This window comes from Primulina eburnea, chromosome 14, assembly GCF_022965805.1.
Source record: "Primulina eburnea isolate SZY01 chromosome 14, ASM2296580v1, whole genome shotgun sequence".
In the NCBI taxonomy this organism is placed as follows: domain Eukaryota; kingdom Viridiplantae; phylum Streptophyta; class Magnoliopsida; order Lamiales; family Gesneriaceae; genus Primulina; species Primulina eburnea.
This window is the reverse complement of record NC_133114.1, coordinates 27,817,158-28,098,520: the sequence shown is the minus strand read 5'-3', so window position 1 is coordinate 28,098,520 and position 281,363 is coordinate 27,817,158. Positions and strand designations below refer to the sequence as shown.

The window sequence follows — 281,363 nt, the reverse complement described above, 5'->3', positions numbered from 1 at the left end:
ATAAATTGTCAAAAATTGTCTTTGATTATTCTTAAAAATTTATATATTAACATTTTATAAAGTTACACCAATTGCAAATATTTTAAAGTACTTATTCTCTATTTTCATGTACAAATAATCATCTTGTTTAATTTGTTGTCGATGTATTGTCAAAAAAAAAATCGATATCTTTTTCCATACAAATAAATGAAATTATTTTAAGTTTAATTATTTATTAATATTAAAAATTATTGTTGCATATTTTTTAAAATATTAATTAAAAAAGTAAACATATTGAATTGACCTGAATAATTGATGTTTAATTGTAATAAATTTAATATTAACTTATTTATTATCTTTTAGAATTACATAAATAGGTAACAAATATTATATTGATAGATAAAAATATTATAAATAAATAAAAGTTATTCACATCCAAGCTTCGAAGAAATTTAAAAAAAATCACAATAATTAGTTAAACAATCCATAAAATTCTATGAAAAGGTTATAAACATCCTAAAAAATAAATTTACAAGATTTTGAGAAAATATTTAGAGATTTGTGAGACTCTACAAAAATTAATAGAAATCTATCAACTTTTCATAAAGTCTATTATTTAAGAAAAGTCAGTAAATATCTTCAATAACTACACCCTTTGGAAAGCTTTTAGCTTCACGAATTGAATTAAAAGACAATTTTGGTGTAACCTTGTTTGAATTCAGTATCAAATTTTCAAAATCAAATCATAATCACATGCAAATGATTACAAATTCTCTCAATTTTCATTCTTGATTTCCCATTATAAAAGGCAAGACATGAACTTGCAATACTCTCATGCAGAAAGAAAAAAAAATCAAAAATGACTCGTTTCCGAACCAAGCACGATCTTGCGGCGACGTTCTTTGTCATCTGTTTAGTCATCCCTTCAAGTTTCTCGATTGTCTTGCTCGACTGGATGATCTTTCTCAAGAACGGTTCACCAAATATTAATCTAGTGAGCCATTGCTACGCGAACGGGGACGATATCGGGGTAAGCACGATTCTTCCCTCCGAAAAACAAACATTCACATGCTCGGTGATCCTCAAACAAAGGAGTGTTGCGACATGTGAGCTGACCTTGGGGAACTTGCATGGATCGTTCGACCTTTTCGATTGGGACCGAGACCGAGATAGGTACAAGGAGGCTGCCAATCTGAGCGTCTGGCTGGCCGATGTGAATGGATTGTCCTTAAGCCTTCATGGAAAATATGTTTTGCAATACTCTTGGCAGTGAGGTTTTGAACAAGGTTGTTTTTAAAACATTTGGGATTGTTTGGATAAAATAAAAATTTGATCCTTTGTTTGTTGATCCACTTTTTTCTTGTTTTGCTTAGTTTTCATAATTACCTCAATCAAGAAATGGAAAACTTAAAGGCACCGTTTGGTTCGTGTGATAGGATAAGTAAATGATATATAATAATAGTGATTATAAAATAAAAAGTAAGGATACACAATACATCATGATAAATTATATGATGTTTGACATGAGTTTAACTTGCTTGATTATTTTTGTTAATTATTTACTAAAATGCCCTAATCATATATTAGTTAGTAATATATTCTTAAAATGATTGAATAAATAAATAAAATATCTAGAATTAATTTATTTAAAAAATTATAAATAAAATTTAAATATTATATTAATTATTAAATTTTCATCAATTCCAATTTTCGAAAAAAAAAAACTAAAAAACCGATTAATATTATAAGAAATAATTAAATTTTGATAATAATATAAATATGCATTTATTGTGATAATTAAAATATTAATACAAATTCGAATAATAAAAATGATTAATAAAAATTATAATATTATAATTAAAAATAATATAATAATTAAAAAGATGATCAATAATAATTAAATTATTTATACTATTAGTCAAATTAAAAATTATATTTAAATATTATTAAATTTTTTGAATCTATAATTATTTTAAACTTTAGAATATTAAAGAAAAATTTAAATTAATCAAACATAATCCCTTCTCCCCCAAAGGATTATATAATCACCCACATGAGGATAATAATGCATATAGTGCGGGCCGGGTGCGGGCTGAACGGGCCTATCACAATCTTAATCATGCACACCAAACACATGATAAGTGAAGGATTAACAATCAATCCCTCCTTATCATGCACACCAAACAATGCCAAAGTAAAAATAAGATAAGAAGCAATTTTAATTAACGTGGTTCGGTCTAACTTACCTACATCCACGGTGTCAGGCCCAACTGTCAAGTAAATCAATTAAATTTCAATATGTTACAATTTGGCAAGAACTTATTCAAATAAAAAGTTCTTCTTTTTTTTCTAATGATGTCACTATTACGAAGACATTCAATGGATTTCATTTAACGAGAATCACTCATCTTCAATTCTGTCTTGATCGAACTCGATCTCTTCGAAATTTCATTTTTCAAAATCTAACGATAAATTCAATACAAAATATTATGAAATAGTAACAAAATATCACGATATAATTGTTATAAATATCGTTGTACGATATTTTGATTGTACATACCTTTAGCATTATTCATTTTTCAATTAGAGAATATCAGTTACTAATTACCATCCAAATTTCTAAATTCGCTTGAGACAAATAATTTGGATTAAGGAATTTAAAACCACGGATTTCAAGTACATATTTATAGTTTATTTTTTTTGAATAATTTTATAGAGGAATTTAAAAATAATCTTCTTACATTTTAATGTTAAAAAAGATTTCTTACAAATTAGTACTAATTACAATAGATTCCAAATGACTAGAATCCAGATTTCAAATCATTACATGAGCCAAATATTTTCATTCAATCGCAAATCTTAAAAATAAGTATGAATCATCACAATATCGGAGAATAATATTTTGGTCTCGAACTTGCATATTTTTTATTTTTGTTTTTGTTAATTATCAGTTAATTCATAGTCTTAATACAATAACTCGTATTCTTTTAAATTTTCCATTGTCCATCAGAATGTTAACATGACGCGAGAAAATGCTGACGTTACATCGTATATTACCGATATGTCCAATGTCACATCATCATTCCCGTGAAATGACTAAATCGAAGAAAAAAATGCAAATTAGTGGATTAAAATCATGAATTAATTGATATGATAAAACTCGGGAATCGCCCAATCCGTCAAATAAAGGCCAATAAACTCCAACAGTATTGGGTTTTTACTTTTAATTCTTATTATCCACACAATTTTATTAAGCAAATCCACAAATTTAACTCTGGTTGCATTAGCAACGCTAAGCTGGAGTTCTCGTCAATTGGGTGTTTAATAAACCAGAAATAGAATACTGCACAGAATTATGTTTATTGAAACTATGTGAACAGAAAAGATGTCTAGGAAAAAAATAAGTTAGGCTGTAAACTGATACGACAAAATGTAAAATGCGCATAATTGATTCTGTATGTTTTGATATTTGAATAACTCCTACGCCATTATTTTTTCCACTCGTAAAAAAATTTCACTAAAAGACTTTGATAATTACAAGCAATTTATAACAACCCACATCAGCAGAACTTATCTCTTGTCTACTGAAACTCCTAAACATTTTTTAAACTTCAACAAATTATCGGTAAGAGTCTTACTATTAATTAAAAGTATTTCTTAATAGAATATACTAGCGCGAAATTCATCTCAATATATTAAATATAAAATCTTTTAAGTATGTGCTAAAAATGTTTCAAATAGTTTGACTATAAAGAACTCGAAATTTAAAATAATGCTTCACAAATCAGGATTTTTAGCCCCTTGAAACCTCATTCGACTTATCTATTTATAGGTTTCGATATGAACGATCATGAATTTCAATACAATAATCGTTTCCAAATAGAGCAGTCGTTGTGCGATGTCATCGTCTTTTATGACATAACATACATCTTGGATAGTGCGCGTAAACTATGATATTTCACGGACTGAAAAGCTGTTAAAATATTTTATCAGATAAGTCAGCAGAGCTCTGGAAATTAATGGAGAACATCCGAACAAAATTTCCGCTAAAAGCTTGACTGATTCAGTTAGGTAGGGTAAGCAATTGTCCTTGAACAAGTGGTTATGATCTTCAGTTTAGGTTCAAAATTAGTTTTGCTCTTGATCGGTTGGCTTGACAATCAGTTTGCTCGAGAAAGACCAGTTACTCAAGCGTTCAGTTTCCTCTATTTAATTCAATTATGTTAGTGTTTGGGCTAAAAATAATTAATTATGGAAGCCCAATTTAATGTTGAAGTCCAATTAAATTATATAAGCCCATAACAGATTAATTCTTATCGATTCAAACCGATCACAACGTGAGAGGAAAGAAATGGAGATCATGCAAAGGTAATGGGAAAGATCATGGGCTCATGGGGGAGTGGAGAGAAACGGCACAGCACGCTGGGAAGAAAAAGAGATCGGCACACAAACACAAGAAAAAACACACAACTCTACACAGACAAAAATCTGCAAAAAAGCTCTCTGCTAAATTTACAATCTCCAAGTAATAGTTTTTCAAGCTTTTCAGTATATTTCTAGCGTCTTCTCATTTTAGATTTCAGCACAAGTTATTATATTTTCAAGTTTTGATGAATTCCTACAGTTTTTTAAATTCAAAATCATGTCGGGGGTTTATTTGCATCGATTCACAATAGTTTTCTTTATTTTGGGATTGCATTTGTTTTAGGAGACTATAACTGACGGTCGAATTTAGAATTCACGTCGCTTGAATTTTTAGAAGTTATATTTTTATCATTTTACACAAATCGGTGCATTTTCGCACCTGGCACGCCCGCAACACTAAATATTGTGCAAACATATTTTTGGCACGCCCGGTGGGACCGCACTATGCCGTCAAGAAGAAAGGAAAACGTCAGTCAGGAGAGCGGGGAGTCTCTGGCTAATCAAGAGGGAACTCAGGTGCCCCAGCCAGAGCAACACGCTGTTGAACCACAGGTTGAAGAAGTGGATCTACAGATTCCTACTACGTACGATCAAGTCTCGAATAGGGTGATGGAAGAATTGACTGCTATAAAGATTGAGGAGATCTCACTGGCCTTGTCTAAGGCAATGGCTGACTGTTTGAAGACCATTTTGATTAAACCGAGTCAGTCTCTTCGAGGAGAGCAAAATACCACTGTGAAAGAGGCCGATCAGGGAATCAACCAAGTTCATGAATCTGATCAGGGAGTAGGAAACTTAAGGGCTGGCAATCCTCGCCGCCTGGAGTTTACTCTCCCAAATCAGTCAGAAAGAAGGTATACACCACCTCACAAGAGAGAAGAAATCCTAGGAAGGAGGGCTCTGCCATATCCACGTGCTGATGGAGTGGGGAGCTCGAAACAACCACTTACTCAAGTGTACAGCGTGACCAATCCTCTATACCAACCGGGAGCGTATGAAGATATGTCACACATGGATTATCAAGGAGTAGATGGGGGCCTCCCAGGAGGTAATTTTGGTTTAAATGTAGGGTTTCAAGCTCGGGGGGAAAATTACTACCATCACCAACTCCCCGCTCGGAACATGCACAGGATTGATCCAGAAATGGTGAGAGAGGCTGTTCAAGAGCTGTATGGGCCGTCCTTGAAACAGATTGGCCGCCCAGAGTTCCACAAACCATATCCAGACTACGTAGACGTGAATAACCCGTACCCAAGGGGTTATAGAGTTCATGATTTCAGTTTGTTCTTCGGGGAGGATGTCCAGTCCAGCATGGAACACATAGCCAGATTCACCATCCAGTGCAGGGAATTAGCCAACTTGGAGAACTTCTTGCGGCTATTCCCGAATTCCCTCACTGGAACTGCATTCGCTTGGTATGCCTCACTCCCCAGAAATTCAGTGATGAGTTGGCAAGAAATGGAAAGACAATTTCACATTCAATTCTATAGAACAGAGCCAGAAGTGTGCATCGCAGACTTATCCAGAGTCACTCAAAAGAAAGGAGAGTCTGTGGAATATTTTATCGACATGTTCAAAAAGATGAAGAACAGATGCAAGGTATTCTTACCTGAGACAGAGTTCGTGAAAATGGCACAAAAAGGGCTGGATTTTGAATTAAGAAAGAAATTCCAGGGAATGGAGTTCAGGGATTTCTTCGAGCTAGCCGCCAAAGTGGCTGAATACGAAGAACTCTTGCGGGAAGAGTCATACAAGAAGAAAACTGCTATGGGATCTTATTATCAGGAGGTGGAAGATGTGGTATTGGCAGAGATTCGGTCCGCTGGTTCTTGCACAGTTCCTCTATTAAAAAGAAGCCAGCAAAACCTGAAAAGAAGACAACCCCCAACTCCTCAAAGACATGCAGTATACATTTGATGTGTCAAAGACGGAGGAAGTTTTCGATTTCTTGGTAAAGGAAAAATTCATCACATTCCCGCCTGATCACAAGATGCCACCTACAGAAGAGCTGAAGGGACGAGAGTATTGTAAATACCACAAATCCTATAATCATGCCATCAAATCTTGTTGGGCGTTCAAGAACATTTTACAAGATAGAATTAATAAGGGAGTTGGGAAATTCCCCAACAAACAAGAGTCTATGGCGGTAGATGATGATCCTTTTCCCCCGGTGGCTTTGGTTAATGTGAATGTGACAGATTTGAGGGATCTTCTCAATGAGAAAAGAAGCCGATCCTTTGCAGTGAAAGACCGAGTAATCATGAAATACTAGATTCCAAACGGTCAATTGTTTGAAGCTCGTGGAAGACATAGTGCCGATCAAAGACGAACAGTTCAACAGTGTTTCCCCAGAAATGTTGGTGAATCCGCGGCTTTTAGGCCGAGGAATCAACATTTCCTTGAACGACCAGTGGGGGAAAAACAATGGTTTAGAGGGGATTCATCTTGCAATCATCGCCAAAGGTATTCGGACAGGAGAAATGCATATGAATTTGAGTCACGAAGGGTGGAAACTAGAAAATTATCAGCCGATCAAGGCAGAGAACGGCGTTCATATGAAATCATAAAAGGAAAAATGATTGAGAACAGTGGAGTAAAGCCGAGATACGTTCTTCCAGCCAGAGGGGAGTTCAGTGAGTCTTGGAGGGTGGCCCAACACAAAAAGTTCCCTAGGCCACCGACTAGGACAAAAAAGAGACGACTGTTGAGAGAAAGAGCTATTGCAAGAAGAGAGGAGTCCGCTAAGTTGAAAAATGAATCCACAATTGATGTTCTAGTTTCCAGGGAGGTAGTGGAGAGTAAATCTAAGTTTGTAAGATCGGCTACTGAGGATAAGTTTGTGGAAGATGATGATGATTTGTTAAGCGAAGAGGATGATCAAGCAATAAAAACAATTAATTTTTGCATTGGAGAATTTCACATCGCCGTGGATTGTGCCACAGGAGTGTTGATACTACCTGAGAGATTTAGAATGATGGAAGAAGAGGATGGGGAGTTGATGTCCCAGGATTCAGTGCAAAAGAAAGAGCGTTCAAATAAACTCCCCGAAGGGAGTTCAAGAGTGATTATCCAGGAGGGCTACCCAAATAAACCTAAACAGGTGATACTTGAGAAACCTACACCGGCCATGACCAAGTACATAAGGCCATTGTACATCAAGGCCCATATCAATGGGAAACCAGTATCTAGAATCTTGATTGACAATGGCTCAGCTGTGAATGTTCTTCCAGTAAGGATGTTAAGAAATCTGGGCAAAACCGAAGAAGATTTGATCCCTACTGAGGTTTCTGTTGCTGCCTTTACGGGGGAAACCACCAAGACTATTGGAGTGTTCCCCGCTGATGTTACTGTGGGGAGTATGTCATCTTTATGTGCATTTTTTGTGGTAAACTCTTCCGCCAACTTCCAAGCGTTGTTAGGCAGAGATTGGATCCATGCAAACCAGTGCATCCCATCCTCAATGCACCAACTGTTGTTATTTTGGAAAGGGGATGATGTGGAGGTTATAGAAGCAGATGGACAACTGTTCCAAACAAGTGCAAGTGTAGTGGAGGCCAGATATTACAATGGGAATTTTGGGCCTATAAAAATCCGTAGTAATAGCAAGAAAGAAAGTCCATTGTACATGCAAACACCAACTCCAAGCTCGGTGTTGGAAAGAATCCTCAAGCCTACTGTTATCGTGCCGCCTAGGCCGATAATTCAACCGCTGATTGAGGTTGATGATTGAAATGAACCACAAGGGAAAAGAGGTAACTGCAACCTCTATATGGAAGGCGCATGTGCAGCAAGGACTGAACAAATTAGAAGAGGAGGAACCATGGGACACCTATGGAACTGAGGTTGTCCAAGAAGAAAAATACGAAGAACTGGATGAGCTGAGAATCCAAGCGTACAATGCTCTGTTATTACAGAAACAGAAAGTTGCGAGAATTTACAACAAAAGAGTTAACAAGAAAAGCTTCCATGAAGGGGAAGTAGTGTGGAAGGCTATACTGCCTTTAGGAACGAAGGATAGGGAGCTGGGCAAATGGTCTCCCAATTGGGAGGGACCATTCAAAGTACATAAGGTGTTAGATGGAAATGCATATTGGCTATCAAGTTTAGATGGACATCCACACAAAAGATGCATAAATGGCAAGTATCTCGAGCTTTATTTTCCAAGAATGAGGGAGGAAATGAGAAAAGCTAGCGAGTAAAACAAACGCAAAGGTTGTTCTTCAGTGGGGAGTTAGCCTTCTTCAGCGGGGAGTTGGCCTTCAGGGCCACTCTTGTATATGTTTAGTTTTTTATTTCAAGTTGTCATGTGATGTAGGCCTTAGGGCCACTGAGGTAAATATCTGTTGTTTACGATTCAACAATAAGATTGATCAGAAAAAGTGGGACAGCAAGCCACTTTCATTATTTTGAAGATACTTTGTTTCAGCTGGGAGTCGGCCTTATGGCCACTTATTATATATACATTCCGTTGATATTTCTTGTTCCTATGGTACGAGAAATCATGGGGAAGTAGACCATAACGCCATTATAAATTGGTTGTTTGCATGTGCAGTGACAAACCATGAAGTAGGCCTTCAGGCCACTTAGAATATGGCAGGAAAGAAATATACTGAGCGGGGAGTTGAGCTCACCGGTCGGAAAAGCGAATAATAAAGAAAGAATAGAAGAGAACAAGGGCGTTATGCAAACCCAAGAGGACCCAGAAGTGGACTTTGGAACAAAAATAGGCTGACCAGCCATTTTTGTATGTTCTAGCTTCATGTTCATGTTGTACGATTCTATTTAACGTAGGCCTTAGGGCCACTAATGTAAATATTTGTTGGTTATGATTCAAAAATGACAACCATCGATTAAAGTTGGCCAGTGAGCCACTTTTATCATACTGGATCCGTTGTGTTTTGATAGCCAATGAAGGGAGAGAATAATCTCGAGTGGGGAGTTTTAAGCTAACATATGGTTTTGATTGAAGCTATTGAAAATGAGTTGGGTTAAGTGAATTAAGAACGAATAGAAACTCCTTCCCAACATCCAATACACAACACCCCATACAAATCCACATTCGTACCACAACCATCACCCAACAACCACAACACCAAACCAACAATCAACAGATAAGAAGCGGAGCCACCGCATGCAAAAACAGTAAGTAAACGTGTATGCGGGAAAGGGGTCCTACTGAAGTGCAAATACGTGTATGCGGGAAAGGGGTCCGACTGAAGTGCAAATTCATATACGTGTATGCGGGAAAGGGGCCCGACTGAAGTGCAATGCATAATGATAGAGATAAGGGAGTCGTCTTGAGTGGATGCAGCATGTAAGAGCACATAAGATCACATAAGAGTTTGAAAGGTACCTGTGTTTCAAAAAGCCCCAAATAATACCAAAGCTTAAGTGTCGAATTCACTGGAGAACCGAGGCTAACCCATGGCCAAGTCTCAATCTGGTATTACCTGTGAAGAACGAACCACATATACAACAAGAGGCTACATACCTATTCTTTTCACCGCCCGTGGAAATGGCACCAGAGGTAAATGTAAAGCCAGTAGATGGGTCTGGATTAAAAATCGCTGCACACATATATTATGCAAGACGTCGGTCTCCGCTGATGCACACAATATAGCCAAACAATGGTAATCCCAGCACACCCACAAGACAAAGGCTAGTGTATGGCCAAGCAGCCCCCAAATTCGTAACTCCCCCAAAAGTACCACATAAAGGAGTAAAGAAGTACAACTCAAACGGGCCGTACAAATAAGCACAATCATTTATCATACAATTCTCGGAGAAGAGTCAAGGCAAGACAAGACCTTTTGTACAAGAATTCATGTCCAATCCTCGCATACCTCAAGACTTCGCACATCTCAAGATGGGAATAATGAAATGCAACTCCAACCAAGGCAATAAGTAATTATCAGGTAATTTTTGCTGCTGAAATTTGCGCATAAATACGAATAGCATGGCAACCAAATTTGCAGATAAACATGGAGCTAAGAATTGCGGAGTAAAATTCAAGAAAAGGAAAAAGATTACCCATGGCAGTAGAAGGCGAGTAAAACTCGATTGGACGCCGGTGGACAACCCAGAAGCGGCGGAAAAGGGGTTGAAATCAGTAGCAGAGACTGAGATGGCGGCTTGGGAAGAAACGACGACCGCAGCGCTTGATTCAGATGGATGCGCCGAGGCAGACTCTTGAGCCGTACAAGGACTTCAGGCGACAACGATGTGGAGGAAATGACGGTAAAAGAAGGACGAGCGAGTTCCGAGGAAAGAGGCAAATGAACTTAAGAGCCGCCGCGGTAGAAGTGTAGAGCTAGCGAAGCTGCGGGCTTCCACAGTGGCAGCGGGGAATAATCAGACGAAGGGCGCGAGAGAAAGAAGAAGGAACTTGAATCACAGCGGCAGCCTGGGAGGGAGTTTCAGAGCAGCAGGGAGCGAAGAGGCGGAGAAGAAGAGAAGAGGATGAGCTGCAGAATTTGAACGCGAAGGAGGAGAAGAAAGAGGGCCAAAGATTGCGATTTGAATCTGGGGAGGGAATTCTACTAGATAGTGAAAAATTCATGAAAGAATTGGGCTTGGCCCAAAAGTCACAAACTCACTCCACAAAAAATGCTCACGGGCCATTCCAAATAAAAGAATTAAAACTGGTTTACATACAAGCATTTTGGCCCAATGGGCCAATGCTTGCGGGGGGCAGTTGTTTGGGCTAAAAATAATTAATTATGGAAGCTCAATTTAATGTTGAAGTCCAATTAAATTATATAAGCCCATAACTGATTAATTCTTATCGATTCAAACCGATCACAACGTGAGAGGAAAGAAATGGAGATCATGCAAAGGTAATGGGAAAGATCATGGGCTCATGGGGGAGTGGAGAGAAACGGCACAGCACGCTGGGAAGAAAAAGAGATCGGCACACAAACACAAGAAAAAACACACAACTCTACACAGACAAAAATCTGCAAAAAAGCTCTCTGCTAAATTTACAATCTCCAAGTAATAGTTTTTCAAGCTTTTCAGTATATTTCTAGCGTCTTCTCATTTTAGATTTCAGCACAAGTTATTATATTTTCAAGTTTTGATGAATTCCTACAGTTTTGTAAATTCAAAATCATGTCGGGGGTTTATTTGCATCGATTCACAATAGTTTTCTTTATTTTGGCATTGCATTTGTTTTAGGAGACTATAACTGACGGTCGAATTTAGAATTCACGTCGCTTGAATTTTTAGAAGTTATATTTTTATCATTTTACACAAATCGGTGCATTTTCGCACCTGGCACGCCCGCAACACTAAATATTGTGCAAACAGTTAGGCTATATTAATTATTTTTTAATTTCATACACTTTGTCAATCATCCAAAACTTAATTGATCCAAAGTCCTGAAACTTAAAATTTTATGTAATTAAATATATAATCAAAGTACGTTTACCTAAAACAAATTAATTCAATAATCAAAGTACGTTTACCTAAAACAAATTAATTCACTAACTCACTGGAATTACTTTTTAAACGAAAATATAAAATGAATTAGTTATTTTTTTTAAAAATATATCATCAAACGCTTATCATTTTACCAAAAGTTATAACAAATGATATTAAAGAATAGTGATGCGACTTCAATTTTTTAAACCGTACAGCAGCTCAAATATCATTTTTGGATTGTTATATCTAGAAGAGATCACTATTGAACCTAGCAAAAATATTTAATCATGATAAACTCTCTTTTCGTTGTTGTGGTGAAATCGCGTGTGTGTTGGTGTTGTTTTTTTTAAAAAAAAAATTATAAATATACCTCTAATCATTTTTTAAAAAAACAAAATATATTATAAGTTAAATTAAATAGGAAAAAGATCTTGACTAGTGACTGTTTTCTTACATATTCAAACTTTCAAGCTAGTAAACCTTCAAAGCTATTCCTCCAATTTCACTAGAAATTAGAGTAATTGTTTTATTCAATCACCCAATTCTACGATTTTTACTGAAAATATTGCCTACTAAATTGTAGCCATGTTAGCTGACGCGATTTGATCGGTTTTGGATTATAAATTTATAGAATCAAACTGATTCAATAGCATACCGGATTAAATTGATTCCGGATTTAGAATATGTCAATTGTGAAACGATCTCACAAATCTTTATCTGTGAGACAGATCAACCCTACCGATATTCACAATAAAAAGTAATACTCTTAGCATAAAAAGTAATATTTTTTCATTGATGACCCAAATAAGAGACCCGTCTCACAAAATACGACCCGTGAGACCGTCTCATAACAAATTTTTGCGGTGGATTTACCGAATTGGGTATATGTTCAAATCCAAAGCCTGTTCAAAACAAAATGAGTTGCACTGGATTTGACCGTATGTTGATCGAATTATAAATGAGTAGGACATGGTTGAGACTTGAGACCGATTGAAATATTTTTTATTTTATTTTTATCTTCAATCAGTCCATACTTAAATATGTCGTTTATTAAATAACGTATTTAAAAATTGAATATAATTTTTTTTTTGTAAAATTATAAGTGACAATAATTAAACAACAAAGTATTCAAAATTATTTTTTAAAAAATAACCAACCATATTGGAGCCGATTCCGGATCACAGTGGACCGGATCCTGTTATCATACCGGATTTATTTCGGTTCCAGATCAAGGTTTTTAAAAACCAATCCAATTCAATTACAATATCGGATTTGTTCCGACCCTAAACCACATTAATCGGTTTTAGACTAAATTATATTGTTTCGGATCAGTTCCGAACTAGTTCTAGATCAGCCAAATCTATTATCCAAGACTACTAAATTGGAGTCAATTTATTTTTTTACTTAACAAAGATTTAGAGGATATTAGAGCTGTCCAAATGGACTTGGTCCATCGGACCAGTCCGTCCCACCACATAAAATAAGTATGTTAGTTGATAATTTCTTAAGGCAAAAACTTGTGTGAGACGGTCTCACGGGTCGTATTTGTGAGACAGATCCCTTATTTGGGTCACCCATGAAAAAGTATTACTTTTCATGCTAAGAGTATTACTGTAAGGACCGTGTATCGTATTATCGTAAATCCTGTGTGATTATCGATAATTAATGGAATTGTCATGTGATTATGTATTTGATATATATCATGACAATGGAATTGAGAAACAAATATTGTATATGAATTGATGTGGTATGAATTTGATTTGAAAGGTCGGACGCCAATAAGTACAAAATCAAACAGTCTGTACAGAACATGTGGCGCCCGAGCGGTAGAAAATTACCGCCCGAGCGCCAGGGTATCTGAAATGAGTATTCGGGCAGAACACCCCGCGCCCGAGCGGTAATATTTGACCGCCCGAGCGCGGTATAAAGATTTCTCGGGGACAGAACATGCCGCGCCCGAGCGGCAATATGTGACCGCCCGAGCGCGGTGTATTTGAAGTCCGGGGGCAGAATGTCTCGCGCTCGGGCGCGAGAATTCTACCGCCCGAGCGCGAGAGGCGGTGGGATGAGGATAAATTCTTCTTTCCTTTTTCCTCCGTCAGATAATTTCAGAGAATTCGAGAGACGCGAAGGAATTTTGATTTCTTTCTTCCAAATCGACTTTGAAACGCCGTCTAAACGCAAAACAAATTATATATTTGTAATATGCGCGTTGAGGGCTTCAGACTGAGGTAATTTTCTTCTGATTTCAGCAGCTTGAAATATTAAAGTGCTGGAATAGCTTGTATTTGAAGTTGAATTTCTTATATGTAGTAGAATAACCGACAAGAAACTTGTATTCGAAGTCGGAATTAAATTATGATATGATTTTGATTTGATATGAATTTTTGAAGTTTCAAATGATATTTGAAACTCATATTAATGATTTTGGAGTATGTTATTGATTGAAATGAGTATGTAATTGATGTAGATAAAGCGTTATATCAATATCTTCAGGCTACATCAATTGGAAACAAAGAATTGAGGTATGTTGCGACCGGGTAACATACGACAGGTATCTGTATTATATGACATATGTCGGTTTGATTGGATTGATTGGATTGGAATTCGTGTCTATGTGTCTATTTGATGATTTGATGTGGCATACATGACATTGAGATTTGAGTATCGATGTACTAAATAAATGTTTTGTTAACACACATCATTTTATGCATACATCGATACATGACATGCACGTTGAGCTATGATCCTTGGATACCTTGATATGATTGGATTGGATTCCGGGGTTTGTGAACACAATCGCTATGCCGGTATTATATGACCCGTAAAGCATAGACAATTGTGGCCCCATATGATTGGATATGAGATGTGAGATTGATGGCGCTTCGTCGACGCTATCATATGTATATTCCCATATCGGCCGGTGTGCCAGCTCGATCATTGATTTGATTTGATAGCGATTCGATTGATTCTGACATGTGCTCAGTGGATGGGCATTTGACCTGATACCTCCACGACATACATGCATTGCATACCATATATCATTGTTTAGATATCTGTAGTATATATGATTGGTTGTTCCATACGGAGCTTTGCTCACCCCCAAGGGGGGCTGTTGTTGTCTTTGTGTGTGGACAATGGCAGGTACTCCAGGATATCAGGAGACCGGAGAGGGTACTTCTGGTGGGAGCCACAGCTTGGGCTGAGGTTTTATGTTTATGTCTGATTCCCAGTATATATGTATATGAATCTATATACCGGGGCATGTCACGAGGATATGAGATGTTTGTATGTGATTGATTACGTGTGGGCGTGTTTATGATTTGAATTTAGATACTATTTTTAGTATTTAAATATCAGAATAGATATTTTGGGCTCATTGTAAAGAAATTTTAAACCCGTTTTCCGCTGTGATTAATTAAACCCTAATCAGATTGCATTGTAATAACGATTAGGAGTTAAGGGCCCCACACTAGATGGTATCAGAGCCTAGCTGGGAATGCTCTACTGAGTCTTGTGTACACTTGAATAGGCACAAATGAATTGTGCGTATGTATTTGACTTATCTGTATTACTTGTTCTTATGTGATTTGATTGGAGTAAGTATTTGATGAGATTGATGATATGAGATGATGAGATTATGACATTGATATGAAATTGTGATATTCATCTTTTTATTTGTATATGGATCACACAAATGAGACTGCGAGTAGCAGTACTGAGAGGATTGTTGGGCAATTTGAAGGATTGTCAAAGGATGTTGTGATGGCTCGATTCCAGGATCTGAAACCACCGAGGTTCTTTGGCACTGATAGTGCTGAAGAGCTGAGGCCTGGCTGAAGGATATCGAGCACTTGTTTAATATTGTTGAGTATTCCAAGGCTCGGAGACTGAAACTTGCTTTGTATCAGCTGAAAGACCGAGCTAAATCTTGGTGGGAAGCCGCTGAGATTGGATTGAAAGAGGCTGGGACTGAAGTCACATGGGATGTGTTCAAGGCCCAGTTCTTGGTGCAGTATTCCCCTCCTTCTTATTATACTGCTCAGGAGAATGAATTCAATAATCAGCAGTAGGGAACGATGTCTGTTGCAGAGTATGCTTCTAAATTTTCTACTTTGCTGAAGTATGCACCTCACGTAGCTGAGAATGCGAGGGCAAAATATAACAGGTTTGTAAATGGTTTACATCCTGCTTTATACACATATGTTGTTTCTGGATTGCCTACCAGCTACGCAGAGGCAGTTGAACGAGCTAAGGCAGCCGATGCTGGACTTAGGCGGGGAGGTCCACAGTATACTCCTCCACCACCGGTGTCAGCTCAGCAGCCTACTTTGCGACCGAGGGGTAAGAAGTTCAAGAAGACTGGCTCTGCTTCTTCGTCTTCATCTAGTTCGAGTGGATCACATCGAGGGAGTCCTGTGATTGCTCCCTACTGTAGCCATTGTGGAGGCAAACATACTATCGAGCAGTGTCGAGGTATGTTTGGTACTTGTTATCAGTGTGGGCAGGAAGGTCATTTCTCTCGAGTATGTCCGAACAGGGGTACGACTTCTGCTCAACCCCAGCCAGGATTTAGAGGTGGCCCTAGTATAATGAGACCTGCTGTTCCTGTTCCATCTTTTCAGCAGTCGAGTGCCCCACGATATCGAGGACCGGGTGGTCCGAGTGCCCAAGTTCCTCCTCAAGTGAGAGTGTATGCCATGACTGAGGATCAGGCAAGAGAAGCTCCTGGTGGTGTGATTGCAGGTATTTGCACGCTTTGCGATTATCCTGCACGTGTTTTATTTGATACATGAGCATCTCATTCATTCATATCTCATGCATTTGTTGCATCTCACGATATTGAGTGTACCCCGTTGTATGATACTTTGTCGATAGCCACGCCAGCAGGGAAGATTATTTTGTCTGAGAAAGTTGTGCATAATTGTGTATTAATATATGAGGATAATGTGATATATCTGAGTTTGATTGTCCTCCCTATGCACGACTTTGATTGTATTGTTGGCATGGATATCTTGATGACAAATCGAGCTATTGTTGATTGTTGTCATGGAGTGGTTCGATTTCGACCGATTGATGGACCCAAGTGGAATTTTTATGGCAAGGGTTCCCAAGCCAAAATTCCATTGGTATCTTCCTTGGAAATGTCTCGATTGTTGACTAGCGGAGATGAGGGTTATCTTATCTACGCTATTGATATTTCGAAGAAGGATTCTTCTTTATCTGAGATTTCTGTTGCAAAAGAGTTTCCGGATGTATTTCCCGATGAGATTCCTGATTTTCCTCCTCATCGAGAAGTTGAGTTTAGTATTGATCTTGTGCCGGGGACTGCACCTATTTCGAAAGCTCCCTATCGCATGGCACCCCTGGAATTGAAAGAATTGAAAGAACAATTACAGGATCTTCTCGATAAGGGATATATTCGACCGAGTGTATCACCTTGGGGAGCTCCAGTTTTATTTGTTCGGAAGAAAGATGGTACGATGCGAATGTGTATCGACTATAGGCAACTGAATCGGGCTACTGTGAAAAACAAGTACCCACTTCCGCGTATTGATGATTTGTTTGATCAGCTTCAAGGTACTTCTGTATACTCGAAGATTGATCTTCGTTCTGGGTATCATCAAGTACGAGTTCGAGACGAAGATGTGCCCAAAACTGCTTTTCGTACGAGGTATGGCCACTATGAATTCCTGGTTATGCCTTTTGGTCTTACGAATGCTCCTGCTATTTTTATGGACTTAATGAATCGGGTCTTTCGAGATTATCTAGACCGATTCGTTATTGTTTTCATTGATGATATTCTTGTCTATTCGAAATCGAAAAAAGAGCATGCTGAACATCTGAGACTGGTACTTCAAACTCTTCGTACTAGTCATTTATATGCCAAGTTGTCCAAATGTGAATTCTGGATGGACAAAGTGGTATTTCTGGGCCACGTCATTTCGAGACATGGCATATCTGTTGGTCCTGCGAAGGTCGAAGCTGTATTGAATTGGCCAAGACCTACAAATGTTCCTGAGGTCCGTAGCTTCATGGGTTTGGCTGGATATTATCGTCGTTTTATTGAAGGATTTTCGAAGATAGCTAAACCTATTACTCAACTGACACAGAAGAATCAGCGATTCATTTGGTCAGATGAATGTGAAGCTAGTTTTCTTGAATTGAAGACGAGATTGACCACAGCACCTGTGCTTACTATTCCTTCAGGTACCGGAAGATTTGTGGTGTGTACAGATGCGTCTGGTAAAGGTTTGGGCTGTGTTCTGATGCAACATGACAAAGTGGTTGCTTATGCATCTCGTCAATTGAAATCTCATGAAACTCATTATCCTGTTCATAATCTCGAATTGGCTGACATTGTGTTTGCTTTGAAGATTTGGCGTCATTATTTGTACGGAGAAAAGTTTGTTATATATTCAGATCATAAAAGTCTGAAATATCTCTTTTCTCAATCTGATTTGAATATGAGGCAACGCAGGTGGATGGATCTCCTGAAGGATTTTGATTGTGAGATTCAATATCACCCTGGATCGGTGAATGTTACTGCGGATGCCCTGAGCCGTAAAGTTCATGATTCTATTCTAGCTTATGTTTGTGTCGCCAAGGTACATGAGGATATTTGTACTTCTGGTTGGACTTTTCACTCGAATTGGAATTCTGTCACTGTTTCAGCATTGCAAATTGAGCCGAATTTGATATCGAAAATACGAAAGGCCCAACGAAGCGATGCTCAGATCCAAAAGTCGAAAGAACTGGTATCTGCTGGACATCAGTCTGGATTTCAGATTTCTTCTGATGGTTCTTTACGACTTAATGGTCGGCTGGTAGTTCCTGATGACTCTGATTTGAGATCTGCCCTTCTTCGAGAAGCGCATTGTAGCAAATACAGTATTCACCCTGGAGGTCGGAAGATATATTTGACATTGAGACCTCAATTCTGGTGGAGACGTATGAAGAAGGACATTGCTGAATTTATTTCGAAATGTCTTGTCTGCCAGCAAGTGAAAGCCGAGAGAATGAAACCGGGGGGATTGCTCCATAGTCTTGAAATCCCGAAATGGAATTGGGCACATATTGCTATGGATTTTGTGACTCATTTGCCTCGTTCGCCCAGGGGCTGTGATGCTATTTGGGTGATTATTGATCGGTTTTCGAAATCTGCACATTTTATTCTGTATGAGCGGACTTATCCTTATAAGAGAATGGCCCGTTTATACATTGAGAATGTTGTAAGACTGCATGGTGTGCCAGTCTCAATTGTATCTGACCGTGATCCCAGATTTGCCTCTAAATTCTGGGGTAGTTTCCAGGAAGCGATGGGTACGCGTTTGGCTATGAGTACTGCTTATCATCCTCAAACTGATGGCCAGACTGAGCGTACGATTCAGACTCTAGAGGATATATTCCGGGATTTTCATCGAACAGTTCGTCGGTTCTTCGTTGTCGAATCTTTTACGGTGTTCGAGAGGAAGAGATTTGTAAACGTGACGGTGAAGAAACTTTGGCAGAAACAAAGCGATGCTGATGCGATGGGGCGGTACTTTCACTAGGAAAGGTTTTATATTTATATATTTATTATTATTATTTAAGTATGTCTCTTGTGATACAGTCTCAACTATAAGACTGGTCAACCATATCGATATTCACAATAAAAAATAATATTCTTAGCATAAAATTAATACTTTTTCATGGATGATTCAAATAAAATATCTGTATCACAAAATACGACCATGTGAGACAGTCTCACACAAATTTTAGTATTATTAGTATTATGAAACTAAATATTGTATCAAAAAAATTAGGATTTATATAATTAATATTTTAATAAAAACATATAGTTGGAAGTTATTTTTTAGAAAAAAATTAAAAAAATCAAATATTCTCCTGAAAAAGCAAAAAAAAAAATATGAGAGCCACATGTCCAAGAATGCCCCCATGGAATTAAAAAAAAAAACCTCGAAAAAAATTATTAAAACAAATGGCACAAAAATAATCGAACTAATTTAATAGAACATTAAAAAATTATTTAAATATATTTTTTTAATATAAATATTTACTAAACATGAAATTTGTTATACACTCGCAATTAAAGGCCCTTTTATCTTGAATCTCCTTTTTTAATTTATTTTTAAGTGAATATTTTCTCATCAATTCAATTTGAACTTCAAAAGTGGATGTTATAAAGCTTCACTTTTAATTCTATTTACATATGCAAAATCTCATTTCAAAAAATAATTTATTACTTTTTTCAAAAAAAAAAAAACAAAATATTTTACTTGCAAAAATCCAAACATTAATAATGCTTGCCTAATCTCCTTTCTAGATTATGGATATTTTGAATAGAAAATATGCGTTACCAAAATAAATTTCTAAAGTCTCCAAAAATATCAATAGACTTTTATTAAGTATAAGAATTAAAGTATAAGTTACAAGTATAAATTGTCAAAAATTGTCTTTGATTATTCTTAAAAATTTATATATTAACATTTTATAAAGTTACACCAATTGCAAATATTTTAAAGTACTTATTCTCTATTTTCATGTACAAATAATCATCTTGTTTAATTTGTTGTCGATGTATTGTCAAAAAAAAAATCGATATCTTTTCATACAAATAAATGAAATTATTTTAAGTTTAATTATTTATTAATATTAAAATTTATTGTTGCATATTTTTAAAAATATTAATTAAAAAAAATAAACATATTGAATTAACCTGAATAATTGATGTTTAATTGTAATAAATTTAATATTAACTTATTTATTATCTTTTAGAATTACATAAATAGGTAACAAATATTATATTGATAGATAAAAATATTATAAATAAATAAAAGTTATTCACATCCAAGCTTCAAAGAAATTTAAAAAAAATCACAATAATTAGTTAAACAATCCATAAAATTCTATGAAAAGGTTATAAACATCCTAAAAAATAAATTTACAAGATTTTGAGAAAATATTTAGAGATTTGTGAGACTCTACAAAAATTAATAGAAATCTATCAACTTTTCATAAAGTCTATTATTTAAGAAAAGTCAGTAAATATCTTCAATAACTACACCCTTTGGAAAGCTTTTAGCTTCACGAATTTGATTAAAAGACAATTTTGGTGTAACCTTGTTTGAATTCAGTATCAAATTTTCAACATCAAATCATAATCACATGCAAATGATTACAAATTGTCTCAATTTTCATTCTTGATTTCCCATTATAAAAGGCAAGACATGAACTTGCAATACTCTCATGCAATAAAAAAAATAAAAAATGACTCGTTTCCGAACCAAGCACGATCTTGCGGCGACGTTCTTTGTCATCTGTTTAGTCATCCCTTCAAGTTTCTCGATTGTCTTGCTCGATTGGACGATCTTTCTCAAGAACGGTTCACCAAATATTAATCTAGTGAGCCATTGCTACGCGAACGGGGACGATATCGGGGTAAGCACGATTCTTCCCTCTGAAAAACAAACATTCACATGCTCGGTGATCCTCAAACAAAGGAGTGTTGCGACATGTGAGCTGACCTTGGGGAACTTGCATGGGTCGTTCGACCTTTTCGATTGGGACCGAGACCGAGATAGGTACAAGGAGGCTGACAATCTGAGCGTCTGGCTGGCCGATGTGAATGGATTGTCCTTAAGCCTTCATGGAAAATATGTTTTGCAATACTCTTGGCAGTGAGGTTTTGAACAAGGTTGTTTTTAAAACATTTGGGATGGTTTGGATAAAATAAAAATTTGATCCTTTGTTTGTTGATCCACTTTTTTCTTGTTTTGCTTAGTTTTCATAATTACCTCAATCAAGAAATGGAAAACTTAAAGTAAAAATAAGATAAGAAGCAATTTTAATTAACGTGGTTCGGTCTAACTTACAATTAGACAAGAACTTATTCAAATAAAAAGCTCTTTTTTTCTTCTAATGATGTCTCTATTATGAAGACATTCAATGGATTTTATTTAACGAGAATCACTCATCTTCAATTCTGTCTTGATCGAACTCGATCTCTTCGAAATTTCATTTTTCAAAATCTAACGATAAATTCAATACAAAATATTATGAAATAGTAACAAAATATCACGATATAATTGTTATAAATATCGTTGTACGATATTTTGATTGTACATACCTTTAGCATTATTCATTTTTCAATTAGAGAATAGCTGTTACTAATTACCATCCAAATTTCTAAATTCGCTTGAGACAAATAATTTGGATTAAGGAATTTAAAACCACGGATTTCAAGTACATATTTATAGTTTAATTTTTTTGAATAATTTTATACAGGAATTTAAAAATAATCTTCTTACATTTTAATGTTAAAAAAGATTTCTTACGAATTAGTACTAATTACAATAGATTCCAAATGACTAGAATCCAGATTTCAAATCATTACATGAGCCAAATATTTTCATTCAATCGCAAATCTTAAAAATAAGTATGAATCATCACAATATCGGAGAATAATATTTTGGTCTCGAACTTGCATATTTTTTATTTTTGTTTTTGTTAATTATCAGTTAATTCATAGTCTTAATACAATAACTCGTATTCTTTTAAATTTTCCATTGTCCATCAGAATGTTAACATGACGCGAGAAAATGCTGACGTTACATCGTATATTACCGATATGTCCAATGTCACATCATCATTCCCGTGAAATGACTAAATCGAAGAAAAAAATGCAAATTAGTGGATTAAAATCATGAATTAATTGATATGATAAAACTCGGGAATCGCCCAATCCGTCAAATAAAGGCCAATAAACTCCAACAGTATTGGGTTTTTACTTTTAATTCTTATTATCCACACAATTTTATTAAGCAAATCCACAAATTTAACTCTGGTTGCATTAGCAACGCTAAGCTGGAGTTCTCGTCAATTGGGTGTTTAATAAACCAGAAATAGAATACTGCACAGAATTATGTTTATTGAAACTATGTGAACAGAAAAGATGTCTAGGAAAAAATAAGTTAGGCTGTAAACTGATACGACAAAATGTAAAATGCGCATAATTGATTATGTGTGTTTTGATATTTGAATAACTCCTACGCGATTATTTTTTCCACTCGTAAAAAAATTTCACTAGAAGACTTTGATAATTACAAGCAATTTATAACAACCCACATCAGCAGGACTTATCTCTTGTCTACTGAAACTCCTAAACATTTTTTAAACTTCAACAAATTATCGGTAAGAGTCTTACTATTAATTAAAAGTATTTCTTAATAGAATATACTAGCGCGAATTCATCTCAATATATTAAATATAAAATCTTTTAAGTATGTGCTAAAAATGTTTCAAATAGTTTGACTATAAAGAACTCGAAATTTAAAATAATGCTTCACAAATCAGGATTTTTAGCCCCTTGAAACCTCATTCGACTTATCTATTTATAGGTTTCGATATGAACGATCATGAATTTCAATACAATAATCGTTTCCAAATAGAGCCGTCGTTGTGCGATGTCATCGTCTTTTATGACATAACATACATCTTGGATAGTGAGCGTAAACTATGATATTTTACGGACTGAAAAACTGTTAAAATATTTTATCAGATAAGTTAAGCAGAGCTCTGGAAATTAACGGAGAACATCCGAACAAAATTTCCGCTAAAAGCTTGACTGATTCAGTTAGGTAGGGTAATCAATTGTCTTGAATAAGTGGTTATGATCTTCAGGTTAGCTTCAAAATCAGTTTTGCTCTTTGATCGGTTGGCTTGACAATCAGTTTGCTCGAGAAAGACCAGTTACTCGAGCGTTCGTTTCCTCTATTTAATTCAATTATGTTAGGCTATATTAATTCTTCTTTAATTTCGTACACTTTGTTAATCATCCAAAACTTAATTGATCCAAAGTTCTGAAACTTTAAATTGTATTTAATTAAATATATAATCAAAGTACGTTTACCTAAAACAAATTAACTCACTAACTCCCCGGATAGTTTTTAAACGAAAATTATAAAATGAATTAGTTATTTTTTTAATGTATCATCAAACGCTTGTCGTTTTACCAAAAGTTATAACAAATGATAGTCAATAATTGCGATACGACTTCAATTTTTTAAATTGTACAGCAGCTCAAATATCATGTTTCGATTGTTATATCTAGGCTCTAGCAGAGATCACTATTGCACCCAGCAAAAATATTTAATCATGATAAACTCTCTTTTTGTTGTTGTGGTGAAATCGTGTGTGTCTATATGTATAGTATTAATTAAAGTCAAACTCAATAGGGTCATTAAATCTTGGTATGTAGGTGTTGTCTTTTTAAAAAAAAATATAAATATACCTCTTATCATTTTTTTAAAAAAAATCAAAATATATTATAAATTAAATTAAACATTCCATTATTTTCCTATATTTTATTCAATTTCCGTCCAACCTTAAACTGCCACACATATTTTCAATTTTTCTCCCAAAATAAAAGTAACAAACGCTTCAAAATCTCTATGACTTGGAATGATCATTAATTTTTGTACATACAAATTGTGTTTTGTCCGCTAATTATGTTTAAATTGTACAATCTTATGGCATAAATCTTGATTAAGAATAATCTCACTATAAAAAAAAAGGGTACGAGCATTTGAAAAGGAAGGAAAAGATCTTGACTAGTGACTGTTTTCTGGATAATTCGATCCTACCATGTAGGCACTGTCTGCAGGGGTATATCCAAGGGTCATAATTTTTTATGGGCCAATTTTTTTTTTTAAATTTTTTTTTTCCCCATGAAGTGGAATCTCAACCAGGTGTGGGCACTGCCCCACACCCAGGATCGAACCTACCCTGTTTTCTTACATATTCAAACGTTCAAGCTAGTAAACCTTCAAAGCTATTCCTCGAATTTCACTAGAAATTGGAGTAATTGTTTTATTCACTCAAACCAATACTGGATTAAATTGGTTTTGGATTTATCGAATTGGATATATGATCACATCCAAAGTCGGTTCAAACTAAAATGGGTTGCACCGGATTTGACAGTACTGTTAACCGAATTAGAAATGAGTGGGACGAGGTTTAGATTGGGTGGATATAAACTTTTTTTTATATTCAATCAGTGGGTACTTATACATGTTGTTTATTAAGTAATGTATTTAAAAATTAAATAAAATAATTATTTTATGTAAAATGATAAGTGACAATAACTTAACAACAAAACACTCAAAAATCTTTTTAAAAAACCAGTTCCAAAATAGACTGGAGCTGATTCCGGATCGGAGTGGACCGGATCCAGTTATCGAACCGGATTGATTCTGGTCAGGATCAAGGTTTTTAAAACCCAATCCAATTCAATTACAATATCGGATTTGTTCCGACCCTTGACCACATTAATCGATTTCAGATTATTTCGGATCAGTTCTGAACTGGTTCTGGATCAACCAAATCCATTAACCAGGACTACTAAATTGGAGTCAATTTAGTTTTTTACTTAACAAATATTCAACAAAGATTAAGAGGATATTAGAGCTGTCAAAATGGATTAGGTCCATCAGACCAGTCCGTCCCACCACATAAAAAAAAGCATGTTAGTTGACAATTTCTTAATCCCCATTAGATCACATATATATAATTTTGTGTGAGATCTATATAACCAGTGGATAATCAACCGAACACAAGAACAGTCTCCACAAATTGTATATCCTCTATTTTCACTCCGACTTGAACTTGGAATGTGGAGGGAATTCAAGAGTCAAAAGGTAAGTCAAATAAGTAAATTTCCAACTTTGAGGTTGGACATGGAGGGTAACCAAATCACTTCAAATAATTAAGTGAATAAAGTAAAGACAACGTACCCTACAACATGCATGCTTTTTATTGCTTGTAGGTGAAGATTTACAAGTGTTACTAGGTTTATATATTTGTCACTCTACCCAACTTTTTGTAAGTGTTTCAAGGTTGGATTTGTAACCGATGAAGCTATTTTATATTTAAACTTATTGATCGAGTAATTTTATATAAAAATATGGAAATACCTCGAGCTGATACCAAATACTCTGATTAAATTGATAACAAAGCACGTAGATTGATTATATGTGTCAAAATTGACTGTGTACAAGCCGGTAAATGATTACACAAATTTGTTTCTGGAAGTTGAAAAATCAAATCTCTCTACATCTCTAATTCTTTTATTTACGAAATGATTTCATAAGAAAAATTTGATTTATACAATTCATTTTGTGAACTACTAATTAATCTGAAAGGTAAATTATAAAGTTGGTTATGTGTTGAAGGTACTGGTGATATATATGGAATTAATAAAGATCAAACAATACTCATATTTATATAATTCTGATTTTTCATTTAATCAAGTATATAATATATTCCAGAGTGATGGGATTTTGAAGAGAGAAAAAAGAATTATCACAAGCATGGATTCAAACTCATTTTGAATTAGATAATTCAAATACTGATGAAACATATATGATTTGAGCCACTTTCAAATTAAAGCTTGTCATGCATGCGTGTCAAATAGTTTGCACATCGTGGGGAGCAACTGTTAAAATAAACTAAATATTAAAATAATATATTATGGGAAAAATGCATTTTTTAATTATGTTTTTCTGCTTGTTTGAGATATTTGCATTGTCAAATTTTAGTCTTAAACGTTCTTTATCTTTGTTTTGTATTTTTTTTAAAATTTGTTGTTTTTTGGACATGACAACAATGTTATGTTAATGTGACGTCGACTTGTGTAATGTTACATCAACACTCTCAATGAAAAAAATTAAATTTATCAAAAATTGAAATATACATGATTAATGCTAAAATTTGACAACATGAATAATCAAAATTGCGAAAAATTAATATACACGACTAAAAATGAAAAAAAAAATCATATAATTTGCATTCCAATTATGTTTTATAATATAATTTTCTCACATCAATACATCTTCCCATATATTTTGGTCAAAATTCGAAACGAGACCAAATTAAACAAGCACTATAACTTTGATTAAACTCACTCACAAACAATCACTCTCTTGTATGACGTGAATTGAACTAACTTTGGGCTACTTATTGACTATAAATCTTATTGACATAAATGCATTTCTTTACATTATTGTAATTATATTGTGCCCACCCAATATATTTGACTCCGACATTACGTATCGTTTAAGATAAAAGAAAATTCCTTAAATCTGATTTTGGTCCTGAATTCCATATTGCAGATGAAATGTGAAATTTAGTCCATACTATAATTCTGAAAAATCTACAACAATTTGGAAGATTTGTTCTTACATCATATGCCATGTTACGCGGGGCGTAAATCTAAACTTTTGAGTGTAATCCGCATACGATATTTTTTGTTGGTTGTAATAATTATCTCTGCTTGGTAAAGCGATCGAACCGTGGTGCTTGAGCTGCTGTGCAGTTTAAAAGATTCGAGTTGCACCATTACTACTAGCTATAGCTTTTGGTAAAGCGACAAACGCTCGGTCCTAATAGGCATACACTTGGTAAGATCTTAGATTTAACAAGGTAACCTACAAATCAGAATTGCATTAGGAAAGAGTGAGTCTCACGTGAGACCGTTTCACGGATCTTAATCTGTGAGACGGGTCAACCATACTCATATTCATAGTAAAAAGTAATATTCTTAGCATAAAAAGTAATATTTTTCATAGATGACCCAAATAAGAGATCTTTCTAACAAATATAATCCGTGAGACTGTCTCACACAAATTTTTGTCATTAAGAAAACCTAATACAATAAACTCATATGAGAAAGTATCGGTAGGAAGAACATAAATCATTATAATTAGTCGAACTAGGCGGATTTTACTCCATTGGATCCTCTATGGAATAATATATACGACCTTATCATTGCTAATGCTGCCACAATAGTTATTGCAACATTCTCCAAGAATCATAAGATTATACTCAAACTGTAACAACTGTTTATTATCCCAACAAACTCTAAAGTCAAAAAACTTAATTACTGCAACAATTAAAGCTAATCCCATTCCCAAATTCACCCCTTTTCTCTATCAAAAATCAAGCCTGGACCCAACCAAATATTTCCCCACGTTCTTTCCAATAACCTACGCCGAAACTCTCGGCCAATACAATTTCCGTTAATTCCCGCGGAATCAATTCTTCCCCGTGAATTGAGTTCCCGGTTTTTGGAATGTACGTACAGTTCGGGTATGGACGTACATTACTTAAACATTTTTTTTAAAAAAAAACAACTATTTATAATGAAAATCTTGGAAAACATAAAATACGGAGAATATCGATATTTGAATTCGAGTTTGATTTCGATTCAAATACTTGCTAAAACCTATGTTTAACGCCTTTAAAGTTCACACAAGCTCGAATTTGCTCAAGATCGGCTCATATATATATAAACACACACACACACCACATATAATAAATTCATATAATCAATATTTAATAAATTAATTTCACATTGTCAAAGATAAAATTAATTGATCTTGGTTGCGACTCCTGCTAAATAAATGGTACGGAAGAGGATACGCCATCTATTTTCGCTGAGCTGTGAATTTATTTTATTACAGCCAACCCCAAGTTTTATATTCAATACTCGACTTGATTATTACATACCAAATAGAATATGAGCTCCTATCAATAGATCGCGAGTTTAATCTTGTTTTGCTTTTGTGATCTCAGTTTTGATCATATTTATTAGTATAGTTTATCTGATCAACGTGGTTTATATGTTATCATATCCATCTTTGGATTTATCCAGCGTACATTAACAATAGCGGTTATTTTTCTACTAAAACGACAAAATTATATTTGGTTTAATTTTTATTTGATTGCGATTTTGTTTAAAATATTGTAATAAGCTAGTGAATCTGCCTACCCTCCTTTTCGTCGCGGGTTTTTTTTATTTTCATCCCCACCTATGTTTTGGGTCCCTAGGTTTTTTTACATTTATTTACCCATTCATTGAAGTGTAAGTATTCCGTGGTATTTTCTTAATTTTCAATTTTTTTTTTATATCATAGTTGATCCCCTTTTTATTATTTATTATTAGTATTAGTTGATTAAAAATTTTTCATGTGATATTTTAGTATATTGAAAAAATGGATAATGACGCTAGAAATTTTCTACTTATTATATTGTTTTTGAAAATAGGAGATCAAATATTATTTTTTGTGTTAGATTATTTCACGAAACAAATGAGATTCTTTTTAAGATACCATCCTCTATAACACACATGCACACACGCGCGCGCATACACACACACACACACATATATATATATATATATATATATATATATATATATATATATATATATATATATATATATATATTGGATAATTCTTCAGTTTAATACACTAATTAGTAAAATACGTCAATTGAAAAAATTATATAAGACGAGTTATGTGTACCAAAAGATATATAATTTTATATTAACCGATGTTGGGAGTTAGTTGACGGCCGTTAATATTAACCTTTTACAAGTGTCGGAGTCTATAAAAGAGCTGAAGCCGTTAGGTGTGGGTTAGTGGTCTTCTTCATTCTCCCTCGCCTGAATTCATCTCTCTCAAAGTTCTCCCTCCTCTTTTCAGCTTTCTTTTCTCACACTAAAGCAGTGAGAGCAAGAGGAAGAGAGTTTAGAAAAAGTCGACGTAATGGCTATGGGAGCTTCGGAAAAATGGCTGCGGCCTCTGTTTTCTTTGCTGCTGCTCGTGCTTTTCGTCGGAGCAATGGCAAGAGTTCACAAAAACGAAACCCGAAGTTTCAGGTTTTTCTTTAGTCCTCTATGACTCCTTTTCCCTGAAGAATCTGCTAGAAACGAGTTTGTTTCGTTTCCTTTGCATTTTGAGTGATTTCTTCTATATTGTTGAATCCTGAATAGTTCCATTTTTTTAACGATTCTTTTCTTCGTCTATTTAATTGATTTGCTTTTTTACGGAGAAATTCATGCCCGTATATCTCATTTCTATTGTTATTCTGCAGGGTTGTGGAAAAAGAGCAGTTGCAGAGCTCTCCAAACTCGACAATGGCGGCGAGGTGAGAAACCATTCCACTTAACGTAACCAAACATTGCATTCTAACTAAACCTCAGCCGTTCATATTTCCTTCTTCCGCATTCTTCCGCATTCATCAAACTCCATATCCTTCAGATCTCCTTCCCATTCACGAGCCGGTAACCACCGTCGTACTCGCTCTCTAGTCTCTACACATCCAAAATATAAACAATCCCAGCCGTTGAGACCCCTTGCTCAACATCAGATCTCATCCGTTTATTCCGTTAATTAATACACAACTGCCATTGGATCTCCATGCTTAACAAAATCCCCATCTTTCCCAAATCACCCACGCACAATTAATGAATCCCATGCCATTCCATCGCATGGCCTATAGTGTTCAAGGGTATAGCGGTAATTGCATCACTTCATTCCCAAAGAAGTAGTTAACAGTTGGTTGTCTCTCTCTCCCTGCGTGGACTAAAAAGCACTTTTTTGACTGTTTTATGTGTCATCCAATGTTTGTGCACGCTCTATCCCACTGCATTGAACACCGTCTTCCGTTCCTTTTGTCAGTATTTTTTTTGATCTCTAAATCATGTTAGACTCTCGCTAATATCTCAAATTTAGAACGATTCGATTAGATATTTAATCGTAACATATAAATAATGTCTAACTTTATCAAATAATAATATAACAAATATATGTGGATAACTAATATATAAAATTGCTCTATAGGATATAATTTGTGGAACGTTGTGATTTATATAACAAAAGGTGGATGTGCAATAAATCTTGATGGGTTAATTTTGTAATGCTCAGGTGGGAAGGAATTGACGATGGTGCTTTGAATGAGCATGCGGTGGATGACACCTGAGGAGGTCGCAAAAATGGTTGAAATGTGGGTGATTTTCCATTAATTAACTCTCTTTATTTCTACTTCCTGAAAATGGCTCTTTTCGAGCATTTACTTCCAGTAGATATGGCATTTTCCAAACATACTTCTCTCTCATAACCTTTTATGTCAAGCCCAAGTCTCATATCCCAAAATTTGACATAGATAAATGTCACAGTGCAGTGACGGAGTCAGGAATCCGATTATATCCAGATTAGAATTTTAAATTTTAAAATCATTTAATATTTTAAATTGATCTACTCGAACTAATGTCAAATTCATCCAAAATTATAAAAAGTTTACATATACATTTTTTAAAAAAATTTGGACCAGTCCGGGTGAAAAATGATGTGGCTCCGCCCCTGGTCACATGCCACCATCTACTCACATGGTGGCTCTATTTTTTTGTTTTAATTTTCTTGACTATACGCCAATTTTGAACGGTGGTTATTTTCCTGTTGGCTGCACAATCTTGCGCAACCGATGGGTAGTTAGATCCGTGTGTTTTGCGCCATATAATACTCTAGTATGGGCTTCTGCAATTTCGAATAAAAAACAAACCTTTATTTAGGTTTCTTCACCGACTTTTCTTTCTTTACTGGACTTGATAAAGTCAAAATTGTTATTTGATTTTGTTCACTTTAATTTGGATTTTTTTGAACTTTGATTTGGCAGCCGCGCTTATTCTGTACAATTAGATATTTTTAGTTCACAAGTAATCCAACTGGATAAGACAGTTCAGATTAAATTAAATTTTTTAATTTTAAAAAATAGGGCCACTCGGAACAGCACAGAGAGGCGAAATCTTGGATATTTCTCCTGTGGAACTGGTAACCCTATTGATGACTGTTGGCGTTGTGATCCTAACTGGCAGAGAAACCGCAAGAGACTTGCTGAATGTGGTATTGGTTTTGGGCGCAATGCCGCCGGCGGACGTGATGGCCGATTCTATGTTGTCACCGATTCTGGTGATGATGACCCTGTCAACCCCAGGCCCGGCACTTTACGTTATGCTGTTATCCAGGAGGAGCCTCTTTGGATAGTGTTCAAGCGCGACATGATTATTACTTTGAAGCAAGAGCTCATAATGAACAGCTTTAAGACCATAGATGGTCGCGGAGTCAATGTGCACATTGCCAATGGAGGCTGCATCACAGTCCAATTCATTACCAATGTGATTATTCATGGGCTGCACATTCACGACTGTAAGCCGACAGGAAACGCAATGGTGCGGAGCTCACCATCACATTATGGTTGGAGGACGACGGCTGATGGTGATGCCATTTCTATCTTTGGCTCGAGCCATATTTGGGTCGATCATAACTCGCTCTCTAACTGTGCTGACGGCCTTGTAGATGCTGTCATGGGCTCTACTGCCATCACCATTTCAAACAATTATTTTACCCATCATAATGAGGTTTGCATACTTGATATGGCTCTTCTTCATTGCTTTCATACAAGATTGTTCTTGCATTATACCAATGAAGCGACCTATCTTTTGAAACAGGTTATGCTGTTGGGTCATAGCGATTCTTATGTCAGAGACAAGCAAATGCAAGTGACCATTGCCTATAATCATTTCGGGGAAGGCCTCATTCAAAGAATGCCAAGGTAAATTCATTCTCGAAATGCTTTATCTAAAAATGAGCAAGATCTATGCGTAGTATTTGCTTGATCAAATCATCTTTTGAAAACTACAGGTGCAGACTTGGATACTTCCACGTTGTGAACAATGACTACACTCATTGGGAGATGTATGCCATCGGTGGAAGTGCAAACCCCACCATCAACAGCCAAGGCAACAGATATCTTGCACCAGCCAATCCTTTTGCAAAAGAGGTAGCACGATGTTGTGTTGTTCTCTGCTCGGAGAAATATTTGATTAAAAACAAGCGCAAGACGTTATATTCTGTATTTATGAATTGTTTTTATCAGGTGACAAAGAGGGTAGATACAGCTGAGAGTAAATGGAAGGGTTGGAACTGGAGATCTGCAGGTGACCTGATGTTGAATGGAGCTTATTTCACTCCATCTGGAGCCGGAGCTTCGGCCAGCTATGCTAGAGCTTCAAGCTTAGGTGCCAAGTCTTCCTCCATGGTTGGATCTATCACTTCTGGTGCTGGAGTTCTTGGTTGCCGGCCCGGCCGCCAGTGCTAAAAGTCACTACTTATCACATCAAAAAGAAAAGTGTGTCCGTATTTCTTCGTTTTTTTAATTTTCTTATCATTGGCAAGTGTACATTTTTTTACACATGTCAAATATTTCTCCCCCATTCATCTGCATCCCATTATTGTGCAACCTAGGCGTGCTTTTTGAAGTAGATACGCAAGTGCTGTTGCGCTGTATTAGTACACAGAATTGTGTTGGCTTTTGGTCTTTCACAGGAACTAAATGGTATACATTAGTTTCTTGTTTCCCTTGTGTTAGTTTACTTGAGTCATACAAGATGTAACGAGACTTATCAAAATTTGAGTTATGGAAAATATAATGAGTGCCCTTCCCTTTAACTTGCTGCTTTGTTATCACACATACGTTTTGACTTCATCAACCACTTGTTTGGTTCCATCTTTCGATGTTTCTGCCGCCTCTATTACCTTTCCACACGTTTCTTTATCAATCTTGGCCTATTTGGTCCATTTCTTTATATATAACGATGTCATCATTACATCGATGTTACATAAACAGAGTGAGACTGAAATTTGACGATACATAAGACCAAAATCACAAAAGAAATAACAATTTTTCCTTAATTTTATTTTCAGTAAATTATGTAATTAGAGTCGTTTCATTGTCAATCGACTTGTCTTAAATATATTTAAGTCATTGCCGAAATTTTTTGACAAGTTACTCATCATATTTTAACTAGATCTTCTCAAGTGTTACTGTATTATTTTAAAATTGTGAAATTTATATGTATGCATATCACATTACCTAGACACACATTATATGCACGAATGTACATTCTTCGATTTATCTTTGTTGGATAAGTTATTAAATAAATAATATGTAAATTAATTTTAAAAAAGGGTAGTAATTGTAATTTTGTAATAGTCATATATACCAAACTATTTATTTTAAGACCCTCCTTTATAATATAGTGTGTATGTATATATAAAGGTTTCGATAATAAAATGAGAATATAATTGTAATTTCGAACAAGATTTCACCAAACCAATTAGAAGTCAAAAGTTATGTGTGTATATATATATATATATATATATAATATATATACACACGCATATATATAAGGGATATCACATTTGGTAGACATTTTATTGCCGACTAAAATTTATTACCATAATCCAAACCAAATATATTTGATATATTACATCCCGTCCATGATTCCACCTCTTTCCTTGAGATTTCCAAGCTATAAAAAGTAAAAACATAAACAAGAAAACATAAACTCGGAAAAAGAAAAAAAAACAAGAAAAAAGTTCAACATGCCATCCAAAATCTTGATGTTTCCTCTGGTTTTAGCCGTAACCATTCACTGCCTCTCCATGCAAACCTCCTCTCTGGCCATTGACGCGGGCGGAAAGCCTGTACTGATTCACATTACCAACGCCATGCCTGCAAAGAATCTGCCCCATGTCGATATGAAGATTCGAGTCGTCGGCGGAGATTTTTTACCATCTGTTTCACTGAGCCGCGGCCAAGAATATCAGCTGAAAGCTATAGAAAGTAATTCTTACATCGCCATGGCTTATTTTGGCTTGGAGTTTGCTGCGTTCGATCCGTACGTACCGAAGCGGGATAAAAACCAAGCAGCCGTGTATTGGAAAGTTGACGATGTAGGGTTTTACATAAGCTATGACAGGTCCAACTGGAAACTTGATACTCCTTGGGAGACTGAGTGATTTATTGCACCTGAAGACAATGAAGTTTCAAATAATTGGAATTGAGAGAAGCGTTTGACTAATTAAAAAAAAAAACTAAATCCAGCTTTTTACATGCAATATTGGTTCATTTAAACGGTTGATAATCCTTAAGCTGTGTTTGGTTTGAAGGATAAAATAAACTAATGATTAGTAAGTAAATGATTGTTGTAGGAATGTAATATATGATGTTATGTTTGGTATAATTTTTAAGTGTAGGACACTTTTGAATTTTTTGATGAAAGGACAAAATTGCCTTTCTTCTTTTTTTTTCTTCTTCCACTCCGGCGACGACGGCTACAGCGGAGGTCCGACGGCGGCGGCGGAGGTCCGGCGACGGCGGCGGTCTGTCGGCGGCCGGTGGCGGCGGCAGTCAGTGGCAGCTGTGGTCCGACAACAGTGGCGGCGGCGGCAGGTCCGGTGGTCGGTGGCGGCGCCAGCGGCGGTCGGTGGTCGGTGGCGGCAGGAAGTGGTGGTGAGTTTGGATATAGGAGAAGGGTAAAATTGGAAAATATGAATGATTAAGAGTTGGATAAATAATCCTAGGGGGTGAGGAGGTATTATTTTAACCTACCTAATATAACCTAATCATTCATAGGAGGGATAGACTTGGTTAAATAATCATCCATACCAAACATGTGATTAGGTGGGTTAAAAAAAATAAATCCACCTAATCACCCCTACCAAACGCCCCCTTAACGTTTGCTGGTTCATTTACATGTAATATCGACCTAATTCACAAGTCTGTTATAATTTGCTACAGTCGTCGTAAAAAACATCCCGCCATATAAGTGTGATGAGCAGGGGCGGAGGCACTAAGGGGGCTGGGTTGGGCTCCAGCCCCCCCTAAATTTTTTTTAAAAAAATAAATAAGCTTTATTTTAAAAAATTTGTTGATTAGCCCCAATCTGTATTTTTTCTTCTTTAACTTCTCTATTCTTCTCTCTCAAATCATCACAATTTTGATTACTTCAAATTGTCGTAACTTCATAATCGGTCGCCAATTTTAAAATCGATTGTAGATTCGGAAATCCCACGGAATAAGCTTTTTTTAATATCAAATTTTCGAAGTTTCTTTGTCGTCTTGAAATCAGCCGTTGCCCATTGGTCGCCGTTTTCACCGAAAATATGTGAAAATCTTAATGTTAGACTTTCTACCGCTCGTTCTTGTTGTTCTTCGTTAGATTTCGAATTTTAAAGGTAATTTCAGATTTTAGTATTTCAAAATTTGGGTATTTTTGGTTTATTTTTTAATTCCGATAATTGATATATATTAAAATTTTTATTGTAGTTACTATTTTGAGCGATTTTGATATTGGTAATTTTTTAGAATTTATTGATTGCATTATTTCGAATTCCAGATTAATTGATCGATGTTTGATTAAATTTTTAGTGTTGATTATTTATTTTTGAGGATTGATGAATGAGTTTTTAGAATTTATGAGCATATTCGAATTTCGATTTTATGAGTTGTTGATTTTAGTGTTGATTATTTATTATGTTTAGATGCTATAGAAAATATAAATGCGAATTATGGAATTTTGTAGGAATTTTGGAAAAATTCAGAATTATGTAAATGGGATTTTCGAATTTATATTCAGTAGTGTTTTAGCTCCATGTTTTTGAAGGTATTAAATATTAAATACTCTTGTTCTATGTTTTCATGAAGTCAGTGTTTACATATTTTTTATTTTAATTTTTTTAGTTAATTATTTATTTTATTAAATATAGCATGAGACGGAGTCAGCCCCAGATAATTTTAAATCCTGGCTCCGTCCCTGGTGATGAGTACTATCAGAACCACCATAGTCGAGTAGAAAATCCAATAATGTGTTAGTTTCGATGATAACAATGATTGTTGGTTGTTAGATTTATTTTCTGGTTATTTAGTTGTTATTTGGATATCCTGTTGGATGAATAAATGGTTGCTGAAAAGTCGTGTTGGAAAGAAGAGAGTCTTTCCCGATACTGGCCTGCTGCATGGCATAGATCACTACTGTTGATTGATTTGGTTAATTAAAGTGATCTCAATATACACAAGGGAAAACTTGAAAAATAAATAAAGTATTTGATGTGCTCCCCAGAAAGCTGTACCCGCAGGCCGCAATAAAAACAAGCATAACAATGCACAAATATCAGTTGAGATGATCACATTTTTAGTTCCTGATTTTAACCCAAAACAAATTTATGTCCCCCGTGAGTAGCTCACAGGATATAGTCTCGGCATTTCATTTTGAACAGACATTGTCTTCTCTTAGATGTCCAACATCGGCTTGATTAAGCTCTCGAATATTGTATATATAGATTTGATGTGCAATTAGGCTCGAAACCATAATCTTCACCAACTTATGTCAAAAACCAAACAACACACCTCATACACTCTAATCTCATTATATTTCGTATAAAAAATTATTGTACATAAATATAAATATTGTAAGTTGTGGATATATTCTGTTTAACATAAACTATAAAAAGTTTTGTGTGTATCAGAATGTTGTAACACCTAGTGAGATAACATGCAGCGAAATAATATAACACAAAAATAAATAATTTAAATCAAAATATCTCAGAATTAATTGTGCGCAAGTATAAATACATGCGCGGTGACTCGTGACAAAATAATCATTAGAAAATAACTTGATTTTACAAAACAAACACTAGTTATTTTAACAAAAAACTAATTTCCTCAACACGTTGAGAAAACAAATTGAATTCTAAAATAAATAAACATAATAAAACGTGTTGGAGAAAGCAAAACATGGTGCCAAAAACTGGAGCAATAAAAATGTAATCTTCAGCCAACACTTCTACGCGTATTCTCTGCAGATGTCTCAAATATTCACGGAAACATGTGAAACAACACTTTTAAAAAATTTTCTTGTGAATTATTTTTCTTTGAAGTTCACGACATTCAAAAGTGCAAACGATACACGACCACGAAAAGTAAATGAAAGTGAGAAGCCAAGCGTCCAAAGTCCAAGAAGCAAAAGTCTTTTTCCTTAGCTTGCTTATCTTATTTATAGCTTCTTTCAGATATGAAAACCAATAGTTTTATTAAAAATAAATTCTTTTTAAACAATAATAATATATCACAAAATCCTTATCATTACTATCACGTATCTAGAAAGACAAAACTATTAATTAAATATTTTACACAATCTTATCAATAAGGAAATATATTTAAGGAATAGATAATTTCAATATATCTTGAAAACCAAGGTTATTTTTCCTTTCAAATATAAAATATATTTAAAGGTTAATAGTTATATATGTATGTATAATTATTTCCTATAAGAACTTGACTATTATAGTAAATACATTTGATAAGTTAGTATAGTCATTTCCTAATTACAAAAATAACTTATTTTAACTATTTTACAGTGTATATCTCACTATCTTATTAAGAACGTAACTATTAATAACTACCTTCGGCATATTGGTGTGTTCACTTCAAAATCACAAAACAAATTATTATTTTTAATTAACTTATAATTTAACTCATACTATCTTCATCCACATAAAAGAAAAAATTGTTGCGAATGAGAATATGATCTACCCAATCTTTAATGAGTAGAAAATATATTTTTGGTTAATTCGCCACTAGTGTGTCCAATGGCAGAGCCACATGCATGTATGCCTGAGCTATAGCTCGGGTGGTTTAATTTTTTTAAAAAAAAATTTATATGTAAATTTTGTATAATTTTTAAAATAATATGATATAAGTTCAGATAGATTAATTTAAAATATTAAAGATTTTTGAATTTAAAATTATAACTCAGACAATGCCATATTTTTTGCTTCGTCATTGAATGTGTCTATCTATATTTGTGGAGGGAGATTTCACAAAATTTGTTTTCCAACATTAAAAAAAAAGTGGAAAAAAGTTTCCTTTCTTTAATAGGAAATAACAGAAAAACTCTATCATAGATAAAAATTTATTTATTTTAAAAACAAAATTTACATAATACATATTAAAATTATTTGTCTCACTCACTTCAATATTATTTATATAGAAACCAGGCTTGTAGCCAAGGGCGGATCCAGAATTTTAAGTTTGGGGGGGCCGGCTCACTATCAATGATGAAAGTTTTAAGTTGGGCATTTGACCCTTTGTAAAGGCTCGTTATTTAGTTTTTCGAAAAAAATTGCAGAGAATGAAATGTGGATCACATATATAAACCTTGAAAGTCAATAACCATTAAACTAATTATAAATATTTTATTTTTTTATGATCAAATAATATATATACTAAATAATAAAATATATCTTATAGCGTAATAATTTTTTAAAAAAATTTCGAGGGGTCAGTTAATAGATATTTTATTTTTTTTATGATCAAATAATATATATACTAAATAATAAAATATACATTATATAATAAATTTTTTTTAAAATTTCCGCCCCCCGGGTCCTACACTAAATCCGTCGCTTGTAGCCCAATGATCTGACCCTTGCCAGATTAGTCAGTTCTCCAGATTCGATTCTCCTTCCTAACATGAGATGTAATAAAAAAAAATTATTATTTATATTTATAAATAAAATTTATACCATATATTATTTTAATTTGACAATATAATTAATGCCAGCTGGTAGGTAGCTAGTATGATTGACACCGTCGTCCCCTACGTCCTAATTCTGGACCCATACGTTTACACGACAAGCGCAAGACTCCAAACAAATAAGCCCCCACTGAAACTCATCGATTGACCTTTCACCTTTCTGAATCACTGCCATTGCCAGGCGGAGCCCAATCACACTTCACATGAAATTCATCAATTTTTCCATCAAAGTAAATATATGTCCCTAGCTAGATTTTTTAGTGTTGATTTTGAGTAGTTTCAATGTTAATTTTAAGGAAATTTAATACATAAAAACTAGTGAAACAGGCTGGTTGCCTCGTTCATGTATGCACATATATTTACATGTAGAATCACAAGTAGAGACAAATATCTGGGTAACTTTTTTTTTCTTTTTTTTTTGATTCGAGCATACATATATATCAAAGGCCCCGATAAATACTGACGACAAACACCACCTTCGACTTGTAGTAAGTTGTCTTGGGGCATGCAAAAAGAAAACTCAAGAAATCGGACTCGATAGAGCTGGTATGATCCCACTTGGACTCCCCCAAGAATTACAGAGCTCCTAACATGTCTCTGGCTAGTGATCTTGCTGGGAATCAGCGCAGCCAAAAGACACGTTATCGATAGAGATCTCTTTGTTGCCCTTTTCCAAGTCCAAGAATAATTCAAAACTACAACAAGAGACTAGTGCCCTTGACAGCTGCCTATGCATCCAGTTTCGAACATCTAAACAACGGTATAGAAAAGCTATATTATTATATACTCACAATTTCAATAATCTTGCCGATTATCGAGATCAATTCGACTCGGGATTGGGACCGCTCGGGACTTCGTGTGCAGCAGCATGAAACTCTCGATCTCCATTCGGGTCTTTCTTGGAAAGAGGCGGCGCACCTTTCCTACGACCAACACCAGTTTTCATTCGATGCAGCCTCATCACGGAGGAGGATTCATGACTGCCTGCTGTAGAATGTTGCCGGAGAATTCTTCCTTCAGAAATCGAAGTAGATTCCGATAGAGCTGGAAAAACAATCAAAAGTAGCATCAAAATTACAAGTGAAAGATTTTTTGTTCTGGTTTGTGACATGATATGGTGACCAAGCTGATAATCCACCCCCAGATTGTAAACCAGAAATCAATATCCATGAACCAAGTGGACCACCAATTCGAACAATATATATGTAAGAAGATAACAAGATAGTAAAAATTTATTTTTGGAATAATTTGTGGGAAGGAATTTTGGAGTATGGGAGAGTACTCTCAAAACCACATGGCTTGATGGAACTAGGCTTGCATAATATCCTTAGAAACGATATGTGAGCGTCATGTGACTGATTCTTTTTATTCGCATTGTGGTCCTTCTATATTTAATATTTACAAATTTAGACCTCGAAATTGAAATAAATACCCACCCTCTCTCACTTCTTCTTCTTTCTTTCTTTCTTTCTTACTACCACGTGAAGTTATACCGTATAACCTTTGTCACGTTATTTGCAGGGATCTTTTCAAACTATAGGTAATCCCGTATTTTATTTTATATAATTGAACTCGCATTTATTATTTTCGGAAGTTGTATTTTTATATTTTTTAAGAATTTTATTTGTTATTATAAATTCAAAAATCATGTTGAAAGTTTATTTATTAGATTTCAGTGTCGTTTTATTGTATTCTTTGGTTTTTAGTGCATGTTAGTTTAGGAGATCATCAGTGTCAATGATTTATTACATATTGTCGTTATAAAATATATTTGTAACTTTTGACGTTATTATCTTATTAGCTCCACGTATTTAAACGATTTAAAATGATGGAGATTTATAAGTTAATTATGATCAAATCATGTTTCACATTTCACATTTACATATTGTGCTTATGACTATATTACCTATATTATAATCTAAATACTGCATCTTAAGAAATGTTTTTTTTTTTTACTTTAGTTATATAAAGAAATTAAATAAGTATGTGATAGTCACAAGTTTTTTTTTTTTTTAAAATATCTAACATATGTGTTGGTTGGTTTTTTTGATTGAAATTTAAGGATCTAAGAAGAAAATTAAGTTTTCATTTTTAAAACAAAAATTAAATAGTACTGGTGAGGAGCGTTTTCCAACTAATGATGATATTTCAAACCATGATGACCTATATCTCTCACCGAGTGTCAGAGTAGATATTGATGTTAATTAGTGGTTATGTTCATATAGATCCGAGTGTACTTCAGTATGGCAGTGCACTATCAATGAACCAGATGCAATCGGACGAGCTTATATCTTAAATATGTAATACAATGTTGAATGCAATAATTATGAATGTTGGAAGAGCGATCAAACCGTGATACTTGAGCAGTTGTGCGATTTAAAAGATTTGAGGTGCACCATCACTACCAGCTATAACTTTTGATAAACCGACAAATACTGATTCCTACATATAAACACGTTATGGAGTATCCACGAATCAAATTAAGATAACAATATGGACAATTTAAAAAATGTTGATTTGAGCAATTTCTTTGGTTCGTCGATGAGTCAACTCAAGGTGAAAAATGTTTTTGACTACGCTAAATCGAGCTTCACTATACCTTACACGTGATAATTGGCGACTTTTTACACCATATCCCCTTATTGCTTTTAAACTTAGCCTACTCAATCATGTAAAAAAAAAAACAAATGGATGGAGGAACATAGATGAAACCCATTAAATTAAGTTTATCATTCATTTAATAAATTTAAATTCTACACAATTATTGACGAGTTATTCCATTTTCAATTAAGAGACGTATTTACGCCATGCAACTAAAATATATGAATTTATGTGCATCAATTTTGGCGAACCATCCGAATAGCGACGGAGACATTAAATTTCAGTACTGCCTTTTCAACAGTTTGCTATTGACCAAACCCTGATAAAGCATATCTGTGGCTCTTGATTCAACGTTCCTCAGTCAATTCACTTTACTATCGGTAATAGAAAGAAAATAGGCAAAAATGTATGACTTGTTTTGATTCATCATATTCATTTTCAGCTTTTATAAACAACGGAAAATTGTTTCAGGCTTTCACACTTTTATCCATGCGATTTCTCCCGGATGGAGTTAATGCATCATGAGCTCCATCTTGATAAGTTGATTTTCAGCGGCACTCTTAGTTGCTCTTTCATTTTAGTCACAGTATCTGACTTGAGCGTCGAAGGAGGTACGCCGGGACCCCCTCTCAGCCCTTTTCTTCTTGTTTCCTTTGTGATTCAGGCATACAGTAAATTAGATTTCTGTATTCGGGTTAGTCTCAACTATTAGAAACGAACCCTATATTTTTAACGGGTATCACAACCTTTATTATATATTTTAATTTTTTAATTTAATGTTAAAATTTTATGCTGACGTCACATTTCCATCTGCCAACAGTAAATAATATACTGTGTGAAGCCGGGGAAAAAATGTGGGGGGCAGCGGTGCCTTACAGAATTGCAATGAATACTCGTACCCACAGCCTACCTACAACCAATAAATGTAGTCCATCCCAGTCCACTCTTGAAAGTTCATCACGCTTTCTTCCATTCTTGCCATTTCTCATTTACCGCTGTATTTTCAGATCTCATCTCAGGTGCTTTCTCTATCTCCATCTCTCGTTTATATGCGTTTGTTTGTAATTTTCCTAGTCTGATATATTTTCGATCTGTGTTTGTTTATTTGGTTCCGAGAGAAGAAATAGTGTAGTTCCCGATTTTGTAATTTTTTGGGTTTTGTTCTGGGGAGTTCACGATTGAAGTTTTGGCAGCGTGGATATTTGAATTTAGTTCATGGGATTTTTGTGTGATGAAGATGAATGTTGTGCTGAGGTGTTTGTCTGCTCTTTGTGGTTTTGCTTAAATATGATGTTTAGGTCCCTGTGGGTTTTTGACAGTGAGTAAATACTTTGATTTCCTTTATTCTGTCGGTTATTTACTCAGTACTTTGGACATTTGTGTGTATAAAGTGAACTTTTTAATTGCAACAAAGCTCGGTTCTTTGGCCCTTTGTTAGCACATTTTATAGCTGGATTGTGCTTGACAAGGTCGAAAGGCTGAGTTTGTGAAAGAGAAATAATGTTTCTTTGGGTTTAATTGCTTGACTAGGTAAGATATGCTTTTCAGCCGGTAAACTTACTGAGATGAATGAGAGTGAACAACTCTACATATAATTTTTTTTCTCGAAGTCAGTAGGCGTTTTATGACAATTGTTTGTTATAAGAGTTTTGAGGCTCAAAAAAAGCCCAAAAGGAAACAAGATTTCCCAATGATTCAAATGAAAATTTGTCCCTGCACAGAAATGTTAGTTATGGATCGAAGATGATGCCGGAAATAATCAGATATGATTTTGGACCAAATCAGTTGCGTCCAATATGCACAAAGATAAAATAAAAAAAAAAAACCGAGTCTTGATTATCTTTGAGTGTTAACATTTTCTCAAATTTGTTTTTTAGGGTTGCTTGAATGGCGAGGATGGGTTTCAGGCCTACAATTCGTTCACACCTTCCTTCCCTACTTGCTTCTTGTCTCCTACTTGTTATATTCAGGGCATCAACCTCATCGGTGAGCTTACTGTGTAATAAAATCTTATATTTAGGTTTATGGTGGAGAACTATATTTGGATGTTGTTCGTACTAATTCATGTTTCATTTTTCTTTATTTTATTTCTTCTTAGGCCTTTAATGAGTCGCTTAATGTATCTTTATCGCCACCTTTTCCGAACCAAACTCTCACCAAAGGTTAGTGGATACTGAATATCCTGATTATGAACTTGGTCTCTTATCAAATAAACACCTATTTGTTTGAGGTTTCCTTCTCTACATGTTGGTTGGTCTATGACAAACTATTAGTTTATTTGGCAGTGTCATGCCCTTCTGGTTGGATTGGCAACCCAATTAACACTAAGTGTTATAAACATGTTGCAAATGGTGCATCGTGGGATGAATCTGAGAACCACTGCAGGTCTTATAATGGACACCTTGCGTCAGTTACTTCATCTAAAGAACTTGTCATGCTTCAAAAGTTGTGTGTTGAAAATTCCATGGGATGCTGGGTTGGTGGAAGAAAAGGCAATAACACACTTGGTGGAGTTTGGAAATGGTCAGATGAAATATCTTACTGGAATGACTCTCTTAGTCCTAGCATGCCAATCCAGTTTGGTTGTACCAATATATCTTGTATCAGCAATAATTTTTCAGCTATGTGCACATTGATTACCAATGGGACATCGTCTCTTCTGGCTCAGAGATGCAATACATCACATGCCTTCTTGTGCATGCGCAATATAGGTGCGTTATATTTCTATAAGTATCAGGAATTAAATTTTACTTGGTCTAACAGGATGTTCAGGTGCTGTCTTATTTTTTTACCCAAATGTTCTTACCATTCCAAGCTGATTTAATTAATGCTCGTATACTTTTTACATTTCAGAGAACAACTGTCATCACATGCACTGCCACCAAGAATATCTTATCATTCTTGCTGTTGTTAGTGGTTTGATTTTCTTCACAACCCTGGCTGTTGTGATATGGCTTCTTTTATATAGGCGTAATAAGAAGCGTAAAAGATCTCGCAAGCTGTCCAATCCAGCAGAATTGGCATTAGTTCCTCCATCATGGAGAGTGTTTACCCGTGAGGAACTGAAGGCTATTACCAAGAATTTTAGTGAAGGAAACCGCCTTATGGGTGATGCCAAAACGGGGGGCACATATAGTGGAGTTCTTCCGGATGGGTCAAGAGTAGCAGTTAAAAGGTTGAAGAGATCTAGCTTTCAGAGGAAAAAGGAGTTCTATTCTGAGATTGGACGTGTTGCAAGATTACATCATTCAAGCTTGGTGGCTGTCAAAGGATGTTGCTATGACCACGGTGAGCGTTATATTGTGTATGAGTTTATTGTGAATGGACCATTAGACAGATGGCTACACCATATTCCCAGAGGGGCTCGGACTTTGGATTGGGCAATGAGAATGAAAGTTGCCACAAGCCTTGCTCAAGGGATTGCGTAAGTAACCTTCTTGAAATCAGTTTGGTTCATGCCATCTTAGCATTCTTATAGAGGCTCCTTTTCAGCCACACAAAAGCTTCTTAAGATCTGATGTGTCCCTTCACTTTTGTTTTCCAAATATGCGAGTCACTATTGTGATTATAGATGTCTATGTATTGTGTCTGATTCTTTTTAGAAGCCAAATCATACAGAGTGTTTCGTGCCCTTAAATTATGTTTGTCTTGCCTCTAGGTGTCCGTGAAAGAATGCAATATTTGTCATTTCTCTTGATAATCTGTCTCAATTTTACCATCAACTAAGCCTGCACTCGCCATCCATTATGCACCCACACAGACTTACCACCAGTCGCAACACCTTATTGATGAAAATTGTTTATCTATAGCAATTTTCAGGGAACGAACTGATAGTTTTCTAGTATGATAATCATGTGAAGTTATTTATTCAGTTTCCGAGCATATGTCCATTTTGAGCACTGCATGTTCTTGGGCTGGCTTTTTTTAAGTATGTAGGGGGAAACAAAATCGAGAATATCAATTCCGGGCAAAAAACGTGTACACGTTCAATCAAGCCCGTTTTACGATATTTGTGCTTTGTCACATAATCTTAATCTTGCAATAATACTTGCTGGAATTTGGGCGAGGAATGTGTCACCCTGCTTTCTCATTTTGTTCAACCATTAACAGGTTCCTCCATGACAAAGTGAAACCACAGGTTGTGCATCGTGATATCCGTGCAAGTAATGTACTTCTTGATGAGGACTTTGGCGCACATCTTATGGGAGTTGGTCTCTCAAAGTTCGTTCCATGGGAGGTAATGCATGAAAGGCGAGTAATGGCTGGTGGAACTCATGGATATCTTGCTCCAGAGTTTGTCTACAGAAACGAGCAGACAACAAAAAGTGATGTTTACAGCTTTGGGGTGCTTTTGCTTGAAATTGTTAGTGGGCGTAGACCTGCCCAAGCGGTTGATTCTGTTGGTTGGCAAAGTATATTTGAGTGGGCTACACCATTGGTGCAATCTCATCGATATCTCGAGCTGTTGGATCCTCTTATATCATCGTCTTCATCATCATCTTCTGTGATTCCTGAAGCTGGAACTGTGCAGAAAGTAGTGGACCTTGTATACTCTTGCACTCAGCATGTACCGTCTATGCGTCCTAGAATGTCGCACGTGGTCCACCAGCTACAGCAGTTGGTGCAGCTTCCTCCAGTCAAATAACTCTGTCTCAGCACTTTCAAGGAGATCGACGTTGCTTTCCTCGACTCCCTTTCAAAGTGACATAGTGATGACTCCCTTTAGGACTTGTGTATACATGTACGGTAGCGCGTATATTTATACTCCATATACTAAGTCAAAATTTCTTATATTTTCTTTCTATTTTTTTAGGGGTCTATCGAACAATTCAAAAAATCAAAAAAAATATTATTCTTAAAAAATCGTTCGTAATTTTATATAAAACATGACTTGTTGTACTCTATGATTGCTGCTAACGCTTCATTTCCACTTTTCTTATTCTAATGGACTTCATACTAGGTTGTATATATATTTGAGAAGATGAGTTTTAAATTCATAAATTTTGATTATGATTTTATTGTTAAAAAAAAATAAATAAATCAAGTTTTAAATTAATGTCTTATTTATATTAGTTATATAAAATAGAATTAAATTCAAAAGTTTTTATTATATGCTAACTTGAAATTCATCGTAATTATCATGAAATATTATATAGACATTTATGAGATGAATTTGAAGTTCATGATATTACTTCTCTTAAACAATAAAAATATATTTGAAATCCAAAAATTTGAAATATTTCATCCAAGTACAAATTTAATTCACGTTTCTTCATATTTTGAAATTTTTAATTCACTTGGTCTTCCATAATATTTATCAACTTCAATCATAATTTGTTCATAAAATAATAATAAAAAAATTAGAGGGAAACAATAACCTCTAATTAAGATAAACAAGAGTACAAAAAAATTGAAACCCTCAAAGAAAATTATAGAATATTAATTTTAAAACACAAAAGCTCATATGACTATCACGAGTCAATTTTATGATACGAAAATTTTATTTGGATTATCCATGAAAAAAAGTATTAACTTTTTATAACAAAAATATTACTTTTATTGTAAATATAAATATGATTGGCTCGTCTTACGACTAATGATTCGTAAGACCGTCTAACAAAATATCTACTCATTTTAAAACTATAAGGTAATATAGGAGAACTGGATAGTTGTGTGGTATGTTTTAGTGTCTAGAACTAATTAGCTATATGTATATATTGTTATTTATTGTAAATTATCATGATGGTATTATAGGTTAAAAAATATTTTTAAAGGTTACAACTATTCTAACAATTTGGAAAATTGTACGAAGAACTTGGTTTTTTTTTTTTAAAAACGAAATTTGCCATATTTATTATTCTAAACCAAAATCACCCTTGATTGAATTGATTTAATAAAATATCATTATAAACAATATGTTTTTGAATAGTTGCATGAATTGCAAGATCTTCACAACAAATTTTGTTTTATATTTAAGTATATTAAGATATATAATTATCGAATTTATATATATAGACCACATGATATCATAATTTAAATAGAATAAAATCGATGAAAATGGTGTTATATTTTGAATTTTTTTTTTTGTTACCATCTCATGAATTTTTTTAATATAATTATGCACCATATTGTTTATTTTAAATCATAATAAATAATTTCCTTTTTATGACTAAACTAGTAATCAAATATGTATTACAAATAAAAGAAAATTGAAATTACACTAGCACGTTGATTTTTAAAAATGTATCAAAAAAATATGCTAAAGGAATCGTGAATAAAAATGATCAAACTTTGAATCAACACGTCGAAACAATTTTAAACCACATTCGACGTACGACGAACGTCGTTGTAGATTAACTGGTGTATTTTGTTATTTTCTCACCCAACTTTCTTTATTTGGAAACTCGGATATTTTCCTTATTGCTTTGTAAGTAACCAATGATATTTCATTATTTTTTAATCTCAATAATATTACAAGTTTTGCGATTAAAAAAATATCAAACTTAACTGATCGAATAAATCAATGTATAAAAATTAGATAATTAGGAATTTAAAATTGTAATTATTTTAATATTTATGCAGATTAATTAACATGAATATAATATTTATACCAAACTTTTGTCTCCCGTTTTACAATCTTTGTAAATAGGGTAATATATAAAAAATATTGTGTGTACAATATAAATATATTTTTTATAAGATTTATTTATATGTTGTTTCAATTTTTCTTGCTGATAATAATATTAACTGTTAGCTACGTCATAATTCAAAAACATTACACTATTGAATCTTATGTCTCAATTATTAATTAATACTTTTATAATTTTATAAAAATATCATAATTAAATCAAATATTTGAAATAAAAATATCATAATTAAATCAAATATTTGAAATAAATAATATTTTTATTGGATTATTTGCCTTTTCAGCGATTTTCGTTTTATTTTTTAATTTTGAAGCAAACTATTCGTCAATCAAATTTCTCGCCACACACTATAAATAGTGTAATGTCGTTTCGCCGTTTTTGAGCAAAGGTAATATCCCTAATGTACGGTCGGCCTTCAAGCTTCCGCCCAGACGGCAGCGGCCGCGGGGCGGAGCAAACGCCGCAACAGCGGCAACCAATTCATGGGAATCCTAGCTTCTACCAAAATCCTAACTTTTTCGTCGACCCTCGCTTCTCGCCTCATCTCAACACATTTATAACCCCTATCCCTTTCCCCCCAATCCATCAACAAATCCCCGGCCTTAATTTCCCAGTTCCGCCAAACTCTATCACCAATAATTTTCAAACCCCGCCTCAGCAACTAAATCCTGTTGATAAAAGTAATATCAGTAAGAAGAGTGATGTGCAAAAGGATTTGATTGGGAAACTGGATAAGGCGGTGACAAGGGCTCGCCATGCTCTATGGTCGTCGAACAAGAATGTTTCGTCTTGGGAAGTTTCCCAGGCGGCTCTGTTGACGGTGAAAGCTGAGTCATGGGAGTCTTTGGGATTTCAAATGCAACAAGTGCCCTCTCTTAACCGGCTCTTGGAGGCGGAGGGGAAGGTACGAGAATCCAACTGATTTCATGCCTTTTCAGTTTTCGCAGGGTTTTTTTTGAGCAGTTTTCGCCTGGCTTTTTAAAAATTATTTTTCATGTTTTTGAGAATTTTGGAGAACGTGTGTGCACACTATGATGGTCCCTTAAAAAAGATCTTTATGTGGAATACATCGTCGTCGTATGTTCTATGATGCCTTGATAACTCGCTCGGGTTTTAAGAAGTTTGTTATTTTTTAAGCCAAGGGAGTGTATCCAATCTATGAGATTCAACGACTTTTGTTGAGTTTCAGGGAATTTTAATGATTTTAAAGTACATTGTTATTCAAAATGAATTTCATAGAGTTTTTAAAAGTCCTGGAATTCAACTTTTACTTTTTGAAACTCAATAGAAGTTTATTGTTATCCAAAATGTCGATAAATTTTTATTGACTTTTATGGAATTGTTAAGTACAACTCTTGAAAGATTTACTTTTATTGTGTTGAATTATATGTGGAATTAATATTGTTTTCATGTGAGAATATATCTGAAAATTAATAATGGTTATAACTTGCAACTTCTTTAGTTGGTGAAATTAAATAAATTTTAAAAAAATTGTGATTTTTTTTTAAATAAGATTAGGTTTCTTCTTAATAAAAATTCTTTTGTTTTTTGCCAACAAGTTAATGATTTTCAACTCATGATACATTTATCGGTGGATTCATAACAAATGCTTTTCTGCTGATTTTTATTTTAAATTTAATATTTTGTGTATTAAAATTTAAAATAAACTTATTAGGGTGGTAGATATGATATCATTTTCTTCGATGTGCTCTTATATTCAATTTGTTTTTGCACATATTTGATTATCGTCATCTTCAAAACCTTTCAATAGATTTCTGGGAATTAGGGTAACTTGATTTAAGATTTGTATTGTATTTTCTTAATTTATTATTTGTTATTATTTTCATTAATATTACATAAATAATTTTTTTTATTGGAGAATTAGAAAGTGGGGTCGAGATTGAGAGGTGTGGGGTGTTAAATGATTGAATTTTTGGGGGTCGGGAAGAATTGAGGGTGTGTGCGTGGAATGAGGCATAGTTGTCAAAGGCGAGCGCCTCTTGCCTTCGAGGCGAGGACCAAACTCTTGGGGACCCCAAGCGCAGTGATTTACTAAGGCGAGCTTAGGCACTCGCCTGGACTAGTTTTGGAAGTTCATTCAGGCGCGCTTAAAACACGTCTTCGTGATTTTTTTTAATTACCTGTTTAAAACAACAAGCCAAAACCCAAACCCTAGCAACCCAACACACCAACCATGGAATCAGAAGAAGAAAAGCGCTGAATAGAAGAACGAGGTAATGACATCTATATCTAAAACTACAAGAAAAAGACCGATTTCACATTTTTTTCACATCTTTTGATGAATAGGAAGAAAAAATGATGTTGATCAAGAAAATTTTGACGACCAAGAAAAATACAAGTCCGAAAGTTATGGGGTATATGATGATTCAATGGAAGAAGATGAACTTGATTTGGATAATCATGTTACTAATTACTGTGATCTTATTAATTTTTTTTTGTTTTTCTGTTTTAAGTGATATGATGACTTAATTATTTTATATTTTATTATAATATATTATGTTAAATATATTTTTAAAAAAAATAAAAAAATTGCGCCTTGCTTCGGTAAGGCGCGCGCTTCGCCTTGCGCCTCAGGTCCATGGCCCTTGTGTGCCTCAGTGCGCCTTGCGCCCTCGGCAACTATGGAATGGGGGCAGAAATTGAGCGCTTGACCGATTTTGACTTTTTTGTGTTAACCACTCTTTTGTTTCATATTTAAGGTGCATTAATATAAGTTTTTTTTTTACGTTTGATTGTTTGAATGTTGGGTTTTCTGATTCACGTCCTTACCAGGTATGAAATATCTTTATCAGCACCCTTTTCAATTTGTTAGAATTATAAATTGATTTATTTGCCTATTTGTCAATTCATATAGATCAATACCTTCATACACTGCTTTGTTGCGGTTAGAAAAATTACTTCTTTGTATGATTTGGAAGTGGCAATCTGTGAGAGTGAGGGTGTTGAACGGTTTGAAGAGCTGGAATTGGGTCCTTTAATAAGACACCCACTAGCCATGCATTATTTTTCTGTGACTTCTGAGGTGACAGAAGTTTACAGAATAGGGACTCAAGAATTAATTTCTCACCTTTGTGATTTTGTGGATGCTCGCAAACGGAAGCAAGTTCAAGTGGGTAGTTTTTTGGACTTTATTACCCAGAAACAATCTGTCGATGGGAGGGAAAAGCTTTGCGTGCGCGTCCAGGACATTGGGTATGCCATCTTTTTTTTCCAGAATAAAAATACAATTATGAGCTGCTAGTTTTTTGGATTGTGGCTATTTTATCTCTACAATACCTTGAAGTCCTTTTCTCTACATTTTTACTTTGAAAAATAGAGCAGGCTCTCCTTCTCCCAGTTTACTGTTTTGTTTTTGGAAACTCAAGTTTTAATTGTTATAATGTTAGAGGTACCTTTTCGTTTTTCATTCTGATTTTTTTTATAAGAAACGATATTTTATTAATAAGCCTACTGAACATCTAGCCGCCCAGTAGCTGTCTGTTTCCACCAACTTTCAAAAGCCTATCTTCTTTCACAAGTTGTTAAAGGACTCTTAGGCTTGTTAAGTGGGGAGTGCCCAGCATCCAATATGGGTTTCTACATCCCAAGTCCATATCATGGAAGGGTTTCTGGGTGTCTGGAAGTAAGGCGTTCACAGTTCATATTGATTAGTGTGATCTAGCTGAATTCAGGTTCTTGTGTATTATTGATAAGGTTAGGGTCTTTTCTAGCATTTTGTCGTGAGTGGATTACGCTATTAAGTATTTAATAAAATATCGTTTTTCATAAAAAAGCGTTATCTTGCTGAATACATTGTAATTCTACAAATAGTCCAATTTTTGTATTGAGTATAATTCGAGCGTATTGTTTTATTTTTCTGAATCAATTGTAATTTTGTTTAGATTGTATGTTAATCACATAAAAAAAGCCAGACAAGCAGAAGACACTGTTGTACAGGTATGTTTGGAGAGAACTAGAATAAGAGCATTACAAAAAAGCAAGAAGCGACCGCTTTTTTCGGCACAAAAGAAGCAGCTGGATGACAATTTTAGCACAATCTCCCAACGCATCAAGTCTTTCTCCTCAGAAAGTGCGGAATTTGGCGGCAAACACATAAGATTCATGTCATCTGGTTCAGAGGACAATGATAGTGAAGATACAGATGAAGATGATCAGGATGAGAAGCACATCGATAGTAACTGCAATCTGTCACTGCCTAAAGTTAGACCAGACCATCTCAGTAGCTGTCCTTACCCATCAGTAACTGAAGAAATGACAAGGCTGGGGTTGAAAAACGAAGTTTATAGCCCATCCCCTGCTGCTGGTGGTTCTAGGCGCAATATTTACAATGAAAAACCTCCAAGAAAGAGAAAGTCTGAGACTTTGAGTTCCACCACCTCGCTTCACAAACTTTTTAAGAGGGGAAAATTTGATGCAGAACTCGAATCTAAGGGCTCAGGTGATCAGGGTGTAAATGGTCATTCACTTTCCATTGAATCACTGAAGTTGTTTGTTACAACTTGGAAGGAAGCATGCCGAGGAAATAACCCAGAAGAGGTAGTATCTCTGTAGCAGAACTTCTAATTTAAGTTGAATTGTTTGTGCTTATGATTAACCTCTTGTTTGCATTTGTTCATGATCTCTATGGAATGTTTATACTTCCTCCTACAAATCAAGCTTGCATGGCTGTTAGATGAATAGTGAAGGCCCTAAGTTTGGCCGTCCATCACTATTCACAAATTAATTTTGAGCTTTCGAGTCATTGGAAAAATGTATCCAAATCTTTCATCAGAAAATATAGCCCCGGTTGATTCTTTGTGACTTTTGGGTCAAAAGAACTCCCCACTGGTTTCACTTTTGCTGAAGCAAGAATAATATCGAAAATGGGAAATGAGGCATGGGGCCTAATATTTGCACTGGGACTGTGGAAGGATGTAAATGTTTGTGCCAAATGTTTATGTAGTTTCTCCTGAGGTTTACCGCTTATATATTATTAAATGTTACAGTTGTCATTAACACGCGATTAGGAAAGTAAAGTTTATGGTTTTATGATTGTTCCATTTTTTTCTGATATGAAAGTGATTTTCAATTGATAGGATAGTATTTCTGCTAGACATTGGATAAATTTAGCTCTTGGTCTGGTTTTATTTGCAGAGAAAAATAAAACTATTTTGGTCATTGTTTTTTTTTTTAAAAATTAAAATTCAGTATCATATACCAAAGTAAGAAAGGCATGTTATTCTTGTCCTCACCAGCTATGGAAATGTTTCTTGCTTGTTTTCTCCTTTTCATTTGTTTCTCTTTCTTCTTTGGGACTCACCCCTTGTATGTTTCCTATATGCAAAGTAAAGTTTGAATTTAAATTTTGACTATGATTGGCCTTATAGGTCCTAGAGAGGATGCTTCAGTCTTACAATATCAGGAAAAAGAAGAAGGTCAAAGCCTTGTTCACGGGATTCCCATTTGTTGGATTGCTGAATGCTGCTGTAAGTATACTGGTGGTTCTCTTTTCTTCTCCTATAGTCTAATAACCAATCAATTTTCCGTTATTTAAATTTTGGATGAAATTCCACTTATATTAGTACAAGAAAAATGTATTATTCTTCCTGTAACTGGGTCAATAGTGACACATTATTTTTGAGAGTACAATATGCCGAAGATATACTTTCCAGTAGGCGAGCCCTGGTCAGTCAGACTGGGGTTTGTTATGGTTGGATTTTACTGGTCGGACAAGGTTCCCAGGACTGTATTTGCGCCCTTTTTCAGCCATGCAATTATATGTTTCTAGTCATTTTACACCAGTCCACTGTTTATAACTGGTTCGCCATTCTAAAACTGCCTCTGCCTTGCTACAATCTTGCTATCACAGGTGACAAGTATGAAATTTGGTATGTGGGATAATATGTATGACACTTTCCAAGATCTTGGCGAGCAGTTCACCAATGGGAAAAGTTTCGAGAGTTCATCAGATTACATAAGCGTTGATGTTGAAGTAGCTGAGAAGGATGCACCCATTTCAGCACATGAAAATTTGATGCATAAACATGGTAAATGATTTTAGTTCTGAAAGTTCTCCCAAGTTTTCTGTACTATAATGATTGCAGCTCATGAGTTTTCTTTCTTTGCTTACATATATTTTTTTCGTCAATCTATTTGGCTGTTGTTAACTGAACTTAATGTTAATTTCTGTAGATGTTACAGCTGAAGATATTGCTAAGAAAATTTCTGGATATTTTGAGGATGACATCTCGAGCTTTAAAAGTACCTCTCGAGAAAACAAATTTTATTTTTTGAGGAAGCTTTGTAAGTGTGAGTATTGGCTACTTGAGCAATATGCGATCAATGAGTTCGTCTCCCTTGGTTGTGGAGAATATTTTCTGTTTTTGGATAAATACTTGCACCTGTTGCCTCATTCACTGCAGAAATACTTGATCGGAGACATTCTTGTAAAAGATTCTGTCGAGGCTTACCTGTTGCCACTTCAATTTGATGCGCTGCTGCTACAAGCTTTAAATGGCTCGTGGGAATATGGAAATGTAACCACGCAGAATATTTCTGATTTGCTATTGTGGCAGTTTCCTTCAGCATGTTTTAAACCAGTGATAAGTCATGCCGTGGAAAATGTTGCTGACATTATACGAGAAAAACAAATAACTTCAAATTGTCTTTTATTTTCTGCACCGCTGTTGAGATTTAATTGTAAGGATAACTCATTGGCTCAAAATGAGAAAAGCACGGAAACTGGTTGGGTTGATGTTAATGCAGGACTCAGAGAAGGAATAATTGGTGGAGTTACAACCAAGGATGCTATTGACGTCTTGCTTAAAGCTCCTATGCTGACGGATTTGAGCTTGTGGTCACACTGGGCACACATGTTTGCTCCTTCTCTCGGTTCAATTGTGGAATGGTTGTTAAATGATGTCAACAACAAAGAGTTGTTGTGTTTGGTAACTAGAGACGCTAAAGTGATTCGTATTGACCATTTAGCAACTACAGACTCATTATTAAAAGTATTTGCTGAAGGATCTGCTTTTGAAACAGCTGTGCAATTGTTATCTTTGTTTGTATTGTATGGTGGTGAAAGAAATGTCCCCCTAGCACTTCTAAAGTGCCATGCACGCCATGCCTTTGAACTTGTTATTAACAATGCGCTGAAGATAGATTTACATGGGAGGCTGTCTTGTGATCACCTTACATCAGTCAAAAGCTCTAACAGTTATCTTTGCAGCAGTGTACCCAATAACAAGTGCATTGTTAGTAAAGCGGTTCCGGTTATGTCTACGTTTATTCTAGAATGTTTGAGTTATCTTCCAATTGAATTTTGCAGTTTTGCTGCTGACGTATTGATTGCGGGGACACAAAATTTTTCCAAAGATGTTACCTCAGGCATGTTAACTGGATGCAAGGAAATAGAGCAGCGCCTAATGCTTCATGAAGTGGGGATGACTCTTGGACTAATGGAATGGGTAGATGATCACCATTCTTTTCGTTCTTCTGCATCTTCTGGATTTCCCCCTAGAAAATCATGCTTATATATTGGTGATTATGAACTCAGCTCTAGATCAAAGATAGTAAAAGCTGTAGTTAACGAGCACCCCTCTTCTTCTGGTGAAAGGTTGGCCTCTACTGAGGCTGATCATCACGTCGTTGATTGCAAAACAGTCGGTGTAGAAGATCACTTTGATTCACCCAAGGTTTATGCTAATGGTCAGGCTGCCATTTCAGCATTATCGTTGTTCAATGATAATCTGAACAGTGATCCGGTGAAAGTTATTGAATCTATTCGAAAAGAGGAATTCGGACTTGATCAAAGTCTCTCTGCTACTGGAAGCACAATGTTGGAGAAACAACATGCTCGCTTAGGCAGGGCACTCCACTGTCTCTCGCAAGAGTTATATTCTCAAGATTCACATTTTCTTCTGGAGCTGGTAATTGATTACTCGTATTCACTAACTTTGTCATTGACATGATTAATAAGTCTTTCACCTGCTGAATAAGTGACACATATCCCAATTTTTTTTACTTTGCTTGTGGATGTCCTAAAGAGTATGTTCTTTCGTTTCATTTTTTCACTGCTCGACTATTTTCTGATGTTACAATTTTGTTGTATGCTGAGAACTTCAGTGCCGATGAACCCAGCTGTTAAGGAACCTGATGTATTACTGGGCATAGTAGTTCAAATATTATTTTTACCTTTTTGCATACTTTAGATACTTGTAACATGTTGTTGACATGGGCACTTGTATGCCTTTTATGTAATGTACATTGAAGAAATCCTCACAAGTTGCAATCGTACTATATCAAGTGTGATATAATCTCTTGAAGCAAGGATAACATATAATTCGAGATGTAAATGTTTCTTTTGATAGGTAACAAGGGGATTTATTGCATTTACACCAAAAATGCTATCTTAATGCACACTCACATACTTTTTGTTAGAATGCTAAGAAAGATATCTATATCTCCCCATAAAGGTCCTATGCTATAAGATGGAATGGATGATTTATTATGACAGAGTTTGGAGCAGAAATCAGACTCCCATCACGTTCTGGCCATCTCTAGTGACCCTTTATTATTATCTCTGCCAAACCATGATGGCTGAGGATTTCGATTGCGACTTGAAAAACAGTAAAAAAGCTCATAGAATAGTGCAAATATTTCATTTGGCCATAAGGTTTTTTATTTTGTAGCTAAAAGCTTTTAAGTTATGCTCACGAAATGATTTTGTTGCTTCACTTTAATATACGAATCCTACTCTTGTTCTAATTATAATATTTTGTTTTACATTTAATCTATTATTATTATGACTGATTTACTTCTTTGGCATGTGACTGCAGGTTCAAAATGCCGACGATAATATCTACCCAAAAAATGTGGAGCCCACCCTAACATTTATACTTCAGGAAAAAGGCATTATGGTGCTGAATAATGAACAAGGTTTTTCAGCCAAAAATATAAGAGCACTTTGCGATGTTGGAAATTCCACAAAAAAGGGTAATAATGCTGGATACATTGGAAAGAAAGGCATCGGCTTCAAATCAGTATTCAGGGTACAATTAAATTCTTTTACTGTTTCATGCATACCTTTGTGCATCACATGGTAGCTCAACATGATCTATAAAAACACTAAAATTTTAAAGTTAGATTCATTTGAGGAATACCAATGCCCCTTGTGTGGTTTCCTTTGTGATGTTTCCAGAACAAGAATGTATACATCTATGTGTGTTGCAATTCCATATAGTTAGATTTATTTATCCAGACCATTTTTTTTTATAAAAAAACAATATTTTATTAATAATTTAAAAGATAATCACAATAAGTGGATTAGCGATTTACTATCAACAAAAGCTACGTAAGATCGTTACTCTAGCAATGATACACATAAGCTCAATCTCTCAATATATATGAGATTAACACATTCTTAAATTCTTCATGCTTACCAATCCACGTAGCAATTTTGATCTTGATTTTATCCCAGCACTCGCCACTGTTATCTTTCGCATTTTAAAAAATTCTCCGATTTCTCTCTAGCTACACTGACCAACATATGCCGTGAACCACCAATTACCAAAAAATTCTTCCCCTATTGCCAATTAGCCGGCCATAGTAAATAAATCTTTCGTTGACTTCAGTACCATCCAAACAAAATCCAATTCTTTCAAAGCTCTATAGACCACAGGCCGTTCGTAAATGCACATTGAATAAGTTTATGATCCTGTATTTCCATATCATTCCTACACAATAACACAACACACCAATTTGGGCACGTGGCATTTGAGAGCTACTTCTTTTGCATCATCTCCGAGGCCGGCAACTTACACCCGGGACAACTCTGGCCAAAGTTTTTTAAATACTGTTTTCGAGAATTTTGCTAATGGGAAAAACTAAGTGGACATGGTAGTATGCTGGGTACTATTTTGATATTGATTTCGTAAATCTACTTTATTGACGTCGGTTTCATAAAACCACTTTAACTTATTTTGAATAGCTGCATTTGCCTTTTCTTTTCCTTGGTTTTTTGTTTTTGTATTTTTTCATTTTTGACAAGAGACGGTATTCATCAATGAAAATGAATTTCAATGCACCAAAGGCATTCACATTGAAAACCCTCAAGATGTTTCGATGTTTTGAATTGATTCTTCTTAGTAGACCATTAATGGACTACCAAGTGATGTCCTGGTCGAGTGGTTTCATTTAGCTATTTTGAATGGACATTGTTAATTTACTTAGCTTCTATGAATTCGCCTATGATGTAGTTTCTCATTCCCTTCATCCCCAGGTTACTGATGCTCCTGAAATTCATTCAAATGGGTTTCATATAAAATTCGACATAACAGAAGGCCAGATTGGTTTTGTTCTACCAACTGTGATTCCTCCATGTGATATTGACTTGTTCACAAGATCAGCATCTGCAAATGCTTCTTGTGTGGGTCAGGATTCTTGGAACACCTGTATTGTTCTCCCTTTTAAGTCAACCTTATCAGAAAGCTTTGCCATGAGCAACATAGTATCCATGTTCTCAGATCTTCATCCATCTTTGCTATTGTTTCTTCATCGTCTTCGATGCATTAAGTTTAGAAACATGCTCGATGATTCACTTGTTGTCATGAGGAAAGACGTTATTGGTGATGGCATAATAGAGGTTTCCCTTGGTAATGAAAAGATGACCTGGTTCGTAGTATCTCAAAAACTGCATACTGATGTCTTCCATTCGGATGTACAAACAACTGAAATTTCTATGGCATTCACACTTCAGGAGACCTCGGACAAAGTTTATTCCCCAATTCTGAACCAACAGCCTGTTTTTGCATTTCTTCCTTTGAGAACTTATGGCCTTAAGTTTATTCTCCAAGGTGATTTTGTTTTGCCTTCTTCTAGGGAAGAAGTTGATGGTGATAGTCCATGGAACCAGTGGTTACTGTCAGAATTCCCGGATTTGTTTGTTAGTGCTGAAAAATCATTTTGCAATCTTCCTTGTTATAGGGGGCGTCCAGGAAAAGCTGTTACCGCATTTATGAGTTTTATTCCTCTCGTAGGTGAAGTTCATGGATTTTTTTCTAGTCTCCCAAGAGTAATCATTTCTAAATTACGCATGTCAAACTGTTTGCTTTCGGATTTTGATGAAAATGAATGGGTTCCTCCTTGCAAGGTCCTGAGAAATTGGACTGACCAAACTCGTTCTCTGTTACCCGATACTTTGATTAACAAGCATCTTGGCCTTGGATTCTTGAATAAAGATATTGTTCTTTCGGATTCATTAGCAAGGGCCTTGGGTGTAGAGGACTATGGACCAAAAATATTGGCCAATATTATTTCTTCTCTGTGCCGTTCAGCTGATGGTTTGCAGTCAATGGGCTTGAGTTGGTTATCTTCTTGGCTCAGTGCCATTTATGTTATGTCATCTCGTTCTGTAATGCAAGCGTCCTCAGATTTTGGGACTGATTTTGATCTCATCTTTAAACTTCAGAAAATTCCATTTATTCCTCTCTCAGATGGCACATATGGCTCTGTGCACGAAGACACAATTTGGTTGTATTCTGATGAGGTAAGTCAGGGAATTAATGGTGAATGTATTCAAAAAGCTTTCCCGAAATTGTATGCAAAACTTCGAATTGTGAGTCCAAATCTTTTGGCTGCTGCTGCCTCTGTCGAGAGCTCACTCTCTGACTCAACTATACTTGAGAATGTTACGAGGATGCTTTATAAAATTGGTGTCCAGCGGTTATCTGCTCATGAAATTGTGAAGGTGCATATCTTGCCTGCCATAGCCAATGACAAAAAGGCAAAGGGGCAGGAAGATTTTATGATAGAGTACCTTTCCTATCTGATGTTTCATTTACACTCAAGTTGTAATGCCTGTGGCCGAGAGAGGGAAGACATTATTACAGAATTGCGTGAGAATGCTTTGATTTCAACAAATTTTGGCTACAGACGGTTTAATGAGGTACCATTGCATTTCAGTCAAGAGTATGGAAATCCTGTTGATGTAAAAAATCTGATTAGTGGCATGGGTGAGAAATGGCATGAAATTGATAATGCCTATTTGAAAAATTCCATCACTAAATCGATATCTGACGGAGAGTTGAAGTGGAGGAGGTTTTTTCAGGAACTTGGAGCAACTGATTTTGTGAAAATAGTTCAAGTCGAGAAGAGTGTTACCGAAATGTCTCTGGTTAATACTAAGGATGCAGTTTCCTCCAAGGATACAATGTCCATGAATGCAGTTGCCAACAATTGGGAATCTGAAGAGTTGCATCACTTGCTGTCATGGCTTTCTACGACAAAGAACTGGGAGAAATCCAAATACCTCTTGGAGATTCTTGATATATTGTGGGACAACTATTTCAGTGACAAGGTTAAAGGTTATTACATTGATTCAAATGGGGAATGCAAATATTTCAAGTCATCCCTTATAAGTATCATCCAAGATGTTCAATGGATGGTGTCAAGTATTGACAAAGAACTGCATTATCCCAAGGATTTATTCCATGATTGTGTCGCAGTAAGTTCAGTTCTGGGAGTGGCTGCCCCTTATACTGTTCCAAAGGTTAGTTTGATTATTATGTCTCCAGATTTTTTCTTTCACAATTTTAGTATAATTTCTAGATCTTTTTAAGTTTTTCAATCATTTATATGTTAAGATAAACATTTTTGGAAGTTTTGATGTGAGTTCCCCCTTGATTTTTTAATTGTTTTATTTGATTTCTTCATCAGCGAGCATCATAGTTGGTGCTTTAATAAAGGTTATAGAAAAGCTTTCATGAGAAAACAACTTTAGAATTTTCCCAATGTTCCGTACAAATTGGTGCAATTTTTATTGAAGTCATTTTACTCTAGTTCAATCAATATTACTATCTTTTATTTGCGAAATTGTAAATGTCTATACATTTGAAAATATTATGTGGCACAAGACATGGTTTTGAAGTTTTAGTAAAGCATGTTTTTTTTTGAAGAATAGTAAAGTATGTTTTGGCTTTGAAGCACGTAGGGAATTTTAGCTTTTCAGCTGGTAAAGTTAGATGTGCATTTCTTTTTGGTTTTCATCTGTTATTCTCATGCTTTTCACAACTAATATGAAAGCCTCTTCAAATCCAAATATGTTTGCATGTCAACCCCAATAACAGCTCTTGTTTTATCTGATATCTCCTCTTTTACAGGGTTGAGTGCTCTTGAGCCTTTTAGGGCATCCGTATTTTTATGTATCTCTAAAATACTTGATTAATTGCGACTCAGAATACATGACAGTAGTGACAAACTATTATGCCTTTCATTATATGTACAAGGAGATCACTTCAACTAATTGCTTTTTTTGAAAAGATCCTTATCCTTAATTTTTTTAATTGAATCGCTGCGCGATTATGTATTTTCGTTATATCTTATGCCTGAACTGTTAAACGAGAGTTTCACTTATTTCAGCTGTACTTCATTTAATCATATAAAAATTTTAATATGTCATATTTTAGGTGTTTCGAACAGATTTAATAAACCTGTGGTGGTGCATGATTGTTTTTTTCTTAAATCTTTGGCTGTAGTGATTTGATTTAGAATGACCTTACATAGAGTAAGGCTACGTTACACATGTATGCGTACATATTTGTGTGTGCTTATTGTGGAACTAATGAAGTATTTCTTACTCAAAGCAGGTGAGAAGCGAGAAATTGGTGGCTGATGTTGGTTTAAGAACTCAAGTTACTCTTGACGGTGCTCTATCTGTTCTTAGACATTGGAGAATATCTGAATCTCCTTTCAAAGCTAGGTAATTTAAAATTCACTTTGCAGTCTGTGACTGGAGGATATTATCAGTTTGACTTTATGTTGATGTTTGGTTGGGCTTTTGATTATTTCAATGAAATATTTTTGGGACAATGTTTGGTTATCATTTTTAAAAGTTAATATGATATTCTATGAAGTGTTGTCGTGCAATGATGGTATGAAAAGGTGAACCTTTACAATGATACTTGAAAAAATTGATTGAAAAGTTGTTTTGTGATAATTTTATCTTAAACAGTTGATTTGGAATAAGTAAGGTTGTATTGGACTCATGAGTTGGGAATATGACACATTAATTTCCAACCAACCACAGTACGTTATTTAGTTGATTTTTTAATTAATTTTGCTTGAAATGTAATTATCTGTATTTTCATAGTCCTCTACTTCTTAATTGCACCCTCAGCTTATTTGTGTTCCGCATTGTGGCATGCATGCTTATCTGATGTTATCTCATTTGTCTTGCAGCATCTCACAAATGTCTAACTTCTATACATTTGTCTGGAAATCAATGCCTCTTTCAAAGGAGCAAGTTGTAGAGGAATTGCTTTCTGGACCTTTTATATTTGTTCCTTATACATCTTGCTGTTCCCAAGATGATGCCGTAGTCGGTTCACTTTTGTCTCCTCAAGACGTGTATTGGCATGATACTATAGGTAACATGGATCAAGTAAAGTCTATGCATTTGGACGGTGTTACAGGGAAAATCTGTGATTCCCCTAGAAAAATGTTGTGTAATTTTTACCCAAAACTTCATGACTTTTTTGTGAATGGGTGTGGAGTGGATGAAAGTCTTCCTTTCCGTAGTTACCTGCAGATTTTGCTGCAGTTATGTGCCGTTTCTTTACCTCATCAAGCTGCAGAGACGGTAAGCGGTCTTTGAATGGAACACCATTCTCTTTTGGTGAATTATTTCTCAGTTAACAACGTGTTTAAATTTTCCTTTTTAACACATCATAGGTTTTTGAGGTGTTCTTAAGATGGAGTGACGCACTAAAATCTGGATCCCTGAGCTTGGAAGACATTGAGTACTTGAAAATAGGCCTCCTGAAAGAGGAATACCATGTGCTTCCCACCAGACAAGATAAATGGGTTTCTCTACATGCATCTTATGGCCTAATCTGTTGGTCTGATGATGATGATTTAGGAGCGGAATTCAAGCACTTTGAAGATGTTGACTTCCTATATTTTGGGAAATTTACTGGTGAAGAAAATCAGATGCATCTGGCAAAGATTTCAGCCATAATCCAAAGGCTGGGAATTCCAGCTCTTTCACAGGTTTTCTTCTCTCTCCTCAAATCTATCAATCACTTTCTCTCCTACCCCTTCCGAGTACAATGAAAGTTATTTTAAAAACTTTTTAAAAGTAAAGGCTTTTATTAAATTAAATAAACATTAGAAAAATTTGAAATCGATAAATAAAAAATCGAAGAATTGAATTTTAATTTATTAATGACATTGATACCGAAATTGCAAATCAATTCTTTGACATATTTAATAAGAATCATCATTTTAATTGTTAGTGGAATGCACAGTTTCATGCTTCATGCTCGCACAGCTGTGACTTTGCAGATGGATTCTGCTAGCAGCTATCTCACATATGTCTTCATTGTATGAAAATAATTGATTCAAATTTTTAAATGATGAAAATAATTGATTCAAATTGTTAAATGAACCTATCGTGTAGTCTTATAAGCTCATTCATATCTCTTTCACAAAACAATGTGGGATGTGTTATTAGAGTCGTCCCTGTTCACATTGTGACGTACTCATCCTGACTAAATATAGGTCCTTTCAATTGAATTTAGATCTTGCACATTGTTGCATACAAATCAAGGAATTCAACCTTTTGTTCGTTCATATTTATTGAAATTTTTTCTAATTCGCAGTGACAGAATTAATTTTATTGGTCGTTATGATATACTACTTTGATGTTCAAGTAACAGCTCTCTCTCACTCTGATCTGGATTGTTACTCGGATCATTTTTCTACTTTCTCCATTTTTCAATTTCTTCAATAAGATGTTTATCATTTATATATATTTTGTGGTTTAATTACTAGTGATTTAATGTTTTATATATTATTCTATACCAAATCAAGTGCTGCATTATGCATCTCTCATAAAGGTATTTACATGGATAAATTTTTTAGTCATTATTTATGTTATTTCCAATCTTTTCTGATCGTATTACTGATTTTGTACATACTATCCTGTTTCAAAAAATAACTTCAATAGTTTTATTTGTTTTGGCAAAATTATTTATGATAATGAGTCGCAAGCAATTATAAAGTTGAGTGTTATTTTGTTTAGAATATTGGTATATTTGATTGAGCCTATTTACAAATTCTCATCATACCATATGTAAATCTTATTGTTGTATGTTTTACTTGAGTTGTCATTTGTTTTATTTTGAACTCTCGTTCAACACTTCCTTTTGAGATGTGGGCTTGTTTAGCTTATTTTATGATGGCGTCATATGTCTTTTAGTTTGAACTCTCGTTCAATTTGACTTCCCTAGAGGCGTGGCTTGTTAGCTCATTGTGTGTTCCTTTCCGTTTATATATTTTGATATTGGTCTTGTTTATTTCTCACCTAAATAACACGTTGACAGTGGATTTATTGCTCTATTTTGGTTTCCAATTGGACAAGAACTCCACCGGTGCTCTTTACTTTAGAATACCAATTATTTTTATTTTGTATTCCTAATCCTGAACATGATTAAGTCACATGTCTCATCACATATATATGTTTAGAGATATACTTCACATGTATTTAAGAATTTTAGGTCATCAAGAAAGGTAATATGTATATTTCTTCTGGCAAAATATACCAATTGGTGATGTTTCAATTTTCATTTATAACTATGCGCAAGGCCTTGTTTTAAGCTAATTTTATGCGTATGTTTCTCCTTTGTTTTACTTTATTGAATCCCTTCACTTATTCTAAGGTTTTTGATTTTTTTGTTTTATTGATTCTATTTTAAAATTTGCTTCCAAACATATTTTCCCTCAACTAGTTTGTTCGAGATGCCTGATTGTTTTATAAACATTTCAATATCGTCGCTTCTTATACCTTTTGTTGTGATTCTTTTTAAAAAATTTACGCATTCTATATATGAAAATATTTCCTTATTGGTTTGATGTGTGCAACCAATTTAACGTATCTGCATTTATCTTCTAAATTCCCTACTGATTAATCTGCTTTATTTTATGAATTAATTAACTATTTAACCATTAATAATTTGTCTCACATTCCTCTTATTTAAAATTTTAATACATGATTTCTGAGGTTAGTATGTTCATTGTACGAGTTTTGGAATGGTCTTAATTTACTCCCTTTTGATTTCTTTGTGTAAATGATTCATTCTTATCTGTTAATGATTAGAATTTTTCATTTTTAATAGTCATAATGCCCTAAATTTATTAGTCACAACTACGAGGCTATTATTAATGTTCAGGGTCTTCTTAAACATAATGTACTTGATCTTTGAATCCATACATTCTTGTTCATATCTTCTTTTTATTGAAACGAACTTCGATATCGTATGCTTTTTTTATTGCTCCATTTACGACTTTTATACCACAGTTGATCTATGCTTATGTTTATGCATCTGTTGCATGACTAAACGCGAGTTTGCAATTATGTATACTCAGTTGGCTTTATTTATGTTTTTTTTATAGGAAACAATAATTTTATATAATAATAAGGTCATTTTACATTAGAAGCGGGTGAGGAATCCGCGAAATAGACGAAAGCAATGCGCTTAAAACTGACTTTATATAATAGAGACATGTAATAGGGAAGGCATTGCGCTTAAAACTGACTTTATTAGAGTCAGACGACCCACTTTTGACAAAAAAGCCTTCTTCCAACTTGATAATTTTTTTGACATCTTTGATAGCACCGGTTCCCAAAATTCGTAAGTCATAGGCTTACCTCCCAGTGGTAACCCGAGATACTTAATCAGCCAATCATCTTTTTTGCATCCAATTTCTTGCGCCAAGCAGACCACCTCATGATTCTCGAAATTAATCCCCAAAATAACCGTTTTGTCAAAATTAATCTTCAAACCCGACTTAAGACCGAATAATTTGATTATTTTCACTAGAGCCATGACGTGCCTCTTTGTTTGTACCAAAAACAACGTGTCATCCGCAAATTGAATATGTGAAATTTCAGCTTTTCCTTTTCCCACCACTAATCCTCTCACCTCATAAAACTCCTTAGCCTTGTCAACCAATCTTCCTAAAACATCAACAACTAGATTAAAAAGAAAGGGTGATAGAGGATATCTTTGTCGAATACCTCTTTCACCCCTAAATTTTCCCCTCGGCCTTCCGTCGATAAAAATCGAAAATGAGACGTTAGATACGCACCCTCTTATCCACTTCCTCCATCTATACCCAAACCTTTTTTTTTGTAACACGAAATCTAGAAATCTCCAGTCGACGTTGTCATACGCCTTTTCCAAATCTACCTTAAGCACCCAACCTCTCTTTTTCTTCTTTCGATACTCCTCAACCACTTCATTGGCAACGAGGCAACAATCCATAATTTGTCACCCTTTGATAAAAGCACACTGGTTATCGGCGATTGTATTGCTCAAAACTTTCTTAAATCTGTTGGTCAACACTTTGGCTACAATCTTATACAAACTCGTTGTCAAACTTATTGGCCGAAAATCATTGACTTTAATCGCATCTTGTTTCTTAGGAATGAGGCAAATATATGTTTCATTTGTAATGCTATTAACCACTCCTCCTTCAAAAAATTCAGCGAAGACTTTCATGAGATCCTCCTTAACCGTTTCCCAATTCTGTTGGTAGAATGCTAATGTGAAACCGTCCGGCCCTGGAGCTTTGGTTCCATCACTCTCAAACACTGCTTTTTTGACTTCGAACTCTGAAAAAGGAATCTCCAGCTCCTCCGCTTCAACTGTATCCAAAGGGCACCATTCCAGACTGTTAATAACAATTATTGTGATTAACTAATCACTTCGGGAGTTTTGATGCTTCTAAATTATTTTATTTTTTGCCTCTTTTTATTTCTTAAGTTTATTCGCTCATCTTTCTTCAATTTTGTAGTTTAACCTTTTATTATGACTTTTTTTAAATGACTTCAATCACTCTCAATTTCTTGTAACTCTATTTTTTGTTATAAGTTTGAAATTGATTTTAAAGACTATAATTCTGTTTTCTTTTTTAATGTGATCTCAGAATACTTGACAGAGGGATAGGGTCCGTCATTTCAACTAGTAGTTGAATTAGTTAACATGTATACAAGCCTCTGTCAGATGTCCAACCATAAACCATATAACAAGAGTGTTGTCTAATTTGCTGAGGGAGGCAATGAACTGTTATTACAAGTGACATAGTGACTGTTCCTGCTCATATGAAACCAATTAGTTCACTTTAAGAATAAATAAATGCGTCTAATGTTCTAGCCAACAGGCAACGACCTCTCCGCTGCTCACTTTTTACTGCCGAGTGATGGATTTGTTTAAAATTAATCAAATGTATCTAGTCTCGCACAATCTATTTGTGGGAGGACTAAAACACACAAATGCGAATTGTTTTGATGTAACTTCAACTATTTAAGTCTCATTTCGTTTCTTTGACAGATTGTTACTCGTGAAGCAATTTCTTATGGTCCAGCGGACAGTAGCTTCATTTTTTCTCTGGTGAATTGGATTCTTCCTTATGCGCAGCGCTACATCTTAAATGGGCACACTGACAGATATTATCAGCTCAAAGAGTCTGGTTTTGAGAATATTACACAACTGAAGATTGTTGTGGTGGAAGAATTGTTCTATCAGAATGCTATAAAAAGATGTAAGATTACATCTAAGAAACGATATACGTGTAACTGCCTTTTGCAGGTATTTACTGCTAATCCGATCCTGACTATGATGGCTACTTTATAATGGATTTTAGCCACTATTGCCATTATTAACGTGGGCCTAAAAAACTGATCTAACAAGGCCCTCATCAATGTCAGTTCATGATAATGTCTCTTATCTGAAATGTTCGCAGGATAACATCTTATACTGCCGGCAGGGATCTGATTTACACGCAATATTCATGGAGTTTTCTCGCTTACTGAACAGTGGAACTACTGACTTGCACTTGGCTAATTTTCTTCTCATGGTCACTGCCATGGCTGAATCTGGCGCAGATGAGGAGCAAACAGAATATTTTGTTTTGAACAGCCAGAAGGTACCTAATCTACCTGTAGATGAAGCTTGCTGGTCCCTTAAAACTGACATTTCTTCATCGGAGAGCAATTCTAAGCTGTTAGGGAATTGTCTACCACAGAAAGTTGAACAAAACTGTTCAATATTTAAGGGTAAACCTCTCATAAATTCAAGGTGGCCACCTGTTGATTGGAAAACTGCACCTGGGTTTAAATCTTGTGGTGCATTTGGAAATAAGAAACCAGTGCTTGAGAGCCCGCAGATAACAGCGATAAATGTTGCAGAAGAAAATCAAGAACAATTTGTTACGACTCGAACTGAGATCAGCCATGAACTTAATACTGAGCATGATCCTATGGTAATGATTCCGGGAGCAATTTTACTCGGTGCAGATGGTTTAGAATCCCAGTCTAACCCTTCAAGCAACTTGGTTACTTCTGGAATTAATGCAACCCTTGATTCTATGGATTTTGGTGCTCCTGATAGCATATATTTTAGCCAACCTAATAGTTATGGGGGAGATAAGCTATTTGGGCAGCAGGAAGCATTGCTCACAGGGAGACTGGGGGAGCTCACAGCTTTCAAATATTTAGTGAGAAACCTCGGCAATGCATCGGTGAATTGGGTAAATGAAACTAATGAAACCGGTCTACCTTATGACATCATCATCAATTATGAAACTAAAAAAGAATATGTCGAAGTCAAAGCAACAAAAGCGACGAGAAAGAACTGGTTTTTCATATCAATGAGAGAGTGGCAATTTGCCATCGAAAAAGGTGAAGCTTTCAGCATTGCCCTTGTGATTTTGTCCGATACGGATATGGCAAAGGTAACAATATACAAAAATCCAGCGAAATTGTGTCAACTTGGCAATATAAAGTTAGCAGTTGTGGTGCCAAAAAAGTAGTCTATCGATCACCCTCTTCGAGGAATCTCTATGATCATCTTTCTATCTCCTGATGTTACGTAGCGTCCGCCAACCAGAAATGTCCGCCTTAGCACCGCACCGCACTGAAACTACCATCTTGCAACAACCCTAAAGCACTTGTTCCTGCTCATGCCGATGACAGATGGTGGTGGAAAAAGTAAATCATCAGTTCTCTAAGGTTAGAAAAATTACCAAGATCATGGATAATATCCATGATTTGATTATCATGGTTATTGACATGCAAATAGCTTCATATAGATTAGGAATTCGAATCTAAGTAGAAATCTTTCTTTTAGTGACTAAATCTCTCGTCAAAGCAAGCAATTTGACTCATCATTTTTACTCTGTTCCCTTCATATGTAGCTTTTGTGTCACAGTGCTGTGCAATTGGTGGGGAGACAACTATCAACTCGCAGCCTGGAGAATTTGCAGCAGCTTAATGAAGCATGCCAATTTAGTGGGAAGAACTACTTTGTGTAGTTGTAGAAAGACGAGAATTACTTCCTTTATTAGCCAAAAGTAGGAATTGATTTGGTTCACTCAATTAGTCTGTTCACATTCCTACAAACTTTCGAGGGTGAATAAAATCATGCAAATGGCTTATTTATTACCCATTCATCAAGGTCCAAAGTCCAATGGACGATGTCGCCATTTCGAGACTCTATTATAAGTTGTGATAACCAACTCTTCTCAAATAAAAAGAACTTGTTAAAATTTAAGTACCTCTAATATTAATACTTTTAAAAAAATTATTGCTCTTAAAATTATATCACAAAATTAGTGTGAACATTTTCTTATAGTTTGCAAAAGTTAATCGATCTAAAGTTAAGTTGGACATCTTCGATGATAATTTTATCAGCTGGTTTTACTAAATAATGCACATGAAGTCCAAAACTTATACGATAAGTACACCAACAAGAATTATGAATTCAAGTTTTTTAATATTACTTTTGGCAAAAAATCTTTTCAGTCTCATAATCACGTATTATTATTACTAGTGCACCGACGTACGCGTTGCGTGTTTGTATAATATTTTTTATTATTCATTTGATTTAAATTAAAATGAAGATCAAAATATAATTATAAGAAATAGTGAGAGATTTTGATATATAATTAAAATATAAATTGAAAAATAAAAGAATAAAAAAATGATATCAGTGAGAATTGAACTTATAAACCTAAATACCAAAAACTAATGATAACTACATATGAATTGCATTAAAATTTTATCATTTTATTAATATATATAATTATTTAAACAGACTATGATACCAAAGTTAATTATTTCAAGTGCCTCACACTTAATAAAATATTATAGAAAAAGTATAGATTATCACTACTACTATTATGGTTGTTCTTTTTCTTCTAGTTGTCTATTCAAGTCCTTTTATATAACATATTAATTTTTATATAGTTTTATAAACTTATGATATTTAATTTAACAAATTAAATTATCAGAAAAACTCATATGAATGGGTCACATATTTACACGGATTTTTATTCGTCGAATTTATGAAAATATATTATTTTGTATGTTAAAAATTGATTTTTAATTATAAAGTATGAATTGGTTTGAAATGTGATGAAGTTAAAATTTTGACTACAAATTAAAATAATTATTATTTTATTAAAAGCAAGTTTGTATCAGATTGGAGGGAATCGCAGATGTAGAGGAAGTTAACAAGATTGACTGGCTTGTGTTGGCCGTGCTACGATCATTGCTCCCGCGTCCAAAACCCAGCTGACTATTCAGTTGAAATCAAGAAATAGCAGAGAAAAATGGGGAAGAAAGAGAAGAAGAAGACCTCAAAATCGCACACTGGTAGCACCGAGCAAGAAGAGCTGCTGAAAACACTTGATGACTTCACTAGCAAAGACAAGTGGGACAAATTCTTCACCGTGCGAGGCGGCGAAGACTCTTTCGAGTGGTATGTGGAGTGGCCTCAAATTCAAAACTTACTCACAAAACATCTTTTGTCATCTACATCACCACCGGAATCCGAAGGAGCGTCGCCTCGGATGGAGGCGGAACATATGAGCATTCTGGTTCCCGGGTGCGGAAGCTCGAGTCTCTCTGAGCATTTATAGGACGAGGGTTTTAGAAATACAACCAATGTTGATTTCTCGAAGGTGGTTATATCGATTATGCTGCGAAGGAATGTGAGAGAGCGGCCGGAGATGAAGTGGCGCGTCATGGACATGACAGATATGCAGGTGATTTGAATCTTGAGTTTTCTTTATGAAAATTTGTGTGAGATTGGATGTTTGATTACGCATGTAGGTACCATGATGGTACAGGAGTAGGATTTGTAATTAATCATTCACCAGAGCTACTTGTTGTGTGTGCTTTTTGTGTTGAAAGAAAGGTATATTGCATCAAGACCACATTTTATAAATATTGTACTAAAACCAATTTTAAGGAAAGAGAATCGACTAACACGCCTTAATTCATATTTAAAAGTTGAAATGAAATTCACACCCCTCCCCCCTTTCCACCAATTTCTGTATATCGTTTATCTATACATGTATTTCTTTAATACCCTTCCGTTGCATTTAGAACATTTCTACCATTTCATCCTGCTGATGGATAGTGAATTCCGGGCATCCGTCGATTGCCATCAATACCCACCTGCTACTGTCGATATTTGCACAAAAAACCCACTGAATCTGGTTCCCATAATTCGCAGTTGTTAAGAAGACAGCATTTTACGGCACGTGCAGATTTGTCTCCTCGACTTCTAATGGGCTCAAATGTGGTTGGATCCAGGCCCATTTAATCATTTCGTTGAGTCTCAAATGGAAAAACGTAAACATCATGATTTTAAACGAATTCGATTAAAATTTATTTTTAATTATCTCAAGCAAATTAATAAATAAAATGATAAAGATTTTTTTTTTTAAAAAAGAAAAATAATCTCTGAATTTTTAAAAAGTGATCTAAATATTTCTTAAATGTTATTGTGTGTGACATTATATATAATGGTTTGTAATTTGAAACTTTAATTGGTTAGTGTAATATGAATAACCACTCAATGTCCCTAGTTTGAAATGAGGTACCGATTAGATATCGAATATCGAATATGTTTTGAAGGCAGTCTATACAATCCTTTTCAAGTATACAAAGTATTTAGGACAACTTGTTTCCCCTTTTCCATTTGCACTAGTTAATCAACAAATTCAACTCTTCCTTGCGGCAATAGACTTTAGATCTAACCAGATACCGTGTATAGGCCATTAAAGTGTATTATTAACTTATTCTGTGCAGCTAGGCACCTTGTTCTCTGTTTGAGGGATGAAATCCTGGGGATGATGGGTTTGGAGAACCTCCCATGTCTTTTGTTTTGTGAAGAAGCAAAGTTCCACAGAGGATCGTCACGAAACCACAGAGTTCAGTCATAATCTGTGATGCATTTTGTGAATCCCATTCCTGAATCAGAGGAAATAAAGATATGTTCAAGAGTTGACATAAGTAAATTGTCATGGATCCATTAGAAGTCCTTGTTTGTGTGCAGTGTTCTAAATAGCGGTTGAAGTGACTGCCTAGGCGGTATACAGCTCTCGCCCGTCCCTGCCCTGCCTTTGTCTAAGGCGGTCTAAGGCTATCCCGCGGGCAAAAAGCGGTCAATGATTTAAAAATTATTGTCAAATGTCTAAGTCAAATAATTTTATTCCGATGGAATCTTTTGTGTAATGTTTGCTTGAGCCCCTACACCTCTCCCACCAAAACCGCAAACACTGAAAAGTGAATAAGAAAGCAAAGTAGAAATTGGTCTCACCTTAAACATTATGATACTGGCTACAATAGTTAGTGTGGTGAACATGACATAATACACAGGGGAAACAACAGCAGTATTAAAGGTGTCCAGTGCCTGCAAATTTAGAACCAAGTATCTCATGTATGAAAGTTTAGGAGAACAAAAAAATTGCATACAACCTCATGACGAATGAAAAATAACCACATTTTCTTTTTCTTCTAATTCGAGTTAAGAAAAAAAGTAGAGAAACAATATATCCAGACTAACATGATCATCATTCCCATAAGAGGATGACACACTTCGGACAAGCTCTTGCTTTAAATATAGTTCTTATAGAGAAGTTTGCAATTTATTACAAGGTAGAATCAAAAATTGAAACTTCTGTAATTCTTTGAGTGGCTCATTTATAAAATTATCCATCTAAATGATTCACTTGAAAATTTTGAAAAAACTAGATAGATGCAAAGATAAGTTATTGAAAGTATAAAGCCAAAGATGAGCCACGAAAAAAAAACACAAGTGTGCTGAACCTCTAATTTTCATAACACATACTGATCTTCGCACAAGTACCAAACATCTATGTCAAAGTGCGCATTTTAAATAACTGTTACAAAGCTGTAATACCACAAAAAATCATATTGATTTCGACATTATTAAATGAACGAAACACATTGCTAAATGATTAACAAACATACCTTGTTAAGATATATCAGCTGCATAACACAGAAAACAATAACAAGAATCGTAAAAAACCAAGTGACGAAGTATATAAACTGATTTGATCCAGAAAATGACAGCTTTAGAGCAAGTCCAACTGCTTTGACACCCATAACCTGCAGATGAAAAAGGTGAATGGAACGAATATAGAATAATATATTTTTTTCCCAGATGATATCGAGATATCACTTGGGCTGATAAGGAGCATACAGGAAACAGAAACTGACCGTAAGTGAACCCATGAGCGAACAAATTCCAATGTATACAACCATATGTGTTTGTCCATAGCGAGGCACGCACCAGAAAATTAAAACGACAACAAGAACCAACACTATGAAAGTGTAGATAATAAAGCCTGTTGATCAGATATTTGATTCAGTGGTGATTCCAGAAGATTTAGCAGGTTCCATCAAATGTACGTACAAAATAACGTACACAAGAAAAACATTTTCATCAAAGAAAGTTTATTCATATAAGACAGATGAAACATAAAGAATTTATTGTGAAAGAGCCCACGGAGGATTAAATCATGTTTTCAGAGACTAAACTAGTTATTATCAATATTTTAGGGCAATCATCGACTTTCTTCGACCTTCAATGAGAGAATATTCCTAGCTTATTTCACAGCACAAATTTGAAAGTTGAAATATCCGTGTGCAAATTAGATCATCATGCATAAAAATTCTGAGACCGTGAATTTGGGATTTTAGAAACTAGTCAAGTCAAATCAAGAAACACCACTGGTTACCTGGTTCAGTTGCTAGATACCATACTTGCATCACGGATTCAAAATCCTTCTCTAATGGGGCATGTAAGACAATGGTGACAGAACCCACCAAGCAAAGAACACAACCAACAACCCCAAACATATGTAAGCTTTCATCCAATATAAAATGAGCTAATACTGCACTGCATTGGGAATTATTTAAGTAGTTAAATCATCATATAATATAAATAGGCTGTATAAGAGCTTTTGATTATCTATGGCCACACCTGAAAATGATACTTAAAGCTCCCAAGGGAGTGACTAGAGTGGCTGGTGCATATGCATAGGCAGCAAAATTTGCACCCTCGCCAACAAGCACTGTAGATACATGTAGAATTGAATTAGAAAGACGAATATAAAAAAAAATGTTATCTATGGTGTGATGAACTCAGAAATCATAAATGAATGTTTATTCATACAGAAACCCACTTAACTCAAAACTTTTGTAGGATTTGAAACAACTTCAAACCTAAGAATTAATTTAGACTAGACAGCATATATGTATGAGAATGAAAAACTATGATAAAGCTGTATAGAAAGTAGAAACCTAACGAGTCTCGTTAAAATTTACATATTTGTATGTTTGTTCAGCTTCAGAAAAAACACCAACTAAAAGCAACAACCGCATTCAATTACATGACATTGGCAAAAAATTAATAAATATCCAAGCGTAAGCAAACAGTCAGCCATGAATTTCCAAAATTCCTTAATGGATGAGCAGGAAAAAGTTCAGTGAAGTTTATTTCTTACTTGTAAGCATACCAGCCCACCACCATGGTTCCAGCAGATACGAGTATCCTCCCTTGCCTGATTAAAAAGTGTATTTAGTCAACATCGAGCTAAATCATTAAATAATAATAATAATAATAATGGAAGAAAGGACAGTCCAAAGGAGAGCACGGACTTTAACTAATATCCCCAGGTAAAGCATAAGTTTTGAAAAAAGTCATTTTGGTACAGCAATCACAAAATTTACATGTTTTAGATCAAAATCTTAGCACCACATTAACCATGCATTTCCATAACCGAGATAGACTTCAATTTCCCCGTGATGGATCTACCCTCTCCGACTTTTATGTACTAAAAAATGCATCCAGATATTCTTATGTTTGCATAGTAGTGTTTGGTTTAAGACTCCTTTGCAACAATAAGTCATTAAACTCAATCATCCATATGTGGCAATTTGGTTTGCCAAAGCACGGGATTGTTCAATCAAATCAATATCGAGCCAGCAGATGCTCCTCCTTCGATCTTCCGAATTATATTCCCCAAATTGAACTCATTAAACCACTTAGTTTTCTTTCCTCTGATTCTCATTTCAGGCGAACACAAAAGTTATTAGATGATCAACACTTTTAATAATAAATATAAAAAATATAAAAAAAAGAAAGAAAGATAGAACTGCATAAATGTATGAACAAACTAACTTGCTCGAGTTCCAGAAGCCCCTGCCCTTTTTAGGCCCTTTTTCTTTATGATGAAACTAGACCCAATGAAGATACTTGAAGAAATTGCCAAAGCAAGTCCCCTAACATTATCAGATATACCTCCCATTGATTCAGATGGAATCCCTGCATTCAAAAACCCAATATATCTATCACCCGGAAAACCAAATGCCCACTTACACTTACAAAAAAAACCAAAATAAAGGAAAGATTAAAATAATATAATAACAAACTCAAATAACCTCTTAGGAAACGTGGGTGCCCCAACAGGCTAAACTTGTAAAACAAGAGTCTCAAAATCAAAATAAATATTTTTCATCTTTCCAGATAAAGAAATAAAACATTTTGAAAACATCATTTTTTTCCTTTTTTGGAAAATTGTTCAGCCTCCCTCCGTCCTCTCTGTGTATCTCAACCTTTCTTCAATAAAGATATCCTCTTATGGCAGAAATCTGAAGACGGGTTCGCCCTCTCTATGTTCTGATTTTTCTTGAAAATGGAAAACAAGAAAAATCAGATATGCATGTATATCTTATGACAGAATACGTTGGAATCTGATAATGGCAACATGATTCTATCTTCTTTCGATTTTCTTCAAACCAGAAAGCACGTGACAGATTATGATTCAGAGTTTCAAAATCCGACCCCGTCGTTCTCTCTCTTCTTCGAGAATGGGGGAAAAGAGAGAGGGGACGAGGAGGGGGAGAGATAAGGTTCGGGGGGCAGTGAGCAAATGACAGCAAACGGTATGTCCGTTTCCTCCGAATCCCGCGTTCAAATTTAACTCCACAGATCCCATGATTTTCTTGAAATCTTGCTGAACCCACGTGTCACGCATACAACCCACCAAGAACCTTCATAAATGCAAACAGAATCATTCCTTTGGAATATATTGAACTTGAAGTTGACAAGAAAAAATACGTAGTAAACCAATATAAAAAACTATTTTAAAAGGTAATAAATAATATATTATTAATGAAAATTTTAAAGTTAATAAATAAATCACTTCAATTTTATTACATATTACAACACATTATAAATTTTAAGCAAAAACTTGTGTGAGACGGTCTCACGAGTCGTATTTGTAAGACGGATATCTTATTTGGGTAATCCATGAAAAAAATATTACTTTTTATGCTCAAAGTATTAGTTTTTATTGTGAATATCTGAAGGGTTGACTCGTCTCACAGATTAAAATCCGTGAGACGGTCTACATGAGACACACTCTAAATTTTAAAGATCCTATATACATTTTATATAAAGATTAAAGAAGGCATAAAATTCATTTTAATTTTATTCATCTAAATAAATTAAGAAATTTGAAATTAAATTATTCGAAATCTACATTTGATCATTTTGTGTGCGCATCTTAGAAGTGCTTGTCTGATCAATGTTTTTTTCAAAATGGCTGTTGAGATGGCGATCGAGATTTTGAAGATTTAGGTGATCTGATCAAGAGTCAACAAAGGAACCTAACTATCTGATTGTAACTAACTAGTGTTTGGTGTTTTAGTTAGGCCAATTTGTATATACAAATTATTGTTTTTTTTAGATATATCGATACATAAGAGAAATTATTGACGGACTTCGTTCCTACTATTATCAGGCACGAAAAACATATCTAAAAAAAAAAAACAATAAGAGGAAAATCAACTCTCAAATGGGTGTTTGAGTTGATCTAGTAAGTGATTGTTTGACCAATGATCAGGAGTTTGATTATCCCTAACAACACATTTTCGGGTGAGCTGGCAATACAGAGCTTGTCCAGTATGATTTACCTGACTAACGTGGTTTGCATACTGTTACATTAGTCTGAAAATTTACCGAGTTCACACCAAAAAATAGCGATTGTGTGTTCTCACGTCATAAAAAAAATACACAAGAAACCAATAACTAAAAATCAGTATACTCATGTTATAATTTGTAATGGAATAAAATTGTAATTTCATTAAATTTCGTGTGGGTTTTTGGATATTTTTTAACTCAAACCTAGATTGGTCAAGTGATGTATTCAAGTGCAAAAATCCCCAAAGCCTATTATTACTCTGTCCCTTGCTACATTGGCTATCCAAACTTCAAATTTACCCAAAATCAATTTTTTTTTTTTTTGAAGAAAAGTGAGCCCAAATCTTAAAAACCCACGATATAGTAATTACAATAGATCAAATTTCAACCCTTATTCCGATATTTTATCCACCTTATTTCACAGCGTCAGAGATTTTAACCTCAAATCCAGGGCTAACCCAAGATTTTAGGTTGGTGCTGCCTATTAACCCTATGTTTGGACGAAAGAATTTGGAGGGTTTTGTGAGGATTTGGATTTGTAAATCCTAGTTTTAACTGATTGATTAATTGGATTTTAAGGGATTCGATTGGATTTAATTTAGTATAAACAAATCTTCACAAAACTGATCAGATTTGATGGGATTTGAATTTGAATAAACCTAAAAAAATATCCATAACAAAAATGTGAATTATTATATTTCTATCATCTTTGCATGTCATGGTTGGATTAAATGACAAATGTATTTATTTTTTATTTTGCATATTTGATTTTTAAGATCTATTTTATAGGTGTCATGAATATTTAATAATTATTTATTCAATAATAATTTATTTTTTATTTATAAAATTAGGATGTTGTTGAATGTTTAGTTTTAAAATAATTTATTTTGTAGAATTTAAATTTAAATATTTAAATTTAAATTTAATGCCGGACTGTAGGCGTCGGCGGCCACTTTAGTGGAGGGGGGTTCGGTACATTGCTCAGAAAGCATGGCCTGGCTGCAGATAATGTAAAATCCGAGATCTCGATTTTATCGTGATAGTAGTTGTAATTTTTAGATTGGATAATTCTACCGTGTACAATATTTTTCTCAAAAATTTAAATAATATCGTGTGTATTTTTTAGTTATGCAGAATTTTACCGGATATAGATTTAAGGTAGAAGATAACCCGATCAAATCTTGAGGATTTCCACCAGGAGATTTTCGAAATATTGGAGGGAATATTAGGGATTTTCGAAAATCATAGATAAAAAAAAAAGTCTACGCGATAAATACAGACTGGGAAAAAAAGTTCAACTACCAGGATTTTAGGAAAAATAATCAAAATCTTATTTGTGGAAAAATACCAATAATTTCGGATTTAAGTAAGCAAATTTATGGGATTTAAGAAATATAATTTTTATTATTTTAGGAAGTCAAAAATCTACCGAATATTGGGAATTAGACACAAAAGTCGAAATTTTACAGACTGGGCAAGGTATAATTTCGGAAATTACCTTGGGATATATATATATATTTCGAAATTTAGGATAGAGAATAAATGTAGATTTGATCACGATTTAAGATAAAGATTTGATTCAGAATCAAACGCGATTTGGTACACGATCAGGATAACAGCCAACTCCTATAAATAGGAGAGCATAGGTCTCGAAAACTCACACCATTCTCTACTCAAATTTTCGAGCCCCTCCCCTAGTCCTTAGGATTTTCGAGCACAGCGAAGCGCTGCCGCAGTCCAGCCACCGGAGTTTTCACGTTTTTCTTCAAGAAGTTTAAGGTAAGTGGGTTTGTTTTAAATTGTTGAATTTCGGTGCATTTATTTTCGTATTTTCGAAATTTCGGTCGAGTACAATTCTTCTTCTACACCCTTCTGGTTACGATATTTTTCATTAATAAATGTTTTGACACTGTGAGAATTCAACTTGATATGGGTGGGAATCCCAACCATACGTACCCTGACGCGGTGGGGGAGATAACCGCTATACGGCCTCGTCCCCTTAGAGGAGTAAAAATTAGGGACTGATATCAGTAAACCATTGAAAGTAGAGGAATCTCAGTGTCAGGTCAATGATATGAATGTGGTACGAGTCAAAGTATGCATGGTGTCCGTGTGTATGTATTTCGAAAATGTTATGCATGTTGTTGTGTACTCGAACGGCCCCCACTTGCTGAGTATTTCCCCAAATACTCACCCCTTACAACCTTCTCAGATAAATCTGAAGATAAATCAGAGGAACAGGTCGAGGAAGAAGAGTCGGACCAGTTTTGGGACTGGTGAAATCAATTATATTTCGAATTATGCTGCAAAGATTTTAAGAATTTTAGTAGGTTTATTTTAACTGTAAACGCTTCCGCAATTTATTCAGTTGTAAAGAAAATGATTATTTTTGGCGAATTTATGAAATAAACTGGTTTCGGTTTATACTGTGCTACGAGGCTGGTCGTTTTTTTCGATTTTGTGATTGATAAACGACGCCGGTGTCAATCCCGAGTTTCGGGGCTTGACATTTTAGTGGTATCAGAGCCGTCAGTTTCAAAATCCGAGTGGAAGAATCGAGTTTCAAAAAAAAAAAAAAAATTCGGAAATTTTCGTATTTCGGCCAAACAGGGCCTTACGAGCTGCCGAGCTTCTTCGCCGATCCCGGCCGTTTCAGGTACCCGTTCTTCGTTCGGAGACCATTTCCAGAATCTTCTCGACGAAACGAACCAAAGCCCTCAACTAATTTAAGATTTAGAGTTCGGGTGAAGCCGTAATTTCAGATCTAGGAATTTGGGTATAAACCCTAAAACACCGAAAACATTTGCGTCCAATTACCCTACCATTCCTACTCCGATTTTCAATTAATTTTATCTATATGATACGCAATGCATGGGCAACGTTTAGCACCAATCAATTTTAGGATCGGATCGAACGATCGGAAACGCTCAAATTCGAGTTTAGTGAGCGAGTTGCGCGATTCTCCGGTGAAATTAGGTAGCTTTCCGACCGAGTCTGGACGTTCCATCACCGGTTCCGTGACCCTTACACTGTCTCCGACATGCGCCTTTACTCTGACCATACTCTGGCGAGTCAACCCGGCGAGTCAACTCTGTCGAGACAACGAGTCAACCCGCCAGCATGTGTTCTTCGATTTTTTTCGTAGGAAACTCCGAATTCGGTTCTGTCAACTGTTCTGGAACCCTCTCGACGTAATCTTTCAATCCATATGTTAATCTCTAGACTTTCCATTTTTGAAAAATATCTCGAAAAATCTCGTTCAACGCGTTTCTCGTAGTGCTTATCGGATTTTTATGGAATTTTACTAAGGAAACAATTAGTATTGACCGATATTGTTGAGATTGTATTTATCTGAGATAAGTTGATTTAAGTTTCTGATGTAAGGTGAAATATTTGATTTGGGACAATAAATTATTTTTGGGAAAAAAAAAACTAATATGTGAAAATTTGAGATGAGAGTTATAATAAGTTTTGGATATTCCAATATGGAAGTTGATTTTGGGCAATATTTAAATGTGTAAACATTAATTTGGGTTCTTAAGAATGCTTAGCGTTAACTTTAAATATGTATAATTTTGGGTTACCTGGTCTAAGATGAAGTTGGGAAACAGTATCTTAAGATTTAAGTAATTTATATTATTTTGGGATAACTAGTAGATTACGATCTTATATGAATAAAATAAGTTATGAGATTATTGATGGATATTGAGGAAGGTACAACATAATAAGTTTTGAATTTTTTCGGTACTAAGAAAGATTCAAGGAGAAAGACATTCAATAAAAATAGTTTGTGTTAGAGCTCTCTAAGCTAATGGTCTCGAGGAAGGTAAGGTTTAGTGCAAGTAAGATTTAACAAAAGAATTAATTGAGGATTTATTTCATTTGTTCGAGGTTGAATAAGATTTTATTTTATGACGATTGAGTTATAATTTTTGGGATTTAAATCAATAGAGTATATATTTATATTGAGTTAAGTTCCAAGATTTTATATGGGTTTTAAGTTTTGAGATAATAATTGTGATAATTTCAAGATAAAATAAAATCATCATCTATTCGCATATATTTCGTGCCGACTTGATTCCAAGTACTTTGGTAGATTTCAATGTCATCATATGGATGGTTTGGTAATCTAAGAGCAGTGCAATAGCAGATTGCCGGAGTAAGAATTTCAAAATCCAAACCGTGAACCAAGAAGAAATCAGGTATCATGGCAATGCCAAGAGACAGAAATACATTTTTTTTCTGCTTCCCAGACTTGGAAGGCCATTAAATCAGGCAAAGAAGTTTACCTAGCAATGGTGAACGAAGTGCAAGAAGAAATTGAGCTCAAGCTGGAAGATACACTAATAATGCGAGAATTTCCGAACGTTTTTCTGGAAGAATTCTCGGGATAGTCTCGGACCACGAGGTTGAGTTCAAAATCAATGTGGTTCTCAGTGCTGCACCAATTACGAAAGCACCTTACCGAATGACGCCAACTGAACTCTAAGAGCCAAAAGAACAACTCCAAGAATTGCTAGACAAGAAGCAATTTCAACTGGGTACGTCTCCATAAGGAACTCTAGTCCTGATGGTGAATAAGGAAGACAGAAGTATGAGATTGTGTATAGATTATAGAGAACTCAATAAGATCACAATCGAGAATAAACATCTTATTCCAATGATAGACGATTCTTTTTTATCAAATTAAAGAAGTTACAACATTTTCCAAGCTTGACCTGAGAAGATGCTACTACCAATGGAAGGTCAAGGCTGAAGATATCCCCAAAACAGCTTTCCGGACAAGATATGGGCATTATGAGTTCACAGTGATGCCTTTTGGGTTGACCAATGTGCCTGCAGCCTTCATGGACCTAATGAACAGAGTGTTCAAACCATTTCTGGACCAATTCGTAGTGGTATTTATTGATGACCTCCTCATTTATTCTCCAACGAGGAAGAACATGAAGAACACCTCCGCCTCGCACTACAGACACTGAGGGAGAAAGAGCTATACGCTAAGTTTAAGAAATGTGAGTTCTGGCTTAAGAGTGTATCCTTTCTAGGACATGTGATCTCGGAAGCAGGAGTATCAGTGGATCCCAAGAAAGTTGAGGCAATTACAGAGTGGCCAAAACCTAAGAAAGCCACAGATATCAGGAGCTTTCTTGGACTGGCAGGTTATTACAGGAAGTTCGTCGAAGGTTTTTCTTCCATAGCTATACCGCTGACTAAGCTCACTCAGAAGAATTCCAAGTTCATCTGGGACGAAGGTTGCGAGAAAAGTTTTCAGACATTGAAGGAAAAACTTGCATCCACGCCAGTGCTAATCTTACCTACTGAAGATAAGGAATTCACCATCTACAGTGACACATCTAAAGAAGGTCTGGGATGCATACTCATGCAAGAGGGAAGAGTGATCGCCTATGCGTCAAGGCAGTTAAAGCCGTACGAAAAGAACTACCCTATGCATGATCTTGAGTTAGCAGCAATTGTCTTCGCCTTAAAAATTTGGAGACACTACCTCTATGGCGCCAAGTGTGAAATTTTCACGGATCACCAAAGCCTCAAGTACTTGTTCACGCAAAAGAGAACTAAACATGAGGCAAAGGCGATGGATCGAACTACTGAAGGATTACTACTTGACTATAAGTTACCATCCAGGTAAAGCGAACAAAGTGGCCGATGCTCTGAGTCGGAAAAATGGAGGCAAGATCACTCTAGCTTCACTCTCCGCTCGGCCATGCCTGCAAGAGACCGTCAAGTTAAATCAGGACCGAGACCCCGAGCTAAAGAAACTTAAGGGACAAGTCGAAAGCGGGAAGTCTCAAGATTTACAAATCGATGACAAGGGAGTCCTATGGATGAATGGACGACTGTGCGTACCGAACAACGATAACCTTCGCCAAGAAATATTATCAGAAGCACACAAGTCCAAATTTTCAGTCCATCCAGGAAGTACAAAAATGTACAGAGACCTTAAGGGTAATTTTTGGTGGAATGGAATGAAAAGAGATGTGGCAGAATTTGTCTCAAAATGCCAAGTGTGTCAACAGGTCAAAGCAGAGCACCAGCGACCTGGAAGATTATTGCAACCTTTGAAGATACCCGAGTGGAAATGGGAGCACATCTCCATGGACTTTGTGGTAGGATTATCAAAGTCGAGGCAAGGTCAAGACGGAATATGGGTAATTGTAGATAGACTTACAAAATCTGCACACTTCCTACCCGTCCGTATGAACTACAATCTGGACAAGTTAGCTACACTGTACATGGACAATTTGTACGACTGCACGGAGTACCAGTGAGTATCCTATCTGATAGGGACCCAAGGTTTGTCTCACGTTTTTGGAAGAGCTTCCAAGGGGCCATGGGAACGAAAGTCACTCTTAGCACGGCCTATCACCCTCAAACCGATGGCCAAACCGAGAGAACAATTCAAACCCTAGAAGACATGCTGCGAGCATGCGCCCTAGAATTCAGTAGCAATTGGAGCAATCATCTACCATTGATCGAGTTTACTTATAATAACAACTATCACAGCAGTATTGGGATGGCTCCATATGAAGCTCTGTATGGAAGGAAATGTCGGTCACTCTTATATTGGGATGAAGTGGGAGTTAGAAGAAAGGATGAGGAACCAATACCCGTACCTCTTCATAGACCAAGCCAACCCAAGTTTCGAGGACGAAACTTCCCATAAGGAGGGAGGGATGTAAAATCCGAGATCTCGATTTTATCGTGATAGTAGTTGTAATTTTTAGATTGGATAATTCTACCGTGTACAATATTTTTCTAAAAAATTTAAATAATATCGTGTGTATTTTTTAGTTATGCAGAATTTTACCGGATATAGATTTAAGGTAGAAGATAACCCGATCAAATCTTGAGGATTTCCACCAGGAGATTTTCGAAATATTGGAGGGAATATTAGGGATTTTCGAAAATCATAGATAAAAGGAAAAGTCTACGCGATAAATACAGACTGGGAAAAAAAGTTCAACTACCAGGATTTTAGGAAAAATAATCAAAATCTTATTTGTGGAAAAATACCAATAATTTCGGATTTAAGTAAGCAAATTTATGGGATTTAAGAAATATAATTTTTATTATTTTAGGAAGTCAAAAATCTACCGAATATTGAGAATTAGACACAAAAGTCGAAATTTTACAGACTGGGCAAGGTATAATTTCGAAAATTACCTTGGAATATATATATATATTTCGAAATTTAGGATAGAGAATAAATGTAGATTTGATCACGATTTAAGATAAAGATTTGATTCAGAATCAAACGCGATTTGGTACACGATCAGGATAGCAGCCAACTCCTATAAATAGGAGAGCATAGGTCTCGAAAACTCACACCATTCTCTACTCAAATTTTCGAGCCCCTCCCCTAGTCCTTAGGATTTTCGAGCACAGCGAAGCGCTGCCGCAGTCCAGCCACCGGAGTTTTCACGTTTTTCTTCAAGAAGTTTAAGGTAAGTGGGTTTGTTTTAAATTGTTGAATTTCGGTGCATTTATTTTCGTATTTTCGAAATTTCGATCGAGTACAATTCTTCTTCTACACCCTTCTGGTTACGATATTTTGCATGAATAAATGTTTTGACACTGTGAGAATTCAACTTGATATGGGTGGGAATCCCAACCATACGTACCCTGACGCGGTGGGGGAGATACCGCTATACGGCCTCGTCCCCTTAGAGGAGTAAAAATTAGGGACTGATATCAGTAAACCATTGAAAGTAGAGGAATCTCAGTGTCAGGTCAATGATATGAATGTGGTATGAGTCAAAGTATGCATGGTGTCCGTGTGTATGTATTTCGAAAATGTTATGCATGTTGTTGTGTACTCGAACGGCCCCCACTTGCTGAGTATTTCCCCAAATACTCACCCCTTACCACCTTCCCAGATAAATCTGAAGATAAATCAGAGGAACAGGTCGAGGAAGAAGAGTCGGACTAGTTTTGGGACTGGTGAAATCAATTATATTTCGAATTATGCTGCAAAGATTTTAAGAATTTTAGTAGGTTTATTTTAACTGTAAACGCTTCCGCAATTTATTCAGTTGTAAAGACAATGATTATTTTTGGCGAATTTATGAAATAAACTGGTTTCGGTTTATACTGTGCTACGAGGCTGGTCGTTTTTTTCGATTTTGTGATTGATAAGCGACGCCGGTGTCAATCCCGAGTTTCGGGATGTGACAGATAACATCATAGATGCTTACTTGATAGATGTAAATTCAAGAGTTCTTGATCGAGAAACGATGGGCGAAGATGTGTTCTGGTCTATCAGAGGGGGTGGGGGAGCCAGCTTCGGAATCATAATTGCCTGGAAAATCAAGCTGGTTCGAGTTCCACCAATTGCCACTGTTTTCACAGTCCACAAGAATCTGGATCAACAAGGCATACAACTTGTCAACATATGGCAAAACGTCGCAAGTAAGCTTCCCCGAGATTTGTTCATCAGGCTCATCTTTCAGAATTCAAATAGAGGTGAAGTAGAAGTCATGTTCGATTCACTCTATTTGGGCCCGGCAGAGGAGCTAATACCGTTAATGGAGAAGAGATTTCCGGAACTTGGGTTGGATCCGGTCGACTGCAGTGAGATGAGCTGGATTGAGTCTACACTATATTTTGATAGGTTCAAGCCAGGAGATCCATTGGAAGTGTTATTGGAGAGAAATGTCCAGGCCGGGATAAAAGCTACCTCAAGGGAAAATCAGATTTTGCGAGAGAACCAATGGGAAACGACGTGTGGGAAGCAGTAAAAAGCCGGATTTCAAAAGTGGAGACCGGCATCATAATCATGGATCCTTATGGAGGAAAAATGGATGAAATCTCAGAATCTGAACTCCCATTTCCTCACAGAAAAGGAACTTTATACAACATACTTTACATTGTGCAATGAATTGCAGATAGTGAAGCTGAATCCAGAAGACACATAAACTGGATCAGGGAGCTTTACGATTATATGGAACCTTATGTGTCGAGCTCCCCAAGATCTACTTACTTGAATTACAGGGATCTTGATATAGGGATCAACGAGCTTGAAAACATCACTTACTCACAAGCAACGATTTGGGGAACAAAGTACTTCAAAGGGAACTTCAAGAAACTGGCAGAAGTGAAATCAAGAGTTGATCCGAGAAATATCTTTAGAAGCGAACAGAGTATTCCCCCTCTCTACAATCAAGGAATACAGAATCGTCTGCCTTTCGAAATGTAACTTTAATTAGTTTTCTTTCTCAAGCCTGGAATTTATAGCTGTGACACTTCAAATTCTGCATCTTTTTCACCTGTCTGAAGGAGCTCATTGATCAGGTTGTGGCCTAAAATCTAACATTTGTCTACGATCTACATTAATAGTTAAAATGATAGCATTGAAAATAACAAATATCAAATAAATAAACATTTGCCATAAACTTTTCTAAAAGACTTGTCAAGAAAGCATAAAAAAAATACCAACCGTTAAAAAAAATGATAGATTAAAACTAAAAGGGATAACACAGAAGCTGATAGTTAGATGCACTCGTTCAATCTTTCGTTGTGCATGACTGTCTTAAAATATCTCTTATTACATGGCTGTGATTCAATTAATTAGGCTCCACTCTTAATTATTACGGGGAAAGGAAGTCCTGCAATTGGTCCCACAAATGCCTTTCTCAGCCAGCCAGCCAGCCAGAGTAAGTCTCGCCAAACTCTGGGCAGATACTATGCTCACCGGGTGTAGCGAATTAAATGATTTATCTTCCATAAACTCTGTCACGTCAACTTCCTTACAAAAAAGAAAAGTTTGATTTCATTATTTTTTATGTAGCATCAAGAAAAATCTCGTGCTCAACGTATCGACTGCATATATTGTTGATGAATGAATCAAATAAATAACTTTCTTTCAAGTCCACAAATTCATTACATTAATATCCCATGTTCAAGGGAATGTTGCTAAAGGGAGAAAAAGGAAGTATTTGCCCCGTATTGCTCTTCGATTTATTGGATATCTTGGCCTACGGATTGTGTATTTCTCCCAAGAGGCAGAGAGTATGGTCTTCTTATACCTAGGAAACAACTAAAAAATCTAAAGTTCAAAAAAATTTGGAGGGAGACATATCTTAATGATCATGTAATAAAGAAAAAATACATAAATTTATGTAAAAAAAATGAAAAAATAAAGGGGGCGACTGCCCTTGCCGGCCACCCTCTTGCTTTTTTCTGCTGTAGTTTGCTATGGTTTCCAAGTAGAGTTAGATTCCAGCACATCCTCCTCCTTGTGATCATGGGGTTTCACGGAACGGTTCAGCGAATGGAGGTTGCGGTCATCGTGGTGTGATCCGATGATCCATACTAGAATCAACACAACCATCACAACTGATAGAAACAACAATGAGACCCACACCATTCTCACGTTTCTTTTCAATGGATGACAGTGTTGGCGAAGGATTTTCGCAAAAGCGTCCTTGACTGTCTGGCACTCTACCAGGCTTTCTAAGCCAGGATAAACATCTAGCAACTTTTGTATCGAAGTGGAATAAGCTTCCACGGTATAGAAGTAATTAGCTGGTACCAAGATCCCTCCGTTGCATGTTTCGCCATTGGAATCTGGACAAGCCAGAGTTCTCAGCACCTTCAATCCCCGAAAAATACAGGGTCGTTACGATGCATGAGACGTAACAGTAGTCATGATAGTTTACTAACATCCCACCCTACGTGGTGTCGTATACGAAGAAGCACATACTTAGGCTGGAAATTACATTGGGAGGGAGTGAATTGCATATGCAGATAATTTGTTGTATCGAATATGTGGAATCCTTTTCGGAAAATCGTTGAGCTAATAACCAGAAAACTTTGTTTAAATCCAGCTGAAGTGAGGATTTTTTTCATGCCACATGTATGTATTTCTCAGAGGCCTATACATTTTTTATTCATGTATAGGCACAAAGCAAATCTAACACAAAAAATAGTCCAGTGAAGATTCTAGCTATCAATTTAAAAGTTCAGAAGCTCAAGGTATTTTGGCCTCTTCAGCACAAAACATGAAACAGGGGATCCGTATCATGTAATTTATTTAATGGGAAAATAAGTGTGATGATATGTGTGTACCTGCGAGATGTCTCCGATTCTGATCGAATTAGCAGGACAACTCCATGGCTGATATTCATAATTCGGTGGCGGCGAGAAAGGATTGCAAATCTGAACAATATTCCCATAACTAGTGGATAAGTTCTTGTTCACCTGCATCATGTATCACGCACGTAAAATAAATCAGGAGACTACAGGTTTAATTTTCTGCATTTTCCTTTCCAAATTGTGATTTTTATAGTGTTTTACACCTTTTTCACTATGTTGTATACGCCTGCAGCAACTTCACTTAGCACTGGTTTGGCAGAAAGCAATTCATCACATGGTAGAATGGAGCTCAAGCTGCTGCTGTATGGATCTTTCTGGAAGCTTTCAAGTGCGGTACACGTATCGCCGGAGAAGCTACATGAATAGAGTAAATGCTTAGTGCTTACCTACTTTTTCGATGGTTCATTTGATTATATAATTACTTGGATTTGTACTTTTTCAAGAAGAGATAAATCCCGAAGAACAACCAGCACAGGATAGTGAAAATCCAGCAAAGTATAATTAGCCTGCATGCAATACGTATGAAAATATATGAGCTAGCATCTCTGTGAGAAATAGGTAGTTTTGCATAAGAAATGTGTCAAGATATTAGGTAGTGAAACGACGGCGGCTACTTACGCGTGAAAAGTTCTTCGAAATTTTAAGACTCCTGAGACTGCATGTGATAAACAGAATTCGAGAAGTTAGAAGTATAACTACGTTAGAAAAGAAACAAGTATATGATTCTTGAATTTATGTGAAAAATGTGAATATGTTTCCAAATTTTGGTAGATTTGTCGTGAATTTGACTGCTATAAGGAAGGGGTGTCATTTTCTTGACATGCGAACCGAATAAAATGCAATGTGGAGTAAATTCATATGCTGAGTCTCGTGCTTACCTAGTAGAGCAATTACAGTAAGTAAAGAGAGTGAAATGGCCACCGTTGTTACTATGTACCTGCAATTATCAGAAAGAAAAAAATAATATTCATCTGCACTGAAATGCTTGCACCAGGCATATGAATAGAGATCGAGGCCTTACGCGATCTTTATGCCCTCATCGATGTCGCGTCTATGCTTGGAAGCTTGTCTTTCTATATCGGCAGCCTGAGCATCGAGCCTTCTGGATGTCGAAGTTAAGAAGTTTGTGGCCTGGCGACTTCCATTAACTTTTCCTAAATTAAGGGCCATTTCTTTCATAGCTCCAGTCGTAGTGTATATCGTGTGCGAAGCATCATCTGCTGTATCGATGATGATGTCTATTATTGTCTTTGCTCTCGAATGGAACTTTGCATTTCCTCCGAGAACTAGGCCGCTTCCAGTTCTGAAAATGAGTGATATTGTACAGACATTTGAATGGGCAGTTTTTCATATATCAAACTCGAATGTGAAAAATGCTGACTTCTATGTTTAGCTATTCCCTGTTTTGTAATGTAATCTTTGGGAAATTTTATTTCTGAATTTAATTGATATAATCTTTTAACTTAAATAATTTCTCTAATGTTATCTTTTCTTTGTTGATTTGATTGTGTATAATATTTAATGAGACTTTGTCTTTCTAAATAATGAGATAAATATGCAAATATTATCATGATATAGTATCAATGTTTAAAAGAAGAGTTTATTTTCTATTAAATTTTTACATTCCTTTTCTTATAGATTTCCTTGTGAGATGAGGAATGTGATAAATAAGAGAAGCGAGGATATTGATGTGTTGGACGCACTCTCGATCAATCATACACTCACCTCGTGCTTTGTGGAATTTCAGAGAAAAACATTCTTCAAGAGACGTGCAGTTTTGAAGAGTGCAGATACCGTGTGTTACCTTGAATGTTGGAGTCATCTACAGACAACATCCGTGATGAAGTTGGCTGGAGATCGTTTTTGTTTCTCTAGTTTTGGCATCACATTTTTGTTTGCTTTCTTGACTAAAGTTTATTCTAGTTGTTTGTTTTAGAAAGCATTTGTTTTCTCAGAGTGTTGAGGAAATTGATTTTAGTCATAATCATTAGTTATTGGTGTTTGTAAATATTTTGGTTTTCTAGTGATTAATTTTTGCCCTGAGACACCACACAAGTATTTTTGTCCAATTATATTTCAACTAATTTCTTGTTCTTTTTCCTACCAAGTGTTTCAGGTATTTTAACTTGAGTGTAGAATAAAGATAGTGGAGAACGGCTTACATTGCAAGAATTGTGAAGAGAACTGCCCAGAGTAGAGGCTCCAGATAACACATGTTTTGACAGGTTGATCTCTTCTTGAGCTTTCTGTAGCTCTTACAGCAAGTAGATCTTGCAAGAAGAAAGCCTCCATATCCGACACCGCATATGATCCACAACGCCGCAATTGCATATCCATACATACCCGTAAAAGCTGCAGACTGTAGCAGATAGTAAACACATTAGTATTTTTCAAGTGATGCATAATTTTTTTTAAAAACAAGTCTGAAACCACTTTGTTGCTTCTAAAACAAACACATACACTCCAATAATGCTTGTTTGATACATCGTACCCGCCTCTATATTTCTCCAAATGGTCCAATGGATCTGCTCTCACAGTATTATGATCATATATCTGTTCACTAGACTCCGAGACGCCTGTTTCTGATAAATATCGTCCTGCATATTTTGAAAAAAGCCATCAAATTAATGATATGCTGACTGCTGTTTGAACTTGGCATTTGAATTCATGTCAAGTTTTTGCTCGTTTCATGCAATACCTGACATAAAACTAGTTGATAAGATCGGTAGTCCTTCGATCTGTAACATGTTTGAAGTCACTAACATGACACAAAGAAACAGTTGCTTCACCAGTTTTTGGTCATGAATGAAGCTCATTGCTTCAACCTGTCAACCCAGTAATGTACTAATTAATTGCAGATTGTCTTCTGGTAAAGATTTGGACTTTGTGTAAAACTAAAACCCAAAAATTTGGTCCAATATTCTATCCTCATAATATGATATATAATTAGCGAAGAGATTAAAACCTCAAGCTCGAGGACGTAGTTATGCGATAAACACCAATCACAAGTTTTTCTACATTCCTCGCCCGGGTTTTTCCCATCAACTCAAAAACAAGGCTATCCGGAGTCGAGGCTAAAATGAATGTATAAACCAATGCTTCCATAGATTCGATCCTGGTTTTATGAATCTTGTAAATTCATGAGTACACGCTTAGAAGTTTTTTTAAAAAGCATATGCACAGTGGGCTATCATATGCATGAACATTCTTGTCTGAGAATATATTTATTAGCAAAAACCAAAATAATACTAGAATTATATTTCATTCCACGAAGAAATATCATACATGCAAAAACTGATATATACATATCCCATGACAGAAAAAAAACTTACCAGAAAAGTTAATCCCAAGGCCCGAGCTTATGTTTTCGATACGGCCTCGGATTAAAACTTGGATGATGATTTTTTTTAAAAAAAGGATTGAGTTCTTCAATTCTATCGATGGCTATTTAGTGCAAGAAAAATGGAAGAGATAGAGTATATTTGAATGAATTGTTTCGTGGTTAAGATGCATGTAGGTATGCAGAAAGTCATATAATTTAAAGGTATTCTAGAATGTAATAACTTTCAAATTGGTGCAGTCTTCCATTTGATCGGTCTATACGTCTCTGTGGGGAAAACTTGAAGTCAAACACTTTCCGTGGAATTAAACTATATCATTTGGCAACAAAAAAAAAAGAGTTAAAATTCGTAATTTAATTAATTTTCAAAGAAAAACGTGACCAAATTGGGGATTTTGTTCCGTAAACATTACAATTATGTTATTCAAATTTTATTCCATTATTATATCTTACGAACTATATATTGTATTATTATTACAATATGACGCTTTATATTAGTATCTTATCCTTACCTACTCACTAGCCATTCCACTTTTTTGTATTTATTTCATTCAACTTTTTTAATAACTTTTTTCAACTTTTCTTCATATATATTTAGTTGTATTATTGATTGGGTTTAATTACATACAATATATATATATATATATATATATATATATATACATACATACATACATATATATATATATATATCAAGTAATCTTCACGTCTACTTGGTCAATTCGGAAAAAGGTGCCAGTTCCATCTCAGTCAAGTTTTGGTTACAAAATATAAAATTATGTTTTTTTTACAAAAGTAAAATTATTAATTTATTTGCGTGTGGGAAATGTGATAGCTTTCTTTATTAAAAAAGCAATGCATTTTTTTGTGTGTAGAGTTTACAAATTTGGTTTTATTAAATCTTGAAATATATATATATATATATATATATATATATATATATATATATATATATATATATATATTTCAAACATACAATATATAAAAATATAAGCAATATTTATTAATATCTATTTTAAAAAAATTTAAATTTTCGGGTCAATTCAAGTTGATCCAAACCCGATTATTTTTTCGGATTAAATTGGGTCCAACCCAACGTGACGCAAACTCGAAAACCCTACACAGGAACATGATTTTTCGGGTCGATCGGTTTGTTGGTCCAAGGAAGCTAAGAGGATTGTAATACGTGGGTCATTGTAATTTTATAATAGACAAAACCTCTTATGAGACGTTAGACAAGTCAATTTTGTAATATAGATCTTCAACTCGTGTCAAAAATATTAATTTTCATTGTAAGTATGAACTGAGTTGACTCGTTTCACGGATAAAGATATGTGAGATCGTCTTATAAAAAATATACTCTTTATATATATATATATATATATACACACACACACACAGACACACATAGATAATAATATTTCTACCAGGTAAAAGTGCGAGAAAAAAGTTTTTGCGGAGCTTATAGTTTCTTAATCCAGCTCATGGTCTTACGGATATATATATGTGAGACGTGTCGACCTATTCCGTAAAAGTAATACTTTTGACATAAAAAAATAATATTTTCATGAGTCGATTGAGTGAGAGATTTGTATCACAAAATTGACCTATGAGATTGTTTCATAAAATTTTTTGTGTTTTTGAAATACATATTCATTGAAGCAGTCATAAATTTGAATCATATAATATAATGTATACTTCATATAAAAATACTACTTCTTTATAAACTTTAGTAGTATATATATGCATCGCGTATCAAAATAGATAATTAAACTTAAAATGTCATGACCATTAATCTCGGGTTTTTAAGTAAAAAAGGCCGGCATCTCAAACTCATGACGCTGTCTATTTCCCTTTTAAGTCATGCTTGAACAAAAATATATTTAGTTTTTTCGAATAACTCAATGAAAAATTGTATTTTTCGTCATCTATTTATTTCTTTACAATTTAGTATGCTATGTTGTATAATTTGAGCTTTAATGCCGTAAACTAATTATTGAAATAGTTGACGGTCGGAGTGATAAGATTGAATGGGGAAATTTTATGTATTGTTTTTCATATTGAAACGGTCGTTTCCGTTTTGCTGGACATTTTTCTCGAGCCTAACTGATTTTGAGTTCTGTTGTCAATTGGGCTCATCGGCTAAACCGACGATTCAGTTGGACTCGTAAACTAGACTGGACCAAACTGATGAGGTCTGCTGATTTCTACCTCTGTAGAATCAGTATCTGCATCATCATTTATCAGTATCGTATCACTCCGATTAAGACTTTGACTTGTGAAGAAGATTTGTAGATTATTGTCTTAGCTTCGTAACTCATCAAATGTTCTATTTGGATAATCGAGCTAATCATGCTGACCAAAATACCGCAACTGCTCCTACCTAACTGGTCTTTGCTGATCAGCCAAATTGTTGAGCCTTAATGTCACCAGTTTGTCTAGATAACATCCGATTTAGCCCAACTGACGTAAAATACGATTTGTCCTGAATTGTGTTTTTTGTTCAGTAGTTTTGGCGGCTAGTCATTTGCATCACCGAGTTATGAGATATCATCAAAACACTGCATCTCGCCAGACTTTCAATTTGGCTAAATTCGAGTTTCAGTTTCCATATTGAGTAAGCAACTTCACAATTGAATAAATATATTAGATACACAATAAAAAATGTTTTATTAGAATCAACATTAAGCTTGTTAGAGTTTTTAAATCGACGAAAGAGTGTGATATGCTTGACCTAAGATAGGTTGGGATTTCTTCAAAAAGTGACCTGAAGTCTAATCATTGCTGCTAATGAAAGCATGCATCCACATGGAAATATTTACGATGGGGAGGATTATATTATTTCCAAAGAAAATTAAAATATGTTTTCTGCTATATCACATTTGAAAATTCTTTGGTGGGGTTTTAATCCTGGATTTATTTATTCTATATTCCTCCCTTGATTGGCATGATCAATTTAAATGAGAGCCGTTTTCATATATAGTAACTAATGTCATTTTAATTTTTATCAAATTCTTATAATTTTGCATGACTTTTAGTTACATCATTGACAATTCGACATGATAAAACAAACTTGTTCACTAATCAATATACGAAATATTATTTAGATATAATAACATTTCCAGGTTGGCATTATATATAGATACACACAAATCTATAGATATATGATGAAATTCATTTCATTGGAAGCGATAGAATAGTTAAGTCGTTGATCATTCATGGAGAGGAAAGGATACAATTTTGTGACAGTAATTTGTATGGTGGGCGTAGGAGAGCTTGTACATCAGCCGTGTGCATGCCACGACAACGCTCCCACTGGAGGACAAGCCATTGAAATACCATTATTACAACACTGGGAGGATTTTTTCGCTTTTACGTGGGTTCGAACATATATCTCTCCGAGTGATACGAATAGAATGGTTTCAAAAATGTGATAAAAGTGGACAAATTACCTATAAATAAAAAGTCTATTCATAGGAAACTCGATATTCTTCTTAACAACAACAAATATCCCCCTGGGAAAACTTCCCCCTATGTTTCAATGAACACTTAGCCATCTTCTATTTATGTTCCACCTTCAGTGGCACATACACTGGGGAAAACGCATTGCAAAGACATTCATGATCGCATATATGACTTTAACAAAACCCACAAAGCAGATCCCACGATGAGCAGGTTATTGTTAGGAAAACTCAGACAACTATGCCTAACATCATCTTTTTGACAGATTAAAATGGGGATGCATATCCTTTCACCAATACCTACTACTCAAACGTATTATCGTATGATTCGGTTCTTGGAGTTGATAAGCAGCTATTGTTTAATTACAAAACACATCACAACTAGACCTCGAGTATGCAGAGAAGTTTTAAAGTTTTCGGCGGGAATTTACTTTGTCAATAAGTAGGATGGGTGGTCTAGGAGTATTGACAGAAGAGCAATTCACAAGAACTGACGTTTCACAAACAAGAATAATCCCAAAATTAAGTAGGACAGATTCACATCTAGCTCAAGGGGGGGAAGAACTTACAACACAGTACAAAAGGAAAAATGATTTATTCAGAATATTAGACAAGTTTCTTAAATATAAGGACTTTTTACGGCAAAAACTTGGGGCGTATAAAGTTTCCATTATTTTTTAATATATTCGGATATGATTAAATTTGTCCATGTCGATACATAAATGACTCTTCAATGTCACAAACCATGCTAGTGTCTCCTATCCTAACCTGCGTGCTGCATTCCGAACCGAAAGTAAAGCAAAGTTTCCACTTCAAAGTCCTGAGGTGAAAATATAAACCATCACATAAACCATACGTTAAGAAGTAAATGTCGGAAGAAAAGCAGATGATAACGCTGCATTATGCAGAAAACTAATATATTATACATCTGTCATGATAATAAACAAAGAGATGAAAAAACATTCACAAAGCTGCTAAGTAATACTTAAATATAAAATAGAGCAATAAAACAGTGAGAACAGATATGACTTCTTTTTCCCACAGTAAGCCATTAATTCCCTCCACCAAACGACAAGAGACCACTAGCTTATTGCTTATCAATTTTTCATTTTAATGGCCATGTCAGTAGAAGAGGATTTCCGAACTTTCAAAGAGATTACCATCGAAAAAAACGAGGAAATATGTTTCACAAGAAATTTGCACCAATTTGGATACGTGATAGACTAATAGTAAATATTATGGAGCCAACGTATATTCAGCTCGCAAACTTTGTAAAAATTCAATTAAATATGTCAAGGATTATATAGCACCAAGCCATAAAAAATTTCAACTTAATATCCAAATATCTAAATTTATTAATACTATCCCCACTATGTTCTTCGCTGACCACATAAGAGACGACTCCATGTCTAAATTATCAAAAGAGAAATTTGCAAATAGATGAAAAGTATCATCCATAGATTTAAAAACAATATATAGATCAGTTTTTTTTCCAAATTTCTGCTTTTTTTCTTTAAACATAGCCTACTTTTACTACAAATTCAAAAATAACTTTCGATGCATCCAACATGGTAAAAAAGTCCTTTTGTCAATGGTGTCAGAGACAATATTCAATGTTCCTCTTTAATTTAATTGTCAAGTACTTCAATATTACAAGATGATGTTTTAACTAAATTAACAAATTTGAAATAGCTATCTTATTGTCAATGGTTTTCTTAATTACACGAATGCTAGATTTACCCATATCTCATATGCACTTCTTTCAAACACAATATTATGGCTAACTGGCAAAGAAGATTTTGAGGTTTTAGCGATGACAACAAGAGTTTAATACCTTTAAAAAGAGTCATCCCATATGCCTTTGAGGCACAGACGGAAGAATGACTTTTTTTATGCCACCGAAAGATAAATTTATGTTCACAAAATAGTTTCCACCAAGATACAGAACCTCAAGTAATTGACAGCATCTCTGAGTGGCATGGAAATTGATTCTCATCTTGTTATACAGCAATGACCCAGATTTAGTTGCTATTCTGAGGCACTGGACCATTCTTGATTAACTGTAAAAGCCAAGAGAATACAACTTTTTAGTACAAACGCAAAAGAAAGAGCAAAAAACTAAATTGTACCATCTCAATTACTTGCCAAGTATTTTGGATTAAAGTTTTGGTTCCTTCAATTTTCTAAAAACTCTTATTTTATTTTTTAATTAATGAAGTATGTGTAACATGATGTATGAGTGAGAACATATATTAATTAGGAGTCCAAAAGGTTTAAATAAAATTCTAAAATAGGCATTTGAGGATGAACAAAGCAAGAGGCCCAGGCAACCACGCCTGGCTGAACTGGTTAGTGAGCTGCATTTGTGCTACATTCGCGAAGGAACATCAGTCAGGAGCTGGCCAAACACATGGCTAACAAAGAGTTAGGAGCTGGCTAAACACACGGCTAACAAAGCAGATATTAGAGAAAAAATCATGTCCAAGACAAAGAAGCAGGATCTCAGTAGAACATTCCTGGCTGAATAGGTTAGTGGACGTTTATGAGTCGGATTCATGAGGGAACCTGATTCAGAAAATTCTAGTTTCTTATTCTTAGATAAATTCTTCAAAGATTGGGTTTTAAAATACATAATGGGTTCGTAGCATGACTTAAACTGTGGGTACTATTATATAGAATCGGGAAACGATTTTTTTAAGCTTAAATTAAGTTGTATATCCATTATGGGATTCCATTTAAGATGTAGCTTATTACAATATTTAATATCTTAAAATGAAAAAAAAATTAGACACATGCCTCAAACTTATTTAGGTTTTCATTATCTTATTTGTTAACAGCAGATATATAATGATAATCAACCACTGCATTGAATTACTAATTTAGGTACGAGAGGCAAACAAAAAAGGTTTAAATAGCACTTAAAACTGTATTACAATGGTGATTTATAATAAAAATTGCCATGAGCTCTATGGATATCACTGGTAGGTGTTCCAAAGCAAAGATAAATGAATCGTGACATAAACACTTCCAGATGCAAACAAAAATGCAAGATAGGAAAAGTATTCAGTTAAATTTGAAAATTAACCTTGTAAAGGTACTTCTTTCGCAGTTTGATGGCGGTACGTATGCATCTCTTGACTCTGATCTTTAAAATATTATCATTGAATATCTGCAGAATGTATCAGAATAAGATATGTTTTTTTTAGAGAGGAAGATGGAGATGACAGAGTGATCGCATGGACTAGGTATGTTTCACATGCACAAGCCAAAAATGGAATCCAAAAATCAGTTCAGATTCCAGATCAGCAAAACCGAAAACTACAGTGTGATACTTATGATACGAATGCACGATCATTCTAAAATCATTTTGAGCAAATTATGGCGATTAATCCGGAAAAGAAAAAAGAAATTTTGGTTCTAACCTCGAAATTCTGGTTCTAACCTCTCTAATAAATGTAAAAGAAATAAGTAAAAAGAATGCAGCATGGGACTGAAGATTTTGTATATGAACTAGTGAATATGTTTGTGAAATATAGCTTATGAAAAAAGCTTATGAACATCAGAGCCTAAATTGAAATGTGACTAAGAAGTACTATATAGGCCAACAACCTCAAAACCCACAATCGCATCATTAATCGCCACTCAGGTTTTCTATTGTGCGAATTCACTCCTTCTAACAAGGTCTTTGAAAAGCCTCGATCTTAATATCAGGAAAACTGTCAATTTTTTTACTATCGTGAATCGTGAATAAGTTTAGCCGAGCAAGTAAGAGGAAATACCAAAATATCAGTTTCGATATATAATCAAGAATCGATGCTCAAAAAATTGCAGTGTTGGTTCAGACAACTATAATCCACCTGCCTTTATTAGGTCATCAATTGAATGTGTTTCTCTGATAATTTTCTGACGATTCGTAATGAGAATGGCTGCTACACAAAAAACAGGCAATTCATCACCATTTCTTGCCGATGATAAAACGGTATGAATCTGCAAACGGTCATTCTTTGACCAGAAAGATTTTGTCAATCCGCAAAATGGTCTAGCAGATGTAGATCTCATTCCAGAACTGTCCGAGATGGAGCATTCCACACCTTGTTTTGTAGGAGAACTCTTTGGAACACCACCATTACTATCTATGCTTTCTTCTCCCAGTTCGGCTTCTGCTTCCTTGGGTAACTGAATAGCCAATAGTTCCGGGCAGTTCTCGTCCAGATGACAGGTAAAGGATGGATCGAAATCAGCCGCCCATATCATCTACAGTTTTAAGCCCAACAAGAAAAAATCATCTTAGGAAATACATATATTTCGGATTATACAATCCAATGTCCATTTTTAATCCAAGACAGCAAATAGCCACTAAAAATCAGATTTTATCCACCAGAATGCCCAGGACTCAAGGCAACCGTCTTTAAAAAAATAATAATAATAATAATTCTTTTTGAACAAAAATTAATGGAAACCATGTCTTATTTTCATTGAATAGGCAAAAAACAGGAAAGTTTCTTTTTTTGGGTCCAAATTTCAGATTTTAGGTTTTTATAAATACTAAATATTTTATCAACTTCCAATTCAATAAAGCAGCAAAAACTGAACTTTCAGAAAATTGCACCCAATCAATTGTCCATGTTAATCCCTGTCACTTGATGATGGTAAAATAAACAACAACAAAAATTAGCCAGTCAACAGTCAACAAGAATTCACAAGGTAAAAGCCTAGACAACTTCATATCTGCAGTTGAAGCCATGTGATTAATCTTCTAATACACATTCGATTCAGATAAATTAGATAATTTCACACCTTTTTAAACGTTTTGTTTTCAATAGTTAAAGATACTAAATACCTTACCTGTAGCTATATTGACTGCCTGCCTCTTAAGCTATGCTACAATGAATTTACTAAAATAATAGAGCCTGTATTATAGAACTAACTCAGTAGAAAATATCCGAGTCATAGATTGGTCCATTGGCTAAAAACAGAGATCAATTTACAGCACAAACCTCCCACATACAAAGAGCTTCGGTGAAAGATAACTCCCTACGAAAAAGAACCAGCAGCATACGGAAGGCAAAATGAAGGCTTTCAGCACCTATTTCTGCTAGGTGAGAGAACATCTCCTTATCCGTAAGTTCTAATACATGCCACAGCACTTGCAACTGCTTCATGACACCAGTTGGCCCTTCCATCTTAAAGTTATCATGCTGAAGAGTTACAGATATTGACTTTTAGCAATTTAAATTACAAAGGTCAGGTAAACCCATAAATATATATATATATATATATATATATATATATATATATATATATATATATATATATATATATATATATGCACACATACCATTCTCCTCAAAAGCATCTCAAAACACCAAAAAGCATCGGCATTATCCTCAAAAAGAACAACAAAGGGAGACAATAAATCACTCATGCCTGCAAGTTCAATAAAATCCAACATCAATGTCCGTGCCAATGCCATCAGAAAAAAACACGATAATCAGGAAAACGTTTCATAACAAAGGAAAAGGCAGAACCTTGGCAATATCCAGTTTCAGGATCAACCCACGCACAGACAGCAAGAATATCTGACATGCGAGCCAAATTTTTTGTTTCCTCGTAGAACTCGAGATGATTATCCGTTCTGACCACATCAACAACTGCAAAAAAAGTATACTTTTACCATAGCAATAAGATTCAAAACATTTCAACCATGGAACCAAGTTCACATAATAGTGGTGTAAAACAAATCATTAGTTCACCTATTCGGTGCAGTGTCCAAAGCCATTCAGATACTCTGTCTTCACTGGCTGCCAGTGCTTGAGGTGTGGTTACATTTGTGATTGGTGTTTCTGGTGCATCTGATATTCTAAGGCTGTCAACCATCTCTCTATCATATTCTGAATTATTTGACCGAGAAAAAGACTTGTGCAAATCAATATGACTGCTTTCCCTTTTATCACCAGAAAATAGTGAGACATCGCTAGCTGGGAAAACATCTGTTTCCACAACAAGATCTGCATTATTGCTAATCTGAAAACTATGCATATATTCATCTTCATATGTCAATTTACGTCTTGAGGAACAACTTTCCTCACACAATCCGGGTCCTTTTCTATCATTCTTATTCTTTTCAAATAAATTTGTTAAAGGTAAAGCAGGGAAATCCAAGTAACTTTCATCGCCATATTTTGACCCAGGTGTCTTATATACACATTGTGGACTGCAGTTGCACGGATCAGGAGAAGGTAGAAGACCAGAGGAATCATATGCACATCCCATGGTGCTTCCTCGCATACTTGCAAGGTCACCGGAATCACTTGAGCTTTCTTTGCAACACGAATACGATTTATCTCTAGATCTGCTATCCAGAAAACCGTTACTGTCTTTTTTGTTCGCACTAGCTTCAGAGATTCGTCCAATTTGAACTTCAGCATCCCTTCTCCCTTCATCTTTGGAACTTGCCCTCATGTCCATAACTTTAGATCCTATAACATAGGCTAAAGAACCAGTTCCTATGCTAGAGTGCATCAGTTGGCATTGCCTAACAAGATCTCGGTAGCGTTCCCTGCAGCAGTTAATCAATTTGCAGTGACTCGTTAAATTCATAATCAAACAAATGTATTTTCTAAAGAAAATGCACAAGGAGAATCCACTTCACGGACAAAATTGAAATTTAAAAGAAAAGACAACAAACAAAAGTCTAATAAGAATAGAGAAAAATCATTCTGATCACAGAAATCAAAATATACTCATTCTAACCCTTCAAATTCCATCTCCCTCAAGCACGACATATAAACTGATCATGGATATTGGCAACTCTCAGTACTATTCAAGACATCATATGTGATGCAGAGTCGGAGTATTTGGCTGATTTTATAAACCTATGGACTACACCCAAAATTTTGGTGGCCTAAAATGAAGCTTGACTTGGACATGTCACCGTCCCCATGAAAGGCTCAGCCCCAGCCCACACTTTGCAATAACAAAGATTATTTTATTTGTTCAACTAGCTAGAATAAGATTTTTATAACACTACGTGTTATATCAACAACAAACAGGTGATGTTTAGGTCATATCAAGATTAATTTCAGGCAGATGAGCTGCAACAAAATGATAGAATTTTTCCAATAGATATGAATAGAATGGCTGATGTCCATTACCTCCTGGCTGTCCTTAATTGCCTTCGATATTCAGTAGTGCTACTCAAAGTGTAACCTCCCAAAAGAAATTCCCAGACTTCTGCCCTTATGGATGGATCAACGCCCTGATATACAAAAGAAGTTCTAACTGTCATCAATTTTAAGCCTTTTTGTCTGTTCTGTAGATAGGAGAAAGAGATTTTTTACTCGCTATCAAGAAAATATATCGTGGTCAAATTTTTAGCTCACAACAAAAGATCCTATAAATGTACCTAAGTGCAATCAACATCATAAGAATTAGTCAAGTACAACAAGAACAAAAACATATCCGCCTTAACTGGTTTTATGAGTGCATCAATTAGATAAAACCATACAAAAATACATATATAAGTTTATGAAAAAATGATAAGTTCCAAAAATTCCAGAAAAAAAATTACATGAGGGTTATTACCATATTGTTGACTTTACATTTTAACCATTAATGATACAAAGGGTATGCATGCTCACCAACTGGATGCCGAGATGGATAAAGACAAATATGCTGAGAAAATAGCATTTCCTACTCTACCTTGTTGGTATTCTCCAGCTTCCTTAATACTAGTCATCAAAGCACATACGTTTTATTTACGTAGTCTATTATGTGCATAATTAATTACCAACAGTGCTTTTAAAATTAGGTATGTAGGTTAAATGTGTGTGCAACTGTAAGGAACTAGGGGCCCGCCCAAAACAAGGAAGCCAACAACCAGTACGAGAAATAGTATCACAAAATAGCCTTGATAATGTAGCTTGATAAGAATGCCAGCTCCATTTGCTAACCACTTTATGTTAAAAACAAACATTGTCAGGCATGCAGAAAAATATATTGGAGACAAGATACAATAAAATTGTAACACTATAGGAGGACCACAAAAGAGTAGAGCAATCAAGCAATGACTGCATCTAGTTAAACAAATAAGAAATGAGTATAAAGAGTGGAAGAGCAGTGATTATGAAATGATAAAAGAGTTTTCACAGTAACTACGCAAAATAGAGCTTCCATGTTTGTCATAAGAGAACCAAAAAAATTAAAATATAAAAATACAAGCTTGCAATTAAAGTATGTACCCCCAAAATAATTGATTTAAGCACTTTCTGGAAACCCAAAATCTTTCCATCACCATCAAAAGCCGCATGCCACTTATCTGGCTTAAGCATTTTGCTTATCTGTAGATCAAAACAAGGAGAAAAGGTTTGATAAATTTAAACATTCTAAATATCTATTTTAAGAAATTTCCTTTCTGTAAAACAATAAAATTTTATCAAATTAGAACTTCCAGTCGCACCCCACTCCAATATATATTTTTATTATTTAGCATTTGATCGTGGTAACAATTCCAGAATTAGCCAGCCATTTTAGCTGGAGATCAATATTCAGCAGAAGCAGCTCTCACATAATGAAGACCCAAGCACCAAGATAAGCATCCAAGGACTGGATTACTAAAAAGGTTACAAACAAAAATCTGTACAAGACAGAAGCAACAGCAAGATGTATATTCATAATGATTACCATCCTTTTCATAATTCAGGACGGATTGTTCAACTCAATATGATAATATTTACTCAAAAATTAACACACGCAGAGAAATCTGACATCAAAGCATAAACCAGAAGTAACAAGAAAAAGGGAAGGAAAATTAACCTTTTCTGTGATATAAGAGGCGTCTTGCCTTCCCCATTCAAGAAAAAGGGAAGGAAAGTTAACCTTCTGTCTGATAAAAAGATACCTACTACATATTCCACAAGTTTTTGGAAAATCAATAGTTGAGATGTAGGTAACGTCCCATTCAAAGAGAAGATAGATAACGAATGCATGAGTTTTAACACAGAAAAAATTTGGTAGATGGGAAAAGTATTAAAAAAGGGAGAAGCTGAGGTTCTTACGGCTATCACAACCTTTATTTGTGTTTGATGAAGACAAGGTTCCCCAATATCGCGAACAATTGAGCTCACTCTCTGTAAATTCACAGCTCCTCCCTTTACACATTTCCATTGCTTCTCGTCACCGAAAAAAGACATCACCATTCACCAAAACCCCTACGCCACCTTTATAATATACACGGCTATCACAATCCCTCGGCCGCTCACTCTCTGTATACAATCTCAAAAATCAGTTTACTCATTCACAAATCCCAAGAGCACATCAGTACGATAAAACCGTGCAAACAACGAATCTGCGGAGGAACAGATATCAAACATCTAATATCCATAGCAAAAACAAATCAAAAAACAAAATTGGCATCGAATATCATACATCCAATATCGAACAAGTGAATTCCGATTATGCTCAGCTGCTTCTAAGACCAAAAAAAATAAAAAAATCTGTAGGAAATTCACGAGATACGCATTCAACGGAGAGGGAGCAGGGGAAGGAAACACAATGTACCTGAAGGGCCAAAACGATCTCCGGCGAACAGAGATCAGACGGTGTATGAACTGAGAAGCCATTAACCCACGAAGACCGTTTCTTTGATATTGATTGTTGTCGATTCTTCTTGAGTTTCTCGTTTTCCTCGAGTATACTATATTTTTCTTTCCTTTTTAAAGTGAGTAATTAATAATTAATTGTCGCCTTTTCTTCCTGAAATTTGGTGTGTATCAGGTAAGACATCTTATGTTTACGTAATATTATATCAGATTTATTTGGTATGATACATTATTATTTTATTCAGGATTTAATAACAAATTATTATTTTAATTGATATGTTTTCATTTTATAATTAGAATGTTTTCGCCTTCATAAAATGTTACCAAATTTAAATCTAAATTCCCTATTTTTATTTTTCAATTTGAGTTATTTTTCGACTCACAAAAATTTTTATGAAACGATATCATAGTAAATTTTGTGACACAAACTTTCTATTTGGATCATATTCGAACTTATTGTTGTAAATATGTACAAAATTGGTTCATTTAATAGATAATAACTTGTCAAATCGTCGATCAAACTTGACACTGAAGCAATGTGACGTTCACATGAAAATGTCATCAATTTTGTTGAAAAATATTAAAATAACAAAAAATTTAAATATTCGTGACTCAGGATTAATTTATGCAAAACACATAGCAAATGAATTACATCGACTATTTTTCATCTCAAAATTACTCATGTTCTTTCCAATATTATTTGAAAACCTATATTAAGGCATTATAAAATTTAAATATGATTTACATGTGGAACTTACTATAACTGGAAATAAAATGTTTCTAGACGAGTATCAACCAAGTTTTACTATGTGTCTATACGAATCCTTAAAATTACGCAAAGAACATTTAAAAAAATAAAACCAATAAAAATGAACATTAAAAAAGAACCCAAAAAAATAGAAAGATATTTGCTATACATGATGGATGCCCAAAATATAAACATAAGCAGCAACAGCTCCTGCGGTAATTCTAAACCACCCCTACTGAACTCTCAACTAAGTGATCCCTTTAAAGCAATAATGTACCGAAAACAAAAATGGAAAAAATGGGTACAAGGAGATTCACCCCACCGCCAGGCCAACCTGCATCAAGAACAATTAGGCCATCGGTTTCAAAATTTAAAGAATAACTAATTGATAGGTTACAGTTTACTTCATCGAGTATGAAATTGCCATTCAATGAGCAAGTGGCGCTCAAGCTCGAAATTACTGAGCCTCTGTGTGCTTGAAAAAATTTAATTTTCGATTCAAGCTTAACTTGTTTACATAACATATAAACTAAATATATCATGCTCAACATAATCACGCACCGGGATTATTCTCTGATGTAGGTAGAGCTGGCAAAGACATTTCTGAATTCAGGCAGAACTTATTAGAACCGAGTCTTTTTAACAAATTACCACAGCAATAAAGAAATTAGCAACCCTTTCTTTGCTTCAGTTGGTGACATACACCGAGAGCATTGATACAGTTGGATAGTTCAGAACTTACACTATCCAAAAATAATCAATGCAATCAGAATATATATATATATATATATATATATATATGTGTGTGTGTGTGTCTGTGTGTGTGTGTGTGTGTGCAGCAGAGAAAAGGCCCAAAAAATTGAGAGCTTCTACAACAAATTACCGGGGGCACAAAGAGACATTGTTGTGACTGACAATGATGACAACGGCCATGGAGCTGCAATATTGTCAGTTAAATCACAGGTAAAGCTGAAACCTGTTGAATTATCATATACCATATTTGCCGGTAGGCTCCCAAGTAAGCATCCTGCATCTTACAAGAGAAAATTCTGTCAAAATTGGTCGGAGCTGTCCCATTAATATGCTAAAGACGAAAAGTTTACAAAGTTTTGTGACATTGCTGTGAAGCAGAATTCCAGAAGTAACATGATTGTGTTTCTATACTCCGTGATTGTGTTTCTTGATAGAATTTGATCTTGTGTGACAGAATTTTACCACAATATATATCTACATCGGAACTTAAAAATTAGATTTCTGAAATATTACTGGCAACAGACAGGCCCTCATTTTCACTTAATTAATCCACCCAAACATTTCATCTTCTCAGGTATACCATATACTAATCCTGAAAAATCATGGATTACATACGCCATACTTTTCACTTTTTTCTAGATAATCATACTTTCAGCTCAACTTTCATCACAACAAAAAAGAATATGTGATTATATTATAAACCCAAAATATAATATGTAAAAATTTCATGCTAATTTTATCGAATAATTTTTTATATGATTTGACATTTGCAGTAGCAATTCTATTTTCCAAGACAAAACAAAACCACAGAGTTTATTTCCCTGAAACTCCCAAAATCAAACCAAACAAGCCCTTTGTGTTCTCCCTCCTTTTCCAAATCCCCATCTTCTGATCGCTCCCAATAATAGTCTAAAGAAAATAAAGAAGTGGGAGTAACTTAAATAATAAAATAGAAAAGCATCCAACATCCCTACATAATAATACATAAATATATGAATAGAACACAAATACACAACAATGTAAAATAAAAAAAATAAGCGGGAAGAAAAGAGTACCTTGTTCACCATATACTGCTCCAACAAAAAAACAAAAAAAAGCGAAACTGATCAGCGAAAAAATGATTTCTCTTATGAGATTGAATGATAAAAACAGAACAAATTCTGACCTTGGAGGCTAAAATCTTTCAGGTCCACATCACAAAGCTCATAAATGTTTGTCAGTACACCACCTTTCTGCAGCATAGACCCAAACGAAGTCGCACACATTATTGCTTGCCGATTTGTTATCAACATTTGCCGTTGTAACCCCGCTATGTAAGAACTTAATGAGCTACAACATGAAGGGCTTGGGGCAGCAAGATTTTTGCATGCGGCAATCACATCGGATGGCTGTTTTAACTCCAAGGGACAAGCTACATCCCAAAAGGAAAATGGTTACAAAGCACGCTTATTCATCAGTTACACCAGATTACACAAACACGCTTATTCATCAGTCACACAAGATTACAAAACAATCTTGCAACAAATGAATCTCAAGACTCCACATCATAGTTGTCAAAAGCGCTCGCCTCGGTCGCTTAAGCGCAAAGCGACTCGAGGCACAAGGCCTGCGCTTCATGGAACTCCGAAGCGCAGGCGCTCGCTTGTGCGTTTCATAGAAGCTGCACAGGCCTTTTTTAAGCTCTTGCAAAGTGCGATTTTAAGTCTGCTTAAAAAATTTAAAAAAAATTGTTAAGCCCCTAAACCCTGCGGCCTGATGTCTCGCTTCTCAATTCTCACCACGAGCCTTCGCCTCTCACTGCCTCACCTCTGGCAGTCTGGCTCGTTGTCCCCCGCCCCGTTCTCGCTTCTCATCCTCTCCTCTTTGCTGCCAAAAATTGGTAAAACCCTAATCTTATTAATTTCAGTAAAAAAATTTAATTTTTCGTTTTTTTATTTTATTTTAATAGGTAATTGTTGTTGATTTTTTTATTGTTTACCATGTCAAATACAACATATTCATCAAGTCGAAATGATATTGCTTGGAATTATGCAACACTTTTAGATCCTAAAAATCCAAATATTGTATGTTATTTCATCAAGTCGAAATGATATTGCTTGGAATTATTGTTTTTTTGTGTCTCGTACTTTTGACAACTATGCTCCACATGCAATTCTTAATATATTTAAATCTAGGATATGCAGGGGAACTTTAGAAGATACAGTTAAATATCAAATAATATATTCTGAAATTAATTGAGCCTCCCATACATTTACTGTGTTCCTAGTTAATCTATATTTAAGCATCCTCTTTGTGGACATAGTTATGAGGATAGTTATGGTTGCTTAATGCAATGCTTGCTCACTATATCTTGGGTTTAATATACAAGAGTGAAATAATTTCTTCAAAATATTTCTGTGTTGACATTGTCCATTTGATGAATTACATAATTTTGTTCAAAAATTACTTTGGCACGAAAGAGAGCAGCCAATTCTACAGATCACCATATGAAATAGACCCTGAAATATAGAATGTTCTATTTCGAGTTGAGTACATGCATATCATAACAAACTCATCAACTGCATGTTGTTAGGGCGCATTAAGTATATGCTGCAATCAATCATGTCAAACTTGACAGTACAAAAAAACACAAAAAGAAAACAGAATAATTAATAAGCAGCGCTTAGTAGTCATACAAATAGCTTGTGATGATTAGCCATGTGGAATTATGTAAGGATACACACCAAGGTCGCTGGTGAGAGTGCATGTAAAATGATGTCTTTTTGGAGGTGGTCTGAAGCAAACTTATATATAAAAGTGAAATAGATAATGACAAACCTCTGTTAACCTTGCAGGAGGACAATATTCGGAATGCTTTGTTTGCAGAATCATGAGAAAGTTTCATTGCAACCCATGAATAAACCACCCCTTTGCAATCGTTAATCATATCTCCATGATCTGGAAGTCCTACTATGTTCTTTTTGTCATTCATGAATGACTGCATTCCAGATATCTTAAGAGCGGCCTCCGCTATAACGGGTTGACAAATTGGTCTACAGCATTCTTTGAGAGAATCAACTATGCTGCAAGCCTCCAATATTTTGCTTGTGTTCACCATTTTCTCAAAATCTGTGATGTCCTTCACAGGACAAGAGCCTCCAGTGAGATTTGAAGATTTTGTTGAGCATATTGTAGGTATCGAACTATTGGCTCCTCTACTCGCCAGTATACTGACAATATCTTTAAAACAATCATCAGCAACTGCATTTTGTAAGACTAAATTATCAGAACTGATGCTGTAAAATCCTTGAAATATGTGGAGCAAGCTAATAAACTGTGGGCAGCATATCACATTTCCTACAACTGCTGCTAAAGGCTGAATACAGTCAGATGCTGTTATTTCCATGATAGTGGAAATGGCAGAAAAATTTACAGGGCATCTTCCAGTCAAGACTGGATCATACGTATTCGGATAGGTTGGATACATCGGTGGTAAAGATCCAACAGGAAATGAATGGTGTGGGATAACAGCTGGTGATATTTCAATGGGTTCAAAACTTTCGGTTTTCGGTGGGCTAGCTAGCACAGAAACTGAAGAAAAGTGAGTACTCTCAGCTTCTGCCAGCAGAACCCGAACATTCTCAAAGCTAGACAACCAGAAAACCAATGGTAACAACCAATGGAGCCAAGAGCCTGCAAACCCATTAAACACGAATCGGAAATCAGAGGATTAGCATGGATAAACAGCTGTTTTGGTAATGTCACAGACAGCAATAACGGTGGAGAAAGTGGTAATGATTAACTCAAATCATTTTACCTTGTTCAAAAATTCAAGTGGCACATTCTGATCGTTGCTTTCCCAACAGAGATAACTATTATTTACCAACAACTTTACCACCTTGAAATGCATAACAGTTCACCTTTAATACTAATCATAGGATTAAACATTTGTTGCTTTACATATACTACAACTAGTAATTGCCCAAGCACAACATTTCAATCGCACTCCTAGCCGGGTAATTATTGCTCCCAATGATATCATAAATGCATCAATGAAACCTAGTTTGTATTATAATTTCTTTGACCTGAATCCAATAAATTACAGAATTCAGTAATCAGTAGTGTCTATTGCATTCAGAGGGCATAAAACATTGGATGTCGGAGAATAAGATACATAAACATTTCCATGACTCCTTTTCCACAATATCTGGCACATTTCTCATCCAAAAATACTAAAAATCGAGTCTAAAGTAGCTTACCCTTGACATAAATTGCCGTTTTCGAACAATCCATAACACCCCCAAACCATCAGGCAACATGAAAACTAGTGATATTACTCCACATGGTAATACAAACTTAAACTCGATAGGCCGTCAATATACCTATTAAACAAGTTAAACAAGACAATATATCAAACTTAGATATATATAAAAGTCATATTTCCAAAGAATAGCCACAAACAAAATAAGTACACAATGTCATTCATTAATTCATGCAACAATCTGCATATTCTCGCAGGTTCTTCTTAATTACATTGCCTTATTTACTAATTTTGGAACTTTCATCTACAAATCGAATCCACTGATAACTCAACTGATAATCTACTTATGGTGAAAAACTGTAGGAAAAAACAAAAAGGCACTGACTATCCCTTGTATCAGTTCGCTAAAAAACGAAGAAGCAAGTCTGAAGTCTATAATCCATCATCCTTACCTTCTGTTTGGCAACCCGGGGTTTCATACGATTTGTTGAGATACGAAATTAGTTGAAAAGCAAAATCAAGCCTGCGACAGCAGATCAAGCCAAAACAAATGAGTAAGAAAATATAAAGTAAATCTGCTATTACAATACGAAATAAAAACCCGTACAAAAATATAATTTTAAAGTACCCAGCAGGAGATGAAGTGTCAATATGCGCGAGTGAAAGTTGGGAAAATTAATATGTGACTAGGATACAATCGGCTGAGGCGGAGAAACGGCAGGTGGAGCCTTGAGGCGCCGATGGCGAAGGAACAGTTGACGGCGTCTCCGATCTCTGGAATCGAAGAATGAAATGCGAAAGTAGAAAGAAAAAAAATAGGAAAGGCACGAGTGGTGGTTGTCGTATCTTTGGCGGAGGGCGGAGCCGTTCGAGCCGATGTTGATGGAGCTTTTAACTGGGCGAGAGAAAGGGATAGACTGAATTTTGAGAGCGTCTGGTCACACCGTGGATATTTACAATAAAAAAATACTCTTAATATAAAAAATTAATATTTTTTTTTTTTTTTTATATATGATTCAAATAAAATATTCGTCTCACAAAATAAACTTCTTAGCATAAAAAAATAATACTTTTTCATAGATGACCCAAATAAAATATTCGTCTCATAAAATACGATCCGTCGCGAGATGGGTAATCACCAGAGCTACTGCCTACTGTCTTAGGCTCTACTAAATTTGCTTACTGTCTTGACATCTTCAAGAGCAGAATCACAGGCCAACTAATTTGATAATGAACAAAAATGAGCATCGGCATGGTATTTGGCATTCTTGGATATCATGTTACTGTAATAATAACAATCATTTTTGCTCAAAGGAGAGAGTTTCTTGAGGATGGGTTGCTGGATTTTGTTTCGCACGCTTTCGGACTAGGATTTGATTTGCTCAGAAGCAATGTCTGATGCTAAGCAATTGAATGTAACAAAAGAAGCAAAGTAAAACAACACCTGTTAATATATAAATGAATAGGGTCTATCATATCTTTGTTCGTCTGTTCATATTTATAATAAAAGTTATATTTTTGACCTAAAAAATAATGATTTTCTATGAGTGACCCAAACAAAATTGATCTGATGATCTCACAAAGATATCTATAAACATTTAAGGCCAACTGTGATAAAATATTAGCTTGGTTGCACTAATACTGCGTGTGAAAGTTAACTTTCAGTTATATTTTTCATCATCGAATTAAATAACTATCTTTATGTGTATGACTAATGTAAGATTATTGTTTACTAGGTCCGTAGTTTAGTTATACAGTCGATTTTTTTTAAAAAAAAATTGGACCTTAGTTAATTTTTTTAATTAGTCTGATTTATACTAAAATAGTAATAATATCATAATTGTAAAAAATAACGACACACACACACACACACACACATATATATATATATATATATATATATATATATATATATATATATATTAGTATATTATTTTTCACACATATTAGTAAAATGGCTGGAAAGTCAAATTTTATTGCAGCCATATATTTGGGAAGGAGGGAGTAAATATCTAAATCTGTAAGAATTTTTTGAAAACTAAACAGTTCCATTTCCACATACCAGAAACACACACAACATACAACACAATAATTATCCGAATCCTCGCGCAAATACTTAGCTTACATGTGAAAGAGAGCAGATAAATTCCCTCCAAACGAAATTACATTCGACATAGATTTTCATCATGATCACATTGACTCAGTGTCGAGCATCCATGCAAGATCAATTTGGGTGAACCAGTGGCATGCCTCGCCTTGTCCAGGTTTGAGTTTCAGTATCTTAAAGACTACGTGATTCTCTGGAAATGGAGAAGTATCCATGTGACATATAGCAAGAAGGGTATTCACCGGAGCTCCGGTCTTAGGCTCGACTAAATCCACGGAATACAAATTAGTGGAGGACAAAGAATGGCAGAAATAAGCTGCAAAGGGAAGAAAAACCTCGTGGCAGGCTACGATTTTATCGGTATTTAACTTTTTAAAGTTCTTGATCATAAGTTCGGTATTCGATCCTTGGGTGCTCTTGGACGATAAGGATATTAACTTTTTCCCGCCTAGAGCTGACTTTGAGAAGTTTATCATTTCCTCTAGAGATTTTGGGCAGCTTCTCACTTCACCCTTTATCGCTGCTGCGTTGCAGTAAAAAAGAGTCTTTTCAATGGTTTCTTTGGTTACTCCAGGGAATAATTTGGCCATCTCTTTGATGTTCAAGGTTATTTTAGATGCAATCTGAGAGGGGAGAAATGCACGGTCTGGGAGCGATTCCTCCAAGTTTGGGAGGTGAACCATGTTCCCATTCTTGAGCATTGAAAGCCTGAAGAATGAAAATACATCAGCTTCACTAATCTTTCGATCAAGACCTTTATTTTCTTGATATTCATCTACGTATATATTTCTTCTTTTTTCTAGCAAGCCATATTCAAGCCCAGAGCTACATGCTAGTTTTGCGATCGAACAGAAATCAGAATCTGCAGAGAATTTAACGTTGTTGGATATCATGTTGGTGTAATATTTGCAGTCATCTTGAGTCAAAGGTGAAAGTTTCTTGAGAATGGTTTTTGGCATTTCGTTTTGCACATTTTCAGACCAAAATTTGATTTGGTCTGAAGCAGAAGGGGGAGTAAATGTTTTTGAAATTGCTGAAGTGGTGTAGAGCAGGAAGGGGAACAGAGCAAGGAAAGTAGCAAAGGAATGACCCATTAGTTATTCAAGGGAGTTCAGCCTTCTTCCTTTTTTTTAGCTACAAATATTACATATGTAAGGGGTATTTATTGATGAATAAATGGAAAATTAATGATATTTTGTTGATAATGTATTATGTATTCGAGGAAAAGATCCAAAAACGCCGAAATATTTGAATCGTGTGTGGTGCCGACATATAAGGTCGATATAATTAACCAATACGACAAATTGCATAACAAAGTGCACATGCCCAAGATGTTCCACTTGCCAATTGGACCCGAATGCATGGTGCTTCTATAATCTATAATTCTATTTAGCTTATTTGTCCGCCAAGACCATGGATTTCAATTTTTTATATGTATAAAAATATAATGCACTCGAGATTATGTCGAATCGGGCATTTGTATCGCATCGGCGCACAATTATATTACGATTTACGATACAATGTAGCATGTGAGAGCTAGGGATTCTTCGGGAACTTGTGGAGTTTGCCAACCTGAGTGTGAACACAGGAGTAAAATGAAACAACTATCGATATTTCAAAATAGACTTGGACCAAAAATAAAAAAGAAATTGGGCCCATGTGTTTTGAATTAACTTTGGTTGATCACTATGTTTTTGCGCTGTCCATCTCGCTTGAGTCCATATTGCAATTTGTGGTTTACTCGGGGCTTTTAGGCCATGGAAAAATAATAATAAAAAGATAAAAACTTGTTTGAGACGATCTCACAGATCGTATTTTGTGAGACGGATCTCTTATTTAGTTAATAAATTAAAAAGTATTACTTTTTATACTAAGAGTATTACTTTTTATTGTGAATATCGGTACGGTTGACCCATCTCACAGATAAAGATTCGTGAGAACGTATCATAAGAAACCTACTCTAGTAAAAATTACATCGTTCTCATTTACAGTTAATCAAGTTGGTAATGAAACACGAATAGTTTGATTTTTTATAAAAGACTCGTGTCAAATTTAAATTATCACACACACACACACATATATATTTATTTATTTATTTATATTTAAGCACCCCAATAATGTCTTCTTAGTTCATGGCATTATACATGATTAGAGCTGATTAATGGAGGGAACACCTGCGCTGGACCAAATTTTTTCAAGAATTTGCCTAAATATCCGTGTACGGGGAAAATTATCCAATAAGTAAACTTGTTATCAAATTTTTGCATCCTATCTTCTTTATATACCTCCCTAGCCAAATGCAAAATATAACATGCAAAAAACTCTCATTTTTACCAAGTGAAAATGTTATCTAAATTTTGTTAGGAGAAAAAAAATTCAAAAAAGCAATTACATGGTATGATCCAACTATTTTAAGGTGAATCTGGTTATGAATGGAAAAGGAACTTCAATTGAGTGTAGAAATTAATGCAAACACAATATTTGGTTACAAACAATTTGGGGTGACAATTTGAGGGCCCACAAAAGTAAGACCTTATCAATAAACATCCAATGGAATTTCACAACCATTAATTTCCATCCAAAGATGCAAACACTATCCACAAAGTGTTCATTTTCAGCATCACATAGACCCTCGATAACGTCATTCCATTCATAAACAGAATAATAAGAGTCGAAGGAAAAAAATGTCCCACTTATCAGTCCCTCTAACTCCAGCCACAACAAAACCAATCTCGAGAATAACTAAGGCAACCCATTTGCCCTCTCAAAAGCTCCATAATGTCCGGGCTTCCGGTCAAGGCTCCGATCAGGTTGCTCAAGGAAGCCATTTTCAACGAAGGTTCGAATCAGGTTTTTAGCAAACGTAGAACCAAACATGAGCATTTTATTGTTTATCTATGTGATTTTATGCAGTTCTAATTGTGTAAGATTTGCTAAATATAAATTATATGATAAAATAGGCATGCATAGCTAAGAAAGAAATCGCATTATGATTCTGAAATGAAATTCACCCACACATCTGGTATACAAAGACTAGATTATCTAAACAAAACAACAAGAAAAAAAGAAACGAATACAAAGACTACATAGCTCGAAAAGAGTTTTATGACGCTGAATACCCAAAGTGTGATGCAGGAGCATTGCACTGGGATTGAGTGGTGTAATGGTGGCGCTGAGCATTAGTGGGGAGCATGCAAAGGCAGCAAGGAGAGCGCCACCACCCCCAGTGCAAGAGAAAAAAGACCCAAGCGTTAGCGGCCTGATGGCAAAAATTCTGGCAAGTAAAAAGAGGAAGGAGGCCATGAAAGAGTCAATGGGCAAGCTAAGAGAAAAGGGAAATGCCATTCAAGAACAATCTCAACAGCCTGATTCGTCTGCTGACTGAGCCTTTTGCGGCATTTTTAACACCGGTGAATTTAGAGGGCAATGTGATTGTATGAACCATAAACAACATTGTTTCTTATTGGGGGCATTCATCCCCAAGAATTGTCAGCATCTTCTTTTATTACTATCTGCTTCCACCACTGGAGAGGGGTCGGTCAGTGACACTGCCAGTTTATAGAGGGACGAAGTGGCCGATACGGTCATCACATGCAAATTTTTTTTTTTTTTTGGGGAAAATCTATGTGAAATTTTTCTAAGTATCTAAGTTCTGCCCACCTGAGAAGACTTGGCTCCCTGCTTCAATTTTTTAAGACGCCTATGGGGTAGCTAATATGCAACTAAGAATTGTTAGGCACGTGGAGGGAACTTCGATGAAGTTAGGATTATCAAACATCCCTGAGCTTGAATAACTATATCAATGTTTTGAATCCCAATCAGCAAAAAAAAAAATACTTTTATGATAAAACACCATACATACATTTGGGTGGAGTACATACTATTCAAACCTCGGTGACACTGGTAAAAGCAAAAAACAAACTGAGCTTTGAAGCATGAATAATTTCTATTTGAATTATTGCAACATTTTTTTCAACAACAGAAACGAAAATTTGATGGCAAATGCTGTTTATAGTGCCTACAAATTTTGAACACAAGCCTCAATTTTAAGCAATCGTTCAAGTTACTATCATTGGATGCTTACCTTCTCACATCAAATGCAAGAGCTAAACAGATCATCCGCAGATTCTTGTTAGCAGCTACAACCTTCATCTCTATCCAAACTGAAGGGAAATGAAGATACTCAAATTTAATACACTTTTAATTAACAATTTGACACATTTCCACAGCTGCATGCAAATATTACCTCGATGAAATTGCCAAATCACTCAACTTTTAATTTAAGATTCGATGATGCAAATGAAAAGAAAAGAAAAAATCTCCATGGGTATTATACAAAACTCATTCAAAAATGCAACAAACTACATGCAGCAAGTCAATACTGCAGACAGATTACATATATTAAAGAAGAGAGGATCCATAAAAATTTGGAAACAGTATACATGAAGCAAACAAGATAAACAAAACCTCAAATCAGGAATCATAAAGAGAAGATCTACCTGGTACACTCAATAACCAGAGATAATGCACATTTTGAACAAAATATCAGCTTTTGTAGTTCCCAAAAAATCTAGAAAGTGGTAAAGGGCCATCAGCGTCTTCATTCTCGCTGCTTGAGTGCTTGGATTTTGATGACACGTGCTTTTTTTCTTTCTTCCTTCTCTTCCACCTTGATTTTGACCTTTTTGACTCCCTCTCATCATCACCACTGCTTGAAGTTTCCGAATCCGAGCCAGAGCTAAAATCAGATCGCCTTGAATGCTAAGTCAATCGCAAAAAAGTCGTACAGTTAACTTAGGCATACAAATTTCGATGTGAAGCACATAAATCACGGGATTAAAGACATATTTTAGGAGCAGATATAGGAGTCAGTTAAAGCAAATTACATAATAGATTTTGGCACAATTTCAGGACGATTTTTTATTTATTTTATTTTATTTAGTTTCTTATTTATTATAATAAGCACGTAAATTAGCATATTATTTCATTGCAAAGGGATACTTTGACTAATATTAACGTGTTTTCCTCCCCAATTCGCTTCACCCTTTACTCCTGAGCAACTGTGATACTATATTGGAAACTACTCTATCAAATTCATTAGTTCACAGGCAAACCTTTCATTTCCATAAAATATAAACTGACATTCGAGAATAAACCATGTATTATGAGCGGAATTCATGTGATCCCCATAATCACAGCTTCGTTTGCTGGTTTTAAGAGCATAGCTTGAAATAATCACTTGTGACTATGTCAGGTATTACATTTTGGCGATCCTTTTTTTGGTCATGAAATTCTCCATTATCAGCTTCACCACAATTTTTTCTCACTGAAATGGAAGACATAAATAAATGGAGTTGTTGTATAATGCACCTTTCGCTTCTTGCTGCTGCATTTCTTTAAATCTCTGTCCTTATCTGCTGGCAAATTTATGATTTAACAATGTCATAAAAAGCTAAAAATTGCTGAAATACGATATCCCAATTACACTGTGCGTTACCTTTTTTGCGTCTGGATCTGCTGCTAGAGTGGTTTTTTCCATGAGCAAGTTTGCCAGCCCTTTCAGCATCTAGCTGAGCCCTGTACTCTCTCATCATCCGGTCTTTATCAGCTTCCAACTCCCCCTTTCTCACTTCTTCTTCCTAACATTGAAGCCATTAGAGCCACAGAAAGACACAAAAATATTACCACATAAAAAAAACTCACAAGATAAAGACAGCAATTACAGTAGCTAAACGAAAAGACCGAAAGGACATTACTGGTCTTGAATTGAAGCTAATGGAACAGATGAATCGGAAGGTTGAGTAACACATATAAATAGATCTAGTGGCCATCTTATCCTGTTTGGGCATAGTGTAGATTAAGCCATATTTGCATGAAAACCTGGAGTGCCAAAAATAAGCCTTGTAAATTGGACGAGTAATTAAGAGTCATGGGATAAGCTAATGAAGTCAAGTTGAAGCCCTACAGATAAGAAGATACGTGGAAAGACAACATTTGAGCTTGTAAACTCCACTACCATTATTGAAAGAGGATGCACGTTGACCTGGTGAATATTTAAGTGACTAGTTTTCCATAGAAATTTTAGGTTATGCTGAGCTGTTGAGATCAGTATCCAGCTCTACATATCTAGGGAATCAGCCAGAAAAAAATGTATGACACTCAAAAAGAATAGTATGTACTTATTCTTGAAACATATGCTTCCTGTCTTTTATCAAACGTGATTAAACATGGGAGTCAATTCTAAGTGTCATGTATCATGCGCTGTATAATCCAACAACGTAAGTGGTAGATTCAGGAAACATGTTGGTTGGTTCGCTCCAATACACTCTTCCCTCCTCAACATGCTAGTTAAATTTTCGAAAAAGACAAATGGCAACCTTCCTTAAAGTCGCAGTTTGACAACAACTCATTGCCCAAATGACATAGCCACATTTGCTTTTAATCCTAATTTCCATCAACATCAATAAGACTGTACTTGGTCAACGGCTCAAAATATCAAAATACTGATTTGGTATGTTACAGAAGTTAAAAGATATTTAAAGATAAATTTTCTCGAAATAAAAATTATAGCTGTGGCAGACAACTTATTGAATGAAAGAAGATAGGAATACAAAAAAAAGTTCCTGGATCTAGCTCGAGAAGGCTTATACGGAAAGACAACATGTATACAAAGATAGCACATAAACTCAAGTGACAAATATGCAGCCACATAAATCACCTTTTGCTTCTTCTTGTACTCCTCCCACGTAATTGTATGAGAAGTCTTTAGACTTGCCAAACGAGCAGCATGCCATTCTGGTGAATGAAAAGAACCATCCACCTGTGATTGTCCTCATTAGAAGATGCACAGATCCAAAACAAATAGGGGAAAACACTATTTTAAACTTTTCCAACAGGAAAAGTCATTCAACAATCAATTGTACAGAAAAAATTAGCACATCTCCAGTCTCCATTAATGTGAAATAAACTTTGGAATGATGAAAAACTAGCCAGCTCATACAACTGTACATTACCAAAAGTAACATTATTATTGATCGAAAGAGTTTATACCTCTGTAAAGATTTATCGTTATAAAAGTACAAAGTTGGCACTTTCGTTCCTAGGAGATGCTAAATCAACTCTGTTCGGATCAGCCATTACGAAGCATCAATTCCTTTTAAAATTATAATAAGATGTCTTGTGCCCATCGCAAGAATAATTCTGATGTGTACCCTTCTCAGCATACTTTATGTTTTTGTGTAAATCAAAAATATTATTTTACAGCCCTGGAGGATTAATAAGCATTATAATAATGGTGGGCAAGTGTTGCACTTGTTCTTTTCTCTCTTCATACAGTGCCAGGCATATACCCAAGAGCAACCACAGTCGGACAACATTATGTGACAAAACCAGACACGAATTGATTCTTAAATATCAACAAAAGCCTTTGACCCTTGGGACATGAAGAACTGACAGATTTAAAGCTCCGCTTTCCAACGACAATAATCAAAGAGAACTAAAAATACAGATATTGGAAATATGTGAGTTATTTCTATTATTAGAAGTCTGAGATTTATCTTATTAGAGACACAAATTAACTAAACAATCAATACCAAAAAAAGTTGGCAGAAAATATTACTCTTACCAAACTGACTTAAAGAAATCATTTCACTTATCATGGAAGACCAGGAAAATCACACGCACATAGCTGAAACTCAGGGCACAAGTCTTCCAAGGTATACAATCTTCCAGATTGCAATACTTCCTTCTCCAAAAGTGAAATCCAATATTAACATCTCATTTTCATTCGTAAAAGCTTATTTCCACTTCATTTTCATATACATTATTCGAATTCAACCATACAAAGAAACTCTATTAATATATAATATTACAATACAATATATTATATTTTAGAATGCTCCACACACCATTAATCAAATACATATGATGTGATATTGTTAATTCAACAAATTATTAGATGACGTTATAATTACAGTAAAATGGTCATAATTCAGAAATAATATCACACACATCATGTTCCTCACTATGATTTCCAGAAACATATTTGCTTAAAAATTTCTCCTGACATACAGAACCAACCTCAAGTTTTCAGTTACACCCAACAAATAATAACTATGCAGCCCTCACAATCACTCCAGCATTACCTAAACTTACAATCCATGAGCTCAGTTGGTTCGAAACTTCAAATCAGTTATATTGGCTCCTTTTCTTTTAAATCAGAGATCAATAGCTCTCGTTTTCCAACATTTCCAACAGTTAACACCAAAAAAATCACAAATTTTTTAACTACACGTGAAGATTCAGATCTTTTTAGTAGTAACCTAATAAGATTGTTTAAATTTAAAAAACCAGAAAATTAATTTGTCAAAGAAAAATAAAAGAAAGAAACTTCCGTACCTAAAGTTATCTTTAAAAATAAGATAGTTTAAATATTAAATAAATCAAGACATTAATTTTCCAAAAAAAAAAAGAAGAAGAGAGAAAAATAAACTTCCGTAGCTAAAGTTATCTTTAAAAAGCCCTAAACTCATGTTCCATAACAGCTGATAAAAAAATTATCAGGAAACTTTCTACCCAACGCTATGGTATCTCAACATCTTGATAAAAAAAAAAAAAACAACAAACTCGATTTCACCTAAACTGTTCTTATAAAATCCACCAAACATGAAATTTCAACTCAAAACACTCGTAAACTAAACATCCAAAATTCCGCCAGTAAAAAAACAAATAAATGGTATGAAACGGTACAAACCATGCCATCTTCAACCTCATCCGGGGCGGCTGAGCTTGAGCCGAGCCGAGATCTCTGCATCGCTTTGTATGCTTGATTTTTCCCCATTATTCCTCGTAATTTTTAAATTGCAAAGAGGAAAGGAATCAATTCGAGGGAGAATTGAAGAAAAATCGAATACAAGCGCTGATTAATGCCGGAAGGCGAGGATTTGAAGCTGGAGGAGCATATGCGATGCCAGGAGGATTGGACTTTGGGGACGAGATTTATAGCAAGCGCGATAAATTAATTAATTAATCACCGTTTTTTTATTTTATATAATTTCTAATTATATTACAATATTTTTGTTTTCATAAAAAATAATGTGAGATGGTATTGACACGGATCTTCTATTTATATCATTTATTGAAAAATATTATATTTTATATTAAATATAAATATGATTTATTTGTATCTTCTCTAACGAGACTTACTCTTTTAGACTTAATCTTCGCTACACAAATTTCAATGCAAACAAAATTTAAAAAAAGAATTAAAATAAAGTTTACAAATAATTCACCCAATTTTTTTAGAAATATCATGTTGGAGAAATATTATAATTTAGATTCTTTCAATTATATTGAATTTAAACAAATAAAACTGATATTACATTTTCATGTTTTACAAGATTAGAATTAAATACTCTTTATTATGTAATATTGATAGGTTATTAAGCAAACAAGACAAAATATATAATTCAGAATTACTAATATTATTCCAAATTATATAAATGTTTGTTATTATATGATATTTTTCATATTCTCATTCCTCCAAATTTTATGATATTTCATCATAAGTAAAAAAATGGAAGGACGCGGCTTTATTAATATAGAATTTAAAAAAAAAAATAGTCATAATTAATGTAACATTATGAAGAGACGAACAAAATTCACTCTTTTTCATTTCTATCTATATTCTTCCATGCTATGTCACAATTCACAAACTATGTTTATATATATATATAAAGGCAGGTTTAGTTTCTTTCATCCTCCCGGTCCCGGATGAAGCTGCGTCGGTCTGCTCCGCTAGCGGACGGACGTCTATTATTTTGTACCCCCGCCTCGCGATAAGTTACCCCGTGTGCATCTTATATCCTATGGAAGAAGTCATTTTAGGCATCGGCAGCGAAACAAATAATATTGCAGAGAGTTGAAAGATCATTTTCCTGGGAATAACATTAGGACTGCGCGAATGACGAAAGAAGCTGATGATTCATTGCCCCCAGCAGCAGAGAGTCATCGATAGTAAACACCGGACAAGGAGTATGAAAGGAAGGAGAATACATACCAAGGGAGTTTGAAAGTGTCTTTCCACCATCCATGCTTAGAACAGTTTGCAATAATCATATTCATCCGTGCGATGATCTGGGAAAAGCTGGGCCGTGCAGCGCAATCTGGATGCCAGCAGTCTTCGATCAACCTATCTTGAAACGTAGCATAGTGAACGACCAAGACAAACACTTTAGCTTTTCACCTCAAATAGATATGATGTTCTAAGGTTGTCTAGTATGGATAAAGAAGGGAGCATCAGCAAGGAAAGTGTAAGAGATTACATGGACAATTTTTTATGTGGATTAAAATCTCATTATCTTCTGGGGAGAAAAGCATCCCACATAAAGTTTAGTTAAACTTAAGTCACATAAAATCCGGCAAAAGAACTCATCCTCATTTTGTGCTGGGAAAGTTTGTGTGATGTTTAAAGAGGGGGAAGTGGCAAACTAATTCTAAGTACCAAAATATATAGTGGCCTTCCAATCCTTCTAACATCAGTATCTTATTGAAAGTTTGAGATAAATAGTCTCGCCTTCCCCAGAATTTCATAGAGGGAAATTAAACAACAGATAAAAACAAACAAAAATAAGGATGAAGTAAAGAAGAGAAAAAAGGACTGACTCTCTTAAATCTGGAGGATATTTAGATTTGGACTTGAATGTGGGTCTCTTTTCTTCCAAGCAGATTAACTTAGCTGCCTCCTCAGAGGACTTGGAAGAGAATGGTCGCACTCCCTCCATCATCTAAAAACGAACACTTCGATAAGTGTGCCAAAAATAATGGGGAACATGAATGTATGTAAACAAAATATACCTCATACATCATAACACCGAAAGAGTGTACATCCACGCTTTTGTCAAAAATTTCATCATTGTAAACTTCAGGTGCCACGTACAAGTCTGTGTTCAGATCCACGTAAATATGTTAAAAATAATTGTGTCGCTGACAAAATACTTTTTCAATCAAATTCTTTTTACACATTTTCAAACTTTGTTAAATGTCTTTCTGGAAATTATACCAAGAAAAATGACTCCAATTACATTGTCAATAACTAAAAATCAGGAAGAAAAGTATTTTACACAAGGAACCTCACTTGAACGATCTATGGCCTCGGGTTGCACTAATTTTGCTTTGTCTGGCGATATTATTGATAACTTAATGACACCAAACCCTCCAACCTTGAGCTGCCCTCCACAATCCAGCAATATATTTCTGGCACCTTACCAATAATCACACATTAAAAACACTATACGATGGCAACAGTAAAAACATGTATATGTCAAGACGTCAACTTAAGAATATAGTTGCCTTACTTTGGTGTTAAATCACAATGGATGATTGGCTCAGGCTTGCTCTCATGAAGATAATTCATTCCCCTGTCGAGTAACCAAGATCCAAAATGTCAGTGTCCAACACAGAATGGATTCAAAAAATCTGGTTTAAAAAGAAAAGGGGACAAGGATGAATGCAGAAAAGCAGCATAAGGAGAAAAAAAGAACCAAATGCAAAGAATTAGGAATCAAGAAGAACAAAATGAAGATAAGCACCAAAACGTTATACGAAATGCCAATCTGCAATAATAACAAATGTGGTACCCACTCGACTAAAGCAGATTATGGCCAAAGGCATAACAACGATTCAAACAACAAAGTATACATTTCAATGTGCTTTATTTTGGAAATTTGTTGTCACCTAGCAATTTCAAGTGCGAATCCCAGTGCTTTAGATGGAGACATACGTCCTTTCTTCTGAAGATAACTACCTAGGTCTCCCTGAGAATTCGAATTATAAGTAAGCCATGAGCATCAAATCTGACAAGTTACTCATGTATGAAAACACATGAATGTTTGTATGGGTTGGAGGGGAGTGTGGCATGTATGAGGATATGCATAGAAAGAGGGATGATTACTCTTGAGTGATGCTCCAAAACTATCATCATTGGTAGATTTTGGGTGACAGCACCAACAAATTGAACCACATTGGGATGTCTGACCTTCTCCAACAGTGTTAACTCATGCTTGAAAGCATTTCTACAATTTAATGCATTAAAACCATTATGCTCCACTGAAGTAAGAACAAATTTCAAAAAGAAAGAACAGACAAGAACAAAAATAAATAACTTTGAGCCAACCGTACGAAACAAAGAAAAAATGTTAAAGATTGGCTAACTTTTGTTTGTTTACATCGGTTGTCATGCGTTATGCAAATGTGAATTGATGAAAACATTGACATGGAATACACTGCCGTTGAATAAGCATTTATTCCACAGCCAAGATAAAATAGTCCCCTTTTCAACATTGGAAATTGCTTGATCATCGACTATGACCATTATTTTCAAGAACTAGATTGAATAATGATCAGAACTTTCAGATTTCTGTACTTTTATTAGTAGTAGTCACTAGAAAAAACATTACATTTTGAGGATTCAAGAATGAAAACAAAATTTGACAACCACGTTGGTGCTGCTCACCAGTAGCATAATCGCAAAAATATTGATAACTTTGTGGTCATCAAAACTCTTACTTTCAACGAGTATGACTCCAGGCATCAATCATATAGATTTATAACTAATTTCAATAGCATTCCTAACATATGAGGTAACCGTTATTCTTAGATTTACTCATGATGATCGCTAGAGCATATAGAGGCGTCATCTTCGGAAAAGGTTGATTTGAATGATATCTTAAATATTTCGTAAGCTAGAGTCTAGATTGGTCGGACAACAATTTATAACAGCTCAGTAGGTGTATGCATGTCTTCTTATACAGAACAAAAAGCTCCATCCCCACCCTCCAAAATAAATTTTGGTTATACGGCCGAAACGTTAGACAAACATAACAATATCACCCTGAGCAAGTGAACTACTAATGACGAAGCTGTGAAACTTAAAACAAGATTGTGCTGCATCTGGAGAAAAATTCTTTGTATTATTTTGAACATGTGCCAAACTAGCTAGATACTCCTTTAAAAATTGGATTCAGAAAGCATTTCACTTGTTGAAAGCAAAGATAGATTATGCAAAAGAAAAAACTAAACCAACATTCAACCAAAATGAAACATATGCATAAAAACTGAAAAGACGTTGGTATATACATGCATTCAGGGGCTATATAGCTATCCTTGTCGAGGATCTTTACTGAAACTTTTGTGCCATTCCATTTAGCAACTTGATATGAACCCTGTCCACGGATAGAAAGTAAAAATCGGACAGTAAAATAAATATGTTACAAATTCAGGCCATGAAGCAACCATGCAGACACGGGAAAATTTTGTCTTATTACAAATGAAACTTGTCGTTGTTTGCAAACGCAGACTTGGAAAAATGTACTAGAGTCGGCAGATGAATGACAACATATTATACATGCAACGAGAAGCAGTAAATTGGATTATCAATTGGAAAAATATCTCTAGCTCCCAAAAAAATCATAACAACCTTGGAGATGCCGTCGCTTTTTCGTATCTGAATGTCCATTGGATTGAGCTCGTACTCTGGAACCTCACGAGGATTTGTCACTGTCATCGGCGTTTTCCTGGTTTTCTAGGAAATGGCATGCACTTATATGAGTGTCACCAACGAACAAAAAACATTTTTTAACCTAAAGCAGGACAATTTTACACTTACAGGAACTTTGGCCCCACGGGCCTTCAATATGTTATATACTTCAATGTTCCCATAATATTTGGCATCAGCAGCAGCCTACATTGATGAAAAAATCTTGTAAAATGCATCTTGTTAAATTCAAAAAGAAACTTTGACTACTCTTCCAACAAGAATCAATCATATTCATTTCTAACGTGGTCACAAAATTGAAAACATCACGAACGTGATAAAGTTAAATCATTTCTCCATCCAAGTTTTCGTCTTCCATGGAGTAAAATATGTTGTAACTGTATTATGTTTATTAGCCGTGAATCTATCGAGCCTGCTACTGTTTCCCGGGATTCCAGAAACACAGGCCATCACATTAAAATATAAATAAATCCTTTGTAAAACAGGGTCCCATTCTTCTGTTGTAGTATAAATTAAGCAACAAAATGGACATCTTTAACAAGAAAAATGAAACCTTTGAACTAAAATTGGAATCTCAACCTAGTCAAGACAATTCTTGCACAATCGACCCCTTCCCACGATATTGAGTTCATTGCGCATCTTTGTTTCATTCAAAAGTTGGCTCACTTCAAAAACTGAATAAAGAAATGTACCGTGCTACCCCACCGATCATGGGCATCGATATTGGCTCTTCTACTCAACAAAAGCTTCACAACTTCTACATGGCCTTCACATGCAGCAATATGCAGAGCAGTCCTGCCATCCAAATCAATGTTGTTTACGTCAACCCCTTCATCAAGCAAATCCTGGACCCCTTTCACATCCCCTCTGCTGGCCAGGAAAAGCAGCTGCATTGTCGAATCTAGATTCTCCGGCACGGAGAACCCATCTCCGTCGCCGCAGTCATCCTCCAACGCACTTCTCCGAATGGGGTCCAACGAAGATTGCCGCCCGAAGCTGAACCGGAAATTCTTCCGATTCGGGTCGAGTGAATTCTGCCGCTGGAAAGTGAATTTCCCGCTCTTCCTCAAGGAACCCGTCGAGAACTGACGGGAGATCCCGCTCTTCAACTGCGTAGCCTTGTCCATTTAACCATAAAAACACTATTTCCTCGTACAAATACACCATGCCACAATCCCAACAAAGCAGATAAACTACGATGGCCAAAGCTATGACTTGGTGGAGATCAAACAAAAGCGGGAAATGGATTCGACTGATTTCCGATGGCTGAGGAAAGAGCTTGTCGATGTTTCAAGAATGGAGGAGAGCAAAGGGCATGCAAGAGAAGGAGAATACGTTGGTTATTGACATCCCTCCACTGGATGTAGCGGAAAAGGCGTTACGTTAACCATATGAAATGCTCCACTAGGCAAAACGAGGGATTTTGTAGGCCCCACCTTCGATAACCTCCTCAATGTATCAAATATTACTTTGTATTCGAGGTAATATCAGCATTTTTTTTTAATTTATCTATTATTAATATTGTATTATTTTGTATTATCAATTATTAAAATTTAATGATAATATGATATTTATCAACAACTATTATAATAATATTATTTTTACTATATATTCTTACATTTTATTTAGTTAAATTCATTAACTAAATTTTGATTAAACACCTCAAAATTTTTTGTGCGTCACAGTTATCTAATAGACAAAAACTTATGTGAGACGGTCTCACGGATCATATTTTGTGAGATTAATATCTATTTTGGTCATTAATGAAAAAGTATTACATTTTATATTAAAAGTGTTACTTTTTATTGTGAATATCAGTAAGATTGACCCGTCTCACAGATAAAAATCCGTGAGACGGGCTCACAAGAGACTTACTCAATCTAATATGATTCATTCATGATTCATGAATCTATTTTTGAATTTAATTATTTCACATATACATTGTACCTAGTTATTTTATATATACATTTTACCTATATATAAATTATACCTAATTATTTAATATACATTATACCTAATTATTTAAAATATACATTGGTAAATAATGAGTCTTAAATTTTTGGGTTGTTATAATATGACTCTGAGATATCATAATAAAATAAAATATATAAAATTAAAAACATTGTGACATTATCGTAGATCATACCCTAACATGTAGTGGATTCATATTGCACCTGGGGGCCAACCCAAGCCCACCATCGGCCCAATTTAAGCCAGTCCAAGGAAAGCCCATAATTGGTGACCTGGTCGATAAATTGGGCTCAATAATCTGCTGATTGCTGGACCGAAAATGGCCCAACACTATGACATACAAACCTAACTGGTCCGTCGAAACATCTAAGAAGCGTGAGCAACAAACAAATAACGTGTTGGAGCATTATTTTTTATTCAGTAAGAGTTTTATTTCAAAAATTTATTTAAAATATATTAAACTAATTATTTTCACCTTCTTTTAATTTTTAAGTTATGATTTTATTGAGTTAGAGAAATGAATTGAATCTCAAACTCAACAGCTGATAGTAAACTTTAGATAAATATAATATAGTTATACGAAGTATGTATATTGTGAAACGATCTTATTGATCTATATTTATGATACAGATTGTTAGGTTATAAACGTGATATGATTGTTATCCCAAAAAACTTGTCTATTAGATTTAACCTTCTTTAGTTTATGTCACTATTTCGATGTGTGATATTTTTACATTCCGAGCTTTTGAAAAACCGACGAATACGATGGTCCACTCTAAACGACTTTCACTCAAGAAAGATACCATCGTAAAAAGCTTGTCGATTTGGTAACAATGTTAAATTTATAAATCACTTTTTATTAATTTAACATTCGTCGTGAGATATTTATAACATGAATAATGAAAATTAAAATTTTTGACATAAAAAAAATAATTTTGTTTTAATTGAGCAAATTCCATATAATTTTTGTGAATTATAAGTAATATGGTACAAGTTAAGGATGTAAACGATCCAAATCAAACCAAACAATATTAGACTTGAGCTTGGTTTGTTTAAAATTATTCGAGCTTCTATTATCAGGCTCGAACTGGGTTTGTATTGAAATTACCAAACTTGTTAAAAGCTCGAGCTCGGCTCGTTAAAAGCTCGTTTATCATGTTAATCCAGCCAAGCTCGAGCTCAGCTCGTTTAGCATGTTAATCAAGTCAGGCTCGAGCTTAATTCATTAATAGCTCGTTTAAAATGTTTAACAAGCTTGACTGGAGCTCGTCTCGTTTTCGAGCTCGATAAGCATAACATGGAGCTCGAGTTTGATTTTGAATCGAGCTTTTTAAAAATTAAATATATTTATATAAATTCATTCATAAATAACCAAAACGACACAAGTAAGAGCAAAAAAAAAATAAGTATATTATTGGACATTCCAAAATCATGTTTGTGAGCCACCTAAACGAGCCGAGCTCGAGCTGGAGTACGAGCCACCTAAACGAGCTCAGCTCGAGCTCGAGCTCGCGAGCCTATTATCAACTATGTTCGCGAGCTCACGAGTCAAATATCTTTAGGCTTGAACTCGGTTTGATTAAATTTTCGAGTTCAAAATCGAGCTTTGATTTAATATGAGTAACAAACAAACTCAAACGAATTTTTTATCTAGCCGAACTTCGAATATGTCAAAAACCATTTGGTTCATTCATTTACGTCCCTAATACGGGCCCATTTTAGGTTCATATTCTCGATTACAAACTACAAAGGACAAATATAGATTGATATATAACATCCATTTCTCCATTTGCGAATCCAGACGCAGGATCCGTCCACAAACAGTCCAAGCTTCGGAGAAGGGAAATCAATGGCTTCTCTGTTGAACCAGCCGTTGACTTCTCTCTCCGCCGTCACCAGGTCTGGGCGCTGCTACCCGAAATTCGTCGTCTCCGAACAGAGCCGATTGGCTGCCACGGGAATATGTGGTTGTAACAGTATTTGTGTAAGCAATACGAGTAAATGCAGTAAAGGAAAGATTGTGTCTAAAGCGGTGTCCGTGGAGCCTCAGGCCGAAATTGAAGGCCTCAATATCGCCGAAGATGTATCCCAGGTGAGCTTGTTATTGTTATTATCGTTGTCATTATTTGGTGTTTTGAGGTGATTTTATTTATAGGTGTGAGTTTATAGCGAAGCATTCTTGCTGTGGATCTGACATTGTGTTAGTGCTAGACTTTTTTTTTAAAAAAAAATTATATAGCGAAAATTAAGATGGCTCTCTTTAGTTCCTGTTTGGTGTTACTTTGGTTCACTTTCTTGCAATTGATGCTTCTTAACAGCTTATTGGGAAGACACCGATGGTGTACTTGAATAATGTTGTAAAAGGTTGTGTAGCAAATATAGCTGCGAAGCTTGAGATAATGGAACCATGCTGCAGTGTCAAGGACAGGTTTAGTGTACTCTGGTTTCCATTTGCAAAATTGTTGTTTGCGTTTTGTCTGGATTTTCCTACGTTTCTTAGAATAAGAAACTTTATAGTTTTACTGTTTGGGTTTTTGTTATGTTCCTTTTGTTTATATTTGAATGTTGCTTTCAGGATAGGATATAGTATGATAACTGACGCGGAGGAGAAGGGGTTTATAACCCCTGGGAAGGTAAGATCATTTGTCATAATTTCTGATTCTGGTCAGATAACTTGAAAAAATTGTGTTAATGAGTCTTTGACTTTACTTTGCTTTATGAGATTTGAGCCTATAGACTTGGTAGTTGGTACTAGTATTATTTGCATCCTGGTGTTTGTAAGACTTGGTTTTGTTGTTTTCTTTGCATAAACATTTATGATACTGATGGATATGTGGTGAAATTTTGGATTTATACTAGAGTATTTTGGTCGAACCTACTAGTGGAAACACCGGAATTGGTCTTGCATTTATAGCTGCCTCAAGAGGATACAAGCTCATATTGACTATGCCTGCATCCATGAGTCTTGAGAGAAGGGTTCTTTTGAAAGCATTCGGAGCTGAACTTGTTCTAACTGATGCGACCAAAGGCATGAAAGGTTCTGTTCAGAAAGCTGAAGAAATATTGAAAAGCACCCCAAATTCCTATATGCTTCAACAATTTGACAACCCTGCCAATCCTAAGGTTCTTCCCTTGCGTATGTTGATGCAATATTATTTTAAATCTGAGTTTAGAAACAGTTTTTTTCTGCTTCACAATCACATGTGTTTATGGGTTGAGATGAAATTGGGGTAGTTGTTGAAATCACGTCTCTCCTCTTCTTTTTATATTAGATACACTATGAAACAACCGGCCCAGAGATCTGGGAAGATACAAAAGGCAAGGTGGACATAGTCGTTGCAGGGATTGGCACTGGTGGGACAATTTCAGGGGTTGGCCGTTATCTTAAATTACATAATCCTAATGTCGAGGTATTATGTGGTTTTTCAGATGAAGTATTTATAAACCATTTATTTTGTCTCTCATTTATTATAACAATAATTGCTCATGTTCTATTAGATTATTGGTGTGGAGCCCACAGAAAGCAACATATTATCCGGTGGTAAACCTGGTGAGCGGACAGTGTTTTATTGTTGATAGCTGTGTAAAATTTTGTATATTTCTAGTAGCTGTAATTTGCAAATGCAGGCCCTCACAAAATTCAAGGAATTGGAGCAGGTTTTATTCCGAAGAACTTAGATCAAGATGTGATGGATGAAGTCATAGAGGTTTGTTTCTGACCTCCTTAGCATTCTATAATGCTCCTTGTAAACCTTTCTCCAATTATGCATACCATTGGTGAATTTTTTTACTGATTTGAATACCAAGATGTGTGTGTATTAGAATATCAATCATTGATGTAAACTTAAGCTGGCACTTTATAAATTAAAATGCCTTCTCATTTAAACCTTTCAATCCTAACAGGTCAATTGAAGGGAACCAGTTTAATTTATCTCTTTACAAGGACATCACTTTTGACTGGTGTTACACCTGTATTACTTGGTTGTTCAACGTGTCTCTTTTCTCGAAAACTTGACTTGCACTGCAGTCATTTTGTTCTGACTGGCTTTTTCTTGCTTCATTTTCAGATATCAAGTGATGAAGCAGTTGAAACTGCGAAGCAATTAGCTCTTCAAGAGGGGTTACTGGTAAGTGCCTCGTGTTATCTGGGAAGATAGGATTGTTGGACAATAACTATTACAGTGACTGAGTTAAGTTTTCGAACATTAACCTGTATTTTCATGTGTCACGCATGGGCCTTTTCGAACATTGATATATGTAAGATATATGTGCTGCGGAATGAGGGCCTTCTATATCATTAGGGGGTGTCTGGAAATAATACAACTTATCTCCTTCTCTGGCATGCTTAGTGTCAAACTAGGACAGACTACAGAGTATGGGTAAATAGTTATTTTAACTTATGACAGTTATGATGTGACGATGTGTCATCCGTATATATATAAGCTTGTACTTGGTTGCTCCAAAGATGTTTTGACGTAAATATGAGATGGGGAAATATTGATTAATGAAGGCAGTAGTAATATATTATCCACAACATGGTAATAAATATAATAAGTGCCTTTCGTGAAATTCTGTGAAGAATCATAACTTAAAAGTGTTCGAGTAACCTACATGGCCTGGAATCTTTGACGCCTTATGTATTTGATAATGCTTTAAAGAACCACCCATGTGCTCACGGTCTTTTTAATGATTTAATTGGTTTTATATTGACAAAACTTGAAGTTACTGCGCTGATTAGATCATGTGAATATGTGCTTAGGGTGTTGTAAATACACCTGCGAAGTTGATCAACCAAATAATTCAGTTTGGAAGACATGATACTACACATAATTGTGTTGTATGTGGAATTTGCTGAAGGGCATTATTTTTCAAGTTTTTGATTAAGTCAACAGGAATGCTGTGTATTATGAATCTCTGTTAAATATTAATTTTTACCAGGTGGGAATATCTTCTGGAGCAGCTGCAGCAGCTGCTATCAAGGTTGGAAAGAGGCCTGAAAATGCTGGCAAGCTTATAGCGGTATGTTGATTCATGGCAAGGCTGTTCTTCTGCTGTTACTGATGCAATCCATTTGATTCTAAATTGGTGTATAAAAATTCCACATTGCTCATTCGGCCTGCAAGAATATGTTTAATAGCTGAAGGTAAAGGTCGGAACACCATCTAATATCTAAGCATGATGGGTGCCTATAATGGTATTTCTTGGTTTTTATGCTCTAATTGTTTATGATGTACTTGTTTTCCTTGCGCTGTAGTTAGTATGCTACAACCCTGAAACAAACAGCATTTTGATTTCACGATACCTGTTTTTTTCACATGAAACTTTGAAGGAGTTCGTCACTTTATGCATTTTTAAATAAATACTGCATGCAATCAACTTTTATCCGACCAAAGATTTAGAACTATATTTTTGTTGCAGGTTGTGTTTCCTAGCTTTGGGGAAAGATATCTGTCGACGGTTCTATTTCAGTCCATACGGGAAGAGTGCGAGAAGATGCAACCTGAAGCTTGATATTATCTGCAGATCACAAATAAACATAGGTTTGATATTGTTCCGTATCATAACGATTTGTTGTCAGGTTCCAAAGATCATGTATGAGCAGGGCCAGGTTCTATCACCGCAATCTTTGAGTTCTCCAGATCACAAACCATACATCAGAAAAAAGAAACATACGGAGGTGTTATTAGGTTTGTTGAGTTGTGAAAATTACATGTTGAATTACCCATCATTTCATTAGCCATCATCTTGTTATCTGTTGTATTTTATGGTATATCCGAATACTGTTGATTTTATAACGAGAAATGCAATTTATGTTCCGAAAATTGTGAATAAAATTATTGTTGGTAATATTACTTTTTTACCATTTCATGCATTTCAAAAATTTCCACATATTCACGTTTCAAAAAAATCCCACAAAAATATTTAGTTGTTTTGTTGCCAAACTAAATAGCAAGCACGTTTAAAATTTAAACATCAGTTTGAATTTTGAAACAAGTAAATGTCATTTGTTAATCATGTTAGACTAAAAAAAAGGGAAAATCCTTCAAATTATCTATAAGATATTAAATTTCATGACAATCGTTTATATGAGATGACTATGACCATGTTTTTTTAGTAGGTTTTTCGTGAATCTGTTTTACGGGTCTATATATATAAAAGACGAATCGATCCGATTTGATTCATATTTACTATGAAAAATAATATTTTTGATACTAAAAATGAATTCGATTGATACAGATGCAACGTTAAAGTTTCAATATTATTTTAAATAATCTGATCAAAATAATAATAATAACATGAGCTTAAAGTCATATTTTAAAAGATTAATTAATTTTTTAAATTTATATATGACATAATTCGCTAATTAATTATTTTTTTATGTTATTGATTAACAAATTATTTATTTATTTTTAGAATTTACTAAAATAGTTTTTAGATTAATTTTTTTTATTACCTATTGGGAATTATTGCCCAAAAAACTGTTTGAGCAAACCCAAACCAGAGATCCATGACGAGCTAAAAATCATACGGCGGTGAATCATATAAGGAAGCCGAAGCTAGGGTTTCAGATCAGGTTCGTTCTCCGAAGTCCGAAATCTCTTTACAGCTTAACTGTTGTATTTTTTTTGTAAATCGAATGTTTCTTTTGTTTTTTAGAATGTTTGAGCGAATTGCAGCGGCACATTTTGTCCTGAGTCAGTCTTCATGTTTAAATAAAAGTACTCTACGACGAGTATTTTGCAATACTTCAATTTTAGGTGAGTCGTTTTAGTAACATATTGAGCTTTGGAGCGGCACATTTCTTTATTATTTACCTGAAATTTTAATCAACATCATATATTAACCTTAAATAAAAGTTTCCAAATACTTTTTTCTAAAAAATAATTTAAATATTCGAGCTGAAGAAACTTGTAAATTACTCGAGTTAAGTTTGAACTTAAAATACACAACTCGATCGAGTTCTAGTACCCTTTTTTTTTCCCCAATGCTTAACAACTACATCCCTAATCTCGAGACATGCATACAGAGAAAGAAGGCACCAGACTTTTTGAACAGGCTCGCGAGCTTATGAGTCGAGTATCTTTAAATTCGAGTTCGGCACGGTAAAAAACTCGTTCGAAATCGTTCATTAAGTTTACCGAGCCGAATATCGTGTCAAGCTCGAGCTTAAAGATATTCGACTCGTAAGCTCGCGAGCATGTTCGTGAGCTCGAGCTCGGCTCTTTTATATGGCTCGAATTCGACAAGTTTGTTGGGTCATGAGTGTAACATTGGAATGCAACATGCACTCTTTTGTCTCACATCAAAATTTCAGTGAAATACAATATATTGAAATGTTATAAAATGATAAGCATACCCTAGTTATCATATCTTAGTTGGCTTTTTAACTATAAATGTTTGACGAGCTCAAAAATGGATCCGTTTAACGAGCCGAACTTGAGTCAGACTCGTTAAACATGATAAATGAGCTATTAACGAACTGAACTCGAGCTATTCGCGAGCTTAGTAATTTTCAAACAAGCTGAACTCGAGCCTAATGATAAAAAAATCAAATCGAGCTCGAGCCTATATGTATAAAATGAGCCGAGCTTGAACCTGATATTGCTCGGCTCGACTCATCGTAATATCACCAACATTAATCAATTCACATAGGAATTTTTTTGAGTAATTCCAAACTACATATCTCTCAAAATATACTACACGCAGATTCATGTAGTAAATCTTCAATTTCCTTTGACAAAGCTCGATTGATTGAATTTCAATTTATTTATGCTTGTAATATTATCGGGTAATTTGCATTCACCTCCCCACACTGCATGTGTTTGACATTCACCTCTTTTGGCGTGTAATAATTTCTACACTTGATTTGGGAGGTAAATATCAAATACATAAAATATAGGGAATGTGAATGCAAATAATCATGATATTACCTAGATTTAACATTTCATATGTTTTAATGCAAATAATCATGATATTACCTAGGTTTAACATTTCATATGTTTTCACTATTGTCCATAAAAAAGTATCCATCCTGAAACACCATCAAAAGCCTTGAGGCATCGGTAAGCAAACTTAAGAAGAATTAGCACAACAAAATGGATAAAACACTTATGACAGAACTCAGTCATGATGTATATATAAATAGCAAGAAGTGTTATCGTCCATCTCGTCATAAAGTTGTAGTAATCACAGAATAATTTTTGCCTCAACTAATTTCAGATTTCAGGATTGTCTCTCCAACAAAAAATTCGACTAATGAAATGATGCAAAATGACTGCTCTATAGCATCACACTGCAACATAATATTTAGTCTTTGATTGAGAGATGTGCCTTCAATTTGCCAGCAAGGTGAGGCATCATGTTGATGCCGTCTTCAACAGACATGTCAACACATGACTCCAAATTTTTCATCGCATTATTGCCGCCACCCTGAACCTTAGCTGTCTCAAATTTGTCTTGGCAAACCCTTAGAGACCTGCTTAACCGTTCCTGCGAATACAGTTGAGAAAGATGATTGAGTAAATAACAAATCAACCTTGCTACTGTTAGAAAAATAAAAGTGCTATTATTCTCAGTATAATCATCAAATGTTTTGCACAGTTCGCTACATAACATATATTAATGCATATCAGTTACTACCGAGAAATAAAGATAGCAGTAACACTTCAATACAAGGTAAACAAAAGTTAATGCCCATTACCATTCATAAGCTCGTGGCATGTTTACTATTCCTTGATTCAGAAAACAATTCGACCCAATACTAATCCAGACATGAAAAAAATATATGCCTTAGAAAAATCAATTTTCGTCCTATCAAACAACATAGTGACTCCATTGAACCTTATTACAATCACCACATGAAAAGGAAATCATTCTCGGAACTGCATAAGCAATGAAATATTATTCCAGGTCACCTAAATCAAGTTCCAGTTTTGTAAAAATATAATTCACACAAAGATAAAGAAATAAGAATGACTGTCAGAGTACATCTTAAAAATTCATCATGTTGGCCCAATATCTGATCTGCAAGCAGCATAAAGTAACACCCGAAGAAACATAGACAAACTGTTCAGGTAAATTCATAACATGCAAGCACCATTCATGTCCACGTTCATAAATCATGAAGATTCTGATACACATGAAAGCCAATCGACAGATCCAGTGCCCTGAAATTCATAACCAAAAATTGCAACAACAAAATAAGAAACCTATGCTTCATGTCCAGCAAAGAGAAATACAAACTGGACCCGATTAAAGATGAACAAAGAGAAATCTCTCCCTCAGAAAATGGAGGCCCTATTTCCATATTTAAGTATAAAACCCGAAATCAAAAAACAAACATCTGTGATTCTAATTCATTTACCATGGAACAAATCAAAAGAGAATGAAAGACTTACTTGAAAGTTGGCCATCTCATTTTCAACAAGATTCTGTGCGTTGATAACAGGAGCACTGCAATGCTCTACACAGTTACCGATTTCTTCTTTATTCTTCCTCCTGTCGAAACACTCGTGTGCACACTTAAAGTAGGCTTGCTGCAAACCCAAAACAATCAAGCACATATAGTATGTTTGAAAATTCAAAATTTTCGAAGATATTCAAAATCCATACTATAACATCACATAACCCTTTACATCCAATTTCAGCTATTTTCCCAAAACCGTCCGCACTAGATTAAAAATCATGCCTTTTGAAACCAATTTTCAGATAAAATCCTTAGAACCACATCTTGACACCAAAAGGGAAAAATAAAAATAAAGTCACGTCCTCTAGAAAAACCTGGAGGGTGAATTCGATGTGATCCTGTACACCGGAGAGATGTGATTGCGCAGCGGTGTTAACTTCATTGAGCTTCTGCCTCAATCTTTCGTTGACCAATCTCTCTTCAGCTGCGGCTATGTAATCCATTCCTGGGAGAGGTAGGATTGGGGTTTTAGGGATTTAGCTCCTTCTCTTTTCTCGGGGGTTTAAGGCGGAGAATTGCTTGCTGAGGGGTATTTGCAAAAGATTTTGTGTATTATTAAAATATTCATGCGATTAAGGGTGGATAATGGCCGGTTTGGTCCGATTTTATTCTACAACGGTTCGATTTTCGGTTTTGAGTAATAACAGATATTATTTTAGATACAAATAAATTAAAATTGAAAATATTATATAAATGGTGTCATGAAAAAATTAAATTAAAAATATTATATAAAATTCAAAATACAACCCGATGGCAAACAAGCACACTAGGTCAAATTATAATAAATCAAATTTAAATTTGGAGTTATTCTCACATATCGATGATTAATTATTAGTAAATTTATTATTAAAAAAAGTTAATATAGACAAATTAATTTAAGTGGGAGATTGAAATTATTAACTAAATTCAAATTGAACTAAAATACTGATAAAATTAAACAACTCAAATTGGATCAGAGGGATAAGTAGATGAATAAATCAAATTTAAGAGGGTATCATACTCAACTATGTATTGATTGGTATTGAAATTTCTGAAATTTCAGTTTTAACATAAAATCGCACACTGAAATCGAATATTATTTTTAGACGATTTAACAATGTGTTGATTGATATTGTGAAGTAAAACTTTATTCTCTAACCTTCTGTTCGAGACCAAACAACAACTATGCAAATAATTGGTTATATTATTCACATGCAATGATAAACAAATACTAATCAATTATTAGAAGCAATAAATATATTCACTGAATTAAAATCAATTAGCAAACATGGTATCGCCTCAATCCTACCATGACCTTAGTTAAAAGAAAATTACTCCATAAAAGCTAAAAAAGAAATAAATCGATGTTTAAATCCATGAAAATAATAATCAAGAATAAAAACATAAAAAAATCTCAACGTGAACCTTGTGAATTTCGCTTGAAGTTTTGTCGTCTCTCTTCCAAAACTTAGCTATTTTCTTTCAGCTCTTCTATAACTCACGCTCATAGGCATTTTTTTCATTTTGAAACACAAAATTACATCTATTACTAATTAGTTTTATATTATAACCTATATCACCAAATACCAAATATCATCAGCCTAAAATACCAAGTGTGATTTTTTTATTATGTATTTTCTTTCTCGGGGCTTTAAATAAATTAAATTATAAGGGATTGGGTTTTCAAATATTGTCTTGGGCCTGGCCCATTTGTTTTTTGAAGGCTAGGGTTTTAGTCTCCGGTCCTCCCCTCGCTATAAATGTCACCACCAGCAAGTTCTTGTTCATTCCAGGACTTGTCGTTTTACATTTTATGGAGTTTTCTCTGGTTTTTTTTTTTTTTTTTTTATAGCAAATCTCTGTTCGGTTATTTTATATTGGAAATTAGAAGTGTTTGGATTCGCTAAATTTACGAGCCAATTTGCAGAGCAAGGGCGTCGATTCTATGAATCAATGATGAATCACTTGCATTGAAGGTTGGCGAGATTCCGCGATTCTCCGTGCCTTTCAGATCTCTTTTGATTATGGCCTCGAACAAATCGCTACATGTTTTTTCATCAAAATTTTATCTTCTTCTTTTTTTCCAGATTCCTGATGTTTACTTCACAAGATAGGGTTTTTTAAAGTTAAGGTTGTGATTGGATGGAGATTAAAGACTTGAATACATCGTAAATTGAAATCAGAGAACTTCGAATCTGTTTTCAAACCCAATTACCTTCTTCCAAACGCACCTCTACCGAGGAAACAAATTTCAGACCATCAATTAAGAGTAACAGGAGGGAGAAGGAAGGAAATCTGCTATCGGTAGAATTAAAATAAAAAATTCACAAATCATTCGCTCTTTAAAAAATTAAGAAATTTCATTAAAAAAATAATTTCACATATTTTAATTATTTGTTAGGTATTAATATAGAGTTTTATAAATAAACTTTACATAAATTTAGCAGTATTAAAAACAAATTTTTAAAGAGTTTCATGAGTATTAATATTTAATGACTCTATAAAATTGATTAAAGTACAAATATTAAAAAACATAAATTATAATTGTAAAATATCAAAAATTGTTTTAACTTCAACTTAAAAGATTATTATTTATTTGGATGGACTTCTAAAATAATCTATCCATGTCCCCTTCATTCAAAGCACATTTCTATCTTTCACATTCAAATTGCATTTTGTTTCGATAATTATAATCATTTTTAAATATTCTAATTTTACTAAATCTATAAAATTTTAAAATTATAGATTTCGATTATTATTTTATTTTATTTTGGTGTTTTGAAATTTAGAATTTTGTGATTTTTAGTCGATAATATATAGAGTAGGACATATCTTTAGTAATTAATGTATCATCTTTAACGTTGAGGCATATTAATTAATGCAATTATAACTTAAAAATATCGATAATTGTGAATTCAAGTTAATCATTAATAAAGTTCTGCACTTTTATTTTAAATATAAAACATGAGTCTATTTATAAATAAAATTTTAAAATAAGAATTACAGGACAGTCTCATATATCTTAGTTCGTACAGAAAAACAATTCAAGTTATATATCTAATTTGAAAGTCGAATCGAACTGAAAATTTTTCTAACAGTCTCATAAGATTTATTTTCTTAAAATTAAATAAATGTTTTCATCATTTTATTACCTAATTAAAATAATTTTAAGAAGTTGCTTAAAAAAATCTCATCTGAAAGAACCGAGTTCAAAAACGTAATTCAGCAATCACTAGTCCTTGTATAGCCATAAGAAAAAAGTGTAAGCGGCTATCAAATATTGCCCCATTTGAACAATATATATATATATATATATATATATATATATATATATATATATATATATATATATATATATATATATATATATATATATTCAAAAAATAAAAATCGTAAAAGAAAAATAAAAATCGTAAAAGAAAATGGACATGCAGTCCTGAATAATTATGATTTGATACTGGCCCGGGAGCGATACATACATGCAAATCTTGCTTATATTGCAAAAAGAGGAAAATATTCGAGTTTGGCTGTTTATCAATCGCTGAGAAAACAAGATATGAACCGAATCGAATCGTTACCACAACTGCTCCTATAGAGGTAATAGAATTCAACAAACTGGTATCTACAATCACTCCCAAAACATAAGCCTTCACACAAAGGTGTTGCATCGGAACTCGAGACGAACCAAAACTGAAAATTCATTTTTCCTAATAATAGTCACAAACCAGATGCGGTAGTCGAGCTCAGAGCAGTACCTCTCGATCATATATCCAGCTAAATGGGATTTTCGATGCTTGCTTCGCCCTTCCTTGAGCTCGTTCCTCTAGCCTTCGGATTCTTGGAGGCAACCCACATACATAATCCTGTGCTTTCTGCCCTTCTGCGGAAAGTCCGGTTATACTTGCCACTTTCCATCTGTTGACCAAGTGTTCCAGGATGTCTGCGTAGTCTTTAGCTGTGTAGACACCGAGTCTCTGAGCAACGGCAGAAAAGTGTTCGAAAAGGTTATCATCACGGCCATCATACATCAAGTGGGCCGGCATAGATATCTTCTTCCTCATCATGTCGGCAAAGGCCATCACCGTTCCATCTGGATCGATCTCAAATAGCTTCTCGGTTATCTTGGTGTATGCAGTCTCATGGCGCTTCTCATCTGCAGCAATGGTACCGCATATTTGAGCCAGTTTCATGTCCCCATGCTCCCTCGCAAGTCGGGCAGTGTTTCCATGGGAGATAAAAGTAGCCCTTTCTTGAAAGGACGTATAGATAAATCCAAGGTATGGATTGTTCTCTGTCCTTGGGTCCTGAGAAAGTTGGGAAACACGTGAAAGCATACATTATGTTAATAGCTACAAGAAAAGCGCAGTAAAAGATAAAATTCGCAGTATCCATGGCCAATATGAACCCAAATAATTGGGGGACTATTGGGGAAGACTCACCATTCCTGACCCGATCAGATACTGTATAGTCTTCTCAATCTGTCTCATGTCTACACGTCCACATAGGTAGAGATATTTATTTAGAAGGTCTCCATGCCTATTTTCCTCAGCAGTCCACGCCCTCGTCCAAATTGCCCAGGGAGTTGGGCTCGCACCTGTTTCATCCCGTACACCATCTAAGGTATTAAGCATTGTTTGGTACGTTGGAAGTGCTTCTTCCGTGATCATGTCTCCAATCAGAACAACAAAATAATCATCTGGAAGTTCTTTTGCTCTTTCCCTTAATTCCTTGACCTGATCATGAAATCCATCAGAAACAGGATCGGGCAAGAAATCCTGAGGTTGCCAACACTTCTCTACTGGCTTAAGGTGAACCAGTATATTATTCTCAGCCCAATCTTCCATGGATTTGAAAAGCTCAATCTTTTGAGGTGGCATCGAGTGTGTAACTTGAACATGAACCTCACGTGGCGGATTGAAAGGCTTTTTGACCGTAATCTCCCTGCGAAAAAATCAAACATGCATAAAGAAAACTCTTTTAAAAATGTTCCCACACAGAATTTTCTCTTGTGTCTCAGAAGGACAATCCGATCAAAAATAGAATCTGCGTATCGATCTATTCATGATTTCAAAAGTTTTGCCAAATCAGATTAAGTAAATTCGAATTTACCAATTCTTGGTTGATGATTTACGAAAACATATTCACCTTTTGATGATGACCCACCAGACAATGCAATATACTTTACCTACTTTGTTCTAAAGTCTTGGTTGATGATTTCTCTGGCTTACCATGTTTTGAGGTGCATTGCATGTCATATAAGGAAAACAAATGCTTACAAGGAAAAACATTCAAAGTGAATTAACATTTTGTTTGCTAAAATAGAGCTGCTGATAAACTGTCCAAGCCATAGTTATTAAAAATAAAAAAGGGCACTGATGCTCCAGGCGCGCAGGCTTATTACACTTCGCTTAAAATATACCGTCCTACTCGATGAGCGATTAAAATGCACCTTGAGCCATTTAAGTTCATCAAAAAGCGTACTTTATGCAAAACGTGCACACATTGACATATATCTAGGAAGAGACAATGCCTCACTGTGCCTTGTGCCTTAACACAATTCTTGTGCGCTGTTAACGACTATGGTCCACATCAAACACGCAGTCAAAGTTCGAATATCGGACAGCATAAGTATCAAAACTACAAATGACAAAAAATAAGACACCGATAAATGTTGATTGATCATGTAAATAATAAACATAACCTACAGGTGCACGACTCTCACGCAGGTCGGACACACCAAATATATCTAAAAATCTTCTAGGTTGTGATTGTGTTTGGATTAAAGAATTAATATTTGAGCAACATATTTTTAACATTTTGGTTTTTAAGAAACATATATATATAGTTTAAATTTAAAATCATTTCAATTTTGGTGAAATCAAACTATTTTCATAATCATTGACACGAAGGTTAAAATTATAATAGAAGGGTTAGAAATAAATGCAACTCAACAACATCCAGACAAGTAGCACTGTTGATGTTTGGTTTCGCCCCAATTTTCTGACTCTGCTATTCAAATAATGTCTGAATCCAATCGATGGTAGGGAAATTGGAATACGAGACAGAAGAAACTTTTATTTGAAAGAAAAGGAGAGGCTACAATCGGATAAGAGATTTAGATTATCAAGCAACATTCTCAAGTTAAGTAATATTAAACCAACATTTGCCTTCATGACCATGAAATGTTTGCATGCATAAAAGAAATTCAAAATATTTAAAATTTAAATGGGGAAGGAAGGAAAACTGAGACCCAAAAATGGGGAAGGTTCAAACTCCACATTTCTCAAAACTAAAACAAAAAACCACACACACATAAATGAATTAAAAAACACACAACAAAACTATAAAGAAGATACCGACTTGAGGAAATCTTTTAAATGCATATGGAATCAAATCTTTTGCAGGGGAAGCTAAAATCCAAAAAAAAAAAAGGTTTTCGGAGAAAGTTTACCACGTTCCAATAACCCATGCACAAACTATTACAAATTTATGAGCCATTAATGACTTGTTATAAAGCAGAAACAAGAATCATAAACAAGCTTTCAGAGAATCCAAGAATGGCCCACCTGAGTAGCACGATTTTGATTGAATCCCATGCATCATTTCATCAAAACCCATTAGTAAAAAATTTGTAAAATCAGACGATAAACCCAAACCCAAAAATACCCAGATCAAAAACCGGAAGAAAATCATTGAACTTCAGCTAAAAATCCAATCTTTGCAGGAAAAAGAAACCCCAAAAAACGCGCCAGGAGTAAAACGCATTCACAGAAAGAAAAGAAGAAATACTAAAAAACCAGAAAAAGGGACAAGCTTAATACTTTGAACCAGAGCTAAGAGTGGAAGCCATGAAAAACTTGGGAGATCTGAAGCTGGCAATCGGCGGAAGGGCGGAATAAGGGTACTTTTGAGGGTGGCACTTGATGGCATTCAGCTTCAAAGCCATTTTCGAGGATTTTTGGGTAGCTTTCTTTTTCCTCCACAGAAAAGTGAGAATCGGAGAATGCGAGACAGAGTGAGAGAGAAGGGAAGAGGTGGGACAGGACACGAAAGCTCAACCGAGGAAAGAGAGACATACGGGGGATGCCTTTAGCAATTCATTAGCGGAATTCTCACGTGATCTTCGAATGTGACAAAATCCAACCCACCTAGTTTTAGGACATCTTTACCCTTTCCGTCCATTATCTTTCACAATTTGTTTTAAATTAAAACTTAATTCTGACAAGAAAATTATATATAATATACAAATACATTAAAAATTATTAGCAGATATGATGAAGAATTAATGTATTTTATGTTAGATTGTGTCATATATTATGTTATATATGACAAACTGGAGACGTCTTAAACTTTCTTTGATTAGTTAATCAAGAAAAAGAATAAAAAAATCTTATACTTTTAATCCCTCAATTGTCCAAAGAGTTCCGAAAAATATAAATTTGTATCAAATTCGAACTGTCCAAAGAGTTTCTTGGGTTCCGTCGTTCAAATTTAGAACAAGTATTTTGCCTGCTAGAATATTCTTTAAAAATAACTATTATTATATTAAAAAATTAGGGGGCTGGGCAATATTGTAAATTCCTAAACGTGTATATTTATATTTATTTATTTATTTTGTGAGAGTATTTTATTTGTAGGTAGTTTGAGTTACACGTTAACCCAAAAGAGGGGAGTAATTGCCAACACACAACGTCTAGTTTTAATAAATGGCCACCAAATTCATGAATAACCATTCCACTTGGCACTTGCATGAATGATCAATCCATGGGTATTTATGTAAATTCCGCAGCCTTCTTGGAGGTTAAAACTTTATTCTGACAACAGCCACGTCAGATTCTCAGTTCAAAATCTTAAATTTCTCGAATATTTCTGATAAATCTTTGATAAGTCATTTAATGTGGATGCTCTAAAAAGTTAATAATGTTTTTTTCTAAATTTTCTCATAAAAATATTTAAATTTCAATATGTATATTATATCTTTGATAGTGAAATCATTGAATTCGGACTTTTCTCAGAAAATATTTTTTTTTTCTAATACTTCTCATAAATCTATGATAGCTCATTTTAAAAATAATAGAGGATAAACTGTCAAAATAAATTATTTGAAAGCTGATTTTTTAAAAAAATTGGATGCCTCAATAATAATTATTAAAAAATTATTATTTAATATAATTTCTATTATATTTAATATAATTATTATTACTATTAATATTATTTTTGTAACAACAATAAATATTAATTACAAAAAGACATGATTATTAATCTTACTACTGTATTATAAATATTTTCGTTATTATATTAACAAAAAATATAAAACTACATGTAATAAAATTACAAATGTAAAGGCATTTTTACTATGAACTATTAAAATAATTCTTAGAATATGATATTTTTAGACACATACAAAGCATGCATGTGAGATGGGACATTCTTAACGGGAAAATAAGGAAAAAGGGAGTCACGCTTGAGTTTATTAAGAAAAAGGGAGTGAATATAATTTACTTTTTTATCCTTTGTTTAACATTTTTTTAAAAACTAATTTTTTCATTAGTGTATTTTAATTTTATATATAATAAAATTTATAATTTAATTAAATAAAAAAACTCACTCGATTCAATTTTTCTATCTTTTCCGACTCAATTTTAAATTTTATTTCATTTTTTATCTTCATAAAAAATATTTTTCTTCTTAATTTTTCATCCTCTCATTTTTTGGCTAACAATTAACCACGAACAACAAATTCAAAAAAAAAAAAACCATATATTAAAAAAAAATATTTTGAGATATAAAATTTATTGGATCTCATCAGTGTTCATGACTAAAGAGTGAAAAGATTCACCCTGAATCGTGAAAGCAAAAGATGTATCACGACCCACGGCTTCATGACCCTGAGTCGCGAAGCACAAGGCTTCACGACCCATGGGTCGTGAAGCACTTGTGCTTCACAGTGAAGCACAAGTGCTGCTTCACGACCCAACACTTTGTTGGGTCGTGAAGCAGTGCTTCACAGTGAAGCACAAGTGTGTGCTTCACGTGAAGCACAAGTCTTCATGGGTCGTGAAGCACTTGTGCTTCACAGTGAAGCACAAGTGCTTCACGACCCAACTTTGGGTCGTGAAGCACAAGACCCAGTGTTGTGGGCTTCACGACCCAGGGTCGTGAGTTCACGACCCCGAGAGTCGTGACGTGAAGATTTCACGATACATGGCTCGTGACACGATCCATTAATTTTAAATTTTTATAATTAATAATCTTTGTTTTGTTTTAAATTTATATAACTAATAATCTTTTTGTTTCTTATATGTTTACTTTCCTGCTAAATTTGGAAGAAATCAATTTTTTGAATGTAAGTTAATTTAGGATCAAGATACGTTGAGATCTGTAAGAAGCTTGTGTCATTTTTAAATGAGAAAGAGATAGAATATTTGGTGTAGTACACTCAATTTGGTAATTTAATTTTATGTGCTAAGATTATAACAATTTCAATCAAAACTGACCCGAGACACAAAATTGGGTCGAGATTATACTCGACCCACGCGACCCACCAAAGTAGGGTCGCGTGGGTCGAGATTATATATATATATATATAAATATATATAATCTCGACCCACGCGACCCACCCCACCAAAGTTGGGTCGCGTGGGTAGAGATGGGTATATATATATATATATATATATATATAAATTTGCTAAAAATTTTAGTATAATTATAAAATTTGTTAATGTTTACATACAATAAACATTAATTTAATTTCATATGCTTTGACATACATTCATTACATTAAAGTGAATATGTAATGAAATTTGTTATGATTATTTTTAGTTTTATTATTATAAAATTTGTTAAGAATTTTAGTAGAATTATAAAATTTGTTAATGTTTATATACAATAAACATTAATTTCATTATTCATATGCTTCGATATACATTCATTAAAGTGAATATGTAATGAAATTTGTTATGAATTTTTTTAGTTCTATTATTATAAAATTTGTTATGAATTTTAGTGGAATTATAAAATTTGTTAAGATTTTTAGTCGAGTATAAATTCAACCCACATTGTTAAAATAAGAGATACATTCTTCTACTTGTTATTAATTTTTTAACTAACATACTTAAATTAACATATAAATAATGTTTACACAAATAAATTTTTTTATACATATTTACATTCTAATCATATATAAAGTGAATTATATATTATAAAATGATCAAAACTCAAAAATATTAAAAATTTCTACCCACTCGACCCATCTCGACCCAAACTCGACCCAAACCCTAAATCCTAAACAAAACCCTAAACCAAACCTCTAACATTATCACTCGACCAACTCTTTTTATTTTTTTATTTAAAAAACGTAAAAAATAAAAAAAAATTAAAAGAAAGGGTCGAGCACTCTTCATTTTTTTATTTAAAAAAAATTGAAAAATTAGAAGTACTCTTCATTTTTTTTATTTTTTTTTTAAAAATTTATTTAAAAAAATAGAAGTAGAAGAGTGGGTCGCGTGGGTCGTGCTCTTCGCGACCCACTCTTCCATTTTTTTATTTTTTTAAAAGAAATATAATAAATTAGAAGTAGAAGAGTGGCCCACTTTTCATTTTTTTTAACGAGCTAATTAATGATCTTATCTAACTAACCTATTCAACTCCCTTTTCTCGATTTAAAAAAGTCAAAATCCCTTTTATTTAATTAAATTTTAAATGAATCGTATATTTTTTATTGACCCCATTCTTAACGTACTCAAATTGCAGCCAGCAGCACAGCACAAGCTTGAAACTCTGGTGAGAATTTCAATCATATGAATCATCTACATTAATCAAACCAATAAACTCCTTCAGTTTTTTCCTCTCATTATTTTACATTAGTAAAGCTGCAACCAACATATAAATCATTCTTACATCCAACAAAGTGTAAAAAGAATCTCAGAAAACTCAAAACAAAGGTTAAAGAACAATCAGGATACAGCAGAAATCAAGATCACACAAATCTGTTAAAGGGCTTTCGTCCCACTGTAGCTGGCATAGAAACAGTTGAATCCACGCTTACGGCGTCTCCTAACAAATGCGGAGACTGGTGTTTTTCCGCACCCTTTTGAGAAGAAGCATCATTGTTAAGCCCTTTATTCCACTTGAAAGAGCCAATGTTCGGTGTCAAAGGAAAAGAAAACCGTCTCTTGAAGTCGTTGCCTGGAGTCCCAGGAATTGATCTATCCTTGGGATTGCTATTTGCTCTCACTTTTGCCTTTGCCGATACTGTAGGTGTCATGTAATTCGGAACAGAAAAAGGAGGGCAACTGATCAAGCTATCATCGTCTTTTAATGGGATGTCAAAAGCAGAAGTAGCTGCGCTTAATCGTGGTTTAGAGTACTTGATACCCAATGCCTGTGGAGGTGTTCGACCTGGTGTCTGAAACTGTTTCCCTCTAGGGGGGATTGCAGATCTTGATGACCTTGGTGTGAGATTTTCTTGATAGTTTCTAGCAAGAAGTTGAGGGCTCGCTCTGTAATCAGAAGTAGGCCATGGTGGGGTAAAAGAAAAGTTTTTCGGAGTTGCTTGGTTCTGAGAATTGCTCGATTCGGGGAGCTGCCGATCTAACCAGTTCCACCACCAGGGATATCCGTTTGATCGGATGTCCAGATGACTTTGAACTGATTTTGGATTAGATTTCCACAACTGTAAATAAGGAGATTTTATGATGAATGATAAAATGAGTAAATATAGTTGCAATTTCGTTTCAACGTATTCATAAAACATGGAGTGGCCAGTTTATAACACGTGGTCTGGCTGTATGAAACTATTCTATGGTATATGCAGTACACCTATCCGTTTTAATATAGTGAATCTATGCCCGTAGCCACGTTTTATCAAGTTAGGTTGTGTATTTTGAAGAAGATTCATGTCTGAAGAGCCATAGAGAATCAATCTCAAATATCACGAGGAGAATTAAAAGCATGGTTTAGCATAAATTAGACTGACTATATGCAGCCAAGCCAAACCTACACTGTTAAATATATTTACCATCTCCGAGTTATTTAAGCAACCTTTTCTTCCACGCCGTTTTTTTGTGCCACAACAATGCGCTAATGGGATATATTCTTCCCAGCCACACCAAAAAGAGGGGAAAAAAGAAAACTGAAATGTTTCTTTTCAGCGCTCACACTCATGAAAGACACCAAGGTCCAAGTATGCCAGAAAACTGGCTCAGGACAGATAACCGTAAATAGGGCCAAGTAAAGAAGTTTGACCATACCTGGTTAGAATATGCATAGGCCATGGCCCTCTCTCTTTTCATGACTGCCTCCACTTTTCTCTGTGACCTGGCTTCGACTTCCTTTTTAGTTAACACACTATCATTCCAATCTTCATTCTGGCCACTCTCAAACTAAAATAACACAAATATCATCTTTCAGATTATAGAAACATTGATGCTACAGTCAATTAGAGCAGATGATGGCAAGTGTTTCAAGAATTTGAGAAGATACTGGCTGAACAAACAGATTGTACAACAAAACTTACTTCTTGATTCAAGGTCCATTTGCTTAGGGTACTTTCCGCTTCCTTGTTGTTCCTATAAGCTTGGAGCTGGAGTGCCTGGTTTTCCAACATTTGGATCCTTCGTGAATGAATTTGTGTTTGAACCCTAACCAAAAGTTGCATTTGTTTCATAGCATTCATCGTCTGTCTCTTCACATTCTGGCCTCTCACCACCCCCTGAAGCCTCACTAAACCTTTCAAAGCTCTAAAACTCCTCCTTGCCTTTAAAATTTAAAAATATCACAATACATCAACCACAAAATATGCTTAAGAATCAAGATACGAAAGGTGTGAGTATCGTGAAAACAACATATACAATAATGCAGCCTCAACTCTAGAAACAATTAAGTGCAACCGAAGTAAATTTTAGTTGCATATAAAGTTTAATGAACATGATCCCATTGTCTATTCTTGGATCAATGTCCACAAAAAACATAGGTTTGTCAAAGTCAAAATACTTTAAATATAATGCTCCATATGACTACTTACAAAAAATCCATGAATACAGATGAGTAATGGTTGGATCACACAAATGTTTTTTTAAACACTCTACACAGGTATTGGGTCATAAGATTACCAGGTATCCTCTATATGCTGCCTGGATCTTAGTGGCTGCAAGATGCTTGTCTCTTGAAGTTGGTTCCGGCCTCCGCACATGGCTAATTTCTTTCCGGCTTTGAGTTACCTTGGGAGGAGGAGCCTTTGAAGAAGTAGCCCTCGAAGTAACAGCTCTTGTCGGTGCGAGCTTGGGAGAATCAGCCCTTGGCGATTGAACCTTTGGAGACGAGACCCTTGGAGAAAAAACTCGTGGAGGGCTAGTTTTAGGGGACAAGGCTCGATGAGAATTAGTTCGAGGAGAAAGGATCCTAGGTGAATTTGTCCTTCCAGGTACAATGGGTGGAGGCTTTGGCTGTTCAGAAGATGTAGGATGCCTAATGAACAACTGATCCGCTTCCCCTAATATTTTCTCAATACTACTCGGCTCTCTGAATAAAGGGATGAATGATTTTGTCTCGCCATGCCTTAGAATGCCTTTGCCTTTCTTTTTTTCCTTGGTGCTTTTCTTATCTAATCCCTGGACAAATGTACAAGCTCCATAACTGAGAGTGGTAAAAGTTTCTAATTATATCGGTTATGATAATTATTGAACCAAACACTAAGGCAGCTGAAATCCCAAACAAAAAGCCACTATGGAGTATAGTACAACAAGACTAATATTGAAGGTGGAGTATGATAAGATTTTGAAACTTAACTTCGCTTAGAAAAATAAATTATAGCATGAGACTGAATAATATAAATTACACGTAATTTCTATTCGGATGGGAGATCGGCATAAATTTGACTACAAGAAAGAATGAAACAAATAGCTATCAGACTTCCGAGGAGATAAATAAGTTGAGGGCTAAACAGAACCAGGGTGGCAGATTACCAGTGTTACTATCCATGGAGTAGGGATAAACAAAAAATTATCAGAAGCTGTGCCCATAAATACAATATTAGCAAGGGAGGTCCTAATTAGACCGTATAATATGAAAGCTTAACATGATTAAACACTTCATTTTTTCTACAGCTCGGTAAGAATTACTAACAGCAGACTGGATTCAGGACCCCAAGGACAGACTTTCAAATTTCTTATTGATCATTACCATAATGTTGGAAGGGGTACAAAAATAAAATGCCAAGTTAAATTGGAAAGTTTTGCTTGACAACCTATAAATTTGTGACCGAGTGGCAACCTCGACATAAATGGAAGGATACAAGCTAGTTATGGGTAATTATTTCTGTCTTTTGCATTTATAACTAATTTCGGCCCCTTAATGGCCAAGAATCACATGGACTCGATCATGATCTTTTCGTTATAAAACAGTCACATTCAATTCAGGGGCGAACTCAGTATTTGTGTCGAGATGGTGGTTTTTTAAGGTCGAAGCAAATATTTTACACACAAAATTCTAAAATTATTTTATTCGAGGGGCCGCGATTGTTGCATCCTGATAGGATCCAACCTCAACAATCATTGAAGTTGTTAGAATATCTTACATCAGTTAGCTTCTCCTTTGAATTATGTGAGAAAACCCTTTTGATGGCTGAAAACCAGCTTCCCTTCTTTCCCATGCTCTCAGCATTACTCTTTCCTCCTGAGGAAAAACAGAACGGCCGGCCAAAATGTTTAGCCAAATTCCATGTATTCAAAATTCAAATATTTTATGTGTACGGCATATTTGCACTGTCGGTATTTAATCCTCTACCAACCATGTATAGTTTAAAAAAGGACTTTCAAAACTTCCCAACCTCTTTTTTCAACATGTCGGGTAACTAGGAACTAAAATTTCATTAGATTTGAAATGAAAACTTCAAGAACTGAAAAGGGTGAAGGGGGGATTATATTTCTTGCTAAATCCGTGCTAAGTGACCCGAGATCCGTGATTTTCAAATAAATAAATAAAGGAAAAATGTGGCAAAAACTTGAAAAATTACGTACCAAAATTTCATATGTATCAGGTATAATTTTCTTTAAAAAATATGCTCAAAACTTCCATATATTATGACAGAACTGTGCAGCTGACGAATTCTCCTAAAAAAGTAGATGGAAAAATTTATAATTTACAAACAATAGTTAATCTTCTGGATTGAGCTTATGACACAAGCACCGAGAAAACAAAAATAAAAAAAGATGGAGCTTTTAAAGATCAAAGATTAACCTCCGTGATACTTAAAACCTGAGATAAATAAAAAAAAAAAACAAAAACAAATGGACAAAAATTTCAAGCACTCAACCCCACAGCCACCCCCACTTAGAGACGGAATTCACCAAAATCACACTGATCTGCAAGCACAAACACTTGAAAGTTTTCACAAACTCGGTAAAAGAAAGAAGAAAAACCCAGTAATCTAAATCCCAAAATAAGTAGGAAAAAAAATAAAATTTTGCTCAGAGGAAAAAAAACACGCTAATCCCAAGAAATCATGTGCGTAAAACTCCCAAAAATAATAATTAATTACCTTAACTCTATGTCTGCAACTTTCAGGAGGAGCCTTCAAGAAAGCTGCACCAAGAAAACTATGTCGCCACCCTCCCTCTCCCTTTCTCTCTCCGCCTATACATACACACACAAACCTGGAAGCATGGACACAAGACTCTCTCTCTCTATAGCCCACTAGCCAGACTCTTTCCAAGCGTACGATTTTCACAAAACTCCTCTTTTTCTAAGGCCCTGTTTGGTTGAGAATTGGCCAACCCTCAACAAACTCTCTGTGTGTCCCAGTGCGTGCTTTTGCTGTTCAACTTTGAATCATATTCTTGCTTGCAAAAGATTGCAACTTTATTTACTTTTCCCCTACCCACCTTCAACCTTTTGCCTTTCCACAACTTCTCCTCTTTTTACATCAATTAAATGTAAATTATGGAAATTAGATTACATTAAAAAAAAAAAAAAACTTGCAATGCCAATCACTGTTAGTCAGGTACGCCTATATTATTACAATGCATGCTACAAAAGCCTGTGTTGTCAGATAAATCATTCAGTCCTTTTTTAAAACAAAAAAAAACATAGTTTTAATTATTTTTGGAATAGAATAAATATAGATTTGAGTGAAATTTGAATATTATTTTACTCAATCATGATGATGACTAATGATGATAGACATTTAAATTATTAATTTCCGGATGATGGAACGCAGTAGGTGGGCAATTCTTGCACTCAATGGCTTTTGGAGTATTAATCCAACTAACTTTGCTTAAATGGAAGACTATCATTATTAAACAAATGTTTATGTTTGGTTCATCTTTCTTTATTATTATTATTATTATTATTATCTTAAGCATCATTATCATTAATAATTTGTGATCAAGAACCGAATCAGGTAAGATCCATGTTAATTATTTGTGGGCCTATAGTAATCGTAAAGGCTGAGACAGCCCAAAAAACAATTGATCATAAATTTTATAAGTCGATTTGGACTGTGAGTATTTATTTAGAGAGTTTAATTTTTAAAAAATGTTTTTAAATAATGACGTGTGTTTATATTTTTTTTAGTTTTATAATTATTTTTTCGAATTAAATCGATACACTAAAGATAATATAAAAAATCAAACAAATACACAATATTAAAAATAATTTTATTATAATTAAATATGTACAAAATGATTACTATGAAAATATCTCGTCATACAGTTTTAAAGTCATGAATACTAATTGAGTTTGTATAATCATGTTGTTTTGTTTTTGTATTGATAATATAGTTAATCTTTTCAAAAATTATTGTAATATAGTTGATTGGAGAAATTTTTTGACGAACTTTAACTTTGAGAACTGCGTACTGTTGTAATTAAGATAGTTAATAAGATTTTTACAGGTAATACGAGCATTTGGAAACATTCATCTATTTTCTTAAGATAATTCACTATATCAATTGCATATTTTATTCTCTTATTAACGAGCGCTTCTTCAATAATATCAACTTCGAAAATACACTGTTCACGGGTTCCGATGATAATCACAGTGAGTGAAACATACTCAAAGTGTGTGCGTCAATTTTTTTTAAAGCCAAGTCTTAAAACGCCCCTGTTGGCGACAATTGATGAATGGCCGTTTGGATATTAAATAATACCATCTTCTTTTCGGATTATTTCACCCTACCCTTACAGGCACTGCCTGCAAGGGTAGATCCAAAGACCAGAATTTTTTCTGGCCTAATTTTTTATTTTTTTAATTTTTTTTTCCCCATGATGGGATTATCTCAACCTTTGATCCTGGGTGTGGACACTGCCCCCACACCCAGGATCGAATCTTCCCTTTTTTTCCGGTAGATTTATTTAAATTTCCTAATTTATCAGCAATTAATTTAGTTGGTAAATTAATGTGTCTGTGTTTTGGTTGTCATTTAATAATCCTAGACCAGTTTAAATCCAAGGCAGTGAAATGGACAGTCGGGAAACAAAGAAATATACCATAATTTGAGATCCAACGACCGTGTAATATCAAGAATCAGAGAAATGGATTGTGTCTATGTACGAACAATGGAAATGAATTCAGATTTTTTTAAAAAAATCTAAATTTATGTCCCTTGCATGCATAATATATGTGATCGACATCCACTTTAATATAGAATAATAGTATGATTTAGTAAAGGATTTTTTCGAAAAGAATATGATTCAATACCACCCCTTGGTAGATGAGCAGGTGACGAAATAATCATGAATTTGGTTTCTTTTTCCGATACTTATCTTGAGTTTGTCTAATGCGATTTATCCAACTGAGATAATTGTGAGTTGCCATGTTAAGACTGAAAATCTACCCAATTTGCACACAAAAGATGACTGTAGTAAAATTCTCAGTCACTTGAAAAGAAAAGAAGAAAATGATTTAATACCAATCAAATGTATAAAATTTTGAAGAACGCTCTAAAATTGAATCTTGAAAATGAAACACTCTAAAACTTCTTACCTTGAAGAAATTAAATTGTAAGTGTGACAAAGTCCGGCTTTTATAATAAATTTCATTACAAATATTTTTTTATATATATTCACTATATTATTAAATTTGAGTAGGTTATACTAACTAACTTTGATATATGACAAAGTTTTGTACAGTTTTGTCTTTCGTAATATCTGTTAATTAACATTGTTGATGTGAGTTTATTAGTAAATTGTGTACATCTTTCTATTTTTTTTCTATTTTTCTCCTACTTATCTTTAATTTATTTAAAAGTTTAAACTAACTCAATACATTTATATAATCACATATATATATATATATATATATATATATATATATATATATATATATCATATTATAATAAAATAATAAATATTTTTTACACAAAAATTATCAAAGCCGAATTGTGTGCCACAAAACACTAAGTATCTATACTATCTTATTAAGTTTGAGACACTCAGAGTAACTAATTATGATGTCATTTTTTGTTTTAATAATTATATATATTAATAAAATGTTAAAATTTTAATGTAGGTTATAGGTTCAATATTTATTGAGGTCATTTTTTTATTCATTTAATTTTCAATTTATTTTTTATTTATATATCAAAATTCCCGCGTAGTCCTTCATTGTTTCTTATAATTATATTTTGATCCTAATTTAAATATAAATCAAATTAATTATAAAAAATATTATATAAACACACAACGAGTTTGTCGATATAATGAGCCCGTTTGGTATAAGAATCTACAATTAAAAAAGTGTTTTTTTTTAAAAAAAGTGCTTTTTTAATTTTTAACTTGTTTGGGTGGGCTTCTAGTGCTTAAAAAAGCACTTATTTAAGTTGAAATTAGAGCTTTTTTAAAAGTCCTATTTTAGAGCTTTTTTCACTAGCTTTTTTAATAACATTAAAGAAGCACTTTAATGATATGTATCCAAACACATTTATTAATTTAAAAAGTGCTTTTTATCTATTCATCCAAACACAATATTAACATAACTTTTACTTAAAAAATCACTTTTAAAAGCCAACTTAAAAAAACACTTTTTTAATCAAAAAACTTTTGATACCAAACGGGCTCAATATCATATATAAATAACTTTTCTTTAGTATTAACCGTATAAACCTACATTATCAGTGTTTTTGAAATCAACGGTACATAGTACGGATTGCTCTCCATCGGAAGACAATGGAGAAGGGGAATCGTGAGAGGAGAAGTCCTCTCCAAGATCTCAATGTACCAATTCCGATTAATACCAAGAAATGCTTAAACCTCTCTTCTTCAAGAATCAAAAGGCCCGATTTTTCGGGCAAATCAGCGAGAAATACACCCAATGATTCAGCTCTTCCATCAAAGGCGGCGATGCCCAGAAAATCTATTTTGCAAAAATCCAAGAAAAACCAGCCTCCTCGCCTCACTGAGTTGGGATCTGGGAGAAAATGTGCAAAACCCGTCTCCAAAAGTGGCCAAAGATCAAAGCTTTCTGCTGTTGAGGTGAATTCCGGGCATAATTTGAAGAAAAAGACTAAAGAATTTCAGGCAAAAATGAAGAATTCGCAAGAGACTTGCTCAGGTAATACACCCATGAAACCACTGGAAAAACCTAATTTTTATGTACATTTTAGCTGATGGGTCTGCTTTATATTTTCTAGAATTCGACGAAAAAACAAATGGGCTGCTCGGGGATTCATTTTCACGAACAGTTGATCATCTTGGAGCTCCTACTGTGAAAACACCTCCTGTTGAGGCCTCAGTCTCTCCAGACATCCAATGTCCTTCCGACCACAAGAATATTGTTTCCCAGTCTACAGAACTACCTGTTTGTTACGGCGCCGGGCACCTTCTATCGGGTGTCACTGATAAGAGAAAGTGCAGGCGTAGAGGCAGTCTTAGAGGTTGTGAAAAGTTGAATCTCTTTCAGGGTGAATGGAATGAGGCCAATGATCTACACGATTCTTTAATTCCTCCGCTTGCGGAGGGTTCAGTAACTTGGCATGACGATCAGGGAAATTATTCAAGAATCAGTTTAGACCAATCTACAATCCGAAATGATAATGCTTCAGCCGCACTTGATTTGTCATCTTCACCTTCTGCATTGTGTGGAAATGCAACAGATTCAGTTTGGGATGATGTTATTAGCTGCAGTGTTGGTGTTAGTATGGGTAGCTTGGTGAATGTTAAGAAAACTGGGATCGTTACACATTCTCCTGCTCAATTTCTGGAGTTTTCGGGGCCTTGGAATAATGAAGTGGATGAGTCATTGTTGGCTGTTTCTCCGATTTCTTCTTCTTGCGGCAAAGCTATTATTGAGGATGATTCGGAATTTTTTATGAATTCTTTAAGCAGTGCAAAAGTCATTCAGACTCCAAACTCGGGTTCAGTCTCTGAGTTGTGTGTTGGAAGGTCAAATGTGGAGGTTGATCGAAGAAATTTTTTTCAGTCTAAAAATGATTCGATATCAAAAGTTATTTCCCAAGAAAATGTTGATTTTGTTTCTTCTTGGATTTCTGACTCTACAATAGAGAATTTGTCTCTATCCCGGATGAGGATATCATGGAGAGATGTAATATATGGTAGCAGAAATCTCGAGCTCGATGAATTTGATTGCTGCCGTGTTTCGTCGGATGAAGAGATTGACGGTGATGAGATCTATGATCAACAGCTAACAACTAGCACACACGCTAAACTCGTGGATGATAAAGAAAATGACCTCCAAGCTAACAATGATATAAAAGGATCTTATTCGAGGATTGCATCTGGCACAAATGAAGGAACCAATATAGGGAATGATGGTGATCTATCTCCTCCTGTGGTTCTTGATTATGAACCCTCCGTTTCTGCTAGAGGCAAGGAAAAGTTGGCCCCACGTAGGACTAATACATGTGCAGAATCCATATGCACCAGCGGGGGTGGTCAGTTACTTACTTCCGGCGATTCAGATTGGTCCTACTTCCCTGATATTACTTGTTTAAGATCAAATAGTTACAAATAGAAGTAAGTTGTTTGACTTCTTTCTGAAATTTAATTTTACAGTTATCGCTATAGACTGCAAAAGTTAGTATAAAAGAGACCAATTGTTTTCAGTACTTGTTTGCAAGTTTAAAGCAAGATATAGGTCACACACTAGTTTGGTTTTATTTTTATTATGCATAAATAAGACTATAGTAAGATTAAAAGGCGAAGGGGTGCAAACATATCCAGTTGGATGTTGCCATTTTTAGTTGCAAATTCCATTGTCTCTGATTTCACGTCTATGTGCTAATTAAAAGAGCAGTATGTGGTCGCGAATAGAGTAGAGTAGAAGGTCGATGGTAATATTGGCGGTTGTTTTTTCCACCTTTGGAACTTTTCAAGGTTTGGTTTGCAAGTAAAAACAATTTATCTCCTCGTTTAGCATGGCGACGTACGAATGGGGATCATCGTGGGTTGTTGAGGTGTCATCCAAATCAACTGATAAACTAGTAACGAATTCCGTTCTGGGTCTTATAGAGCCAAAATGAGAAACAACTGGGTCTTATGTAGTGTATCAGTGAGTCGATGTTCCTGAAAAAGGGTAATTTAAACTCAGTGGAAATACTTATTATCGGGACATGTATATTGTTGGATTATGTTGATTGGGTTTGTAACATGTCCCAGATTACATCAATACTTGGATTGGATTAGAGTTACATGGATAAGTGAGAATCATTATCTGATTGAGATGAAATACATTACAAATCTCGTGTATATTTCTCCTTTAGTTTCTCTCCCTAAAACAAAATATACAGATTTTCTCAATGTGTGCGACCAACTTGTGGAACACCCGTTTAGTATAAGTGAGAATCATTATCTGATTGAGATGAAATACATTACTTATAAAAAAATACAAATCTCGTTTATATTTCTCCTTCAGTTTCTCTCCCTAAAACACAAAATACAGATTCTCTCAATCTGTGCAACTTGTGGAACACCCGTATAGTATTCCATCGCACAAAATGAGGCGCACGCTTAAGTTCAGAAGAGGATTACATATTCTGTTGCAACGGACATCGAATTTGCCATTTTGTGCTTAGGTTCCAGTATTCAGACTAGACAAATGTGAATGTAGTCTGGAATTCTAACAAAAAATGAAAATTAAATATCTTTTTCTTCCTAGTTGCACCAATAGTTTTGTAAAACGCACTTCAAATTTAAATATTATTGCTGCTGCTCACAACTTTAAAACAGACAAAAAAACAATTGATCTTATATCATAGATGGGTATCTTTCTTGTAACATCAGGACAAGACATGCTGAATCTCAATGTAGTTAACTTCAATGTCATGAATAAAGACAACGGACAGCCATATACAGCTCTGGCAATTGATCAATTTGAAAAATACTGTTTCAAAAACATCCAATGAATCAATAAAACCGGGATCAGGAGTGCACCATATATAAGTCATACAGTTGGCCATATATGATCTGATCAGATCAGTTAAAACAAGTGGGCATGCATCGCTACTGTGTTATTCTGTGTCTAAAACTTATCATGTTTATTACTATTCAAGATGCCATTGTTGATGGCACAGTACATATGAAGAGTGACCGTCTTTGCAAGCAATGCTCAGCTTTTGATGAAGATAAATGTCCTCCAAGTGAAGCATATCCTCATATGACCGCATATGACAACACTCTTATTGCAGGTTCTTTACACTCTGATACTCAGTGCCAAATATTATAGGCGGCGGGTACACTAATAATAACTCATATTTTGGGTGGGAGTCTACATCCGGTTCAGCTTCTGGATACCATAGGTAATTGAAAAATGTTCATTGCATTTTAGCCAACTTCTTAGGGTAATCTGGGTGAGTGATTAAAGATATTGGAGCACCCCTTAGGCATAATTTTATAAACCATTATTCAAGTATATCTTACCACCATTAATTAATTTTTTTGAAAATTCCATTTGCATGTTATTCAGATATATACCACATTTGAACCGTCTAGTACCTTTACTTTTACAGTACACTGGCACTGTAGAAACATCGCTGCTTCTGTATTTTAAATTCTTGACCCCCACACTAAACAAAAATTTGAGCTGATACATGGATATTGATGGAAAATAATACAGTTCAGAAATTGACATAGTGTCTGCTGCAGTGAAAGAAGCAGCCGATGTGAGGCGGTTTTGAACTGGTTTCAACCTCATTCTGACTTTGAATTTCTTCTGAGCAATAACTTGCCTAACGGAAGACTATGGTTATATTGGAGCTATTGCTGCAAACATCAAAAACATCTTGATAGCTCAAGGCTATTTAAATCTAGAACATGTTATGCGCACTCACTCGCTCGCTTCTTTTACTATTTATTTATTCCCGTGTGGAAGACCGGAGATTTTCCTATTTGGTTATCAGAGATTGTAATAAATGACATTTGTGGATAGACAAAAACTTGTGTGAGACGGTCTCACGGGTCGTATTTTGTGAGACGGATCTTTATTTGGATAATCCATGAAAAAGTACTACTTTTTATGCTAAGAGTATTACTTTTTATTGTGAATATGGGCAGGGTTGACCCGTCTCACAGATTGAGATCCGTGAGACGGTCTCATATGAGACCTACTCTTGTGGATATGAATAAAAGCACAAGTTCTCCGGTCAAGAAAACAAACAAACATGGATGTACCGGATCCCCATCATGAGCCAAACCCATTAGTCCCACCAAATAAAAACAAATTCCGAATTGAATCACGTTTACAATACAATAAGAGAGTTCTAGTCGACAATTAATGGAGTTCGGTGGAGCAATAATGAGATAGACAAATAATGACACATTAATTGTGGATGCTGAATTTTCAAATGAAAGATAGATAATTTGACAAAAGAAACGTTAAAACGATAAACGTGTTTTCACATCGATGATCTCTACTCATTTAGAAATCATCTCATTCGAGTTTTTCTCAGTATCTCATAGCATTTGAATCTTTAGTTCTATAATTTTTGTGATGTGTTTGTTCTATGTGTTAAGAGAGTACACGTTCTCTTTGAAATCACAGTAAATAGTTGTATACCATAAAATATTATATTGGAATTTTTTTTATCTTGCCTATTGTTTTTACCATAATAATTTTTAGGGTTTTCCACATAAATTTCGTTGTCCAATTTTATTCTTTATTTTCATTTTTATATCACAACACAGTACCAACTACTCACATACACACAAATCGAATTTGCTGCAGCATATCCAGGTCCTCAATGTATGTTTGAATTCCAAAAGGTATAAACTTTATCTTGATTTAAAATTAAGCAGATTTAGGAACTACATGGACAAATGCTCGGATGGGGTAGCTACCTCACAGTGAACAAGTATGGGAAAGTGAGACTCCAAGAACCGAAATCACTTTACTTAGCTGTTGCAGACTGGAAATCAATCAACCAGTCCCCCACACTTGAACCATCGGGAATTCAGATTCTGGGTTTCAAATTGCACCGGAAAATGCCTCGCAGTTTTCAGAGGAGAAAGTGCGAAACGAACAGTAGGCATTGAAGACTACGAGTTCGATGGTTCCAGTACATTCCAACTCTTTGCCTTCCGTTTTCACTACCACAAAGCTTTTTGTTGCTGCAGGAACTACAATGAATAATAATCATTCATGCACAATACTCGACTACTTTCGTATCGATTAGGCTCTGCTGCTCAGCGATGTATCACATCTTAAATTCTTAATCTTGGATGGAAGGAATAACAAGAGGATCGCGTGTGCATGCATATATGTCCACAGACAATTTAAACTTTTACCAGCTATCGGTTATTACAAAATAAATTTGATAAAAGAACGAAAAGTGACCGAAGATATATATGTTTCCAAACGTGAGGAGATGCAACAGGCTAGAATGTCAAGCAGCAAGATAATCATATAATAAGTAAAGATATTAAGAAGCACCAGAAGCTTCACTGTATTATACTTGCTTTTGAACTTCAGTCAAAGCATGATGCAGCAATATCCCCATTATCAATAAAAATGTCGATGGCATTATCGCAATCAAGAAAATTTTGGTATACATGATAAAATTGCTTGGAACATAACAAATCCTACTCGTGAGCAACCACCACGACTTACTTTCCAACATTGCGACCAGAAAAGAGCCCAATAAGGGCATTTGGTGCGCTTTCTAGGCCTTCGGCTATGTCCTCAACGTACATAATCTTTCCTTGTTCCATGAGTGGCAAAACCATCTCCAAATACTTTGGATAAAGGTGATAGTAGTCAAATACAATAAATCCTTCCATACGAATTTTTTTTGTCACCAAGCATAACAAGTTCTTCACACCTTCAGGCTCCTCAAGGTTGTATTGTGAAATCATCCCACACACAGCAATTCGACCAAACGTTTTCATGTTAAGGAGCACCGCGTCGAGCATGTTTCCACCAACATTTTCAAAGTATATATCAATTCCATCGGGGAAGTACCTAATCATTTTAACAACATCCAACATTTGGCACATGTAAAATGATAATTACCATATAATGGAAACGGAATGATACATGATAGAAGAAGAAGATAAAAATGTGTGTAAAGTTCAAGAAAACTGTTTTTGGGAAACAAGTGACATGACCATAGTTTATTACAGTGACTATGGCAATGTGAAGTTTAAATCTCACCTTTTTAAAGCTGCATTCAAATCGGGTTCTTCTTTATAGTTGAATGCGTCATCAAAACAAAATTTGTTCTTCAAAAGGTCCACCTTTAACAAAATTAAAATCATTATACTCAAGCAAATACCAAGTACTGTAATGTGTGGTGAAAGATGAGTGTGTGTGCAGGCACGCGTATATTTGAAGACTTCAATTACCTTATCTTTGGTTCCTGCACTGCCAACAACATAGCACCCAAACAACTTTGCAAATTGTCCGACAAGTTGACCAACAGCACCAGATGCGGCGGAAATGAACACGGTGTCTCCCTTTTTGGGAGAGCAGATCTCATAAAAACCACAGTAAGCAGTAGTCCCAGGCATGCCTAAGTAAAAACGAAGTACACTGAATAAATAGAAAGAAGGGAGAATAACTATTTAAGTTTTAATTTAATCAACTAGTCTCATTTCAAGTCATAATCCAGTTGAATACTAAACATTACTTGTATCGAAACCAGTGGCACAATGTCCAGCAAGGTAGATTAATATATTTTCGAGTTTAGAAAGTGTTCTTTGTTATAGCTCCAACACCAGGGAACCTAAACTTTTTTTTTTCTTTGAAAAAAAGAACTTATGTAACAAGATTAACCTGAAAGATTGAGCCTAAAATGATTCATACTTCGAGTCGACATAGAGTTTTATGTTGTATCGATGAGCCGGGGCTACATACCAAGGATTCCGGTATAATAAGATAGAGGTACATCTGTATGCTGAATCTTGAAAAGTCCTTCTGCAGATTTGAGGAGGCTATACTCCTCCCAACCTGTCATGCCCCAAACAAAGTCACCACTCTTGAAATCGGGATGAGTAGAATCGACAACTTTACATACTCCATACCCTATTATTGGCTGCATAATGAAATGCAGAAGCAGAAACATAATCAACACTAAGTATATAGAAAAGCTATAATGTCATAAAAAGTTAGTTTAAAGCAACCTCATAGTTATTTGCAATGCATGTGATATATGATTCAGATTTCTGTCTTCAACTCCAACATAACTCAATATATATACATACAGTAATCGAATAAAATAATCAAACAAAAGAGATTCCAGAACCAAAGTACTACTTACAGAGCCAGGCACAAAGGGCTCGACGTAGCTTTTCTCAATTTTGCTCATGCGTGAACGCATATAAGGGTCGCAAGACAAGTAGAGATTCTTCACCAAAATGGCGTTTTCGCATCCATCCGGGACTCTGAGTTTGATAACAGAGGTTTTGAGCAACATATCGGACTCCTTAGGAAAGCCCTTTACGTAATCTTTCAACACAATCATCTTGTTGCTCACCTCTTCCACGCCCATCTCTGCTTTTCCTAATGAACTCGTGTCGTGCGTGTTATTAACCAAGAAAGAGACGACAGTTCTTCGTTCGTCCTCCGTTTTACAAGATTATGATTCCTTGTTTGAGATATTTATCGTAGCGTACGCTGCATTACATGTTTCACATGTTTAGCACACATCATGTGTATATGCACACATTTATCACGATACATAAAACATAGAGGTAATATGTCACAATGTAGTTCACGAAATAATCTCAGGCGATATTTTCACGAGTTAAATTAAACAAAATTGACTGATGAACCATAATTGTCATCCACCTTCCATTTTCTAAGGAAAGGGTTAAAAACTGGTAAAAACTTGTGTGAGACGATCTCACGTGTCGTATTTTGTTCATCCATGAAAAATCATTATTTTTATGTTAAGAGTATTATTTTTTTATTGTGAATATCGGTAGAGTTGACCCGTCTCACAGATAAATATTCGGAGACTATCTCACAAGATAACTACTCTAAAAACTATTAGGCCATCTCCAATCCACTGCACTACATTCTGCACTACATTGGTGTTACACTAAAATCATCTCCAACCATATTACACTACATTTTACACTACAATAGAATATTCTCAGAATATTCTTTTTTTTTCAATATTAATTTTTCTGTTTTATGTTAATTATTTATAATTTAATAATATAATGATAGTTAAATATTATAATTTATATATTAAAATTTATATATTTAAATATTTTAATTTATATATTAAAATTTGAATTAATTATTTCATATTAACAAAATAATTATTTGATTTATGTACAGTTATTTAATACAAACTATATTTTAATAAAATCAAAATATCATTGAAAAAAACACGTTTATTTGATATTAAATTAATAATACAAAAAAATACAATATTAAATATTCGAATTACTATATTGTTCCCAAAAATGATCAATTAATGTATTTCGTAATTCATAGTGAGCATCTCTATTTTTCATTTTTTTATAACGAGCGAGAAATTCTTGAAATCTTGTATTTTCGTCATTGACCATCATTTCAACGCCTGGAACAGGTGCTTCCATCGCATCTTGAATTGGTGCACTAAGGTCACGTTCATCTTCAATAATCAAAAAAATATTAATTAATTAAATATTAAACACTTATATTAAATTAATCAAATTAAAAACTAAAAAAAAAATTGTGGTGCTGCAAAATTCTTGTAGAGCTGCTCCAATCCAACGCCAGTTTTGGTGCTGGATTGGAGTGAAAAATAATGGCACCATAATAGTGTGTCACCAATGTGGTGCCATGATTTGAGATGATCTTAAGACATAACAATCATGTGCGTGAATGACCCATAAATTCCAAACCGACAAAATTTTTGGAAATCTCACTTCCACCCAGTTATAATAATAATATAATGTAAGGGAATGGAAAAAAATGTCCTTTAATCGTCTGAAAAATAATACAAAAGCAAGCTCTTAAATTCATTTAGAAAAGTCATACACAAATCTAAAAGATTTCTACATGAATTATTCAAATAAAAAAAACGAGGAGATGGAGGAATGCCATGTGAGAAATGTAATGCCCGAGATTTAATCATTTTAATCAGACGTTGATTAATTGACGTAATGGAAATCATAGGAACTCAAATGACGAAGCCGGGCGTTGGTTTATGTTAAGCCAAGATGTTGAATCGAACATCTCAAGATGTTAGGCCGAACATCTCTCGCCCGAGCGGCAGAAAAGCACCGCCCGAGCGCGCATGTATAATTGTGAGAACCGAGAGTTCTTCGCCCTAGCGAGCAACTTTTGACCGCCCGAGCGACTGGAGATGTTCAGCCGAGGATCTCGACCGAAATTGACTCGCCCTAGCGGTAAGTTTTGACCGCCCTAGCGAGTAACGTGTAGCTTGAAAGGCGAGCCACTTGGCCTATTGCATGTTCGGGGGTATATATATATATATATATATATATATATATATATATATATATATATATATATACATGCATATCAGAAGAATTGAAGCAAGAATCGAGAATCTTGAGGAATGCTTCGTTCTTAGATTTAGGAATTGATTTACGAGCGAACCGTCTATCCGAATTGAAATCTGACTTCGGTATCGTATTTCTAGCAACGCAGGCTACAACTGGACGTAAGTTTTGTTACGTTTAGACAAGATTTGAATTTATGATATTGTCATAATTGAATATGATTCAGATATGGTGTTTTTACTACCGTAGATATTGTAGAATCGAAGTCAGATTTAGAAACAGATTGGTTATGGAATTGTTATGAATTTTAGAATTGATTTGATTGAGATTGCTATCAGAATTATGCTGTTATTCATGTTGAAGTGTACAGATACTGAAGTTATAGATTGTACTGAGATTTATTAGGAATTCTGGTAGTGTAATTGTGATGTTCAGAACTGACGGGGTTATTCAGGTTGTATTGTTATGCCGTCTAAACATCAGTTGGTACAGATTGATCAGATTCAGTATTGGTTTCTGTTATCTCGTGATATTGTTGATGTGATCAGATAGTATTTTGTTCAGATATTGATCAGATTATGTATTGAATTGGGTATTGTTCAGAACAGATTGTGATTTGAACTACACATTGATACAGTGTATTGGTTATTGTCATTTCAGATCAGATATGGACAAATTCGACTTCGAGACGTCGTCTTCATCAGATCAGGAAGACAAAGGTATAATTCATGTGATATTTGGGAAGAACAACTCAATTGAGATCGCGTTGAGTTGCCCACTAAATCACATACTATACTCTTGTTATGTTTTTATATGATTATGCTATGATTATAGATTGTTATTCATGCATTAAGATAGGACAGTCTGGAGATCAGGCAGACTCTAGACGTTCGGCGATATCTCAGCTCTGGGGAAGATCACCGCCCCTTTGTAGATGCGGATACATATCAGGCCGAAGTCTAGGAATAAGACGTACAGCACCACGATTGGTTGGGTAGGTGACAGCCAGTGACGTCTTATTCACCCCGGGATCCCTAGAGTTATAGTTGAGTCGAGTCTAGACATGATTTGATTAGGACTGCATGCTCATATGGATGTGGCTCCTAGATCATGGGACCCATCATTATTACTTTCAGTTATGATAGCATGTTTGTATGATTTAGATTGTTTATATGCATGTTTAGCTGATTTGAAGTGCATGCTTATTGTGATTAGATTTCATAGCTTATGAAATCTAATGTTTTGATTTTATTCGTGACAGCATGTTTCATGAATTATTTTATGTATATACATGTTTATCATGTTTTATACTGGGATTTATTACTCACCGGAGTTATCCGGCGGTCGTCTTGTTTTGTATGTGTGCATGACGACAGGTGGGGCAGGATCAGGGTCAAGAAGATGATGAGAGAAGACGAGTATAGCGTGGTGATTCCGGACTTACAGTAGACTTGGTTTTATTACTTGACTTTAGTAGTGGAACTTTAGATTAGATTATTGTACTTTTAATACTGAAATGTATTTTATACAGATATGTGTAGTATTTAGATTCCATTACCTTCCGCTATTGTATATTAAAAAGAAAAATTTTTAGACCCTGTTTTATCTTAATTGATAATTAAATCCCAACGATGATTAAGAAAATGATTAGCGTTCGGGTCCCCACAACAGGTGGTATCAGAGCCTTAGGTTCTAGAGCTGAAGGTTCCTAGAGCTGATAGTTCCTTTAGCTATAGATTCTTTAGCGATAGATCTTCTAGAGGTAGAAAAGATTGAGCGGGGTAGATGAATTTTCTTTCTTTCCTTGCATGTGTGTGCTAGCATGAGATTGATTCTAATGTTGATTGACATTGTGTGCTAGCATGAGACTATGTGTTACTGCTTTAAGATACATGGTTACCTGACTATTTGATTTAAATTGGTATTATGTATTCTTGAGTATGAATCAGATCGGATTCATGATCAGCAGTAAGATGATCATGATCAGAAAAAGATTGGCACAGATTTGCAGTATTGGGTTACTAATGTTTGTGGTAATCAGATATACCTCCCCGAAGGATTTTGGAAACAGGCAGTACATCGTATGAGCAGCCATATGTACCAGAACCGCAGATAGATGTGTCAGCGACTCCGATGGAAACCAAGTTGGCAGAATTTCAGTTATTTCAGCCGCCGATTCTGAGTGGTACAGAGACGCCTGAAACGTGTCAGCACTGGGTTGAGGACATAGAGATATTGTTTGATCTACTGGATTGTACAGATGACCAAAGAGTTAAATTGGTATTTCACCAATTACAAGAGGCTGCCAGAAGTTGGTGGATTACAATCAAAAGAGTATTAGCACTATGTGGTACTGTGATCACGTGGGAAGTCTTCAAGACTGAATTCTATCAAAGATTTTTCTCCGCCTCGTACCGAGAAGACAAGAAAGCAGAGTTTGAGAATTTAAGTCAAGGTCAATTGAATATTGATGATTATGCTGCTAAATTTTCTACTCTGTTGCGTTTTGCCCCTCATATGGCTAGGGATGATGAAGCTGTGGTGAATCAATTCATTAGAGGATTGAATTCGGAGATAGTTGCATTCATGAATTTACAGCGACCTTATCACTTTGCTGATGTCTTGAGTAAAGCAAAGAGAGCAGAAGAGAGTTTGATTCGACAATTAACGAGGTTGTGTGTGAAGCAACCCCAGACACCACAATCCCCTTCGAGATTTGAACGTGGCAGCACGAGTGGAAAGCAAGATTTGCTGAAAGCTCGGAAGAAACAGTTCAAGAAGTTAGGCAGTGGTTCTTCTAGTTCCAGTGGTTCCAGTCCGAGTTATACTGGAGTCTATTGCGCTAGGTGTGGAGGGAGACATCCCACCTAACAATGCCAGGGAGTGACTGGTAGATGCAATATCTGCGGACAGCATGGGCATTTTGCTAAAGTGTGTCCTCAGAAGGGTTCACAAAGATTCCAGGGAGCAGGACCATCGGGTGGCAATGCGTGAGAAACAAACCCAGAAACTACAACAGGTACTCTTCTTTATGATTATATTGCATACGTATTGATATATACTAATGCATTCGTTATGAGTATCTATGAATGAGTGGTATGGAGATATGCTGTATCTGTTGGGTCTGTGTATACTGTAGTATTGATTCCTTGGCTGTTGAGGAATATGTTGATATCAGAGATTTCTGTGACATGTTATATACTACAGTGAGGTGAACCCGGGATTGGGTTAGATTATGATGTACTTGTGTTATATGATTTCGATCTCAGTATGGATATATAATGCTAAACAAGTACTGAAATGTCGTAGCATGTGTTCCAGAAATAGTAAAAGTACGACCAGATTTAGTTGATAAATGAGGATTTTAGATTCAGAAGTCCTTAGAAAAGTTTAGGATTTAGGACTCGATTATTACAGAAAGGAACAGATGGTATCCTTATGTATTCAGTAGATCCACTGAAATCGAGCCTAAAATTTGATAGTAATATCATAATTGACTGGTGTTTGCTTAGATAAGATGTCAGATGGGTTCTCTATCAGAGAAAATTGAAAGAATTGACAGATTAAGTATGGGCTAAAGAATTCAGTTGATTGTGTATTTCTCTTGAAGACATTTTAGTTCTGTTTCTAGATTGACAGATTATGTGTTCAGGGGTAGTTTGAAGAATTATGCTTGTTATATCTATGATTCCGGGATATATCCACAGTATCTGATTGTGTATATTGAATATTTGAAGATTGGGTTAAATATTCCGAGAACTGTGATTATTGTATACAGCAATGGGTCAGGTATGGATCCGAATGCAGTTATTGATACAGGTTTATATTCAGACTATGCGGTATCAGGAATGTCAGAATTAGCAGAATGTCAGATATGTCAGAATTTTTCTTACCTGATTTGGACAGATTATCTGATTTTGATTATCTTTTTCTTGTGTTGCTTTACATCTGCTGAGTATTGTTATGATTCCAAATCAGTATTTGAGACATCTTATATTGTTTGGGAGTATATTCTATTTGCAGATGAAATATAGCAGTTGATCTGGACAGTATGAAGATTGGTCAGCCAGCCAGAATCTATTATGTTATGAGTTTTCTTAAACTCACTAGATCAGCATAGGATATTTCTATTCTGAGTTTGATTTGATGTTATTGTAATTATTATTCAGTGTGTGATACTATGCAGTTCCAATTGTATCAGAGTTGTTTGTGGGAAATACAGTAGTCCCGAACGGTGATCAGAATTTTCAGACCTGTATTTTGTTGATCAGATCAATATAACAGCTATATGAGTTTGCGTTTTCTATGGGTTTGGTTATTGTGTGATATCAGAATGTTTCAGAATTGTTTCCAGCTTTTGATATGAATAGTCAGAGCCGAATGCAAGGTAGGTATTTTTCATTATTTTATATTAGTAACTAGTTGTTTATACCGGATGGTTCGAATATGAAGTCTCAAGTAGTGTCAGAAATGCACCGTAGGGGATTCAGTTTTCATTCAGATGATTCAGAATACATGATATTCGAATAGATAATGTTGGTATAGACAGATGAGATCAGTTGGGACAACACTTTATGTTGTAAGGTTGGTAGAAATGGTACTGATATGTCTGAATCGTTGTCAAAAGAAGCCAGAAAGCTAGGAATCAAAAGATGATTACCGACTTAGTATATTCCTGAATAGAAATGGGAGTACATTTCTATTACTTTTGTGATAAAATTACCGCTATTTCTTCAGATAAAGATATGAGATGATTGTGATTGATAGATTGTTCAATCTATATCTAGTAGTTTGTATAAGATAATGTACAAACAGAACTATATGACAGAGATCACTGTCAAAGAAATAATTAGATTGATGTGATGGTGATGAAGTTTGCACTTGTGATATATTATATCATAAGCGTTTTCTCTCAGACTTGTTACAGATTGACAGGTAGTCAGCGTTAGTAGTCAGATATTGAAAGATATTGATAGAACTCGAGTGCTGGATGTTAGCACTAGTTATCAAGATAGTGCAGAAGGAATAGATGTAGGAAACCAATGTCAAATGATGACGATTGGTATTTGGAGCCGAAGATGGAATATGTCCTTAATTGGAATAAACAGATGGAATAGCAACTACAGGTGATATTGCTTTGTTATGGATTGCAATTGGCGTATACGGGTGTAGTATAGCCAGTAATATGGGATTGATTCGGCTAGTGAAATGAGGTTAGATGTTAAACTCTGTTATACATTTCTTCTGATAGAGTTGGATTGATTGTTTGTGAGTTAGAGGACGAACTCAGATCTAAGAGGGGGAGAAATGTAATGCCCGAGATTTAATCATTTTAATCAGACGTTGATTAATTGACGTAATGGAAGTCATAGGAACTCAAATGACGAAGCCGGGCGTTGGTTTATGTTAAGCCAAGATGTTGAATCGAACATCTCAAGATGTTAGGCCGAACATCTCAAGATGTTAGGCCGAACATCTCTCGCCCGAGCGGCAGAAAAGCACCGCCCGAGCGCGCATGTATAATTGTGAGAACCGAGAGTTCTTCGCCCTAGCGAGCAACTTTTGACCGCCCGAGCGACTGGAGATGTTCAGCCGAGGATCTCGACCGAAATTGACTCGCCCTAGCGGTAAGTTTTGACCGCCCTAGCGAGTAACGTGTAGCTTGAAAGGCGAGCCACTTGGCCTATTGCATGTTCGGGGGTATATATATATATATATATATATATATATATATATATATATATATATATATCAGAAGAATTGAAGCAAGAATCGAGAATCTTGAGGAATGCTTCGTTCTTAGATTTAGGAATTGATTTACGAGCGAACCGTCTATCCGAATTGAAATCTGACTTCGGTATCGTATTTCTAGCAACGCAGGCTACAACTGGACGTAAGTTTTGTTACGTTTAGACAAGATTTGAATTTATGATATTGTCATAATTGAATATGATTCAGATATGGTGTTTTTACTACCGTAGATATTGTAGAATCGAAGTCAGATTTACAAACAGATTGGTTATGGAATTGTTATGAATTTTAGAATTGATTTGATTGAGATTGCTATCAGAATTATGCTGTTATTCATGTTGAATTGTACAGATACTGAAGTTATAGATTGTACTGAGATTTATTAGGAATTCTGGTAGTGTAATTGTGATGTTCAGAACTGACGGGGTTATTCAGGTTGTATTGTTATGCCGTCTAAACATCAGTTGGTACAGATTGATCAGATTCAGTATTGGTTTCTGTTATCTCGTGATATTGTTGATGTGATCAGATAGTATTTTGTTCAGATATTGATCAGATTATGTATTGAATTGGGTATTGTTCAGAACAGATTGTGATTTGAACTACACATTGATACAGTGTATTGGTTATTGTCATTTCAGATCAGATATGGACAAATTCGACTTCGAGACGTCGTCTTCATCAGATCAGGAAGACAAAGGTATAATTCATGTGATATTTGGGAAGAACAACTCAATTGAGATCGCGTTGAGTTGCCCACTAAATCACATACTATACTCTTGTTATGTTTTTATATGATTATGCTATGATTATAGATTGTTATTCATGCATTAAGATAGGACAGTCTGGAGATCAGGCAGACTCTAGACGTTCGGCGATATCTCAGCTCTGGGGAAGATCACCGCCCCTTTGTAGATGCGGATACAGATCAGGCCGAAGTCTAGGAATAAGACGTACAGCACCACGATTGGTTGGGTAGGTGACAGCCAGTGACTTCTTATTCACCCCGGGATCCCTAGAGTTATAGTTGAGTCGAGTCTAGACATGATTTGATTAGGACTGCATGCTCATATGGATGTGGCTCCTAGATCATGGGACCCATCATTATTACTTTCAGTTATGATAGCATGTTTGTATGATTTAGATTGTTTATATGCATGTTTAGCTGATTTGAAGTGCATGCTTGTCGTGATTAGATTTCATAGTTTATGAAATCTAATGTTTTGATTTTATTCGTGACAGCATGTTTCATGAATTATTTTATGTATATACATGTTTACCATGTTTTATACTGGGATTTATTTCTCACCGGAGTTATCCGGCGGTCGTCTTGTTTTGTATGTGTGCATGACGACAGGTGGGGCAGGATCAGGGTCAAGAAGATGATGAGAGAAGACGAGTATAGCGTGGTGATTCCGGACTTACAGTAGACTTGGTTTTATTACTTGACTTTAGTAGTGGAACTTTAGATTAGATTATTGTACTTTTAATACTGAAATGTATTTTATACAGATATGTGTAGTATTTAGATTCCATTACCTTCCGCTATTGTATATTAAAAAGAAAAATTTTTAGACCCTGTTTTATCTTAATTGATAATTAAATCCCAACGATGATTAAGAAAATGATTAGCGTCCGGGTCCCCACAAGAAACACGATGTTAATTGTATCTATGGGTGAAAACGAGTTGAGTCGAGCTCGAGTTGGAGTAGTTGAAATTTTTTTCGAGTAGTTTGATGCTCAAGATTGACTCGGTTCGATTTCAACCAGTGACTATATCTATCTCTTGTGACAAGTTTAAAATATATATAATTCTTTAAGGTTATGTTTGGTAGGGGTGATAAGCAAAGGATAGATTGTTAAACCCATGTTTGTCTCATTTTTTATGGGTCTAATTAATCAAGAAGCACATGATAAAAAAAACTTATTTGGGTGAGAAGACATCACATTATTTTGGGAGGATAGAGAATCCAATTCTTAAAATATTACATAAATTACCATTTTACTCACAAAAAATCCCATTTTTTTATTTGCGCACACATCACATAAATATTTCATGATGAAACTAAATAAAATTAAAAAATAGAGAAAAAATTAATTAGAAATCCACCTATCATCCTCTACGCTTAAAAAAATAGAGAAAAAATAGATAAAATGCAAAATAATATTAATTTTTATTAAAAAATAAATTATTAGATAAATACATAATCTATAGTTTAAAATTTTATAAAATATTTATTTATTAATAGATGAACACATGATTTTGAAAACATTGCTACAAATATCATTTTATATACCAAATTGTCATCAATGTTAGTTTATGGTATTTTTGTCTCAACAACAAAAAATGTAATATTTATCATTCTCATTAAAATTTTACCAAACAAAACATATAAATCTTTCGTTTTTTAAAAAAACAAACACACATCACTCGTATGTTACAAAAAACTTAGACACAATTATCTCCTTAATTTAACAAGGAGTTTCACGTTTGAGTTTTAAAAACACGAGCTCTAAAAATATTATTAATTTTACATACGGTTTTTTTAAGTTTTTTTTTATAAAAAGTGTCGATACAATTAGTCCGAGAAACGTGCTTGTTTGGAATCACCTCTTTTAAGAAAAAATTACGATATATTTATTAATATTGTTCGTATAATGCCTTCATTGTTTTTTTAGGTAGTGTGTCGAATACTAGACATGTTTACTTAAAAAATAAAAATTAATACACATATACGCGTGTATCATGGTATCTGAAATTTTGGTTTTCTATACTTAATTCTTTCGTTTTTGTTTTCTCTATTGTCAAATTTAAGTTTCAGTTTGCTATCCTTATTTATTTACAATTCAAATATATAAGACTAAGACTCGATGTTGACAATATGCATGATAAAAAAAATGTAAAAAGACAAACATAGAACATAAATTCAAATTTCCAATATATTTGATTTGGGTTTTAATTCTAATTTAAATTTAATAATTTACACAATTATTTGATGGATGATCATTGTAAGAAAATATGAAAAGACAATATATTATATAGAAAATGGCTGTTATGAATTCTTTGGGACAAATTTTAACTAAGTAGAATTTTTCTCTGGTTAGTGAAGTTATGAGATGACTAGTAAAGGCAACTGGAAGTGACTAGGATAATAATAATGGACACCAAAACTGCTAATTAATATTGGCGATTTTTAGCACATGATGCGTTGCGTGCATGTATATTAATTTTTAACCACATGCATAAAGTGTAATCGCGTTGAAATATTTTTTATTTATTTCGAATTTTTCAACTCTCGTAACAGCATTCATTCTGTGTTTGCCTGTGATTGAATAAAGGAGAAAAGGCAAAACAAGCTTCAAACCAAAGTTTGGTTAGCATTTGTGGAGTAAATAGCTCCGCAAGAATTGATCCCCTCTGCTTGCCTCCTGCACTCCATCACCCACAAGAAACCTAAATATTCCCTTGTAATAGACGGACGAGGAATCAAACATATCACATTCCTCTATAATTACATACATGCAGATAAAGAAAATTTGTTAGAAAAGAACACAAAAACTACGAACCAATCTGTTTAACTTCAAGATAGTTAACTTCTGATGTCTGTTTCTGGTTCCATGAATCCAAGAATTGGAGTAAAAGATTTATGTTACAAACCAGCTGGAGTTCAACCATGCTTGTCCAAATCCTTCTCTTCAGTTTTCTATACAAAGAATCTACAAGCGACTGGATCCCCGAGTAATCTGCTCCCTCCAGCAAACAAGGTGACATCCATTTCCCTTTTATCTTTTTTTTTCAAGCCGGGTTTTCCGGGTAAATTGCATATGGGATCACCTGTATCTTGAGCTCATTGTTTTCTCACAGAGGATTCTAGCGTTTTCGGCTTAGGACGGGGTCTTTATATGCAAGTTACCCAAGTTTTTTCATTTAATATCATGAAGTTTTTGTTAGTTTTTCATCAGAGGGAGGGGATGAATTTAAGAATGCGTATTGAAGCGTTTGCTAGTGCCAGAGTGTTGCTGCGATCGTTTTTGGAGATGGATCGTCGCATTCAAAGCTATATCCGTTGACAAAACGACGATCAGAAGGCGCCATTCCTATAGCTGGAAACTACAGGCTCATCGATGCAGTTGTTAGCAACTGCATCAACAGCAACATATCCAAAATCTACGCGATCACGCAGTTCAACTCGACGTCTTTGAATTCTCACCTTTCGAGAGCTTACTCAGGAACAAATCTCATAAAAGAAGGATTTGTCGAAGTCATAGCTGCATACCAGAGTCCAGAAGATAAGGGATGGTTTCAGGTTAAGCAAGCTCAGATCACGCATTATATAATGGTTCAATTTCCAACTATGTTCAAGCATGCATGTAATAGTTTTTTTTTTTTGTTATTTCTTATATGTTTAGGGAACTGCAGATTCTATAAGACGTTGTCTGTGGATGCTGGAGGAGTATCCGGTTCTTGAATATTTGGTTATTCCCGGTTACCATCTGTATAAAATGGATTACCAGAAACTTATAGATGTCCATCGCAGCAGCAAAGCTGACATAACGGTATCTGTATTGAGTAAACGAAGAAATGAGGATTTGGGATTTGGGATATTTGAATTAGATGCCAAGAATCAAGTTATAAAATTTAAGGAAGATCAAGAATTGAAAGCTTCTAAGTCAATATCAGTAAGTTCATCTTCTTGCATGCATATGGCTCATGACAAAAAATCTAAGGATCAATCTAGTAACTACTTAAACTCAAGAATGTGTGACCACTAATGGTTCAGGTAGAGGACTCGAAAGAGCTTGATAACATCGCGAGACGCAATTTTCCCAGCATGGGAATATATGTGATCAACAGGAATACAATGATAAAACTTTTGAGAGAATATTTCCCATCTGCAAATGACTTGAAGAGTGAAATAATTCGAGGCGCAGTTTCACTCGGATTGAAGGTTGCTTTCCATATTATTCTACAAAGATAATTATGTCAAAGCTTTGGTTGATAATCTTCTTTTTCTTGAAATTTATTGCTAGGTCCAAGCTTACCAATTCGATGGATATTGGGAGGACATGAGAAGCATAGAAGCCTACTACCGCGCGAACATGGAACTCACTAGAAGAACAAACAAAGCCTATAAGTTAGTGCAACTTCTTAAACGTTTTAACCACGATAAAATGCTGCACCGCACCCCATAGTCTCAGTAAAACATATTTACGCATTCGTAATATTCAGAAGTGGCTAAAAAAACTGAAGAAAGAAGTAAAAACTTATGTGATTCTGAAAATCATATATATCTAGTATCCTCCAACAATTGACATGACAAGAACTTTGGTGTTTTGCAGCAGCTTCTATGATAGAGATACTCCACTCTACACTTTACCTCGATGTATTCCTCCGACTCTTGTAAACGACGCGGTTATCACAGATTCTGTCATTGCAGATGGCTGCATTCTCAGTGTAAGAATGAAGAGAAAAATCAATCATCCTGTTTCAAGAAATTCTTCTTTATGTTTTTCACATATACATTTTATGTTTCCTACTATGCTTCTTGTGTTTGAAACAAAGCAGAGGTGCAAGATAAAGGGGACGGTAGTTGGTGTAATGACAAGGGTCGCTGACGAAGCTGTGATAGAAGATTCAATCATAATGGGTGCTGATACTTATAGCCATCAAGTAAGATATTATATATATATATATATATATATATCTATACTATCTATAAACTATACTATCTATAAATATGTGAGTTTGAATTGTGAATTTACTTAGTTACCCTTTCATTCATTATTACTTCATTAATATTTTATTTATTTATTTAGGTGAGAGATGAGTTTGAATTGTTAATTTACTTAGTTAACATTTCACTCACCATTACTTCATTCATGTTTTATTTATTTATTTATGTAACTTTTCAATTTTTTGATCTAAAGATTGATATTGAAAATAAAAATAACTTTATTTCATTATTTTAGTTGAATGTTTAATTTTTTGATCTAAAGATTGATATTGAAAATAAAAATAACTTTATTTCATTATTTTAGTGGAATGGACGACCTATCTATAAATATGTGAGTTTGAATTGTGAATTTACTTAGTTACCCTTTCATTCGTTATTACTTCATTAATATTTTATTTATTTATTTAGGTGAGAGATGAGTTTGAATTGTTAATTTAATTAGTTAACATTTCACTCACCATTACTTCATTCATGTTTTATTTATTTATTTATGTAACTTTTCAATTTTTTGATCTAAAGATTGATATTGAAAATAAAAATAACTTTATTTCATTATTTTAGTTGAATGTTTAATTTTTTGATCTAAAGATTGATATTGAAAATAAAAATAACTTTATTTCATTATTTTAGTGGAATGGACGACAAATATTACAAACACATTAATATGATATTTTATTTTATTTTTAATTTCATAAATAGTGATATTTAATTAATGTCTTAATACACATATCAAACTTCAGAAAATGTAATTCTTTACGGTACTTTTTCAATGAAAATGGACATCGAGATCATGTAGATTCTATATGTTTTTTTGTAATTTTCTTATATTTTATTTTTCATCTAATTTGATTAATTATAAATCAATGATAAATTAAAAAGAGAAAAAATTACTTTCTACTTTTGTATTAAATTTATTAGATAATCTTTATAATTTTTTAAGGAAAATAATTCTTTTAATAAATATGAATTATAGTGATAATTTATTTTCATTCATTAGAAATTAATTTTTTAAATATGATATTTTTTAACTTTGTATTACTTATTATTTTATTTATATATGTGTTTTACTATACATATTTATTTGATTGATATTATTTAAAAATGTATTTACCATGAAATATTAATCATCAATATTAATTTACAAATGATCCATTATGATATAAAATTAACTATCTATAATATAATATGTATTCTAAAAAAACAGAGAAAGTTAAACAAAATCGGCAAGGAGTTAAAAATTAGCAGATTTTAAGTTTGTTAGAATAAATGCTAACGGCAGTAGTGTAGAAACAAACTTGTAGAAATAAAGCAATAACCGAAACAAGTGTGATGTTTACAGTATGACTATTGTGTAAAAGAAAGCAAAACCAAACCGAGGCATGTAGCGTATACAGTTTCCTTAAAACAGATCCGCCCTCTCCAGTATGTATAATAAATATTTTAAAAAACGATAAAGTTAAACAAAATTCGCTAGGAGTTAAAAGTTAGCAAAAACAAAATTGATATTTAACTTAATAACAAGTTTAGGGGTTTATTTTAATATCATTATGATAATTTAGTTAATTAAGAGAATTTTATTTGATAATCGCTATATGCACTTCATTTAAAAATATTGTGATTTTGGCTTTATTAATATTCATTATTCTATTAATTTTATTTTTTTTTGTTTTCCATTGTGAATAATATTTGGATGAAAAATATCTTTATTAATTTTATAGAGCTATCATTATGTTATAATCACACGAATTGAAAAATGTTATATAAATAAATGAATATATTTGATTTATCGTCATCATGTATTTTTATTTATTGTGTTTTGATATATTTAGATTAATAAATAGTTATAAACAAGATGTTATTCAAACGATTTAAAAAATTATCTAAATCTTTATTTTTCATTATTAGTTATCTACGTGCATCGCACGTGATCATTCCTAGTATATGTATATATGTTGGTTTCTCTGGTGTAAAATACCATAAAATCTTTTATCTTTGATCTATTAAAATGAGGTTTCGTTGTTTTAAAGATTATGATTTCCGAATTACGGCTCTATTCATGATTGTGTTCTAAATGGAAAATTTTGAGTTCTGGTAGGCGGGCTTTTAATTTTTTATTGTATTGATTAATTGACGTGACATCGAACATCTCGACAATTTCTGACGTCATAATAGCGTTTTTCATTTTCATCTCAGTTTTTTTTATAACACGTCAATACCGTTAAGATTTGGACTTAGAGCTAAGTCAACCTCAAAAGTCAGCTCAAGGTGAAATGATTGTCAAAGTCTATATATACAACTCCGTGGATTTTATCCAACTGACCTTGAGATGATTGTCAAAGTCTATATATACAACTTCGTGGATTTTAATCGATGCGGCATTACTAAAACACCATGTTAAAATTGAGATTTCGACTAAGCACAACCCCCCAAAAATCAGCTCAATGGGAGAAGATTGATCGAGTCATATATGCAACTCCCTGATATTTTATCTAAACAATGTGATACTCATACAACTAATAAACATTTTGTAGAAATAAGACTAAAAAAGAAAAATAACACAACAAAATCAAATTTCGAAAACTTAATTGACCAAAAAAGTTATTTTCCATATGTTCAAAATGATAAATGGGCACATATGACATCCTAAACACATAGAATAACGCTCAAAAATAGAAGGTGTTAGAACTCAGTTTCTAAAACGGAGCGAACAATGTGCAGAGTTGCCCAGGGATTCAGGTCGGAATCGGCGAAGGCTCAGTCGTAAGGAAAGCTATAGTCGATAAGAATGCAAGAATTGGCAAAAATGTTATGGTAATTGTTCCAAGAAGGCCAATTTCCATATAATCTACTGAAATGTGCGTTATATAATTTATTTTGGAATGAATATTCATGCAGATTATAAATAAGGACAATGTCCAGGAAGCCAATAAGGAAGCAGAGGGGTATATCATCACGGGAGGAATCGTTGTCATTACGAGGAGTGCAGCAATCCCAGATGGAAGCGTCATATAATCAAATTCGAAATTACCATTCCTTAAGCTTTTTCCAACATTACAACTTTTGACCTACATTGTAATGATGCAACTTTTATATTGACCATTGGGTTTTCATTCAAATACAAATATTCTACTTTTTGGTACAAATAAACAATATTTGTAGTATTTTGTCTCAATCACTTACTAGATTCAAGTATTTCATGACCATTTTATGATAGTAGTTTTTTGTACAACAGTTTCACGAATTTATATGTATGAGACAAGTCGATGTATTCCATACTTGCAGTGAAAAATAACATAAATATTAATATTTTTCATTCATATCAACTTATATTACATAATATATTTTGAATATAAAAAATAATATGTTTTTTTTTCCAAAATAGCATATTTAAACATTATTTTTCATAACATAACTAACGAAAAATAATAACTTTACAATGAAAAATAATATTACAGTAAATTATTCTCACAAAATTGATTTTTTAAAAATTCTAATATGAGTTTTTGTGCTTTTATAAAAAGTGAGCGCCATAAACTAATAAAATTCAGTTTTTTTTTTCAGCGAGTGGATAAAATTAATCTCTCAGTTCTTAAATTGAAAATTATGACAAGAGGTTTTAATAGGAAATGGCAAAAATTATTCATGGATATAACAAATCTTACATTATTTAATTATCTCTTTTTTTTTGTTATCGCTTTAATATTATCTACAAATTTCATGTAGTTATTCTAATCCACCTATGTTATTAATTATTTAAATTCTGATATTGAACTTATATTAAGGGTAAATCAACCACTAGTAAATTACGAAGGAAAATTATAATTTCTCGAGTTCAAATGGATAAATTAAATAATTTAAAAAATTCGACTACATAAAATTATTAATTTTGTTTAAAAACTCGTAGGAGGAAAGAAAAAACAAAAAAGGTGATTGTTCAATTGAGACCAGCCCGTCTACCCTTTCGTGGCACAAAGTTGCACCGGCCCGTTATCCTTCCACTGCAAGGAGCGGGAGGTTTTCGCTGCTCTGTGAAGCCAGCCTGACGCATTGCCCTCCACTCTAGGAGCATCGAAGCCCAAACCTTAGCATGGGCGACGACACTCAACCCTCTGCTTGTATCGGGCGGGCCAGAGTGTCGCAACATATGGGCCGAGTAGCTGAACTAACCCAACGTTCAATCACCCTATTGCCCCCACTTGGGTTACAAACTCCCGTTACTGAGCTCGGCGACATGTCATTTGGCTGAGCCTTATTATTAAGTAGTCTTAAGTATAATTATTTCCCTATGTGGGATAGACAGATATTTTTCCCCATTATCCACCCCCCAAAACAGAGGAAAAAATGGCTCTGCCAATTCTTTCTACTATCGATGCTTGAGTTCATTCCTATCTGAACATATTTTCTTTCCACCATGTATAAGATGTAATCAAAGAACACAACTCAACTTCATTTACATAGCCCCAAAATACATATTTTTCGTTTTAAAATACGCTAGACGACCCCGTTGTAATGAAAAAAATACGCCAATTTCTATCCCCTTCATTATATAATTGTAACCTAAGACAATGGGGATTAATCTATCCTCCAACAAGCTAATTAATGATACTAATATATTGTCTAGTTGTGCTCAAAGTATGCCAATTGGAATTACTTAATTCAAAAAAATTGGTAGTGTGTGTTGGTATCAGATCCAAGTTGGTGACAGGAGCATGATTATTCCAACCAAACAAATGAGAGAACCCATCCCTTTTTTTTCTGTGGGTCAACACTATTCTAATAATAATTAACATTATGAACCTTTGCCTTTTAAATTTGCTACTTGAACCTTTGCATGAATACAATTATACAACTTGGGTTGTGCTTCCTTAAATTAATCAATTCTCCTATAATATAGGTAACACTATTAACATGTTACACAATGTATCTATACTGACCTGCATTATTGAGGAAAAATTTCTAGCTAGAGTCGATTAATCCATTTTGACTGTTCTACTCGAGTCTCCGTAAAACCCATTTCGCCCACGGTTTTGCATATGTGTGAAACATGTAAATTGAAATCTAGAGGATGAATCTTGATTTGGGATGATGTGTTGGAAGTGATTGAATATACTGCTGATATATTTGAAACAATAATGTGAGGTGATTTGGCTAACTTGCAGCCACTTCTTAATTAATCACACAATTAGCAAGTAGATCTTGAAAAGTACGAGTTTAATAGTTTTTAAATCGCTTGAACGATTACATGGCCAAAGAATTCAGAGATGGAGCTGTATACAGTACTTACTCGATTCATGAATTTATTTATTGATTTTTTTTAATTGAAAGTTGAATTAAAATGAAAAGTTGGAATACGTACGAGGAATTATAATTTTGCAAGTTGAATGGAGCCGATCTAATGCATTGAACCAGTAAAATAAGGCACTCACATTACATCATTAGTCATATATATATATATATATATATATATATATATATATATATATATATATATATATATATATATATATATATATATATATATGCGCCTGCCTACGTGACACGCCCACAACCACACAAAATTTTTTGTTTTTTGTTTTTTGAAAAAGGCTGACCAATCACTGGCGGTGCTCATGATACTCTTTTTCTGCACAACTGTGGGCGCCTGCCTACGTGGCACGCCCACCACCACACCAAATTTTTTGTTTTGTGACATACAAATTAATCTTGATTTTTTATGTGATATTTGTCCAATATGGAAATTTTAGCTTTATTTCATCCCTTTTGTTCTAAAACATTAATATTTTATGAAGGAAAATAAATTTTTGTAGTACGCGAGCTTTTTTATTTTGATTAGTTGGCAGTCTTATATTCCAGAGCTTTATAATTAAAAATGTTTGACGGGTGACGACTCTAATTTTTGAGTGGGTCTCATTTGAGACCGTCTCACGGATCCTAATCCGTGAAACGAGTCAACCATACCCATATTCCCAATAAAAAGTAATACTCTTAGCATAAAAAATAATATTTTTTCATTGATGACTCAAATAAGATATCACAAATACGACCTGTGAGACCGTCTTACACAAGTTTTTGCCCTAATTTTTTCATGAAAAATGGAATCTTGAGATTGATCAAACCCGTCTGATACCAATAATGCATAAAACATAATCAACTAGAACTTAGATACAAAAAAAAAAAAATCCAGTCAATTATGGATCATGCATGCATGTGACATGTGCACAAAATACACGAAAACGATATATTTTTACTCAAAAAGTGAAAAACCAAATTACTAGTTGAAATGAATCGGGTGGATGCTCGTGTTTGACTATGACTTTTCAAAATTGCACAGACAAACCAAACGGGGTAAATGCCAAATATTTGAAAGTTATTCCGTTCATCGTATCCGAATTTAACAAATGCATGCATGTTTTGTTTCTTCTCTAATACATGCATTTTTGCTTTTTAAATTTGTTTTTTGACAAATTCTTAAATCTGAGAAAAAAAAATTTTAAAAATATATATTTGAGGATGCTACAATCGTGAAGTTTATTAAAAAAAAATAAAGAAAAAGTATAAGATAATACTAAATTATATTACTTTTTCCTTTCCTTTTTTGGGATATTATTTTTTTGTTATACACATATAATATATATTGTATGCATTATAAAATTTGCAGCGACAAAATTCTGGCTTTTTTAATGACAGTAGGCAAGCCTAACTATTTTATAAGTACCAATAAACAAACACGCGTAAAGAGCAAAACGATATAAACTAGCGAAAAAGCTTGCGTGCTTCGATTTAGCCAGTAAATTACGTTTTCTATAATTTTCAAAAAGCAACTCTCTAATTTCTCTTTAATAATAAATCGCATTTTGCGGTTCCTATTTGAAGCCTAACCGAGTATTAGACAAATAACATAACCTTATATACATTTGTTTTCCCCGTAATTAAATTTTATATTTTTTTTACAATTGTCATTTTTATTTTATATATATATATAAACACACACACAAAAATCTCTCATAAAATTGTCTCACGTGTCATTCTTGTGTGACAGATCTCTATCGAGATTCGATTCATTAAAAACATTATTTTTCATGTAAAAAAATTATTATTTTTAAATATAGATCGAGACAATGTTGTCACGAATATAAATATAAATATGGGAGAGCGACGTGGTGACCAAAAGTGCCCGTTTGGCAGGAAAGTAGGCAAAGAAAGAATGTCCAGGGGTGAAGCACCTTGGTCTTCAAATTCAAATTCATAAAGCCTTCCCCACTTGGACTTTTATTTGTTCATTCACTGAATCCAACCCCTTTCCCTCTTTTTTTTTTTTTTTTCCTCTTTCCCTCGCACGCACACACATGTGAAGTCATGCCTTCTTAAATATAATCCACATACCTATATATTTAGATATATATGTATTTAGATATATATATACATATATATTAAAATTTTAATGTATAATTAAACCTTATACATTCTAGAATATAATCATAGCATGAAAATGAGTAAATCTCTTGTGAGACGATCTCATGAATCTTTATCTGTGAGACGAGTCAACCCTACCGATATTCACAATAAAAAGTAACACTCTTAGCATAAAAAATAATAATTTTCAATGGATGACTCAAATAAGATATCCGTCTCACACAAGTTTTTGCCCATAAAAAATGGGTAACTCGAAAGAAAAAAAATGATGTAGCTATGCTTGATCTAGACGATAAAACATTAATCAATTAATCGTCACAAAATATTAAAATTATAAATCATAATATTATTCATACATATCATCTTATCGTAAGAGACAAATATTGTCTAAATATCAAAGATTTCGTCTTTGATGTTAATATACACTAAATGGGATTATGTAATCTTTTAAATCCATTATTTAAGCCATTGAATTAAACAACACGACATCCAAATCCATATAAATCTCTTTCTTAACCTTTGAAATCATTTCTTTATTTTTATCAAAACAAGGCAGGTTTCACCAAACGACCGTATAACATAGTCTTTCATTGTCGTTCCATCACCTATCGTTTTCGGCCAAATCTTCTCCTTCAAAACTCCATTCCCTGTGCAAAGATAGCGCAGAACTAAAATATATTGTATTGGGTTTTTGGTTTACTTGTCCTTCTTCATCCATTCTTGCCAAGAACAAGCTGTGTGAAGTAATATTCTCGAGAAGCAAAAAGATACCAGAGAGTTTTGATCTGAAAAGAAAGAGTAATATTTGTGTTTCTTGGTGCATTATTTGGGATTAGCTTGGTTTTCTGGAAGGGCTTCAAGAACATTATAGGTGTGTATTATTTATGCTTTGTTTTAGCTTCACGGCCTATTTCACATTTGAGCTTTATTGTTGGCACTTTTCTTTTCTGTCAAGTTTTATGTATAGTTTGCCGATGATTATTGGTTAATCTTGGCATGCGTTAGTTTGATTATTTTGGATTTTACCCTTTTTCACGCGTTTTGGTAGATTTAATTTGGTCACAATCTTGAGTTATATATGATTGTTTCTTGATTTTTTTTTTTTAAAAATGAAATTATGGAAGTGTTGCCTATAAAATTTGACTCCTTCGGATCAGGCCCTTGAAGCATAAACGTTAGCGAAATAAATTGATTCATTTCTCTGCTAACTGAATCTGGGATTATTTCATCCTACCCCTGCAGGCAGTGCCTGCAGGGGTACATCCAAGGGCCAGAATTTTTTCTGGCCCAATTTTATTTTTTTTTAATTTTTTTTTTCCCCATGAGGTGGAATCTCAACCACTCATATGGGGTGTAGGCACTGCCCACACACCCATAATCGAACTAACCATCTCTGAATCTGATGATGCTGAATAATATTCTTCTATGTCAGTTGGATTCAATTCTTGGGGGATGAGCTGTGGTCTCCGCCAAAACTTGCTCTGCACTGAAGTGAATTTTGAGATTCTTCCAAGGCATAAAGAGAGAGTGAATTCATCATCCGGTTCTCAATATTAGTCCTACTTCCCAAGAAAAGATACCCCGTTAAGGTCAAGAATTTGCCAAGTAACTCTGACTGATTGTATTTATTTACGTACATAAATGAGTGGACAAGAGACGAAACCGAAGAACATGGGATTGTCTAAAGGTTTCATCAATCTTCAAGATCCTTACTTGAACAGCATTATCAAGAATCAAGCTCAGAATCCTTCAAGGAAGAACAGCAGCCAATACGGCACGAGGATGTCCCGTTATTTCACGCTCAAGCCGCTGTTTCTGCTGGTTTGCCTTACAGCGTCTTTGCTGATATTGCCGCTCATACTTCCGCCGCTACCTCCGCCGCCGTTCATGCTGCTTCTGCTGCCCATATGCATTTTAGCAGTACTTATGGTATTGGCTTTCATGCCATCTAATGTTCGAGAGATGACTTATACATATGTCTAGTAATTGGAGAATACTCCACCATGCCTGCCACATTGATTTTTGTGGTTCCTTGGTTTATATCCTGCTCTCACAATTGATCACGTAATCTGACCTGCATTTTGTCATCATACTGGTTCTTTTTTTAGAGGATGTATTGCTTTGTTTATCTTGGTTCGAAATAATTAACTAGAGTCGTCTAGATGCAACAATTTTCCAATCAATTTTTCCTGCATATGAACGTGAAATGAAGCAAGATTTGAGTAAAGGCAAATAAATAACATCGAGGTTTCTTCAAATACTCTAGTGGCAAGGATGTATCGAGTGGGGATGTAATTATTTTCAACGACTCTAAAGCTTTTTCACAAAAATTAGGCCATTAGTTAAATCTAAATTCACGAACTGTGTGTGGGTATATTGTATTTAATATAATGTATAATTAAAAAGTAGAGGTAATAAAAAGTTCGTGATCCAACTTATGATCCAGCTTTGAAACGATTGTAAAAGATCATATTCAATACCTAGAATGCTAAAGTAAAATCGCCCACAATCATGCTACATCCCTAATGTGGTGGTAAAATGTTCATCTTCGTGCATACATACCATCACATGCAACAGAGTAAGAACTTACATTGGACAACAAAGTATCAACGTGCGGCCTCGGTAGAAAAAAATTGGCAACAGAGTTGGGATTATAATCATTATTATATGAGAAAATTTTGTTGCATGCTCACCATTTATTTCAAATACAAAAGCAAAATTAAACCGGCCAATTTGCATATATGTCATGTCATCGCAAAATCTTTTCACTCACATTCAAGCATGTTCAGTATCAGCAAAGGGCAGACAGCCTAAGATCTAAAATCTTCATTTTCAATTATTATCTGTAACATGAGAGAAACAGAAGTCGCGTGAAAGAGACGGGTTGATTTTCAAGAACTCAGGGGACCCCGTCTTACTAAGCCACGTGATTTGTGGCATTACGCAAAAATGGAGGAAGATGATGTTCCAGCACGGCCAGCAACTCTCTCCTATGGCCTGGTTTGTCTAGAACCACACCTCCAAGTCTTTTTGCAGCTTCTACAAGGTGCCCTCGATGCCTTTGTGATAGCAAGCACCCTCCGGACTTGATGCACTCCCTGTAAAGTGGCAGGTATGCTATAGCCACCCTCAGGGGCCCTGGCAGACCCCTCAAACATATTGGAGATTCACCCCATTTCAAAATACGTACAAAGTTGGAAAAATGTACTTCTCCTTGCCTCCGTCCATCCAAGAAAGCAGCCTCGGACCAATGTTCTCGAAGAAAAGCCCTGAGCTCAGGAGCAATAGCCTCATCATCGGATCTGGCAATGCTGTCAGCAACTGAATAAGTAGCTGCAGGATCCCTTAAAAAATCCGAATGCAGGAGGAATGCGACCCCGTCAAGAGAGCCACCACTTCGTTCACCAGCAGCCTTGAGAATTTCAATGCTGAGGGCAGCAATAACGTGCTGAGGAACATGTGGGAGAAGATATGCAGCTGCCTGAACTTGATTAGTAGATATAGCAGCTGTAAGGGCGAGACAAAGTTCCATATCACGACAGTCCCTTTGAACAAACCACTCGACAACTGGCATGCAACCCCTCTCAGCGGCTCTCATCAGTGGACCCAAGAAAGCCATAGCATTACCCTCCTCCACTAGGCACTCCATTGTGCTAATTTTACCATAATGTGAAGCAAAACCTAGAGCCAGGTCAACATCCACATCCAAGCTGTTTCTTTGAGCAATCTAGCACCCACAGTAAATCAAAACACATTAAATGCTAGATTTTTATTCAGGTTATAAGAGCAAAATAAAAATGATGCAAGGGCTTGCTGCAGACCTTAAGGTTAAAGAGCAAAGGAAACGAGGGTAATGACATCATTGTGATGCATTAAACAAGGAAAATTAAAATAAATATTGTACGAGCATGGGCAGCATTCTAAAAAACACTTACTATTATCATTATTGCTGACCAACAAAGCAAGATATCAAAGCCAATAGCTCATAAAATTCGATTAGGTCATATCAGTCTCAGATGACAGGCAGATATCAAGACAAAAGTATTAGAAGAAATGATTACATAGGTTTACATTTCCATACCACCTGACAACAGCAGTTACTGTTCTCCCTAACCTGTGTGAGTTTAAACTGAAATAAAAAAACGCTAATGGGAAAGGACCAAAAATACTATAGAGTGTATTCCCATCTTTGTGGTGGTATTGAACTCGACTCTTAGAAAACTTGGTGCTTCAGCCATGCCACTTGATACACGTTTCGTTAACCTTGAGCCGTGCTAGGTACAGTCACACATTGTTTTATATTAACTAAAATCCCAAAAGACACATGTCTGGGAACAGGATACAGCGAGGCTCAGTCCTTCCACCCAGTTGCAAATCAAGTTGCAACTTTTTGGTGAAACCCACAACGTGAGCATGAAACACACACATGGAGTGACTTAAAACAATCATCTTCGATGCAGGGATTGTGAACGAAATGTTATATTCATTAGCTTTTGCTAGTAAATTAATGAATTTATCACACCGGTGGTAGCTTATAAAATTATAAGCTACATAACTTTATCATATTATCTAGACATTGGATATTAAAGAACAGTGGTTTCACATGGACCTAACATTTCAGCAATAAAATAGTTAAGACAGAAGTTTAGGGAGCTAATACTGCCCAACCTCGATGATCATTTTTAACAAGCAATCTGATGACAACAATTTCCAGTCCTCTTATTTTCAAACAAGAGCATCAGAAAGTTTTAGCAACATAAGTAGCAGGCCCAAATATAGGTCAATGTTTTTTAGTATTAAGATGTTCAATAAAACTTCAAGACACTGTAATCAAAATTACTACAGGTTCTCTCCTTTTAAGAACAGCGCAATTAAATAACAAAGATTTTGGCATGAAGCTAACATTTCATCTCTAAAATCATTGACACTGAAATATACAGGAGTAAAATATGGCCTAACCCAAAGATGATATTTTACTTTTAACAATTAATGTTGTCAATAATATACGGTCCTATAATTACGAAGCAAGAACATTAGAAAGTCATAAACAATATTCTCTGGCTTATCAATAAAAGGTCAAAGAATAATTAACTACATTTTTTTGGTGTGGGTATGTATAATACTGACTGAAGAGATTAGGGTTGGAAAGAGAGAAACCGCCATGGGATTTGATAAAATCCCAAGTACCATTAAAAACTTAAGAAAAGATATAAAAAAAATACCAAATTATATGTGCTGTGGCATACAAGCTACTGACGTAAGGAGTAAGGGCTTGTACACTGATAAATAAATTAAAATGACGGCACTATGGAGATGGAAAAAAAGGAAAAGGGCATGAAAACAAAAGACAAGTTGACCAGATTTGATTGAGAATGAAGGGGGGTGTGTGCGTTACATATCACAGAGTTCCATGTTGCGGAACAAATTGCAGGGGCACAATCTTATAAGTTCAAAGGCTTGACACAATTTAATATTAGTGATAATAGTTATAAAACAAACAGACCAAGTAGATTACCAGTAACAAAATACGAACAAGCTCTGTGCTCCCAAAACGTGAGGCCTCAAGAAAACATTGGTTAACATTGTCTGCACCCCCCTCGACCAGCATACCTAACAATCCTTGAATTGCAGTAGCTGATATACCTGACGCCCAACCAGGATCAAAGGAACTAGAGAAAAGTGTGAGTGGAAAGCAAGCAGCGTCAAATGCTTCGGTAAAATCCTTCCCAGTGAGATGGTTGCCGGTTATTTCGAGAAAGGTCTTAAAAGCGGATAATTGCAGCTGGATATCAACAGCAGCATTATTACCAACCTTGTCCCTATTTCCTTGGCAACGAGAATGAAAACTTATACATTTAAGAGCCCATTCGGTAAACTTTTGAACCTTGGCAACTGCTTCTGCCTTCAAAACTTCATCGCCGTTACATTCCTGCAGCCTTTCGTGCAACCTGATGAAAACAAAGGTAAAAATCCTCGAACAACACATGAAAAAATGCCTACAAACTGTATGGAGAAGTTACGAGGAGCGTTAACAAAGAAAAAATAATTTGATTCTCATCTGACGCACAAACACAGTACATCAACTTCACAACAAGCTGGGGGAAGCAGCCAAGATCTCGATTGCACTTTGACTGCATCACATGGACTCCAGAAGGCTCAGTTGGTTTTTAAAGCCATAATTATAAAAAAAACATAAAAAGGGCCTGCGTAGGCACCGTATACATGATGTTTTGCCTTGTAGCAGTGCATTCCTTAGCATAACTTGTAGGAATGGTGATATCAAGGTTGATTATGCAAGCATATGTAAGACTAGAAGCACAATAGGGAAATGCTTAGGCGTGGTACACAGATATGTGTAGCCTTGTAGAAGTGCATTCCTTGGCACAATTAATAGGAATAATGAATCAAGGTTTACTATGCAAGCATATCAAGGTCTCTAATAAAAAGACATGTACGCCATGCATGGTGGTGGAATGTAATTCATTTTGCTCACATGATTGCATAAACAAATATGTTTTTACCTTTGTGCCATCACGGTGACAGTGTCTGCCAAGCTCATTGATCGGCTCTGGCAAGCAGAAACGCAGGAAGCAAGAAATGAAGTCCTAAGTGCAGCTCGAGTGAAATCATAAGCCCCGTTAGCAATTATGTTCTTGATTAATTTAGTAATTCCATGCAATTCTTGGCGTGTGCTCAAGAACCAGATTGAGTCCAGAGAAATGCACAATGCATCGTTCAGAGTCTGAGGATCCGCCAACAAGATCAGACTCTCCGCGAGTTCCCAGTTATAAGAACTCACAGCCCCTTGAAACACACGACCTAACTCACTTCTATCCTGTCGACTAAGCTTCCTCTCGTTTTTCCCCTTCTTACAATCAGAAGCAGCTAATCTGGATTTAAGCTTCTCTGCACCTAAACTAAAAGCATTCATACTCGAATCTTCTTTGATTTGAAGAGGAGATTCACTTGAGAAAACCACATTAGAAGGCCTTCCTTCCTCCACCTTCTCTGAACTAAATACTGAATTACTCATCCCGTGTTCCTTCCCGTTGCTCTGGCTCGAGAATCCAGCCGCAGCAGTTTCCATTTCCATCGCCATTACTTTCTCAGAAAACCGAGGTTCTTCCATACTAATTTCATCCCCGCTATCAAAGATTTGGCTTCCCTATTTCACTTTCAGTCTCAATTTCTCTACCCAAAGTAAAAACGTTCTCTTCCCACGATCCTAGATCAACTGCATACAACCATCAACCATCGGCATACGCACAGAGGAAACCTTAACTCCCCACCAACGAAATAAATATCCAAAAAACCCAGATAACATCTGCCTCTGAAAAAAAATTCCCAACTCCAAACCTTCAATTTTCTCACCTATAGACTATCAAACGTTTCATCAAATCAGAAATCTCGACAGTCACCAAAGAGAATTCACGTATCCCAAAATTATGCAAATCTGCGGAAACTCCAAAACCCTGAATCTCCAAATTTTTCCGAAATCAATCCACCAGCAATCAGAACCTACAAGCATCAGGTCATCCAAATCAATAACAAAATTGCATAAAAATGCCAAAAAATCACAACCAGATGATGAAATCCAAACAATTCCACACACAGTACCGTAATTAAAATCATAAGAGACTGCAACAAAAAAACAAACACACACACACACGCACAGAAAATGTTGAGAGAGATTGACAACCTAAACAAATAACAAATACGAGCGGAGAGAGGGAAGAGAACTGAGTGTTGGGTGGTTGCTTTTTGTGTGGAAGATGACCCTTGCCTAGTTTGTTTTCTTATAGATATTTTTTTCATCACCCTTACATTTACAATTTTACATTTCTAATTTTTTATTTAATTTGTGATTTGTAATTTTTTTTCTAAGGCCAAATTAGTTAAATATTGAAATTAAGTTATTTTTAAAATAATAATATTATTTATTTTTAATAATATTTGTTGTAAAATTTTAACAAAATTAGAAAGATATTGAATTAATTAAAATTAAAAAAAATGAGTAAGTGGACAGTGAGATTCATAAATAATGAAAGTTGATATTAAATGAATGTGAATGTGTGTTAATAATGGGAAAGTGTTAAATGTAATGAATATGTGACTCGTGGACCCCATAATTGTTGAGGAGATGAAAAGTTAATAACATAGATTAATGTGGACGGATGCGGATGCCCTTAGCATAAAAAAATAATATTTTTGCATTGATGACTCAAATAAGAAATTCGTCTCACAAATATGACCCGCCACGTGGACCCCATAATTTTTGAGGAGATGGAAAGTTAATAACATAGATTAATGTGGACGGATGCGGATGCCCTTAGCATAAAAAGTAATATTTTTTTCATGGATGACCCAAATAAAATATCTGTTTCACAAATACGACTCGTGAGACCGTCTCAAACAAGTTTTTGTCATATATATTTATATATATCATGCATATTTCATAATCTAATACAATGTACTAAATCATGTTTAAATTAAAGAAACACAAAACTCATGTGAGATCATCTAACATGTCAATTTTGTGAGATAAATTTTGAATTCGACAAAATTTTATTTTTCACTATAAATTATAAAATAAATATTGTGTTATATATGTTAATTTAAAATAAAACTGCTCAAGTAGTATTTTTAATTATATATATATTGATTGTATCGATATTATCTCATGAATATAAATCCGTACAAATGTGGCAAAATGCATGCTCTCAAATAAAATAGCTGTGAAAAAGTCGTATTCTCAAATAAAATAAAATCTGTATCTTGATAAATTGTTTTGATAAGAATTTTAGCAATTTACGCATGACACATTCAAAGTTGAAATGACATCGAGTAAAATGTTTCCTTGTCTATCGTTGTAGGGTTCTCAAGAGTTAATGCCAGGCTTCAGTATCCGACGGTAATATATTCTATTATATAAAAATAATAATGAGGTACACTCCTTTATTTTATTTTTCAAATTACCATTATAACAACAATTTTCAAAAAATGAGTATTATTTTTTATTTTTAATATTATTATTCTCATATTATACTACGACCCGTCGCTGATTTCATCAAGTATTATTAAATTAAACATAATATTAATCATTTAATAAAATTTAAAATATTTTTTAAAAAATTATTATTAAAATTTTGTGTGCGTCATTTACTAATAATTATTAAATATGAGCATCTCATATTTAATTACCTTCAATATGTTAACATGATACTTATTTTCTTTTTATAATTTTATCTTTCATTATATTTATCAGCTAACTTTGTTGATATGTTTATTAATATTTTTGGTATATCTTTTTATTTTTTTCAATTTTTTCTTTAATTTATTTCTAATTTATCTAAAAGTATAAATTATCTAAAAAAATTATATAATATATGATATCGTATAATAATAATATATATTTTTTATATCAAAATTATCAAACACAAAAAAAATAATATAATATATATCACACATCATTAGTGATAATAATAAATGGAATCCTGACAAAATAACAACAATATTAATAATAATATCTATACTATATCTATACTATATTATTAAGAGTGAGTGGGTTAGAAAAACTGCTTTTGGAGGACACCAAAATTTCTTTCCTTTTTACCCTCCTCTTCAACACCACATATCTATACTATAAATGGAAGCCCTAACCGTACCAACATATTTGAAAACTTCTCAATTTAGAAAAACCTTACGGTTAGTATTTTTAACGCAAAAAACTTTTCTTTTTTCTACCATAATATTATTATATATTTTTTTATTGAAATTAAGTTTAATAGAGAAAAAGATTTTTTGTCATACACAACAATGTGTACGAACACACTAATTATAATATTCATTTTATAAATTGATTAAACAATATTTCAAATATCTAATATTATGTTACACGCAACGCGTGTGCCTCATCCGCTAGTATAATAATGAAGAATCTGGACGTAAGAATGAAAAGGAGAGTTTCCACCGGCCAACTGGCTACAGTTGTGGCCCCGCCTTCCTACTCCAATCATTATGGTCAACAAATTTTTATTAATTTTAAATTTAAATAATAGTACCATTTTTTTTAGAACATGATACAACAGCCTATTCAATAAAGAGTAGAATTGTTTATTTAGTTGATAAAATAGCACTCTGTTTGAAAGCGGGCTAAAAGAACTGAGCCTGTTTAGGTTGCAGGCCTATACGAACTCGTTAAATTATGATAGAATTTTATATTTTTTAGTTTTATATAAAAATTGAAATAAATTTCATGTGTCTCCGTCAATCTCTCTTATCTTATTTTTTCTTTATTTTTTTCATGCGCCTCATCTCCATCACTCGGATAAATCTGGATCTCTTTGCTTCTTCTTTTTTTGAATATATTATGTTCTCCTCCTTTTTCTATAATATTTAACTCGAATCCAGACAATCAAATAATTAATGGTTTTTAATGTATCTTTCACATAAAGATCGATGAGCTTAAAGTTTACATCGCCCTCGGATATTTCCATTTGCATTGTATAAACCCGTATTTTGTGGTTCTTTTCTTTGGAGGTTGATTATTTATATTCGTTTTGTTGATATGGGTTTTCTTGAATCTGCACGTTTAATGTGAAAGTTTCAAGCTTTAAACATTACAGTTGTTTGTGAACCCAAGACCGGTTCCATTTGAAATCCGACGAGTTGCAGTGAAATTTTGTGGGCCCGGCGGAGGTTTGCTAATTATATGTATTGTTGAACATATAATATTTTCTAAAATTTACAACCGTCTCTTTCCTCGACTTTCTGTTCTCTTTCATATCTCAATCTTGTCTTACATTATAATTGCATCAATTATAATATTTGTTTAATTTTTTTCATGTTTGGTTTATGCACTTTATTTTTTTTATGGATTATGTTGTATGAATTCTTAATTTATTATTTCAATGTTTTTAAATATTTTATGAAACTATTTAACTGAAATATATTTTGTTCTATATTTACTGTAATATTGTTTAGCATTTTTTTCTTAAAAAAATAAGCGGATCGGCCCGCATAATCCGCAGCCCAAGGTGTGTTGGGCTGGGCTGGTCTGGCCCGCCTCGCCCTGCGGCTGGCCCGACCTGTCAGCCTGTTTTGACATATCTAATAGAGAGACTATGTTTTCAAATATAATAAATATGACTGATGATTTGTAAAGTATCTTATGTCAATATCTTAAATTTAAGAAATATATTGATTTGAAAATTTAATTATAACTAATACTCCAGAAGAGCTTGGGTCATGAATGACCCGGGATAGTAAATGGACAACCCGGATCATGGTCAGGATAGTGCTCGGGACATCATTTACTCGGAGGACTAGAGGCCCGAGTTCTCGAGCGTATTGCCGGGTGATGACTCTTTACCCAAGATGCCTCGATAATATTATTGCACTCGAGTGCGAGAGCATGTGATATCTTATCTCGATTAACGTGTTTGACAGAATCCTACTGATTGAACATAATGGAAAATTCAAGATGGTGTGACATGAAATTTATATAGGTGGTTATAAGTGGTAAGTAATAACTGAAAACAAGGAAAAAACATCATCTTCATTCCTATAAATAGCATGCTTTACATTCAATTCATTCACATGTATTGACATATATTCACACATATACACACCAGTGTCATTTATTTCTTGTAAAAGCCACATTGGTTTTCTTCATTTTCCACATGTTAACTTAAGAGCATCAGAGTGACTACACCAGACATCTCTCTGGCGCTCATTCATGTGTTTGTTTTTCTGTGTTCAGGACATCATTACTGCTCATTTTTCCTCATAAACTTTATATCAAGATTTGATTGATTGTCCGACCTAACTCACCCTATTCACCAGGATCCCATTTAACAATTTATTCTCTAATTCAAAAAATCTATAAAATAATGAATATGCAAAACGGTTCACGCTAAGAATAATAAAGTGATCGCTTCGAATTTTATTTTGGACATTTATTTAAAATAATCATCAATGAGTTATAATAGCAAAATAGTGATGGTGTTTGAAATACGAAATAACAAAATAATTGGGGAAATCAGCAAATGCAAAGAATGGTGGAAGTAATATTTGATGCAGGTCGAGGGAGTGCGTTATATCACACCCTTTTTTTTAATATTTAACGCATTTGCAATTGTTTTGTGTTGATTGAATTTTTCTTACACTGTAAAAACTTGATAAAATAAATTTGTTATGCTCAAATAAATTTTAAGTGTATGAATCACGTTATAATATAGTGTACAAACTACGAGTATCGTCCCACGTAACTATATCAGACAATTGTTATTTTTAGAAATTAAATTTTTAACTAAGTCTAAACGATAAGTTGAGATGAATTTATTAATAAAAAAGTATAATTCAATGGGAAACTAAAACAAATTAAATGAGAATATTAAAATTAAATGTGAATAAATTTGAGAATTTCGGTTCATCTACTTTTGATTAGTACGAATAATTAATTTCGACGATAGTTCATGCTTTTGACAAAATTCCATGAGTTATTGGTGTACATTGTCGAGTTATGTTAAACTAAATCAACAGAATAAAAATTTATCATATGCGATTAGATAAACGATTCGTAGAATCTCATTAACTTTCGACATATTGGACTATCATTATCAATATGAATTCGATTTTATATATCTATGCAAATTATAAATCCACGAATTATATTACGCGTTCATGATGCGAAATCTTCTATCGAATTCAACTGCAATATTAAATATTGAAGAGATTTTTTATGTTTCAACAATTCAAATAAAAATAGTAACACAATCAAATATAAAATAAAAGTCAAAAATTAAATTACTTAAACTAACGTTTCAGGGTATGATACAGTGACATCCACAAATCCCAACAAACAATAAAATTTAGCTACTTAACGTTATCATAAAAATATAAAGACAACGTTTGAACATCTTTAAATTAAAAACACTAAAGAAACGAAAAAAGTTATAAAATGTGTCGTCAAAATCTCGAGTTCTTCCTCACCTCCTTGACTCCAGAGGTTTTTTTTTTACTCACGGGGGCTGAAACATTATGAAATATGACGATCCTTATCACATATTAGTGTTATTCATGTTTTATTGCTTCAAAAAATCCACAAAAGGAAAAAAAAAAGCCTCCGAACCGTTTTTCCATATCGAGAAGTGTTGGAACGGTCATAAAATATCACCCCAACGTGAGATGTTTTGTATGCACACTTGAAATTTCACATCGGTGCACTCGGGTGGTAATTGCGAGCTCTTATGTTCCCACATTGAATTTTCCTCGTTACGCACCTAAGCAGTCATAAACAATAGCATGCTCTACTCTGTTTCTTCATCAATTCACATTGGGACGGTCGAAAAAAACCGTCCTAGTGCGACTTTTTCAATCTCACTCCATCCATTCTCATCGGTTTTCATCTTTTTCCCTTGCAATTAAACTTGATAAATATATGATTTACTGTATTATTAGATAGAATTTTATATAATATAGCAGTTTTTTTTATATGGCCATCGACTCAATCGATTCGACAAATTGGACCATTTTTAAAATAAATAAATTCGATAATCATTTCGTTATAAAAACATCGTGATTAAGTTAAATTACTAGTCTAATTCCTTTGCTTTTCTCTGTCAAAACCTCATCCAACTTTATTGACCTAATTACTATAAATTATTGCAGGCAATATGTTTCCATCTTACGTTGAGGATACTCAATATTTTGATACTCGTAGTACAAAAATTTCCAATATTTTAAGGACAAAGTATAGATTCGACGTCACGATGATTTAAAATTTTTGTCGACGATGTTAAGGAAACATATATAAATTTTTTTTTGACTGCGAAAAAATATATAATTTATCTAGAAAATATCAAGACATCGACTGGGTCTCAATTAAATTTTTTAATTGTAAATACATAGTTAAACCATTCATTCGAGATCGACGTGAAAAATAGTTGCGTCTTCTTGGAATATTTAGTACGAGTGTAATAATTTTGGAAAGAAAAATAAATCTCCGTCTTATTTCATTTGCCGCAGAAGTGGAGTTTACACAGAGTCTCCTTTTATTGCCTACGCCGCGACGTTCCTCTTGCAAATTTATATACCTAACTATTCCAAAGTATCGTTACGTTAGGGTTTCGGCAATCAAAACTTAGATGTTTTTCTCGGGGGATCCGTCGAGCCGGAAACGGGTGGATTTAGGCGGTCGGAGCTCTAAAGAGAGAGACCGCCAAAAGGTTGTGGAGCAGACGCGATTGGAGCGGAATCGACGCCAGTGGGTGCGTCAGCAGAATTCTGCTGCTCTTAAAATTCAGGTTGTTTTCCTTCCTTCAGTCGATCCCGATTGATTGCTTCCTTTTCTTTTCTCTATGTTATCGTCGTTGGTGGTGTTACTGTTATTATCATTAATTGATCAAGTCGAGGTTCTTATCAAGTTGTGCGTTTTTGTTTCTTCTTATTATTATTATTATTATTATTATTATTATTATTATTATTTTTGCTTTCGCTTGCTTTCGGTATAATTTATCTTGTCAGTTTTCATATTTGGCTAAAAGCCCGAAAAACTGTAATGAATTAGTTGCCAAGTTGATTTTAATTTCATTTCGAGAGGGGATCAATGTCACTCGTAATTTGATTTTATTAGTTCTAGAAGCCGTTTTCAAGATACTATTCATATCGTTATTGAATACTCCGATTGTGTTTGAATTTAGGCTCAGGATGTTGTGTCGATCTATTTAGAGACTGCAGGATTTAATTGTCTGTGATTATGTGGAATAAGTGGGTGGTTGAAAAAACCGAGCTTGCTTCTTCCAGCTGGTTAAAACAAAGCCAGAAGAAGCATATACGGGAGGAAATATATCGGGCTAATGAAGTTTGTTGGTTAAAAAGTGATAATCTTATCTATGAAGTGATTGCCATTTTCTTTGCGGTTGATCAATTTGCATAATTGAAGTGTTCTATTTTGGAGTGAATAATTTTTGACATGGATAATTCTTAAAATTGTCCTATATCTCGTTGGATGCTTCTACTGGCTATTGTAGAAGTATCTGTAACAAAATGTGGGTAGTGTGTCCGATATGGTAAATGATATTATGATGATATGGAGTCGGATATGTTGTCTGCTTGTTTATCTTTTTTCTCAAGTTATTGTAGTATAATATAAATTGCAAAATTCATCACCTCAAAAACCATATCTAAATCCATTTTGTTCATTTGAAATCTTCTATTCTGTGAAATTATATGTTGTATGATTTAATGACGAGTTCATAATTTAATTTGGAATATTCATGACGACTTGTGAATTATGTGTTGGTTAATAATATACCCAAATTGCAGTTTATTTGTCTCATGCATGGTTGATGTTAAAGGTTAACGTAATATCAAGATATATAATTACACCTCACAAAATTATTTATGATCATGTAATTGTATTATATGTTTATGTATAAACACATGTAAACTTAACAAGGGTGTTCGTCACTCCGTCCTATTTTGTATCTTAATATTTGAAACTATTTTATACTGTATCTTTATCATTTCATATTCGTGTCCCACATCTGTATCCATGCAATATGAGGTTAGTATGTTATAAACAATTTTTGCTAAAACGACATAATTCTGAGAATGCATTTGTGAAACTATTGAACACCTAATATCTTTCTAAAGAGTGGAACTTGATTATTTATCATTTACAGAAATGCTTCAGAGGAAGAAAGGTGGTTAATGCTGAACGCTCCAAAGTGCGTGAGAAGTTTTTCATGACATATGGAGAGGGTTGTCAAGATGTTGATAGGTGTGAAATTAGATCTGCATTTGTATCGATAGAGTTTATTTACTTATCAATTCAAAATTTTGAGGCTGTGTGTACGTAACCATCAGCATATGTTATGTTTCCAATAGTGGTGTCACCTACACCTTTTGGCCTGTAATGTTCTTTTGCTCCACTGATGAGGCTCATCATGGGTTGTCATATGTGTTTGTTAACATTGATTTTCAGGCAGTGTTTTGGCCCAGATTCCAATTATCTTCCCCAGCTTCTTTTCTTCTTTAATCCAAACTATGTTGTTGATCTTACTGTTCTCGTCAAGACATGCAGATTACTTTGTGAATTTGTTGGAGATAGAGGTAAGGTTCTTGGTTTCCTTGATCATGTCTTGCCTTTTTTTTATGTGTTTAATATATGCGATAATTGATTGGAATTTAATTTTGTAATCCTTATCATGCTTGTTTTATCCCCCCACTTTTATGTTGAGACCCTTTGTTTTTACCTGAATTGGCAAAATTGTTAAACCATTATTTTATCTCTTGGAATAATATATTACAAAACTGTAATAAAGATCTAGATCAGACTTTACATGAGAAGGATTTGTTTATATGGGCTAATGGCTTTAACATTAAATTTGGTGTAAATACCTCATGATTTTAAGTTGCATTTGTTTCATAGCATTCATCGTCTGTCTCTTCACATTTGTTTCATAGCATTCATCGTTGGCAGAAACTAACGTGCGTGTCAGTCTCGAGAGAAAAACACCAGCTCTAGCACGAGGTTTCTTGTTTGAGACACGATGGATTAATAAAATTGTTTCTGACTTTCTGTAATGGGCAGTTATATTAGATGACACAGAAAACATTATATATTCTATGTGGGTTGTACATGTTAATCATCTGCAGGTTGGGTATTTCATTCTCGTGGTAGTTTGAACTACAGTTGTCCAAAAACTTGCATAGACTAATCTATTTTACCTGCACATAAACGTTTTCTGTGGATTTGACTGTCAGTTGAGTGGGACTTGTCCTCACTGTACTTCTAGGTTTATTGGACGCCTAATGTCTCTTTGAAGAAATTTGTTGTTAACTTCGCCCCTAATGAATAGTTTTTTGTGCTGCATTCTTGTAAGCTCATTTGAATGTTGAACTACAAGTCTTCGATATTTTAAAACCACTCCTAATACAGTAAGCTTTAGATTTTGATTTCCTCCGCTGTGCTTACTACATAAAACAAACATCCTTCACCATTTTGTGTTTTAGGGTTATATTTCGCTTGAGCTGACGCCCATTTTACTTGATTAGAGCACCATGGCACCACCACCTACCACAGACATGTTTCAATTGTATTTTGTTTGGACTGATAAATTTCTGGATTTATTATTCATGGCTATAGGATACACAATATACCATTGTTCATGCAAACTTTCTCACCACTTGTTACTCAGAGTCTTAAACTCTAACTCTTCAATGATATTGTAGGGCGGTCCTGTGAAATAATATCATATGCCATGAAACTTAAAAGCTTAGTAGCTTTGGTTGCTATGATATCAAAGACAGGACATATATTTTATCCTGCAACAAGAATTCAAAAGCTTCATTTCTTGATTCATCATGGTTTTGGATTAAATTTGAATTTGTTGTTCAAGTTGCACTGTTCTTTCCCTCAAAAGCTCATATATATATATATATATATATTTTGGATTCATCCATTAGAACAGACTTAAAGCTTCCACAAAGCTGCGTAATCCCGTGCTTGTTGCGTATTCTTCTTCATCTCTTTTCCGTTTATTGTTTATCATCTTATATATGATTGTCTGTTGTAGTGCATGTTACGGTCAGGAGTTTTCGTTGTTTTTGTTTATATTGGTTAATATTGCAGTAGAGGAAGTAGTGAGACTCTGCGCAGGCACAGACTACTCTTTGAAGCGTGGCCTGGTGGAGTACAGGGTGAAGAAACTCACTTTTGCCTGCATTTGGGCAATCTATGTAAACAGGTCTGTTGCTAAAGGACGATAACTCTCTTGCACTTGATTTACATAAATTCTTTATTCATTTGCAGCCTGAACTAATTATACAGTCACACTTGATCCATGTTAGATATTTTATTACACCGTTTTATTCAGGTTTTTTTTATCTTTTAGCTAAAAAACTGATCTTATTAATGAAAATCACAAAACTATATCTTTATTGATTAAGGGAGCCACTGGATCCCTTTTAATGTTTTTTATGATAGCTGGACATGTGTTGTTCCTTTTTGGAGGTTGTGTGATTATAAATGTTAGTTCACAAGAGGTTCTTTTTATCAAGATTTCCTCAGATATGAATAGGTGGTGCATGCATTTTCTGAGAAATCATATTTTAGGCAATGAGTTAGTATTATTTCCTCGATTGGTGGCTTACCTATTTTTCAGACATTTATTTATGTTGTTTCTTGGTGGTCTGAGTGAGAAATTATCATTCTACCAGTACTACTAAAGTTCTATGACGGCTTCAAATCAGATGAAATTTTTACTGTTTACCGTTAAATTCCAAAGACTTAAAAACGTCTCGGCTATAATTTTGCTCTCAATAAATTCATTCGATGTCAATAGTGATTTGATTTTTGGAGTACAGGTATTATTCTACCTTTCTTGGTGTTAGCATCATTCCTTACATCAGATAATTACAGTCATACGGCATGTCGGAAGCTATGTAATTTTCTACCACTAGCTGGAACTAATCTCAATATCCATCTAGGTCATGTTTTAGTATTTAGGGTTGGTAGCATTTCCTTATTCTGATTTATTCATCTGTCTTTCTATTCGTTTTCTAGACACATCTCTAGTTTTCCAGAGTCAAGTGCAAGCTTTTATTGATCTTCTGGCTTCCATGATATTTGGGGTTATACTCCTACAGAATTATTTGTCTATTTAGTTTGTTTTGGAAGAAAACTATGTTACTTAAGATTGGTGCAAATTTGAATACTTTGTTTTCGATGACTTTGGATGATGACTATCAACCACGCGACGGCGAGACTTAATAGCAGTTTATATCTGCTGACTAGTTTATTAACTACTTGTTGACGGATTGCTTTCTGCTGAACATGTTTCTTCAGTTTTGGCTAATTTTTTTTATTATTTGGAAATCTAGGTAGCATCCACTTGAGTGGCTCGTTAAAAATAAGATTGGATCTCTTTTATGCAGTCATAAGCTTACTGTTTCAACTAATAACCCCTCTTCCTTTGGTTTCCCAGGAATCAATTACTTTGGGCACTTGAGAAGTCTGATAGCCCAGCATACGCCTTCGTAGAGGCGGTAATTCTCTTGGCTGATCGAAGGCTTCCTTGGTCTTGCAACTTAGTCCGGTATCTGGTGCAGAGAAAGATATACTCCATGCTCAGAGACATAATCCTAGTGGGGAAGGTACCCTTTGGTTTAGACATAAGTATCATCCCTTTTCTGTTTTCTATTAGACTACACGTAACCTATTGACTCAGTTATGAAAATATTTTTACCCATATATATTAAAAGAATCTTTAGTCTTATGGTCGTATTTGAGCGACTTATATGGAGCACATAATTAATGATTTTTTCGTTCTAGTTATTGGTTTCCTATTTTCTTAATTTTTTCGGAGTTTTTTTCCCTAGAACTATTTTAAAATTACCTAATAACATTAGAACTATAAATCTAATTGCATTAGAACTATTCTTAGTAATATCTAACCGCGTTTCGACTTTCGAATATTTTTAGGAATCAGGTGATCAATCAATCTTAACAATATTTCCATCATCATAATCAAATTTCCTTGCAAATTTGGATTCTCAATTGTTTTGTTGAACCATGTATTCTGCTACTCCGACTTTTCTCCGATCAAACCATTGTCGAGTTTTTCAACACTCTTGAAGCAAGACTTGGCTTAGTAAAAGAGTCACAGGAGAGGTTTACTTTGAAGCTCACACGAAATCGTGAACATTCAAACGATCTTAGGTTATAAACTAATTAATATAGGTCAGAGGTTTCTTAAGCATGTATCTCCATGGAGAATTATTTTATTTAGTAATAGAAAGTCTCCTTTTCAGGTATTCATTTAGTCTACGAATAAATTATTCTGTATGCTTTTTTCTAGTTTTTCTGTAAAACAAAAAGTATAGTGCTTAAATTTGTGCAGAAGAAAGTTCAAGTTTCTAAGGAAATTATCTCTTCACTGGAGCATGTTCTTGCAATTTGTGTTTCCCATGGGGGTCTAGATTCTTGTACTTGTCCATCTAGTGATCCAAGACACAGTTTCTCATCCCAGATTCTGACAATCCCTTTCTTGTGGCAGCTGTTTCCAAATCTGAAAGAGGTAGTTTGGAATGACATTTTTTTAGTTCAACTATTATTGTCCATATTGAGGTCTTATTGGAGTTCAGTGTGCAATAAACACTTTGGTATCATTTTCAGCAATATGTTGTGTATACTGACCGTTTGTGGTCGTTAACCAAATATTATATGCATTGCCTATAGTTGCAACCTGCATCTGCTGTTTGTGTTGCATCTTCTCTATTTTCACTAGTTTTATTCCCATATTCAGATTTTTGCTGCGCCGGGATTGAGTGAAAATTATGTCCATCAGATGGCATTATGTGTGAGAGATTATAACAATGTCCTTCCTCCTGACATATCAACAGATTCTCCCAGTTATGCCTGCCTATTAGAAAATCTGTTGGAAGCTGCTGCATTTACCGTCACTCAGCCTGGTTCGTTTACTTGGGTATAGCAACTTACTATCTACATCTTAAATGATTTTCCTGTTTAATGTTTGTGCTCAAATTTATTGAATATTTCGATCTATATATGATGTGAGACGCTAGTTAGCATTAACATTTGGTTGCCAACTATATGTCATATGGATACAGGATATGCCGATTTTAAAAAGTTTAGAACCCTATTTGGGAAAACACACATACATAATTCTATATTAACATAATAAACATGACAGGATTTACAATTTATAATTGATATCATATTATCAATGCATTCAAATACGATCTTTAAAACTGCATCGATACATTTTTTTTTAATTTTAAATTTAATAGTTGGTGGTTTTTTTGTTTTGAAAAAGTAAATGCATACACAAATGTATATGTAATTGTGTGAATATATACAATTTATAATATGTATCATTTGCCATTGGATTCAAATGAAATGTTTAAAAATATAATAAGGATTCTTATTTATGTTTTGGGTAATTTATTTTTTTATTGTTTTAAACTAATTAATCATTATTGTAAAAATAAGAAAATAACCTCTTAATATTCGGTAAGTTCAAGATATGACAACTGATCATATCGGATATGGTTAAAATATTATCCACATTTCATTTGTTATGAGATACAACATACATCAATTATTTGACTCGGGTCTGTGGCCATTTTAGAAGTAACATTACATAACAAATATCAATCTCTCTTTTATTGGAAAGTTTCATTCTATGATTTCCTTTGGATCTTCCAATTGCTGACAGTTCATTAATTCATGGGGGCTACATAAATTGGAGTGACCACTCGGAATGCTGAGTAAATTATTGAGCCAAATTTTGTTGAAATTACTTGCGATTGAATGTTTTAAATAGTAGCCACAGTGAGAGAACTACAATTATGTTGTGCTTAATTTGACCAATCATTTTAGTTACTGGCTGATGGCTCAGTCTGTACAGTGCGCCTTCCATATTGTAATTCAAGATCAAATGCCCAAGACTATATAGCACACTGTCCCATAGGGTCAGAGGGAAGTTCCCTCCACCACCATCAATAATGAACCTGAATCCGTCCCCAGCTATCAATAAATCGTTGGCAACAATAGAAATATATGGCTCAACGTCCACCATGCAATGCAATGCAATGCATATACTCCAATAATATCTCCAATAATATCATCCTCTTAGCCATCTATGATAAACCTAAAGTAGAAGAATATGTATTCATCTATATATCGTGCTATACACAGTAAGTTTTGTAGTTGTATATCAAGTGATAATTAGGAGCATTGATACACGTTATGTTCTATCATGCTGATCACCCAACATCCTCCTACCCCTAGTTAGTGCATAATGCTATGTAGTATGTACAGATTAATTATGTATAGTCCGAAGCCCTTAGTCAATAGACCGTCATGTCACTACAAGCTTTAACGATCGTGGTAAAGCTATTCTAATAGTAAATTACCTCAAGATTTCGAAACACTGAGATCTCTTGGAACATATTGCCATCCGAAATTGAATACATTTCCGTAATATGTATGGTATAAAATTAATGAAAATAATTTATCATTTATCCTCGTATACTAGGACACGGCCGCACATGCATTCTAGCTAAAACCTTATGGCTTGCACCCTCTAACATGCTTTTACTTTAATGCAGATAATAAATTTTTTGTTAAAACTAAATATTGGAGATGGGTAAAGAAGTGTTCATCCAATACCAATTAAATAATTCCATCAACATTGTTCCAAAAGCCTTTACTCACCACACCATAAACTTCAATTCTCTTACCAGATGTGGGCTTAGTACAACTGGGAGTACACCATCATCGCGATGCTACAAACTGCTTATCTCATTGATCGTAGAATTGAGCTCGTGATGATAACTCGCCTTGTGTGATCAGCACACACCAACCTACCGATAGTGCGAATATCTTGGACCTCCACAAACTCCTCTTAAAGATACCCAAAGGCTGAGTTCATGACCTTTGAAATGAACTCAAGGCCTCAATTTAGCTCCAATTTGGGTAGACATGTCAAAGATAACATAAATTTTTTATGATATTTTTGATAACTTAAATGTAATTTGAAGGCTGGGAGGTTCTAATAGTCCAATATAGTAAAGCCAAAATTTTCACAACTTTGGAGTATCAGAACGTAGTCAGGGATTGGCTGATCAGATGTATTGATACTGGCTCTGATACAGTCAAAATCCATGCATCATTGGAGTCTCAAAATGTAGCCTCAGATGGCCTGACTGTAGGCTCCAATGGAGGCTTCGATATTGGCTCCAATCCTGCCTGCCTTTTTTGTTCTGCATTTGCTTCTCCGATCCGGCTTCAGAATTATATGTATGTAATGTCTCTATGATTTTCAAATGTTCTAAAAATATTCATGAACTTTATCAAAGCATGCTCAACAAGTTATTACATAATCATGCCACATGATTATGTACTCTGAACCCTGATGTTACAGTATTATATTATGTTATTAGATATCTAGCAAGAATTTGATAGGAATTGTTAGTCAGTTTCTTAAATTTCAGATTCTCTCACGCAATTGGTTTCAAAGTTTCCCTATTGATCTTAATCAGGCTATATATTTTGCATCTGTTGCCACATTTTTGTTGCAAGAGCTACCTCTTGTCCAAACTTCAAATCAAGGAGGCAAAGGTGCGCGCCCACTTTATTCAGTAGAGTTCGGTTATCGTTTACTTTTTTATAGCACTTTTTGCTCTGTATTTTAAGCTAACGAACTTTAATACTTTCATAAATCAGTTGGTTCTTGTTAATATATATCATATATGGTGCAGATTCTGCAATGGCTGAAATTGAAATGCATGTTGATGATGAATTCGTGGAAGAAGTCTTAAATAAGGAGCTGCGACAAAATATTTTCAGTGCAGTAGGTCCTCGTTTTCTTCTACAGTTGGTATGCAACCTTATTATGCTATTCCTGCATTCAGTGCAATTGCCAGTACTATTGACTATATTCCTGTTTTTGTCTAAGTAATATATTCCATGGTTTTCTTGAGCAGACAAATGTGCTGTTGGGGTGGATCTCATCTTCAATTGGCTCATGTAATGGCAGACCTAATGATAAAGAGGTGGCTGCTATTGGCGCAGCTTGTGCTTTTCTTCTTGCGACATTCAACATTTTGCCCCTGGAGAAATATATGACTGTGCTAGCATATAGGACAGAACTTGTTCCCACTATTTGGAATTTTATGAAGAGGTGCCATGAGAATGAAATGTGGTCATCCTTGTCTCAGCAGCCAGCTAATCTGCCCCCAGATAAGCCTGTTTGGCTATTATCTCTTGCTGTATTTTGTCCCGTTTATAAGTAAGCATTTCTATGCTATTTTGCTTGACAGAATTTTCTATGCTATTTTGCTCTGATTGGCTCATGTATACCCTGTGATATGTTGATATTGAAGAGATACTTTTCTAACCTGATTTATTCATCGAGGAGCAGTACCTTGTCGAAAGTTCCCCAATCATAACTGGAGAATCCCGAGATAAAGAAACAAGACAAATACGAGATTGAGTCCTGTTAAGAAGGAAACAATGAGATAGGCTAAATCAGAAAACAATAATTGATAAAAATAATCTCTTATCTTGAGATTAATTGACATCCTTTACTTGAACTTACAAGCCTCAGTGTTTTTTACTTGTACCTAGGTGAAAGCCTCATATATGCCTCTTTCTTTAAGTGCCAAAAACACATTTTCCTGCATTCATTTGTTGCAATTCCTTCTCAACTTAGTAGCCAAAGCCATACATAGACTTTGCAACAAAAGAGCTTTGCCAAGAGAGAAGGTTTCTTGATATATGCCTCTTTCTTTAAGTGCCAAAAACACATTTTCCTGCATTCATTTGTTGCAATTCCTTCTCAACTTAGTAGCCAACGCCGTACATAGACTTTGCAACAAGAGAGAAGGTTTCTTGATATTTTGTACAATGAATTCGAGTGTAATCCGGAGCAAATAAACTCACTTTATGTTGACCGATGTTTCCATTTATATGAAGCATCAAGGAAGATTAATTTGCATCCTTTCATTTTACATCTCTTTTTCATTTATAGTAGTTGTTGTGTTTAGTTTGCAAGGGTTAGAGAAGTATTGAGATGCGTGATTTTCTGATAAATGCTCTCACGTGTCATGCTGCTGACCCAACGTCATTTGATCTGGTTGGCTAGAGGGACACCAGATCTTAATAGATAAGACTGTCTTACTAGGGACAATACTAGCAGCACAATAAGTGTAAGACTAATATCGAGGGACTGAGATAGCACTAGCAGGGTGGGACGACCCCAAAGCCTCTTTCGGATTCACGATCTAACAACCCAGCCCATTGGCACCCACATTAGTACACATCTCATGTCCTGTCGTTTAGTACGGGGCTCTGCGCTGCCACAAATATGAGGAAATAAAGTTGTTCATTTGATAACAACTATAGTTTTTGGCTTTGGGGTAAGCACTTGATGTTAACAACTGGTATCTGAGAGAGTTCACGAGTTCAAATCTCCCAAGAAGCTTATTTCTGTACTTATTGGGGATTGTTGGGTTAAGTGTGTAAGGATGAAAGAAGTACTGAGATGAGTGGCCTAATGATAAATGTCTCGTACGTCATACTGGGATTGTTGGGTTAAGTGTGCAAGGGTGAAATAAATAATGAGGTGGATGGCCTCATGGGAAGGCTCTTATTAGTCATGCTGCTGACGCTGCACCGTTTGATCTGGTTGGCTAGGTTGGTCATAAAAGAAGGACACCATATCTCAGTTGGTAAGATTGTCTCTGTGGAGGATAGCGCTAGCGGCAAGCTAAGAGTAAGACTAATCTCGAGGGACTGAGACGACACCTACAGTGAGGCACGGCCCCAAAGCCCTTCTCGGATTCACGGGCCTAACAGGCCAGCCCATCAGAACCTAAATCACTATGACTAAGATAGAATAGGGTTTTGATGCTTAATTTTAGTGTTATGCTAGTTTTTTGTGTTTGTTTTGAAAAAATACAATGTTCAAATTGTGAGAAAGAGCATTTATTGATGAACAAATAAAACTAGATGACATGTTAGTTTACAGCAATCACACCACAACCTTTTTTTCCTTGAATTAGTGGTTTTGGGTAGTCTCCAAGCCTCGACCAAATTGCGAAAAGATAAAACACTGATATTGGCGAAAAAAAATTGATCTGGTTTTTAACACCATTATAGAACACAATATGAGAATAAATTTATAAACAGGGAATCCTAAGATGGAGGATACGAGTGAACTATGAGTAACGATTCTTACGGAATAGGAAACTACTATATCTATACTAACACAAAGGGATAACTAATAAAAGATAATCTCTTACTTGTAATTTATTAACTTTTCCATAACTATCTTAATGATGCATAGTGTGGGTACCTGAGCCCTAATCCCTCCTTTTATGAAGCAGGTATATGCTAACTATTGTAGATAATGAAGAATTTTACGAACAACAGAAGCCGCTCTCTCTTATGGACATAAGATTCTTGATTGTTATCTTAAAACAGGTATTTTATGCTGTTCTTTTCATTTATTTTGAATTTCATATGCTCGTTCTTGGATGGAGGTGTGCCTATTTGGAATCTTCTTTCAAGCTCCAAACCATATTTAACATAAAATTTTGCTTCCTTGATTGTGTGGTCATTTTCTGACACAAGTCCCCAGGATGTGGGAACCTTCCCTGAGACAACATTTTATGCATTAGCATTCTGAGAAAATGTGCATCTTGTAAATGTGCACTAATCAACGATGTTAAAAACCCAAACAGCTCTTAAACCTGAACTATGTTTTGCAACCACTAGCCCCTCACCAATCTTAGAGGATACTTGTCAAATACTACACTGGCCATCAAGCAAATTTTACTTACTCACTGAATATGGCAATCTAAACGTATAACATGGCATTGGCTTTAATATCCTTAGCATTCAATTTATCTAGAAAGAACAATTGACTAGCCCGCAGGCATAATAACCAAAACAGAGAAAAATTGTTTTAATCTTGTGGTTATTTCTAATAAATTCTTATCGCATGGGCAATCGAATCTTCAAAACGACACAGTTTTATGTGTGTTATATTCACTTTGTCTAGGATTTGTGGCACCTCCTTTGGCAAAATTCAAAGGAAACTTCGAATATCTCAAAGTCTGCAGATGGTGCTTATGCATTGAAGAGGCATTCTGTTGATGCGCTTCAGTACAGGGTTTCTGTGGTTGTCTCTGAGCTCCTATCACAGGTAAATGCAATTTCATGCTTGAAGGCTGCTATATCATCTGTCATAACGTGATGGTTGAAATAGTTTGCCCTTTGTAATCACTCTAATGAAAAAGTTGGTGTAGTTGCAAGACTGGAATAATAGGCGAGAATTTACCTCCCCCAGGGATTTCAATGCTGACGGTGCCAATGAAACATTTATGTCTCAGGTAATAATTCTTTCTGCAGTGAAAATCACCAGATAATTATACTTCCAATCGTCATTCTAATTTGCTAGCTTCCCAGGCAATGACGGAGAATACAAAAGCTTATGACATACTAAAACAAGCTCCATTTTTAGTGCCATTTACTAGCAGAGCTAAGATATTTAATGTGAGTGTTTAACTCTCTTCACTTCATGTTCTGACTGGCTGCTTGTAGCTTAATTCGGTTATGCTGCTATTGCTTGGTACATCTATTGATTCTAATATTTATTTTGTTTGATTTATTTTTACATGGTAAAAAAATTGAATCTTGCAGTCACAACTAGCAGCCATGAAAGAAAGGAACAACGCCCATGCTATTTTTACACGGAACAGATTCAAAATAAGAAGAAACAATATTTTGGAAGATGCTTTTAGTCAATTAAATGCATTAGCTGAAGAAGATCTCCGAGGAGTGGTGATTCTCTCTCCCTCCCTTCCCCATTCGCTGACCCTTTTTTTGCCTATAAAAGCTGATCTGTTTTTTCCCCATTGCCTTGGCACATAAATACAGCCAAATGCACGAAACTAAAGATATTTGCTTCCATTTATGCTGATATTCTGCCTCGTTTGATTGGTACAGATTCGTATAACTTTTGTTAATGAATTTGGAGTTGAGGAGGCCGGTATAGATGGTGGAGGAATTTTCAAAGATTTCATGGAAAATATTAGTCAAGCTGCTTTTGATATCCAGTATGGACTCTTTAAGGTTGTGATTATGCACGTGTATTTGAACATGTTGCGCTACCTGTTTTCTCTATCTTAATGCACTTGTCGTCCAATGTATGTCAATATCTTGAATTTTGCTGATTTTTGGTAAAAGGGTTTCCTCACTCAAAATTAGGATTTGATCCAAGCCTGTTATCCAGCATATAATATATATTATTGCCCAAAAACTAATGGTACTTACAAGATTAATCTTGTTCAACTTGATCAACTGCTACATACTCCCATTGGCGATTTGTCTAAAGCTCATCTGCACCACCTTTCATAAAAAAATATTGGCATGATAAACCAAGAATAAAAATTATATATATATTTTTATTTTTATTACATATGTAGATGCATGTTGGACGCCTATCACAAATATTTTAGACCTCATGATGATTGTTATAAGCATTAATGTTCATCAGATGATAAAGTTGTCATATGCATGAGATATAAGTTAGATAATAGCTACTTGATCTACTTCACATGTAGTTCACTGGTCCAATATGGCGATAATTGTTTTTTCAACACAGTATCTCATACATTTTTCACTTTGTTCATGTTGAATAAAATGATGCCCTGTGTACGGGCCTTATAAATATGTTTTAATATGTGTACAAAAATTCCTCAAACGCCATATTAAAAGGTGGTCAAGGGTAGAATGTAACAAGAGTTATAGTTCTTTCCCAGTACAGTCACAATGGACAGTTTATTACATTTCTAATGGATGTTGGATATATTGCAGGACTTTATTTATTAGATTTATCATTTACATATCACCCCAGCCAAGTTTTTGCTTTAGTTGCCTATTGCAGGTGGATCTTATTCTCGACAGTAGAAGTAAAATCATTTTGTACATGCCAGCGAGGGATATGTTGAAACTTTTACTTCTCTTTATGTTCCTGTGGTTCGTACGTGGTTGCTTACTCTGAATTATATATTCTGTTTTCCCCTTAACTATCTAAAGTTGCTGATGAACTTAAATATCACCAGCCAAAATTTAGATGAGTTTCAGAGTTAGAGTTTATATTTGGGAAAGAACATTGATCTACATGCTAGCGAGGTACAGTAACAAGTGTATCAATCCAATGGCTGAAGTTCAGAAAATATTGTTCTTGAAGAGGCTAAGCCAATCGCTAAAACTAGTTAGAGAATATTGCCGTTTCAGCCCCCCCTATTCTTTATTTATCAACCTGATCCGGGCTTACACATTGTTTTATGATTGACAGTGTCTCAACTCTTCAGAAAGTAACTATATAAGTAATTGACACTTTAACAACACAATAAAATGAGTGAGGAACATTTGGCAAGATATTTCTGAAAAGAGATTGTAAAGATACTTTAGCTTTTCTCTCCTTTTGAGTTGCAGATAATTTATTTTTTTACGTTGGTGTTCAAAGATTGGTTGTGATTTTTGTACCAGAACAATCTTTAGTGATTTCATGGTGATTTACATAATCATTGGGCTTCATCACCTGATTGCTTTACATGTTCAGGAAACCGTGGATCATCTCCTTTATCCCAATCCTGGATCTGGAATGGTGCATGAACAGCATCTTCTGTATTTTCACTTTCTTGGAACTGTTCTCGCTAAGGTATTGAACGAGTGATTTATTCTCATCTCCAATGTCTTGTTAATCTTACTTGCTGCAACATTCTCAAACTCCATTACTTTTTTTGCAAAGCGAGCCATACTATCATACGATGACTTTTTTTAATTATGAAACTTGCTTATATGCCGGCATTTACATTATACCCGTGGTATTTCAAATGAATTCCTTTTTGGGTAATTCCAAACCACTGCAATATTGGGGTTTGTGGCAAACTCTAACCTGTATGTAGAAAATAGGAACGGTCGCAGGAGGGGTTGACCTGATCTTTGGAAATCAAAGAGTGTAGGAACCAACACCATAAACAAATAGTCGAGGGGAAACAGAAAATAACCGACTTAGGGTTCAGAAACTTCATTCAAACTTAATTGATATAATATGGAGTCCTGGTTTGCTTTGGTTGGTAATTTTGTTTTTGATTTTTTAAAAATACTAATTTAATCAGATTAGTGTTGGTTATTTTTTTTAAATTCTATTAAACCGAACTTTTAAAAATTGTCAATTTTTAAATTTCTTTAAAAGTTTTATGTTGGCTTATCTCGACATTTACTGATTCGATTATTTTATTTTAATAATGATTTTATAAGACGATTTGTATTTATTTTTTAAAAATTTGCTTTTTTTATATTCTAATAATTTGTTTGTTTTCTTTAAATATTATTTATTTCAGTATACATGCTGAATATAACTGATAGTAAATTGGTTCGGTTTATTCTGTTTTTAGAAAAATACTGGTTAGTTGGGCAGGTATAATAGAATTTTAGTTATTCGGTCCGAACTGAATGATCGGCGATCGCATACCCTTAAATCCATCCGAGCAGCTGGACCTTCCGGACTGAGGGGATCTTCCAGAAAAAAAATGTCCTGGTTATGTAGAATAGAACTTTCCACAATAGGAAAGAGGACAAGATGATTGGAGGGTGAGGAGGATTTCAGTAACTAGGAATTGAAAAACTACCGATATATCTTCCAAGATTGTTGGGACACCTTATTTTTGCAATATATCAACCACCAATTTATGTATGCAGGCAATGTTCGAGGGAATCTTGGTCGACATACCATTTGCTACATTCTTCTTGAGCAAATTGAAGCAGAAGTAAGTTTTTTCTGATGCTATGTTGTGATTTTTCCATTTCCGTGTATGTGTTTTAATATCTACATCGCGAGCCTTGAATGAGGTGACGTCTTTGATTGCATCAGATCTTGATTCTTTTCTAGACGAGCTTCAAAAAATTCTAAAACTAAAATTACCAGTACAGTTGTAATTGATTAGTGGATACTTAATTTTTCTGCTGATCATGTATTCTGCATTCTTGTATATTTAAAATTTACTGTGTGGTATGGTAGGCATGTGATTATTTTATTTCCAGGGGTGAAAAAATGCATTTTGTGGAGGGATAGGATCAGATGTTATATGCATTCCATTCTGTATATTGGAATTTAGCTTGCTTTATTTCATCTTCCTTGCCTTCTTTGTGTTAGGTTTTGGTTCTAGACTTCATTAATCCAATGAAATTTGTATTTTGTGCTGCCCAGGTATAACTACTTGAATGACTTACCCTCGTTGGATCCAGAATTATATCGCCATCTAATTTTTCTCAAGGTTATTTTACTCAATCCATTTTTTCCTTTTGCAATATGCTCATCTCATGCAGCCGTAATAGAGATGGTTTCTTCAATTATATTTCAATTCTCTTTTAATGATTTTCACCAGTTGTGAGTTGTAGAGTTCTTGGAAATGGAAATTGTACACTCTTTCCATCACACTGTTGAATTGAACACATGCTTTATTCTAGGTATTTTAAGACAATATAGGCTACTATGTACAATTATGAAACCTTACTAACCTTCTCATCAATTTGTTTGCTTTAACAAGAGTATAGGTTGGGGTCATAGAGCATGTAGTGTGGTGACAGAATGCGAAATGTATTGATAACAGAGTATTTATTTGGTCAATAAAGAAGGGGGTTTCCAGTTTTAAAGTTCTGTCTTATTAGGGTGTGAGATTTGAAGAAGAAAGCGAGTTCTTTGCATGGTTTGTCTCTGTGGATTACACTTAAATGACATATTTGTCAACAGGATTGAAAAGTTGGCATTAATGTGAAGCATCAAATATCTGTAAAACGTTTATTGGAAATAGAATGGATTTTAATTACCACCATATCAGCAAGTCACGAGGAAGGCTTTCTTTATTTACGTCTTCTTTATTCCTGTGTGCCAAGCTGGCTTTGTACAGTTGGTAGGAAACTACCAAAAATCCCCTGAAAATATCCTTTTACCTGACATGTGTTAAAAGTAGATTCCATTGAACTTGAACATCCTCCTGTTCTGAACCAATTCATTTTACATCTGATTAACATATGCGTTTTTGCATGATGACTTGCAGCATTATCAAGGTGATATTTCCGAGTTGGAATTGTATTTTGTTATTGTTAATGATGAATATGGAAAGCAAACAGAAGACGAGCTACTTCCAGGAGGAAAGAACTTACGTGTCACAAATGAGAACGTCATTACATTCATTCACTTGGTTGCCAACCACAGACTAAATTTTCAGGTGCTAGAACCTTTTAAAAATTTTGTTGTATATTTTTTCTAATTCATGGTGTCCTTCCCTTCCCATTCTACCTCAGAAATGCAACCAACAAGGAAAAAACTGGGGCCCCAAATTAGGGACACCTTTTCAAACTTTGTCAAAATCTGTGACATTTCATCATGCTAAGTTCTATGCAGATACGTCAACAGAGTTCACATTTTTTGAGAGGTTTTCAACAGCTAATCCAAAAAGATTGGATTGATATGTTCAATGAGCATGAACTTCAGGTACTTGAGGCTTTATTATAAGGGAAGCATGTTTCGTTCATTCAATAAGCATGATCTTGAACTTCGCGCTCTTGAGACTATTACTTGGGAGGCATGGTTTATGCATGATATGGAACATCATATACTCATAGTATATTCTTATATGGAACTAACTAACAGAGATTTTCGTTTACCACCTCCCGTCTACGAGGCATTAGCACCTCCCGGTCCTTTGCATGCAATGTAACTGACATAAAACATCGACCCCGTCGGCTCTATATGATCCAGTTTTAGAGCAGTTTCCTTTGAACGCCACCTTATTGTCATTTTGTTCTACTTTTGGTGAATAATTTCATGTACATGATTTTGGATGGATGGATTCACAGATCCTATTTGAAATGGATTCTTCTGCTCCTTTTTTAATTCCTAACCCAGTCATTTCTCCCACCAGACAAGAAAAAATTCTATATATGAATTTCAGGACATCTTATAGTTCAATTTGGTGAGTTCTCATTTAACCGCTTTTGCTTGACATAAGAAAATGCAAACAGTGACATGTTTATATTTTAAGAAATATTTTGGTTTTTACTGTGAAGGGTCATACATTTTAGCATCTTATTATGTTTCTGTAATTTCAAATGATATGACTATCATATGTGTAATTTCATGATGACGTTACTTGGATATGAATTTTTCCTGGTTTAGTTCATCACGAATAGTTTTTATTTATGTGATACTTAGGATGTATTTCTTTGGTGACTTTCCTTGTAAGTGATTAACACATCTTTAAATTCTTATCTTTTATCTTCTTTTACAGCTCTTAATTTCCGGATCAATGGATGGTTGTGATGTTGATGATCTTCGAGTTCATACTAATTATACAGGTGGCTATCACGAGGTACATTCTTTTGGACTTTTATGCTGGTTGCAACTGTGAGAAAACAAAAATCTTGAGTTATCTTCTTGTTGTTGGTTGTAAATATTGTAAATGAAAACTTCCGAGCTCTCCTTTTGTTGTGGCAGGTTTTTTTTTTCATTCGGGACTATCCTTATCTTTATCGTAGTTCTTAGCTTGTAATGGATTTTTTAAATAAGGTTTATCACTAAATCAATTTTGCAATAGATTGCTGTATTAGGAAGGTCATCTGCTTAATCGATGACTGTTGTAATCATTTTTAACAATTAATTTATAATATTGTTTCCTATCAAAAAAAAAATATATACAGCATTCATTTTCATGCAATAAACCAGGAACGTTTTATATTCCTGCGCTCAGGTTCATTCTTGAAACTGTTCATTTAAATGATTATAAAGAGGAAATTCATATTTGAAAATATGTAAGATAAACCCAAGAATGTTGTTTCTCTTTTTCTTTTTTTCCTCTGAATGGTGCATCACCTTACTATAATCCTCAGTATGCCCGGAAGTTCCATGCTGGTAATCTATTCTCATGTCTTTGATGCACAATCAATGTTCTTTCAAAGTCCTGGTGGTTCACATCCTCTTGCGATAATATTCACAATCTGTTTCCTTTCACGGCCCTGGTGAATTGCTTTTAATACAACACAACTCACCACTAACAGGACATGAAATTTCAGGATGGATGCCAACTCATCCACAGCTACTTACCCTTTTGAGATCCTGATGGATCATGATATGTTATTATGTATTATATGTTCTTTAACCTTGTCAGAAACCTTTTTTTCCTATATTTTCCAGTGATACATAATATCTGGGTTCTTTAATATATGCATGTCTTACACGCATTTTATTTAGCAGGATCACTACGTGATTAAAATGTTCTGGGAAGTTATCCACAACCTTAGTCTAGCAGATCAGAGGAAGTTTTTGAAGTACGTCCTATAATCTCTTATCAGTTCTCCAGTAATCTTTTCCTTATCGTTAGAGAGATTGTGAAAATGTAGGAAACAAGACCCTCTGTTGGCACTTTTAAGAAGATTGACACATTGGGACTTAATCCTGCATCTGTTGGAACTTTTAAGAAGATTAACACATTGAGACTTTATGCCTGCATGCTTTGTGTCGATACTATCTTTGATATAGGATATAAGTAAGTGAATATGCATCAGCTTCCTCCAATTTTTTATTTTATTTCACAAGTAGTGGCTTTGAAACTCTGAATTAGTGCCCAAGAGTTGCGACGGCTCTGTTAAATCAGATGTATTGATTATCTGATTAATAATTTAAATTTCTTATATCGGACTTAGAAGGAACCTAACGAGATTTTGAGATTTAGCACAATTTCATTTGTCCTACCCATCATGTCATAAAATACAACTCACAAAGAAGTTATAATGCTGATAATCATTAAGTAAGCCTGCCATTTTGCAGTTTATCTAAGCAATTTCCGAGTCATGCTGCGGTTTCTGATAAACACGTCTCTCTTTTTTCCTTTAAGATTTGCCACTGGTTGTTCACGGGGGCCTTTTCTTGGATTCAAGTATTTGGAGCCTACTTTCTGCATACAGAGGTAATGCTTTGTCTGGTGCTTCTGATGCATAACCGCTAGTTAATTCTTGATATTTATGTAGTCCATTTTTGTTTTATCCAACAGGACTTCTGGGAATGCATCTGAAGAAGCTCTTGAACGGTTGCCAACAGCGGCCACATGCATGAATCTTTTGAAGCTTCCACCATACCGAAGGTTTGAACTAAGTTTCTCCAGTTCGTTTCCCATGAAAACTTAAAACTCGTTTAGATCCAGGATAAACACATACTTGTGGTAGGCTGTTTTACCTTTTCTAATATCATTCCTGTGGTTGGCTTTCTTTTCATTCAGCAAACAGCTTATGGAGCAGAAATTGTTGTATGCCATAAGTTCTGATGCTGGTTTTGATTTGAGTTGATCGATGACAGATCCTACACGCGATAATCATTGCTTACTAGTGTTGCCTGAAGAGACTTACCTTCATTGCTCCCCAGTGTGCGATTGTAGTTGATTTAGGTCAATTCCTGTCCTGCACAGATTGATTTGAACTTTTGCATGGAGCAATTTAATATATTGACCCATTCAGAACAGATTTGTCAAGAGTTTCATAGAGCACCTTTAGGCGCCTAGAGATGATTACCGGTAAGTGAAATATCAGCTGATTGAATTTCCCTGTATACATATACTGTACATAGTAGCACAACATATATTTGTTGAAAGTATTTGTACGTGTGTATGCATATGCTGTTGGTGGTGGTGTCATGTAGATCACCGCTGTTTAGATACACACGAGCAGGATCTGCGCAAGTGGTCTTGTTGGGTTTTCCTTCAGTGTAAATCATAGTTTCAAACAAGTGTTACTATTATTACCTTGCACTCCTATATATCATTTTCTCTGGAACTTTATGGATATTCTTGTTGAAATATTTTATATGATAATCAAGTCTTCATCCCCTTGTTTAATTTACCCAATTCTGTTGCTTAGTTTAGTGTGATTTTGTTGTAATTATGTATACATTCAAAATTTCCAATATTTTAGCCGTGTCTAGCTTTGTCTCGTTTTGTACATGTAGCCCACTAGTCACACGATCATTTTTACCATGGGGACCAATCTATAACTAATGATCAGTATGAAGTTATTTTGATAATTGCGTTGATATCTTAAGAAGTATAAATTCTACATTGTTTGCTTTAAATTCAATGTGACAAATTTCCCCATTTCTTTACTTACTGTGAAAACACATTTAATTTTATTATACTAGAAAAAAAGATCCAGGTAAGCTTATTTTTAATTCATATCATTATGGATTCAAGAAAATTTGATTGATTTTTCAAAAAAATGAATAATCAGTGTATTATTACTTTTTTTAGTCCGAAAAGGAATTGTTATCATCTGACTCTTATTGATTGTGATGGGCATTTAAAATATTGTGTGTATTGTAGTTGTAAAGATAATTCAATGTAGCTTTGCAGCGCCTATCAATCGACAACCCGCATACTATTTTTCCAAAAGATGGAAACATAGTGAAGTCGAGATCTGAATTTATTCTTGTAAGTTATCATTATCAATTGAATTATTTGATAACTAAGATAAACTAGACAAATTTGGAATGATTTTATTTATGTGAAATAGAACACTGAATTCGTGTTTTTTAGAACCGGACCAGACTGATTGGTTGGACAGAGAAACCTTCACATGTTCTGTCCGGACAACATAATTGAAAGAGGTATATCGAATAATTGTTTATCACTAGAGAAAGAAAACAATGTCATCATAGTAAGTTATTGATTTAAAGCGTCGTTAATTTGGTGTGAGGATGTAACATTGACTGCTTAGGACATGTTTAAGTACGATGAAGTTGTGGCATGTCTCCGATGGTCGATGATATCGCTCGTGGATGTTTTCGTGTGCGATGAATGGGGCTGGATCTTGTACGGAGTGTCTCCGCACGATTAAGTACCCTCTTTTTGTTTTTGTTTTTATTTTTAATTTTTTTTAAATGTTAGATGTACATAAATATTAATCTGGCTTTTATTAAATGAAAAAAAAATATATACGAGAATTGTTAGGATGATTTGGTCGTTGTAGATCAACGGTCATGATTAAAAATTAAATGAAAATACAAACAAAAAAAAAAATTTAAAAATAGAAAAATTCCAAACAAAATATTAAGTTTTTCTTTTAAAATTCTGAAAAACCATCGATAGTCATATTCATGAAAACCAACCATACTCCCATTATATGTGCTCATTTAGCAACACGCTTACTTCATTATATCTTAAAAAAAATCACAATTTCTTCCAATTTCATTCCAAAAAATCGAGGTTTCTTTCTCTTTCAATGCATTTTCAATCTAAATAAGAAAATGGATCTATTGAGCAATGATGATCTCAATATTTCTTCACTAAACTCTTGTCAACTCAATTCTCAATCCGTAGTTGATCTTTTCCAACCATAATTCAACGATAAACAAATGTTGAACTTTATATTTAACCAAACTCAAATTATATCAAAATCTCATTAAAGTCCTTCATCCTACTTTTGAAATCATGTCTTCTAAAGCAAAAAAAAAAAAAAAAAAGATCGTTGCACAAGATTACGATGGGTTGAAACATCACAAGAAAATATTTGATGAAGGCCGGTGCTTCCACCAATCCAACGTCGATGTTTTATGAAGATGCTAGAACAAATTTTTGGTAAAAGGTTCAGCTAATAATTATTTAATTTTTTTTTTAAAAGTACATGTACTAGTAAGTTCTAAATTTTAATTTTGTGTAATTTTAATTTATATATATAATTTTATTTTGTTTTTAAAACACAAATTTATTGAATGAAATAAAAATTTCATATTCCGTACGACATCGTCTCACCACCTTCAAAAATCGAAATTATTAGATGAATGATTAATATAATCTCAATCTTAATAAATTAAACATAAAATGGAGTGTTCCAATTAGTCCAATAAAAGCCATTATCTGATAATTGATTTATTTGTGTTGAATCGCTTGAGGTGGTAGGATTACCCATAAAACCAAATTCCCAAATATTGGCTTCCATTTTGCTTGGAAAAATATTACCCGAAGAGGCGATTTGATAAAATCAAACATCTGTAGGGGTTAAACTGCAAACTTCCCACACTACCATGGAAAGGTTCTCCGGCCTCTGATACTGCCGGTGGAAATACACAACTGAACGGCTGAAATCTCTACCCAATCGCGTCAAACGCTTATTTGACGTTGGATTAACCATCTACTCGCCGACTTGCTTGTATCGGGCGCAGGATTGAAGATTAAATTTTTGAAAAAGAGAACCTATACGAGAAGAAAATGGTGAAGGTCCGAATGAATACTGCCGACGTGGCGGCGGAGGTCAAGTGCCTCCGCCGATTGATCGGCATGCGGTGTTCTAATGTATACGATCTCTCTCCAAAGGTATTTTTACGTAGGAGAGTACTCAGTTGCGTCTGTTCCTTTCTCTTTAGTCTTGTCTCCCTCTTGTTTGTTGGGACTATACAAAAATTGAGTTTTTTCCCCTTATGATAGTTAGAAATACATAAAAAGTGATTTTTTTTTTTGTATCCCCTGTGTTAGATGGAATTATATAGATGGTCGGGGTTTTTTCGCTTGGAATAATACAACTTGCAATTGAGTTTTCTTCCAACCTTTTAGTTATTTTTAAAGAAATCTGTTATACTTTTCAGTTTTTTAAGTTCTTGTGTTATGTTTGTTAATGTGTGCGAAATGTTTGTTAGACATATGTGTTTAAGCTGATGAGTAGCAGTGGAGTGACAGAGTCCGGGGAGAGTGAGAAGGTTCTGCTGTTGTTGGAGAGTGGTGTTAGATTACATACCACGGTGTATATGAGGTATGATTCTACTGAATCTCATGCATTTCTTTTGGTGCAATACAATATTTCACGGTGTGATTGAACTTTTTTGGGGCATACACGTCAGGCCTGGCAACTGCGATAGTGCAGGAAATGAGGAAATATAGGAAGATGAAAGTTTAGCCTTAAAAAGACCATTGGCCACCCATCTAAGCAGTGGTCTGAGATTGCTTTCCACTGCCTAGTTCTGGTAGAAAAGTTCTTTTGCTGAATATTCTACATCTTTCTTTGTTACTCCTGCTATATGCCTTAGCCCTCAGTTTTAAAGAAACTTAGAGGGTAATAAGAATTCCTTTTATGTAGATCAATGAACTTGCTAGAGGCATGAAGTATGATTTCTTCTATTTTCTCAAAGTTCCGAAATGCCATGTACTTTAATGGTACGTTTTTGCAAGGGCAATGCGGTTATGCATTAAATTTATAAGGAAGAGAAAGCTATATTTGTGTGAAGTGGATGTGCTTGCAGCTGGGCTGTAGTGTGATTTGTAACTTAGACGACTGGGTTAATCGTTTCTTATCCAAAAAAATAAAAGTTGTAACTTAGATGACTGGGTTAATGTTTATCCAAAAAAATAAAAGTTATAACTTAGGGGACTGGGTTAATGTTTCTGTCTTTTGTCACGTAGAACTGTGAGAGCTAGATATGAAGTAAGTGGAAAGTGTACCCTGGAAAGAGAAAAATGTATTCGTTTGGTGTATGACTCTTGGTAACCAGAGAAAAGAGGATTCGTCATTTCAGTTTGTTCTAGTATAGAAAGGTTGTTAGATGATTTAGTGTTTGATACTTAATTTGTGACCAATGGATATAATTTACACACATAAATAATGGGAATAAATATGTATATCCTGAAAATCAAAATCTTTTCTTGTTCCACACAGGGACAAAAGTAATACACCGTCAGGATTTACTTTGAAATTGAGGAGACACATACGAACAAGACGGCTTGAAGATGTGCGGCAACTTGGCTATGATAGGGTATGCATTACTGGCTTCTGTAGGTATCAATGAATGTAAAATATTCAAGATTTAGAAGGGGTTCATAAAGTTGAAAGTTGTATGTAGATAATACTCTTTCAATTTGGACTTGGAGTTAATGCACACTACGTCATTTTGGAGTTGTATGCCCAAGGGAATATTCTTCTCACAGATTCTGAGTTTACTGTCTTGACTCTACTGCGTTCACACAGGTTGACAAATCTAATGTGTTTTTGCATAAATCCTTCACCATCATCATTGAATTTTGCTGTGTAAGCACGGATGCTGATAGTTCGTGTACTAATTTTTCTTGACAGGGATGACAATAAGGGAATTTCTATCATGTCGCGACATCGTTATCCAGTTGAACTATCTCGAGTATTTGAGCGAACAACTAGGGAGAAGCTCGAGGCAGCCTTCGAATCTGTGGTGCACGAGAAAAAAGATGAACATTTAAATAATTGTGAAAATGGAAATGACAGTTGCAATGCCTCCACGGGTAAGCCCAGTACCCAAAAGAATTCGAAACCTGCTGGGACGAACAAGAATGACAATACACGTGCCAAACAAACAACTCTGAAAGTTGTTCTTGGGGAAGCACTGGGTTATGGACCAGCTTTATCGGAACATATCATACTAGATGCTGGTTTGACTCCTAGCACAAAATTACATAAAGAATTCAAAATGGACGATAATTCCATTCATGTTCTGACTGAAGCTGTAATGAATTTTGAGGATTGGCTATCAGAGATTATTTCTGGTGAGAAAGTTCCAAAAGGATACATTCTGATGCAGCACAAGATATTGGGAAAAAATCATGATGCTGTATGTCAATGTTTTTATCTTTACTTTTTTCTTCATAAATGTTGAAATTGGAAAAAATATATATTACTGTCTCCTACCAAACTTAAAAGATCTGACTACCCTATTAAATAAAATAGAATATTTTTTACAAGAATTGATCCTAATCGACACTTATCAAGCTTGGCTATAGATGTTGATTAAACCAATCTTTCCAACAAGCAATTCATGACTTTCTTCGACAGTCCTTTTGTAAGGAGGTCGGTCAATTGATGAGTTAGTAGACACATGTTCAACAGTGAAATCTTTGCATCTAACTTATCTTTAATGAAGTGTCGATCTACTTCAACATGCTTGGTTCGATCATGATGAACTTGGTTGTGAGTGATGTTGATGGTTGATTGGTTATCACAATAAATTTTCATAGGATCATCATTATGCATTCTCAGTTCATTCATTATTATTTTAGCAAATTAGTTCGCACATTCCATGAGCCCTTACTCTGAACTCTGCTTTTGCGCTACTTCTCGCAACAACTGATTGTTTTTTACTACGTGAGCTTACTAGATTCCCCCAAACAAATGTACAATACTCTGAGGTTGACTTTCGATCAGTTGTACAATTTGCTCAATTTGCATCAGTGAATGCATGCAGTCTTCGATCATCTTTCTTTGCAAAGAAAAGTCCTCTCCCAGGGGTTTGTTTCAAGTACCTTAAGATTCTATATCCTGCATTAAGGTGACATTCACATGGTGAATACATATACAAACTCACCAAACTGACAGCAAATGCAATATCTGGAAGAATATGAGCTAGATAGATGAGTTTCCCAATGGCACGTTGAATCTACCTATATCCACTGATGCTCCCTCGGATATTTTTCCTTTGTTTCCAAGCTCGACTGACGTCTTACCCCTCAGACATTTTTCCTTTGTTTCCAAGCTCGACTAACGTCTTGCTTGGCTTGCTACCCAACATACCAGTTTCTTTTAAGAGATCTAGCGCATATTTCCTTTGAGAAACAGAGATACCTTTCTTGTTTCCTGCTATCTCCATCCCTAGAAAATATTTAAGCTCACCTAGATCCTTGAATTCAAACTCATTTGCCATTAACTGCTTGATATTCTCCATCTCTCGCATATTGTCCCCTGTGACAATCATGTCATCAACATACACTATGAGAATGGTAAATTTTACCTTCTTTGGAGTGTTTAATGAGCAATGGATGATCTACTTGTCGTTGCGTATATCCAAGGCCTTTTACAACTCTAGAAAATCTGTCAAACTAAGCTCTTGGAGACTGTTTCAATCCATATAGAGACCTGTCGAGTCTGCATACAACTTGTTTATGCATTTTTTCTTCAAATCAGGTGGTTGGCTCATGTAGAATTCCTCCTCAAGATCTTCATTAATGGAGACATTTTTTTATATCGAGTTGATACAGAGGCAATCAAGATTAGCTGATATAGAGATGAGTATTCTTACATTATTGAGTTTTGCAACTCGAGCAAAAGTTTCAGTGAGTCTATTCTATAGGTTTGGGTGAATCCCTTGGCAACCAAGCGTGCTTTGTAGCTTGTACCCTTCAATGGAACCATTTGCTTTCTATTTGACTGTAAAGATCCATTTGCACCCTACTTCATTCTTTCCTTTCGGAAATTCCATAAGCTCCTAGTATTATTCTGTGAAGAGCTTTCATTCTTTTAAAACAACCATTCTCCACTCAGGATTAGCTAGAGCTTTTTGGATAGACCTTAGAATTATAACACTTGACAAATTAGAGATAAAAGCATGAAACAAGGGGGAAATATGTGAGAAACAAATTTAGCTATGGGATGTTGAGTACAAGATCTCACACCTTTCCTAACTGTTATAGGCAACTCAAGAGAATGGGACTTACCTGACTGATCGTCCACCATTGGTTTGGTTTCATGACAGTGAGTAGGATTCACAACATTGATATTTGCCTGATTTTTTCCACCTTGAGTAGACATGTATTTCTGGTTTAGGTATTGATTCTCCCCTGTGTCTAATATTGGTTCAGAAACAGGATTGCGAAGTGGAGTGACACCGGTGTCTAAATTAATGCCAATGAGAGGTTGAATTAGGATTGTAAACGAACCGAGCTGTTTCGCGAACTTTTTGAGCCTACTCGAAACATATTTGATTCGTTTTCAAATTTATCGAATTTGAGCCAAACTCGAATATGTTTGAATTTTTTTCAAGTCGAATTTGGGCACAAATTATATTGTTTGATAGTTCGCGGGCCTTGATATTTTAATAATATAATATAAATATGTATAAAATAAATGGATTTTGGGTCTTTCAAGTATTTATTTTTGAGCAATAGTTCGAATACCTCCCGAACATGTTAGAATCTTTAAATCCGAACTCCAACAAAAAAATTTAAATTTTTCGAGCTTCAAATCGAGCTCGAGCTCGAATATATCAATCTCAAAGAGCGTTTTCCATCTCTTTTTCATATTTTTCCTCTTCTATTAACAAACTGATTAGCCACTTCTTCTTTGTCGTTGATCTTCAAGGTAATTCAAACTTCCAATGGGATGTGCGTTTCAGAAGAGCGTTAAATGACGTCGAATTGGGTGAGTTCAGCACTCTATTAGGGGTCTTAGATACAGTTAGGTTAAGTTTGGGCACGGAGGATGTTCGGGTATGGTTGGGGGAGTCTTCTGGCAAGGTTGTAAATGGCGGGAGGCGGTGGCGGGGCGGTCGGTGACCGCCTACCGCCTCGGCCGCCTAGGCGGTGCCCAGGCGGTGCCTAGGCGGTTGAATTTATTTTAATATTTTTTTATAGATAATCACAAATAGTCATCATTTTTCATGTAAGATGTGTAATTAAATAATTTTTAAGCACAAAAAAGCTTCGTACAAAGCAAATAAATATATACATGCAAACTAACAAAATAGTTAATAAAAATTCATCATCATATTAATGCTATTATACTAACAAAGTAATATAATTATTTTTACCAAAAAACTAAGTTTAAATTTCAAAGCTTCAATCTATTATCCATCAGTAGAACAAGTACTAGAGTAAACATGACTAATCTTCCAAATCATCTACATATGCACCCTCTACTACATCTACATACGCCATAACTAATCTTCCAAATCATCTACATATGCACCATCTACTATATCTACATATGCGAGCGGCGGGCGGCAGATAGTGTGTGATGGGCTTAGTGGTTGAGACTTGAGAGTGAAACCAAAAGTTAAAAAAAAAAAGTTGGGTGTGCTAGGGCCCGCCTGCTAGCCATGGCCGCCTCGCCCGCCTTGACTGCTCGCCTTGGCCGCCTCGCCCGCCTCCCCAACGCCGTATAGCTTTGGCCGCCTAAAACATCCGCCTCAAGCATAGGCGGTGCGGTCGAGGGCCGCCTACCGCCTAGGCGGTGCCTAGGCGGCCGCCTCGACCGCCATTTAGAACACTGTCTTCTGGTATTTTTTCTGTTAGTTCTTTCTACGCCTCTTTCTTTCCGGTTTCCAACTTCCCTTTATTCATGTACTACTCTTAACATATGGAAAGTACCTATGCCGCATAAGGTTCAAGTTTTCTCGTGGATCGTGGCTTTGGGGAAACTGCCGACTTGTGATGCTTTGCAAAAACGTTGGCCCAGCTACCCCTTATGCCCACAATGGTGTAGTGTATGTCGGAAACAGAGGAGAATAAGACCATTTATTGTTGCATTGTTCCTTCACGAGTGGTATTTGGATCAAAGTTCTGCAAGAGTTGGGTTTTGAATGGACTTTTCCAAGATAGTCACATGACTTGTTTCTTATGGAGCCAAGATTTTTTAATTGGAGAAGAATCATGAGCTTTTGGTACTTATTAGTTCATTGCATTTTTTGGTCAATTTGGTTGGAGCGCAACAATAGAATATTCACAGACAAATCGGAGTCAATGGACAATGTTTGGGAGAAGATCAAATTCAGAGTTGCGACTTGGACGACAAAGATGCCTGAGTTTAATCACCTGCTTATCTCAGATCTAGATAGGGATTGAAAATTTATTTGCTCTTGAGGATAGTGTAGTTTGCTGATTGCTCATCCGCTTTCCTTGTAAAACTCTATATTATTATAATAAAACCATAGTTTTCGATCAAAAAAAAAATTTGTCTTTTATGATTGATGGGTTCCCCCTTCTGCAGATCTTTGATGAATTTTGCCCGTTGTTGCTAAACCAGTTCAAATCAAGAGATTCCATCGAGTTTGAGACATTTGATGCAGCTTTAGATGAATTTTACAGCAAAATCGAAAGCCAGCGGGTGGAACAACAACAAAAGGCTAAAGAAAATTCTGCTGTTCAGAAACTTGATAGAATTAAATCTGATCAGGTTTATCATTTACTCTATGTATACGATTGAGGCTCTGTTCATGTTTTTTATTTGCATTTATGGTATTTAAACATCTAGGCATTGTGCAACCAATGCTGTTGTCTTTAATTTTCTTTGATTTTTACCTTTATCACGCATGCACTCTGAAATTTCATCACCATTTCTCAAAATTTGATCAGTATATTGTAAAGATACACCCAAATCGAGAAATGCTTGTTTTTGTATTGTAGTAGTCAATACCAAATTCTGCCTCTGGTGTTAAAAGTTTTACCTTGATGTCTCAGGAAAGCCGTGTACATGCACTTAAGAGAGAGGTTGAAGAGTGTGTCAAAATGGCAGAAGTGATAGAATATAATTTAGAAGATGTAGATGCTGCCATCTTAGCAGTCCGTGTAGCTCTTGCAAATGGGATGAGTTGGGTTGATTTGGCTCGTATGGTGAAAGAGGAGAAGAAATCTGGAAACCCTGTAGCTGGCCTCATTGACAAGCTGCATCTTGAAAGAAATTGCGTCACACTTCTTCTGAGCAACAATCTTGATGAAATGGATGATGATGAGAAAACACGGCCTGTGGACAAGGTATCTAATTAAAAGTGCATTTTTTGGCTTAAACCTAAGGTATTTCATCTTAGCAAGGCATTGATATAAATATGTGGACACCTTCTTAATTGTGAACAGTGACTATTACATGAACACCCTAGTCAAATCCAAACTATTTACGTTCGCCATCTTTACTTGGGGTTTTTACAAGGTGTCCGTACCATTTGTCATAGTGTTCTCTTAATGTTCCCTTGCATAAAAGCAAAAGAAAAAAACATCTGTCTAGAGCCTTGATGCTGTTTGTTTTCCTTTTCAGGTAGAGGTTGATCTTGCACTTTCAGCACATGCTAATTCCCGACGCTATTATGAGCAGAAGAAGAGACAGGAGAATAAACAGGAGAAAACCATCACAGCACATGAGAAAGCTTTCAAAGCCGCTGAAAAAAAGACGCGCCAGCAACTTTCACAGGTGGTTGCTGACTTCAGTGAATTTTAATACTTTTATTAGTCTAATTGTTTTGATACCAATATTACTAAGCTAATTTCTAACTTCTTTTTAGAGCAACAGTTGAGATTTCTGAGTGCTTTCTTGCAACAGTATGGATAATGATCAAGTTTATGTACTCCATATTTATCGATATAAAGATGATGTGGAATGGGATAGAAACAAAAGAAACGAGACCTTGATTATTCTAAATATTATGTTTCATAATTTCATATGAGAGGTATGAGTAAGGATTGCTAATTTATAACTAATTGTCCATAGTTGTCTACTTTTCTTTTTCAAACTTATGTATCTACCTAGTTTATATCCATCTCTAATCTCTATGAGGTGTTATACTTTTCCTTTTATCTAATTTCCAGGAAAAAGCAATTGCCACAATTTCACACATGCGTAAGGTTCACTGGTTTGAAAAATTCAATTGGTTCATCAGCAGTGAAAATTATCTGGTTATCAGTGGACGCGACGCCCAACAAAATGAGATGATAGTCAAGCGTTATATGTCCAAAGGAGATTTGTGAGTATTAAGTAAGATCTTTGTATACATTGTATGAACTTTTGCAGAAGCTATCTCTTTGTCAAGAAGTTTCAGTTATAATCTTTTCACGTTCTACAAGATTTTCTGCTGCTGAATGATGATTTTATATTATTTGTCTGATTGATGTTAGGCATCAAAAGATCTAACTTCTGTGGTATGAGGTTATGTATGGCTTTTTGAATATGATGGAATACCTCCACGAGTAGATTCCTGATCCTTCTGTTTTTCGTTAGCTGTTCTTTCATGTGTTTATTTTGTACTTGTTTAAAGCTTTCATCATCTAACAATTTGGCTTCAATGTAATAGAATTTAATGTTGTTTGCTTGTTTATGGTTAAACAGATATGTTCACGCAGATCTCCATGGTGCTTCTAGCACTGTGATCAAGAATCACAAACCTGAAAGCCCTGTACCCCCTCTTACTTTGAACCAAGCAGGATGTTTCACAGTAAGATGAAAGTAGATATTCATGGTGAAATATCTGATTTCGTCTATTGGATTTGGAGAATAGGCGCTTATCATCTCTTTTTGTGGTATAGGTCTGCCATAGCCAAGCTTGGGACTCGAAGATTGTGACTAGTGCTTGGTGGGTGTACCCCCACCAGGTCAGTAAAACAGCTCCCACTGGGGAATATCTTACTGTTGGAAGCTTCATGATTCGTGGTAAGAAGAATTTTCTTCCACCTCATCCTCTAATAATGGGTTTTGGAATTTTATTTCGCTTGGATGAGAGTTCTCTGGGGTCTCATCTGAATGAAAGGAGGGTAAAGGGTGAAGAGGAAGGAATAATCGACATGGAGCAAACTGAACCCTTCAAAGAAATATCTTACTCTGATTCTGATTCTGAGAAGGAAGTCTTAAAAGAAAAGGTCGAGTCTTCAGGACTTCTGAATTTGTCAGCAGATAGACTCTCAGGGGAGGAAGTCTCCAAAGTGGTCTCTGCCAATGGCTTGAATGTTTCTGAAGTAACCAGCAATTCACAAGACAACTTTGACGAATCTACTAGTGTAGTAAATCATGTACATGATGATGAATTATACGATGACAAAACCTCTAATACTATTGCACAAGATCTGGAAGACCTCATCGATAAAGCCCTTGAGCTCGGATCTGCTACTGCTTCTACTAGGTATTATGGGCTCCCTTCTATGGAGGAATCGGTGAGCAAGCATCACCATGAGGTGACAAAGGCAATGCAGAGAGATAAACCTTACATCTCAAAAGCAGAAAGAAGAAAGCTTAAGAAAGGTCATAAAGATGGTCCTGAAATTTCAACTGCTGAACATGGAAAAGAAACAGAAGATCACAACTTGGTAAGCCAGCCAGACAACGAAACTAAAAGTTCAAAGCCGATTAGTGGAAAAATAAGTCGTGGACAGAAAGGGAAATTGAAGAAGATAAAGGAGAAATACGCTGACCAAGACGAGGAGGAACGACTCATTAGAATGGCTCTGTTGGCTGTATGTACTGCTGACTTAATATCAACCTTAACTGTCATTTTATTTTCAGTATAGGTTTCTCATGAATCTATGTTTCATTTGACCTTTTGTATTTCATAAGCATGTCAGAAATAGTTAGGAAACTGCTTGCTTGCTTACTGAGAATTCAGTTCTCTGATTACGTTGAAAAAGGGGGAAAAATCAGTCAATCTTTTACAAATGAACATGAAAGACACTAGCACTAATATGAGCACTTCATAAATCACTAGTTTACTGACGTTCAGATTAATCCGCAGGCTGCAGGGAAATCAAGGAGTATTGAAAAGTCTGAGAATGAAAAAGTCCTTCCAGGAACAGAAGCCAAACTTGTTACGGGTACATAGAATGAGAGGAACTGTTGTTTCGTTGACTTTCGGACAACTTCTACTTGAAACTGATGTTGATACCATGTTTAACTTCTTTTTCTCTTTAAATGTACATTTAGAGAATAACATCAGAAGTTTGTTCGTTTTGTTGCCTAATAATGTCAGGAATGTACATGTTATGCTGCCTACTCCCTTAGAGTTGCTTTTCGCACTCAAAAAGTATAAGAAATGATATTACGAGATCTGTGTACTTCTTTAATCATATCTACTATATTTTATTTTTCTGGTCATTTCTTGATCGAGTCCATCCTGAGTTTTTTACGTATGAATAACTTCATTTATTTGGCCGTTGTGGTCATGTCTGCGGTTTTATCTTCATATGTTTCAGTTCTTCTTGGATTGATAATAGCACCGTTCGTCTAATCTGCATCTATGATTTACTCGATTGTTTTGCTTTGATGTGCCATATTCTTGATGATGGGAATAAGGAGCTAATACTTCCCTTTTCATTTGCAACACCTGCACAGATGCTTCAAAGATATGTTATAAATGTAAGAAGGCGGGTCATATGTCTCGAGATTGTCCTGAGCATCTGGAGGAAACCGGGCTGAGCAAACCAGATAGTAGGATAGATAGGGGTACCAGTGAAATGGACAGGGTAACCATGGAAGAAGATGACATTCATGAAATCGGTGATGAAGAGAAGGAAAAACTAAATGATGTGGATTATTTGACTGGAAATCCACTTCCTATTGATGTCTTATTGTATTCTGTTCCAGTTTGCGGTCCTTACAATGCGTTACAATCATATAAATACCGTGTCAAGATAATTCCAGGATCACTGAAGAAAGGAAAAGGTACTTAAATAAAGAAGTTTCATTTCATCTTGATTATTTGTTGCTTGCCATTTTTATTTGAGTTCTTAGATAGAAATATGTACATTTCCAAAATAACCAAATGACTGTTCATTTATGCTATTGATTTTTGCCATTTTTGGTACCTTTCCTAGCATTTTTATATTTATTTGATTCTTCAATAATGCAGCGGCCAAGACTGCCATGAATTTATTTAGTCACATGCCCGAGGCTTCGAGCAGGGAGAAAGAACTGATGAAGGCGTGCACAGATCCTGAACTTGTTGCAGCTATGATGGGTAACTCGAAGGTTTCAGCAGCAGGGCTAACTCAGCTGAAGCAGAAACAGAAGAAAACCAAGAAGACAAACAAGGGAGAGGCGAGCTAGGACAACAACAAACGGGTTACTCCATACTAGATGTATGCGTAGAATGCAGTATTAGGCCAAGAAGTTCGAATCGAGTTTTCAGTTGTTGATAAGATATGTGCTAATATTAATATAGATATTTTGTAAAATATGAGAGTTGGTCATTTGTTTAAATTTCCAAATAAAAGTAGATTTCTCATGTAGTTGCTTGTATTGGGAAGATTTTTGAAAACGTGTCATTGTGTGATATTTTCAATTTTGACTTGTATTTGGATTATCGTGCATGTAAATAATGACCAAAGAAATAAAGAACACTAGGATTGTCTAACCTCCTTTCTCGCATGTTTTTACCCTTTTATGATAAAAGAATGTTCCATTTTTTAACGGAAGAATCTCGTTTTGTGGTTACTCCTGTGAACCAGGGTGAATGACTTGTACACGCTCTCAGCGAGTATAGTTGAGATATCATAATGGGTTAGGTATAAAATATAAAGTTCGTATAAACCTATCAACATTAGTTTGTATCCTGTTTTGCTTCGTTTTGTTTGAGATAAGATATGCTCCTGTATGTCCAATAAAACACTTGCCACATCAATTTAAAATTGTCCTTCAAGTATTTGAAATGTTACCATCAAGAATATCATGCAAGTTTCATATTGGTGATGGATGACTTAGCAACTCAAATTGTGGTGGTTAAAGTGACCAGTAACTTCTGAGGATCCAGTCTATGAAAGCAAAGCCAAATAGCACAATGAAGTTTTTAGGGGAAAGTATTTATGTATGTTTTTAGGGGAGAGTATTTATGTATACCCAACTTCTGGTTGGAACTTAATTGTTGTCGGTGTGACAAACTTCTATAGCTTTGTCTCCCTTCTTGAATGGAGAGTACCCTTTCTCCAGCATTTTCTCCACCTCCTCGAACTGCAGCCCTTTGGTCTCCGGTACCAGGAAGAAAATGAATACGAGCCCAATCAATGAAAACCCCGCGAACAAGAGGAAGGTTCTAGCAGACCCTAGGTGCTCGGTTAGTGTCAAAAACGTTTCACTGACTATAAGATTTGAACTCCAGTTAGAAACTGCAGCAATGCCTCCACCGATCCCTCTATATTTAAGGGGGTATATCTCTGAGTTGACAATCCACGGGACAGTTCCCATTCCAGGGGAGTAGACAATGATGTATAGGCCGAGGAACACCACGGCCAAAAATCCAATGTTACTTGGGCACCCTTGTGTGTACCACGTTCGCTTATCTGCCCTGCAGGCACCTCTCACCGCATCATTCATTTCAAGACATGCCCCAGGATGATACTGCCAAGAAGAAGAAAAATACATCATTGACGAAGAAAAGTGAATAAATTACAAGTTATTGCAACGCATTCTTGTATACTGGACGTACTAGGCTGCCAGGTGCTGAGCAGAAAGCACAGGTAGTGTCCTTAGACAAGCATCTCATGCAGCCCCATGATGATGAGTCCGGAGCTTCAGTGTAGGCTCGGCAAGTAGAATTGGCACCAAAATAAGCAGTTTCCACGCTGCTGATATCAGGGGCACTGGCGGAAGCTTGGTAAAAGACGACAGATAACACCACGAGACAGGAAATGATCCCAATCATGGAAATAATCATCAGTCTCCTCCTGCCATAGCGATCCACGAAGCACATGCTAACTATGGAACCGAGAGCGTTCAGGCCAGAAGTAATGAGAGAGAGCGCCAGTGCTGTCTTATTTGAAGCAAATCCGGCAAACTGGATTATGGTTGGACTATAGTACATGACGGTGTTTATGCCTACAAATTGCTGAGCGACTTGAACGGTAATACCAGCGTACAGTCCCCTCCTGACTACATCATTACCCCATGCACCCTTGAGTCGTGAAAATATACCACTTTCCCCAGGATGTTCCCCTTGCTTTTCTTGCTCAACAGATGCTTTCAAGGCGTGCAACTCATCCTCGAGTTCTTCAGCGGGGTAAATTTTTTTTAAGATGGACTTGGCCTCATCCTCTTTACCCTGATAATTGTTTGACATGCCAAAGGACAAATTTTGCTCAAATTAACGAGTGAAAACTCAAAGCAACTTAATGATGGAGTGTAGCAGACAAAATGTGCCGGCGAATGCAAAAGGAACAGTCTTGCTTACGTCTGAAGAGCCATCTTGGAGACTCAGGGAGTGACAGCATCAAAATGAACTGAACTAGTGCAGGAAGACCAGCAATGCCAAGCATCCAACGCCACGTTCCAGGGACCTGAAGCGTATTCCAGATGGTTCAGTCTCCCCTCAGAGTGATAATATTTCTTGTTTATAGAATCAGTGATTCATTAAAAAAAAAATGTTACATGAGTGAAAGCTAGATTGATAAGGTAAGAAAGAAATTGCCCTCCGGTGATAAGAAGACCATTTGTACTGACAAGCGCACCTCTGATTCTGTGAGGTGAAGCTTCTGAAATATACAGAGGAGCGGTCATGGATGCCATTCCTACTCCCAATCCCACGAAAATTCTACCGAGGATTATCATCCATGGTCCAGGAGCAACAGCCATGATAATTGCACCGAAAAAGAACAGAACATCGGCTATCAAAATCGACATTTTTCGTCCGAACCTGTCATTGATCCATCCACCTATTGCAGCACCAAAGATGGCACCCGCAACAGCCATGCTCACAATGGTTTCCTATTAATACGCAAATATGGTGAAGTTAAACTTTGATTCCCGTGAAAATGGTTTACATCGACAATAAAATCAATTAATGGAGAATAATATATTATATATACCTGTAGCCATGTCTTTCTATCTACTGACTCAAAATCCTCCCTGATGTACAGAAGGGCACCAGAAATAACACCTACACCAAAATCAAACATGCATGAATTGATCCCTTTTTGAAAAGATTAAAGGACGATCAATTATTTCGATTTATTTTTATAACAAACACTTTGAGGCATGTTATTGACCTGTATCATAGCCAAAGAGGAGTCCTCCAATGCCTGCTGATAAGGCCAACTTCATAATGTAAGGTGTTCTCCATGCTGTTCTCCAACATTCTGTAAACTCGGTCTTATCTGCATGTGAGATCCCTCCCTCAACCATGTTGATACACAAATACAAAAATAAGGAGTTTTTGTTGGAGAATAGCAGGATTTGGTTCCAAGAAAGAGAAGGGAATGACAAAAAGGACTCTTCTTTGATACAACAATGAATATATATTTTATATATATCTACGTATATATAAACAATATCTGCAAGAAAAAAGATTCTGTAAAAAAAAATTTGTATGGAATGATTGAAATATAATTATATTTTTCATGCATATTTGAGAGAACAAAATCAAATTTTTTTGGACCTCTCGTACAATATTGACTCCAAATTTAGTAAATGATCCCATTCACGATGATGAAATTTGGCCTAGAAGATCAATGACACCATGGGATTAACGAAAACAAGTCTCAATCTGTAATCCTATCTCAAATTTCAAGTACTTCAAATGAAACAAAAAGAAAATAATAGTAATAAGGCAACCTTTTCTTGAGAAATTAGATGCAGGCTTGTCCTAAGGTTAGATTCAACGGCCCCACGTGATTTATCTTATATCAATTGAAGCCGTTGATGTGCTGCCCAACCTGTAGCATGGAATTTACCCGTTTTCTTTTCTGCCGATGAGTTGTATGGACCGTGGACGGGTATATATATTAATAGTTACTTCCAAAAACCCATTCCAAGAAATATTATAATTGATCAATTTAAATCTTGAAAAGGGTCGACAAAAAGCAGAAAACTTGGAGTTTTGCATGCTAACTTTTTACCAAATTTCAACGTTTTAGTCAATAAAGCTGTAAAAGAGAATTAACATTGAGCAATTTACGCTGATCAATAGCACTCATTATCCCCCTATCAAGAAATATGTAATCAGAATAAACATAAGAAAAAAAAAGGGAAAAAAGAAAAGAAACAAGAAGAATCCATCATGATTCCCCATATTCACATTTCAGTAGCACGATTTGTCAAGTTCAACTTATGGATCTTGATCATATTTCCGAATTTCTTGATCAAAGTCTGCTGTCTCTGTCGAACTATCTGCAACAACATTCCCATAAACTACCCTTTTGGAATCGACGATGGGTGCGGCGCCGCTCAGTTCCGCCACATGCTCAACTGCTCCGCCACCGACCTCTTCTTCCTCACCCCGTCTGGAAGCTACAAGATTCAAACCATTGATTACAACAAGAAAAGCATAGTGATATTCGACCCAGCCATGTCCACCTGCTCCATCCTCCAGCCCCACCATGACTTTGTCATGACGGATATTCAGTCGGCCATGATTCCGCCGTCTCCGGACACGGTGTTCGTGCTCATGAACTGCTCAGTTGACTCCCCTGTGCTCAACCACTACAGGTACAGTCTCGGAGCTAGCTTCCCATTGAGCTTTGTTGCTTGCTCCCACTGAAGAATGAATTTTAGTATTTGTTTTAACAATCTTAATTTTTTGTTTTGTATTTTAAAAAAAATACAATCTTTTAAAAATATATATATTTGATTAAAGACAAGAAAATTAGGAAAACGGATACCTAAAATTAAAAATGATTTTGATTATGAAAATTCTGGAAAAAAGTTTGATATGTTGTATATTCCGATTAAATGATTCTTGGAAGAAAAAAGTTTGGAGTCCATAAACATTCACTTTTCTTGTTATAACTTATCTTACATAAAAAGAACTCAATTAATATTGATCCTAAATTATTTTTATTTTTAAAAAAAACGATTTAATGAAAAATTAATATATATTCACACACATACATACATATAATATTAATTTCTGTGATGTTTTCCACACTCATATATTATGTTTTTATAATCAATTATTATCTATTTGTGAATTCATAGTAGTAGCTAGGTTGCTCGACTCATAATTAAAGAATTCATTTAAAAATATAATCGTGTTTTATTTATCCATGAGCCAAGCGTTTTTAATAAAAGAATGATCAAAAGTTAGTATAAGAACCTATGGTGCGTGCGTGCAGGTCCTTGTGCTTCAACTTCTCCGGCCACACATGCGACGAGCTCTACGGCGGATGCACCTCCTTCAGGCTCTTCCACCTCCTCTCTAACGGCACACCACCGTGTTGCTTCACCACCTACGGCACCATCAAGTACATGAGCATGAATATACTCGATTGCTCCCATTACACCAGTGTGTATAATGTGGACGGATTGGCCGGTGTCGTTCCCTTGGATTGGCTATACGGAATCAAACTCTCGTACAGCATGCCCGATTCGGGGTGCGACCACTGTGCAAAGTCCGGGGGAAGTTGTGGTTTTGATGTCGAGACTGAAGGATTCTCCTGCATTTGCTCCAATACCAACAATGCTACGAGACTCTGTGGTAATTCATTAATTAACTATCTAATTAATCTGTGCGATAATATGAATCATTAATACCAATATTGGTTTTGCATAATTAATTTTTATTTCTTGTGATTAACATGGTTTTGTTGTATATATATATGGTTCAGCTGCAGGAAGTGCAGGTACCATAAATGGTGGAATGGGTAATTATAAGGCATCTTCTTCATTGCTTGGAGCATTTGGTTTGCTAATTGGGTTCATTTTTTTTAAGTTCCCAAATTCTTGTTTCAATCAAATTGTTTGAGGTTGACAAAAATGCAGCTATCAATTTTAATTAGAAATTTGAAATTGAAATTTAATATGGGTCCTTCAGAAATTTGAAATTACACTCGGTCCCATTCTATATTCATGTTCAATTCCCACGCCTTCACTACTACATTTGATGAAGCCTTTCCAACGGATTTTTTTGGTCCGTTGAATTATCTTTTATCTTTAAAATAAAATAAAGATATATCATGTTATTGAGTAGGCCTCTTGTGAGACGATCTCACAAATTTTTAACTGTGAGACGGGTCAACCCAACTGATATTCACAATAAAAAGTAATACTCTTAGTATGAAAAAGAAATATTTTTTTTCATGGATGAGTCAAATAAGAGATCTGTCTCACAAAATACGGCCTATGAGATCGTCTCACACAAGTTTTTGCTCGTATTATTTGTCAGCTACTTTGAAAAAAAACTCAAATTTGTTCTTTCATCATTGATTTTAATTCAAATATTCAACCTCCCTAATAAGATTATATCATATTGTATTTCTAACACAACAAAGTATATTTTGAAATTGTATTATTTGCGAATTCAAGAAAAATCATCTTTGATAACATTATGAATTTATGAATGTCAGAGTTCAAGAAAAACCATATTTGATATCACTTATTGGGATCGAAAAAATTTTAGATGAGGTGAATGGATTCTTCTAAATACTTGCAAAACTTTAAATGACTTTATCAATTATCAGCTGTTAAAATTATTTCTTGAACAACTAAACTCAGGGACTACAAAAAAGAATTTTGAGTGTGAAAACGATCTAACTAAACTAGTAATATAATATATATTCAATATGAGCAATCGATTAACATAGCGGTTATATAAAATAAATAAATAGATTGAAGTAAATAAGTAATTAAAAAGAGACAAGATTTTATGGATGTTCGGATATAAAAACTCTTATGTAACCATATTTCTACTAAAGAATTAATTATATAAAAAACTTTGATTGATACGACTCTTGTACACACTTACTTGGATTAGTACTTATCACTGGCTAAATCAAAACTCTCAGTAACAACTCCACACAACAAACTCTGTCTATTTAAGAATCGTCAATTCACAAGAAGAAACAAATTTTCCCACATGTAGTTTTGAACGGCTACACTTGATAGGGTAACACAAGTTGATCTAATATGAACAAGTAAGCACGTGCTAAATGAACACGGAATCATGAATGTTTTTTTTTTATGATCGATTTACAAATAGCTTGTTCATTTAAATTAATATTTCAAAATTAATAATATTTTTATAGCATAATCATATCAACTTTTTGTCACGTTATTACACATAATTATTATATAATAATCCATAAATGCTTAGTGTAATAAAAATAACATATTTCATTATATTATGTTTGGTGATTGGTAAACATCAAAACATTAATTCCATACACGTTGTGGGCCGAGTAACGCGTAACGTGGGAGGGCCGTCGCCCGTCGGTGTTGTGGGCGTCACCGCGTTGTCACTTTTTGGACGCTTTCCTTTCATTTTCTTTTGTCCCGAAAATGTTTAATATTTTTAGTGGAGATATTTGAAATTTGACATTTTTTATTTTGTGTTTTATTTATTTATTTTTTTTTTTTGTTTTTCGGTGCCCTTAAATTTTTATTTTATTTTTTTCATGTTATTCAGGATAATTATATTGTCTACTTTTGTGAACATATTTATTTTTTTATATAAGTTCAAATAAATAATTAATACAATTAAAAAAATAAGGTTAGTAATTGCAATATTGAAGTAGTCGTACCAAAATAGTTATTCTAAAAAGTGCTATCACTCTATAAATTAATAAAAGATGCACATGCGTTGCATATGTTATTATTTATAATTTGATCAAATAATACTATACAATCTACACAAATTATTTTCAATTTAGAAGAGCTGTTCGATTTAAAAGGGAAGTTTGTTTAGATTTTTTCTATGTAAAATATATAGTGACTTGATAAAGTTTTTAGTATGATAAGAAGGATAATTATGGAATTAAATATTTTGATGTCAGATAATTACTCTAAGAATCTCAAACTTAATAATATCGTATAGATTTAAAAGATTGTGTCATAGTAAAAAATATATTTATATGTTAATAACATCAAAATATTTAATTCTATAATAACACTGAGAAACTCTCTCTTAACTCACTCCACGTAGAAAACATAACTTTTAAATTAAACATAATTTTGTTTTGATTTCTTTTTAATATAGTTTGATCGACTTACAAAACAACGACGTTGTAAAATTTTGTATTCAAGTTTTCATTTGATTTGTACGTCAACTGTGTTTGATTCACCATTATCTGAATAGTTTGATTAATCTAGATTTTCCGTAATGAGAATCAAACGATTCTTGGCTCATGTTTAAACTCAATTTGTGTACATTATACATGACATTATTTAGCAAATCAAGTTTTTTTTTCTAGTTATTGCCCGATGCTACGTCAAGTTATATATAAAGCAAAAACTTGTGTGAGATGATTTCACGGGTCGTATTTTGTGAGCCGGATCTCTTATTTGGGTCATCCATTATTGATTTGTCTCACAGATAAAGATTCGTGAGACCGTATCACAAATGACCTACTCTATATATAAATGTGTAACGCTTAACTTTGATTCTAGGTACCAAGTTTTTTCTTAGGAAACCTTCTCCAAATCTCAATTACAGAAACAAAATTTGGGTGAGATTGCTAAAATAGTATTGGAATGATGAAAAATAACTAATATTTTTGTATTTATGTAACATGTCTTTCATTTTTGGTAATAAATTTGCCACTCCCATGTTCATGGGATTTGATTCATTGGTTTGCCAATATGTGCTTAAATTAATATGGCAAGATACTCATCAATTTTATAGAAATATGTTTTTCTATATGTCAAAATTCTATAGTAAGGTTGAAGGATGTAAGTCTTACTTAAATATTCTCCATATCACAAATCATGACAATATAAATTAGTCTCAAAGGTATCCTAGTTGATATAGTATATACCAACAGCTTATCGAACGAACTTTTCCACCATAGTTTACTTGAATAACGTGGTTACGTTAGTCCAAAAATTTACTCAATGTGCAACGAAAAATATCGACTGCGAGTTCCAATGTCATAAAAAAATATAAATTATCAAAAGTTTGGTTTGGATGTTTATCCAACACATCTAATACATATGGAATGACAGCAGTTAGAGGTCCAGAAGTCTTTAAAATAAATTTAGTAAAGATGTCTTACGTTGACCATAAGATCGGCTAGTCGAAATGGACTTTCTCATTTGCGTTTCAAAATCAACTTGAGAATTCAAAATATATATATATATATATAAATTAATAATTCCCTTACATTTTGTCCAAAGAAAATTACCATTGCAACATTAGAAAATGTTGTTTTATCATATTATAATCATAAATGTAGAATAATTTATTAATTTTACAAATATTGAACGAGAATAGATTTGAATTTTGATTTGTATAAAAAGAAATTAGAAAGCGAGCTGTATTCACCTCAGCCTCCATGTTAGGCGAATGAATGAATCTACACTGAGATTCCATCCAAAGGGGACGCTGTTTGGTCTCTATATATTTGTCAATCTCCGCCTGCCTTATTCTCATCGCTTTCCACTGCTTTCTATCCGTCTCTGCTTCTTTTCACCTCCCATTTCGACCCTAGGTATGACTCTTTCTCTCTCTCTGATTGTCGGTATAATTTTCCATGGTTTTTCTTTCATTTGCGGATAATGGAGACATGTCGAGCGCTTTAGATCTGGGTGAAATGGCGGTCTTTTTCTCTCTTTTTGTGATTTGGGATGTTGGGTTTATGTTGATTGCGTTATATCTCGTGTTTTATTGGAAAAAGGCGACCCTTTTCTCTCTCTTTTGTATTTTGTGGTTTTTCGGGATGTTGGGTTTTGATGGTTTGTGAACTCTTGAAAATCTAGTAACTTTTAGTGCTGTCTTAAAGGAAATTTGTGATGGTAATTCAGATCTATGAGTTCCTTTAACAAGTCCAGGGTTCCATGGAGGTGGGAATGATGATCACGAGGACAAATAATTTAGCAGAATCTGTGTTTTTATGTTTTTCTTTATAATTGGTGAGCAAAAATTCTTAATTTGTACGAATGTTCTGTAGGCTGAAAGAGATGGAAACTTATTTGTTCACATCGGAGTCGGTGAATGAGGGACACCCTGACAAGCTCTGCGACCAGATCTCCGATGCGGTTCTTGATGCCTGCCTTGCCCAGGATCCCGAGAGCAAAGTTGCTTGTGAGACTTGCACCAAGACTAATATGGTCATGGTGTTTGGCGAGATCACCACCAAGGCCGATGTTGACTACGAGAAAATTGTCCGTGACACTTGCCGTGCCATCGGATTTGTATCGGATGATGTGGGTTTGGATGCTGACAACTGCAAGGTTCTAGTTAACATCGAGCAGCAGAGTCCTGATATTGCTCAGGGTGTCCATGGTCATCTTACCAAGCGGCCCGAGGAGATTGGTGCTGGTGATCAGGGCCATATGTTCGGGTACGCCACAGATGAGACCCCTGAATTGATGCCCCTTAGCCATGTTCTTGCCACCAAACTTGGTGCTCGTCTCACCGAGGTCCGAAAGGATGGTACTTGCCCATGGTTGAGGCCCGATGGTAAAACCCAAGTGACAGTCGAGTACTACAACGAGAATGGTGCCACGGTTCCTCTCCGTGTCCATACCGTCCTGATCTCGACTCAACACGATGAGACCGTGACCAATGATGAGATCGCTGCCGACCTGAAGGAGCATGTCATCAAGCCTGTCATTCCCGAAAAGTACCTTGACGAAAAGACCATCTTCCACCTCAACCCTTCTGGCCGTTTCGTCATCGGTGGCCCCCATGGTGATGCTGGTCTAACAGGTCGCAAGATCATCATCGACACTTATGGAGGGTGGGGAGCTCATGGAGGCGGTGCTTTTTCGGGGAAGGACCCAACTAAGGTCGACAGGAGTGGCGCATATATCGTTAGGCAAGCCGCCAAGAGCATTGTGGCTGGTGGACTTGCTAGGAGGTGCATAGTTCAGGTTTCTTATGCCATTGGTGTACCGGAGCCCCTGTCGGTGTTTGTGGACACGTACGGGACCGGAAAAATCCCTGATAAAGAAATTCTCAATATTGTGAAGGAGAACTTTGATTTCAGGCCTGGTATGATCTCTATCAACCTGGATCTGAAGAGGGGTTCCGGTAATAGGTTCTTGAAGACTGCTGCTTATGGGCATTTTGGTAGAGATGACCCAGATTTCACTTGGGAAGTGGTGAAGCCTCTCAAGCATGACAAGGCTCAAGCTCAAGTTTAAAATCGGAATTGGAACAATAGAGTGCCATCACCTCCAGCATGAACCTAGCTTCCATGGATTTTGCTTTCATTTATTGTTTGTTTTTACATACACTTATTATAGACGGGTACGTCGTCGCATATTTATTTTGTAACATCATGTTTAGAGTTGCATGTTTTTAATGGAAAACTGGAATTTATATTTTAGTTATAAATATGAATAAATAGATTCTTTATGTAGTAAACAAAGAACCAATAGAACAGCACTCGCTTGAATTTGTTAGACTGTAAAAGATTGTCAAACCTTAGACTTAGAATCTTTAGCACCGAGGATTCTGAAACCTGTCAAATTGACAGATGATGGCATTTTCTTGGATCAAACCATAGAGAAACTCGGAAGACTGTGGAAACAAAAAAAATCAAAGCAATATCTCCATAAAATACAGGGTTCAGAATGGATAATTGAATCAATCAACCGAATTACGAATTTAAGCAAATTCATTTTTTAAATGCCTTGCTTTCTAAAATAACTCGACTTATATTGCTAATTTTTTCTATTTAAAAATATTGTTAGTTATAATATTAGCATGAAGCATCGAATCTATATTTATTAACATAGCTCTTGAAGTGATTTTTTACTCTTTAAAATACCACTTAAATTTACTGTCCATACAATACATAAAATTTAACTATTTAAAAATAGGAATGTAAAATATATAAATACGATCTGTATCTCTGTTATCTAAAGGGGGTGTATTCAACGTGGGAAATTTATTGATTTTTAATGACTTTTGTAGATTTTAAAAATCTAGACGTATTCAATCAAGACTTTTGCATACTCTATAGAAGTCTCGTGGTATTCAAAATAGACTTTCATGGAGTTTTAAAAAGTCAAGTGGTATTCAACATTGACTTTTATAAACTCTATAAAAGTCTATAGGTATTCAAATTTTTCATGGACTTTTAATAACTCCATGGAATTCATTGACATACAAACATTAAAGCCTAAGGTACAACTACAAATTGTAAAAAATTGTATTTGGTTCACCCCAAAGATTTGAATGGATTTTTAAAACTTCTAACTCTCTCTCTGTCGCTTCACATCACATATCTTCATATCTTCTCTCCTCTCATCTATTTCTATTACTCTCTCAAATTTTCGAAGTGTATCTCTATATATATTTTCATCTTTCTTTTTCAAATTTTTCATTTTTTGGCTGATTATTCATTTAATAATTTTTTATTTTAATAACACGGGGAAATTTTGAATTATAGAATTGATTTTGTGATTTTTAATTTATATTTTATACAAATTAATTTAATATTCAATAATAATAAAAGATGATCAAAAAAATGTTGTTTAATTCTTAATAATTGAATAGTTGCGTAACAACAATGATTTTTTAAATTCCTTTTCGTATTTTTAATTAATATGTAAGCTATGATATTTTTATACAAAATTATATTCACACAATAATAAATAATATTATTTTTACATTTATATTATCAATTTAAAAATAAAATTACATGTTAATCAATTGATGTATTTTTAAAAAATTTACAAACATGTATATAAACCCACATATATATACATGTAAGGATTAAACGGTTTAACTTTTAAATAAGTAAATTTATTTATTAATATAAATATTAAAAATAATTTCAAATTGAATATGTTATATATGTCAATTAATTATTGGTTCAAAGAAATTAATAAAAAATCACATGTTATAGTTAATTACAAAACTTATAAAATTTTATAAAAAAAATCTATAAAAGTCTATAAAAATCTTGCAAAAAAGTCTACATAAATCCACATAAATCTGTTTATAAATCTGTGAGATTCCATAAAAGTCAATAAAAATTTATCAAATCCATAAAAGTCTATCATTTAAAAAAGTCATTAAAAATCATCAAAACTCTGAATTGAATACACCCCACTAAGATATAGATAGAATAAATGTGGATACACGTTTTTTTTTCAAAAAAATGAAATTTCAGTTTCGAATATTTGCATTTGATTGAACGTTTGGATATATCTATTAGAAGCACAGAAACCAGACATTCAGAAATCATTGATAGGGACCAAATATAGATTTCTGTTCATTTACTTCAACTTTCTTTCAAAATAAAAAATAAATCGAAATATAAAATCGTGTTTATGTTTAAAATGAATTTCAAATGACATCATTATTAGGTGAACTTGAAATCCATCGTAACTAACATAAAATCTATATATCTATATAAATATATGAATGTGAATTGTGAATTTACATAAATGTCCTTATTTTCATTTAATAATAATCATTAAATACATGTTTAATTTTTTGTGAATTTACACACTCCATTTTTTATTTTTTCCCCATGTTTTTTTCCCCATGTTTTTCATCTATTAATTCACATAAATGTCCTTACTTTCATTTAATAATAATCATTAAATACATGTTTAATTTTTTGTGAATTTACACACTCCATTTTTTATTTTTTCCCCATGTTTTTTTCCCCATGTTTTTCATCTATTAATTAATGAAATTTAAAATAAATTGAAGATAAATGAATTTTAGTCTTTCCGATCTATTAATCTCTAGCTATATTCTATATCTATATCTATATAATCTATATCTATATAAATATATGGATTGAATTGTGAATTTCCTCTATTGTCCCCATTAAAATTGTATTCTAATGACACTTTGTCTTCCTTTTATGTAATTTGTTAATTATTATTATTAATCCATTGACTAATTATTATTTATTACTCTTTCACTCACTTTTTCAAGAAAATCACTATTATAAATAAATACATGGTTATTTATTTTTTCATCTACTCATTTAACAATAATCATTAATATATTTTTATTGTTAATTTTAAAATTATTTACTTTAATATTTACATTGACATCAAATTCACAAAAAATCACTATCATAATGTTAAAAATTTAAATAAATTGTTAATGAATTGTGAATTGTGAATAAATATACGGATTGAATTGTGAATTTCTTCTATTATCCTCATTAAAATTGTACTCTAATGATATTTTTTCTTCTTTTTATGTAATTAGTTAATTATTAATCCATTGACTGATTATTATTTATTACTCTTTCACTCACTTTCATGGAATGACTACAAATAATATCAAAGTATTTATTCAACAACTAATGATTCGAAACAATATGTAATAATATTATTTATAAAATTAATTGATTTTGAGAAAATACCTTACAAATAATAGTAATAGTGTTATACATTCTTTTATTAAAATAAATAATACCAAAAATTATGTTAACAGAGGTTTCGAACTTATTTTTACAATTTATGTATTAATTATATTTTTCATAATTTTAGTTTTTTTACAAATAATACAAAAAAAAATTTATATTTAACAAAACAGAAAATAAGGAATTATAAATTTATATGTCGATGTTTAATCTATATTTATATCTATATACTAATCTAAATATATGAATGTGAATTGTGAATTTATATAAATATCCTTACCTTCATTTAATAATAATTTAATTAAATATCCTTACCTTCATTTAATAATAATCATTAATACATGTTTTCTTTTTCATATATTCTTTTAATAATAATCATTTCATTAATACATTTTTATTTTTAAATTTAAAATTAATTACTTTAATATTTACATTGACATCAAATTCACAAAAAATCACTATCATAAATACATGTTTATTTTTTTGTTTGTTTTTCATCTATTCATTTTATAATAATCATTAATATATTTTTATTTTAAAATTTAAAATTAATTACTACATATTTTTTTTTTCATATATTCTTTTAATAATAATCATTAATATATTTTAATTTTTAAATTTAAAATTAAATACTTTAATATTTACATTGACATCAAATTCACATAAAATCACTATCATAATTACTTATTTTTTTTTTCATCTATTCATTTAATAATAATCATTAATATGTTTTTATTTTTAAATTTAATTATTTACTTTAATATTTACATTGACATCAAATTCACAGTTGAAATTGTATTCTAATGACACTTTGTCTTCCTTTTATGTAATTAGTTAATTATTATTATTAATCCATTGACTAATTATTATTTATTACTCTTTCACTCACTTTTTCAAGAAAATCACTATTATAAATACATGTTTATTTATTTTTTCATCTACTCATTTAACAATAATCATTAATATATTTTTATTTTTAATTTTAAAATTATTTACTTTAATATTTACATTAACATCAAATTCACAAAAAATCACTATCATAATGTTAAAAATTTAAATAAATTTTTAATCTATACTAATTCACAAAAAATCACTATCATAATGTTATAATCTATATCTTCTATATCTATATAAATATACGGATTGAATTGTGAATTTCCTCTATTATCCTTAATAATATTGTACTCTAATGATATTTTTTCTTCCTTTTATGTAATTAGTTAATTATTATTAATCCATTGACTAATTATTATTTATTACTCTTTCACTCACTTTGATGGCATGACTACAAATAATATCAAAGTATTTATTCAACAACTAATGATTCGAATCAATATGTAATAATATTATTTATAAAATTATTTGATTTTGTGAAAATACCTTATAAATAATAGCAATAGTGTTATACATTCTTTTATTAAAATAAATAATACAAAAAATTATGTTAATAGAGGTTTCGAACTTATTTTTATAATTTATGTATTGATTATATTTTTCATAATCTTAGTTTTTCTACAAATAATACAAAAAAAATTTATATTTAACAAAACAGAAAATAAGAAATTTTAAATTTATACGTCGATGTTTAATCTATATTTATATCTATATGCTAATACTAATCTAAATATATGAATGTGAATTGTGAATTTACATAAATATCCGTACCTCCATTTAATAATAATAATTTACATAAATATCCTTACTTTCATTTAATAATAATCATTAATACACGTTTTCTTTTTCATATATTCTTTTAATAATAATCATTTCATTAATATATTTTTATTTTTAAATTTAAAATTAATTACTTTAATATTTACATTGACATCAAATTCACAGAAAATCACTATCATAAATACATGTTTATTTTTTTGTTTGTTTATCATCTATTCATTTTATAATAATCATTAATATATTTTTATTTTTAAATTTAAAATTAATTACTACATATTTTCTTTTTCATTTATTCTTTTAATAATAATCATTAATAATTTTTATTTTTAAATTTAAAATTAATTACTTTAATATTTACATTGATATCAAATTCACATAAAATCACTATCATAATTATATATATATATATTTTTTCATATATTCATTTAATAATAATCATTAATATGTTTTTATTTTTAAATTTAATTATTTACTTTAATATTTACATTAACATCAAATTCACAGAAAATCACTATCATAATGTTATAAATTTAAATAAATTGTTAATGTTACGAACATTAATGTAATAATGGGAAAACAAATAGAGATGAGTGTGATTGAATAAAATTAAATTATTAATAAATATTAAGATCATATAAAACATTTTTTTCCCATTTAGAAGGTAGATATATATAGATTACTTATGTATCAACAAAATACGTGATTGAGAGAAAATGTTTGTATGTAAGTGATTTCATTGCAAACATTTAAGTTATTTAATCAATTTTCAATATATGATGCTAAATACATATTATTAAATAATATAATATCTATTAATTAATCTATTAAATATATGACTTTCATTTGTGAGCTTACTATTATATTATTTTTTTTGTTTTACAATTTGTCATGTTAATGTTGTTATTTAAGTCATTTTTTATGTTAGTTTAATAAGATCATTAATAATGTATTTAACTCAATCAAACTAATTATTATTTTAATTTACTTTTAAATTTAATTTTAATCACTTAAATTTATATATTGCCGTCAAATAATAATAGGAAGACAAAGGGAGATGAGTCGGACTGAATAAAAATAAATTATTAATAAATATTAATGCCATACAAAATTTCTTTCTCCCATTTAGAATAAAAATATTTTCAAACTCTTTATGTGTCAATATAGATATGTGATTGAGAGAAATGTTTGTATGTAAGTGATTTCAAACACTGTTTTTAAGTTATTTAGTCAATTTTTTTATAAATGCTGCTAAATAAATATTACTAAATAATATGCTCCATTTGATCATTTCGTGTTCTTGCAATGAGGAGTTTTTTTTACCATAGCGTTAACATGTTTGATTGTTATATGTCATTTGTATTGATCATGTAATTGTTTTTGGATTGTTTATGTGATTTGTTGTTTGCACGAAGAAAAGAGAAACAAAATCAAATATCCAACAAAAATGGTAATTTTTCAACTTTTTATTGTTGAGATATTTTGTTAATTTTTAAACACATAATGCATGTTTTCTGTTTGCTTAGATTACTTAGTTTGAAGTGACTTATAAAATATTAAAAAATTGAAATATTTCTTCGTTTTTACGTTATGTCTCAGAATATCAAGAGATAATATTTTTTATTTATTGAGACAATTGTATTTCCAAACTTCTGTCCATAAATCAATATTTAATTTTTTTACGACATTATTATATTCTCTAATCAATTTTTTTTTTTACTTAGATTGATAGAAGATATTTTAATTTGAGTTTTTATGTTCTTGCTTATATTATTTTTGTGATATTATCTATTATGAAAATAATAGGTGAACTACAAAATTTGGTAGGTCTAAGAGTCCTCTGATGAACGACAAATATGGATAAATTATTAAAATCTATAATATCCAGTAGATTTTTGGCATGCGATTTTGTTCTAATTCAATGATTATGCATGATTCTAAGTTTTAATTATATGACAAGTTAACACATGCTTTGTTGTTGCTAGATATATTTTGTCAATAGTATAATATTTTTCTATGGTTTAAGAAAAATTGTGGACTTTGTATTATATTTGTACGGCTCATTTTCTAAATGGTTTTCTTATGATTTCAAGGCACCATTTTTCATTTGTGTTTTTTTAAAGAAGTGGAATGAATATCTATAAAACGATGACATTAATAAGGTGTCTTCTCTTTATTTGAAAAAAATATTGGAAAATTTATACAAATAATGAATAATATGAGTTAATATTTAATTTGAGAGTGATTTATGCTTTTTATTGCTCGTATATACTTCAATTTCTTTGTTATTGTACTAAATAAATTATTTTTAAACTTTGAGTTATCATTTTTTCCTTATCGAGGTTGTTTGTGTTATGATTTTTTTATTCGTTTTGGTTAGTATTGTTGGCGGTAATTGATTTTTCTGATATTATATGATGTGTCTTGTTGTTTATAAAAATAAGTATGAGAGTATACCAATCAAAGCCACGTATTTTGGGTCTTCTGTTCTACGAAGAGAATAATAAATGGTTTCTGTGAATTATATAATTTTTTGGTTTTTCATACATATAGTCTACGAAATGCGTCAAATTTTGAACAAAAAAGTTAAGACAAACATAGTGAATGAAAAAAAAATAAACATGTTAAATAAAAAAAATAATGTTGTGTATTACTATGTTGGGTGCAATAATTGTCCCTGCTTGGTAGAGCGGTCGAACCGTGGTGCTTGAGCTACTGTGCGGTTTAAAAGATTTGAGTTGCACCATTACTACTAGCTATAGCTTTTGGTAAAGCGGCAAGCGCTCGGCCCTACAATTGGAATCAGAGCCAAGGTCACGGGTTCGATTCCCATTGATTGCGAATAGTGCAATTATTGAGAGGGAGATTGTTGGGTGCAATAATTGTTCCTGCTTGGTAGAGCGGCCGAACCGTGGTGCTTGAGCTGCTGTGCAGTTTAAAAGATTTGAGTTGCACCATTACTACTAAATATAGATTTTGGTAAAACGACAAGCGCTCGGTTTTACATACTATGTCCTAATTTCTGTATGATATAATTCAAGCACATTTTTTTATAGATATTTGAAATTGGGTTCAACTAAGTAACATGAAACATATACATATATATTAAATCATATTTAAAGCAAAATATTAAGATCAAGAATGATTCAGATTTAAATTTAAACGAAGCACAATGAAGAAGAAATTGAAGAATTGTATGTGTACATTAAGTGTTATATAATGATTATGTTGTTACTTCATGGTTGTCCGACATATGAATGTCATATAAAATGTCAATATTTCTCAATAAAATAGTTTTTCAAAAAGAAAAAATTCTTTATTCAGAAAAAAAATACATAAAAAACAAATTGTGCATAATTCTCATTCTATTTATAATGGTATGAGAACAATTCTAAAACTTTGTTGACACGAATAATAGATCAATTTTGTGCATTTTATTGAGACATTAAGCCAGTTTCACTTTATTTCCTCCAATATTATCTCGATATATTTCGATGTGACTACGAGATTGTTTTTGTTTTTTTTTTAGTCAAAGTGTCTAACCACTAATTCATAACATATATGATGGTATCATAGAAAACTCCTCGTCCATGAAATCTAAATGGTTATATTATTAGATGAGATATTGAATAAGACAAATACTTTGACATATATTTGAATGATATCTCATATGCATATCTTAATTACATTATTCGTATCTCTTCTCAATATTTTTAAAATACAATAATTAAGTTTGTATATCGTTCCACAAGATATAAAATATTATAAAACAAAATATAAACTCGATAGAAGAAAATTTATTTTGTTTCAATGAATAATATAATATTACGTTCTAAACACAACAAATGAGATTGAAACTATATCATCCTCATGACATGATACACGCAATCATTATTTCAAAGCTCTCAAAAAATGACGATGAAGATGACTTTCTTGAATTGCGTCAAATTAAATGAGGACACAATTCAAAGATATGACCATTTGAAGAGATTTCAATTATTTTTCTCACAGTGATTGAGAAATAGTTGTTAAAAATTTATTAACCTTATAGCTATATATTTATAATATTGATACTAAATATATAAAAATGATATCACAAATATCACAATATTTGAAGAAGGTGCAACACCATTCATTGGTTATGTTGTTGAAGAATATATAAGTTATACATACTTTTAGTCACAGTGAAAACTTATCGCGAATAAAAGCATTTTTTCTTAGTTGTTATAGTTGATGATTGTCAAAAGCTGAAAAATCATTTAACAACAAAATAGCCAGAAAACTAAGATTATCAGATAAACACAATGTAGAAAACCGAAAAAATGTCGTGATAAAGAAGCAAACTATGAGCATGTCAGATCCCGGATAAGGATTGTAAATAACATAATATATGTTAAAGACGAGCAGATACTTGCTGAGCATATCAAAATAGTTATATGCATATTATAACAAAATACGACAAAGAGTTGTTGAGTTCTCAAAATCAACCAAGAAGCATATTTGAAAGTGTGTCAAGTGAATAAGATAATTTCTCTTATTCATATACCGTCTATGGTCATGATTTTTTTATTTTTTATGGCTTAGTTTGTTTCAGTTGATAAATATTATTAGTCATGTTTTAATTCATTTAAATATTATCAAAATTTCGCACATTTATTTTCAGCAGTTTAAGTTTTTACGTGCAACGCACGTGTATTTTTCTAGTAAATATATAAATGTATGAATGTGAATTGTGAATTTACATAAATGTCCTTACTTTCATTTAATCATAATCAGTTAATAATAATCATTAAATACATGTTTAATTTTTTGTAAATTTACACACTCCATTTTTTATTTTTTCTCCATGTTTTTCATCTATTAATTAATGAAATTTAAAATACATTGAAGATAAATGAATTTTAGTCTTTTCCAATATATTAATTAATGAAATTTAAAACATAAATGTCATTACTTTCATTTAATAGTTTTTTTTTCTGTGAATTTACACACTCCATTTTTTATTATTGTTTTTGTTTTCCTTGTTTTTCATCTATTAAATAATGAAATTTAAAACAAATTGAAGAAAAATGAATTTTAATATTTTCCAATCTATCTACTAATTAATGAAATTTAAAATAAAGTGAAGATGAATGAAATTTAGCCTTATTTTTTGTTGTAATGAAATTTACACTCTATTTTTTAAATTTTATGATAGAGCAGATACGATATAGCTAATACAAAAGTCGTGAATTTACATAAATGTCCTTACTTTCATTTAATAATAATCATTTAATAATAATCATTAAATACATGTTTAATTTTTTGTGAATTTACACACTCCATTTTTTATTTTTTCCCCATGTTTTTCATCTATTAATTAATGAAATTTAAAATAAATTGAAGATAAATGAATTTTAGTCTTTTCCAATATATTAATTAATGAAATTTAAAACATAAATGCCATTATCTTCATTTAATATTTTTTTTTTTCTGTGAATTTACACACTCCATTTTTTATTTTTATTTTTTTGTTTTCCATGTTTTTCATCTATTAAATAATGAAATTTAAAACAAATGAAAGAAAAATGAATTTTAATCTTTTCCAATCTATCTACTAATTAATGAAATTTAAAATAAAGTGAAGATGAATGAAATTTAGCCTTATTTTTTGTTGTAATGAAATTTACACTCTATTTTTTAAATTTTATGATAGAGCAGATACGATATATCTAATACAAAAGTCACAACTAACGAGCTGAATTCGATTAAAGAAAATGAACAAATATATGATGTTATGATGTGATGTTTTGACTCGTTATGCAACTTTACGACATGTTTACGCTTATGCTAAGATCATGAAATGTATGTTGAGTACAATACTTTTCATTGTTGCATGTTATGTATATGTATTTGTTATTAAGTTACAGGTGTTGAGTCTTTAGATTCACTAGGCGTGATTGATGCAGATGATCATATTGATCAGGAGATTGGAGGTGCCGAAAACGGAGTAGGCGGGGCTGGATGTGCGCACACTAACCCGAGGACCTTATTTTTTCCGCACGTTTTCATCTATTAATTAATGGAATCTAAACTAAATTGAAGAAAAATAAAATTTAGCATTTATTTTTTGTGATGAAATTAGCAATCCATTTTTTAAAAAAAAACTTATATCTATAATGAAATTCAATATATTATCTATCTATCTATTATTATTATTACTACTATAAATATATGAGTTTGAATTGTGAATTTACATCTATGTCTTTATCTTCATTAAATAATATTTATTAATACGTATCGCTTTGTTTGTTTTTTTTTCATTTATTAATTAATAGAATCTAAACTAAATTGAAGAAAAATAAAATTTAGCATCAACTTTCATGCTTCAGTAATACATGTTTCTTTTGTGTTTTTTTCATATATTAATTATAAATTTTAAAATAAATTGAAGAAAAATAAAATTTAACCTTCTTTTTTTGTGATGAAATTTATACTCCATTTTAAAAAAAAAAAAACTTATTTTTAATGAAATGCAAAACAATAATATTAATAAATATTTTTTATTTATTTTCTATCAGCTATTAATGACTTCTAAAATAAATTGAAGAAAAATGAAATTTAGCCACCATTTTTTGGAATAAAATTTAAATTTATCTTTCATTTTTTGAAATGAAATTTACACTTTATTTTTTTGTAAAAAAATATATATCTTTAATGAAATTTAAATTAAATGCATTTTTGTTTGCTTTCTATTTTTTATTAATTAAGAAATTTTAAATAAATCGAATAAAATAAAGTTTACAATATTGTTCAAAATTTTATAGTTCTCCAATTTTTAGTAGGTTTGACGTGAAACAGTTTCATTGTTATATAGTCTTCAGAGGGCTGATCCAGTTATTTCAGGAGTAAAAAAAATAATTTTTTTTCACGATTCAAGTCGGATATGAGACATGCTTCACAAAATTCACTCGTGAAACAACCTCACAAAAGTTTTTATGTCAATTTTATTTTTAATTTAAATAAATTAACATCTGTGAATAACGTAAATAATAATAATTAATGTACTTTTCTTCGCTTGTTTGTATTTTTCCATCTATTATTTAATGTATTCTAAAATAAATTGAAAAAAATAAAATTTAGCTACAATTTTTTAGAATGAAATTTAAATTAAGCATTCATTTTTTGGAATGAAATTTACATATCATTTTTTAAAAAAATTAATATCTTTAATAAAATTTAAAATAATAATAATAAATACATATTCTATTGTTTGTTTTTTTTCTCACCTATCAATTAATTCAAAATAAAATTGAACAAAATGAAATTTAGCCACCATTTTTTGAAATAAAATTTATAATTTATTTGTTTAAAAAAAATATATCTTTAATATAATTTAAAATAATAGAATAATAATAAAATTTACAATATATTTTAACAGAATGAATTATATTCTTATTTTAAAAATAATTATTTTTGTTTGACTTCATTTATTTTATTTATGAATTTTTATAGTTCTCCAATTTTTGAATTGAAATTATGCGAGCCGGTCTCATGGATATATCTTTCAGATGGGCCAACCGGTCAATAGAAGAATAATAAAATTTACAATGTATTTTCAGAGAATGAATTATATCTTTATTTTAAAAATAATTCTTTTTGTTTGACTTTTCCTTTTTTTTTTTTATGATTTTTTATAGTTATCCAATTTTTGAATTGGTCTTATGCGAGCTGGTCTCATGGATATATCCTTCAGATGGGCCAACCAGTCAATTTTCAGAGTGAAAAACAATGATTTTCATGATTATGATAGGATATGAGACATGTTCCCGTGAAAGAGCCTCGTAGGAGTTTTTATGCAATTTTTATTTTAAACTTGAGTAAATTAACATTCATTAATAACGTAAATAATACACGATTAATATATTTGAAAACTCTAATAAAATTGTGTGAATTTACATATATGTCCTTATTTTAATTAAATAATATTAATAAATACATGTCTTTTTTTTGTTCGTTTTCAGATATTAATGAATTTTATAATAATTGAAGAAAAATGAAATTTTTTTTTTGTAATGAAATTTACAACTTTTTTTAAAAAAAATTATATCTTTAATGAAATTTAAAATAAGCGACACAATATCAGCAGCTTAGCTCACGAAAACTTCATAGGTGTTCACTCATCCCAATACTACCCTCATTCTTGCACGCTTAACCTAACAAAACTGAATGATAGTGAAAGATTTATCTTTTAGTTCGAATGTTGCTTAATTTTTATGTCAAAAGTTATATTTATTACCCACGAGGCAATATTTATTTCTTATAATTGTGATTTACCGTGCAAAGCCCTATACTAAGCAAATAGTGAACATAATGAGGATTGCATTGACGTGGCTGTCAATTTGCTAAATTGTAAAATCCTATGCATAACAAGCACAAATAATTGTTTTGTACAATAAGAAAACACTTCAAAAGAATCAAAATGAGTTTAAATTAGTTTTATGTGTAATAATTACTCTTATATACATCAAATGGATAGAAAAAGAGAAATAAAAATGAATTCAAATCATTTTTATGTAAAACAAATTACCAATACATAACTCAAGTTTTAGATCACACTAAAAAAAGTGATCATTACTTTACTTCTTTATGTTACAGGTATAGGATAACAATTAAAATTGAATATGAGAATGAGATGACAAGAATAACATTATTTAGAAAAGTTTCATCGTTTTTTGTTGGATATTCTATTGAAGATTTCATTCAAATTCATGACCAGATATAAGATAAAACAAACAAATGATTTTATATCTACATAAATATTGCATCTAACAATAAAGATTTTCAATGCACAATCTACCAAATAACACATATAAAGATTCGTTAAATCAACCAAGCTCCAAGCTCCATACATTCTTGTTTAAGTTGGATAATTCAGTAGAAAAATGTGATGAAGTGTTAAAAATTGTGACATAAGCTATTGAGATACATGACAATTATCCAACAACAAATGTCAATATCAAGAAACGGAGATCTCGGAAGATTATCAAGCCAACTAAACAAAGCAGTGTACCACCTAAGATAGAAAAATCAAATGAAATAAATATCAACAAAAACATGAAGATCCATGAAGACGAAGATTAAATAAAGATTCGAGATGAAGAACAAATTGCCGAGTAAAAAAAAAGAGATAAGAAGATAAAAACCGACGGGCACAAAAAGATTTCAAGAGGTCTTCAAATCAAAGACAAGAAAATGTGATGATTTCATTTGTAACCAAATAATTAATTATTTATCTATTAAAGTTATTCTTATTTCAAAAATAATTTAAACATATTTAAATAAAACTATCATATACAAATTATCTCTATTTCTTAACGTACAACGCACGTATATTTATCTAGTACTATATAAATATATGGACAAAAACTTGTGTGAGACGGTCTCACGGGTTGTATTTGTGAGACGGATCTCTTATTTGGGTCATCCATGAAAAAATATTACTTTTTATGCTAAGAGTATTACTTTTTATTGTGAATATGGGTAGGGTTGACCAAGATCCGTGAGGCGATCTCACGGATTAAAATCCGTGAGGCGATCTCACATGAGACTCACTCAAATATATGATACACTGATTTAAAGTTTATGATTCTACTTCACTAAACAACAAAATACATTTAAAATTCATAGATTTGAATTCGATTGATTTGTTTTCGTCTCAAAATTATCTCCAACTGGTTGAAATATTATTATGAAATAGCCACGTCTTTCAATTTGTATACTAAAAAAATGATGTTGAAAAGCCACGACATCCTCACCTATTGGCATAATCCTATCATGTTTCAAGAATATGTCAGAAGTTCCTCCTCAACTGTAATAAATATATATATATATATATATATATATATATATATATATATATATTATAACAGCTTAATCATATATTATTACTCCTTTATTTTTTTGGGAAAAAACCAAGTATTGCTTAAAAAACTTTATGTAGTAAACAAATGCAAAATAAATTATTTAATTGGCCGAAGAGAAAATTACAAAAAGATATTTGCACAAGGTTTGCCGAAATAAGGGACAGTATAATGAAATCCATGCAAGACAGCCCATCGTGAAAAAAGTTTAGATAGAATTATTGTTTAAATGATTTGAAAGTTATTGAAGAAATAGAAGTTGTGAAATTAAGATAAAGACTCAAATTATATTCTATATCACATCTTCCCTTTATATTTAATTTTTGTCATATGTAGATTCCAGGCACGATAGTTTTTCCTCTTCAACTACTTTAAAAAAATAAAGTTTTAATTAAAATATTTTTTCGAATTCAAAGATTTATATAAAGATACATACAAGCACACTGATGGGTAATTAATTCACTTCTTACAAGATAACACAAGCATTCTAAAAATGGTCACTCAGACCCAAACTTCAATAGCTCCCACCTGAAGGGATGGAAGCATGGATGAACTTCAGGTGAGCTTTTGAAGAGCAGCGCTGCGCACACACAAACTGCGGCTATTGCCACCATCGACAACATTGCTGGTTTGTAAATCCTCACAGATGATCTCCAACTTCCATAACCCCCAATTTTCTGCTCACATTCACTACAACGTCGAGCTCTTTCTGTTTCAAAAGTAACCCCTGACTTGCCAAACAAACTCATGTTTCCGCTATTCTGTTTCGTGGGTTCGGTGTTGTCTGGAATGTCCACTACAATGTGACTGTTAAGTGATTTCTTGTTCAGTTTCCGCTGAACTAGATGGATGTAAGAATAATGACCGCGGAAACACGCGTAGTCATGAGGTGTCAATCCTGTGCTGTCTTTAGCATTCTTCCATGCGTTTATTCCCACCTGAAAAAGGAAATGTGATTTCTTGAGTTTAGAAACACATATTGTTCTTAAGCCATGTCGTGCTTGTTAAAAGCATACAAAGAAGGAGCATACCGATTTGGGATCTTCAGTTAATGCATCCAATACACTCTCACGGCCATCTAGACAGGCCGCTATGTGAAGAGGAGTCAGCCCTCCTGGTCCTTTAGAATCAGGCCTAAAGAAATACTGGCCCTCGTTGTCAGCTTGATTCAGTTGTGGTCCTGTTTTGTTCAAAGATTCACTGGGACGGTATTCTAAGAGAAACTCTACCATGGACTTGCAATTTCTCCGGACTGCTTGGTGAAGAAGGCCGATGTCCAGCAACGCGAGTAGAATGGAAGTATGTTTCCCCAAATCAACGGTACCATCCAAGAAAATACTTAAGAGCTTTTCGACTACAGCACACCAGTCATGATCAATGGAGAAGTCGATAAGCCACCTGAAACGTTTGAGAGGGAATAGATCCACTTTGAAATTGGATTCACCCAACCTACACTTCAAACGGCTTCTTTGGAGAAGCCAACCCATTTCATGTATGAAATCCAAAGCTTGGTTCCTAGCCTCCAATTTATTTGTATCTCCATCGGTCACTCCAATTATGCTCTCCAGAGTACAAATTTCTAAGCAGACATCCTTCTCTGCGACGATGAAGGGAAAGAAGCTGCTGCTGAGACCATGGTCTTCAACCTAATATAAACAAGTACAAACAAAATTAGAACTTATAAAGGGTGAGCCGATGCATCCATTAGACTGTAATTTCACAAAACTCTTGATAAAACAAACAAAATGCATTTTTTATTTGGGCAACAAAGCATTGAATGCAACATCACCTCAATAAATCCCCTTCCAACTATATTTGGTATAGTGCAAGAGAAGTTAAGGGACATAATCTCGTCATGCTCCGCAAATGACTCTGCTCCTCCTGTTCTAGCGCAACAATTTTCCTGAGCCAGATATTTTCCATCTATTGTGCATAGTAACCTGAGAAAAAAAACAAGTGAATGATATAAAATTTATTCAGGCAGTCTCCGGATTATTTATGAATTTGGATTGTTAAATTTCAAATTCGTTGAATATACTTGAGCAAAAATACATAAATTGAGTTTTTCAAATTCCAAATCTCGGTCCAATAAAATTTCTTACACGGTATTTCAAATCATTCGCAAGTATATCTCATTTCAAATCAATGAATTTCCACATGTTTTTTTTTTTATTTCAAATCATCTTTTAAATTCAAATACCTCCCAAAGCGCAGCCTTAGATTTTCCAGAACTTCATAAAAGAATGAAGGATTCAAACAACCTCGTGTAAACCAAGAGATTGATGCATGTAAAATAGAATACCTTGAAGTTACAAGAGAAAAATTGAATCCTCTGACAAAAAATTGAACATTCTCTGAGGCAGAGACAGCAATAGGACTGATACTTGATATTCTGCAGCTTTGATGATATATTAGATGTGAGGGTGTGTCAAGAACAACCTGGCCTGTGACCAAATGGAATTTTTCAGCGCTATTGACACTCATGGATCATCCATTTCTCGGTAACAAAAAATAATTTGAAACAAATAATAGGACAGAAAATGTAATTATACCGTCATAGACAAATGAAACATGATTCTGTACTCGAGAGTATATCCATCCAGTTTTCCAAAATGAATCGTTGGATGAATCAAGAAGCCTCCTCAAACTGGAAGATAGATCACAGTACAGCTGGAGGCCAAAATTCTAACAGTTAGATGACGTTCCTTAAAAGCTGGGCTTATTCCGTTTTTCAAAAGCTCACACAATCAACAACCAGTTTGATTATTCATGTATCTGTAGCCTCACTTGCACTCCAACTCGACTATTAACATCCAAAAACTCTGGCTGAATAAAAAATTACCTCCTCCCACATGGAATTATCCATACGCAGGTATATTGTCAGTATGACGCAACCAGGTCGGATGTAGCTTTCTATCTCTGTAGGACTATTGGATAGCCAATGAAGAATCTGAAATCCATTGGGTAAATTTGAACTTCAAAACCAGAAACGCGCAAATTTAAGTCACTGCCAACATTTAACCTTGAAAGCCAGGAACAAACCTGCTGTCGCACAACAAGAGGGAAATCACTTGGATCTTTTCCAAAGAGTTTAAAAACAATCCGATCTGTTCGACTCTGCGATCAAATTGAAAATTATGTCACAATGATACCCAACGGGAACTGGTATCTCAATGCAAAGCTACTTTAAGTTATTTCTTCCGCCCAACAAATCAAGCATTCAAAACATGGTTATCAAATAACAGTACTTGATAAAGAACAAGTTTAAGAGGCAGTAGAAGTTGTGATGAGGAGAATATCACATCCTAGTTCTGGAGCTGATTGCGCAGTTTGATCGAAATGAAAGAGTATATATGTATTCTAGACTTCTAGTTATATGAAAACATGAAGATATATGGGGTTGGGTTCTATCGCAGAAGCTTTCATTGTAGTCCTGCAGAAACATATAAAAGCTATACAATAAATTTAGTTAAGACCTGCTCATCCCCACTGGAAGTAGATGGTGATTGGCTTGAAGTAGAACCAGAGTTTCCACTATTCTGAGTAGGTAAAGAATTTTGAGAATCTTTATACAGCCAGAATGAGCAAGAAGGAGATACATTCCCTGTATTTTCTGGGGCAACAGTGTCCTCAAGACCATCCATGCAGTCTTGTGAATCATCATAAACATTATTTAAGTCAATGTTACTCAATTTTATCCTCTCTATTGGAGTATCAGAGGGACTTGCTTTGATCGAGTTGCTAGCCTTTTTGGTTAAAGCAGATGCATTGTCTGTAATTCCACCTTGAGAATTATCGGCCAGTATCCTCTTTTGTGTCAAATCAGATGCAGATACGATCACGCCCTGCCCAGCATTTCTGCTAAGGTCCTGAAGATAAACATTGTCAGAAAACTAACCAAAAAACGAAGAATATTCAACTCTTTGGATTCTTTGGGACCTTAGGCACCTGTTCAGTTTCCAGATATTTATCCACGTTCTGCAAATCCTGAGAAACAGGTAACAACGTAGCAGGGTTCCTTTCACCAGTTGTACCAGCAAGATTTGCAAGATTTCTTAGGAGATGAGATAGCAAACCCTGATTCTCTGTTTGATCTGAGCCATTGGCTGCAAAGTAATTGAGTGAGACAGCTCATGATGAGTCACAAGAGCTTAAGAGAATAAAGAACATCTTGGATGAATAAATTTAACAGACAAAACAAGAAAGAAAAGAGAACTACAGAAACAGGTTTGGACATAGACAAAAAATCAACCAGGAGTAAAAAAAACAGTGAAAGCACGGAAGCACAAGTTACAGTGTAGAACAGAAGTACCCACAGGTCCCTATAACATCCTTCTAATAGACAATCAATCACTACTTCCTATAGTTAGCTGTGTTTGGCTCGAACGAAAGTAATGAAAAAATGTCACATAAATTTTGTGGACCCTCACTGATAAATATCAAAGTCGACAATAATGGAAATAACTGAGCTTTATCAAGGTACCAAATTCTAATTTGAACCTTAAAACATCTAGCATGCAGATTGTAGCAATGCCAAAATTTATCTTGGCTTGACCTAAATGATTATTGTCAGACATGTAACTCATTCGGCCAATACATATTCTGTTAAAAAGGAAAGAAAATAATAATTGCAGCATAAAAATCATCCTACTCCATTTTTGGTAATTGCACTTAGATAGTAGTTTATTTATAGATTTAAACAGGCACATGGATGATACTCCCATACATATAAACTCCCTTCTATCCCCATCTACTGTCTAGATAGCATAACTTAACTGAACCATGTTCCATTCTCAGAAACTTGCTTTATTTCATCTTAGTCTCGCTACAAAATATTTTTCTGCCAGATGGGATCCGATAATTCATTAAGATTAAACAAGTACTAGTTATCCAACAAAAAAGAAACACAAAGATATACAAAGCAACTGGACTAGCATCCATGAAATGCTTCAATCAAATTTTCAAAGTAAGCTAGTTGTTTTTCACATAACGCAGTCACACGGCTAACATAGTGCCTCATAACAAATAACTTAATCAGATAAAACTTACAATGTATATTGGAGAGTATCTTTAGCAGACTAATTAGTAAATAATTACTTCCCCGCTCATCATTAAGCATTGCAGAATTAACAACATTCTCCGGGTGAGTTTTCCTTCGCCTTTTGTTGTGGCCTGCCAATCGCCTGCGACAACTCCGCTTCCCTTCATCAAACTCTTCCAGAACATGAAACCTGGAGAAAAATTAACACTATCTTAAAAATCATAATGGCATACTAACCAGTGGTTCTACTTTTACTTGGATTTATAGAAGACTTCCAAATAAATTCAGAATGCACACAGTCCAAATATACAACACAAGGCAGTATAATTCTGAGGAACATATCCAAATCAGTGAATATGGAGTGAAAAGGCATTAAAGGCAAGGAGTTAAATAGGAGCTGATGATCCTAAGGTTTGTGGTTAATGCTAACAATCTTCCGTAAAAACATTGAGATGAAAGAGTGACCTGCTGCACTGCTGACAAAACCGCTGCATAACATTTCCCACCAAAGCTTTGGTAGCCTTAGAATGCACGTCACAAACTTTATGCCGTCTGTGATAATCTTTCGCATTGCTCAAGTCCGCCTTACAATCCTCCACTTGGCAAACTGCGCGACTAGATGGTACTCCTGAAATTTTGGTCTTCTTACCACTCTTTCCTTCTGACTTGTCTGCATCCCCTTCCGTGACAGGATACACTTGTCCACCTAGCTTCAGATTAAGTGATCCACACTCTCCGTTCACCTGTTCAGTTTCAACCTCAACACCCCTCCTACGTTTTTCCAACTCAGTCCGTTCTCTCTCAATCCCATCTGACCCTGATGAGAAACTATTGGAGGCTCCGTTGTACGCCGGAATTTCTGATCCAGCCGGAAGGAACTTTTTACCTCTACAGTCTGATGAAACAGAGTTCAGAGGAGCAGCCACAAACAAATCGCCATCCCATTTCCAGTCATTCAAATCCCATTCCACATTCTTTTTTCCCATGGCCTTCAAATCGGAAGCCACTGGACCAAAGAAATGATGCAACTTCCCACCATACTTTGCCTCCATTTATGAAAATTCAAACCACCCACAAAAGCCAAACTTCAAAAGGAGATAGAGGAACCAGAGTTCCAAGAATCTAATTTCACAAAAACAAAGGGCAAAGATTGAATCTTTCCTATAGGTTAAGACTTAAGAGTAAGCTAATAAAACTCAATTTTCGATCGGCCTCGCCACTGCCCCAGAAGTTCAACAAGAGCACAACGACACGTCCATGGATCCAAACAAGAACACCCCACGAGCCAAAATAACTCTAATCTACCATTGAGATCGACTCAGGACACCGCGTAACATACAGAACACATCCCCCAACACTTCAACCCAAAAAGACTTTACCTTCGATCAAATATACAAAAACCCAGTATCTATCCCTTGAGGCCGTCTTTGTGGATATTGGGTAGTTCTTTTTTCCACTTCCTGTACAACAGATAATAAGATAAGACTAAACATTCCGATAAAACCGAAACTGAGATTCGATCTGCGATGTTTCAGCTCTGACCGAAAGATCACCGGCAATTTAGAGCTCCACAACACAGAAGAGAGAGAAAAACCCAAACCGCTTTCTATCTACTATCTATTATTAGGTCAGATAAAAATGTATAAAAAAAAAAAAAAGGAATACACGATAGGACAATAACCTGCTAGTACATTAACCTTTGCCACTTGCTACTGTTGCGCGAAATTGGTGGAAAAAATTGAAGAAAATAGTCCTCAGTTGAAGAATTCCTTTGTATAAAATTTTGACCCCAGCTTCACGGAATCTACAGACCCCCACCATCCAGTTCCGTCCGCCAATCCTCTTGTCTCCTATAAAATATTATTTTGTAGTAGATCAGTTAATCCAATGACGTTAGGTTAACTCGGTATTGTTCTTCATATACATCATGCATTACGTACCAAATATCAGTAGGTTTTGACAAACTATAAATCACTTACTTTTAAACATTAGAAATATAATTATTAACTTTTTAACTAATCTTTAGAGACGTTTTTACATAAAAATTCACGTCAGACCGGTTCACATGTCAATTTTGTAAGACAGATCGAATAAAATACTATTTTTTACTCCGAAAGTATTTATTTTTCAATGCGAGTATAAATCGAATCGATCTGTCTCATCGATAACTAGCTAAATTAGGTGCATGTCAAAATGGTACTTGGATTAAGAATGATTTGATGGGTAAATTTAAGTTGAGCAAGTTGTAAATTTTACCCAGAGAAGTGTGAGCAACTGTAGGGGTGGGAGAGGACATGAAGAAAGTGACTCTCATCAAATGAAAAAGAGATGCCTCTCAATAATACCCAACTTCTTCTGCATCTTTCATTTTTCAATTTATCTTCAGCCAATTATGACAGCCTTCAGTGGCTCTGTTTGTTTGTTTTTTTCCTAAAGTTATTTCTTAAAAAAATCAATAACTATGATGTACATATTAATATTGCTGTTATGCACTAATATTTATTTCGAAATGATATTTCCTTTTCTTTTTTACGTTGTTGAAGAGTTCTGATTAATATGCTTTTAGTGAGAGTGAGGGTGGGGGTGACGATTCGAGTTGATCTAGGGATGTAAATGAACTGAACTGTTTGCGAGCTTTTCGGATTTCGGCTTGTTAAAAAGCTCGTTCGGGCTCGTTCATTAAGCTTATCGAGCCAAGCCCAAGCCTTATTTTGGGCTCGACAATTTTGTTGAGCCGAGCTTGATATTAATGATGTTCGGCTCGTTAGCTCGTGAACATGTTCGATAATAGGTTCGTGAGCTCAAAATTGAGCTCGGGTCGGTTAGCTGGCTCGTGAGCTCGAGCTCGAGCTCGGCTCGTTTAAGTGGTTCACGAGCTCGGGCTCGAGCTCGAGCTCGGCTCGTTTAGGTAGATCGTGAGCTCGAATTTGAGATAATTAATGAGTTATAATATTAAAATAATTATGTATGATAAATAATAATAAATTAAAAATTATATTAAAAATGTGAATGTTATGACAATAATGGCATAATCCCGTAACCTCATCCTCATCTATTCCAAATCCCAAACCCTATTCGGCTATTCCCGTAACCTCACCTATTCCCCCCGAATCCGCGCCTCCCGACCTCCGCCCGCCGTCGCCGAGGGTCTCCAGTCATAGCCCAGGTCCGGTCGACCATTATCGAAGCAGAAATCGCTAGATTTGAGCGTGTATAGGTAGCGAGACCCCTTTTCCGTCCACCTCTAAACCGCGTACGATTTCCGACGATTCTCCGTTCTTCCGCCGGCGCCGAGGGCTGAAAATCCTTGTACCGTATGGGTCGACTTTGATTGAGGCGTGAATCGAGAGTTTGGAGATCGTATAGGTCGTGAACCCTAGCTCTGATTCTGGTTTGGCCAAATACAGTGGGCAAAACAATTAGAGACAAAAGTTCAAAAGTTTCAGCCTCTCAGGTGTGTTTGAATATTGCTACTACGACAATGAATTTAGTCTACTTAAGAAACTCATATTTGTTGGATTGTTAATGCAATGATATAAATATTTGTTAATGCAATTATATAAATTAATTCTAGCGTATGCACTCTCACTCCGTAGAAATTAATTCTAGCATATGTAGAGACAAAAGTTCAAAAGTTTCAATCTGTTATTGCTGCTACGGCAATGAATCTAGCGTATGCACTCTCACTCCTAATTAATTCTACATATGATTATACGTATATAATCTTATTATTTAAAAATATTATGGTTTGAAAATAATTATACTTTAAAGTAAATATATATAAAAAATTAAAATATTTTAATATAATAAACTGAATATCAGACCTCAAAGGCAACCGACTAGATATCTAATGTTGCCGTCTAGAAGAAACCTTAGCATTGTGAGGTCCAAAAATACAAGGTCACGTACGTGATACATTATATAGTATCATATTATAATATGATATGGTCCAAAATTATATAGGCCCACGTAATTCATTATATATATATATATATATATATATATATATATATATATATATATATATATATATATATATATTCATTTATTCAAAATTCTAAAGTATATCTTACAGAAATTACAATGTTATAACACTAGTAGAAAAATCGGATTTTACTTCGACAGGCTTTACTTCGGCAATAATCAATTACGAAGTAATACATTACCAATAACTTCAGTAATAACACAAGCGAAGTAAAATAATATATTTTACTTCGGATGTTTAAAAACACGGGCTTCACTATATTTTTTTATTATATTTTACTTCGACATATCAATGTTGACGAAGTAAAAAAATAAGAAAAATAAGTTCATGCTGAAGTAATAAGATGAACCGCGCAGATTAACAAAGGAAACTAAACTATACTGAACATTTAGCGACGGTTTGTCGCTCAAAAACCGTCGCTGATTTAATCAGGCTAATAGCGACGGTATTTTCGCGCATATGCGCGCACACTTCAGCGCATATGCGCGAGTGCCTCTGTTCTTGCATCGTAGCTACTGGCCTCCTCGCGCATATGCGCGCGACAGAGCGCGCATATGCGAGGTCTTCTGAGCAGAAACGAGCTCGCTTAACGAGCTTGTTTAACGAGCCGAACCCGAGCCAGGCTCCTTAAACAAGATAAATGAGCCATTAACGAGCCGAGCTCGAGCCGAGCCCGAGCTTCATAACTTCCGAACGAGCCGAGCTCGAGACTTCCGAACGAGCCGAGCCCGAGCTTCAAACCAAAGGCTCGTAACGAACCCGAGCCGAGCCCGAGCCGAGCAGATAGTTTAACGAGCCGTGCCCGAGCCTGATACTGTTCGGCTCGGCTCGGCTCGGCTCATTTACATTACTAAGTAGATCGGGTTGATGCATGATAGTACTAAAAAGTTATTCAACTCGAACCCGAGTCCGACTAACTCGACTCAACGATTTTGATTTTATTTTAAAAAATTAAATGAAATTCAAATTAATAATGTTGTAATTTAAAAACACGATAACAAACTTTTCATTATATATGATTTAAATTTGAAAGACTAATAGTAGAAAATTAAAGTATATTTATTAAATCAAATCAGTAATTGTTTAAAAATATATAAATGTACAAAATAAATATTAAATGATGAAAAATTATTATATAAATATACGATAATTTTTTCAAACAAACAATATATAAAAATTAAAGAATTATTTATTAATTTTTTTAAAACAAATTAAAATGTTTGGGTCAACCCGAACCCTGTTATTTTTTCGGGTCAGATATCGGGTCTAACCAGATCTGATCTGAACCCAAAACCCAAAAACCGAACTTGAATTTTTCGGGTCGAGTCTGGTTTTGATACTTCTAACTTTTAGGGGTATTGTTGCTTTCAAAATTGAAGTACATAATGTTGTTCAAGGTTAACGAATGCAATTTTTTTAGAGTATAATTTACAAATATATAATGTAGCTGTCCATATTACTGACAAGATTTAAAATAAACCCGAGACTTCGTTTCAACTTTACTTCAATTATATGGCGAACAAATACCTCACACATAATCTAAAGGACCAACATGAAATTTAATTCATTAAAAATATAACTTAATTACTTGTTCTATGTCATAACCATTTTACGCAAGCGCCCGAGTATTAGAATCAACAGCACAAAGAGTATAATCATCGTAAAGATGATTGTTGAGATATAATAATTTTTCGTATAGAGTAAACAATTAAAACATGACGCTTAAGTTGTACTGTTTAAATATTTAAGTTATATAATTTATTCATGACCATGATGATGGGGTATCAAATTATTTATCATCACTATTAATACATATTTATGAGTATACCAATAATCATTTGGACGAACAAACGAATAAAATATTGAATCGGATCAACTTCGAATGACGTCAGGTGGTATTTAAGGAGATGAGTTTTTAAATTTATAGATATTAATTATAGTTTTATTGTTAATAAATCAAATATTAAATCCATATATTATTTATGTAAACATCAATTACACAGCAGTATAATGAATTTCAAATGATATCATTGTCGTATTGATTTAAATTCGTCATAATTAATATGAAACGTTATATAAACATGCAATGACTGAATCTGAAGTTCATGTTATTGTTTATCTAAAACAAGAAAAATATATTTGATGATTTGAATACCATCCATCCAAATACAACTTAATTAATCAATTTTTACGTGTTACATTTTTTATCACATCAAATCATTTCGTAAAAATTTAGAGAGTAAAATTTAAAACTTTAAAAATATTTTTTTAATAATAATTGTTGATGTTATGAATGCTATAATTATTGAAAAATTCAAACGTATTGATAAAGATAAAAAAATATTTTATTAGGATATGTAAGTTATATATGAGATACAAATTTACTAAAATAAATTTTTTATGATTTTCTATTAAATAAATCAAAATTTTTTGTACTTTTTTATTATGAGTATTTTTTTTAAAATAAAAAACACATGATAATACTAAAGTTAATTATTTTTAGCCTCTTTATATTTAATAATATAGTATATACATATATGGAAACAACAAACCGTATTTTCATCTCTATCGTTTTTCAAACTTCCCCCCATAATTATTTAATAATAACAATAATTTTTACTATTTAATAACGCAGTTGGAAATTAGAAATATCAATTTGGTTATTATAATTAGTGCACTTACATACCTCCATTTTATTTATATCAAAATATATATGACAAAAAATTGTGTGACACGGTCTCACGTGTTGTATTTTGTGAGACAATTCTCTTATTTGAGTCATCTATGAAAAAGTATTACTTTTTATGCTAATAGTATTACTTTTTATTGTGAAAATCGGTAGGGTTGACCCGTCTCATAGATAAAAATTCGTGAGACCGTCTCACAAGATACCTATTCAATATAAAAAATAACATTAGTGAAAATTGAAGAACTAACATAATATATAATATCAGCTAATGATAAGTAGCTTAAAAATTCCCATTTTTTTTTATCAACTTATATAGCAAAAAATCCAATTGATTAAATTAACAAATTTTTATCCAAAGTATATTTCATCAACTTGATCCATGAGATAAAATTTTCAAGTGTATAGAGTAACATAGTATAAAAAATGCTAGTATTAAATGTAAAATAGAAAAAAACATGAAATTTATATATATATATATATATATATACACACACACACTTATAAAAATATTTCGAACGAATTCATCCATGGAAAATGAAAACATAATCAATAATTTACCAGGGAAACTAAATAAATTGGATTTTTTTTTTGTATGGAAAAATTATTAGATTGATTTATAGAGTAATAATTTTTTTGAACATAAACATATTTACTTACTTTTCTAGTTCTTTTTTTTTTTTTTTTGAAATGTACTTTTCTAGTTCTTGAAATTAGCAAACAATGCAGCTCAGCCGCTGCTTCTGTAATCTGGATGATTGAGTCCGAATAGGATGTAAACAAACTAAATCGTTCGTGAGATATTCCAAACTCGGCTCGATAAAAAGTTTGTTTGAGTTCGTTCGTTAATCATATCAAACTAAGCTCAAGCTCGATTTTGAGCTCGACAACTTAATCAAACCAAGCTCAAGCCTAAGCGTATTCGGCTCGTAAGCTCGCAAACATGTTCGTTAATAGGCTCGCGAGCTCGAACTGGCTCGTAAGCTCGAGCTTGACTCATTTGTTGAGTTGACAAATAAAAATATTTGTACTAATAAAAGTTAAACTTTTATGTCTAATATAAAATTAGTTCATAGATATATTTAATTTTACAAGCTCGTATCAAGCTCAAATTCGAGCTCAATTGTATGTTTTACGAGCTCGAAAACGAGCCGAGCTCAAGTCAGGCTTGTTAAATATGATAAACGAGCTATTAATAAACCAAGATCGAGCCCGGCTTGATTAACATGATAAACGAGCTTTTAACGAGTCGAGCTCGAGCTCTATCAATCTTAAATGAGCCAAACTCAACCCAGATGATAAAAGTTCGAATCAAGCTTGAGCTGGAGCTGAAATTAATCTTAAACGAGCCAAACTCAAGTCAGATGATAAAAGCTCGAATCAAGGTCGAGCTCGAGCTTGAGCTTGAATTAATCTTAAACGAGCCAAACTCAAGCCTGATACTGTTCGACTTGATTTGGATCATTTACATCCCTAAGTCCGAACAATTACTTATATAAAATATACAAAATGGAATTAAGAATATTTTGTATTTGAGAAAAACAAAGTGAAAACGTAGTAGTTGACGGACCATCTAGCCTGCAAATTTTTTATTTTATATTTGCAAACAGTAAACACGTTCAAATTTCCATTTTGATTATAATTGCGTAAAAAAAAATTAATTGACCATAATTTATATAGACCTAAATAAATAAAAAAGAAGAAGTCAAAACAGTTCTTGAATTACTTACTGATCAGACTGCAAATTTTTTCTTTTACAAGAAGTGGGTTCTTTTGCTGATTGCTTTTACAACAAGATTTTGCCTGTTGCGAATATCTTTTCTTTGTTGTGGGTTCCTCGATTACGGCCGGTATAAGGTAATAAACCGGGAAAGCTTGGATCTTTTTACTGGTAGGATTTGTATTTTTCATTTATTATTCTTAGTCTAAAGTTTCACTCTGTTCTTCTTGGATGTGTATTCTTCATGTCTTGGAATTGTTGGGTGATTTTGTCTGTCATTTGCTGAACACATGCGATTAAGGTATGGAATTCTTGAGGTTCCTTCAAACAGGAGCTGGAAAGCGGTGTTATCTGATGATAGATTCACGTTGACTAGAAATTGGAGGCGACAAATTTTGTGATTGTATTCCGACAGTTTCTTTACTTGTTTACTTTCTCAATTTATTTACTCGCTTTTGACAAACTTGAATTGTTTAAACCGATTCTTCAATTTTATGGTGAAGAATCAAGCTTTACTAAGTTTCTTGTAGCTGAGAAACTAGAAGCAGATACTTTGGTTCTACTTGCTACCATTGCCTCACAATACAATGCCTTCTATCGAGTTGTAAAAGTGGCAAAGGACCTACTTCGAACATCGGACTTGGTGTTAAAACCATTCATTGACACGAAATGCCTTCTTGTTATTGCACTTGTTTCATTAAATTTTTAAAATCCGATCAAGCTGGCCTTATTGATAGCCGAATTTGGTTGCATAAAACAAGGAGTGGTACTCTCTCCATGTCAGTACCATTACAATGAAATCGCTTCTTGAAGATTTTTATTGTCGTTAATTTTTTGTGAATAAATTGAGGACCAATACAATAACTCACGAGTCACGAGGCATATGAGTATCCAAATGCTCGCTGATGTTGCTTATATTCCCTCAAGGATACTCTATTTTCTTTGCCTCATATTTTCATGGTTTTCTCTTTCTATCTCCTTGGTGATTGTTGATGTTCCATAGAGACACTTTCCTCTTATGTCGCCTTCTGATGGATTTTCTAATAGAGGTTATCAGCAAAACATGAGCTGTTTCAGCTGTTGCAAGGAAGATGACTTGCATAGAGCTGCTGATAATGGGCCATACAGGACAACCCATTCAGCGGGTGAGTGTTCTTTCCTGTTCAGTTTTCAAGGTTTTATGAAGTAGTTGCCACATTTACTTTTTACATGTTGGATGAATCGGAATTGAAAAATTAACTTATCTTTATGACGCATGGGTACTCCTTGTATCCGCACACCGTGTCAATACTCTCAAATACAAATACTTGATGATACATGTTGCATACTAGCATGTGATTCTACTGAAGTATCTGTGAGTTAAAATGAAAAAGGAAAACCTTAGAATGTTGCTTGTGTAATGACAAAGTACTCTACCTTGAATGTGTCTAATTGTAGTAACTAATAATTTTAAAAAGGTTTATTGTTTTTTGTTAAATAACTGCTAGAAATTCTTAAGAAAACTATTTTAAAAAATAAAAAATAAAAATCTAGATACTGTATTTGAATTCATAGATGACATGATATATCAAAAACTACAAATCTCGTTTTACTAGATTATCGGTGTAAAAGTTGTTGGTGATAATGTTTTAATGAATTTAGACAATTATCATTTTATTGCAAAACAATATGCTAATTGGTTGTATTTAATAATGTTGTATTTCTATGTTTGCATTTTATCATTTTTGCCCCTTGTGGATTCTGAATTTGTTTTTATTATGCTTGATAATGTCTAATATACTCCCACATTTATATGGTCTTGTAGCCATGTCATCGTATCCGTCTCGGTACAACAAAGCATATTATTGAAATAGCTGATTAAACTTAGTAATTTACTGGTCTATTGCTTCATCCTCTATCTTTAGCTTCAGTGAATAAATATCCAAGAAAAGAAACACGATAATATTTTTTCTTATTGTCGTTTGAATGTACCTAAATTCGTGATTGTAATATGAAGGTCAAACATTCTTTCAGCATATTTTTTTCTGATGGTGGACCCTTCTATCTTCTCTGGCTGTATTTCTTTATTAATCATCTTCAGATATCCAATTTTACCACTATGAAATTCAATTGAGATTTTCTGCAGGCAACCCCGCTGGTTATCGAGCTGCAGAAGTGGCAACAAAGGATAAACCAACCATTAGCATGCAGCCGATTTCTGTCCCTACCATTTCAGTTGATGAATTGAAGGACATTACAAATAATTTTGGTTTAAAGTCTTTGATTGGCGAGGGATCATATGGACGGGTGCACCATGGCATCTTGAAAAGTCAACGTGCCGCGGCAATAAAAAAGTTAGACTCTAGCAAACAGCCAGACCAAGAATTTTTAGCTCAGGTTTTGCCATAAGACACGATGCTTGTTGATTTAGCTGAATTGATGGCACTTTCAAGAAAGATTATGCGATTTAGTATATGCTTTTTCAGATTTCTTTGGTTTCTAGACTAAAGCACGAAAATGTGGTTGAGCTTCTTGGTTATTGTGTGGATGGTGGTCTCCGCGTCCTGGCTTATGAGTATGCTCCTAATGGATCATTGCACGACATTCTTCATGGTGAATTTATCTTCTTCTTCTTCTTCTTCTTCATCTTCTTCTTCTTCTTCTTCTGCTTTAAAACAATTGATCTTCTTAATTTGATGATGTTATTATTTAACAATTGATAATGGCTACAAAATTTGAAGTCTTTGGCTGTGTACATCATTGTCGACCTTTTGGCTATATGTCTTCAAGAATTTAGATGCTGAGTTGACGTCTAATGATGCATAAATTAATGTTATAAACTTTACTTTCATTAACTTGGTACTGTGTGTGATACAAAATAAATGACCTTTCGACGGAATGATCTAGATTTTCCTATTTATAGCTGTATATTTTTTTACCGTGGAAAAATATCCTTTCATATACTGGATTCTTGGTTTATGACGTGCAGTGTGCCAGCAAGTATAGGAAGAATACATTATATCATTCATAACTTTGTATTGCCTGTCTGACTACATAATCATTGAGATAATATGAATTGTATTTACTTTTATTTGCATTGTTAATGCAGGACGGAAAGGCGTAAAAGGAGCACAGCCAGGTCCAGTTTTGTCATGGGCCCAGAGGGTTAAAATTGCTGTTGGAGCTGCAAAAGGACTGGAATACTTGCACGAGAAGGCACAGCCTCACATGATTCATCGCGATATAAAGTCCAGCAATGTGTTACTGTTCAATGATGACGTCGCTAAGATTGCTGATTTTGATTTATCAAATCAAGGCCCTGACATGACAGCTCGACTTCATTCCACTCGCGTCCTTGGGACTTTTGGTTATCATGCCCCTGAGTATGTTATTGTCAAGTTTTTACTAGATGCAAACATACCTAGTTCTTATGCACACTGACTAGCCTTTTCCAATATGTATTCCAATCTTTGGACATAGACAACGAATTTTGAATGATGTGCTTTTGGACAGACAAACTCGATTTATAACAAGTGCCTCGTCTTTTTTAAAATATATATAATATTTGGCTGGGCCTTTTTCTCTTAAAAAGCATTTAAAATCCAAATCAAAGCCCAAAAAATGTGACTTTTAGGATTTTTGTTCATCTTCTCTTCATAAAAAAAAGTTATAATTTTTCACGGCTGTATCCAAACACTGCTTGTAATTTTTTGTAGGATAAAGCACTTTCATAAAATTGGTTTTATAAAGCGTTCTTAAGCTAAATGTTTCTATGCCTAAATGGTTAATCTAGTCACAAATGAACACACAGATTTGTTATTTAATATTATCTTTGTAATATTATCTTTGACTTGTTTTATTTTGGTGGTAGATACGCGATGACTGGGCAACTAAGTTCAAAAAGCGATGTTTATAGCTTTGGTGTGGTACTTCTTGAACTTTTGACTGGACGTAAGCCAGTCGATAATACGCTACCTAGGACGCAACAGAGTCTTGTGACATGGGTATGTCAAGGCATTTTCTTAGCGATTATTTTCTGAATGTGATTGGTTTGATTTGTTTCCATGTGTGTTCTTTGCTGTAATTTATTGGCTTCTAAAATTATTTGAATTAGGCCACACCACAGCTTAGGGAAGACAAGGTAAAGCAGTGTGTTGACGCGAGACTGAATGGAGAGTACCCTCCAAAGGCAGTCGCAAAGGTAAGTTGACACTTGTTTCCTAGTTTAGAGCGTCATGAATTTGATCACTAGGATGACTGTTGAAAAAAACAAAAATTTAGAAGCATGGATGCACCTCTTGACACAACTTCAAGTGGTTTTGCCACAAAGATCTATGTCCATGACATAATACCTGCCGATATGGTTCAAACAACACTTGTAATTAGTGTTAGTTTAGAAATAAAAATATCACCTCTTAGTTTTACAGGTTACAATAACTTGATAATCTTAAGAGAACTTTCTGATAGCCAATACATAATAAATTCAGAATATATTTTTTGATATCTAACTAGTATTGTTATAAAATCGCATCATGTATGATTTGGTCAATACATGCAGATGGCTGCAGTTACTGCCTTGTGTGTGCAATATGAAGCGGATTTCCGCCCAAACATGAGCATTGTAGTGAATGCTCTCCAACCGCTGCTGAATACTCGACCTGGACCTCCTGCCGAAACACCTAACTTGTGAAATTCATCGAATCTGTTGTAATCATGCCTTTATCTCTTAGATATTTTGCTGCATATGTAACCATGGGTAGGCAAGCGGAACTTTTATCAGTAAAATGTTATGGTAATGTGATTAACGAACGAACAAGAGTGACAGGTCCGGAGTATAGAGCAACACGAAGTTTTCAAAATTCGACACACAGTTTTGTGTGTAAATTATAAAGTTTGCTTGAACTGCTGGCGAGCAATACAGAATAGCAAGCATGACTCTGCATAATGTTGTTGTAAGCATACCGAATGCGTTTAGAGCTGCTCTCTCTGTCTTCAATCTCTCTCATTTTACTTGGTTTTAAAGGCTATACATTATTTTGGGTGGAAATCTATGCCTGTTGACTTAGCTTCATCTTTAACACAAAACGCAGGCCCCCATGCTTACACACACACACACACACACACATATATACATCTACACGCACCTAGATATACATTTATGTGTGTGTGTTGCATATTTGTATGGTGAGTTGCCTTTGAACTTTAGTTATGCCTTAGTGGCTAAAATCCATTTTGAAAGATGGAGAGCTAAAACCACATGTATTGTTATGGCTATTGTTATGGCTCGAACCTTGCCACCAACAATTTTTTGTGGCATGTGTTTCTTATCTGTTTATATGCGAGATTGCCTCGAGATGGGATCGCTCAACGAAAATATATAAATGTATTTATTCCCCTCCCTCCATTGAAAAGGAATTTATCCATACTTTCTTTTTGAGTTTTTTGTGTTGGAGATAAATATTAGTATAATTAAATACCATCGTCTCAGACTTGAAATCTTAGTTATTAATATATTTGATTAAGTTCAAAATGATGTTTTTGTCTTTCCATGTCTTTTATTTTTAAATAATTTTATTCATAGTTGCATAAATATATATATATACCAAAAAAGAATCTATATGGCAAGCAATTAAATTGCGAGATGTGTACTTTCTCCAATAAAAAAATTTTGTTGGAAAATTCAATCGATTATGACAATCTTAATATCCTCCATTAAAAAACCACATCACTTGCACCTCAACGCATATTTTCAATTATATTTGCAGTTTTGCCTATGGCTTAACATAACACCTCGACACGCATCTTCAATTATTTTGCAGTTATAGTTTCTCACTCGAGTGAGTTTTATGTGAGACCATCTCATAGATCCTAATCTGTGAGACGTGTTAATCTTACTCATATTCACACAAAAAAGTAATACTATTAGCATAAAAAATAATATTTTTTTATGGATGACCCAAATAATATACTTGTCTCACAAATACGACCCGTGAGACCGTCTCACACAAGTTTTTACCTTCTCGCTCATATCAAAATCTCAAATTCGGGACGAGATCTAGATATAAATACATGTGAGGGTTGTCACGTGTATAATTAAATCGTCAACTCAATTCATCTATTTGGCAGGACTAGGCATACTAATTTGATCTCTAAGGTGATATCTGGCCATTTTGACAACTCTTACATCCATCCGAAAGCAGACGTCTGCTTCTATTCTATATCTATATATATATAAATATACAGATTGAATTGTGAATTTACTCTATTGTCCTTATCTTTATTATTATCTATTAATTACAATTATGCATTTACTCTTTTGTCCTTATCCTTATTATTTATTTACTAATTACTAAACTTTTAAATTCAATCCTTATTATTAATTATTAATTACAATTATGCATTTACTCTTTTGTTCTTATCCTTATTATTTATTTACTAATTAATAAACTTTTAATCCTTATCCTTATTATTTATTTACTAATTACTAAACTTTTAAATTCAATAACCGAGATTAAAATTTGTTTTGTGAAAAAACCTTACAAATAATCTATATCTATCTATATCTATCTATAATAATCTATACTAATATAAATATATGAATGTGACCTTCATTTAATAATAATCATTAATATATTTTTTTTAAATCAATTTTCAATATATGATGCTAAATACATATTACTAAATGATAATTATCTATTATTAATCTATTAAGTATATGACTTTCATTTGTTAGCTTACTATTATATTATTTTTTTGTTTTACAATTTGTCATATTAATGGTGTTATTTAATTCATTTTTTTTCTTAGTTTAATAAGATCATTAATAGTGTATTTAACTCAATCAAACTAATTATTATTTTAATTTACTTTAAATTTAATTTTAGTTACTTAAATTTATACATTGCCATCAAATAATAACAGGAAGACAAAGGGAAATGATTCGGATTGAATAAAAATAAATTATTTATAAATATTAATCTCATACAAAATTTCTTTCTCCCATTTAGAATAAAAATATTTTCAGACTCTTTAAGTGTCAATAAAGATATGTGATTGAGAGAAATATTTGTCTTTAAGTGATTTCAAACATTGTTTTTAAGTTATTTAGTCAATTTTTTTTATAAATGCTGCTAAATAAATATTACTAAATAATATGCTCCATTTGATCATTTTGTGTTCTTGCAATGAGAGGAGTTTTTTTTTACCCTAG

The 281,363-nt window shown here is 34.1% G+C and overlaps 25 protein-coding genes, 2 long non-coding RNA genes, 1 other non-coding gene and 1 pseudogene across 65 annotated transcripts; 15 read left to right on the top strand and 14 right to left on the bottom strand.

The window, feature by feature from the left end:
- The first annotated feature begins 29,301 nt into the window (after nt 1-29,301).
- LOC140812754 (probable pectate lyase 8) lies at nt 29,302-33,173 on the top strand (annotated as a pseudogene).
- Nucleotides 33,174-42,534: 9,361 nt separating this feature from the next.
- On the top strand, nt 42,535-46,565 carry LOC140811879 (C-type lectin receptor-like tyrosine-protein kinase At1g52310). 3 transcript variants are annotated; one of them, XM_073169996.1, is made up of 6 exons: nt 42,535-42,723; nt 43,582-43,690; nt 43,803-43,866; nt 43,978-44,415; nt 44,558-45,128; nt 45,815-46,564. In XM_073169996.1, the coding sequence occupies exons 2-6, from the start codon at nt 43,592-43,594 to the stop codon at nt 46,347-46,349; spliced, it is 1,707 nt and encodes a 568-aa protein (XP_073026097.1). In that variant the 5' UTR covers nt 42,535-42,723; nt 43,582-43,591; the 3' UTR covers nt 46,350-46,564. The 3 variants fall into 3 exon arrangements, with proteins under 3 accessions (XP_073026097.1, XP_073026099.1, XP_073026098.1); XM_073169998.1 differs by having other exon boundaries at nt 42,536-42,723; nt 43,990-44,415; nt 45,815-46,561; XM_073169997.1 differs by lacking the exon at nt 42,535-42,723 and adding an exon at nt 42,778-43,022 and having other exon boundaries at nt 45,815-46,565.
- Nucleotides 46,566-48,716: 2,151 nt separating this feature from the next.
- LOC140813365 (protein NO VEIN) lies at nt 48,717-69,847 on the top strand. Of its 5 annotated transcripts, none has more exons than XM_073171887.1 (14): nt 48,718-49,255; nt 51,227-51,564; nt 52,254-52,908; nt 53,739-53,837; nt 54,221-54,398; nt 54,544-56,279; nt 57,189-57,401; nt 58,631-60,898; nt 61,995-62,107; nt 62,587-62,986; nt 63,079-63,396; nt 67,740-67,997; nt 68,152-69,418; nt 69,604-69,847. In XM_073171887.1, exons 1-13 carry the CDS (start codon nt 48,752-48,754, stop codon nt 69,217-69,219), a joined length of 8,148 nt encoding a protein of 2,715 aa, XP_073027988.1. In that variant the 5' UTR covers nt 48,718-48,751; the 3' UTR covers nt 69,220-69,418; nt 69,604-69,847. The 5 variants fall into 5 exon arrangements, with proteins under 5 accessions (XP_073027990.1, XP_073027988.1, XP_073027987.1 ...); XM_073171886.1 differs by having other exon boundaries at nt 61,992-62,107; nt 69,618-69,847; XM_073171885.1 differs by having other exon boundaries at nt 61,992-62,107.
- Nucleotides 69,848-72,279: 2,432 nt separating this feature from the next.
- Nucleotides 72,280-76,665, bottom strand: LOC140811431 (probable magnesium transporter NIPA2). 2 transcript variants are annotated; one of them, XM_073169295.1, is made up of 9 exons: nt 76,166-76,665; nt 75,906-76,049; nt 75,229-75,285; nt 74,706-74,796; nt 74,461-74,621; nt 73,940-74,067; nt 73,691-73,828; nt 73,017-73,109; nt 72,280-72,667 (listed from the first exon to the last, which is right to left on the bottom strand). In XM_073169295.1, exons 2-9 carry the CDS (start codon nt 76,030-76,032, stop codon nt 72,506-72,508), a joined length of 957 nt encoding a protein of 318 aa, XP_073025396.1. In that variant the 5' UTR covers nt 76,033-76,049; nt 76,166-76,665; the 3' UTR covers nt 72,280-72,505. The 2 variants fall into 2 exon arrangements, with proteins under 2 accessions (XP_073025396.1, XP_073025397.1); XM_073169296.1 differs by having other exon boundaries at nt 76,340-76,665.
- LOC140811430 (uncharacterized) lies at nt 76,325-91,866 on the bottom strand. The gene is made up of 13 exons (XM_073169294.1): nt 91,786-91,866; nt 91,519-91,645; nt 91,281-91,417; nt 90,983-91,179; nt 89,842-90,123; nt 89,699-89,757; nt 89,439-89,475; nt 89,255-89,326; nt 89,024-89,174; nt 88,794-88,925; nt 87,163-88,317; nt 85,922-86,996; nt 76,325-76,777 (listed from the first exon to the last, which is right to left on the bottom strand). The coding sequence occupies exons 2-11, from the start codon at nt 91,634-91,636 to the stop codon at nt 87,919-87,921; spliced, it is 1,584 nt and encodes a 527-aa protein (XP_073025395.1). The 5' UTR covers nt 91,637-91,645; nt 91,786-91,866; the 3' UTR covers nt 76,325-76,777; nt 85,922-86,996; nt 87,163-87,918.
- On the top strand, nt 85,961-86,922 carry LOC140811307 (berberine bridge enzyme-like 22). The gene is made up of 2 exons (XM_073169170.1): nt 85,961-86,450; nt 86,612-86,922. The coding sequence occupies exons 1-2, from the start codon at nt 85,961-85,963 to the stop codon at nt 86,920-86,922; spliced, it is 801 nt and encodes a 266-aa protein (XP_073025271.1).
- A 4,378-nt stretch (nt 91,867-96,244) lies between the features above and the next one.
- Nucleotides 96,245-105,380, bottom strand: LOC140811835 (rab GTPase-activating protein 22-like). 5 transcript variants are annotated; one of them, XM_073169930.1, is made up of 12 exons: nt 105,180-105,380; nt 104,678-104,884; nt 103,862-103,960; nt 102,776-102,879; nt 101,375-102,180; nt 101,150-101,272; nt 100,960-101,048; nt 100,619-100,819; nt 99,483-99,875; nt 98,707-98,790; nt 97,481-97,681; nt 96,245-96,441 (listed from the first exon to the last, which is right to left on the bottom strand). In XM_073169930.1, the coding sequence occupies exons 2-11, from the start codon at nt 104,816-104,818 to the stop codon at nt 97,643-97,645; spliced, it is 2,079 nt and encodes a 692-aa protein (XP_073026031.1). In that variant the 5' UTR covers nt 104,819-104,884; nt 105,180-105,380; the 3' UTR covers nt 96,245-96,441; nt 97,481-97,642. The 5 variants fall into 5 exon arrangements, with proteins under 5 accessions (XP_073026031.1, XP_073026032.1, XP_073026033.1 ...); XM_073169931.1 differs by having other exon boundaries at nt 96,246-96,441; nt 97,570-97,681; XM_073169932.1 differs by having other exon boundaries at nt 96,246-96,441; nt 97,456-97,681; nt 104,690-104,884.
- A 615-nt stretch (nt 105,381-105,995) lies between these two features.
- LOC140811620 (uncharacterized GPI-anchored protein At1g61900-like) lies at nt 105,996-111,885 on the bottom strand. Of its 9 annotated transcripts, none has more exons than XM_073169624.1 (9): nt 111,590-111,885; nt 111,414-111,484; nt 110,960-111,082; nt 110,518-110,598; nt 109,539-110,393; nt 107,872-108,132; nt 106,852-107,001; nt 106,530-106,571; nt 105,996-106,302 (listed from the first exon to the last, which is right to left on the bottom strand). In XM_073169624.1, exons 5-9 carry the CDS (start codon nt 110,185-110,187, stop codon nt 106,229-106,231), a joined length of 1,176 nt encoding a protein of 391 aa, XP_073025725.1. In that variant the 5' UTR covers nt 110,188-110,393; nt 110,518-110,598; nt 110,960-111,082; nt 111,414-111,484; nt 111,590-111,885; the 3' UTR covers nt 105,996-106,228. The 9 variants fall into 9 exon arrangements, with proteins under 9 accessions (XP_073025725.1, XP_073025720.1, XP_073025722.1 ...); XM_073169619.1 differs by lacking the exon at nt 110,518-110,598 and adding an exon at nt 107,777-107,791 and having other exon boundaries at nt 107,887-108,132; XM_073169621.1 differs by lacking the exon at nt 110,518-110,598 and adding an exon at nt 107,777-107,791 and having other exon boundaries at nt 106,852-106,995; nt 107,887-108,132.
- LOC140811622 (uncharacterized) lies at nt 106,578-107,758 on the top strand. Its single transcript, XR_012113497.1, has 2 exons — nt 106,578-106,769; nt 106,808-107,758. It is a non-coding gene; the product is annotated as an uncharacterized lncRNA (long non-coding RNA).
- Nucleotides 111,886-113,151: 1,266 nt separating the features above from the next.
- LOC140811306 (polygalacturonase-1 non-catalytic subunit beta-like) lies at nt 113,152-114,162 on the bottom strand. Its single transcript, XM_073169169.1, has one exon. The coding sequence runs from the start codon at nt 114,160-114,162 to the stop codon at nt 113,152-113,154; it is 1,011 nt and encodes a 336-aa protein (XP_073025270.1).
- A 2,372-nt stretch (nt 114,163-116,534) lies between these two features.
- On the bottom strand, nt 116,535-122,085 carry LOC140811574 (uncharacterized). 6 transcript variants are annotated; one of them, XM_073169534.1, is made up of 7 exons: nt 121,821-122,084; nt 119,787-119,863; nt 118,825-118,948; nt 118,566-118,707; nt 118,439-118,485; nt 117,568-117,829; nt 116,535-117,231 (listed from the first exon to the last, which is right to left on the bottom strand). In XM_073169534.1, exons 3-6 carry the CDS (start codon nt 118,915-118,917, stop codon nt 117,614-117,616), a joined length of 498 nt encoding a protein of 165 aa, XP_073025635.1. In that variant the 5' UTR covers nt 118,918-118,948; nt 119,787-119,863; nt 121,821-122,084; the 3' UTR covers nt 116,535-117,231; nt 117,568-117,613. The 6 variants fall into 6 exon arrangements, with proteins under 6 accessions (XP_073025635.1, XP_073025634.1, XP_073025636.1 ...); XM_073169533.1 differs by having other exon boundaries at nt 119,787-119,888; nt 121,821-121,836; XM_073169535.1 differs by having other exon boundaries at nt 118,439-118,482; nt 119,787-119,888; nt 121,821-121,835.
- A 643-nt stretch (nt 122,086-122,728) lies between these two features.
- Nucleotides 122,729-127,996, bottom strand: LOC140812214 (integrin-linked protein kinase 1-like). Of its 2 annotated transcripts, none has more exons than XR_012113625.1 (12): nt 127,313-127,996; nt 126,732-126,806; nt 126,543-126,647; nt 126,203-126,288; nt 125,019-125,139; nt 124,802-124,881; nt 124,423-124,485; nt 124,203-124,321; nt 123,923-124,008; nt 123,731-123,852; nt 123,126-123,261; nt 122,729-122,932 (listed from the first exon to the last, which is right to left on the bottom strand). XR_012113625.1 is itself a non-coding variant. In XM_073170438.1 (12 exons), the coding sequence occupies exons 1-12, from the start codon at nt 127,745-127,747 to the stop codon at nt 122,926-122,928; spliced, it is 1,431 nt and encodes a 476-aa protein (XP_073026539.1). In that variant the 5' UTR covers nt 127,748-127,996; the 3' UTR covers nt 122,729-122,925. The 2 variants fall into 2 exon arrangements, 1 of the variants encoding a protein (XP_073026539.1); XM_073170438.1 differs by having other exon boundaries at nt 123,126-123,257.
- Nucleotides 127,997-130,338: 2,342 nt separating this feature from the next.
- On the top strand, nt 130,339-134,184 carry LOC140812085 (cysteine synthase, chloroplastic/chromoplastic-like). Of its 4 annotated transcripts, none has more exons than XR_012113603.1 (11): nt 130,339-130,683; nt 130,910-131,019; nt 131,167-131,224; nt 131,451-131,714; nt 131,864-132,001; nt 132,090-132,141; nt 132,249-132,298; nt 132,495-132,572; nt 132,659-132,718; nt 133,530-133,610; nt 134,010-134,184. XR_012113603.1 is itself a non-coding variant. In XM_073170283.1 (10 exons), the coding sequence occupies exons 1-10, from the start codon at nt 130,441-130,443 to the stop codon at nt 134,100-134,102; spliced, it is 1,149 nt and encodes a 382-aa protein (XP_073026384.1). In that variant the 5' UTR covers nt 130,339-130,440; the 3' UTR covers nt 134,103-134,184. The 4 variants fall into 4 exon arrangements, 2 of the variants coding, with proteins under 2 accessions (XP_073026384.1, XP_073026383.1); XR_012113602.1 differs by having other exon boundaries at nt 132,219-132,298; XM_073170283.1 differs by lacking the exon at nt 132,495-132,572.
- Nucleotides 134,185-136,638: 2,454 nt separating this feature from the next.
- On the bottom strand, nt 136,639-218,337 carry LOC140811745 (uncharacterized). The gene is made up of 4 exons (XM_073169807.1): nt 218,333-218,337; nt 138,372-138,535; nt 137,990-138,127; nt 136,639-137,081 (listed from the first exon to the last, which is right to left on the bottom strand). The coding sequence occupies exons 2-4, from the start codon at nt 138,498-138,500 to the stop codon at nt 136,899-136,901; spliced, it is 450 nt and encodes a 149-aa protein (XP_073025908.1). The 5' UTR covers nt 138,501-138,535; nt 218,333-218,337; the 3' UTR covers nt 136,639-136,898.
- Nucleotides 139,963-140,085, top strand: LOC140813403 (small nucleolar RNA snoR86). The gene has a single exon (XR_012113938.1). It is a non-coding gene; the product is annotated as a small nucleolar RNA snoR86 (small nucleolar RNA).
- LOC140811938 (stearoyl-[acyl-carrier-protein] 9-desaturase, chloroplastic) lies at nt 141,452-145,113 on the bottom strand. The gene is made up of 3 exons (XM_073170066.1): nt 144,858-145,113; nt 142,476-142,977; nt 141,452-142,340 (listed from the first exon to the last, which is right to left on the bottom strand). The coding sequence occupies exons 1-3, from the start codon at nt 144,980-144,982 to the stop codon at nt 141,780-141,782; spliced, it is 1,188 nt and encodes a 395-aa protein (XP_073026167.1). The 5' UTR covers nt 144,983-145,113; the 3' UTR covers nt 141,452-141,779.
- LOC140811580 (protein IQ-DOMAIN 13-like) lies at nt 148,822-153,913 on the bottom strand. 3 transcript variants are annotated; one of them, XM_073169546.1, is made up of 7 exons: nt 153,575-153,913; nt 153,054-153,146; nt 152,612-152,709; nt 151,149-151,646; nt 150,554-150,793; nt 150,288-150,419; nt 148,822-149,710 (listed from the first exon to the last, which is right to left on the bottom strand). In XM_073169546.1, the coding sequence occupies exons 3-7, from the start codon at nt 152,684-152,686 to the stop codon at nt 149,015-149,017; spliced, it is 1,641 nt and encodes a 546-aa protein (XP_073025647.1). In that variant the 5' UTR covers nt 152,687-152,709; nt 153,054-153,146; nt 153,575-153,913; the 3' UTR covers nt 148,822-149,014. The 3 variants fall into 3 exon arrangements, with proteins under 3 accessions (XP_073025647.1, XP_073025645.1, XP_073025644.1); XM_073169544.1 differs by having other exon boundaries at nt 152,612-152,712; nt 153,068-153,146; XM_073169543.1 differs by lacking the exon at nt 153,054-153,146 and having other exon boundaries at nt 153,575-153,912.
- On the top strand, nt 157,149-160,147 carry LOC140812121 (uncharacterized). The gene is made up of 2 exons (XM_073170322.1): nt 157,149-157,584; nt 157,664-160,147. Exons 1-2 carry the CDS (start codon nt 157,200-157,202, stop codon nt 159,001-159,003), a joined length of 1,725 nt encoding a protein of 574 aa, XP_073026423.1. The 5' UTR covers nt 157,149-157,199; the 3' UTR covers nt 159,004-160,147.
- LOC140813046 (2-alkenal reductase (NADP(+)-dependent)-like) lies at nt 162,864-165,064 on the bottom strand. The gene is made up of 5 exons (XM_073171459.1): nt 164,741-165,064; nt 164,338-164,515; nt 163,827-163,993; nt 163,636-163,718; nt 162,864-163,443 (listed from the first exon to the last, which is right to left on the bottom strand). Exons 1-5 carry the CDS (start codon nt 164,969-164,971, stop codon nt 163,089-163,091), a joined length of 1,014 nt encoding a protein of 337 aa, XP_073027560.1. The 5' UTR covers nt 164,972-165,064; the 3' UTR covers nt 162,864-163,088.
- On the top strand, nt 176,115-181,441 carry LOC140812648 (inactive glucose-1-phosphate adenylyltransferase small subunit 2, chloroplastic). 2 transcript variants are annotated; one of them, XM_073170979.1, is made up of 9 exons: nt 176,115-176,459; nt 176,708-177,001; nt 177,105-177,374; nt 177,476-177,643; nt 177,726-177,829; nt 178,035-178,149; nt 178,261-178,365; nt 181,148-181,240; nt 181,325-181,441. In XM_073170979.1, exons 1-9 carry the CDS (start codon nt 176,295-176,297, stop codon nt 181,439-181,441), a joined length of 1,431 nt encoding a protein of 476 aa, XP_073027080.1. In that variant the 5' UTR covers nt 176,115-176,294. The 2 variants fall into 2 exon arrangements, with proteins under 2 accessions (XP_073027080.1, XP_073027078.1); XM_073170977.1 differs by having other exon boundaries at nt 178,035-178,365.
- On the top strand, nt 186,251-187,593 carry LOC140813228 (uncharacterized). Its single transcript, XR_012113854.1, has 2 exons — nt 186,251-186,713; nt 187,275-187,593. It is a non-coding gene; the product is annotated as an uncharacterized lncRNA (long non-coding RNA).
- On the bottom strand, nt 188,514-193,666 carry LOC140813226 (ankyrin repeat protein SKIP35-like). 2 transcript variants are annotated; one of them, XM_073171711.1, is made up of 4 exons: nt 193,542-193,666; nt 192,364-193,360; nt 191,358-191,790; nt 188,514-189,569 (listed from the first exon to the last, which is right to left on the bottom strand). In XM_073171711.1, exons 2-4 carry the CDS (start codon nt 192,969-192,971, stop codon nt 188,760-188,762), a joined length of 1,851 nt encoding a protein of 616 aa, XP_073027812.1. In that variant the 5' UTR covers nt 192,972-193,360; nt 193,542-193,666; the 3' UTR covers nt 188,514-188,759. The 2 variants fall into 2 exon arrangements, with proteins under 2 accessions (XP_073027812.1, XP_073027813.1); XM_073171712.1 differs by lacking the exon at nt 193,542-193,666 and adding an exon at nt 193,460-193,514.
- On the top strand, nt 199,806-221,322 carry LOC140811744 (E3 ubiquitin-protein ligase UPL6). The gene is made up of 26 exons (XM_073169806.1): nt 199,806-200,148; nt 201,529-201,626; nt 201,831-201,958; nt 203,481-203,595; nt 204,835-205,003; nt 205,750-205,926; nt 206,155-206,334; nt 208,916-208,994; nt 209,135-209,253; nt 209,360-209,664; nt 211,763-211,859; nt 212,440-212,583; nt 212,687-212,770; nt 212,847-212,933; nt 213,081-213,221; nt 213,387-213,512; nt 215,008-215,106; nt 216,150-216,217; nt 216,658-216,724; nt 217,508-217,678; nt 217,855-217,944; nt 218,741-218,821; nt 219,703-219,776; nt 220,343-220,414; nt 220,499-220,588; nt 220,724-221,322. The coding sequence occupies exons 1-26, from the start codon at nt 199,990-199,992 to the stop codon at nt 220,788-220,790; spliced, it is 3,087 nt and encodes a 1,028-aa protein (XP_073025907.1). The 5' UTR covers nt 199,806-199,989; the 3' UTR covers nt 220,791-221,322.
- A 2,124-nt stretch (nt 221,323-223,446) lies between these two features.
- LOC140811710 (uncharacterized) lies at nt 223,447-235,260 on the top strand. 2 transcript variants are annotated; one of them, XM_073169764.1, is made up of 14 exons: nt 223,447-223,804; nt 224,125-224,237; nt 225,138-225,234; nt 225,322-225,446; nt 225,552-226,059; nt 230,205-230,390; nt 230,675-230,968; nt 231,246-231,398; nt 231,794-231,948; nt 232,311-232,416; nt 232,508-233,428; nt 233,704-233,782; nt 234,300-234,629; nt 234,817-235,260. In XM_073169764.1, the coding sequence occupies exons 1-14, from the start codon at nt 223,700-223,702 to the stop codon at nt 235,011-235,013; spliced, it is 3,369 nt and encodes a 1,122-aa protein (XP_073025865.1). In that variant the 5' UTR covers nt 223,447-223,699; the 3' UTR covers nt 235,014-235,260. The 2 variants fall into 2 exon arrangements, with proteins under 2 accessions (XP_073025865.1, XP_073025866.1); XM_073169765.1 differs by lacking the exon at nt 223,447-223,804 and adding an exon at nt 224,326-224,448.
- Nucleotides 235,261-235,789: 529 nt separating this feature from the next.
- LOC140813160 (inositol transporter 4-like) lies at nt 235,790-238,569 on the bottom strand. The gene is made up of 6 exons (XM_073171615.1): nt 237,944-238,569; nt 237,764-237,834; nt 237,327-237,662; nt 237,131-237,235; nt 236,389-237,003; nt 235,790-236,300 (listed from the first exon to the last, which is right to left on the bottom strand). The coding sequence occupies exons 1-6, from the start codon at nt 238,077-238,079 to the stop codon at nt 235,821-235,823; spliced, it is 1,743 nt and encodes a 580-aa protein (XP_073027716.1). The 5' UTR covers nt 238,080-238,569; the 3' UTR covers nt 235,790-235,820.
- Nucleotides 238,570-238,584: 15 nt separating this feature from the next.
- LOC140813159 (uncharacterized) lies at nt 238,585-240,672 on the top strand. 2 transcript variants are annotated; one of them, XM_073171614.1, is made up of 3 exons: nt 238,585-239,381; nt 240,008-240,366; nt 240,500-240,672. In XM_073171614.1, the coding sequence occupies exons 1-3, from the start codon at nt 238,954-238,956 to the stop codon at nt 240,634-240,636; spliced, it is 924 nt and encodes a 307-aa protein (XP_073027715.1). In that variant the 5' UTR covers nt 238,585-238,953; the 3' UTR covers nt 240,637-240,672. The 2 variants fall into 2 exon arrangements, with proteins under 2 accessions (XP_073027715.1, XP_073027714.1); XM_073171613.1 differs by having other exon boundaries at nt 240,008-240,369.
- A 3,482-nt stretch (nt 240,673-244,154) lies between these two features.
- Nucleotides 244,155-246,157, top strand: LOC140811579 (S-adenosylmethionine synthase 2-like). The gene is made up of 2 exons (XM_073169542.1): nt 244,155-244,315; nt 244,775-246,157. Exon 2 carries the CDS (start codon nt 244,785-244,787, stop codon nt 245,970-245,972), a length of 1,188 nt encoding a protein of 395 aa, XP_073025643.1. The 5' UTR covers nt 244,155-244,315; nt 244,775-244,784; the 3' UTR covers nt 245,973-246,157.
- Nucleotides 246,158-261,112: 14,955 nt separating this feature from the next.
- Nucleotides 261,113-267,434, bottom strand: LOC140812864 (squamosa promoter-binding-like protein 1). Its single transcript, XM_073171230.1, has 11 exons — nt 266,249-267,434; nt 265,792-265,973; nt 264,691-264,848; nt 264,219-264,611; nt 263,785-263,859; nt 263,585-263,692; nt 263,295-263,412; nt 263,045-263,186; nt 262,532-262,682; nt 261,774-262,388; nt 261,113-261,680 (listed from the first exon to the last, which is right to left on the bottom strand). Exons 1-11 carry the CDS (start codon nt 266,833-266,835, stop codon nt 261,240-261,242), a joined length of 2,970 nt encoding a protein of 989 aa, XP_073027331.1. The 5' UTR covers nt 266,836-267,434; the 3' UTR covers nt 261,113-261,239.
- A 6,696-nt stretch (nt 267,435-274,130) lies between these two features.
- On the top strand, nt 274,131-279,224 carry LOC140812004 (pto-interacting protein 1). Of its 4 annotated transcripts, none has more exons than XM_073170162.1 (8): nt 274,131-274,311; nt 275,232-275,319; nt 276,300-276,550; nt 276,640-276,766; nt 277,263-277,536; nt 278,025-278,157; nt 278,268-278,354; nt 278,712-279,224. In XM_073170162.1, the coding sequence occupies exons 2-8, from the start codon at nt 275,238-275,240 to the stop codon at nt 278,841-278,843; spliced, it is 1,086 nt and encodes a 361-aa protein (XP_073026263.1). In that variant the 5' UTR covers nt 274,131-274,311; nt 275,232-275,237; the 3' UTR covers nt 278,844-279,224. The 4 variants fall into 4 exon arrangements, with proteins under 4 accessions (XP_073026263.1, XP_073026264.1, XP_073026262.1 ...); XM_073170163.1 differs by having other exon boundaries at nt 274,162-274,311; nt 275,224-275,319; XM_073170161.1 differs by having other exon boundaries at nt 274,162-274,311; nt 275,178-275,319.
- The last annotated feature ends 2,139 nt before the right edge of the window (nt 279,225-281,363 follow it).

What these genes read in the sequence shown, in the direction of transcription:
- LOC140811580 (XM_073169546.1), bottom strand. Translation starts at nt 152,686, where the DNA reads ATGGGAAAGAAGGGAAGCTGGTTTTCAGCCATCAAAAGGGTTTTCTCA. An exon ending in CAGCATATAGAGGATACCTG is followed by an intron (nt 150,794 to 151,148) that starts GTAATCTTATGA and finishes TAAATTTTAAAG; the next exon opens with GCAAGGAGGAGTTTTAGAGC. An exon ending in CCTATGCATATTCTAACCAG is followed by an intron (nt 149,711 to 150,287) that starts GTATGGTCAAAC and finishes CCTTATTTACAG; the next exon opens with TTGTGGAAATCTAATCCAAA.
- LOC140813226 (XM_073171711.1), bottom strand. Translation starts at nt 192,971, where the DNA reads ATGGAAGAACCTCGGTTTTCTGAGAAAGTAATGGCGATGGAAATGGAA. An exon ending in GTCACCGTGATGGCACAAAG is followed by an intron (nt 191,791 to 192,363) that starts GTAAAAACATAT and finishes TGTTTTCATCAG; the next exon opens with GTTGCACGAAAGGCTGCAGG. An exon ending in TTGTTCGTATTTTGTTACTG is followed by an intron (nt 189,570 to 191,357) that starts GTAATCTACTTG and finishes TGTGGGTGCTAG; the next exon opens with ATTGCTCAAAGAAACAGCTT.
- LOC140811579 (XM_073169542.1), top strand. Translation starts at nt 244,785, where the DNA reads ATGGAAACTTATTTGTTCACATCGGAGTCGGTGAATGAGGGACACCCT.
- LOC140811620 (XM_073169620.1), bottom strand. Translation starts at nt 110,993, where the DNA reads ATGGATTGTTCGAAAACGGCAATTTATGTCAAGG. An exon ending in CCAAGGTCAGAATTTGTTCT is followed by an intron (nt 107,002 to 107,871) that starts GTTTTTATCATT and finishes TTCTCTTGTAAG; the next exon opens with ATGCAGGATGCTTACTTGGG. An exon ending in TACATCAGAGAATAATCCCG is followed by an intron (nt 106,303 to 106,529) that starts GTGCGTGATTAT and finishes TTCTTGATGCAG; the next exon opens with GTTGGCCTGGCGGTGGGGTG.
- LOC140811431 (XM_073169295.1), bottom strand. Translation starts at nt 76,032, where the DNA reads ATGGGAGGTATATCTGATAATGTTAGGGGACTTGCTTTGGCAATTTCT. An exon ending in AGCTGATATATCTTAACAAG is followed by an intron (nt 73,110 to 73,690) that starts GTATGTTTGTTA and finishes CTAAATTTGCAG; the next exon opens with GCACTGGACACCTTTAATAC. An exon ending in CCAGTATCATAATGTTTAAG is followed by an intron (nt 72,668 to 73,016) that starts GTGAGACCAATT and finishes CCTCTGATTCAG; the next exon opens with GAATGGGATTCACAAAATGC.
- LOC140812864 (XM_073171230.1), bottom strand. Translation starts at nt 266,835, where the DNA reads ATGGAGGCAAAGTATGGTGGGAAGTTGCATCATTTCTTTGGTCCAGTG. An exon ending in ATAATTCCATGTGGGAGGAG is followed by an intron (nt 263,413 to 263,584) that starts GTAATTTTTTAT and finishes TTTGGCCTCCAG; the next exon opens with CTGTACTGTGATCTATCTTC. An exon ending in TTTTCTCTTGTAACTTCAAG is followed by an intron (nt 262,683 to 263,044) that starts GTATTCTATTTT and finishes TTTTTTTCTCAG; the next exon opens with GTTACTATGCACAATAGATG.
- LOC140812648 (XM_073170977.1), top strand. Translation starts at nt 176,295, where the DNA reads ATGTCTGTTTCTGGTTCCATGAATCCAAGAATTGGAGTAAAAGATTTA. An exon ending in AAGCTTCTAAGTCAATATCA is followed by an intron (nt 177,375 to 177,475) that starts GTAAGTTCATCT and finishes CTAATGGTTCAG; the next exon opens with GTAGAGGACTCGAAAGAGCT. An exon ending in AGAACAAACAAAGCCTATAA is followed by an intron (nt 177,830 to 178,034) that starts GTTAGTGCAACT and finishes GGTGTTTTGCAG; the next exon opens with CAGCTTCTATGATAGAGATA.
- LOC140812214 (XM_073170438.1), bottom strand. Translation starts at nt 127,747, where the DNA reads ATGGACAAGGCTACGCAGTTGAAGAGCGGGATCTCCCGTCAGTTCTCG. An exon ending in TTTTGGAGCATCACTCAAGA is followed by an intron (nt 124,882 to 125,018) that starts GTAATCATCCCT and finishes TCGAATTCTCAG; the next exon opens with GGAGACCTAGGTAGTTATCT. An exon ending in CATTGTGATTTAACACCAAA is followed by an intron (nt 124,322 to 124,422) that starts GTAAGGCAACTA and finishes GTAAGGTGCCAG; the next exon opens with AAATATATTGCTGGATTGTG.
- LOC140811306 (XM_073169169.1), bottom strand. Translation starts at nt 114,162, where the DNA reads ATGGGTCATTCCTTTGCTACTTTCCTTGCTCTGTTCCCCTTCCTGCTC.
- LOC140812004 (XM_073170161.1), top strand. Translation starts at nt 275,193, where the DNA reads ATGTCGCCTTCTGATGGATTTTCTAATAGAGGTTATCAGCAAAACATG. An exon ending in CAGGACAACCCATTCAGCGG is followed by an intron (nt 275,320 to 276,299) that starts GTGAGTGTTCTT and finishes GATTTTCTGCAG; the next exon opens with GCAACCCCGCTGGTTATCGA. An exon ending in TTTGGTTATCATGCCCCTGA is followed by an intron (nt 277,537 to 278,024) that starts GTATGTTATTGT and finishes TTTTGGTGGTAG; the next exon opens with ATACGCGATGACTGGGCAAC.
- LOC140813046 (XM_073171459.1), bottom strand. Translation starts at nt 164,971, where the DNA reads ATGGGCGTGGAAGAGGTGAGCAACAAGATGATTGTGTTGAAAGATTAC. An exon ending in GTGCAGGAACCAAAGATAAG is followed by an intron (nt 163,719 to 163,826) that starts GTAATTGAAGTC and finishes ATTTTGTTAAAG; the next exon opens with GTGGACCTTTTGAAGAACAA. An exon ending in TTGAATGCAGCTTTAAAAAG is followed by an intron (nt 163,444 to 163,635) that starts GTGAGATTTAAA and finishes TAAAATGATTAG; the next exon opens with GTACTTCCCCGATGGAATTG.
- LOC140811710 (XM_073169764.1), top strand. Translation starts at nt 223,700, where the DNA reads ATGGTGAAGGTCCGAATGAATACTGCCGACGTGGCGGCGGAGGTCAAG. An exon ending in AAACACGGCCTGTGGACAAG is followed by an intron (nt 230,969 to 231,245) that starts GTATCTAATTAA and finishes TTTCCTTTTCAG; the next exon opens with GTAGAGGTTGATCTTGCACT. An exon ending in CGCGCCAGCAACTTTCACAG is followed by an intron (nt 231,399 to 231,793) that starts GTGGTTGCTGAC and finishes TCTAATTTCCAG; the next exon opens with GAAAAAGCAATTGCCACAAT.
- LOC140813365 (XM_073171886.1), top strand. Translation starts at nt 48,752, where the DNA reads ATGTACGGTCGGCCTTCAAGCTTCCGCCCAGACGGCAGCGGCCGCGGG. An exon ending in AAATTTGATGCATAAACATG is followed by an intron (nt 54,399 to 54,543) that starts GTAAATGATTTT and finishes TAATTTCTGTAG; the next exon opens with ATGTTACAGCTGAAGATATT. An exon ending in CCCCTTATACTGTTCCAAAG is followed by an intron (nt 60,899 to 61,991) that starts GTTAGTTTGATT and finishes TCTTACTCAAAG; the next exon opens with CAGGTGAGAAGCGAGAAATT.
- LOC140811744 (XM_073169806.1), top strand. Translation starts at nt 199,990, where the DNA reads ATGTTTTTCTCGGGGGATCCGTCGAGCCGGAAACGGGTGGATTTAGGC. An exon ending in TGAATTTGTTGGAGATAGAG is followed by an intron (nt 201,959 to 203,480) that starts GTAAGGTTCTTG and finishes TTAATATTGCAG; the next exon opens with TAGAGGAAGTAGTGAGACTC. An exon ending in TCCAGTATGGACTCTTTAAG is followed by an intron (nt 213,513 to 215,007) that starts GTTGTGATTATG and finishes TTACATGTTCAG; the next exon opens with GAAACCGTGGATCATCTCCT.
- LOC140811835 (XM_073169930.1), bottom strand. Translation starts at nt 104,818, where the DNA reads ATGGTGATGTCTTTTTTCGGTGACGAGAAGCAATGGAAATGTGTAAAG. An exon ending in CAATTAAGGACAGCCAGGAG is followed by an intron (nt 102,181 to 102,775) that starts GTAATGGACATC and finishes TAACTGCTGCAG; the next exon opens with GGAACGCTACCGAGATCTTG. An exon ending in TTGGACACTGCACCGAATAG is followed by an intron (nt 101,273 to 101,374) that starts GTGAACTAATGA and finishes CTTTTTTTGCAG; the next exon opens with TTGTTGATGTGGTCAGAACG.
- LOC140813160 (XM_073171615.1), bottom strand. Translation starts at nt 238,079, where the DNA reads ATGGTTGAGGGAGGGATCTCACATGCAGATAAGACCGAGTTTACAGAA. An exon ending in ATAGAAAGACATGGCTACAG is followed by an intron (nt 237,663 to 237,763) that starts GTATATATAATA and finishes GCGTATTAATAG; the next exon opens with GAAACCATTGTGAGCATGGC. An exon ending in GCTCAGCACCTGGCAGCCTA is followed by an intron (nt 236,301 to 236,388) that starts GTACGTCCAGTA and finishes TCTTCTTGGCAG; the next exon opens with TATCATCCTGGGGCATGTCT.
- LOC140812085 (XM_073170282.1), top strand. Translation starts at nt 130,441, where the DNA reads ATGGCTTCTCTGTTGAACCAGCCGTTGACTTCTCTCTCCGCCGTCACC. An exon ending in TCGCCGAAGATGTATCCCAG is followed by an intron (nt 130,684 to 130,909) that starts GTGAGCTTGTTA and finishes GCTTCTTAACAG; the next exon opens with CTTATTGGGAAGACACCGAT. An exon ending in TACATAATCCTAATGTCGAG is followed by an intron (nt 132,002 to 132,089) that starts GTATTATGTGGT and finishes ATGTTCTATTAG; the next exon opens with ATTATTGGTGTGGAGCCCAC.
- LOC140811574 (XM_073169531.1), bottom strand. Translation starts at nt 121,907, where the DNA reads ATGGGGAAAAATCAAGCATACAAAGCGATGCAGAGATCTCGGCTCGGC. An exon ending in AGTACAAGAAGAAGCAAAAG is followed by an intron (nt 118,708 to 119,786) that starts GTGATTTATGTG and finishes CTTCAATGTTAG; the next exon opens with GAAGAAGAAGTGAGAAAGGG. An exon ending in GCAGCAGCAAGAAGCGAAAG is followed by an intron (nt 117,830 to 118,438) that starts GTGCATTATACA and finishes CGATTGACTTAG; the next exon opens with CATTCAAGGCGATCTGATTT.
- LOC140811307 (XM_073169170.1), top strand. Translation starts at nt 85,961, where the DNA reads ATGGGCGAAGATGTGTTCTGGTCTATCAGAGGGGGTGGGGGAGCCAGC. An exon ending in GAACCAATGGGAAACGACGT is followed by an intron (nt 86,451 to 86,611) that starts GTGGGAAGCAGT and finishes AATGAATTGCAG; the next exon opens with ATAGTGAAGCTGAATCCAGA.
- LOC140811879 (XM_073169997.1), top strand. Translation starts at nt 43,592, where the DNA reads ATGGCGAGGATGGGTTTCAGGCCTACAATTCGTTCACACCTTCCTTCC. An exon ending in TCAGGGCATCAACCTCATCG is followed by an intron (nt 43,691 to 43,802) that starts GTGAGCTTACTG and finishes ATTTCTTCTTAG; the next exon opens with GCCTTTAATGAGTCGCTTAA. An exon ending in GAACCAAACTCTCACCAAAG is followed by an intron (nt 43,867 to 43,977) that starts GTTAGTGGATAC and finishes ACAAACTATTAG; the next exon opens with TTTATTTGGCAGTGTCATGC.
- LOC140812121 (XM_073170322.1), top strand. Translation starts at nt 157,200, where the DNA reads ATGGAGAAGGGGAATCGTGAGAGGAGAAGTCCTCTCCAAGATCTCAAT. An exon ending in TTCGCAAGAGACTTGCTCAG is followed by an intron (nt 157,585 to 157,663) that starts GTAATACACCCA and finishes TATATTTTCTAG; the next exon opens with AATTCGACGAAAAAACAAAT.
- LOC140813159 (XM_073171613.1), top strand. Translation starts at nt 238,954, where the DNA reads ATGATTCCCCATATTCACATTTCAGTAGCACGATTTGTCAAGTTCAAC. An exon ending in CCTGTGCTCAACCACTACAG is followed by an intron (nt 239,382 to 240,007) that starts GTACAGTCTCGG and finishes GCGTGCGTGCAG; the next exon opens with GTCCTTGTGCTTCAACTTCT. An exon ending in CAATGCTACGAGACTCTGTG is followed by an intron (nt 240,370 to 240,499) that starts GTAATTCATTAA and finishes TATATGGTTCAG; the next exon opens with CTGCAGGAAGTGCAGGTACC.
- LOC140811745 (XM_073169807.1), bottom strand. Translation starts at nt 138,500, where the DNA reads ATGGATTACATAGCCGCAGCTGAAGAGAGATTGGTCAACGAAAGATTG. An exon ending in ACATCGAATTCACCCTCCAG is followed by an intron (nt 138,128 to 138,371) that starts GTTTTTCTAGAG and finishes TTGGGTTTGCAG; the next exon opens with CAAGCCTACTTTAAGTGTGC. An exon ending in ATGAGATGGCCAACTTTCAA is followed by an intron (nt 137,082 to 137,989) that starts GTAAGTCTTTCA and finishes CTGTATTCGCAG; the next exon opens with GAACGGTTAAGCAGGTCTCT.
- LOC140811430 (XM_073169294.1), bottom strand. Translation starts at nt 91,636, where the DNA reads ATGAGCTTCATTCATGACCAAAAACTGGTGAAGCAACTGTTTCTTTGT. An exon ending in ATCAACTAGTTTTATGTCAG is followed by an intron (nt 91,418 to 91,518) that starts GTATTGCATGAA and finishes CAAAATATGCAG; the next exon opens with GACGATATTTATCAGAAACA. An exon ending in GATGAGGGCATAAAGATCGC is followed by an intron (nt 89,758 to 89,841) that starts GTAAGGCCTCGA and finishes TGATAATTGCAG; the next exon opens with GTACATAGTAACAACGGTGG.
- LOC140811938 (XM_073170066.1), bottom strand. Translation starts at nt 144,982, where the DNA reads ATGGCTTTGAAGCTGAATGCCATCAAGTGCCACCCTCAAAAGTACCCT. An exon ending in ACTCTTAGCTCTGGTTCAAA is followed by an intron (nt 142,978 to 144,857) that starts GTATTAAGCTTG and finishes ATTTTTTCGCAG; the next exon opens with GGAGATTACGGTCAAAAAGC. An exon ending in ATCTGATCGGGTCAGGAATG is followed by an intron (nt 142,341 to 142,475) that starts GTGAGTCTTCCC and finishes CAACTTTCTCAG; the next exon opens with GACCCAAGGACAGAGAACAA.